Source organism: Desmodus rotundus, chromosome 13 (genome assembly GCF_022682495.2).
Source record: "Desmodus rotundus isolate HL8 chromosome 13, HLdesRot8A.1, whole genome shotgun sequence".
NCBI classification, from domain to species: domain Eukaryota; kingdom Metazoa; phylum Chordata; class Mammalia; order Chiroptera; family Phyllostomidae; genus Desmodus; species Desmodus rotundus.
The window spans coordinates 27522499-27810856 of record NC_071399.1 but is presented as its reverse complement, the minus strand read 5'-3'; the positions used below and the strand labels follow the sequence as shown (position 1 = coordinate 27810856).

At 47.4% G+C, this 288358-nt stretch overlaps 3 protein-coding genes and 1 pseudogene across 5 annotated transcripts; 3 read left to right on the top strand and 1 right to left on the bottom strand.

Moving 5' to 3' along the window:
• The first annotated feature begins 25888 nt into the window (after positions 1–25888).
• On the top strand, positions 25889–26306 carry LOC112321539 (trafficking protein particle complex subunit 2-like protein; annotated as a pseudogene).
• Positions 26307–65367: 39061 nt separating this feature from the next.
• On the bottom strand, positions 65368–180610 carry RASA3 (RAS p21 protein activator 3). The gene is made up of 24 exons (XM_053916535.1): positions 180469–180610; positions 142853–142970; positions 122279–122382; positions 109298–109392; positions 105073–105149; positions 93602–93682; positions 93141–93213; positions 90413–90489; positions 87899–88003; positions 86134–86290; positions 85603–85751; positions 84707–84821; positions 83846–83920; positions 82904–83027; positions 81478–81584; positions 80548–80625; positions 78962–79039; positions 77825–77898; positions 76845–76951; positions 76127–76209; positions 72091–72299; positions 70751–70854; positions 67935–68118; positions 65368–67172 (listed from the first exon to the last, which is right to left on the bottom strand). Exons 1-24 carry the CDS (start codon positions 180521–180523, stop codon positions 67097–67099), a joined length of 2505 nt encoding a protein of 834 aa, XP_053772510.1. The 5' UTR covers positions 180524–180610; the 3' UTR covers positions 65368–67096.
• A 30249-nt stretch (positions 180611–210859) lies between these two features.
• On the top strand, positions 210860–225209 carry CFAP97D2 (CFAP97 domain containing 2). 2 transcript variants are annotated; one of them, XM_045186691.2, is made up of 5 exons: positions 210860–211006; positions 215350–215430; positions 216392–216510; positions 223031–223243; positions 224994–225209. In XM_045186691.2, the coding sequence occupies exons 1-5, from the start codon at positions 210905–210907 to the stop codon at positions 225196–225198; spliced, it is 720 nt and encodes a 239-aa protein (XP_045042626.2). In that variant the 5' UTR covers positions 210860–210904; the 3' UTR covers positions 225199–225209. The 2 variants fall into 2 exon arrangements, with proteins under 2 accessions (XP_045042626.2, XP_045042627.2); XM_045186692.2 differs by lacking the exon at positions 223031–223243.
• A 21342-nt stretch (positions 225210–246551) lies between these two features.
• CDC16 (cell division cycle 16) lies at positions 246552–275552 on the top strand. 2 transcript variants are annotated; one of them, XM_024578879.4, is made up of 19 exons: positions 246552–246752; positions 250412–250466; positions 250568–250665; positions 251865–251903; positions 252222–252362; positions 254327–254486; positions 255513–255604; positions 256307–256440; positions 257508–257587; positions 258618–258667; positions 259597–259670; positions 261249–261374; positions 264399–264551; positions 265990–266053; positions 268526–268587; positions 269546–269681; positions 271256–271346; positions 275062–275313; positions 275426–275552. In XM_024578879.4, exons 1-19 carry the CDS (start codon positions 246705–246707, stop codon positions 275461–275463), a joined length of 1893 nt encoding a protein of 630 aa, XP_024434647.1. In that variant the 5' UTR covers positions 246552–246704; the 3' UTR covers positions 275464–275552. The 2 variants fall into 2 exon arrangements, with proteins under 2 accessions (XP_024434647.1, XP_024434648.1); XM_024578880.4 differs by having other exon boundaries at positions 275062–275552.
• The last annotated feature ends 12806 nt before the right edge of the window (positions 275553–288358 follow it).

The following is a 288358-nucleotide window of genomic DNA, read 5'->3' as shown; positions in this document are numbered from 1 at the left end:
GGAAAGCACTGTGAAAGGCATGTAAAAGCAATGAAAACATAGGTACAACATACTATACATATAACATGAAGTTCCAGCATTATTTCATGTGGCACTGTTTCCCCAATTTCAGCCCTCTGCAGACTAATTTCAAAGTTGTGCCATATCTGTATAACCTGAACTATTATTATTTACTTAAGCATAATTATAAACTCATTATTGAAATTCAAATGGATTTACTGCCTCCTGAAACAATACCTGTAAAATCAAAGATTTGTTGTATGGCTGTGCCTTTTTCTACAACACACTGAAATAAATGATCCACTTTTAAAATAAAAAAGTATCCATCCAGGGGCCACTCGAAACCTTTTGTATAACCCCCCACATTTGGGGACTTAAGGGAATGTATAGTTACTGCCATCTTCCCCCCTGAAAACACAGCACAATTAATAAATAACAAAGAGATGGGTAAGGGCGGTCAGAATAGAGAAAACAGCACAGCTTTCTACTGTCCCCACCACCAAAAAGGCACTTGATATATGTTCAAAAGTCGTTCTGAAACATCACCAAGTTGTCATGTTGTGCTACTCATTAAGGAAATCTGAAAATATATATGTATATACACACACATGTATATTCCACTTAAAATCTAGGGTAGATTCCTATCCCAAGTAAATTCTTATTACAGTAAGACTTCTGCTTACAGAACAGATCTAATTTATCCTAAGGGAAGGTGGCACCACAGTTTGTGTTAAGATTGAAAAATGTAAGACTAGTGTAAATATTTGAATAGTTACTAAGATGGCTCTCCAAAACTCAAACAATATTTTTTACAGTTCATTTTTTTCTAATTATAAAAAGGATCCATGTATATTGCAGACCATTTGAAAAATACAAGAAAACACAAATAAGGAAGTAAAATTTATCCAGAGATAAGCATTGTTGAGGTTTTCACACATTTTCTTGATATATTTATAAGGTAATTATAAGGTAAATATATTTATAAGGTATAAATATGTCAATGTAGATATAAGATATTTTCACAAAAATTTGTTCCTGCTGCATATATGGTTCTGTAACACGCTCTTTCTCCTTAGGAATATCACTAACATTTTTCAAGTTTACTATAAAGTCTTCTGAAGTAACATTGTAAAATCTGCTTGGTATTTCATACTTGGAAATTATCATAATTTATCGGGCGAGTAGCGTACTGTGGGACTATTGGACCTGCTTATTCTTTCCCATAACAATGAAGCACAGGCACCCTCACACGTAGGCTCTAGTGGACATCCAGTTCAAACGAAACGTTGCAGCCCTGCCCGATGTGGCTCAGCTGACTCAGTCGTCCCACAAAGTGAAGGATTGCAGATTGGACTCCCGGTCAGGGCACATGCCTAGGTTGCAGGTTCGGTCCCCAGTTGGGGCGAGTACAAGAGGTAAGAAACGAGAGGCAACCCATTGATGTTTCTCTCTCCCACCAGTGATGTTCTCCCATTCTTTCTTCCTCCCTTCCCCGTCTCTCTCTCTCTCTAAAAAAAATATAAATCATTTGTGATATGTTAGCATTTTGTGACTCTCCAATTTAACCAATTTTTTCACTTATCTGACCAAATATTTCGACAAATACAAGAACTCCTAAGAGCGCAGTGTGCTTGTCCATTTAGTCACACCCTCTTTATGCCCCTCCCTGCAGGTGTATGTTCTCATCAGCTTTACAAATGTGTGCGTGGTGGGCTTTCATATTTTCATACGTTGTATATTTTTTATGCACTCAGACCTACCAGTACTCCCATCCTTGGTTTCTACTCTTGATTATATGCTTACATCTCTCAATTTAGTCAAGTTTCTCTTATAGTCCCTTACATAATCTCCACCCATTTCTTGATCTAACCAATCCTAAATCTTTAACACATTGGGTTACTATTTTCAATGGGTCCTCCATCCTTACTGTTGTTTGCCCATTGGTTATTTCTAGCATCTGGAAATGCTATTGGATTTGTGTATTAATTTTATGATCCATCACTGTCATTTCCTCTCTTAGTTTTACTAATTTTAAGTCCATTCTTTTAAGTGTTGGAGGAAGTTTTGTGGCTCAAAGCTCTGATTCTGGAATCAACCAGACCTGTGTTTGCATCCTAGATATACCGTTTGCTAGATCTAGGTCCTAGGCAAGTCATTACACTCTCCTTTCCCCTGGCTTTATTGAGATGTAATTGACAAGTGACATTGTATAAGTTTAAGGTGAACAGCTTTATGATTTGATACAAGTATATTTTGTGAAATGATGACTCTACCAAGGTTAGTTAACACATCTATTCCCACACATAGTTACTCTGTGTGTGTGTGTGTGTGTGTGTGTGTGTGGTAAGAACATTCAAGATCTTCTCTCTTAGCAAATTTCAAGTGTGCAATACAATTAGCCAAAGTCACCATGCTGTACATTTGATCCCCAGAATTAATTCATCTTGTATCTGGAAGTTTGCACGAATCTACTCTGTTTCTCTGAGTCGGACTTTTTAAGATTCCATGTCTAAGTGAGGTAGTACAATATTTATCTTTCTCTGTCTGACTTATTTCGCTTAATATAATATCTTTCAGATTCATCCATATTGTTGCAAATAGCAGGGTTTCCTTTCTTATGGCTGAACAATTATATATGCATATATAATTATGGATACATAATTATGGAGAAATAAAGAGAGAACATGTGCCGTATGAGCATAAACGTGATGATCACCCATTGATGGACAGTTCAGTTACTTCCAAGTCTTGATGATTGTGAATGATGTTGCAGTGGACGTGAGAGCGCAGATGTCTCTTTAAGATCCTGACTTCGGTTCCTTCCGCTCAGTTCTCAGAAGTGGGATCGCTGGGTTAGGTGGTAATTCTATTTTTAGGTTTTTCACGGACCTGCAGTAGTTTTCCATGATGGTTGTACTAATTTACACTCCCACCCACAGTGTACTAGGTTCCCTGTCTTCCGCACCCCAACACATGTCTCTTGTCTTTTTGATGACAGCCATTCTAACAGGTGTGAAGTGACACCCCTTGCGGTTTTGACTTGTGTTTCCCTGGTGACTAGTGATGTTGAGCGTCTTTTCGTGTTCCTGTTGGCCATTTGTATGTCTTCTTTGGAAAAATGTCTTTTTAGATCTCTTGCCACTGTTTTTAATTGGATTATCTGTTTTGCTGTTAAGTTGTATGAATTCCTCATATATTTTGCATATTAATCCCTTATCAAATAAATGGTTTGCACATACTTTCTTCCACTCTGTTCCATTTTCTGCCTTTTCATTTCGTCAATGGTTTCTTCTGCTGGCAGGAGCTTTTCAGTCTGATGTTGTCACACTTGTTTATTTTGTTCTTGTCACTTATGCATTTGGTATTATCTCCAAAGAATCATTGTCAAGACCAATGTCAGGAAAATTTTTCCCTATGTTTTCCTCTAGGAGTTTTATGGTTTCAGGTTTTACATTTAAATCTTTCATTTTTTTCTAGTTAATTTTTGAGAGTGGGGTAAGATGGGGAGGGTCCACTTTCATTCTTTAGCATGTGCATACTCAGTTTTCCCAACACCACTCTTTATCTTCTGAAGGCCTCAGGCTCCTCTTCTGTAAACCATGCTTGGAAAGACCTACCTCATTGGATGGTGTGACAGTGACATGAGATAAGGTGTTAAAAATATGTTATGGGTATTCTTAGACACAGATATGCTTGGACATGTCACATGCCAACAGCAATAGTTCCTTTTCTTTTCTTGTTGTATCTCTTCTTCCTTTCTTTTTTGGATCTTACTGCCCTGCTGCTCCTGGAATGTTGAGTAACAGTGGAGACACAGGGTTTTCGTGCTGTGGCCCTGATGATACCAAGAAAGGTAACTGCCCAGCACCAAGGGTGCCTCTGCCCGCCTCTGGCTCATGCTCCTAGAGTTCTTCTAAGTAGAAAGCTCACAGCTGCCCCTGTTCCAAGTTTGGAGAGCCTGAGCTGCTTCTACAAATGACACAGCCCTGGAACACTACTGGGAGAAAGTCAGGGAGCCCTTCAATGCCGCGTGTACCAGCTGTTCAATGTTAAACGCCTTACAGTAACCATGCTTGGCAGAAGTCCTGGGTGGTCTGTAGGACCAGCTGGGCTCAGGGCCCAGAACCCTGTGGGGTTCCATGGCTGCAAGTGGCCCCTGCTGGTGCTCTCTGTGTCCGAGGGTGGATTTTCCAGCAGGAAGATTAGATGTGGACAATTGGCCCAATAATGCAGTAGGAGTTACCTCCTTTTCACCCACCTTTTTTTTTCTTGCTTATCACTAAATCTAAAGAGATGTTGACATGTGTTGGACCAAAACATCTGGGTAGCTTCCAGGTAGAGGCAGGCTTGTCTTCATGGAGAGGATTTATGACTTCAGATGTACAGCCAGGAGAGGAGAACAAAAGTCAGCGTGTGGAACATGCTTGAGAGAGTTTCCCTCGAGTTAAAAAGCAAAAGCACATTCAGGATGTTTCCTTTTATTTTTAGTTATCAACATTTTTTATCAAGTAAGGCTGCAAAATTAAATCAATGTCTTGTCAGCATAGGTGGAAAAAATATAAAGAAATTTTCTTCTTTGATCTAGTTCTTTTTTGTTTCCTTAATGGTGTCTTTCCAAAAGCAAAGATTTGAATTTTTATAAAGCCTACTTTATCAAATTTTTCTTTCATGGTCTATGCCTTGTGTGTTCTATCTAAGAAACCTTTGCCTATCCCAAAATTGCAAAAATGTTTCTCCTAGAAGTTCCATAATTTTTTATTTTACATTTAGGGCTCTGGTCCATTTTGAAGTTATTGTGTGTGTGTATGTGTGCGTATAGTGTGAGTTAAGGGTCAGTGTTGATTAGCTCCATTTGTGGAACAGACAGTCCTTTCTTCATTAGTTATTTTGGCACCTTTGTTGAAAATGACCATATACGGGGATGAGCAAAGTAGGTTTACAATTGTTTATATGGAAAATAATACAATAGTTAATAAATAGTAATACAAAAATAAACCCTGTGTTTTCCATACTCAGAACTATAAACCTATTTTTGCCTACCCCTGTATATATTAGGTATATTTTTGTGGACTGTAAAGATATAACTAATTTTTTTTACATTACTCTTAAATCTTACAACACTATCAAATTCGTGTATTACTTCTGAGAGTTATCTTATGCATGATAGGGGTTGAATTTGTCTCTTTTTCCTGCTCTATTGATATGAGTGTGGGTTTTTTCCCTCTTTGGTATATTAATATGGTGAGTTACAGTGAATGATATTCAAATATTAAACCAGCCCTGCATTCCTGGAATAAGCCCCACTTATTCCTAGTCTGTAATTTTCTCTTTGTTGTTCACATTGGGTGATTTTTATTGTTTTAGCTTGTAGTTCACTGATTCTTTACTCTGTGCCCTCCATTTTTCTCTCGAGCCAGTCTTACCAGGATGGCCACCCACCTGGCTGGTCTGCATGGCCTGCTAGGTGTCATCTGTCTGGACACAACCTGGAGCCCCTTGAGATTGACTTGTACAACCAGAACAGGCCACAGGAACTGGGGAGCACAGTCAGACGTCAGGAAGGCAGGACTGGACGGCAGCCCAGCTCACTGGCGGCTGCAGTCTGGTCAGACCACCTTCACCACCAGAACCAAGTACACATTCAGACAGAACTGGACAAATTCAAACTTGGCGAGGGTTCTGGAGGCCCCTTCTGGGTCTGGCCTTGGTTAACAATGGTGGCTGTAGCTTTTCACACAGACCTCAGACATGCCCAGGAGCCCCCCAGTCCCTCACCACCTCTCCATTTGGGCCACTTCCCAAAATGCGTACAGGTCACCCCGCCCAGCATTGCACGTTGCTGTTAGGCTCTCTGACTGGTGATAACTATTTCATAGGATCGCAGTAACCGTTTCTGTGTACCTTCTGCCATTTTTTGGACCAAGGTCCTCCTGTAACGGTCATAACGCACACAGTGGCACCTTCTGGTGTGGATAAGGAGGCTGATCCTTGGGCACCTCGACGCTGGGTGCTTCACCTGAGGTGACTGACGTCCTGGCAAGAGGCTGGTGCAGGATCCAGGCTCTGATTTGCGGCCCCGTGCTCAGCACTGACTGACCAGTCAGCGAATGCCTGGAGGACGCTCCGGAGCAGGAACCGCACAGGACACGCACCTCAGCAGGGTGGCTAAGGCAGCCTTTGAGGGAGGCCTCCCGCACAGTGTCTCCCAGCCACTGGAGAGCGATGAGGCCGGCCTATCCTTTTTTTCCTGCCAACTATTGGGACTCTTGGCATATCAAAGAGTTAATGGTGTCTGCTTTGGGATCCACAGAGTAAACACAGCATATTTTCTTAATCCCTCGACCATGTCTATACACGGGTTTTAAGTGCTAATTGTGTTTAATGGAAGAAGAACTCATGCTTGGTTCAAACAAGTCCTTAAGTTGGAAAGAATGTTCTCTCTTGTGGCGGCATAAGAATGCAGAGTGAGCGCTCGGAGGGTCGGGCGGACAGAGCGGACGAGGAGCGGCACCACCAGCGGAGACCGAGGACAGACCCGCGGTTCTGGCGCTCGGTGGTGCCAGCAGCATCTGGTCTGTGTTACACAGAAGCATCGAGGGCATTTACTTCTTGGCTGACTATAAATCAGTTCCTTATTGCGGTTGCATTTAAAGAGCTGCCACAGTTTTTCTCCTTGGTCAGAGTCCTCGCTCCCTTGAAAGCGCAGCGCAGACTGGCTCCAGCTCACAGTGGGTCACGCGGGGCCTAATCACACTTTCAGTCAAGGCGCCTCTTCTAAGCATCACAAGTGACAGTTTGTAAGCTCAAAGTGACAATTAGTGAAGTCCTTACCACTTTTGTCTTTCCCAGACTGTCTGGATGGGGGAAGATTTTTTGGCTCCTGCTTCGGTTGTAGAAAACTACCAGAGGATTTGAGGAGAGCAACATGTCCTTGGCAAGCCAGTTCGATAATCCTCCTGTATTTCTGTGACTTTCCTCTTTGCAACTGCGGTTCCAAACAGTGGAGAGCGGTTTCCTAGGAAATAAATACTGAGGAGGTGGGAGAACGGGACGGCCGGTCAGTGGGCTGATGTGAGGTGGACAGCCACCGCCTAGGAGCGCGCCATACATTTCCATATCTGCGCCAATGCCATGAAGCCAAGCTCACTGATACTCACTCACTGAAGCCGCTACAATAACAACAAGGCTTCGAGAATGCCAATTCTTTCAACATCTTATTTACCATACGGAGAGAGTGCTTGTAAAATCTGGAAACTTCACAGTAAAGCTTACAAAAGTCTTGGTAATACCCAGAAAAGTTTCTAGTGAGCAAAGGCCAGGCTTACAGCAGGATTCAATTACCCAACAGAGGACTTCAGGACAGTTACACCGGCTGGGGTCAACGGAGCTTGGTGAATTCGACAAATGGAGTTTCCATGTTCGGTCTTCATTTTCCTCTTCTTTCTGGATCCAGTAGTTGAAAACCACCTCAACTAGCACTTTTTGTATTTACATAATGGCCCGAGGAACCTGTCATTTCTGACAGGGAGTACCAAAAAAGGCTGCTCTGCTCCAACTTTAGGGAAAGGGAGAAAGATCCTTAATGTTGCTGCCAGTGAAGTCCACCAGAAGCGTGTGAGTGAAAAATAAAAGGAAATAAAAGCAGGCACCGTGGAGACTAGCAACGAAAGGGACCCAGTCTAGAGCCAGGGAACCTGGCCTGGTTGGGGTCACCCTGCCACCTGGACAGAGGGTGAGCACCGTCCAAGGTAGGGTGTGTGAGGGAGGGAAATTGTCGCAGAGGAAACACCTTGACCCACGGCGGCAGCTGCCAGTGTTCTCTGCAGAACCCACCTTAAAAGCACTCTGAATTAATGACCTGGATAACCCCGAGGCCAGGACGAGGGTTGGAGTGAAGGCCCTTTTGACAGAGTGTACTGTGTGGGACCCAAGCACAAAATGGGCTCTGCGAAAGCAGAAGGGTCCCAAGGTCAAGTGATAACAGATCTTACGTCTGTAGAGAGTGCCACCGGGATGTGCTGTCTCACTGGGAGGAAACGCTGTGAGATGACCCTGCATTGGCGGCCGGCGGCCAGGAGGGCCCTTTAGCAAACGCTGTCTCATGGACGACTCTACAGTCCACGAGGTGAGCCCATTTCAGCTGAGGTACCACCTTGGGAGTGTTCCTGAACCAGGTCACACTACACAGTTGGTTGATTGTTCAAAGGGCCCGCTGCCTCTTCTCGGCCCCACGGGTGTCAGGTTTGGCTACATGACTTGCTTTAGTCAATGAAATGTGAGTTATGTCTGAGCAGATGCTTTGCGGGGCCATGGCGTGGCCCCGTCACATCCCCTTCTTCTCAGCCAGGGGATTTCCATTTCCCCAAGGTCTTGTTTCCCTCCAGGTCCCAGAATGGAGCAGAGACCTAGCTGCCCTCCACGTGCATGTAGCATGAGCAAGAAACACTTGTTTGTCGTTGGAGGCCCGTAGGGTGTTGGGGTTGTTGGGTGTTGAGCATAACTTAGCTTAAACTGAATGATTCTGAAGCCAGGGTTCAAGTCCAGGTGTGCCCAACTCCAGAGCTGCCTCTGTGTGGCAAGAAATATGACAGAAAGGAAGGTGTGCCTGGGAGACTGGGCTGCAAAGTTCTCAGTAACAGAGATGGGACACACACCCATTCTCTGATTCTGAGTGCCATGACTATACCTTGGAGAGACCCCGGGGGTGCTGTGCTGCACAGCCCCCAGTACACCACCCTCTTGCAGTTGCAGAGGCCCCCAGGCTCTGGAGACATGTTCTTTGGAAGACTTGATGTTTGGGTCATTTTTATCAGGCATTCTCTTTTTATTTCTCTTTTTTCTGGCTTCAGAAGTCCCTTTTCAGGTGAAGCCCTTGTTTATGGTTCAAGTGAAATTCATCCCCCCTTTTCTCTTTTGCCATAAAAGTGGACACATGACCCAGAGCTGGCCAATCAGAGAGCCCCACTCATCTGTCCACAGTGGTTGGTTGAGGAGTGTGCATGCGAGTGAGCTGGGCCTATCAGAGCCTACTCTGGGACTTCTGCTGGAGTACTGAGCAGGAAGCTCTCTGCTTCAATCAACATTGCTTGGTTTAAGGGTGATCTAAGCCACATTCCCACCACATGAGAAGTTTTCCTGAGAATGAAACCAATACAGAACAGGGCAGAGACCAGAGACAAGTAGAGAGAACAAGAGATAGTCAGAATGACTTTTTTGATGCAGTCATGCCCGAAGCAAATATGATCTGCTGTTATACTTTATACAACAAGTACATTCTTTTTCTGGTTGTTGTTCAAGGCTTCTTGGGCTAGGTCTCCATCGGTTCCCCCCAAAAGTCCTGACTAACACCAGAGGAAATAGCACTGCTGGAACATTTGATGTACTTGTAGGCATAATGCATACCTTCCACCATCCATTCATTTTCATTACACATAGAACCTAACCGGGCAACATGCTGGGCTCCATCTTACTGCAATACTGGGAAACAGTTGTGAGAACTCCAAGAAGACTTTGAAGGTAGAATCTATTTACTGGTATTGAGCGTGGCCTGCGTGGTAAAGATGTTGCAGCACAGTGCGTGCCTGTGCCCACAGACACGCACACACACGTGCACACAGCTACATGATGAAGCCATGGTATAGCAGGAGGCAGAGGGGACAGTGTCCTGGGAATGGTCACAGAGGACCACAACGGTGGCTTCTAGCCGCAGCTATTTCAGCCCAAGCTTCTCTGTGGTGAGAAGCTGATCCTCTGTTAAGGCCCAGCTTCAGGGAGGGCAAGCGGGTTCAGTAGCTACAGTAATAAGAACTAGTGGTATTAAAACTAGCTCACGACAACAGGGATTAACAAAACTGTCCTGCTTGATAGGAGCTCTGTGGAAATCCATCCTGGCAAAAATGCACAGATGCCTGGTTCTTGGCAGAGGGGGTGGAACAAGTGTGAGTTCTAACTAGCAGTTGCCCTCTGGGACCTCAACATGTGGTAGGCCCCGGGTGTGGCACTGGGCCTCACCATCGATCAACTGCACAGACACTTTCTCCAAGGTGTGTACCTGGGCACCAGGGTACCCAAAGGCTCCTGTTGATGGTCACTGGTTTTATGCAGTGGAGTGCTCCCACTTAAACCTTGAGAGCTCCTCGAAGGAGCGAGTACCTGAGTATCCCCTTGTCCATTCCTGTGTCTCAGCTGATCTCCCTCTCTCCCCCTGCTGGGTAGCCTAAGAACATTAAGAGATGATGGCTGGAAAGCCACCTTGGTCAGCATCCTCATCTCTCCCAGCTGCCATTGCCCATGTGACCAACACTGCTCTCTGCTCTGGCCCTGCCACACAGCAGCTCGGTGGTGGTTTAGGGGCTGGGGCCCCAGAGAAGCTATTAGGTTCTTAGCTCATCTTCTCGTGATCTGACTAAGAACCTAGCTCATCTTCTCGTGATCTGAGTGGGCTGGGGATGTCCATTGACTTCCGGAACACTGCAATGGCAGCTCAGCGGGGTAACTGGGGGGCCTAATGCAGTGAAGACGTGGAAAGTGCTTATTTCGTTCCTGGCATATAGTAAGTGCTCAATAAATTTCTAAGATCATCCCAAATATTTCCTTCTCTGTTGAGACTAAGCATTTCAAAATGCATCTGGTTCATCTTAGAGTGTCTCCAACAAATCCCCCTTGGTTTCAAACTTAGTCCTAGGAGCCTACCCACTGCGGGTTTTCCTACAGGGCAAAGTGTGAATCAATTCTCCATCCAGTAATAGGTGGAGGCCTCAGGATCTTCTGGCAAGGGCTACTAGGGCCTGGCCAGGAGCCCCCACCAGCCACAGGCTTAACTCAGAGGGCCCCCGGAGGCCGGCAGCCCAAAGTTGGTGGGTTACATTCTAGACTGAGGCCACTAGTGAGCACCGGCATCCAAGAGTTTTGATTAAGGCAATCCTTGTGCCAAAAAGCAAGCATGACTATGTTCTCGTGCCAGGAAAATCCACTTTAAATACAGCATGTCGCAATACGCCTTCCTTCTTTTTGCACCCCTGCCCCCCGCCAGTAGCTTCAAGTAGATAGTTATGGCTCCGGGGTGGAGGCTGGTTGGAGGCTTGCGTTCTTGTTCATTGTGAAAGTTGACCCTTCTGGCAGGCCCCTAACCCCTATACTCCCTCTGCTTCCTCAGAATTCTCAATTCTCCAGGGAATTCCTTGCATCGCTGCCTGCCCCTGACTGAGCTCCTGAGCTCCGAAAGGGCAAAGTTACCCAGCAAGGCAGCTTAGGAAAAGGCGATGTCTGCCTAAACTTTAAAATGAGGACACAGGAGATTCCTCCTGTAGTTTTTCTTCTTTTTAAAACACACACACACACACACACACACAAACATCATTTTCCAAATGAAATGTGCACCCCTCTCCTCTCACCTCCTCCAGGAAGCCAGCCAGTCCCTCCTGCAACATCATCAGCCTGCTTCCTCTGCAGCCCCACTCTGGACAGCCTGCCACTTAGGGACCAGTGTTAAGGTTCCTATTTGTCCAACTCTGTGTGACAGTCACTGCTCGGGCCAGTGGTTAGTTGGTCTGCCAATGGAGCTCACCAAGAGAGGACCTGTTTGGGTCGAAAATCTACCTGAAATTTTGTTGTTGGCTTTATTCTTGGGTGTGTGTGGGATTTAACACAACAGGTATTTACTAACTGACTACTAGATCGTAGGAAGGGGCTGGGTTTATTCCTACTGCGAGGGAGACATGGGCAATGCAGGTGGTAGGGCCTGGTGAGACAAACGAAGGAGCAGGGAGAGATGCTGGAGATGGCTTCCCCGTTCACTCCCTGTCCATCTCCTGTCCACCTCCCTGTTCTCAGGGTGTGACCCCACTGCAAGAAGAGGGCAGGGGAGCGGGCACCAGGGGTTAAGCAAGAGCCTCCAGGTGCAGAACGAGCAGCCTCCCCGCACTGCTCTGTTTCTTGTTCTCTCCTCCTCTCTCCCCCTGAAGGATGGTGCAGTTAGAAGGTCAGTCTTTGCTGCAGAGGTGACAATTCATGACACTCATTAGGGGTGGGTGAGGCTTTAATGAACAGAGACATAAAGCTCCAGAGGCAGAGACTGGATCTCGTCTGAGGAGTCTGAAGATGTCTGTGTTTCTGCGCTGGTGAGTTGGACAAGCGCTCAGCTAAGACTGAAATTTTCCTCTGGCTCATTCCTTTGTGGTCTGAGCCGCAAGTTTCCTCTTCTAAAAAATGGGGCTATTAACTAGCTCATATGTCAGCTGTCATACTGTATAATGCAATAAACAGGATCATTTCATTTGTTATTAAAATACTGAAGACACAAATGTTGCTCCCTTTTTTTACCTGCCTTACATAATTTGAGTCCTCCTTTTTCCTTTTATGTTTAAACCATATTAATTCTGTTAACCATATTAACAGAATTTCAATATTGGCCATATATTATTTAGTGTCCTGATTTTTTCTGATAGTATTTTATTTACACATTTACATATTCCATTTGTCCATAATAGCCAAACAAAAATAAATATTTTGATTTACTGATTTCCTTTATTCCTATTTTTTAGGTTATTATTTCTTTTTTAATTATATTTTATTGATAATACTATTACAGTTGTCCTGATTTTCCTCCCTTTGACCCCCTCCACCAAGAACCCCCTACTCCCTCACCTCTCTGCAGTTTCCTGGGTGGTGTAGGCCAAAGTCAGCCCCACCTGTGTTTTGCTCAGGGCTACCTGGCTGAGCTATAAAGCAATCTGAGAAGGTTGCTACTTGTGCTGGGCTTGGAGATTCCCAGGCAAAGCTAAGATGTGAATCTAGGCTGCCTGCTGCTAATGCCAGGCCTGGATCACTAAGCAAGAGGTACTCAAGGGCTGAGGACTTACTGAAGCCAGCTGTTGCTTGTTTGATAGGATTTAAGAGCCAAGACCAGCCATTCACATGGAAAAAACAGCTTGGGTGGGTCCATAAGTTGAGTGGGATGGGGTCTCTGGGGCTCTCCAAGGCAAGTCAAACAGTGTCAGCCAGGTTAATGGAGTCTCAGATACGGCACCAGCTTGCTGGCTCTGAGGGGGAGGGTTTAGAAAAGGGACAATGGCCTCTGCTCACCTTGATGCCAGATACTTCAGTTCCTCTCTTAATGCCACCAGTGCCCCTCAAGCCACCACCCTATAGTTGGAGCCCAGAGGAAGTGAGTCTGTATAGGTGAGTCAGCATGTGTGTTATTTAAGAGGAATTGCTTGGGGCTTCAGCAGTGTCTTCCTCCGACTCAATCCCCGCTGATTTTTGCAGCTGGAAATTGTGGGGGCTTATCTTCCTGGCACTGGAACACTAGACTAGGGGTCCTGCTGTGGGGCTGGGACTCCTCGCTCTCAAGATATCCCTCCTAAATTTTCATCCACCAGATGTGGGTGAGGGACCAGCCCCGTTCTGCGTTTGCACCCTCCTACCAATGTGGATGGATGTGGTTTCTTTAATTGCATAGTTGCCAGACTTCCATTCAACTCTATTTCTGATGGTTCTGAGTGATGGTTTTTCTATATTTTAGTTGTAATTTTGATGTGGTTGTGTCAAGAGGCGAGCCATGTCTGCCTATGCCACCATCTTGACCAGAAGTCTCCCTATTCCTCTTTCACATTTGTCTGCATATGGCAAATGTAAATGGACTTTACACCATTCATCCACTGAATTAGTTCCCTATGGATTTAGTGGCTCAAAAGATGTGACTTTTTTGTACTCTCCTATACTTTTTATCAGTTGCTTCCCCACAGGTTATTCACTTTTCTGTCACCTCCTGCTTGCACATTTTGCCTCAGCTTCCTGACCCTGAGTTCACATTTTAAGGCACTGAATGGAAATTGAGCAGTAACTGTTTTAATTTGCATTTCCTCAATCACTAGTGAAAAGCTTCTGTTTGTCCTTATTTGTTCCTACGTGGTACATTTGTAGGATCTTATCCTTCCCCACTCAGTTAACCCCAGTTTTGGTGTGTATTTCTTTGTGTTCCAAACTCTTTACACAGTGATTTTGCACATAAGTATGTCAGTAGATGCAAAATCTGTAATATAAATATCAATCTTTTGTTTTATATCTATTGCAAATATTTTCCCTGTTCTGCTTGTTTTTTATTTTGCTTTGTGATTTTTAGATGACTCAATGTGTCCGGGTTTCCTATAAGTTGCTGCAGGAGATGCTGGCTGGCTTCCTGGAGGAGGTGAGAGGAGAGGGGCGCACAGACCCTTTGGAAAATGATGTGTGTTTTTTTAAAAGAAGAAAAACTACAGGAGGAATCTCTCATGTCCTCATTTTAAAGTTTAGGCAGACATCGCCTTTTCCTAAGCTGCCTTGCTGGGTAACTTTGCCATTTCAGAGCTCAGTGATGCAAGGTAGGCAGTGATGCAAAGAATTCCCTGGAAAATTAGGAATTCTGATGAAGCATAAGGAACACAGCGATAGGGCCCTCCCAGGAGGGTTGAGTTTCACAGTTAACAAAGGTGTAAGCCTACAGCCTAGAGCATATTACTACCTACTTGAAGCTAATAGGGGCAGAAAGGGGATGAGTAAGTCATATTACAACATATTGTATTTAAAATGGATTTTCTTGGCACGAGAACATAGTCATGCTTGCTTTTTGGCACAAGGATTGCCTTAATCAACAGTCTTCAATGCTGGTGCTCACTAGTGACTTCAGCATCTCCCTCATCTTCCAGGAGCTCTTCTTGCCAAGTGAGATTGGTATTTACCTGTATAGTTGAGGACTCTAGTGCCCAAAGGAGCTAAAGTACTGGTGGTAGAACCAGAAGGTTTTTATTTCATTTTTAGTATTTATCTTATCTTAGTACATTTCAGTTAAAATAATTGTATAGGTGTAACACAATCACACTATAAAATAAAACAGGACCAAAGAGCTTACCTGGAATTGAAAATTACACGTCTCCCTCCTGTCTTAATTCCCTTTTTGCAACACCAAATACTTTTAACTTATAAGTGTTTCTTCTCGTCCTTAATTTTATATCACTAAATCACATGCTTCTACCTTTATTGGTTGATTGATCAGTTTAGACATTATCTACTTATTTTCTGCTGTGATAGATGTTTGAGCTCCATCTCCCCCATTTCCATATTCCAACTATAATTATATCACTATTTTTAGTTGTCTATAAATAGTATTTACATTTTCATGACTATGTAAATCTTATTTACTGCTGAGCCAAGAAAGCACTATGATTATTTTTCCTTCTGTAAACACTGTCCCCCTCCTTTATCCACCCTGATAGTTTTAACTTTTTAAAATATTTTCATATTTGTTTATACTCCCTTAATATAGTTTTTACTCTCTTTTAGTGGACATTAGGTCAGGTAGTCCACTAGTTATTTCTAGCTCTGCCCCCTCTGCCGCAGGATAAACCCCCCTTGGAACTAACTATCATTCTGCTCCAACCCGCTATTTGCTTTCTAGACCTGATGCACAATTTTAGGACTTGCCATCACAGTTTTTCTGAGCTGGATCCAAGAAGGATGGGCTGGGCTTCCCGGAGGAGGTGAGGGAATCCATACTATTTTATGGATCCCAGATATTCCTCTTTTTTAATTTTCTCCTTCATTTGGCTAAACAACATACTCAAGTAACTTTCTTTAACAAATGTGGGGTAGGCAAACATTCTGATAAATTGTCTTTAATCTATCCTAATAATTTTTCTGGAACAAATTTCAAAGTTGAAAGTAATTTTTCAGGAGCTAGAAATTGAATCCAATTTCTCTGAGCCAAAAAACAAGGTTCTCAAAGACCCATCATGGTACAGGAGTAGGTGAAAGCTATACTAACCTCCTCCCAGGACCAAACTGGAATTACAAATAAATTACAGAAAAATCATCCTGAATAACTAACTGAACACTAGCTGGGAAGAAGCCTTATAACCACATACAGATGGAAGAAGCCACATTACCACAGTGAGACTGGTAGGGCGTGCAGAGGAGGCACAAGAGGGTTGACTGGGCTCTCATGGGTGGCAGCTGAAGTTCCAGAGGGATATTTCAGCAGCCAGGGATGGGGTTCCCCTAAGAAGTGTGGGGTCTAAACTCCAAGCTGGGCTCACTAGCCTATAGCACCAGAACAGGGAAAGGAACCCCAATAACATATGACTGTGAAAGGTAGTGGGGTTTCTGTCCACCAGGGAGAGAAGGCTGGAGATACAGAGAGCCTCTTAAAAGGCCAACACACAAAGTTCCATTTGTAACCACTTCCCCTGGGCTCCAGCAGAGGGAGGGCAGAGTGGACTAAAGATGTGTGAGGAGAGTCTGGGGCTGGTGGCTCTGGGAAGACAATAGAAGAAATAGCCACCAAGCCATTTCTGTGCTGAGTCATTCCCCATTCTGCAGAAGCTAGCTTTCTCGAGTGGGGCACTCCTCTGCAAATGGTATCAGCCTGAAGGGAAACAATAGCTCCGCCCACAGTAATCACTCTTGTCCCACCTTGTGGTGCTTAAGCCCTGCTGTTGAGGAGTATAGCTTGAGGTTATATTAGTGATTAACTTTAACAACTAAGGCAGATATACAGGAGCTCTGAGACTTCAGCTGACCCTCCCTGCTATGGGCGCAGTTCTGTTAAAAGCTGGTCTTGGTGCACAACCTAGTTCTTCCTGCACATACCCAGGCCCAGCAGAGGGACCCACAAGCTGTGGATCACTGATAGCTCCAAATAGGTTACCCAGGGCCAGTCACAGGCAATGTCCAACATAGGTCTGCACCAGAGCCTTTGGAGATCTAACTAATACATAGAAACAAATAACCAAGAAGCAGCCAAATTGGGAAGGCAAAAAAAACAGACCCCAAATGAAAGAACAAGAGAATTCTACAGAAGAAGAACTAGATGTAATGGAGGTAAGCAATTTATCAGATAGAGAACGAACACTGATGATCATAAGGATACTCAACAGCATGAAAAAAGACATAGAAACCATAAAAAGAACCAGCCAGAAATAAAGAATGTAATATCTGAAATAAATAGTACACTGGAAGGAATAACACAGTAGATTAGATGAAGCAGAGGATCAAAACAGTAAATTGGAAGACAAGGTAGAAAAAACACCCTAGCAGAGCAGCAAAAAAGAAAAAAGAATTTTAAAAAATGAGGAGAGATTAAGAAATCTTTGGGACAACATGAAGTGTAACAACATCCATATCATGGGAATACCAGAAAGAGAAGAAAGTGTGCAAGGGATCTAGAACCTATTTGAAGAAATAATGACCAAAAACTTCCCTAACCTGGTGAAGGAAAAAGAAACACAACTCCAGGAAGCCCAGAGAGTCCCAAACAAGTTGGACCCAAAGATGCCTATACCAAGACATAATTAAAATGGCAAGGATTAAAGACAAAGAGAGAATCCTAAAAGCCACAAGAGAAAAGCAGATAGTTACATACCGGGGAGCACCAATTAGACTGTCATCTGCTTTCTCAACAGAAACATTTCAGGCCAGAAAGGAATGGTGTGAAATAGTCAAGGTGATTAACATCAAGGGCCTACAACCAAAACTAGTTTACCCAACAAGGCTATCATTTAAAATTGAAAGAGAAATAAGGAGCTTCCCAGACAAGAAAAAACTAAAGGAATTTGTTAACACCAAACCAGTCCTGTAACAAATATTAAAGGGCATGCTTTAAGAAGAGGAAGAAGAAAAAGAGAAGGAAAAAAAAAAAAGAGGACAGTAGTCTAACAATAAAATGGTACTACGTACATATCTATCAATAATCACCTTAAATGTAAATGGCTTAAATGCTCCAACCAAAAGACATAGGATAATTCAATGGATAAGAAAACAAGACTCATGTATATATATGGCCTCCAACAGACTCACCTCAGATCAGAAGATACACACAGACTAAAAGTAAAGGGTTGGAAACAGATATTTCATGCAAATGGAAAGGAAAAAAATGCTGGGGTAGCAGTACTTACATTTGACAAAATGGACTTTAAAACCAAGGCTATGGTAAGGGACAAAGAAATTTACTACATAATGATAAAGGGGATGATCCAACAAGAAGATATAACCCTAATAAATGTTTATTCACCTGACATAGGAGCACCTAAATATGTGAAGCAAATCTTGATGGACATAAAGGGAGAGATCAAGAGAATTACAGTCATAGTTAATGATTTTAACACCCCTTTGACTTCAATGGACAGGTCTTCCAGACAGAAAATCAACAAGGAGACAGCAGCCTTATACAACACACCAGGTCAAATGGGTTTACTTGAGATCTTCAGAGAATTTCACCCCAAAACAGCAAATGTACATACTTTTCATGTGCACATGGAATGTTTTCTAAGATAGACCACGTGTTAGGACACAAAACAAGTCTCAGTAAATTTAAGATTGAAATTATATCAAGCATCTTTTGTGACCACAATGCTATGAAACTGGAAATCCATCACAAGATGATCACCGAAAAACACACAAAGACTTAGAATGAAATCACATGTTATTACTCAATGAATGGGTCCACAATGAGGTCAATGAAGAAATCAAAAGGCATTTGAAACAAATGAAGATGAGAACACAATAATCCAAAATTTGTAGGACACAGGGAAAGAAGGAAATTCATAGTGTTATAGGCCTATCTCAAAAAAACCAAAAAACAAAAAACAAGAAAAAGCTCAAATAAACAATCTAACTTTACACTTAAAGGAACTTGAAAAAGAACAACAAACAAAGCCCAAAGTGAGTACAATGAAGGAAATGATAGAGATCACAGCAGATATAAACAAAATAGAGTCTCCCCTGCCTCAAAATATTATAGAAAAGATCAATGAATTCAAGAGCTTGTTCTCTGAAAAAATAAACAAGGTTGACAAACCTTTAATGAGCCCCACCAAGAAAAAAGAAAAAGAGAGGACCCAAATAAATAAAATCAGAAATGAAAGAGGAGAAATAAAAACTGAAGCCAAAGAAATACAAAAGATTGTAAGAAAATATTATGAGCAACTATATGCCAAAAAATGGGATAACTTAGACAAAATGGATAAATTCCCAGAAACATATAATCTACCAAAACTATATCAGGAAGAATCAGAGAATCTGAATAGTCAGATTATACCAGTGAAATTGAAGCAGTAATCAAAAAGTCCCAACAAACAGAAGTCCTGGACTGGATGGCTTCACAGGTGAAGTTTACCAAACATTCTAAGAAAAACTAACACCTCTCCTTCTCAAACTATTTCAAAAAATTCAAGAGGAGGGAAAGCTCCCAAGCTTACTTTACAAGTCCAGCATTATTATAATTCTGAAACCAGATAAAGATACTACAAAGAAAGAAAATTACAGGCCAATATCCCTGATGAACATAGATGCTAAAATCTTCAACAAAATATTAGAAAACTGAATACAGCAATACGTCAAAAAGATCATACACCATGAACAATTGGGAATTATTCCAGGAATGCAAGGTTGGTACAACATTCACAAATCAATAAATGGGACTCAACACATAAAAAAAAATGAAGGGTAAAAAACACATGGTCATATCTTAGATGCAGGAAAAACATTTGATAAAGCCCAACACCCATTTATGGTAAAACCTCTCAGCAAAGTGGGAATAAAGGGAACCTACTTAAACATAATAAAGGCCGTATATGACAAACCCACTGCCAGCATCATACTAAACGGGCAAAAACTACAAGCATTCCCCTTAAGATTGGGAATAACATGGGGATATCTGCTTTCACCTCTCTTATTCAACATAGTACTGGAAATCCTAGCCACAATAATCAAGACCAGAAGAAGAAATAAAAGGCATCTAAATTGGAAAGGAAGAAGTAAAACTGTGTTTGCAGATTACACGATGCTGTATTAAGAGAACCCCAAAGATGCCAGCAAGAAACTACTAGAACTGATAAATGAATTCAGCAAAATAGCAGGATAGAAAATCAATATCTAGAAATCAGTTGTATTTTTATATTCTAATAATGAACTAACAAAAGGGGAAATAAAGAAAAACAATCCCATTCACAATTGTTTCATAAAGAATAAAATACCTAGGAATAAATGTAACCAAGGACATAAAAGACCTGTACTCAGAAAATTATAAGACACTGAAGAAGGATATTGAAGAAGATACAAATAAGTGGAAGCATATAATGTGTTCATGGATAGAAAGAATTAACACCATTAAAATGTCCATACTACCCCAAAAACAGACACATAGATCAGTGGAACAGAATAGAGAGCCCAGAAATAAACCCACACCTTTATAATCAATTAATATTTGACAGAGGAAGCAAGCACATACAATGGACTAAAGATAGTTTATTCAATAAATGGTACTGGGGAAATTGGATAGATAGATGCAGAAAAATGAAACTAGACCACCTTTTACATCATACACAAGGATAAATTCAAAATGGCTTAAAGACTTAAATGTTAGTCCCAAAACTATAAAAATCATAGAAGAAAACACAGGCAGCAAAATCTCAGACATTGCTTATAGCAATATTTTTTCAGATATACATCCAATGCAAGAGAAACAAACAAACAAACAAAAAATAAACAAATGGGACTACATCAAACTAGAATGTTTTTACACAGCAAAGGAAAACATCAACAAAATAAAAAGACAACCCACAGAATGGGAGAACATATTTGCTGATACATTTGATAAGAGGTTAATATCCAAAATTTATAAAGAACTTACAAAGCTTAAACCAAAAAACAAATCCCAATTAAAAAATGGACAAAGGACCGAAATAGACACTTCTCCAAAGAGGACATACAGATGGCCAATAGACATTTGAAAAGATGTTCAACATCACTAATCATCAGAGAAATGCAAATTAAAACCACCATGAAATATTATCTCATGCCTGTCAGAAAGGCTATCATCAATAAATCAACAAACAAGTGCTGGTGAGGATGTGGAGAAAGGGGATCCCCTTTGCACTGTTGGTGGGAATGCAGACAGGTGCAGCCAGTATGGAAAGCAGAATGGAGATACCTCAAAATATTAAAAATGGATCTGCCTTTTGACCCAGTGCTCCCACTTCTGAGAATATATCCAAAGGCACACAAAACACTAATTCAAAAGAACATAAGTACCCCTATTTTCATTGCAGCATTATTTACAATCACTAAGATTTGGAAGCAGCCCAAGTGTCCATCAGTAGATGAGTGGCTAAAACAACTATGGAACATTTATGCAATGGAGTACTACTCAGAGGTAAAAAAGAAAATTTTACTCTTTGTGACAGCATGGATGGACCTGTAGAACATTATGCTAAGTGAAATAAGCCAGTCAGAGAAAGACAAGTACCATATGATCTCACTCATATATGGAATCTAATGAACAAACTGAACTAACAAGCAAATCAGAGACAGACTCATAGATGGAAAGCAGGATGACAGATAAGGGGGCAGTTAGGGAGTGGACAGATCAAGGGAAAAGGACTCACGGACAGGGACAACAGGGTGGTAATTGTGAAGGGGACGGGGAGTATAAGGGGACTAAATGATAATGAAAAATACACAGTTTAAAAAGAAACCCAAGGCTCTTCTTTATTTGATGTACTTTCTGGCTGAGGAAGCAATTCCAGCATTATCATTGTCATCAGCAAGTATCTTCTAGGAAATTCTGTGAAAAGCAGTCTTAGGGTCACAACAAGAATAGTTTTTATTTTCCTCCTTCTTAACAAATTGCTTACTCTTACGATGCTGTAAATTGGTGAAATGGAGGTCCTCTCTCAATTGTTTGCTTGCTCTTTGGCCTTTTTGGAAAGCTACAAGTGAATTTTGGCTGCAAAATGTGTATGATGGATCGTTTTACCAAGCACCCTTCATCCAGAGTTCTTGAAGCGCTGGTCCTAACCCTGGGTTCTCTCAATGCATTTGGCTTAATCTGATTCCATTTGTGCTGCAGAAGGAAATTACCACAATCCCCTCAGACCAATGACACCACAAATATTGCCTCTCGGGTCAGAAATGTTCTCAGCCAGCTCTGGATGTCATAATACAATACTGTGCACTGGGCAGCTTAGGCAACAGGAATTTATTTCTCACAGTTCTGGAGTCCGGGAAGTCCCAGCTTAATGTGTTGGCATATTTAGTTCCCTGGCCAGGGCCTTCTTGCTGGCTTACAGATGGCCACATTCTTCCTGTGGCCTCGTGTGGTAAAGAGAGAGAGAGCTCAGGTGTCTTTTTCTTATAAGGACACTAATCCCATCACGGGGGCTTCACCCTCATGACCTCACCTAATTATGTCCCAGCGGCCCCACATCCTAATACCATCATATCGTGGGTTAGGGCTCCAATACATAAGCTACGGGGAGGGACACAATTCAGTCCATAGTAGCAAGCTTTCCAAAATGGTTGTGTTTCTTTCATTTATTCCTGGTTAAGGTACTAGGACCTTAACTCACAGCTGATCTGAGTGGGGGTTTCACCCCAAGACCACTGTCTTCCATTCGTACAAGCATTCATTGCCCATGTACTGTGAGCCAGCACAGGCCTGGGCACAAATCAATAAGAACAGACACAAATCCCAGCACTCATGAAGTTTGTACCCAAGCTCTGTAGCCCCCAGGCCCTGCGGGGAAGCATCCCATGCTTGTCTGGCCTTTGTATATAGATTTTAGGTCCAGCATATTTCCTCTTGGCAGCCAACATCTTCAAATGGGCTTAGAGATTTTTCTGAAGGCTCTTTACAAAGTAAGTACACAATTTCAGCCTACATCCTCCAGTTAAGTTCAGAACATGTTATTGAACTCGCTCTGATGATCAGTAACTGGGTCCTCCAAAGGCAAATTATTAATCTTTTGAAAACAAATAAATTCTTTCATGGTGTCCACTCCTGCAGCAGTGAAAGGATGCTGGCAGGAATAACTCACCCAATTCCTTCACAAACACTGAGCCCTTTGTTGAGGGGGTTCCATCCTGCTGGCATTATTCACCCATCCCTGCTTCTAAGTACCTCTGGGGTTAGAACCTTCCATTTGTCAAAGAGCACATTGCCATTCATACTACACAGGTACTCTCTACTTGTGAGACGTGCTTGGGGTCAGCACGTGAGGACGTGTGACTTGCTGTCCTTTCCATGCCTAGGGGGCAGTTAAAGAGCTCAACAAGGCTGTTGGTGCCACCGTGTTGACCCAGTTCTGAAACGGGGAGCCCTGGGGAGCAAAGGAAGAAGAGAGTAGGTAATGCATCCAAGGGATGGCAGAAATGGCCCAAGAATTAGTTGAGCATTTATCAGGTAAGACCAGTGCCAGTTTTACCTGTGCACACAGAGGATACTGTCTGACTATAGCAGTCCCAGCTCCTGTTAGTGTTCCCCTCGTTGCCCTGAGTCCGCAGCAGATGGCTCTGCCACAAGGGAAGCTGCTGTCACCAAGAAGCCGGCAGCATTGTCATCTTAAAATGCTTCCGGGGTTTTCTTGTTCTTTTGCTCTGGGAGAGATCTAACACATTGTACGCTGACTAATTAGCCAGGGGCAAATGGGACCAGTGCAAGGCTTTGGCCAAGTTTTCTGTCCCCATACCTGCACTCCTTCACCTGTGCAGCGAGCCAGAGAAGTTTTCCCTTCACATCTCACACGCTGGTCTCCTCAACACCAGTGTTTAAACTGTCCTCAGAAGCGAGTACAAAACTTTTCATCCTCCACTTTGGGGCATTTCTCAGCCTCATACTGTTCCCTCCTGAATAAATGATCCCCCTGTTCCATTTGAAATGTTTCATCCCCTTGTTCACCTGTTCTGCCCTGCCTCCCTCCTGCCATCCTGAAGTCTCCTCACTCTCACTCTTCTCCCTACATCCTAGTGAAGAGAGTCCCATGACTGTCCCATCCACTTTGACAAATTCATAAGACTTGGAAGATGGCAATGCCTTATCACTGGCTTCATTCCTCCCTGCTTTCTTGAGTGATTACAAATAAGCAAATGTTCTCTCTATAAGTCATACTTTCAGCATGGCCCTTCTCTGCAAAACACTTCCCAGGGCCTCCACTCTCAGAATAAATGACATAGTCCAGCCATCAAAGCTCTCCATTCCTGCTCCCCACAAGCTTGACATTGGGACTCTCGCTCCACCCTTTCCATGCTGTTTGGTGCAACATGGGGCAGCACATGGTGAGCTCCAGTCACGTGTCATTTATTGGGCTTCTGGCCTTGGTTTCTGTTCCTTCTGCTTGGAGTTTAAGGTCAACTTTTCAATGAAGCCCAGAAAATTTCTTTAACTGAAAGTTCTTTAAATTTGCAACACCAGTTATTTGCACCTCTCTTATACCTCTTAGGATCCTATTTCTGTTGTATGGTTACTAGTGGACAGGTCTTCTCTACCCTACTAGCCTGTGCAATAGGTCATTCATTCATTTGTATGACCTCTTTATGTGTAATATATTATAAGCAGTGACAGATGTTGTTACATAAATGAATCAATAATTGGTCTCTGAATGTTCTTCATTGAACATACATGTAACTGGTGAATTAATCCATTGGGTTGATGAGCAATATTTGACAGATGAAAAAGAGTATTATTCCCTCACTTTCAATAATAGGCAGAACATCCAAAAAGAGATCAAGAAGGGAAATAGAAAACTTAAGTAGCATTATAAACCAATTAGATCAGACATAGAAAGCATACTCCAACCAACAACAGCAGAATACACATTCCTCTCAAGTGCACATAAAACATTCTCCAGGGTAGACCACACATTAGGCCAAAAATAACTTTCAGTAAATTTTTAAAAATTGATATCACACACACTATTTTCTCTGATCACAATGGAATGAAACTAGAAATCAATAATAAGGAAAACAGGACTACTTGCAGATATGTAGAAGTTAAATAAAATGCCCTTCAACAACCAATGGAACAAAAAAAGAATCACTATAGAAGTTAGAAAATACTTAGATAAGACTAAAATGGAAACATGAGGTAGAAAAATTTAAGGATGCAGCAAAATCAGTGTTCAGAGGGAAATTTATAGTTATAAACACCTACATAAAAAAATTAAATATCTCAAATTAACAACCTAATTATACACCTTAAGGAACTAGAAAAAGGACAGAAAGCTAAACCCAAAGCACCAGAAAGAAAATAATAATAAAGATTAGAGTAGAAATAAATGAAACAGAGGGTACAAAACAATAAAGAGAATCAACAAACCTAAAAGTAGGTTTTTGTAAAGATCAACAAAATTAACAAGCCTTTAAAAAGAGATTAGAAATTAGTTATACTATGAAAAAATAGAGAAGGCATAAATAACTAAAAACATAAACACTATATTTGTATGCCAACAAATTTGATAATCTGGATGAAATGGACAAAGTCCTAGAAACATACAAATTACCAAAAGTAACTAGAAAGGAAATAGAGAACTTCAGCAGACCTATATGATGTAAACAGATTGAATGAGCAATGAGAACCTCCCAGCAAAGAAAAGTTCAGAACCAGGTGGCTCCCTGACAAATTCTATCAAACATTTAAAAAAAGAATCAACACCAACTCTTTTAAACTCCTACAAAAAAATAGAAGAGGGAACACTTTCTAACACATTCTATGAGGCCAGCAAAGACAGACAAAGATACCACAAGGAAACCACAGACCAATATCCCTGATGGATACAGAGACGAAAATCCTCAGCAAAATGTTAGCAAACCAGGTCCAACAGTACATAAAAATTTTTATACCTCATGACCAGGTGGAACTTATTCCAGGAACACAAGAGTGTTTCAACGTAAGAAAACCAGTCAATGTCACACACAATATTAGTAGCATGAAGGGGGAAAGACACAGTCATCTCTACATAGAAAAGGCATCTGAAAAACTTCCATGATAAAAGCACTCAAGTTAAGAACTGAAGGCATATTTACAAAAATAAAAGGTATTTACAAAAAACCCACAACCAGGTGGCCAGCCCGGCCTCTCGAGATGGCGGTGTGCATGGCAGTGATCGCTGAGGAGAATTACCCTCTTTACATCCGCAATGTCCCCACAGAGAACAAGCCGAAGTTCCACTACACGGTGCACACGTCCCTGGAGGTGGTGGATGAGAAGATCTCTGCAATGGGGAAGGCCCTGGTGGACCCGAGGGAGCTCTACCTGGGCCTGCTGTACCCCACAGAGGACTACAAGGTATACGGTTACATGACCAACTAAGGTGAAGCTTGTGATGGTGGTGGATTCCTCCAACACAGCGCTTTGAGACAACGAGATTCGCAGTATGTTCCGGAAGCTGCACAACTCCTGCACAGATGTGATGTGTAACCCTTTCTATGACCCAGGGGACCGCATCCAGTCCAGGGCCCTCGACAGCACGGTGACATCTATGATGATACAGGTCTGTTGAGCAAGAACATTGCTGCCTGTTGATTGAAGAGAAGTGTTTTGTACATTAAAAAAAAACCCTCACAACCAAATTCATACTCAGGAAGACTGAAAGTTTTCTTCAACAAATGGTGCTGGAAAAATTGGATAACCACATGCAAAGGAGTGAATTTGCAGCCCCACCTCACTCCATATACAAAAATTAACTCAAAATGGATCAGTGACTTAAATATAAGAGCTAAAACTTATAAAGCCATTAGAAGGAAGCAAGAGTAAATTTTCACGACCCCAGATGTCAATGAATTCTTAGATTTGACAACAACGAAAAATAGATACACTGGACTTCATAAATATTTGAAATCTTTGTTTTAAACGAATGAAGAACTCATAACTCAACCAAATGAAGACAAACAACTCAATTTTTAAAATGGGCAAGTGACTTGAATAGACATATCTCCAAAGAAAAAATGGAAATGGCCATATGTAAATGGCCAACGAGTACGTGAAAAGATGTTCAACATCGTTAGTCACTAAGGAAACGTAAACCGAAACTATAGTGAAGTGCCACTTCACACCCATGAGACTGGCTATAATTTTTTTTGAGAAAGGTAGAAATGTGGAGAAGTAGGAGTAGTCACACATTGCAGGTAAGAATGTAAAGTGGTGCAGCTCCTATGGAAAACAGTTTGGTGGTCCCTCAAAAAAGTTATACATAGAATTATCACATGAGCCAGTGATGCAACCCCTAGGCTCCTAAGTATATATCCAAGAGAAACAGAGACATACATCCACACAAAAATTTGTACTTAATGTTCATAGCAACATTATGCATAATAGCTAAAAGGTGGAAACAACCCAAATGTCCATCAACAGGTAAATGGATATACCAACTGTGCTAGAACCATCCAATGGAATATTATTTATCTGTTAAAAGGAATGAAGTACGATACACGCTATAACTAGCGTGAACTTCAGGAACATTCTGCTCAGTGGAAGAAGTTAGACACAGGAGCTCACCTATTGTATGCTTCCTTCTCTGTGAAATATCCAGAATATGCAAATTTATAGAGACAGAATACAAACTGGGGGTTGCCAGGGGCTATGGAAGGGGAATAAGGAATGATTGCCTAATGATTATTGGGTGTTTTTCTGAGAAGCATGTTTTGAAAATGTTTTAAAACTAGAGAGAAGTGGTGGTCGCACAATCCTGCGAGTGCTCTAAATGCCACTAAGTCGTACACTTAAAAATTGTTACTATGCGAATTTTACCTGAGTAAAATATATGAAAAAAAAGAAAAGTTATATTTATGAATGAACCTCTACATTTGCAATGGCAAGTTATTGAGATCATAGAGCAAACCATTTTACACTCATTCTGGTTCTTGTTTAGCTTCCACATCTGGGCCTTCAGGGACCAGATCAGCCCCAGAGGCCGAGGGTTGTTGAAGACATGACTTTCTGATCTGTCGCAGGAAATCTGAAGTGCACGTGACCGTTCCTACCCTGTCTTTTCTGTGTCTCCAACCTCCAGGGTGAGGTCAGAGCTTGGATCCTGTAGCCCCGCAGTCACCACTGGCTTTCTGAGGCTTGCACAGTCCTGCTGACAAAATGCCATCCCATTTACCTATGTAGGAAAGCATTGCCCCTGTGGTTCTTAACTAATGAGAGCATCAATTCCTTGGCTGGAGCCCATGGATGCAGCCTCAGGCTGTCTGCTGTGGAGGCTGGAGCTATGGCGGCACTCTGGCCAACAGAACCCCTTAGGCAAGGGCTTATGGGATGGGCAACATTATGTGTGGTGTATGCTGCTGCTGGTGCTACTCTTCCCTGGCTCCAGTCGCTGGAGCAGACCTATGAGGCCTCTATGGGCAGCCTCTAAAGTTAGGCTTGCTCCAGTGTGTGCCATTTCCAGGTCCTCCATCCTCCACCCCACCCTGTCTCCACTGTCCTTCCCTTTCCCAGGTCTGGATTTCTTAATTCAGGACTTGAACTTCAAAGGGCAAGAACTGGGCTTACTCTCCCTTTTCCCTCCTGCCCTCCTCCTACCCCTTGAGAGCCTAGAGACGCTTGTTCATGAGAAGGACCTTCACTTCATCCCCACCTCCCACAGACAACCCTGCTGTGGATGGTCCTCCACCCTGTGGCGGGGAGCAGAGCTCCAGGGCTGGGCATGCATGCCCAGCAGGCACTCTTGCTGCAGTAAGACCAAACAAAAGTAATAAGCAGTGATGACTAAGTTAGAAGATTTGGTCATGTCTGTCTTTGCCAGAGTTTCCAGTTCCTGAGGCCAAGTGCAGCTCACACGCACTGACACCAGCCAAACAGCCCCCGTGGGCGCTCTGGTTCTAGGTGGTTATTTCATGGCAGGCAGTTGCTCGACCAGCCTTGGATGGTCGAACCACTTTCCATGTCCAACTCTGTCAACACCCCAGGACAATTCTCCTGCAAGTCTCCCAAAAATATGCACACACAACCCCCGACTCCTTAGGAAGAGCGGTCCACGAGAATCATGTTAATGTCAGGCCCATTTTCCTGATAAAAGTATGTGCACCGACACTGTGTGGTAACCCACAAAAACTCTGCGGAGGTTCTTGGAAGAAAAACCTCTGTGTTCCTCCAGATGTTTTGAAACAATAATTCTAAGCGTGGCCCCGAGTAGTTAAAAGGGAAATGGAATTTTTGTTTATCCTTGTAAGCGGTGACTATTTATCATGTCTTCCCAGCCAGAAGCGCAGTCAGCACTATTCCAGGACATGTGAAGCCGGGGGGGTCCTGGCCGAGACCACAGCTGAGACTGAGAATGTACCATCGGAGAAGGTGATCGCATTCCTGACCTGTGAGGCTGAAGATTTTTGTTTTTAGGTGCTTGTTAAAGGCACTGAAGCAGAGGAGAAAGTTTGTGCAGATGGAGTGAACTGTGGGGGACATTTATTTCTCTGCAGATGGGGGTGGGAGTGAGCAGGGCCTGGATGTGGGATGTGGAGCCGGCGTGGTGGAGCAGCTCCTGGCCTGTACACTCCTCTCCACACATTCCTCCCTTCTCTGCACAGGCAGGAGCCAGAGCTTCCCAGGAAACTGACACCATGAAGCCTGAAGGACAGAGGTGAGAAAGCGTCAGCCTGGAGCAGAGTCCTGAGAGGTGAAGAAGGAGACAGAAACACAAGGCGGTGCGAGCCTCCAGCCAGCCAGCTCCAAGGAGGCTGCGCTCACTGGGTGATTGCTGTGCCCGCAGCAGCAGGGAGGCTGCCGCAGGCTACTGAGCCTCTCTGGGCCTCAGCATCCTCACCTATAAAATGGAAACAAGAAGCCTATCCACCTCACCAATGGTCACCAGCACATGTACTTAGCACGTTCCTGGCACACAGAAAGTGTCCATGGATCTCATTATCTGTGTTATCTTGCATGAAACAAGAAAGTGGCACCCTACAAGAGCCCTAATGGCCCCAGGTTCCCATGAAGGTCTGTTTCTCACCTTGCTCTTGGTGCATTTCCCTCAGTAACCTTTAATGCTGACATTGACCATCATGTTTCCTGCGTCACCATGCTCCCCACTCTTTGGTCCAGGTTGGGAAAGGGTGGGATGCCAAAGAGAAGTCCATGTGGTCGGGTAGGGAGGCTGGGGTTTAGGCCAAGGTCAGAGGAACTGAGCACTGGCCGTCCCAGCCAGAATCGATGGGCTCCAACAGCCTGATGCAAGATAAAGTCACGCCACAGACCCGGGAAAGAGGCTCAGAGGGGCAGCCTCCAGGACTGAAGACTCCTCGCCTCCCTCCCTGCCTCTGGCTCTCCGCCACCCACTCTCTGCCCTGCCCTTGGTCCCTTCATCCCACACAGACCCGAAGATTCCAGCACCCGAGTTAAGGAGACAAAGGGCAGGAGGCGATGTTCCAGGAGTATGTGCGCCCTCAGTCTGCAGCCGGTTCAAGGGAAATTGTGCCTGCCCCTCCTTTCAGCTTCCTGCCATGCCCCTGAGGCTAGCACAGCTCCCAAGAGTGGGCAGGTCATTGGCTAATAGCATCCACCTACCGCTCTGCCGTCTGCATGCAGCTTGTGCCCCTCCAATGGAAAGCCAGGTTGTGTTCTGCCCGACTGTCCCACCTCAGGCACAGTGAAGGTGGGCTCTTCCTGCTGGGCTGGGTGGCAGTGTCAGCCCAGTGGACTTACATGACAGACTATCAGCCACATTCATTTAAGCAGCTTTCCCATCCAGCAGCCCTGTGTTGGGCTGTGTGCCTCCCACGCCACCATGGCATCAGGCTGCCTCCTCTCTCTCAGGAAAGCTCCCTGGGAAAGCAGGAGTGACCTGGAAAGAACCTCACTCTACATGGCCTGGAGCCTACAGCACTTCTCATCTATGGATTCATCACTGATCAGTTTGCCCTTCAGGCTTCAAGGACCCTTTATACAAGGAACAGAATCACAGGCTTGTAAATGCTCAGTCCATCAAATCAAGTGGAGGAATAAACCGAGACCCAGAGCTCAGGAAGGAGACTCAGAGCCATCTGGGCCTCCCTCCTCTAAGTCAGGGCTCCCACACTTCTCAGGGCACTGAAATCTCTGGAGGGGCCCATCCAGCAGGTCTGCGAGGGCCTGGGAACTTGCATCCCCAACAAGGGGGTTAGAAGCGACACTGCTGGTTCGGAACCCCATTCTGAGAAGCACTAATCCAGATGCCACTCCATTTATCTACTGGGACCTTAACCTCGGCTACTTACTTACCTTCTCTGAGCCTCAGTTTCCTCATCTGTAAAGTGGGAGTAATAGCACCCAAATCAAAGCAACCTGGGGGATTAAACACAGGCAATCCTGTCATTTAATAGCAGGCCTGTCATTTCTACTACAGCAATTCCAGCCTCTGCTCCTGCCCCACCTGCCTGCCGCCCTTCATACTGTCACCTTGGTCCACTGAGCAAAGCTGCCCTTCCCCTCCATCGCCTCCCCTGCTGGCAGGGAAATTCTTCGAGGCCCTGTGTCCAGCAGGCAGTGTGGGGCTGTGAAGGGGAGGCAATTTCTGATCTTCCTGCGAAGAGCTCTGCACTTTGGAGCTGCAAGTGGAGCCACAGAAAGCGCTGGCTTGTTTATCTCCTAGCGATCCTGGGCACCTGTCTTAGCTTTTCCCTGTCACATGAAAGAAATGACAGCTCCTGTTTGATCAATACTTATTGACAAACAGTGTTTTCTCTCATTCACTGCAGATGATATATACAATGGAGGTGACACAATCTCTTTCCTGAAGTTGGTCACTCTGATGTCCACGATGGACCTCACTGGGACTGCTGGGTGTGACCACCAGGCAACCCACACCTCTTTTCATGGTCTTTCCTCTGATGGGTCCCTTTGGTTCCTGAGGACCTGGGACCTCTGGGTTCTCCTGGGGCTGGGATCCAGGGCCACTGACCCCAACCACTCTGCAGGCAGCATTCTTGGCATCTACAGAGCCCTGAGCTGTGACTGCAAGCCTCTATTTACAATAAATTCCCCTCTGCTCCTTGTCACCAGGGGAGCCTGCAAACTGCCATAGACTGGGGTGCACGCTCCTGAGATGCCCCAAGGCTGAGGCCATGAACATGGCAGCCTGGCCCACCTGGGATGATCCCAGGGAGGTGATGCTCAGGATGGGCCCTGAGGGCTGGCCCATGGCCTGGAGGAGCCCGTGGCCTGGAGGATTCCATGCCCAGATGGGCTGACCAGGCCTGGAGGGCGGTGAGTAGGGTGGTCACAGCCAGCCTCCAGGCCAGACTGGGGACTGCAACCACCACCAAAAGACACCAGGAGGATGAGTTAGAGTTAGTAAGGAGGCTGAGAAGTCATCTGAGTGAATGGGGGTAGATTAGAGAGGGAGGCCAGGGAGGCAGCTCGTATGGTTGTTGTGTGTTTATTGAGCAAACGTTTCTGTTGAAATGTACTGCACGCCCAGCTGAAGGGCTGATAAAGGCTCAGGCCATTCCAGCACCTCCAGGGCCCCTCTTGCCCCACTCGGGGGAGACCAGAATGCCAGGTTTATCGGGCAAGGCTCCTTTCACCTGTCCTGAGCCTTCATACGGATGGAATAGAACTGTGTATTTTTTGGAGTTGGCTGCTTGCCTTTAACATTATATCCATGAGGCTCACTTCATAGTTACTATCCTTGCTCAGAAGGATTCCACTGTGCAGGTGGGACACAGTTTGACCCTCTTTCCTCCAGTTGGTAGACTCTGGAATTGTCCAGGCGAGAGAGGGCGAGGATTAACTAAGGGAGGCACAACGGGGATGAAGAGAAACACCACTCAGGAGGGGGCGTCCTCTCTGCTGTTGGGAGTCCCCCAGCTGGTGGATGTGTACCTGCCTTTAAACTGCAGGGCATTCCAACGTTGGGCGTTGTGACTGTTCCATTATTATTTCTACGTCACTCCCCGAAGCAACACTGAAATGACTATGGGTCACCAGCATAATTACCGTCCACCCCTTGTCCTTAAATTCAATCACACCAGTGCAGTACTAAACCTGTGAGATTTTTCCTCAGAGACCCATATCCTCTGTTAAATAATTTTTCATCCTACTGACCTAAGTCCTTCTCATTACAGTTGGATGTCATTTGTTGTGGGCTTTCTGTCCATTTTTCAGCCTGACTGAGGTGTATCTGACATATAGTAAAATGCGTATATTTAAGATGTATAATTCGGTAAGTTTTGACAGATACACGATTAAGTTGTTATCATAATCAAGATGATTATGAACAGGCCCGTCATCCCCAAAGCTTCCACTTCTCTCCTCCCTGCTTTTCTTGCCCAGGCAATAGTAACCTGTCACTATAGATTTATTTGTAATTCCGGAATTCTTTATAAATAGTACAGTATATATGTTTTTATTGCTTGATCTTGTTCACACTGTGTAATTATTTTCAGATTTATTTAAAAATCCATTTTTTAATGCTAAGTAGCATTTCATTGTGTGGATATATCATCACTGGTTTACCCACTCGCCTGCTGGTGGGCATTTGGGTTGCTTCCAGGTTTGGGCTGTTAAAAGTAAAGCTGTTAAGAAGAACAAAGTTGGAAGAGTTATGCTACCTGATATCAAACTAGACTACAAGGCCATAGTAATCAAAACAGCATGATACTGGCATAAAAACAGACACATAGGTCAATGGAACAGAATAGAGAGCCCAGAAATAAGCCTTTATAGACAATTAATATTTGACAGAGGAAGCAAGCACATACAATGGACTAAAGATAGTTTATTCAATAAATGGCGCTGGGGAAATCGGATGGATACATGCAGAAAAATGAAACTAGATCACCTTTTACACCACACACAAGAAGACATTCAAAATGGATTAAGGACGTAAGTGCTAGACCCAAAGCCATAAAAATCAATGAAGAAAATGCAGGCAGCAAAATTTCAGACATTTCTCATAGCAATATTTTTTTATCTCTTCAGGCAAGGGAAACAAAAGAAAAAATAAATAAGACTACATCAAACTAAAAAGTTTTTGCACAGCAAAGGAAACCATCAACAAAATGAAAGGACAACCCACTGAGTGGGAGAACATATTCGCCAATGCTACACCTGGAAAGGGGTTAATACCCAAAATTTATACAGAACTTATACAACTCAGCACCAAAAAACAAACAAACAAACAGTGCTACTAAAAATGGGAAAAGGCCCTGAATTGATACTTCTCCAAAGAGGACAAAGAGATGTCCAGTAGTCATGTGAAAAGATGCCCAACATCGCTAATCATCAAACAAATGCACATTAAAACCACAAGGAGACATCACCTCCCTCCTGTCAGAAGGGCCATCATCACCACATCAACAAACAACCAGCGTTGGCGAGGACGTGGAGAAAAGGGAACTCTCGTGCACTGGGAGGAATGCAGACAGGTGCGGCCACTGTGGAAAGCAGTATGGAGACACCTCAAACAATTGAAAATGGAACTGATTGCTTAATAACCCGGCAATTCCACTTGTGGGAATATATTTGAAGAAACTCGAAAAACTAATTCTAAATAATATACGCACCCTTATGTTCATTGCAGCATTATTTACAATGGTCAAGATTTAGAAGCAGCCCAAGTGTTCATCGGCAGATGAGTGAGTGGATAAAAACGCTGTGATACATTCACACAATGGAATACTACTTGGCCATTAAAAAGAAGGAAATGTAACTTTTTGTGACACCATGAATGGACCTGGAGAGTATTATGCTCACTGAAGTAAGTCAGAGAAAACAACTACCATATGACTTCACTTATATGTGGAATCTAATGAACAAAATAAACTAGCAAATTAGAAACAGACTCATAGATACAAAGCAGACTGGCAGCTGTCGGAGGGGAGGGGCCTGTGGGGCGGGGTGAAAAAGGAGAAGGGATTAAGAAAAAAACTCGTGGACACAGACAGCAGCCTGGCCATCACCAGAGGGAAACGGTGATGGAAGGAGCTTTGACTTGGGTGGGTGAACGCACAATACAATATAGAGATAGAATTGTACACCTGAAACCTATATAATTTATTAACTAATGTCACTCCCATAAATTCAATTAAAAGAGAAAAAAGTAAAGCTGTTTGAACATTCATGTATCAGACTTTGGTGGGTTTACCTAGAAATGGAATGTCTGGGTCATATGTTCATATGTTTAATATTTTAAGAAACTGCCAAACTATTTTCCAAGGTGGTTTTATTATTTTACGATCCCGCCAGCCGTCTACAAGAGTCCCATTTGTTCCACATCCTTGCCAACAGCACGCTGGTCAGCCCTTTTAATTTTTGCCATTCTAGTGGGTTTGTAGTGGTATCTCCTTATGGTTTTAATTTGTATTTCCCTGATGACTAACGATATCCAGCTCCTTTTTGTGTGCTTATTTGCCACCCATTTATCTTCTTTGGTGACATGTCCTTTCAAATCTTTTGCCTGTTTTTAAACTGAATTGGCAGTCTTATTATTGAGTTGTAAGACTTTTTTTATATATTCTAGATAAAAGTCTTTTGTTGGATACATGTTTTGCAAATATTGTCTCCCATTCTGTTGCTTGCGTTTTCACTCTCTTTTTGTGTCTTTTCAAGGGCAAAAGTTTAAAATTGATGGAATTTAATTTATTGATCTTTTTGTACACAGTTTAAACTTTTGTGTCATATTTAAGGAATCTTTCTCAAACTAAAGGTCACTAGGGTTTTATCTTATATTTCTTCTAGAATATTCAATGTTTTAAAAAAGATTTTATTTATTTATTTTTAGAGAGAGGGCAAGGGAGGGAGAAGGAGGGAGAGAAACAAGTATCTGTGAGGGAAACGCCGATTGGTTGCCTTTTGCACTCCCCTAGCTGGGGGGCCTGACCTGCAAGGCCTGTGCCCTGACTGGGAATGGAACCAGTGACCTTTCAGTGTGCGGGACAAGGCCCACACCACTGAGCCACTCCAGTCAGGGCTAGACTTAACTTAGATTTAAGATTTGTTTCAAGTTAATTTTTGTATGTGGTGTGAAGTAAGGGTTTTGAGGGTTTTTCTTTGTTTTGTTTTGTTGCACATGAATATCCAAATGATCCTTGTTGAGAGATTACTCTTTCTCATTGAACGGTCTTGGCACCCTTGTCCAAAATCAACTGGCCAGACCTGAGTAGGTCTGTTTCTGGGATCTCTGTTCTGTCCCAGCGTTGATCTGTCTTGTCCGTTGCATGACGCCACAGTGACTACACGGCCCAGGGGCAGGTCCTCCCAGCCTTTCCCGGTTCTCTGTGGTCAGTCCAGGAAGGCCAACGACCCTCCTGGAGCTGTCCAGTGCAGAGCCCAGCCGTGGGTCTCCCCTGTTCCACACAGCCCCTCAGCCTTGGACGTCGGGTCAGGCTCATGGGTCCTGACAGATTCATACATGAGCCAACTCAGAACTAAGTAACTGATGCAGTGCCACTTGCTCGGTGTCCTCCCTGAAGGTCTCCAGAAACCAGCAAGAAGGAAATGTAGGAAGAAAACCCACACCCAAAAATGGGACCCAGACTACCATGACCCTGGGCAGGGCTATGCCTGCCACAAGTGAGGACACGGTTTGGCCCTTTGGGAAGCTGGCTGGGCCACAGGGTCTCGTCTTTGAGTCAAGGCTGGCTTTCAGCTCTTCCTTCCCACCAGCCCGGAGGAGCCTGGCATTTTCCCCTGTTGCAGTCAGGCTGACTCCTTTGATGCTGATGATGCTGATAGCACAAGCGATCTTAAAACGCCTCAGTCTTGGCTGCACCGGGCGGGTTCTCCTGCCTCCCTAGGGTCTGGTCTCCTGGGCCGGCCTGGCCAGGCAGGGCGTCAGTCTTCCCTCAGTGTCTCAGCCCTGAGGACCTTCAGCTGCTTGGACAAAAAGGGGAAAACAGCTCTGTCTTCGGCCCCGGGCCATTGTTTTTTCTCCTAGCAAACTTGGCCCCCATGTGCTATTTAACCAATAAAAGTTTGGCTGCTGTCCCCCCTGCTGTGAAATAGGGCCCTGCTGAGGCCAGGACAAACAGCGCCTTGGGGTGGCTGGCCTTTGGGACTGAACAACCTTCCTGATTCCACCAGCCCTTGCTTTTGTTGGATTTCAAATTGTCCTCTTAAATATCTCTCAGAAAATCAAGCTTTCTCTTCTTTAATGAGGAACAGAATCCATAGGCTGGGTCCCCTGACATCCATCTCTTCAACAGCCAAACTGGTGACTGCTGGCAGTCCAGCCTCCAGCATTCTCGTTCCCGTGGCAACCACTGTTTTGGGGTAAACCGTATCCATGCCCTCCAGAGTTTCTGGTGAGCGGCGAGCAGCTGGAGTCTGAGAATGCGTGTTCATTTTTATATCTTCTTCCTTCTCTCCACCGAGCTCACCGGCCCCTGGCAAAGCGCCTGGCACAGATAAGGGCTGCCTCCCAGGGCTTCAGAAGATAGTAAACAGCCAGGGCTTGGCCTCCCCCTTGCCAAGCTCCGTGCCAAGGTCGGCTAGTAACACACCGTTGTAAATTGTGATTTGTCAGAAAGCCTTGTGCCTTTTTAAATGAACACAAGTTGACTATTGTCTTAAAATCCAGAAGAGTTGTGTAGTACTGAGCTGACAAAAGAATGCAGGAGTCCAACAAGTGTGAAGTTCCCAAGCCCTGGGCAGAAAAGCCATTCACATACATTAGGTTTTCATCAAGTTCATAGGTCTTTCCAAAAGCTCAGAATTAGAAGAGACAGACACACTCTGGCCAGTGTGGCTCAGTTAAATGGAGCATCATCCTGTGAACCAAAAGTTCACAGATTCTATTCCTGGTCGGGGCACACAACTAGGTTGCGGGTTCGGTTCATGCCTAGGTCAAGGGTTCAGTCCCCAGTCAGGGCTCATAGGAGGCAACCAATTGATGTTTCTCTCCCTCTCTCCCCCACCCTTCTCCTCTCTCTAAAATCAATAAGCACGTCTTCAACTGAAGATTAAAAAAGAGAGACACAATTAAAAAACCAAATAAATACAAGTCGATCAGGGACCAGTGCCTGGTCATGCCTCTGTCACTGGGCCCGAGTGCCAGAACCCCCTGCTAACTCCAGCAGGGCACGGTGAGCCCGGGGAGTGCCTGTGTACATCTCAAGGCCGCAGCAGGAACCCTGTCCACACCATGGCCACAAAGCCTGCCTGCCACCCAGTCTCAAGTATGTTGACAGGGCAACCCCACAGCACAGGTTGTGGTTTCCTAGTCTGCGTGACAAAGTCAGTGCTGGAGGTCCTCTGCTCATTAACCATCGGGGTGACCGAGATGACTCCCCTCCAACAGTGAGTGTGTGGGTGGCCCGTGGCTGCTGTAACAAATGACCACAGACTCAGCAGTTTAAGACATCACTACGTCATCATCTTACAGTTCTGGAGGTCAGAGGTCTGGCACGGGGCTCACTGGGTTCCAGTCAGGGCGCTGCAGGGCTGGGTCCTTCTGGGGACCCTAGGGGAGAGCATGTATGTTGCCTTTCCCAGTGTGGAGAGGCACCCACATTCCTTGGCTCATGGCCCCATCTTCAAATCCAGCAGTGCAGCACCTTCCAATCTCTCTGTACCTCCCCTCCCGCCTCTGCTTCACAAAGAGCCCTGTGTTTACAATGGGTCTTCCAGGATAATCCAGGACAACCTCCTACCTCCACAGCCCTGCCTTAATCCCATCCTCAAAGTCCTTTTTCCAGTGAAGTCACATAGCCACAGGTCCTGGGGACTCAGATGTGAATATCTCGGGGTGAGGACTCTCATCATTGTACTGGCCACCACTCTGAGTCAGTCTTCCGCACTTCCCACCTTGAACTTGATATCCCAGGAGACACAAAGCACTCTCCTGCCTTAGCTCAGAAATCTACACTGCCCAGCACACTTCCAAATACCCTTCACCTGACTCACCCCTATTCCCTTGGGAAATTCAGCTCCCATTAGCGCTGGGAAGCCTTCCTGAACCCAGAAGGACGGAGTCCCAGCCCTGTGATGCCTATGAGGGGTGACCTCCCAGAACAGGGGTAATGGGGTGATCTTTCAGAACAGGGCTCAGGGGACATGCCTGAGGGATGCTGAGCTAATGCCTCCCTGGGTCCCAGACATAAAGCCTTGAGGCTGCATCAGTTTCCTTAGCTGTGAAACAGACACAGACCTAAGTCCCATCCTCAACAGGGAGACAGTGGTCAGGCTCTCACTGATTCCGTGGCCTGGAGTCCTAGGCTACCTTTTATGTGCCACGTGTCCTGGGCCACTGTAGCGACCTCTCTGTGGTCCAAACTATCATCTGCAAAATAGACCTAATGACAATGCTTATTCCAGAAGTTTTATACAAGGACCAAATGAATCATAGTCTGAAAAGCTTGTAAGTGTTAAATGTGACTTACTGTGAAACGAATTAATCCCAGCCATAAAGAAGCCAGGTGTGAAGCAGGAAAGAATGGGGAGGAAATGCGGATACTGCTGTGGGCATAACCAGTCAGTCAGTGTCTTCTGGTCGCGGACCTGAAGCATGAAGTGAGGATGGGGGGACAGCAAGGGAGGTCAAGCATGGCCAGGGTGCACTTGCCATGGCTGGTCTCGCCCATACCCCCCAAACCATCCCGAGGGTGAGCAGGAGCCACAGCCTCAGAGGCAAAGCGACTTTCCACAAAACAGCACCTCCTGGCTCCAGCTGTGACTATAAAAGGTCATGAAGTGTAGGAGATGGGGTGGGGGTGGTGCTAACCCACAGAGGCACTGAAGAAGCAAGGGAGAGGGGGAGGGAGGGGAAGAAAAAGGAGGGAAGCTCGAGCCAGTCCAGGACCAACAGAGCTGTTACCATGGAGACAAAATGCCGAGCCAGCAGCCAGGGTCCATCCCAGCTCCTCCAGCTTGCACCTCACAGAGTGGCCTTGAGAACCGTCCACATGCTGGGCTCACTGGTGTCTGCGATGAAGAAGTTTGCCTACCTCCTCCTCCCTCCCACCCCCCAGCTGCAGTGCCTAACGCCTCCCCTGCAGGCCTCACCCTGGGCCCTGCCCCAGGCACCCGGCGCACTCAAGGTCTCCCAGGGGTGGGTGAGCAGCTGCATGGGGCCCCCTGGCCTGGTGGATTCCCAGCAGCTCCCCAGTGTTTGCCCCTGGCCTTAACCACCTCATCGATTTCCACTTAGAGTGTTCTTTCAGCATGTTCTCTTCCGATTTCGATCTCCTCTTTGAGCTTTCACTTTTGAATGGGCCCCAAGTCCTTGGAGAAGTGGTGGATTCAGCACTCCGCTGGGCAGGGGAAACACAACATGAGCCTGGAACATCCTACAGGGCCAGCAGGCCAGGACCTGCTTCCAGACTTAGTGAATTAGATACGTTAAGAGCTTGTCGAAGGGCACATGGCACAGCCCAAAGGCACTGCTGGCGGCCTCATACAGGACCTTGTGATCAGCAAAATCTGTGGTAACGGCTTCAGATTCTGCCCCGAGAGTAAACACGTGTGTGTGAGTTCCTGCCTGTGTAAACAACAGACTGGATTAGCCACTGGAAATAGGGTCAGCCTTGTCACTTAATATTAGGGACGTTTTTCATGCCACTGTTCTGGACAAGCACAGGCAGGGTCGCTGGTAGGGCCGGGGTCAGTGAGCCACCCACCAGGGCTTAAATGTGGGCTCCTTCCTGGGCCAGTTGGTGGTGCAGCCCCATGGGGCCCTGAGAGTCCCCAGAAACTCAGCCAGATAAGACAGGGGCTGCCGCTGCCCCAGGAAGCACCTGTCATCTGTCATCTGATGACAGAGGACTGGTGGTGGCAATTTTATTCCTGCTTCCTGGAGTCAGCAAGTGTCCAGCAAATGGCTCCTAGAGAAACAAGGAGCTCAGCTTCTGATAAGCTTATATATGCATCTAATAGGATGGAATCCCAGATAAGTAAGGGCTTAGACAGATTCAAGAAGTAGCTGACTAGGGGGTCGGGGTGGGGGGCACTGTACAGGAACCAGGGGCCAGGAGTCCAAAGGACTTGCTGAAAAGGGCAGGCATTTCCCTGGCCCGTGCGCCCGCATGCACGTTGGGCCAGAGGACACACACGTTGGGCCAGAGGATGTCCCATGCTCCACCACCAGCCGCGGCCCCGGGATCCTGGTCTGAGTCTCAATCCTCTGCCTGTGTGACACCGTACCGGATGGTTTGGGCAGACGTGAGCTGGCCCCTGGACACAGTCAAGCAGCTGAGCAATGACAGTACAAGAAACCCAGAGGCATGGTCACTTCAGTCAGCCAATCTGTCACCTGGGCGGGGAGGGGGTCCCAGGTCCCTTTCCTTCCCGGCAGACTGTCTCTCTGGCATCAGCACTACACCATGCCACCTGGTTGGGGAGACTTACTGGGGTGCCCAGGGGCTGCGGGAGGATTTTTGCTTTCCCAGCTCCCTCCCTTCTCCATAATTCTGGACTGTCAGCACAGACCGCTCATCCCCCCCTTTCCAAGAACCCATGTGAGGCCTTGCCTGGAATACTGGAAGCCCCAGAGGGCCAAACCAGCCCTGGGACAGGGCTCAGGCCCTCCTCTCAACTTCCAGCTGAGGCACCTGGGGACCTCTCTTATCATTCCCAAGGGCTGGTGTGAGGTTCGCAAAAACCTGCCCAAATGCATAATTGTAGCTTGAATACCATACAATGATTTTAAAGGAATGAGGATTGGCTGGAAGCATCAAGAAGCAGTGTCAGAACTGCTTTCACTTGGTTCCCACACGAATGACAGGGGGCTGCGTGAGAAAAGGAGGCCTTGGCCAAGGAAACAGATGTTCCACTCTGACCTCTGGAGACCCCGGAGCCTGGACCTTTGCAGAGAGGACAGATTCAAGCAAAGCACTGAGTCAGGCCCCAGCCTTCTCCCCGAGGATACCCCTTTCTCTGGAAGTGAGGTGACTGGTGCCTGCACACTTTGGGCTTGGTACGGGTGTTATCCAGCCAAATCCCCAAGCCACCGCTAGCCCTGCTCCCCCTGCACCCCACCCCAATCTGTTCTCCCCACCCCCCACCCTCCCACCCAAGTGACGGCCACCATGTCTGCGGCTTCACTTCCACAACCCCCAGGCCTGCCCCTAATGGCTCACTAACCAGCCCTTGCCTGGGGTGGGGGTGGGGCTGAGGTACCTCTGCCTGGGGTGTTTACAGGCGGTCAAGAGGGGTATTTGGCAGCAGAAAGCTTAAGTGGTCCCAATACGATCACATGTCTCTGAGTTGAATGTCGGTTTGCATTTTACAAACAAAACCAGCTGCTGAAACAGTCATGTGGGCATCTAAGAAACCAGGAAAATCACATTTATTTCCCAATTATTTATTTAGAAAAACCATGCCAAACAGAGGCTGGAGCCGGATTGTAACAGAATAATTTGGGAGCCAAGGGGCAGGTCTTGCTGCTGGAGGGCTGTGTCCCATGGCGCAGAATTGGATCATAGGGTGAGGAAAACAGAGTATTATGAAATGTCACGATCCTGCATGTAGGCAGAGAAGTCTCCATGTGCCCTCAGCCTCCCTCCCCTGCTTCCCTGAGACTTCAGGGATCGGCAATCCCAGTACCGCCTTGCAAAGTAAACAGCACCAGGACATCACGCAGATTTCCCCAGGTCAGTCCTCAGGGGCCCAGACAGGGGAGGCAGCTCCAAATCGAGCGGAGGAGCCAGGCATTCTTGGCGGACGGACAGGCACACGTGGTGTGTTCTGACTTGCCACTGGGGTTTGTGGCCTGGCCTGGGGATGTTCCAGATGGCTCCTCCCCTGGGCATTGTGTGTGGTTAGCCTGAGCAAGCCCGTTCCTTCCTGGGCAATTCCCCAGGACAGATTTTGCAGGGTGGGGGGTCTTCTCAGCAAGAATTCTGCTCTCAGCCTCCCCAGACTCTTGGGATGTGAACTGAGGAATCCCTTCCACAGGGTTGCTCAGGCAAAGTTAACACATAACTCCACTGGTTTGGTGTTCGGTGACAGCAAGGCAAGAATGTAAGTGAGCAAACCAGGGCCTGTGCATGTGTCTCCTTGATGCATGACCCAACAATCAGTGTTGGGGGAAATAGGTTTTTATTTACAGGATTCCAGCCGGGGGTGGGGGGCGGGGGGGGGGAGGCTGGGAGCGCTCCTGCTCAGAGTCCAGTTCTCCCACGAGACCCAGCACTTCCCTTGCTCCCCACCAGGCAATAAGCCAAAAGCATGCCCAGAAGTTCCCCATTTCCTTATCTATTCTTCAGCGCAGCTGGCTTAAGAACAGATAAGGATACGTCCCCTCTGGAATGTGCACTCCTGGGCTTTAGAATCACCATCCTCTCGCAGCAGCTCTCTCCTCCAGGAGCTAGAATACGTTGTCCTCAGCCCCCATGTGACAGTCCAGGGAAACACGTGCCACCTTGCACTGGATCATGGTGAGGTCCAGGAAAACACGTCCCAAGAAAGTGGCTTCTCTAAAGAGAAAGTGGCTTCTCTGTACGTCCTTCAGAGAAGCAAAAGTCCACAGCACTCCCGGCCACAGTTCAGTGTTCCAGGTGTGCCATACTACTCCGTGCTTGGTCCGACAGGTCCCCCTACGGCTCCCTCAGCTCTCTCCTCACACCCTCTCCTCCTGGCTCTCTCCCTTCTTCACGGCCCCTTTCTCACAGCCCCCTTCCTCACCACCCCTTCCTCATGGATGCCACTTCCTTCTGACGTCATGGGCAGTGAGGTGGCCCTTCTACACCCTCTCAAAGCGCATGGCTGCTCCTTCATGGCTGCCCGCCCTTCTTTTAGATGCTAACCCGGAACTTCCTACATGACCTCATATCTGGCCCCTCCTAAAATGTGCTACTTTTGCCAGTTCCCCCATATCGTCTACCTTTTTTCAGCTGCCATCTACAGTCAGGGCAAGAGTACTCTGTGACACATGGACATCCAGGGTGGGCCACCACCCCTGGCTATGTCACCAGCCACTGCACATTCTGAAAGTCACGTACACCTTTTCCCCAGGGAAGGTAGCACAGCTATTAACTAGCTTTTTGTTTTGCAAAGTATCTTAAGCAATGTATCATTCACTTCCCCTGTCCCCCAACCAAGGTTTGTGGGGAATATTCTCTGTTTTCTGGAACCCCTGCTCTGCACCCCATTTTAAGAACTCACACCCCTAATCCCTTTCTCCCTCCTTTCTGCAGATCATCGTAGAAGGTCCCCCACACGTGGGCACTGCTGGCATCCTGCAGCAGGAGTACCACAAGGCTGTCCCCTGGACGTAAAGACCTGTCTTCTGAGAGAGGGACAGCGGTGAAGTTGCTTCGCAGTAAATAAGATGGTGACCTGCCTCACATGGGGGTTCCCGTGGATTGGAGTGTGAAGGACAGAGGCAGCTAGCATCCCGTAGGACAAAAAGGCTCCTGTGAGGAGGGGCAGAGATGAGCCTTGCACGTGCCCAGATGAAGCAGGAAGGCAGGCGGGGCCTTCAGCGCTCAGGCTCCTGGGTTTCACTCACATACGGTGCACTCAGCCTGTGGAATGACAGCTCATTTCCCAGTGGTCCCAGTGTTGTGGGTGACTTTGGGCAGACGAAACAGTGAAGATGGAGAAAGCGGGTACAGAGTGTTTTTGATGGACTGCACGTGCAGACAGAGTCATGAAGGAGCCAGCCTAGATCAGGTTCCCACTGACAAAGAAGCAGGACTGGAGGCCAGTGGGAAGGTCTGGACCAGCTAAGTGGGAGCTCCCATGACATGGGCCAGGGATCCCAGCCCCCTGGGACAGAATGAGAACTGTGACCAGGCACGCTTGGTACCTGTGTTCTCTGCCTCTACGCACCTTAGTTTTCTCATCGGTAGAATTGGATTGTCCGCTCCTGCCAAAGCTCAAAACTTTGTCTGAATGGAATCCATCTACCCCTTGCTCCTCCATGGGGCGCCGTGCCCCTGCTCCCAGAAGAGGGTCCTGATGTACACAGCTTGGTGTATCAGGACAGAGAGAACTTTGTCCTTACAGCAGCACACCCGGGCCGGGTCCTGCACCTGGCTGCGTCCTGCGCGACCCAAAAGGAGTTGACAGGCAGCAAACACCCTGCGCTGTGTACATCACACTTCGCTAAAAAACCTGTTGCAAGTCATTTAGAGGGGAAATCCTGGATGCAGACACTCCTGCTTAGGACTCCTACGACCCAGCCCACATAACCAGCCATGTTGGCTTTTACATACTGCAGAAGTCAGCACCCGGAAGACCTCTCCAATCTGGCACAGGGGTTGTCCCTTCTCTCAGGGCACACGGGTGGGATTCTCAGGCAGGCTGCATCTGAGAAGGGCAGGAGGAGTAAAGGCCCTCTCTGCCACCAGGCCTGGGCTGATCCCAGGCACCCGAACTTGGAGCTGCTATTGGAAGCCCATCAGCCCCAGCATTCCCAGAATGAAATCCCTTTTCAGGCACTGGCCAGGCCATCCTTACTCAGCTCCCACCCTCCACCAAGGTAGGTCTTCCACGCCCCAACATCTCTGGGGGCTGAGACAATCAGTGACACCAGGGCACGCAGAGGCCTTGGGATGTCAGCACTTTGAGGGAGTTTTGCTTTTTGTCTTGTGCAGTGAAACTTCGCAGGTCACAGGGAGAAGATCTATTTGGAGGGTGAGTTCCCACACAAGCTAAGCTTCATCCAGCCGTGGGAGGCACCTAGGACTCTCTAGATAAAGACGCCAGGGAGATCTGTCTGTTCTACAGAGTTCATGGGGTCACAGGTCACAAGGTCATGGTGCAGGGAGAGCCAGTTTCCTGGGTACTTGACCTCGGGGCTGCAAGTGTAAGTTCTGAACCTTGAACTGGGGTAGCTGGGGTGCCTGGTGCACATGGGGCCTGGGTCAAGTCCCCCAGTCCTGCCCATCACCTGACGGCCAACAACGAATTTACATTCTAGCCTCTCCTCTAGTGAATAACTAGATGAGAGTTAAAATTCTCTGAGAGTGATGAAGCATCACCCTGCTGCCTCCTCTTGGTTAAAGATTTCAGATGGTGGTGACTTCCAGACTGAGATTGTGAATGTGCTGTGCCCAACCCACCACTAGGGGGCGCAGCTGGGCAAGCGCTGCTGCCTGGCCTGGCCGTGCGTGCGGGGGTTTCTAGGAAAGGCGAGGGCTGGCTGCAGGAGACGCATACCTTTTATATCACTTTCCTTGGGAAAATATTAGAGATAAGCAGCAGTAGCATCAACAGCATGTTTAGGCTGGCGCTCGGGTACAGCGACCTCTGAAGGCAACGGCCAGTGGGGGTGCCCTCCTAGTGATCAGCGTCCACTAGAGCCCCTCATGCCTCTCCCTCAAAGCTCCAAACCTGCCTACCTGCCAGGTGCCCGGCACTTTATGGGCTACAAAGCAGGTATGATAATAGAACTCATCTTAGCAGGTTGTTGTAGAATTCATGACTTAAAGCACACGAACTGCTCTAAGTGTTTGCCATTGTTGGCAGTTGTATCTCATTTATTCTGTGGAGCAGAGGAAATCACCTGGTCCCGCCATCAACATTCCACATCGCTGATCTGATCTGCACACCATTCCGGAGGTGCCGTGCTCGGTGCCCTGGGCGTGGTGCGGCGGGTGAAGGCCGCCTTCCAAAGCGATGTCGTTTATTTGCAGAGAGCTACGAGTAGGTAGATGAAGATGCACTGGGTGTCCATCACCGTCTCGCCCGCCAGCATGCAAGCTCCAAGAGACGTTTGTTTCAATCGCCACCGGGTCCCCAGCATTTAGAGCAGTGCCTGGCGCTGGGAGGAGTTTAATAGACTTTCATGGATGACACTGGGGAATACGTGTGTGGTATAATAAAAACTTATTTTAAAAAGACATGGTACCAAAAAAATTTTTTTAATTACATGATACCAACTTTGTAAAAAAGGTGTATTTATCTATCTCATATAAAGCTCTCTCCATATGTATCTAGAGAGAAAGAATTTCAGAGAAATATATAAAAATTCTGATAAACCGAAGGTAATGAAATGACAGATTAAATACTTTTTGTTATTTCCCACGCTATGTACAATGACAATGCAGATTTGGGGTAGAAGAAGAATATCGGAAAGAATAAGATGGAGGCATTGCCACAGGTGTTTGGGGCCCAAGGGAGAGACACACACCCAGGTGTAGCCAGTGTTGGCTCCATAGGAGGTGTCGGGGCTGGAAGCGGCCGAGAGCTGCCTTCGGCCTGCCCTTTCCGCCCTGGGCGGACCCTGTTGTCCTCCCTCACCCACTGGTGTCGGAGTGGGTGAGGGGCCAGCAGGGACTGAGGAGGGACCTGGATCAGGCCTGGGTCTCCAGGGAGCCACCACCAGGGATCACTGGGCAGGCTTGTCTGAGACAGAAAATGCCACTGTCTGAGCCTGCATCTGTGCCCCCCCACCCCGTAAGCTGAGTTGGTGGGGGGTCCCCAAGGAAGGGGAAGTCTGGGGGAAAGCTATACTGGCAGCCTGGACCATTTGGCTTCACCCCTTCCTAAAATGAAATGGCCGTCTCACAGCGGACCAGCCTGACCAGGGCAGGCATCCCGTTCCTCCCTCAGCCCTGAACTGGCCAAGCCTGTCCACTGAGACCGGGCAGAAGCAGCTCAGACAGCCGGTCACCAGGGGCTCGCAGGCTGGAGGCTCTGCTTTCCCTCCCACGCTGAAGCAGACAAGTAATTGTGGCAGCAACAGTGAGGAAACAGTTCTCACTGCTCTGCAGGTTACAGATTCCTCAAGGTCACCTGCTCTTTTTCTGCCTCCAGGGCTCACCTCACCCCTCATCACCCTTGGGGCTGCTGCATTTCTCCGGCAGCAGGGAAAGAGGTGGGCTGTGCAGGGCTGGGGACACACCCAACAAGTAGCTACTCCTGCTCTGTGGGAGCCTCTTCGAGGACAGAAGGGGCCTCTGCCAGCCCAGGAGGACCCAGAATGGAGCCTCAGAACTTGTTCCACACGCCTCCTCGCTCAAGGGTTTCTAGCTTCCAGGGAGACCTGGCTTCCCTGCCCACCTCTCCAGAGCCCGGCATGTGGGCAGGAGCCACAACCACCTTGCCTACAAACCAGGGTTCCTCTGGGCTGCCCCTTCTACCTGGGGTCACCCTGGACTAGCTCCCCCAAAAGATACCCCCAGATGACATGGGCAAACAGAACTATCCTGAAGCTTGAGGTTCAGAGGCCCAATGAACAGTAAAATGTGTATCTGATTTTGGAGGGTTTATTTGCTAAATGAGTGAAAGATAACTCCCAAACTAGCAATACTGTGCAAACGGGTGGGGCCTCTGGGCCACCGAGGCTCCACTGTGGCCAGTACACACAGCATGTGGCTCAGAATGAGGCCACCAACTCACAGTGGCAAGGGATGGATGATGGAGAGACAGAAAAGGGTGGCCTCAGCCCGGCTACCTTCCTGGTCTGCGGCACAGTGCCAGGTGCAGAGGAACCAGAGAAATGGCTCAGGCTGTTGTTGCTCTGCAGTGAGGTCCCAGGGAGCTGGGGTCAGAGGTCTCTTCCTCCTGCACCGGCCAAGGGACAACGCAGCTGTTTCTCTGGAAGCTTCCTGGGTGCCTTTCTGTTTGAGGGTTGTGACGCAGGGTACTTGCTTGACGTGTCCTTGTCCAGGGGGATGAGCCGCAGCACCCAGTCTCTAGGGCGTGATGAGCACCAAGTGCCGTGGCCCTTTCTGTGATCTGCTCACTTGTCAGTCGGCTACAGCCCCCACACCACGCGCAAGAACGCTCGTTTCTGGGGCAGGGTCTCAGCTCCTGGTTTCAGGCTGTCCCTGCTCCTCCCTAGTCTCATCTGGACAGTGGTCGTGGGGGCAGGGGGAGAACCGAGGTGGTGGACAAGTCTCACCTCCAGGGTGGGCGTTCAAGGTTTTTCACCTGTGTCATCTGACCTCTGGGCCCAGATGGTCCTCATTCTCAGAGATGCTGCTCGCCACCTGCCCATGCCCTCCTGCACACTCCTGTGTACTGTGTGTGGGTGGGTGTGCCCATGAGCGATGTATGCGATGCATGCACGTGTGTGTGTGCATGGGTACACACATTTGCATGTGAGAGTGAGAATGAGTGTGCGTGCTGGGTGCAGCCTGGTGGGACACCGCTTACGGGACCAGGCTGGGCCTACAGTTCTCAGTCTCAGGCTGAATCACAGGGCAGTGCCCGTATTCACCCACTTGGCATGGATCTGCTGAGACCTAGCCGGCCGAACAAAGGACTCCACAGCCCCTTGTCAAGTCTCCCTTTGTGTGGCCCTCTGCTCCCATCCGTCCCATCCCCTGCAGATAGCCTCTCCCTGCCCCTTGATTTCCTCTGTGTGGCCCTCGGGGCTCCCCATAAGGGCCTGTGTAAGACGTGGCACCACACCTCTTGCACCCACCTGCAAGGGTGCTCCACTCCTGGCAAAGCTCAGCCTCCCAGGGCCACAGGGAACAATGCCCGATCTGCCCCTGGGCTCCCGGAGTCATCTCTTATTAGGGCTAGACCCCCAAGTGATCTGGGACCAACTCTGTGGGCCACTCCAGGCCTGTGGGGGTCTGGCTTTGCTTATGGAATTTCCTAGGACCTGAAGGGTCACATACCCATGACCTTGGAAGCTCAGCCACCTTGCAATCTGTCCCTGAGCTCGCCTCCCTTCCCCAGTTTACACTTCATGGAACGAGGTGCACGAAAGGAAGGACTAGGAGTCTGACAAGAGCAGCCGAAGGACAACATCTTGGTTCAGCCTTTACTGTGTCCTTCTAAAAGATGGCATCATGGTTCACCCAGCGGGTCAGTGATTCACGTGCAGTCACCGGTGCCCCTGAAATGGGTCCACGTGGTGTTTTTCACAGCTGCTGGTCTGCGTCCCTCTGCGCCTCCTGGTCGACCCCTGGAGACAGAAGTGGAGACCCTCGGTTAGTGGCATTTAAGGGTAGGCTTTCAGGGGGACCAAGGAAGCTAGGGGGAGGTCAGACAGGCAACCTAACCCCACTGTATTCTACCTCCTGACCCCCAGGGTCCCCCTGTTCATACTGGCTTGTCACCGTGTGCAAAGTACCTTCTCCGGGGCTGCTACATGCTCCCCTTCACTTTCTTTCTGGTGGAGTACGGAATGCAGCACACCCAGCTGGTACCGGTCCTGGAGGCCGAGAGAGGGGCAGAGAGAGAGGCAGGCCATGGGGCCACAGGTGCCTGGAGTGTGGAGCCCAGGCCCCATGTAGCTCCCCCTCGACCCCAAGTGCATGCCACAGGATCTCCGCTCTAGCCTCTGCTGTACCCCACTGCTCAAGTCCCGGGGAGCCAAGGGCTTGCCTCTGCGGCTGCAGGGCCCTGTGCACTAAAGCAGATTCCAGTGCAGAGCCAGGCTTGCCTTCCCTCCAGATGCCCGAGTTTTCCCAGCCCACCACCGTGTCTTTAGTCTTCTGTCCTGGTAGGCCTGAGTCAGAAGGGACCCTTGGATGTTAGACCTTAAAGACCAGCTGAGCCAGGTGACCGAGGCGATGGTTCCCCACATCCAGCCCTGCACATTACCAGAGTGTTTCGACCTGGACTTGTCTCCCCGTGGGGTGGTCGCTGGGGTCACCCCTTCCCACCTAGGCTGCCTCAGGGAGGAGGCAGCATCCCCCTCGCATGGCAGGAGCTACCACAGCTCGGCTGTTAATGGGCTGCCAGCACGTGGGTCCCTGGCCCCACCATCTGAATGGGCCTGAGGGAGAGGGCTAGACAGAGAAGCCTTAGCTCTGAGGAAAACTGAGATTGCAGGTGAGCAAGGAAGCAGACCAAACAGGTGGTTCTGCCCAGCGAGTGACCAAGCCTGGCCCTCCAGGTGGGCCCACTGCAGACCCCCCACCCACTGGCCTAGAGGCCTCCAGTGGTCAAGGCTTGGTTTTGGAGTGCTGTTCCATCTCACAGGTTTTCTGGGGCAGCTGAGTCCTGGAGGTGATGGGCTGAGACCAAGGGACCAGAAGGGTGGAACAGGGACTGTCTGGCCTTTGGGACAAAATAAAGCTACCAAGCTGCATCGGTGTGATTGAATCCATCATCACGTCCATTAAGAAACAAAGAGAAAAATAAAGGCCTCCTTAGGAAAAGACGACTTATTTTAAGCCTAGATTTGAGAGTGTGACAAGGCCATCGGCTATCTTTCTCGTCATCAAAGCCGACGAGACCAGCTGTGGAAGCCGAGATCAGAAGAGATGTGGATCTTCTGAGTGAAGATGGATTAAAGCTTCCTCACAGAAACTGTCTCCTCCAATACATACAGATCTGGGGACAAAGTAGTAATAACAACTATGGGCAAATAAGTGAAGGGCTGTAATGCCATAAGCATTTGGAGCTGGTGACCCAGAAAAATGGCACCCATGGAGACCCCGTTTTCACCAGTGCACCTGTGTCGGTGTCCCCGGGGCCAGCCTCTCTTCTGCATCTGTGATTCAAAACCATGTGCTCCCGTGTGGTCCTCAGTTTCTGAGGGGGGACCTGGGTGATTTCAGACTTTGCCTCTTTGGCGTGCTCTTCCACCTTATTTATTTAAAATGACTGTGTATCAACTTTACAAGTGAATAGAGAAATTTTTCTGATTAAAAATGTGCAAACAACCAAACCAAGATATTAATATAGTTGTTAATTCTTAGTGGTGAGAAGTTGAATGAATTGTTGTTTTCTTCCTTGTGTTTCTCTGTATTGTTTAAAGTCAAACAGGCCCATGGGCTTTTGGGTGACATAGAAGTGAGCACCTCACCCTCTCCCAGCACCCTTATGGCCTCAGGAAGTGAGTGGTGGGACTTCGATGGTGTAGGTAGTCAGGACACATGCAAGGGGTCCTCCCACTGCCTGTAGAACCAAGGTGTGTGACCCCTGCAGCCAAACCCCCAAACTAAGAAGCCAGTACATCCATGAGGCAACACTCTGCTCTCACCTCTTCTTCCCTTCTTTCCATCCCCCATGTTCTGGCCATTTTATGGTTGAAAGGATGGGGAGAGAGAGTCCGGCTATGGAGTGAAGTGGGACTCAAAGTAAAGGTTGTGCCAGGTCCCTTAGGTGGCTAGTGGCCCTGTTGCCCAACTCTCAGCCCCTCCAGCCTCGGTAGATGCTCGGGTCTCTGAGTGCCCCCAGAGGAAGAGGAAAAGCACGCGGGCTTGGTTCTGCCCACTCTACATGAGGCACAGTGGGCCCGCCAGAAACCGTGGTGGAGGAGAAGTCTCCCCACCTCCCCAGGTGTGAACTTGTTACTCACTCGTCTTCTGACAAATCCCCCATGTCCATCTGGGACTGCTTCTCCTCTCTCACGGCACATGTGACCACCTGTGGGAAGCAGCGGAAACCCTTTAGGGGATGGAGTCGGGAGAGAGTTAGCCACAGGCACCAGGCTGAGCATGCTGGGCCTGCCCAAGGGTCAGACGGGGTCATGAAGACTGCACTGGCCCTGAGCATCAGTCCACAGCATGGGGGTCATCAAGTGGGGATTTCTAATGAAGGGACCCTGACCAAGGACTGTGCCCTGGGTGTGGCCATCATGACCTCTGGATTGTAGATCGGAGAAGTGAGCCCTGAGTCTCAACTCTGCCACAGGCTGACCCTCCTTGAGTCCTTAGAATCTGTAGTGCCCCCATGGTAGCCTTGTCAGGGGTTAATAATCAGCTGTCTTCACTGTGCAGCATGTTCTGAGGGCAGAGGTAAAAGGTGCAACCTGGAAAAAATAGCTCCCAGCAGGAGCTTAAATTTACCAAGACAAGAAACTTGTAAAAGATGGCTGCTCACTACAGCAGAAAAGTGGAGAAAGACGTCCTGGGAAGGCCATTGGGTCAACCACCTCTTTACAGAAAATGATGGTGATGATGTGATGATGACGAGAGTGACAAAAGTGATACTGCTGCTGCTGATGGTGATGATGAGGATGATGCGATGATGGTGATAATGATAATGAAGATGAGGGTGCTGACGGTAATGGTATAGGTGTTGATGGTGGTGATGAGGGTGATGGCAGTGATATGAGGATGATGGTGATGATGGTAATAGTGTAGGTGGTGATGATGGTGATGAAGGTGATGGTGGTGATGAGGATGATGGTGGTGATGATGATGGTGATGATAGGGATGATGTGATGAAGGTGATGATGATAATGATAGAGGTGATGATGAGGATGATGGTAGTGATGATGGTATTAGTGTAGGTGGTGATGGTGGTGATGAAGGTGAGGTGGTGATGGTGGTTATAAGGATGATGGAGGTGATGATGGTAATAGTGTAGGTGGTGATGATGGTGATGAAGGTGATGGTGATGAGGATGATGGTGGTGATGGTGATGAGGATGATGGTGGTGATGATGAAGGTGATGATGATAATGATGGAGGTAATGATAAAGATAATGGTGGTGATGATGAGGATGATGAGCTGATGATGAGGATGATGGAGATGAGGATAATGGTAGTGATGATGGTATTAGTGTAGGTGGTGATGATGGTGATGAAGAGTGATGATGGTGGTGCTGATGGTGATTATGGTGATAGTGATACAGTGATGATATTGATATGACAATGATGGTGGTGATATGTAATACTGAAGCTTTCTGGATACCAGACACTCTTTGAGGGCTTTACAGGACAACCCTCGGGTGTGGGTCCTACTAAGATTCTCATTTTACATATGAGACAACTGAGGCATAGAGAGGTACGGTGCATTTGAGCATTTACTGGCAGAGTTGGATGTGGAGGCCAAGTCTCCTAATTCCTAAGCCTGTGTCCTTTCTATGACCTCAACATGGTCCCACAAGGAGTTCTTAGGGCCCAGGGCACCCCAAGAGTTGACTCATCCCAAAAGCCTCTGATGGTGTTGGAATGTGTGCAGGTTAAAGTGAGGGAGGATGAGAAAGAGGAGAGGGTGCCCTCCAGCCCCTCAGGCCAATCCTCGACACCCTGAAGCTTTCCTTATGCTGCTGACCCTGTCTTTTCCTCAGCACCCAACGCACATGTGCACAGGGCCAGCTCCCTGGAAAAGCCTCATGGGCCCCGAGCACAAGCATTTCCCGGTGGGTGGTTTGACTCTGTTGTGTGAAGGTTTTTTACCTCCTCGGCGTGGTCTCCCAGATCAATCTCCACAAACACAGATGGCTTCTGTGAACGGAAACCAAAGAGACATGGATGACAGGCTTGGGTAAGCAGGGAGGTGAGCAGACATCCTGGGAGGTAGAGTGGGCTCCTGACCCTGGGTAGTCAGCGTCTGAGCAGTTACCCCTGGGACACCAGACACTGGCAATCCTCAGTGGGGGCCCCTGACAAGCTAGGTAGAGAGCTGCTGGCAGTGTGGATGGCAAGGTGTCTATGAGCCAGCTCTGGCAGATGAGGACAGGGAGGAATGTGGCCTTCCTACCTCTCCCTGCTCACCTCCCATCAGGTCCCTGAGACCCCAGAGACTCTCTCCCACCTCTGTCCTCTGAGTACCAGGGCCTCTGGGGGCAGGCCATGTCCAGATCTGGGGCAGCCCCTCCAAGCCCACCCCAGACCTACTCAGTTGGGAAGCATCTTTAACTGCCTTCACAAATCTACCTGGGACCCCACTTTACCAAACTGTAAAGAGTCTCTCTGAGATGTGAAAAGCCCCTCAGCTCAGGTGTTGCTGCCTTAAGATCTCTCATTGGGCACCTGGGCTCAATCTAGAATGTCTTTCCAATGGTAACACTTTAATCAACACCAAGACAAGTATTTGGTGTGGGTGAAGGACTCCCCAGAACCCCTGGAATCACACCAAGGACCATCTGCTGTAAATCCTGGTAAAACATATCCAGCTACCTCGCCGTTCCCCACCATATGAACTGGAAAGGAGAATGACAGCCACCGTCCCTCAGAAAGTGCTCTGTGCCGATTCCTATGACAGTGCTGACATGTCTCTGGCCAACGCTTCAGGGTCTGGGACTCCGGGGTGTTTCCTTGGGCCAAGGTCAAGCTGAGTGTTGCCTCCTGTCAGGGACCCACAGGCCTTTAGCAACTGCACTGTTTGGAGTTAGGATGCCCCAGCATGAGGCCAAGAGCGGAGTCTGACCTGGAAGGCTCTCTGGGGGTCAGGGTAGGGCTTGGTCCAGACTATATACCACGGTCCTGCCAAGACAACTCGGGACCCCACACCCACAGCGCGCTGAGGGTCCAGCAGGACTATGCCTGATAGGCCTCCCCATCGACTTCTGTCTCCAAGTTAAAAGCTCTTGCCTTTTTTTCCAGAGGGACTTCCAGCTTTATGGACTCTGACTCCTGTTCCTATGAGAAGACACCAAACAGGTCAATAAAGGTAAGACTCCAACCCGAGGGCACAGCAGTACATGGACGTTAGAGGACCACGGCCTGACCTTGGCCTCCTGGGTTCGTATGTCTGTGCTCTTGTCTTCTTCATGCTGCTCCTGGCCACTGGCCTCGGAGTCGCTCTTCTCGACCTCTGGCTCCAACTTTCCACCCTCCTGGTCCAACTTTCCACCCTCCTGGTCCAACTTTCCATCCTCTTGGTCCAACTTTTCACCCTCTTGGTCCAACTTTTCGACCTCCTGGTCCAACTTTTCACTCTCATGGTCCAACTTTTCGACCTCCTGGTCCAACTTCCCAAGGGCGTCCTGGTTCTTTCCCTGCTTGTCTTCCTCTAGGCTTGCCTGACTGTAGAAGTGGAAACAAGGGTTTGGAATAAGTGTCACAGCTTCAGGATGACAACTTTCTCCCTCTGGGCCGTGAAATAGCTCTGGGAGCAGGTCCGGCCCGTACATGTAGGCAGAGAGGGACCTGAGGTTTCAGTTGCCGCCCCCTCCCTGAGGGCAGGAGGGTGGGTGGGCAGACAAGGCAGGCGGCACACGGAGGTACCGAGGACAAGGCTCTGCTACTCTGGCTGCTTCTGTCCACACCACTGCACATCCAGACCTTCCCCAGCGCGAGGCCTCCAGCAGGCCCTGTGGTCTGGGAACAAAACACCTCCCTGACTCTGGGTCCGAAGTGCAGCTGGAGGGGCTGCCTGGGGAAGTGGGCGTGGGGGAAGGGAGGGGGCTTGCAGCCCTGAAAGCTACCTTAGGTTATCCTGCCTCAAACCCTCCCATCTGAGTGCCTAGGGTTCTCTCAGGGCACCCCAGAGCTCCTCAGGGCCTCCAAGTCTTGACCTTGGTGCCAGCCCCACTTCCCACCCCCACTCTCTCCTGTGTCCTTCACACGGCTCTAGAAAGCCGCCCCTGCCGGACAAAGCCCACCTACCAGATGGTGTCTTCGGTGTTGCTTTTTAGGTCCTTTCCCTGATCTTCAGGCTCTGAGGAGGAAGGAGCAGAGTTTGTCATAACACTTCTATCCCGTGGTCTGGGAGCACTGCTGGGCCCGGGGCCCCTCAGGTCAGCCCCCCTAGGATGGATGGGGCCACCCCACAGGGCGCGGGGTGCTGGGCTCCCTGCAGCTCCAGGCGTGCTGCAGTGCGGCCTGATGACTGATGCTTACAACTACAGTTTTCATCCTGACAGGTTGTCTCCCGATCCCCTGCCCCAGGATGTTGCCCACTCCGCACGGGGCCCCATCCCCCACCTGGCCACTCCAGAACCTCTTCAGGCAGAACTCAGGGTAAAGCATGAGGCAATGCCCTTACAATAAATGTGTGAGACCCAGGGGGACCTCTTGAAATCCTCCTGGTCCCAGCACCCTGGACTAGAAGCAGCAGAAGTAATGGGTGTGAGTGGGAACCCACTGGGCGGGCCTGACCCCAGGGGAGGACGATGCAGCCCCAGGAGGTGGGACTTGAGCCACACACAGTTCGTCCAGCAAACTCCCCTCCTCACTGTTGCTCCTCTGAAGGGCATGCCCAGGGCTGTTAGTGTAGCCATTTTTCCAAGGAAAGTGCTGACTGAAGTCCCGCTATAAGGATCTTTGTCCAGGCGTGAGAGACCAGTGCTCTCGGTAGTGCAGGAACCTGCCTGGCATGCAGCGAGCTGTTCTTCCAGCCTCAGCCTCACAGCCTCAGCCTCACAGAAGTAGCGACTGTCATTAAATAATGGAGGTAAAAGTGCATTTGGTGACTTTGGCAGAATCAGAGCACAGCCTCAACTATTTTCACTGAGCGCAGAGACTTCTCACTTCCAGGAGCTTGTCGACCAGGAGAGCCTTCCAGGGGGTATGCAGGAGGGCGTTCCCCTAACCCCTCTTCAGGATCTAAGAGGCAGCCTCTGAGGGGACTCGAGGTCGCCAACATGGAAGGTCCTGTTTCTGTGTGGTCACATCTGAGCCTGGAATGGTTGAGATGACCGGCTCCCTGTAGTAGCTGCCCCTCCCCACAAGCAGCTTGGCCCACCCGCCCCCAACACACACACTGAGGGCCCCAGATGCCAGCATGGCCTGGGGGAAATGCCAAAGCTTTAAGTGATACTTTTTAAAATAATTTAGAGAGAGGGGAAGGGAGGGGGCAGAGAGAGAGGAAGGGAGGGAAACATCAATGTGAGAGACAAACATTGATAGGTTGCTTCTCACACATCCCTGCCTGGGGACCTGGCCCACAACCCAGGCATGTGCCCTGACCCAGAATCGAACCAACAAACTTTCAGTTCCTGGGAGGACACCCAACCCACTGAGCCACACCAGTCAGGGCTCAAGTAACACCATATTTTTCGGACTATAAGACGCAGTGAACCATAAGACATATGTAGGTTTTAGAAGAGGAAAATAGGAAAAAAAAAAAAAAAACCCGCTCCACTGCCGCCCACCCTGCCCCGCCACTGCTCCATGAGCCAGGTAAGCTACATTCGGACTATAAGACACACCCCCATCCCCCGCAATTGGGAGGGTGCGTCTTATAGTCTGAAAAATACGGTACTTTTGATGGAAGGCCTGGCTGGGGCACCTCTGAGCAGCCCCTATCTTGGAGAATTGCCTCATAGAATTTGGTTGTCGGATCAGCTACTCCAGGCCTTCCATTCAATGTGGATTTGGCTCACAGGCCTCACGCTGGGGCACCTGCCTGACAGAGGAGATGACAGCCTGGTTCCCAGGAGGTGCCCTGCATCCTGCTCCTGCTTCTTTCTCTAGGGAGTCCGATCAGGCTGGTCCTCGCATACTCTCATGCTGTTCCGCCCCTGGCACATGTCCCCATTCTCTGCCATCTTCCCATGCCCTCCCTCCTGGGGACCTGGGCAGCCCTGCCTAGTATTCAGCACCCCACCTTGGAGGGAGCTTTCCATCATGGCCAGGCCTTCCTGATGCCCAGCACATGTGGCCTTGTGCTGTGTCATTTTCTTTGTTTCTGACTAGTGCAAGTTCCCTGTGGATGGGAACTAGGTGTTCTTCATGTGCCCACACCGGCTCGGGGGATATTTGTTGATCCGTGGCTGTGCTGTCGTCCCTAGGCAGACACTGGCCACACCACGGACAAAGAGCCCTGAGGGCAAAGGGCGGTGGTGTGAGGGAGAGGGTGGGACAACTGTCTTCAGAGAATATTTTAAAACTTGGTACAATAGTCCCCACTTACATGCAGTCTGAAAATATTAAATGGGAAATGCCAGAAACAAACAATGAATACATTTTGAATTGTGTGCCATCCTGAGTAGGGTGCTGAAATCCCTCGCTGTCCCGCTCCATCCTGCCCAGGACGTGAATACTCCTTCTGTCCAGCATACCCACACTGTGCATGCTGTCTGCCTGCTAGTCACTTGGTGGCCATCCTGGTTACCAGTTCCATTGCTATGGTTCCACACTGCTTGTGTTCAACTGACATTTACCTTAATAACAGCCCCAAAGCACAAGTGAGCAAAGAGAAGCCGTGAAGTGTTTCCTTTGAGGGAAGATCGGAATGTGTATATATGTAGGGCATACGTAGGGAATATGGTATCTACAGGGCTCAGCACTAGTCGTGCCTCCAGGCACCCACTGGGGGTCTTGGAACGCGTCCTCCGAGGATGAGGGCGCGCATGACCAAAGCTCTCAAGGCACCCTTCAGGGAGAAAAGGATCGCTCCAGCCTCAATCTCAGCTATGAAGACTGAAATGATTCAGAATCAATACTTTCCAAGTGGGGATTTAAAAATTGGCTTTTTTTGGAAAACCCTCAGGAGCCTACTAGCCTGTGTATGTGTACACATGTGCATACACTTGTATGTGCCTGTTTTATTTTTTAATTATATTTTATTTTATTAAAATAAAATAATTATATTTAATTTAATTTAATTATAATTATATGCTCTGACAGTTTTCCTAATTTTTCCCCTTTCGCTCCCCTCCACCGAACACCCCCCACTCCCTCAGGCAGTGCCCCCAGCCTTGTTCACGTCCATGGGTCATGCATGTAAGTTCTTTGGCTACTCCCTTTCCTACACTGTACTTTACATCCCCATGGCTACTCTGTAACTACCTATTTGTACTTCTTCATCCCCCCACCTCTCACCCATTCCCCAAACCTCCTCCCATCTTCCAGTCATCAAAACCCTCTCTGTATCCATGATTCTATCTCTATTCTTCATGTTTGCTTAGGTTTTTAGATTCAATTGTTGATAGATATGTATTTTTTTGCCATTTTATTGTTCATAGTTTTGATCTTTTTTCTCTTAAATAAGTCCCTTTAACATTTCCTATAGTAATGGTTTAGTGAAGATGAACTCCTTTGTTTTTTCTGGTCTGGGAAAAGCTCTTTATCTGCCCTCCAATTCTAAATGTCTTTGCTGGTAGAACAATCTTGGCTGGAGGTCCCTGGTTTTCATGACTTTGAATATTTCTTGTCAGTCCCTTCTAGACTGCAAAGTGTCTTTTGGGAAATCAGCTGACACTCTTATGGAAACTCCCCTGTAGGTAACTAATGTCTTTTCCCTTGCTGATTTTTAAGATTCTCTCTTTATGTTTGCCCTTTGGCATTTTAATTCTGATGTGTCTTGGAGTGGGCCTTTTGCATCCATCTTGTTTGGGACTCTGTACTTCCTGGACTTGCATGTCTATTTCCGCCACCAAATTAAGGAAGTTTTCTTTCATTATTTTTTCAAATAGGTTTCCATTTTCTTGCTCTTTCTCTTCTCCTTTTGGCACCCATATGAGGCAAATGTGGGAATGCTTGAAGTTGTCCCAGAAGCTGCTTACACAATCTCATTTTTGGGTTTTTTAAAAAAATTCTTCTTTCTTCTTGTTGTTCTGATTGGTTGTTTTTTGCTTCCTTATGTTCCAAATCATTTATTTGATTCTCGGCTCCATTCACTCTAATGTTGTTTCCCGGTAAATTGTTCTTTATTTCAATTAGTGAGTCCTTTGTTTCTGGCTGGATCTTTTTTATGTTGTTGAGGTCCTCACTAAATTCCTTGAGCATCCTTACAACCAGTGCTTTGAACTCTACATCCGTTAGATTGTTTATCTCCATTTTGTTTAGCTCTTTTTCTGGAGTTTTGACCTATTTTTTTCATGTGGGCCATGTTTCCTTGTCTCCTTGTTTTGGCATCCTCCCTGTGTTTGCTTATGTGTATTAGATAGAGCTGTTATGACTCCATGTCCTGGTAATGTGGCCTAATGCAGTAGGTGTCCTATAGTGTCCAGTGGCACAGCCTCCCCTATCACCCACACTGGGTACTTGAGGTGCACCCATTGTGTGGGCTGAGTACACCATTCTCTTGTAGTTGCTCCTTGATTGCTGTTGGCAGGTCACTGGGAGGGATTTACCCAGGCCAGTCAGCTTCAAGGACTGTGACCACTGACCACCGATCTCTGTCCTCCATAGAGGGTCAGCTGTGCAGGGTCAGGGTGGTGGTGCTCTGACATGGTCTATAAGCTGTCCACTGGGTGTGCATTCTGTGGTTTCCCGGGGTACGGGCCAAGTTCAGCCCCCACATGTGTTTTGCCTGGGGCCACCCTGCCTGAGCTATAAAGTAATCTGGGATGGCTGCTACTTGTGCTGGGCTTGGAACTTCCCAGGCAAAGTCAAACTGTGAATCTAGGCTGGCTGCTGCTAGTGCCGGGCCTGGGGCCACTTAGCAAGGGCTTTGGGGTCTAGGGGCTCACTGAGGTTGGCTGTTGCTTGTTTGATAGGATTTAGTAAGTTGTAAAGCATGAGGCAGGACCAGCCATTCATATAGAAAAGCCAGTGTTAAGAGTTTGGCTGGTCCCGTAAGTTGGGTGGGACAGAGTCTCAGGTGATCACCAAGGCAAGGCAAACAGTGTTAGGTTGATGGAGTCTCATATATGGCACCTGCCTGCTGGCTCTGTTGCCTGTGGAGGGACGGTTCAGAAAAGGGACAATGACCTGTCTGAGAGAAAGCTGTCCCTCAGCTTGCCCCTTGATGCCAGACAATTCACTTCCTCCCTGTGTACCACTGGTGCCTTCACGCTGCTACCCTGGTGCTGGAGCTCAGAGGGAGTGAGTCTGAGTAAGTCCATGTGTGGGTTCTTTAAGAGGGACTGCTTGGGACTCCAGAAGTTTCTTCCACTGAGTCTCCGCTGGTTTTTGCAGCTAGAAGTTATGGGGACTTATCTTCCTGTCATGGGAACCTTGGGCTGGGGGGCCTGGTGTGGGGCTGGGACTTCTCACTCCAAAGATATCCCTTCCAAATTTTTATCCACCACACATGGGTGTGGGACTAGCCCATTACACACCTCCGTCCCTCCTACCAGTCTGGGTGGATGTGATTTCTTTAATTCTGTGCTTGTCAGACTCCATTCAATTCCATAGCTGATGGTTCTAGGTGATGGTTATTCTGTAATTCAGTTGTCGTTTTGGTGTGGTTGTGTGAGGAGGTGAGCTATATTTACCTATGCTGGCCTCTTGACCTGTCTGTGCCTGTTTTGGAAGACAGAGGGCTGTCCCAGGCAGATCTTCAAATCCTGCTTCTTCCTATTATGTATCTGAAGCATCAGGAAAGAGAGACACGATTCCCCTCCTCTGCGTCCCCCCGCCCCCCCGCCTTTATAGTGTGGGCAGCAAGGCCAGGAGCAGCCTTCCCCAGCATGTGGCTGGCCAGGCCTCCTGCTCCAACTCCTCAGGCTCTTGATCGAGCAATACAACCTGGGAGCCCCGGAGGCTGTGTGGCAGACAGTGCACTGCACAGAGGCCTTCCTGCCGCCCATCCCGTGGCCGTCGTTATTAGAGACGTGCCTTCTGTGTCTACTTGCAGTATTTCCTAAGTAACTAAACTTAGGTTGACTTCTTCTTTTGGGAACTTTGTTCTTCTTGAGTGAGCCTGGGAAAGTGTGGCCTTGTGCAAAGCTTGAACGGGAAGGAGGTAGAGGAGCCACACAAGCTGCCCCTGCCCTGCCGCTGGGCCGGCAGGTCCTCTTTTTCCTCAAATGACACATCTTTGGATTATTACACTAGAAAAGAATAAATATTTTTACACCCCTACTGTTTTGGGGTTTTTTTTACCCTCACCCAAGGACATTTTGGGGGCTTTTTCCCCCCCCATTGCTTAGAGAGAGAGGAAAGGAAAGAGGAAGGGAGAGGGGAAAACTGATTGATTGCCTCTTGTATATGCCTGGACCAGGGATCAAACCCACAACCTTTCAGTTACAGGGTGATGCTCCAACCAACTGAGCCACACGGGCCGGGGCTGCACCCCTAGGGCTTGAACAAGTGAGCTGTGTTCCTGTTTACTCTGTTTCATTTCTGTGGCCTTCTGACACCCCATAAAAGGCCACTTTCTGGCATGAACTTCCCAGGAGGACCAGACTGCTAAGTGTCCCAGCAAATGACTGTACAAGTCACCACCGTCCTTCAGCCAACACAGGGTCCTGCTGCTCTGGGCAAAGTGCCACGAGATGCCCACAGGTGGGGGAGCCCATGTCAGCTAATATTCAAGGTGTGGGTCCACGTAAGGACTAGGGCATTTGGGGGCCCATCCCCTCTGCGGCCACACCACTGCCTCACTTGGCATGTTTAGAAATATCCTGGAGTGGCAAACGTGGCCTAACGTAAGGTACAAACCTATTCACTTTACATTTAAAAGCCCCATTAATGCCAAGCATGACAGGCAGTACTATGCCCCACAGGTGCTAGTAGCTGACCCCAGGCCCTGGGAGCTGCCGTGGTTCCCTGAATCAGATGGAGGCTGGACTCAAAGAAACCATGTTACCCAGGGTCTCACTATAAACCCAAGATACTAACCATGCTGGCCCACCCGAGACAACGTTGTTCTCCATGAGTCTAATGGCTTTGCAGGCCCACAGGGCTCCCCAAGGTCCCAGTCGGTCCTCACTCCCTTCCTCCTGCCCCCAGCAGAACTCCCAGTCGGCCACCCACAATGGGTTCCCAGCCCTCAATCTGGCCTCACCAGAGCCCCAGTCTGGTGGTCTCCTGAAAACCCATGTTCAGTGCTCGCCACTTGGCCTTTAGGGTTTTCAGCAGGGGGAGTGCGGGACGGGAGGGAGGCTGCTCAGCACCGGGCCGCGGGCCCTACCTAGCTCCTTGCACAGCTTCTGGATGCAGCTTGGAGGGTCCCCCTTCTGGTGTAAGCCACCCATGCTCCTGCTCCTCTGCAGCTCAGCCACCTCGCTGGTCCCCTTGAGGTGTCCAGTGGCCACCCCCAAAGGAGGGGCCCCGGCACCGGGCCGGTGCCTCCTGTGCACACTGGTGGCATCCTTCTCCATCCTTCTGCTCCCTTCAGGTCTCGGGAAAGAAGAGGGACCCGGCTCTCAACACAGCCTCAGACAGAGAACATGGCTTCCAACCTCTCCCAAGGGGAGCAGTCCCACAGTGTGCCCAGGAGGCCTCCGTTGCTAAGTGTCCCCTGTGACATCACTGCAAGGCCAGAGGTCAGAGGTCATCTAGAGCAGCCCTTCACTTAGCTATGGGTTTGAGGAGTGGGCTTTGCGGGGCCCCCTGCTTCCAGTCCATTACTGGCCTATCCACCAGAGAAAGAGAGGAATGGAGGCTAGGGAGGCTAAGGGGACAAAGTTGGCACAGATCCAACCTGGGCAAATAGATGCAGGTCTCCACAGCAATGGTGGGGGCCGCAGGCACTACACTGATGGTAAGAAGGAGTTCTTTCTCTGTACCCTCTGTCTGGGGGCAGGCAGTTTGAACTGCACTAATGAAAACACCCACTTAAATCGGTATTTGCAGTCGGTATGAGTTTGCTGGCGCTGTCATAACAAAGAACCACTGCCTGGATGGCTTAAACAACATCTTCTTTCTCGATTCAGGTAGGCCTCTCCCCTTGGCTGTCTTCTCCCAGGGTCCTCACATGGCTGTCCCTCTGCGCGTGTCTGTGTCCTAATCTCGTATAAGAACAGCAGCCACAGGGGATTAGGGGTCACACTAATGACTTCATGTGACCTTCACTGCCTCTTGAAAGACCTGATCTCCACACACAGTCCTGGTCTGCGGTACTGCGGGTCAGGGCTTCATCAGCCCATAACACAGCCTAACAGAAAACTTCTGACGTCCTGTTTGAGCACACAATTGTTTTCCCTCAATCATCTGAGACCACGGGGGACTAACCACAGTAGGTGCTTTTCCCAAGCAACCAGCTGATTGCACTTGAAGTGTTGTAAATATTTAGTATGGAGCCAAAGTGACTCCCTAATTCCACCTGCACTTCCACCCCATCCAACAAGCTTATAGCATCCTAGCTCACAGGAGGCCTCAGGCCACCAAGCCAAGTGGCCAGTGCAGGCACAGATGTGGTGCCCTTGTACCTGAGACATTCCTCGGAGGCACCTGCTCCAAAGCTGAAGATGCTAACCTTGGAGGGCGCAACTGATGAAAGTCACGGCAGCAGGATGCTTAGGGGTGGCTCTTCTTCTGGTAACAGGTTTTCCAGAGAAAGAGCAGGTGGCAACAGCCAACTGTGACCTGTCACTGGGGGTCCCAGGAGAGGAGCTTCTGGTCACTGCATTCCCTGGTGTTTTCTCTTTTCAGCCCTGCCACGACCTCCCCTGAGGGCAGACCCTGCTGATTCCCTCGGCTGGGCCTGGGCCTGGGTGTGAACACCAGTCGTCGGGGGCCCCTGGAGCTGCCCTGTGGTCCCCCTGTGGATGTGCATGTCTGCGCTGTTGGTGCCCATGGTCTCTGACCTCACCGGCAGGCCCTCCCCCTTTGGCACCCCTGCTGCCCCACCCAGCCGCCCCTGCAGTGACAGCAGTGCCCTCCTCAGGCCCATGCCCCCAGGGAAGGTGGCTATAGCACACCCAGAAATGTCTGATTCTTCTCAAAACAGCTGACCCAGGTTGGAATTTAAAAACCTACTGAATGAAAACCAAATGGAGAAAAGAAAGGAATAAGGAAATGAGAAGAAGCATTTTTCTCCCCGGAGGTGGGGTCTCCACCTTAAAGCTCCTGTTGTGCACCAAGCTCCTCCCTCTGCACCCCTGGGATGGGGGGACAACTGCCTCTGCTCACTGGCACTGAAGGCCTGTCCCCCTCCCGCTCTTCCTGTCTCAGGAGGCTGGCCTGCCTGGTCCTCAAGCTGGCAGCCCACTGTGTCCTCGGACAGTAATGTGGGAGAGAGCCTGTCTCTCCCACCCTCCTCCCTGAGCGGGACCCCCTCTCCATGCACACTGGAGGTTCCCAGCAGAACACCTTCCAATGGCCCTCACAGTGCCCAACCCTGCACCTTTCTGTCTGAGAGCATCATGGTTTCCAGCTCAGCTGGAAGTGCCACAGCTGGACCTCACGTGTCAAGAGGTGCCTCACCTGTCCTCAGGGGCGAACCCTGCCTGTCATCACAGGCATGTCATCCAGCTCCCCACCTGCCCAACTCCACAGCACACCCCCATCTCCCACGTGCGCAGTTATCAGTGGGCGCTCCTGGGAAACCACGCCAGTCCTCAGAAAGAATAAAATGTCTATTTTAATTGGCAGGTAAAATACATCACAAATCATTAGTATCTTATAAACAGAAACATTAAGTTACAAATCCATGTTAAAAACTGCAGTTCGATGGGTGTCCCAAAGTTTATTTTTTGCAACATACTCTCCACCATTTTTTTTGTGATGAGTAACATTCCCATCTGCCATCTAGATTGAGTCTGAAGGACAGACAGTCCCTGCAAACAAGAACAAAGAAGGACACAAGAGCACATGGTCCTGCGTGTTCGAACAGTGCTTTCCAAAGCGAGTGCCTGCAGCTGCGAGGGCTGGCTGGGGAAAGCCAGCAAACACCTCCCCTTGCATTATAGGATGCCCCCCCCCAAAAGAAAGCAGCCCCACTGCTGCTTCTAAGGGCTTCAGAGAAACACAGTGCAATACCGCTACTGGGGCCCAGGGGGCGTCTGTACAGCCCAGCGCCTCCCATTCAAGCTCAGCATTCCTTCCCCTCCTCTGTTTTCTTTTCTTTTAATCCTATGTTTATTGATTTCAGAGAGAGAGGAAAGGTAGGGGAGGGAAGAGAGAGAAAGACAGGGAGAGAGAGAGAGGGAGGGAGAGAGAGAGAGACAAAGAGAAACATTGATTGGTTGACTCTTTTATGCACTCCTATGGGACTCAACCTGTAACCTAGGTATGTGCCCTGACCAGGGATTGAACCTGCAACCTTTTGCTGTACGAGACGACATTCCAACTAATAACTGAGCCACCTGGCCAGTTATTCCTCGCGTTCTTTGGAGGACCTGTAACTAGCTTCCATGAGATGTACCCCATTCCCTTTTGTGCCCTGCTGTGGCACCCTCCCGTTTAAAAAGTCCAGGTTTGGAGACTCTGAGTTATGTTGTATCAAAGAACTAATTAAAAACATTAAGAAAAACAGCTTGAAAATAATGCACATTTCTATTTTTAAAATCCTCCCCAAACTTCCACAAGGGGTGGGAAATGTGGATTCTACTTTTCAGCCCCACTGACAGCAAACACAACCTGCACTTGAAGTGGGGACTGGGAGGACACCCAGCTCAGCTGTTAGCAGCTCAAGGGGCATCCGCCGGCTGTGAGCGTGTCTCGACAGCCAGCAGGGGTGGGATTCTAACCTCCAGGAGAGACATCTGGACCTCCCCCCACCAGGAACTCTACAGAAGAACCCTGTACCCCTAAAACATCAAGAGCATCCTCAAATTGGGATCTCCGTTCACTTCTGCACATCCCGGCCACAAAACTGACCCTCCAGCCAGGAACAACACCAACATCAAAAGCTGAAACCAGGTGGCCACCTGCCTGTGGACACTGGGACAGCAGGCTCATAGAAAAAGAATAATGCTCTCAAGGCCCCAGACGTGCTGAAGCAGCAGGCTCCCCAGGGCAGGCGCCGCAGAGACCAGCAGAGGCAGTGGGGCATGAGAGAGACAGAAGCACTCGCTCTGCCGAGGGCAAGATGGCCCCTCGGTGGGTCCAGAAGGGCCAGGTCAGGGCTCCCGCCCACCAGCGCAAATAAAGTGCGTGGCAACCACAGAAACAGCCCTGGGGTCTCAGAAGATCAATGAGCTTGATGCTTGTCATCTGTGCCAGTGGAGGAAGTGTGGGTCCCTCTGCTTCCTCGCTCAGCCTTCTCGTCTTTGTGTCCCCCTTCACAAAGACTGTGACTTCCCTGGTGCAGCCCACGACACTGTCCTGGGACAGGGCGCCCCCAGGCTTTAAATGGAATGGGTGGAGACCTCCGACTGCTGCCTGATGTAGCTCTGAAAACTCTTGTCTCCAATGGGGTGTTCCCTGCAAATGGGAACAGGGGAGAGGAGAAAATGAAGCACAGCCCCCTCCACTGCCAGCGCTCATCCGCACTTCTGTTTTAGAGTCCTTTTTCTATCTATATATGTAATGCATATCCTTTCTCATAAATACGAGAAACTTAGATAAAGGAGGAAAGAATCAGTCCAAAGCCACCCGTGGACGCACCGCTGCGACCCTGAGCACAGTGTGTAGGTCACGTGTGCACACATGAGCGCATGCACCAAGCGTGTGCACCGAGTGTGTGCAGTGCACTCTTTATGTAATTCAATCCAGTGTTCCCAGACTAGGTGAGGTTCCTGGGGCGGCAGGAGGCACGCAGTGTGGCTGGACTGTCTGTGGGCACAAGGCTGACAGTGGGCAGAGGGGCCACGGGCAGCCTGGCTGAGTCTGTGATCTCTGCGCCCCCAACCCTCCTCACAAGACGCAGGAAGGGCCCAGTCCAGAGCTGGCCTCCAGAGAGAGGGGAAAGGTGCAAAGAGTGCTGCGGGCAGAGCTGCTGCCCAGGAAAGCCTCATTTTGGAAGGGAACGAGCTGGGGAGGCAAGAGGGAAGGAGGTGCTGCCCCCCAGGACACTGCCCAGAGGGCCCTGGGAGTGAAGTTCGGCCCTGCTCTGAAGAAGCTGGGGAGCCTGTGCAGTCGCTGAGCTGCACGCGGTGGCTCCAGGACAGGCCTGACACCCTCCTCTTCTCTGGACCTCCCCGCACCCTTGCTGAGACTTCCCAGGCAACGGGGTGCCATACTCACTGGCTCCCATATTTGGTCTTCTTGAACTTGTCCCTTTTGTACTGGGCATGCTCCTGCTCCAAGGCCGTGACCCTGGCAATGACCTGCTTCAGTGTCTTGTAAGTCTCCTGGGGGTCATCGATGACGAAGGTCGAGTACTCCTCCTGCTCCGGGCCGTCGTACACAGATCTGCTCCCACAGGCCTCTGCATGGGGCGGGGCGGGGGGGGGGCAGGGGGGGCGGTCAGTGCGAGTGGAAGCACCCAGACAGGCTGCTGCCTGGAATCATTTACACGCAAATGTACCCAGAAACAGGAGCCATTCCCACCGGTCCAACCAATGCCAAGAGGTCCCGCCCATACTGAGTGCTAGAAAAGCCTGCAGAGCTAGAAAGCCAGGGCCCAGGAACTGAGGCTTCTGAGGATCCAATGCCCCAAACGCTGGGGCCCCAGCCCCCTCTCTGACCAGCCCTCCTCCTGGGTGCCCTGCATCTGTCCATGCCCCATCGGCTCACCGAGCCAGAAACCGTGGATGTCTGTTGGCTCCTGGGCACCGGGCCAGGCTGGCCGAAGGGCCCGTGGGACCACACATGGTCAGTCTAAGCAGATGAGCTCGAGCACATCACCTCTCGGCCAGTCTGTGCAGCAGTTTCCCAAGACCCCCAGCACCCGCACCTGCTCAGCAGGGAACTTTCTCACCGGGCACCTGGCTCCTGCTTGAAGACCTCGCTGTGGCCTTTAGTCATCCACAGGAAGCATCCAACCAATACCTGAACTGAAGCAGCCCCCCTCCTGTCCCCAAACACCTGGTCCAGGCCCCTTCCATCTGTCCCCAAAGACCTATGCTGGGCCCTACACTCCAGGGCAGCAGAGAGACCAGGCGGGGAGATGTGCTGTGCAGGGCACCTGGCCCAGGTGGGCCAGCAGCAGGGGGGCGCCTGTCATCCGTACTGTCTGCTCGTTATCATAGAAGCTCTGGTGTCCACTTTACTGTCTTTATTTCCTACTCAGGGAAACCTCTCGATTCTAATTGAAAAATCACAAGTCTGTGCAAAGGAAAATGGGAAAGATGGAAACTTTCAAAAGAAAAGGGACCAGGCCACAGGAAGGATAGGGGCTCTAAACGTGAAGGACAACAGGGCGAAGAAGAGGAGGAGGAGGAGAGGGGAGAGGAGTCCAGCGGCCCCCAGAGCTCCGAGTCTGGGCTCAGCCGTTTCCTCTGAAGTGAAGGACAGGGTGCCAGTCCCTGGAGCCAGAGGGCCTGCCTGCATCCCCTCCTCCAAGCCACTCTTGTCACTGCTTGGCTTCAGGCAAGTCACCTAAGCTCCAGAGCCTCAGTTAACCCTTCCGGGAAATGGGGACACCGGCATCCCATGAGTCTCCAGGCCCGGGGCCCAGCAGAAGTGTGAGCTGTGGTTGCCACTGTCATAAAGACGGAGGGGACAGATGCAAAGGAACGTCACATGGACAGGTCAAGAGAGCTGAGACCTGAATTAGCAATTGTTTGCAAAGCTTGTTAAAAAAACAGAAACTAAAAGACATTTCTCATCCGCAGCTAGGATGCACAGGATGAGGCACCACAGGCCCAGGCAGGACAGACCAACAATGGCTGTGGTGACACGGATAAGGACACAGGCAGTGGGGACCTGGCCCTTCTCAGCTCTGGGCTCTGTGTTCACTGCTTAATCCCCAGATTAACCCAACGGACTTGGTGGCACTTCTGCCCTGTCTCACAGAAGAGGAGGTCAGGGCTGGCCTGGTGCGTGACCTGCCCTATCCGTCTCACAGTGGACACCAAAGCTGGCTCTGAACCGAGGCCTCTCCATCCTGGAAGAAGCCCGTCCCAGGGCACCGAAGAGCGTGTTCTGTGCGGGGGAGTGCTAGGGGTGACCTGGGAGTGGCCCCGACCCTGGAGGACATCTGGGGACTAAGGGGGGGTGAGTAGTGTTAACTATTGAGACCATGAAGAAAGAGGAGCCCCTAAGCCATGCACATGTCGGATGCGAAATCCTTGAATGGAGTAGTAATAAAATAATAATAAAAAGATTGTAAGCTCAGCTCAGGGAGGAGAAACTAAAGCAACAATAACCAGAACAGATCACAGTAAGCACACACTCACCGCACCTCCTCTTTAATAAGGTCTATAAAACCAAGACTTAGGGAAATGCTGAGAGCGTGTGCGTGTTGATTTCAGCGAGGCAACTGATTCGCTTTTACAAAGCAGCCCGGGGACAAGACGCAGCACTAGACGACAGAACGGTTAATCGGGTGACCCATGCGGACCATCCACAGCCCCAAGGACTCCACTGTCTCCCAAACAGATGCCTTCGGGAAGCCATAAACAATGACACCACACATAGAACAGGGAGGCTCAGAGGGGTTTACAGGCACGTCTCGGCAATGCTGTGGGTTCGGTTCCAGACCACCACAATAAAGCAAATATTGCAATGAAATGAGTCACACTGGTTTTTTGGTTTCCCAGTACATGTAAAAGTTATATTTACACGGTACTGTAGTCTATTAACTTGCAATAACACTAGGTCTGGAAAACCCAATGTGCATACTTTAGTTAAAATTATTTTGTGGCTAAGCAATGCTAACCATCACATGTGCCGTCAGAGGGAGGTGATTGGTTTGCTGGCGGGGGGCCTCCCTGGATGTTGACGAAAATGTAGTCTCTGGGACTTGCCACAGAGCGAAGCACAAATAGATGAGGTTTGCCTGTGCTTCCCTGAGTCCTCCCTGCAGAAAGCTGCCTGTGTCACCAGGACCCTGGCCGGGCGTCCCCAAAGCTGCCTGCGAACTGTGAGACAGAGGCTGGACCACACCCTGGCCTTACCTTGCATCTTCTCCAGTTTGCTCATGTACAGGTTGAACAGGGAGTAGATGCGCTCCGTCTCTCGGTCCCCGTCGATGTCCAGCTGGATGTTCGCTGGGAGGCCGCTGCCCGAACACAGTGAGAACAACGGAAAGCACAATGCTGTTAACCCTGACATTGACTTCTTAAAGATCACTAAAGAAGATGGAGTGCTCCAACACTGAACGTGGCCCCGACGGGCCGGGCAGTTGTGTGTGGTGTGTGACGTAATCACGAGCACTGAGAAGCAGCCGTCCAGTCTGGGAGGACCGGCGGCTCTCAGGACCCACAGGCCTGCCAGGGCAGCAAGCAAACGAGGCAGACTTTTACTTTCTTGTGAAAAGAAATGGCCTGGAATAAAAATAGCCCTGACAGGTGCACCTGGGCCCTGTGTCCTGAAGGGTCAGTTGGCTGCCTCAGGGAGGGACAAGCGGGTCCCCTCTCTTTCCGGAGGCTGTGGTGGGCTCCTGCTCCTCCTGAGGGAGCAGCAGCCGCCCTTCCCCCAGACACAGCACCGAGCCTCTCAGCGGAGACAGGGTGGGGGCTCAGTCACAGACTCCTGGCGGGGACCGAGCAGGGACTCATCCTGAGTTGCAGCTTCTTTGTCTGTGAAGCCGCGTTTTCTATGCCCACTTCCCAAGAGCTTTGGGGTGATTTGTCACATCCACAACCACAACATACAGCAGTTGCTGCTGTTTCCACAAGTCACATGGGACACAGGGACGGGCCAAGCTTGAGCCACCAGGTCTGCTTCCAGGATGGTGGAGATGAGCCTCTAATGACCTTCAGGAGGCCCAGCTAACGGTGGGGCTGGACAAGAAGGGCCGCTGGGTTTCCAGGTGGGGTCTGAGGGGAAGGGCCCCAAGGGGAAGGAGGGGTGTCAGTTGGAGAAATCCAAGTGGGTGTAATCAGAAGGGTGGGATACTTCCAGACTCTTCTTACAAGAAACAAGACAGCAAAACCTGCCCCTGGGGGTCTTCTCTCTCCATGGGCACCCCTCCTTCACTGCCCACCCACTTCCCAAGGATGGCTCTGACCCCCGGACAGGACAGGAGAACCCACAAAGGCCTGCAGCTCCTGCCAGTCTGCACGGAGTCTACATGCGGAGGAGCCCAGGGGCTCCCCAAGGTGGAGGCTTCTGGGTCATTCAGAGAAGAGCCTTAGGGACCCAGCCTACATGCGCGCAGTTGGCTGAGTGGGTGGGGACTGCATTTTAGCCCCAGTTTGACCCCTTGACCAAAAGGGTGCACAAACCAGATATCTGTGCTTGGCTGCACTGGGCAGCTGGGAGGGTCCAGGAGGCTGGAAAGGTGCAGACCTACCCGGTGCAGGGGGAGCAGCCAGGGGCTGTGTCCGAGGAGGCCCTGCAGCACAGCCAGTGGCCGTTGAGGTAGGCGGAGGGGTGGTAGACGGTGAGGCGCTTCTTGTTGCACTGGCTCACTTTGGTGAGGATGTCGATCCAGGCCTTGGCCTCCACGCAGTTGTTGGCCTGGATATACAGTGCTCTCTCGGGCTGGATGACCTGGAACATCTGAGGACACAGAGCATGGGCTCCGGGGACCGCCCAGCAAGAACCACAGGGGTCATCATCTTCTGCCCGAACCACAAGGGTCATTATTTTCAATGCCTACCAGCCCAGGGGTTAGAGTAAAGGGCCTGAAACTGACCCAGAGGCCCAGACAAGCCCAGCAGCTGTAGGGAATGCAAAGGGCTTCCTGCAGCCCCTGAACTTGAAAACAGAAGCCAAAGCCTCCCCCTGTGGTACACAGGAGCAGCGGGAGCCATGGGGGACTGAGAAGGCCAATGTGACTCAGCTGGTCACCCACAGCCCGCCTGGCTGAGGCACTTCCTTTCCGGGGGCATCAGGGCTCTCCGTTCGAAAAGCAGAAGAGCGGCACTGCCCGTCTCGCCCATGGGACCATCCGAAGTTGACTGTGGCTGTTACATGAAAGGACGGGTTTCTTTGGGTCCCTGTCTTTTTAGGCTGGGGTGGGCTTCTGTGGAAAGTACGTCACAGCTCATCTTGCCTGCCTTCCTGTCCTCACCCCCAGATCTGCCTCAAGGCCTTGGCACATGTTGCCTCCATCTGAGAGGCCTCTCCCTCCCCCACTGACCACCCTGGGGACTCTTCTTTCTCATTCCAGGCAGGTGTCACTTCCTCCATCAGGCTTCTCTGAGCTGCCACTGCCTTTCCTATTTATTGTCCATTCAACAAACATTCCTGAGCACCAGGTACTGTCCTAGGTCCTGGGGATACGGTGAGGGCAGTTTCTGCCGTCATGACCTTCCAGCCAGCAAGACAAAGTGCATACGGAGTGTAGGGGCCGAGTGAGGGTGCAGCCTGATTGGGGGGCAGATTGGTGTAGAAGCTCTAAGCGGACAATCCTCCAGCTGAGATTGGAGGACGATTAAGAGTTAATCAAGATGAGTGGGGAAAGCAGGGGTGGAACGTGCCCCAGGCAGCAGGGACAGTAAGTGCAAAGGTCCTGGGGCAGCAGAGGCAATAGGTGCCAAGGTCCTAGAGCATCCAGGAGGGCTGGGTGCTCCCAGCAGGAGCAGGCCAGCTGCACACAGAAGTGGGGGCAGGGGGTGAACAGGGGAGGTGGGCAGGCAGAGCTGGGAGGCTCTCAGACTGGCCTTGTCAGAGACATGAGGGGGGCCAGGAGTCAGGATGGCGAAGGAAGATGACAGTGGCCTCACCCGAGGGGTGAGGGTATACGCCGAGAGGAGGAAGGAATGGGAGTGAGGGGTTCTGGGGAACGGAGCTGTGAGTCACACACAGGCATTGCCGCACCGGCCTCATGCTGCACGGACCTGTGTGGGACTCCAGTGCCCTGGGGAGGAGAGCCTCTGGAAGGAGGTATTTAGCCCTGATTGTTCTGGCAGTCTGGGCCCTGCAAGAGGGCTCGGAACACAGCAAACCTTCAAAAACGCCTCTCAAATGGAAAGGACATTAGCCTAGTGGTTAGCGTCATGGGGAAGCTGGCTCTGAGGAAGGCAACAGGAGAAAACAGGCTGATGAATAAACAATGCTAAAATTAGGGAATTATTCTAAATCTAAATTAAGGGCCTGCCGGACTGAAACAGCTCACAGATGCTGCCAGCACAGTTTCCACACTTGCGTCCTTCCGTGGACGTCTGAGAATGCCGCCAGCCGAGCGCACAGCACTCCCAGGCCCCCCCATCCTGCAGAGGGTGGGGCACAGACACGCTACAGAAAGCTGCCTGCAAAGGAGGCAGGCCTTCCAGCTCCTGGAACAGGTATGATGGTGTAAACATCCCTCGGGTCTGGGAAGAAACCCACATCTGCTTGCCCAAGAAAGGGCCTCGAATAGTCCTGGGGAACGACAAGGAATCGAGTTAAGAAAACAGAGCAGGGCAAGTAGGAGCTGCTGTCCACTGGCTGAGCGCCCAGGGTGCAGTCACCTCCTCCGTCTGTCCAGCAGGCTGGGGGGCTGATCTCAGACCCAGACAGAGATGTAAGCACCTTGTGACTCTTCAGCCCTGGCCCAGCCAAAACAGATTCACAGTGCCCCCACCAACCCAGTGTGGCCTTGGACACCTACTGAATATTGGACCATTGAGTTGCGCCAACAAGTGAGAGGCAGGCAGACACAAGAGGAGAGGAAGAGAATGGGGCGGATCCCCTGTCCACTTCGGAGGGCAGAGCCTGACCTGAGGTCCTGTTCTGTAAGCTGAGAACCTGACGTCTGTTGCAGAGCCTGCTGGGGGAGGAGATGCTGCCTCACACACAGAGAAGTGTGCAACGGGCCGGGATGCTGTGTAGAAATAGGCCACCCTCCCAGAGCAATGAGACTCCAGCCCCTGAATAAAGTGGGGCCATGGGAGTCCTTACAGTCCTAACAAATAAATGAATCACCCTCCCTAGGGGGGAGGAAAAGCTGTGCACAGGAGAAAGCCAACAAAAAGTAGCGAGGGAATGACACAGCCTGAAAGTCATCGCAGACGGGGAAGAGTCTAGGGACAGGACGCAACACAGGTCAGTGTAGCTCCCCATGAGTCACTGACCAACTATGCACCATGCCTCCTGATGGGGTGCACCAGGCAGCCCAGAGCACCTCTGGGATCCCCAATGGGATGCCTGACCTGAACACACCCAGCAGACTGCCTGCCACACCCAAATTGAGGGACGTCCACAGAAACTGGCCTGTATGCTTCAAAAATGCCACCACCATGAAACAGGGGTAAAGACTGAGGAATGTTCCAGAATAAGGAGATGACTGAAAAGTAACAGACCATGTGGTCCTAGACTGCGTGCCAGCGGGGAAAAGCCGACAGTATGAAGGGTGTTATTGAAATAAGTGGCGAACTCTAAACACGGACTGTGGATTAGTAGTACCGCTACGTCAGCGCCGTGCCCTGACTTTAGTAACACTATGAGACTCTACAAATGCCCTGTTTTCAGGAGACACTGAAGTATTTATATGGTCCAGGAAAAACATACGTGCATCCTACATGGAGAGAGGTACGGGGGGAGAATGAAGGAGCACGCTCAGCAAACGGGACACGGGGTTAGGGGACACGGCAGGTCCTTGGCCTAGTCTTGTAACTTTTCTGTAAGTTCAAAATCAGATCAAAATAGAATTTCAAAGAAATTCCACATGGCCCCGCAGACTGTCCCTGGTGTCCTTTAACAGAGAGTCCCTGAAGCCCTGGAGCTGTGACACTGGGAAGTTGTCGCTCCCCCACCGTTCTTAGCGTGTAGATGAACAGCATGTTGGTATAAGAGTCCTAGGAACCGAGTCAAAGACACAGAACCTGACCTTCAGGCATCCCAGCTCTGGGAGATACGCTGACCTTCAACCTTGGAGTCGGGATGATGTAAAACCAGGATGACGGGAAGCGAGGATGACTAACCAGGATGATGCACACCCACTGTCACTAGCCTTATCAGGATGGACTGGGCTTGTCTGCACGTAGAGAACTTTGCAACCCCTCCCTTGATCTCTTTGCTCTGTTCCCCTCTCCCTCCTTATAAACACCTCTGCCACCACTGAGAGGTGGCAATGGGCTTTGTGACACGAGCCCCCACCTTCCAGATGGCCAGCATCTGCAAATAAACCCCTCTCCTTTCCGTCAGCACCCGCCTCTTGCGTACTGGCTTTCGTAGCAGCAGGCAGCCAGACCTGCGTTCGGTCACAAAGTCATCTTCCTGAAGGTTTTGCCTGCCCTGGCCGATCGGGCAGGGAGAGCCAGGCTGCTTGGCTCTGAGGTTCAGCAGCAGTCTCGTGAACACCCAGGCGATGTGGGGACGCGGAGAGGAGAAGCAGGGGGCAGGGTGCTGGTGGGAGAGAAGAGCGCCAGCCCCGGAAGAGCGCCTGCAGAGGGTGCACTCACGTTCTTCATCTTGAAGGACTCCTCCTCCAGTCTCTCCACCGCCAGAATGTTCTCGATGGGAATGCTGTAGAGAGGCTGGTCTCCTGTGGCGACAGGGGCTAATGAGTAGGTAGGCCCAGAGGTCGATGCTGGGTTGGGAAGCGGCCTTAGGGTCTCCCTTCTTCAGCGAGAAAGCAAAGAAACTGACAGACCACGGGCTTAAGGGCGCAAGGGAGCCAAGGGGCCATGGTCAGAGAAGGCCTGGAAGTGGGTCCTTTGCATCCACAGAACAATGGAGCCTCCTGCACTCGCTCCCAACACCCAACACCTGCACCCATCACGACACTAAAGGCTCTCGTCCAACGGAGATGACGTCCCCACATTTTCGTGGGGAGAAACTACTTTCTCACCATTCCAGGATCTAAATCTGAGCCATCTCTGACCCAGGAGAACACAACCAAAATAGGAGAAGACCTTCACTGCCCTGTGAGACCCTGGCTCCCCCGCCTGGAGGTGTGGGACCTGCCTGCACCCGCCCCACTCCCCACCGGGCCAGCTCGTGGGTGTCTCCCTGCTCTCCTGTTTAAAGAAACTGTGCGCTCTGAGGAGCACACCTTCTCTGCTCTTAGTTTCAACCCAGAGAAGCAGATGGTAACCGCACCTGGGGCTTAAACAAGATTCAGGTCCCTCGGAGTAAAGGTATGTGAAAGGAAGGAAAAAAGCACGTTTTTCTTATTACCTTTGCTCTTCTGGTAGGTAAATTCATGATTTGTCAGGCGAAACCACCTTTTCTTAAAATTCTTCATCCCGAAGCGTTTTCGACCCTGGGCCCTCTTAATCATGAACCTGTGGTGAGCAGCACACACCGGGGGTTAACGTCCCATGGCTTGGGCGAGCTCCGCCACCCCCCCCCAACCGTCGTCCTGTGCCCATCGTTCAGCAACTCGCCACTTCCGTATCTGCAATACATGACGCAGACTGTGGATTTTCAGCACCTTGTGATTTTATTTCCAAGTGACAGGGTTAGAAAACTCAAAGGCCTATGTGCCCACTTTAGGGAAGTGTAGCCCCCATGCTGGTGATAACCTTAAATAACAAGGTGGCGAGGGCAGTGGGTTTACTAGACCTCCGACAAAGCAGCCACCCTCCTCTCACATCCCACACTGAAGATGCTGACGGGATGCTCTTACAGAGAAGGCGCTGGCAGCAGGCTCAGAGCCACGGCAGGTGTGCTCTGCAGAGCAAAGGCCAGCGATGTGGAGCGCCTGCCCCTGGCAGGTGCTATGCTTTAGTGTCTCCTGACAGATGCTTCGGGAAGGACAGGCTCACGGAGGGGAAGGCAGGGCCTTGAACTCAGGTGTGACTGAGCCAACTGTGCATGAATGCCTGACTATTCAGGGTCACTCAGCCTCTCACCCCCCTTTCCTCCCAGTGATGAGCATTTCTCCACCACAAATTCGGCAGAGATTAGGTACAGGGAAGTGAACGTGAACCCCACGTTTAGACGTGCCCTGGGTGCAGTCTTGGGGAGTTGAAGAATGGTGGACGAAGGCCACGCTTCCCCTGGGCCTCGACAGCTCCAAAGGGCCTGAACTGCCTGTGACCTGGGAGACCACCAGCCCCGAGGGCACAGCTGCCCCGCTTCATGGCCGAGACAGACTGGGAGCGCCCCGCCACCTGCACTTCCCTCCAGCCTTCCCCTAGAGCCACAGGCCTTACCCTTCCTTAAGCAGGATGGGCTGCTCCACACTCTTGGGGTCTCTTCTCCCAGAGGACGAGATCAAATCTAAGAACTGAAGTGAGAAAGAAACCGGATTATTAAAAGGGGAAATGGCATCCCCGAACACATTTGCTCTCCTTTGTAAATGATGCTACAAGATGCTTCCTGTCCCTGTCTGACACCAAGAGAGAGAGAAGAACCTGGAGGCAGCCGCCAGGGCAGTGGGTTCCTCGCTGAGAATCGAGGGAACTGTGCTGGTCTTCGCTGTGGCTCAGAAGCTTCTAGCCCCAACCCCGACCTCTACTGGCTCCTCCAGGGAAAGTCCTGCTGCACCCCCAGGTGTTACTCGGCCTGAAAAGCTGCCAGGCTTTTTCAGGTAACACCTGGCGGTCCCGCATTCTAACAGGTGAACTGAGATTGCATCTCCCATGGAATGTGAAGCAGCGCAGGCTCTCCTTCCTGGGCCTCCTCACCTCCCAAGAGCCCTTGAGGCCCTGTGATTTTGCTTCGGGGGTCAGCAAGGGGGGGCTCCCTGCTCAATTCAACTGTCCCACGGCCTGTCTGGATTCCTCCCATCAAATGGTGGCTGCCTTCAGCTCCTCTCCCTTCCCTCCCTTCTAGGTCACGGTTTTTATTTCTGAGCAGTAAGCATGATTGCTTCTAAGTAGAAGAAAAAAGCTTTAGGATCAGAATAGTTTCTCCCAAGCACACTTCCTTAACTCTGGGTCTGGGGTCCTAGGGCTCCTTGACTCTGAGGCACCAGGGGCAGGCGGCTGGGGCTGGCAGGACACGGGAGTTTGTGGAACAAGAGGAGGAGACAGTCCATGAAGGTGTAATGCTCAGTCACGTAGAGAAAGAACTCAGACGTGAAAATGGTGAGAATCCCCCAGTCAGATTCCAAAGTGCGGTGTAGGAGGAGTTCACAGCAGCCTGGGGGCGGGGGCGGGTGAGTCCTGGCGCCCAGAGGGGCGGGGTGGTTGCCCAACTGTGTACGGACCTAACAGTCTCAACTTTTTCAAATGGTCAATTTTATGTGATTCAAATTTAAACTCAATGTTTAAAAAAAGCAACTCTTTCTCAGAATGCGGCGGTGGGGGCAGGGTGCTAAGTCCATGTTAACTGATGTCGGTACTTACATTTTTTACTGCGTCTGCATATTTCTGCTCATTGAAGAATTCATAAAATGCAGCCATGTAGGATTCCTTAAAGCTGGCCTAAAATGAAACAATTCTCTTACCAAAGGCCCACAGGCCTCTTGGCTTGTGTCCCAAACCTGAAAACTCCACAGGCACGGGCTATGACAGGCCTCAGTTCTGGAAGCTCAGACAAGGGAAGGTGCTGGGTATCACTGGGGACGCAGGGGCTGCCCTGCAAGGTCAGCCCGGTACAGCAGACCTTGGAGCACAGCGGCAGCTGAAACGTTCACAGGAGACCAACTCCACTTTTGCGGTGTTTTCAAAAGCTATTTGGGGGGCGTGTCTTTGGTGAATTCTTTGTGACAAACGCTTAACACCCTGCCCCGCGCGGTCACTAACACCTGCGTTCCAGGTCCACAACGTCTAAACCACACCCGGATGGGGTCACGCGACGGAGCCCCGTCTGTGAGCCGAGGGGTACAGACAGGAGTCGGGGCAAAGTGTAGGAACTCGGAAGGGGCCTTCCAGCAACCACTGCAGAGGCCCCACCCCGTTCAGCAGTTTCTATATTTAGGTCACTTTGCTATTTCTGGATGTGAAACGAGGAGAGTTCTGTGCAGACCCCTGACCCAGCAGGTACCCGTTTATGTGAATTTCCAGCCAACAAAAACTGGGCTCAATTGACAGAAGGAAGCGATCGGTGCAAGTCAGACTGCCCGTCGGCCACCCTACACCCTATACTTTACTCTGATTCAGAAAGCCAGGCATTGGCCCCAAAGGGCGGCTGCTTCCCTACAGTGATGGGACCCCGGTTCACTCATGACCCCACAAAGAACACAACGAGGAGGGCTGGTGTGGCTTCTGTGGGTCGCTCTCCAACCTTTTCAGACAGAAGGGCAGGCTGCCCTGCAGCTGGTCCAGCCGGTCCACGGTTGGAACCAGCCTTCAGCCCTATCCCTACGGAGCATGCCCCCTCGCTCCCCGCATCACTATCTGTGCAAGTGAGCTCCAGCATCCTCAAAACTGCTTGTCATAGGCTTGTTCTTGGGGCCACGGAGCCTGGGGTTGACCCTCGGGATGTCTTCAGCACCCAAATCCAGTCTGAAGTGAGCAACAATGAAGGGGAGACACAGATTTGCCACCAAAAAGGGGTAAAATGAACACGAAGTCCAGGGACGGAAAGGGGCGTGCTGCTGACTGTGTGTGGACGGGCCCTCTGGTCACCAGGCAACGACTGGACTGTCCTGAGACACAAACATCCTCAGATACTCAAGGCCATGGCCAGCTCACTGCAGCGGGGCTACAGTGGCCGCACTGTGGAGACTCGGTCTCTGAATCCAGACATGGGAGTGGATGTGCTAGCCATCCTACAGGTGACGATAAAATATGTGTGCCGTCCTCATTTTCTCCTCAAAAACAAAAGTTCCACGGCTCAGCAGTGTAAAGAGGTCCTTGGCCAGTGCTGGAATGTTCTACCTTCTAAGCTGGTTGGTGGGGATGCCTGGCTGGTTCTGTTGCTCTACTGACATTAAACACATACTCTTTCTTTCCTGTTATAAACAAGATGGTTAAAGTAAGTGACTCACAGACTTGGACTTGGATAAGCTGCCGAGAGTTTGAATAGTCTTTGAGATGAGTGTCAGCGTCCTAGACGTCTGCGGGTCCTGTCAGACAGGGGAAGAAATGCAAGTTTCATCTCATTTTTACGGAAATGTTGTGATTGAGCCCAGAGCTACACGGCCGACAAAATGAATGACACTGCCTGAAAGCTGATTGCACACATGTGTTGTCTGTGGGTGAACCATAAACACACAAACAACACTGGGTTCAGAAAAGTTCATGTAGACCCTTCTACTCTGTGTGGTCCGGGAGCTGCTAAAAATGCAGGATGTCCGGCCACCCTAGGCCCCAGTATTTCCGAAAAGCGCTGGATGGCTCCCCAAATGGCAACGCATGAAAGAGCTGCTAGAAATCAGCACTCTGGACCTGACGTGCAAAAGGAGCGTCTTGAACTTAGCAGCATCCCTGTCCCATTACCGTCCCCAGTTCTGCATCTCCCAGGTCACCTCTCTTCCCATCACCTGGTTTGGGAGTTTAATTTAAAACTAACAAAAACAAGAATGGGCCCATCGCCCTCGCACTGTCCCCACCCGGCACTCTGCTTCCTCACACGTCACTAACGTCAGCTCTGTGAACGCTCAGAGCCTGGCACACAGTGGGTGCTCGACAAATACCTATTGACTGACTGAATGAAAATGAGTGAATACACACAAGGTAATACATACTCAGCTCTTCCCGTGGGGCGAGGAGAACATAATAGTAGCCAGCAGTTAAAAGCTGGTCACACCATCCATGTTTTAACTGACACCACTTAGGAACGCGGCCTGCTCGCAATCCTATTACCATGGCACGGCCGTCCTTGCCACTCCACACACCTGGCGAAGAGAGCCTGGCCCGAGCCCAGCGTCACCTGCCAGAGCAGGAGGACTGGCTTCCCAGTTTGCAAGGGCACTTACTGTGTGGTGGGGCGTGAGCTGGAAGAGGTTGGGGGACAGGATGGCAGGAGCGAAGAACCTCAGGAAAATGAAGCTGCTCACAGCCGTGTACCTCACGTCCAAGTCATCTGTAGCCAGGGCACAGGGAGAGCCAACTCAGCGGGGCTTTCTGCAGATGCCGGCAGGGGACCGAGCAAGGGGCTGCAACCCAGAGCCTCTGCTGCTCCCGCGGGTCTCCTGGAGGCATGGGTCTGGCCTGCAGTTCTCTCCTTGACCCCACTGCCTCTCTCCCTCTCCCCCCCCCGCCCCCCACCTCACTGTTACTAAAAGTGCAACACTGTCTGCCAAGTAGGCTGTAACAGGCACGACCTGCTCACCAGGCCCTAGTGGCCTTACGGGGACAAGGCTCATTATTGGGTGGTTTACTCACACCTGGGATGGGGGGATATGGTTTGTTTATTATTTCTTTACTTCCATTTTATTCCAAAAGGGATCAGAGACTTGGTGTGCTTGGTAACTGCCCGTCCCAGACTCCACGGATGCTTTCAGTCCTAGAAGGAGCCCCAGCTCCCTGAAAGCCGGAGGTCCTGGCCCAGCTCCACTGCTGGAGGAGGCTGAGCTGCTTGGCAGGTAGAAGGGAGGGGCTGGGCCTCACCTCGGGGACAGGGACTGTCCTGGGGTCTCAGAGGCTGAAGTTTCAGCGGTTCTCCAAGGCAGTAGGTCACACCTACGCTGATTCATGGGCTCCCAGGGATGGACAAAGTGGGTCAGGGATGGTGACTCTGGACCAGGCAGGGGCCAGGGACCAAGCGGCTCCTTTCTCAGCCTTCCAGGACCTGGTCTGAGCCAGTGAGTGCTGAGCATCCAGGACCTCAGTTAACCTGACCCTGCCCACCAGGGCTGGATGCCTTTGCTTTGCTGTGGTAGCTCCAGGTGCCGCCCAAGGAATCAGCATAATTAAAAAGAGGGGGGTTGTGCCCAGGAGCCTTGCAGTCCCAGTTCCCCAACGGGCTCATCCTATCTTTCTTTAAACGCAGCAGGGCAGGGTCACAGCACCCAGCGCACCATGATGGACACGGTGAGAAACTGCAGGGACCACCTGGAAGGGCGGCTTCTCTGACTACAGAAACCCAGGCCCAGATGGGTTAACGCTCTTGTCCCAAATAGTCTGCTGTGACAAAACTCGACCAGCTGCCTTCTGCCCAGGGCCGGAGCCCTGCTCACAGGGGACAAGTGTAGGCAGGGACTAGGACACAGCCCGGCAGGGCACAGGCACCACATGCTGACATCTGAGCCCTGTCACCACTGACACCACTGACACCACTTAGCGGCTCCACTAGAACCGCCTTTCCGGGGGGCTGGGAAGTGCGCACCAAAAGAGAGGGAGCCCCCGGGGAGGGCCTGTGAGTGCTTTCTGCTGGCACAAGCCTAGCCACAGAGGACTCACCCTGGAAGCGCTTGGCAGCTGCCTCTCGGAGGGAAAAGAAAATGTCGCACATGACAGTCGGGCAGCTCACCCCCGACTTGGTGATGATGCTGAAGATGCGGTCCACGTACTGCCGCAGGTTCTCCTGCAACGAGGTGTGGGCGGGGCACCCCGCCAGTGCGTGTCTGGACCCCACTCCGCCCCGCCCCAGGCTGTAAGGAGCACCAGGACCGCCCTGGGGAGGGAGTGCCCCGAAGGCCAGGGACTGGCACAGGGCAGCCAAGGGGAGCCATGGCAGCAAAAAGTGCACTTCCCATCATGATTAAAAAGCCACCTCTCTTAAAATACATACTGAGTAGTTAGAGAAATTCCTATGCTGCAAATAACTGGAGTTCCGGGGTGTGGGGAAAAGCCACATCGTGTTCCCCCCCCTACGCCCAACTTTGTTAACTAAATAGAGGACAAATTCACTGAAATGTAAGTTCCGGAAGGCTAGGACCCCACCTCTTTTTGGTTTTTTGTTTTTAGGGCATGACAAAGACACAGCATGATCTGGAAAAAGAAATCATAAAAGAGACTACAACATTTGGGTGAAGTGTCAAAATTAGGGGGGTTTTCCAAGAAACAGCTCTGGCAACAGCCTGGGGTGGCCAGGTATGGGACCTGCGTTTGTGGAGGGGAGGGAAAAGATGGGCTGGGAAGACCGATCAGGCCGGTGAGGCCACCTCATGGGGGCGTTGGGGCCTGGGGCGGGGCGTGGGAGATGACGGACAATTGTCAACCAGAACTGGTGACTTGATGCCAACCTCAAAGTCAACCTCTGCACATCAGGCTCCTGAGGGCGCCCTCACAATGCCTGCCCCACGCCACCCTGACACGGTGTCCTTGGTGCCATGTGCCGAAAGGTCCTCAAGACAGGCGACTGGCTCTGGGAAGTGCTGGCAAACAACCTGAACCCCTTACCATGTTGTTTTCAAGGTTTTCGCCATCTTTTAACTTCACAGGGTCGATTTCACAGGGTTTGTGGCTCTGGCATATCTGGAAGGAACATTACGAGGAGGAGTGAGGCAGACTCCAGGAGCACAGCTGGGGTGGTGGTCAGTGGTGGCAGGCTCAGGGATAGACACTGCCAGCCTTGCCCACAGCTAGCTCCCCGCTCGGCCACGAGGAGGGGCAGCGGCTGAAGGCACTGGGCAGCATGCGAGGCCACGAGCCTGGGAGGACCAGGGCTTTCTTGAAGACCATTAGCTCGCATGGAATCAGGCGTCATGGAGCCTAACAACAATTTTACTTCAAAGTGTGGCCAGGATCTTGCACAGCCAAACCAGAATGCTATTTTAGATTTTCTCACATAGCAAAGGGCCTGTTTTTTATGAAACTGTTCTGGGGGCGACGCCCGCCCAGGTGCCCCACGAAGGGGCCAGGTAAGAAAAGCTGAGTCATTTGGAAAGGAAGCGTGTGGCTCCTTGGACCGTGTCTGACCGCAGTGAGAAGGGGAGGGTCCCGCAGCTGCAGGGGCCTCACGAGTTCAGGGACGGCAGCGCCTGTAGGCAAGCGGTGTCATGTATGGCCTTGTCTTTGCAATAACAGATTTCCTCGAGCATCTGTTTAACTTGAGGGAATGAGGGAGATTCTGAACTGCACCTGGAAGGCCCCTGCAGTGAGCTGGGAACAAGGCTGGCATCAGAAACAGCTCCTTGTTCTGGTGAACCCCGACGCCCCTCATTCTGTGTGCCTGCCTGACTTTCCTATGGAAAAGTGGGCTCCTGGGGGAATTGTTCACACACTGCCAGGGACGCTGGGCCCTCGGGGACCCCGACCCACCTCCTCGATGGCGGGCTTCAAAGTGACGTGCAGATAGTGCATCCCTGCCAGCTTCATCGTCTCGTCGATACACTTGGATGTCAACGAGTTTCCTCGGAAAATGGTGTTGGGGTCCCTGGAAAACAGCATCAGGGGCGCCTTTTGTCTCCTCAGCACAGCGAGGTAGAGAAAGCAGCAGAACTACGCTTGAGTGCCAGCCTACCAGATGCAGAAGCACGCTCACCCCAAGCGTGCTATCAGCTGCTCGAGGAGGAGCAAGAGACTGGCCAGAGGCCTCACAGCAGGGGCTCCAGAGCCCCAGCCCTGCCTGTGCCAGGAGCCCAGCACACAAACAGTGGCCAGCGCCACTCGGCAAACCAGCGACACGCCCCCTGCCATCAACCCATCTGAAGGGGCAGGAGCTCACAGAGCCTCCTGTTCTCAAGGCTTGTTCTTTGCAAATGAACAGATGCTTCTGAGGACCGAACCTGGGGTCAGCACAGGAGATTTGGCAGGGAAGCCAACAGAAGAAGTTATGCTTCTTACAACCTTTCAGCAAGGGTGAGTCTGGGTGTTTCTGAACCAAGGGAACCAGGGAGTGACTCTTGGCTGGCCCTGGGAGACACAGCAACCCAATCCCCTTATGTGGATTTAATACTAAATCGTGCCCGTTCCTAAGCCAACTGGTGCCTCATTCACCTCCTTCCTGCACACACACCTCGGGGTTTCCAGGAGAAAAGGTGCGTCTCAAAAACAGTGTCTCTCTGAAAGAAAACCTGAGCCTACGTGGTTTCCTTTAGCTGCCCCACCTTTGTGCTCTGGCATGTTTTGAGGGAGACCTCTGCTGTCCGGGTGCCCCCGGCTGGACCCCTTGGGGCAACGTGAGGGGCCCCAGGCAAGGTCGAAGTGGCACTCACTGTGTCCTGCGGACCTCAGCGTTGGCGATGGCACTGATGAAGGGCACCACCCGGCCACAGTGCAGGAAGAGTCGCACCAGTGGGATGGCTGCCTCCTGCTTTTCTCTGCACACCTCACCCAGGATGTGGGCTGCGGACGCCGAGACGGGCTGCGTAGAGACACAGCATGACCTGAGGGCCGCTTCCAGAGACACCCCATGACCTCTCCTCACCCAGCAAAGGGAGATGCAGATGTTCCTGGGCCCAACACAGGCCCAGGGGGGCTGGGTGGCAGGGGAAGTCACCAACAAAGAGCAGGCAGCCTAGGTGCTGGGCCCCAGGTGGTCACAGCCTGGGCAGGGGTTAGGGAACAGCCAGAGGGCCAGGGCGGTATAAGGTGGATTTGGGTGCTGGTCTGGGCAGGTGTCATGGGCAAGAGGCAGGGAGGGGGGTCCAGAGACGGAGTGGATCTGGGTAAAGGAAGGCCAGGCAGGGGCCTGGCAGGGGACAAGGGCAGGTCTTGGCTCACAGGAACACCTGGGACAAGAGTACCTCCACATCCGCAGACTTCAGCAGAAGGTCCCGAAGTGGGCTGTAGTAGTCGGAGGAGAAAACGTGGTCTTCTGTGTAAACTACATTCAACCGCAGGGACCCCAGGTCCCCTGGCTTCAGGCTCTTGCTGCCGTTGTCTCGGGGCTGTAGAAAGTACCTGGGTGCAGGACACAGGACAAGGGGGCATGAGGCAGCAGCACCTCCCAGGGGCTGGTCCTCCGGTCGAGGGCTCTGTGTCGGGGTCTGAGGCGGGAGGGAGCTCCAGGGCGATTCTGTAAGGACAACCCCTGCAGGGCCTGTGCACCCAGGCGTCCCCATGGGATGTTTACTGTCGGGGCTGACTCCACACAGCCTCGGAGAGAACTGATGACGGGAAAGCGGGAAGGGTGGAAGAAAAGGAGAGGATGAGAAGGCGGGAAAATGAGTGCAGCAGTTAAGGGAAATTCTGCAGTAAAACAACTACCTGTGGCGGTTAACGTGACAATGGCCAGCAATCAACACAGCAAAGCGAACGTATTCTAAGAAACGTGCGGCTGAACTTTCAACATCAGAGGAACAGTGAGCTTGTGCTGGGGCCAAGGCAGACCACTGTGCGCACAGGCTCACAGTCACTTTAGTGGTGTTTTCCAACAGGTCACTCTTCAGTCCTGCCCTGTGCAGCCCTCAGAGCAGGGAACCCTGCCTGCTCTGAGTTTGCTGGCCAGGCAGTTAGAGATGCGACGTGGGTAGAGCTTCCCCTGCACTGCCAGGCGAATGCCCCGTCCTTCCTTACAAGGCCAAGGGCCGCTCAGCTAAGCAATGCCTCCCGGCAGGAACCAGAACCCAGCTGGGGGCTGTGCGGTCCTCATGGAATTAAAGACATGAATTCCGCTGTCTCCTGGTGACAAGAAACCACCACCGGGCACAACACAAGTACCCACCCACCTGGCGAGTCTGTAGACACGCAAGGCCATGGGGTACGGTGTGCAGCATGTGGTGTGACGTACGGCGTGACATGTGGTGTGTGACCCGCACCTTCTCCCCATCTCGTGGGTCTGCTAAGGGAGACGCACGGAATACAGCACCAGTGGCCAGAGTGTCTGCGGCTTCACTGTGCTGACACGCGCTGTCGACCAATGGGATTTATGAACAGAACGTGCAATTCAGCAAAGGCCGTTCCTTACGTCTAAATACAAATAGCCTCGAGAAGATGAGAATAGACGTGGGAAGCGAAAGCTTAGTCTTCTGGGATACGTGAGTGAGGGGTGAGGCAGAGCTGGGCCCCCTCGACTTAGACGTGCAGATTAAAGTGGAGATTTGCCCGGAGCCCGCAGCACCTTGAACACCTTCCTCATCAGGGACACTTCTGATGGCAGGCAAAGGCCCTGCCTGCCCGCCACAGGTGTGCCACTCCGAGGTATGCCGACACTCCAAGGTGTGCCAGCTGCTGGCCCTCAGTAAGCGGGCCCAGAAAGCTACTCTCCAGGTTGTCAGGCTTCCATGCCTCTGCCCTTCTCTGTTTTAGGCTCCCAGCTACCACTTATGACGTCAGTGCAATCACCTGCACCGGTGCCCTCCCACCTGCACTTTCTCGCCTGAACCCGTCACCACACCAGAGCCAGTAAGGACCACGGCAAAACAAGGGTGGGTGGCTAGGTAGGAAGCTGACTCGTGCCATTGCATTTGGGCTGTAAAGAAGCAGCTTTGTGTCCTTTTGACCTATCCTTTTAACTCTGTCCCTCCTCCCAGCAGCTCAGACGCCAGGCCAGGCACTTGGTCACCTTACCAGGCTTCGTAGGAGCTGGACTGCCGCAGCACTTTCAGCGGAATCCTGAGTTCTCCCAAAAACTCATCTCCAAACTTCAAGTTGCTGGCGTTCCAGAGGTCAACTCTGAAAAACAACAATGGTACATGGGTCTTCTCGCAGAACGGCCTAGGGAGGCGCGGAGCTGCCACCGGTGTTCTTTCTTTCTCCCCAGAGGCTGTGGAGCAAGATGGAGTCTTCGGCTCCAACAAGTCAGTCCCCGTGGTGACCTGCACCAATGGGGGACGTTTCAGACCTGAGGTCAGAGCCGGACTGACTCTGGAATGGAGATGTGTGCTTCCTCGGGCTGCAGGGGACGAGAGGAGGTGGAGGCAGAGCCCTTGGCCAGGTGTCAGGTGAGGGGCCTCCTGTCTTTGTAACGGGAGCAAACCTCTGTGCACGGAAGCCAACAGCGTCCACTGCCTTTACCTGGCAGAGGCCCCAGGGTAGCAGGACCTACTGTCCCCTCAGGGCTGGACAGCACCTCAGACACAGCAGGAGTACCCAGCAGGGCGACCGCAGTCTGCAGGCTCAACACAGTGGAGTGAATAAATGAAGTCCAGTTCTGCACAGGCTGTTGCCGAGAATGGTGCCCACAGGGGAATGACCAGGCTGCCCAATTTAACAGCCAGGATGCCCCCTACCTTCCACCACATGAAAGTACACCTGCAAACAAAAACTGTCTTTGACCCTTCCTTTTCCACCTGCACTCAGAACCCTACACCCAACATCCCTACAACCTGCCAGTGTTACTCTTGACCAAGAGGCCCAACACTCCCAGAGAGAAGGGGAGATGGTAGCTAGCTGACCGCCGCAGCCACAGCACACCTGACCACCATCTTTGTGCAAAGTCCACACTCACTTTGCTGGAGGGTCTGGTCACTCACCCTTTTTCCTTGGGTGGAATTCTTACTGTTCCCTCTGACTCAGGGACATAGCGACTGTCATGTGTGACAGACGAAGGTGGACAACGTTCCCAGATGCTAACTAGCAAACACTGCCTACACCCACAGCGAGCAGCTCAAGCAGCGGTCATTCCGTAACCTGAAAACTGAAGACCGGGAAAGACTCTAGGACCGTACCAGTCCATCTGTTACCCCTGCAAGTCCAAGCAGGAGAAGGGATGTCACAAAAGGGAAAGGCTGTTCCACAGGAACACACGCATGTCGGGACACGAAGATGAAGTGTCCCATGCCACGATACTTTCAGAATGGCAAGCCGGAGGACCTCTACTCTGCCAAGCAACACCCTGGCAGTACACAAGCAAATCACCAAACAGTCTTTTCTTTTAATAAGAGACGCATTTAAAAATATCTTTGGTTTGAAGCTTAGAAGAAGAACTAGGACTTCGCTCAAATTCAAAGCCCAGTCTTCCATAAACACTTCTTTCCCTGAACAAGAAAGGGGAGCTGCAGGTCTGCAGGCAGGCGGTGCGCAGCCAAGCCTCAAACAAGGCCTCTGGACCCGCCGTGGGCACCTTCTCGACTCCGAGTCACTTTGCCTCAGCTTCAGTGTTTTGAAAGGGAAGATTTAAACTACTGAGAAACACTTAAAACTGGGCTCAAACCAAGATCTGTGGGTGGAGGCCATGGTCCCTCAGGACCTGAGCCCAGGAGAGGGACAAGGAAAGAGCCCCAGGATCCCATGCTCGGGAGAGGGAAGGGCCCTGGCCTGTACCCTGTATCCCAAAGGTCAGCCCCCATCTGGCCTGGAGGCCCCCCATGGCTTGGTTATTGCTCAGAGATGTGGAAAGCCGCTACAGGTTTGAGGGGGCACTCTAGAGCACCCCCTAAATGAACACCTGTGGTATTTCTAGCTGAGCCTCACAGGCCTCAGAAAACCCTGGCCCCGAAGGAAAGTACATTTTAAACCATGTCAAATCAGGAGCATTCCCACGCTTCTCCTGAACAGGGTTAGTCATACCTCAGTGTGGTCACCCAGGCCCAGGACGATGGGAAAGCGCACCTGGCCCATGGTTTGTCTCTCCCAGGGCACCTTGCACCTGGGAGAGCTGCAGGGGGCGGGGCTTCCTACAGCCAGAGGAGATGGGAAGGCCCCTGAGTGGATCTAAAACTGATGCTGGTGAACTCATGCTGCGAGTTCCTAGGGTGATAAGCTCTGACTCTGCACACTAAGGCCTGTGTCGCGAGGATCCCTAAGCAGCGAGGACCGGAGTGCTAGGCTGGGCAATGCCACTGGGCGGACAGAGGCTCGCACATCCTAAGTAGTACAAAGTCTTTGACCTTCGACTCTGAGAAGACATTGCAAAGTGAACTAGAAAACTGAGTTTTCAGCCACAACCACCCAAACATCTGTGATGATTATGACTGACTTCAGCTTCCAACATCCTTGTGTTAAAAATCACTAAGAACATTAAAATTCCTTTCTATCCATTCCTGTTTTTAGAAAAAAAAAACAAACAAGAAAACGGACAAAGGAGGGGCATTCAGGCTGCAGCTGCCAAGCAGGAACCCCGAAACCCTGCTTCTCACTCACCGGATTTCAAGTTTGTCCACGTCCTCCTCCTCAAAGTCAAAGTGGGACTTGCGGCTGTAGCTGCAAGGTCTGGTCACCTGGTGGTGCAGAGCAGGGACAGCGAGTTAGACGGAGCGCCTGCCCTGGGCTGACCAGCTCAGGGGAGGAGGCTGTGCGCCCCATTCACCGTGGATGCTGCTCCACTTAATTTCCGGGGAGCTGAGGTGTGGGGCTATTCAGGGCACTTTCCACTAACTTCCTCGTAATCCCCGCAGCACCCAGAAGCACCCGGCCAGTTCCTCCCTCCTCCCAGCATCTTTCTCTGATGGCCACCTCCACTCCCTGCACCTCCAAGTTGCTCTTCCCCAGCTTTCCCATCCCATTGCCTCCACCTGTTGCCTCCTATTGTTGGCAACCTGTCCTTGTACTGCCCAAGCAGGGCTCCCACCAGCCACAGCCAAGTTGGCCTCAGCCTCATCTGCCTTTGGTTAAAACTTCTAAAGACCTTCCAGGGGACCCCACTTGTCTTCCTCTCCCAGCACATGAGGATCTTTCTATAACCTGTACCCCTGTGCATCTCACAACTGAGTCCATTCCTCTCTGTGGCCCATTCTGGGAAGCCCACAGGTATCTCTGAAATGCCACCTCCCCCAGGAAGCCCCCCTGGCATGGTTCACAGTACTAAGATAAGGTGTCTGGCGTCCAGTGGGATGCCTGCAGAGGCTGGTCTGTTTTCTCCTCTGTCTTATTCCCACCTGTCACCTAACATTATCTACTAAGTGAATGAAGGTGGCTCTTAAGAATTTTAAATAATTTCATTTAGGTAATGAAGGGTTTTTAGGGTAAGTCTGTTTGTTATCCTGGAAGAAGATGGTCTGGAGGCTATCTCCTGCTGAAATCCCTGCAGGAGGCTGACTGCCAGCCCCAAGCCCACCGCCAACTGCCAGCCGCCAGCCACCAACCACCAGGCCCCAGGGTCCCTCTGCCAGGGGCTCAGCCTTGGGCTGTTTGCCAGCTGAGGCTAAAAAGAGAGAGGAGGAACCTGATGAGCGGGAGTGTGCTGCTAAGCAGGGCAAGCCCTTTGACCCAAAGGACACAAGCTCCAAGCAAAAGCATATTCCACAGACCCTCTAGCCTGAGTCCACAAGCGAGGATGGCACCCGAGGGGCCCTAACCAGCAGCACTGAGGGCCCAGGTCTTGGCCTTCCCTGGGGCCTGCAGGCTGCAGTCCTCACAACTACGTTCAGTCATATCTGGGGTGTTCCGTTAATCCAGTGCACTGAGAGCCACAGTTTTGGAGTACACAACGTAGCAAGTACACACCACTCCTCCTGGGAGTGGGACCGCGCAGAAGTGGACGCCGCTGTTTGAGTGAAGCGCGTCACCACGTCAGGTCTGCGCCCGACTGTGTATTGTATCAAAGACTACAGTTCAGAAGGCGCAGGTCTGAGCCGTACGAGGCAGCCTAGACATGGAGGCTGCTGCCGCCTTTAATGCACACTCACATTAAAAACTTCTCCACACTGTTGGCTGCAGACTTCACCCCTGCCTGGGGAGGCTCAACAGGAGTCCCGCTTGCAGTTAGAGTGGCCGCATCGGCTTCCTGACTTATCCTGAGTCTCTTAAAAACCACTTTCGTCATCTGACTTTAAAGCCAGAACGTGCATCTGGGACACAGACGGGCTCTTCACCCACGCCCTCAGGAGCCCACCTCCACACCCCTCCTCACAGTCACCCCAACGAGGCCAGCCACTGGCCCTCTCCACTTAAGAAACGTGTGAGCTTCTAGATGTCAGCCGGAAAAGGTCAAGGTTCTCTGCCCATGAGCCTCTTGGTTCTAAGTCATCTGTCCAACTTCGTTTTCCAAAATCCCTCATTTACCACGCCAACCTCACTCCACATTCTAGACGGTTTCCTGCACCCCCACCCCCAATGCTCCACACACGCACATGCCCCCTTCACAGACTGCTCAGAGGTCGCCACTCTGGGAAGCCTCGCCCTGCTTCCCGGGCAGGACTGCTGGATGCATTTGCTTTCTGTTCCCCAAAGCCACTGACTTAACACTCACTGGACCACATAAGTTCTCTCTGCTAGGCAGCAGGCTCAAGCAGCCAGGAGTGAAGGCATAGTCATGCTTACCTACTCAAGACCTGGTGCATATTAACCATTCAAGAAACCTCTGCAGATGGAAAGGACACCTGCCTAAGTACATGCCATGCAGGCTGCCCTGTCACTAAGCCAGCTGCATGGACCTGTTGTTCTGTTCTGGTCTTCAGCTCTCAACACCCCCCATCGTACTAATTTTGGGGGGTCACATTCTGAGAGGCAGCCAGGGCATGTGCGTCCAAATGTACTTCCTCTTTGCTTCAAAACCCCTCACTATTTCCGGTAAAACAAGCCTCCCTTCACTGCTCAGGGAAGATTGGGTGAAACAGGCCAAAGAACAAAAACCCAAAACCAAAGAATGTGGAAAAAAACCGAAGTCCTGATAATTTGGAAAGTATGAATTGGTCAGTATTCAGCTCAAAACTGAGTCGCTCTGGAAGCAACAGACGGCCTTTCTTTCTCAGGAGAAGAGGCAAGTTCACCGGGAAGCTGCAGAGCAGGAGGGGAAATGTTTTGTGTGTGGGCAGTCACCCAGATCTTTCAGGAGGAAGTGAGGGGCTGAGATCCTTCAGATCTAGACGTTTGGCCAAAGAATCTCGGGTGTAAGGTTTCAACTTCACATGCAAACCACTCCAATACCAACCTCAAAATAAAACACTTCGTCAAACTGAGGGTTGTTGGTCTTCTTTTTTACTTTCGTCTTCTTTGCTTCCGATCTGTAATCAAGGGAGGAAGGACCAGGATTAAAAATAACACTTTTGATGCCAAATCCCTCAGCCTTAAGACTGAGCTATCAAATGCACAAGTAATTTGCTGCCTTTATTTATCTTATAAATATTTCTGTTTGTCTCCAACCCCAGATGGTATGCAAATCAGGAACCTTTACTGAGCCAAAAATACTCAACAGGAAGAACATAAAGGCATTTTTCTTTTACAAGACAATTTTGGGGCAATAAAGGAAACAAAAGAAAGTCAAAATTATACATTCTCCCTCACAGCGTCCCCTGCCTTCCTCTGCCCGAGGAATCCTCACCACCACTCCAGGTGACTGCGACCACCCGCCAGGCCCGGGGGCTGTAGCAGGTGTTAGGGACAGCTACTCGCCTGTATGGTCCTGCTAGTGTCACAGTGGCGTAAGGGTCACACTGCCCGTTCACGATGGGGAGGCCCTGGCATTCCAGGATGCTGAGGAGAGAAGTGGGAGGGGTGGTCAGGAGCAGGAGATGAAGGGCCCACAGGCTGCCTCGCAAGGCCCCTCTGGGGTCCAAGAGAGCAGCTGTCTCGACAGGTCAAGGCCAAGAGCCGTGAGTTCTGGCTTGGTGCTGGTTGCCAACTGCCCAGATACTCCCGTCCAATACATGGTAATGGATGCACCGATTAGCAACCAGAAAACATGGGGCGGGGGGGTGCACTGTGTGCTGCATCCAGGGTAAAGGAGCCTTGGTGGAGGAGGAAATGTTTCTGGGGAATTTCCACGAGCAATGTCTCTGCCTCACTTCCTAGGAGCGGGGTGCTCTTCCAGAGCTTTACGCCACTCACGCACTGACCTCTCCAATCACCTTATGAAGTTGTGCTATTGTTAAGTCTGTGTTATTTGAGGCCCTGGCAACGTGAAGGGGCTTACAGTGACAGCCTGTGCCTAACCTGCATGTCACATGCGCCTCTTGGCAGCGGCAGCCTCCCCAGTCTCAATGTCATGTCCGATCCTACCTGCAGGTCTGGGGCCAACTGTCCTGACTCATGGTCGTGTTTAAATTCTGGACCATAGTTAGTCACACCAGCCCCCCAAGCATCCTTGTTATTATTTCCATTCCGTCCATCATGCCCAGGTCTATTTCTATGGACGGCTCCTTCTCCAGGCTGCAGATCACCTGCTCCTGCTTCTGCTGTGTCAGTTTTGAGCAGATGCTGGAAGTTGCTGGTGTCCCAATTCTGTTGTCATCTGTACAGAACAGAGCTACTGGGCCTTGTTAGGAGTCTCTTGCTTTGTTCGGGCCGATTGTGGCAATTTTTGTCTGAAGGTTTGTGCAGGGAGGGGCCGGCAGCTGTTGTCTAAGGTGAGGTCAGCCCCCCTACACGGGCGGCCCTCCTGGAGCTCGAACTGAGTGTCCCGAGTGATGTCAGGGCTCTCTGCTGGGCTGCAGGGGATTCGAATGACTCCTGGCCCCGTGAAGGGGCCCCTCGTCCCACAGCCCCCTGCCTGCCTGACCCTGTGGCACGTCCCCTTGTACATTCACACTGGCTCGTGGAGCACTGAGAAGTTCCCTCCTCTCCAGGATGTGTGCACGGGGGACTCAGACCCCTAACGACAAGTCTCACCCACCTCCAAGCTCTGCTTGGGACACCTCCCTGCCCCATGTCACAAACATACCTCCAGGAGGAAAGCTGGCCACTATGGCTCATCTCGTCTTCTTCCCTTATTTGGGGGTCACTACACTAAAGCTGCCAGTTGCCCAAGTTCTGAAATGGTTGACTCCTCCAGCATCCAGCTCTCTGTTAGGGTGGGAGGAGGGAGCCAGTTCCCGCTATTCCAGTGTGGCCAGAAGCAAAGTTCCCATGTTTGAACGTGAGTCTGGCTACACAGAGATTTGCAATCCTTGCAGTAGGGAAGCGGGAAGGCAACCGCGCTCTCTCACGCCTTCCGAAGTCAAGTGACCCAGCTGCTTTGTCCCCCTGGGGAAGGCTTTAAGTTCCAATGTTTCACCAGAATCTTTCTTTCTGGGCACGGGGTTTGCTTCCTTCATTCCTCCTTCAAGGAGCTTCTGGCCCTTTGACCCGGTGCCACCCCCGTTCTGTGCCAAGGAGTTTTCTGTAAATTTTTTCTCTTTTCATTTCTGTACCATTTTTCTTCTGGAACTCCTGCTAGATGAGGTTGGGCTTCACAGCTTGGTCTATTATTTCAATTAGCTTTATCCAATAGTTGTCGATTCTTTCTCTTTTACTCTACTTTCTGGAATAGGTCTGTGTTTCTCTCCCAAATTACCAATTTGGTCTTCAGTTTTCTTCCTCTGTTCATTAATTCATCATTAAAAATATACTCACTCATCCCTTAATCCATCACTATGCAAAGGTTTATTCATCCGTTAACTCATCATTAAACAAGCATTTGCTGAGCTTTCGCTTTCCAGGCACCTTTCCAGGAATGAGCCCGGAGCCATGAGGAGACAACAGCTCACCTGGGAAGCTCATGCCCCGTGAAGCTCGGGTTTGCTTGGCTGGCACAGCAGCCAACCATGCGACAGTCAGTAGGTGACATGTAATTACCGTGTGCAGTAATGCAAGCAAGGAGACAAGCTACACATAACAATGGAGAGATGCAGGGCGGTGGTCGTCCCTTCAGGTGGCTGGGAGCCTCTGGAAGGAAGTGGCCTTCAGGCTGAGGTCTTAAGGACAAAGGCTCGGCCATCATAAGTTGGGGCGAGAGGGTCCCCAAAGAGCAACAGCTCTGAGGCAGGTAGCCAGGGACAGGGACAACAGCCTGTTCAGGAGGAATAAGGGGAGCCCCCCCCCCGCCCCGTGCAAACGGTACACATTTAACATGAATGCATTTTCTTATTACATTCAGTTGTTGATCAAGAAGTTTCAGACGGCAGGTACCTCCCCATTTTGGATCCTCAGAGATAACGGGTTTCCACGGCCAGCAAAGCACCCAACAGGAGGTGACTCTTCTCGCATCTTGGGTCTTAGGAAAGCGCTGCCAAATGCAGGGCAGCAGCCACCTAGAGCACATTTAGCCACCTTGGAGATGTCACTTGCACTCCTTTTAAAGACCCGTTTGAGAGACGCTCCCTTATCTATCTCAGAACAAAGCGTGGCTCCTGGTGGCAGTTACACGAAGGCATCTCGGAGAAAAAGGAAAACCAATACCCTGCCATCTGGCATGCAAAATGCACAAACCGGAATAAAAACGGTGTTAGCCTCCCTCACACCCTCCTCCCAGCAGCAGCTGCGGTGGCAGCGGGCTCACTTCATTAGCGCCCTCACAGCTTTAGCTGGATCACAGCTCAGCTGCACGGTCCTGGGGCTCAGGGGAGGTGCTCTCCTGGGCTGCTTGGGGCTCCTGAAGCCGAGACTCATTCTACTTGAAAGGCATCTACACACATGGTGCATCTGTGTAGGCCTATTTCACAAAAAACAAATTTCGCAAACACTTAGGATGTTCCAGGGAAATAAAGGGAGAAAAACACAATATTTACTGCACGGGGCATTCTTATGTCCTGGCAAGGACACTTTGAAACAGTCAACTAATCTGGAATCTAAAGTATGAGAAGTACAATATTTTGTGTCTATTTTAACATTTATAGGTTTCTATATTCAACTTGACCCTTAAAATAGTTATGCCTCACTAGAGGAAGAGCTTGCAGCTGTGAACTCATTTCCATTTTCTTCCCTCGATAGGGGCACATGCTGTGCCTCCACTTCCTGCCTCCCTGGGAGGAAACTCCAGTGCCTGCTGCCCTGGCTGTGGGTAGGTATGAGAGGCCTGCAGAGACGCCCTGGTACCACCCGTGGTCACCAGCAGAGGGCCCACCTGCTGCCTGCCCAGCCCTCCACCCTTGCCCGTTGCTTTGAAAGGCTTTCTGACCCTAGAAAGAGCCCCTCGGCTGGTTTGTCTTTCTGTAATTCCTTGGTAATAGAAAATAAGATCTACTGTTGGAAGCCCGAAATAGTGCACCTCAAGGTGCAGCCACTGGCAGACTGTGCCGCCTCCTCTGGCGATCAGCATCTCAGAGCCCGCGGCCCTGCAGGGCCCACTGCTCCAGTCAGGAGGGCCGGCTCAGCGAGCATTTGCAAATTGTCAACAGGACTCTTGTCTGCTTGCAAAGTGACAGAATTTGCAAGTGGGAAAACATACGAAACCTCACTCTCAGACAAAGCGGGCAGGCACAGGATGTCCAAAAGAAAGGAAGGACAAGAAATGAACTGTGACAAGAAAGGAACGTTTACAGTGACAAGAAAGGAAGGGCTACGAAAGGAGGCAAGCAACGCTCGGTCTAGCGGAGCAGAGCCGAGAACAGGAGCCGTGTGTCTTCCTCCCCACCTCAGTCCTCGCACACCAACGGCTGCTGCGTTCTTCCTGTACACGCGAGCGTGCTAAAGGCACAGAATCAGGGTCCAAAGAAACGTCCACGAACAACCAGTTCATCTTCAATCCACAACAGGATTTCTGCTCACCCCGGCAGACCCCCGCGGCCCCAGCACACTGCCAGGTCACACGGGTCAAACTTAACCCACTCCGCGAATGGCTGCGGGGCCTGCTCGCTGTGCGCCGCAGCCTGGCCGACAGGCTCACGTTCTCCAGGCTTTCCCAGTGAAATGGAACGTTACGTGTAATGAATGTAATGTGTCAACGTGTCCCCCCTCTAGAACGTGTGCTCTAGAAGGCCTGGCACAGTGGCGTCACTTAGTGGCGGATCGGCGAGTATTTCTGAATGAATGATTAAAAGATGTGGTGTTTATCTTTGCTGGAAATTAAAAAAGAATCATGAGATAGGACCTGACTCGCAGCTTGAAATCTAGTTGGAAGGAGAAGCCACTCACACGTGAACAGGCACAAACAGGTAACTGTCCAAGGCAGGGATCTGTAGGTGCCAAGTCCATGTACAGACACTAAGAACATTCAGGAAGGCAGGTCACCAAACAGCCTGGGCCTCAGTCAGGCAGCAGGTCCACAGACTTGGATGTAGAGAGTAAAACAAGACAAAAAGGTGAGCTACGACCAGGAACAGGAAAAGCTGCAGTGCGGGGGCAAGAAAGGTGGTATTTCTATGGGCACATCCAGAGGGTTCTCCCTCCGCAGAACCACAGGAAGGCTTTGCACAGGCGGGCCCAGCCCGGGTGGAAAACCCTCTGTTGCTACTTATTTTGTAAACATTTCCCGTTTCTTAAGGCTTTCACTCGCTAATCCAGGGAGGGAAGGAACTGGTGATGTGCTTCCTGCCGTGCAGCTGGACGGCCCTCAGATAATATCCATTCTCAGGAGCAGGAAGAAGGAGTTAAGGGCAGGAGCCCCCAGCCTCCTGAACTGGGGGCTTTTGTAGGAAATGGACAACCTCAGAAAAGAAATTTCAAGGACTCACGGGGCAACCTGCAGTTTGCTCTTCAGGCCAGCGGGAAGGGTGGCCTGGGCAGCAGAGAGGGGTGTGCTGGAAGTGGGGAGAGGGAAGGCCTGGAAAGAGACCTCACTCAGCCAGAACACCCCTAGGGACCCCACAAGAGGCTGCGTGGGTCGGGTGAGAGGAGAGGGGAGCCCAGGGAGGGCCTGCCGGGTGGTATTCCCCAAAAGGATGTGTCCACATCTTAGTCTGGAGTCAGTGAAAGGGGCCTTATTTGGAAAAGCATCTTTGCAGACATTCAAGTTAAGGATCTTGACATGAGAAGATCATCTGGGGCTTTGGGTGGGTCCTAAACCCAACAACCAGTGTCCTTATATGAGGGAGGGTTCACCGACGCAGGGCCCAGTGAAGATGGAGCAGAGGGTGGCGCGATGCGGCCACCAGCCCAGGAACGTGTACAGCCCCAGATGCCAGAGAGGAAGGCACGGACCCTCCCGTGGAGCCTGCGGAGGGACTGCAGCCCAGCTGGATTGCAGACTTCTGGCCTCCAGCACCGGGAGAGAATCAATTTCTGTCACTTTAAGCCACCGAGATTGTGGTGCTTTGCTAAGGCAGCCTCAGGAAACTAACACACCTTTGACAAGGGAATGATGCATCAGGGAGGTAAAGAACACTTCCTGGGCTGTGAGCACAGGCCCTGCGACATCTCCGTCACTTTCTAGTGAGCAAAGCAGGAATGAATCGCAGTGCTGCTGGGCAGGAGGGAGGGTGTGCGGTGATTCTCAGACAAGGCGAGAAGGTTATTTCCTGGAATGAGCTTGCCTTTGCCAGACTGGCTTCTCTTCGGTGGTCCATCCCCCCAGCTCTTAATTTCTCCTGAGCCCATAACCTACCATGGGGTTGGCCCAAGACCCTAGTAACCTTTGAGACACCAGGCCACGCGGGGGGGACCCACGTACATAACTGTTCGGGTTCCTTTCTACAGCCTGGGAAAACGCCAGCACAGATGCTATTACTGTCCTACAGAAGGAAGGTGATACACAGGGAGCATAAGCCATTCGCCCAGTGCCACAGTTAGGGGAGATCTTGCTGACCTCAGATGCCAGGAGGTTGGGTCCAGAGCCTCTGCACCTGATCACACGTGGGTGCCCACTGTTTCCTGCTCCATCCTGACTCAGAGTTGTTTGTGGAAAGTCTCGGGCATGTGAGACTTAGAGAACATGAAGAAATAAGATTATAAAATATAAAAACTACAGTGATGTTACTGGGAAATTTGTAGCTGTAAACATCCACGTTAAAAAAGAAAAAAAGACCTCATATTGATAACAAAAACTTTTACCTTAAACCAGACAAAGAAAAAAACTAAACCGAACAGAGGCAGGAAGAATGAAATAATCAAGATTAGAGCAGAGGTAATGAAATAGAGAACAGAAAGGCAGTAGAGAAAAATCAGCGAAACCAAAAATGGGGTCTTTGAAGAGATCAACACATTTGACAAGTCTTTAGCTAGATCAGTGGTTTGCAACCTTTTTATTCTCACGGCACGCATAAACTAATTACTAGAATTCTGCAACACACCAAAAAATATATTTTTTGCCAATCTGTCCAAAAAAAAGTAGGCGTCATTTTGATTCATTCACACTGGACGGCTATTGTTGTGTTGGCTGTCGTCATTTTTTTATTTGACACTCTCAGGGAAAAGAGGTCCACACCCCCGACTAAACAGTCAGGTACCGCATGTTTTATAAAGTCTCGTGGCACACCCGGTATGCCACAACACACAGACAGAAAATCACTAAGCTACACTGACCAAGGAGAAGAGGAGACTCAAATTATTAAAACCAGTAATGATGGAGTCGGGCATTACTAATGACCTTACAAAAGCAAGAGTTTTAAAAGAAATTACAGAAGACCTAACTAAATGGAAAAAACGGGGGTCAGGGGTTGGAAGACAGGACTGTTCGTGCCCCAAACTGATGTACTGAGTCAATACAATCCCCATCAAATGCCAGGTGCTGTGCTTGCAGAAATTAAAATGCTGATCCTAAAATCCACATGGGAATAAAAGAAGCTTAGAAGAGCTACACAATCAGGAAGAGAAGGACAAGCTGGAAGACTCGCATTTTCTGATTTCAAAAGTTACTGCCAATCCTTAGTCATGGAGACTGCGTGGCACTAGCACGGGGACACAGGGCAACAGGCCGGAACAGACTCCACCGTGAGCTCACGCAGTTGCCGCCAGTGGTTTCAGGCAAACTGCCAGACAACCTGATGGCAAAGAATGGCCTTTCCAACAAATGATGCTGGGACAACTGGATATTCAAATACAAAAGAATACTTTGAAAATAATAATAGTGCTAACTCCTACCTCGTTCCATACTAACTCCAAATGTATCAAAGACCTAACGTATATAAAAACCTTAGAAGGAAAACATAAGTGTCAATTTCTATGATCTCAGATTAGGAAATAGTTTCTTAAGATAAGTACCTAAAACACAAGCAACCAAAGAAAAAGTAGACAAATTGGATTTCATCAAAATTTTAAACTTTTGTATTATAAAGGACACTATCAAGAAAGTAAAGATAACCAACAGAATATATTTGCAAATTATATATTTGACAAGAGTCTAGTATCTAGAATATATGAAAAACTGTTACAACTTAATAATAAAAATACTAATAATAAAAATACTAATAACCCAATTAAAAACCAGTAAAGGTCTTAGCCCTGGCTGGTGTGGCTCAGTGGATTGAGTGCTGGCCTGTGAACCAAAAGGTCACCGGTTCAATTCCCAGTGAGGGCACATGCCTGGGCTGCGGGCCAGGTCCCCAGTTGGGGGTGTGCAAGAGGCAACTGATCAATGTATCTCTTGTAAACATCTATGTTTCTCTCCCTCTCTTTCTCCCTCCCTTCTTCTCTCTCTAAAAATAAATAAATAAAATCTTTAAAAAAATAAGTAAAGGACTTAAATAGACATTTCTTCAGAGAAAATGTAGAAATAGTCAACAAAGACAAGAGAGGATGGTCAACATCTTCAGTCATTACGTGTGGGAAACTGTAAATCAAAACCACTTTATACCCACGAGGCTGGCTACAACGAAAAAGTCACCAACAAGTGTTAGCAAGGACTCGGGGAAAGGAGAGCCCTCCCATACAGCTGGTGGGTGTAACATAGGGCAGCCACCATGACGAAGGGTCTGGCAGTTTCTCAAAAAGTTAAACACAGAGTTATAACATGACCCGGCATTCTACTCCTAGGTATATACCCAAAAGAAATGAAAACGCTAAGTTTGTACAAAAACTTGCACAGGAATGTTCTTAGCAGTATTATTCACAATAACCACAAAGTGTCAACAACCCAAGTGTCCACCCGCCAATGACAGACTAACAAAATGTGGTGCCCCACAGAACGGGATACTATCATCCTTTAAAGGAACGACGTGCTGACACGTGCTACAACTCGGAAACCCTTGAAGACATCCTGCTGAGGGAAAGCAGCCAGTCACAAAGAACCACCTGCCGTAGGGCTCCATTTATGCGAAATGTCCGGAACAGGCAAATCCTCAGGCAGAAAGCACATCAGTGGGGCCGGGGCGGGGAGGGGCGGGGGCAGGGGGGGAGCTGGGGCGTGCCTGCTTGTAGGGTTGAGGTCAGACAGCATAGTGACGATGGCTGTGTCATCTTGTGAATATACTATGATTATGCACTTTAAAATGGTGAATTTTAGGTATGCAAAGGATATTTTTTAGTAAAAAAACCTACAGAAGGAGGTAAGGTGGGGAAAGGAAAGTCACTGGTCCCTCAGAAACTTCTGAGTTCCTTCATTAGAAAATGCAGGCCCCTATGGGAACCCCACCTCTTTCTCCCTCGTACACTCCTGTGGTTGTCCCTCTGCCCCAGGACTCTTAACAAAATGTGCTGGTGTGAGTGCACATGTACACTAGTGTGTACAGCATGTGCATATGTGCACACCAGTGTGCTGGCATGTGCACTAGCATGTGTGCTAGTGTGTACTAGTGTTGTATATCAGCACATGTATTGCTATGTGCTAGAGTAGGGGTCCCCAACCTCCGGGCCATGGACTGGAACGGGTCCGTGGCCTGTTGGAAGAGCCAGGCTGCACAGCAGGAGGGGAGCTTGAATGCAATGCACTTGAATCACCCCGAAACCATCCCCCACCTACCCCGGTCCCTGGAAAAATTGTCTTCCATGAAACCAGTCCCTGGTGCCAAAAAGGTTGGGGACCGCTGTGCTAGTGTGTGTAATAGTGCATAATAGTGTGTGGCATGTGAGTTCATGTGTACTAGTGTGTGAACTAGGTGTATTAGTGCATGTGCTAGTGTGTGTATTAGTGTATACTAGTGTGTATACTAGGATGTGCTAGTCCATGTACTAAAGGGTATGACAGGCCCAAGTCCTGCTCAGCAGTCACAGAGAAGTTGCACCTTGTTCCCTCTCCAGGGATCCTCCTGCTCCGCTGGACAGGACAGGCCCTGCAACACGAGCTGGAACGTGCCCGGTACACAGGTGATTGCTGAGCACCTGCAGGGCGTCAGGCCCTGCTCCAGGTGTCGAGGAGACAGCAGTGAACAAGAAAGTCCGCATTTCAGGGGAAACGCACAGAACACAGCAGTCATCAACCACTGCAGGGTGGATGGGCATGGGGCAGGGACACAGAGGGCTGGCTATGCCCGCTCCAGAAGGGGATCGCTCCTTGTGGACAGCTGAGTCGAGACCTGAATTCAGGGGGCTCTGGAGGAAGGGCATTCCAGGCGGAGGGTGACAGGAGCAAAGCCCGAGGCAGGGTGGGCTTGAGGTGTCTGAGAGCCTACAGGGAGGCTGTGTCTGGGCAGTGTGGGTAGCGAGGCCCTGGCCCAATGACATCCGTTCCGGCCCCTCCTGTGCACATGGGGAAGGGATTGAAAGCTGACCTGCAGTGCTCATGAAAACAGTGAAAACTGTGCAGCTGACTGCCGGGGGACAGAACCCAGACCTTGGTGAGGCAGGTGGTTAACATCCTGATATTCAAACAGGTACTTGAGCAGGAAAACTGTCGACAGAGCCACACTGGCACACAGATTCAAAAAAGCACTTCCAGAACAGGCACAGCTCGTCTCTTTGCATGGATATGAACCCAGGTGGAAAAGCGGGGTTGATGGGACCCAGTCCTAACAAGGCATGCTCCACTTAGCAGTTGTCTGCAAGGATCCCAGACACACCAGGCAGCCCGAGGCCATCACGGTTCCAGTCTGCTTGAGCGGCCAGAGGCGCTGCCTCCCAGGAAACACCGGGACGCACAGAATCTTCCCGATTCCCACTCTTACATCTTCTCTAAACCAAAGCTCCTTAAAAAAACAAAAAAAGAGGCCACGTGCACAGCACACTCCTGTGTTTCATAACAGAACCCCAAGTCCTCCGCCTGAGTTCCAAGTCACCCGCCTCTGGGATTTTATGTGCCAGCAGTGGGCGTGTGGAAATAGCTGCACACCCACATTTCAAGCGGCGGCTGCTGCTGACAGGCAGTCCTGACTTCAGACCATTGTGTTCCTGGAAACCACAGCCTGATGCGCACCCTAGTAAGAGGCAGAGCTGCAACGGCTGCAGTGTCCTGGCGCATCACACACACACTCAGCAGTGCACAGACCCCCCCCCCTCTCCGCCTCGCAGTCGTGGGGCTGGACGGGGCCACTCTGGGGCCCGGGCTCCTGGCCCACATCTGTGTCTGCCCTCCTGGCTCCGCTCTCTGCTCAGCCCGGTCCTCCCTCTCTCCCACCACTAACACACTTGTTCTATGTGAGCCTTGTGTGAAGCAGCCTTAAGCCCTTTTTAGAACAAGGAATAAACCAGTAAATAAACAAGAAAATAGGCAACTCCCTCCTCACGGCTACAGAATCTGAAAGCACTGCAACTACTTTAACAGGAAAGGAAATAATGAAGGAGTTGAGGATAAAACACACTGAACTCATCTCCCACATACTCCCAAGTCCCCAGGTTTCAGATAACAGGGAATTCTCACCTTCTCCACCTCCTACACACGTCCTATACCCCATCCTTTACCGAGCCCTGCACCATGTCCTTCAGCACGTGCTGCACTGGGTCACTACACCGTGTCCTCCTGCAGGGTCTACAGCGATGGCCCCGCAGCCCACACCGACCATCGGATGACGCACGCGAACTGGACAGCCAGGACAGGTCCCTCTTGGAGAGTAAACAACGGGGGACCCTCCTCACCTCCTTCGTCCAGACCCTGCTTGTGGGCCAGTGAGAGCAGAATCCTGGTTCCTCATTTGTAACCAGCGTGCGACACCACCCTCTTTGCCTAAACAATAACTCTGGCTAGTTACTGCTAGGATGAGCATTTGCTTTACTGAGTGCATTAAGAGCATGCCAGAACCTCTAAAAATGATGTCATCTGGGGGAATCATCGAGTCTGGGAATTCTGATTCATTTGTGTGCAAAACAACCACCTGCCCCACTCCCAGGGGTCAGTTACTATTCGGGGCATACTCATGTCTTACCGCGCAGCCAGCTTGTGGCAGACAACACCCGTGTCGGTGATGACCTCACTCAGCCTCAGTTCCAAGTGGACCTTGCCCTGAAAGGCACAAGGATAGAGGGTCACAGGGGAACAACCACACAAAGTGTCTGTTCACAAACGGTGGCTACCTCTGCCCCCACGTGCGTCCACCGCACTCCCTCCAGCCCCCACCCAGATCCCAGGGACGAGGACGGCATGACTCCCAGAGGGTTAAAGGTTCCAATCCATCCGGCACACTGGGCTTCCAGCTCCGCTGGCGGCGGGGAGACAGGCACAGGTGGCAGCGAATGCACCCAACCACTGCCCAGCTGTGGGAAGGACTGGACATGGTCCTTTCAGGCCTTCTTCTCATCCGTAGGACAGAGTGGCCTCAGGGAGGGCAAGAGTGATGGTCAGACATTATGCCCAGCAGTAAGTCCGGGACACAAGGACCAGACTACTAGCATTGCATCTGGGTGACGATGGGTCCGGGCCCAGCTCCTGATGACCTCACCCCGCCGTGAGCAAACCCTCAGGGCCAGTAACTGAGGAAGGGACCTCAGTACCATCCCAGCTCTGCGGTGGCCAGACGAATGCCCCAAGTGACAGCAATGACACTGACAAAGCTGATTTCCTGTGGCTCTTTTTCACTGAGCACTGGCCAGGGTTTAGAGCTTTCCGCACTATCCCATAATTCTCAGCACATCCCATGAAGTGGGCACGGTCATCCTCTGCTAAGATGAGAACACTGAGGCTGATAGCAACTAGCAACCTGCCTTCTAAAAACAAGGTCAGGACAAATGCTCGTGATAAAATAGAGTAAGGCCCTGGCTGCTGTGGCTCAGTGGACTGAGCCCCAGACTGCAAAGCAAAGGGTCGCTGATTCGATTTCCAATCAGGGCACATGCCTGGACTGCGGGCTGGGTCCCCAGTAGGGGGCGCACAAGAGGCAACCACACATTGATGTTTCCTTCTCTTTCTCCCTGCCTTCCCCCTCTAAAAATAAATAAATAAAATCTTTTTTAAAAATTAAAAAAAAGGAAGAACACATCACAAAACAGTCTCCTGTGAAGTCTGGTTCCTTACCTGCCTTTTCAAATGCACTAGGCAGCAATGCTTTCTTGGTTTAATTTGGCCATGGCCATTCAGACTGATATTTCACTAATTCACTCTAAACGGGCTTCCAAGAAGTGAAAGAATGTGGCTGGGGTGAGATGGAGCCCCCACTGCTGACGCCCGGGCTCGCCGTCCTGTTTCCTGTTTTTCCCAGAAGAGGACGACACGTCCACACCAGCAGACCCTGTGACTGCTCATGTTTCCTCTCTGAGGGCAAACACTTCCTTACCCAGGTGGCAGATACTGTCGGCCAATTTGTGTTGTTACTATTTTCTGGGGATTTGGGAGAGAGGGCACGGGTAAAACAAAGCAATACAAACACTATACATAACTACAAGGACTTTCCCTCTGTGACTAACTCATAGACCTGCAGTTCAGAAGTTCACCTCTGTTGTCACTCAGCATCGTTGACGGTTGGGGCCACGCACGCGGTCTGGGCATCACAGCACCTCCAGCACAAACAACCCAGCCCACAAATGCCGACGCCCAGAGGGACTGAGGGCCACACCTTACACCTCAGCACGGGCAGGAAGTTTGGGGTTTCTAGGCTCAGCCTCTGCACAGCTGGTGTCTGAGCTCACGGAGCATGGGACACAGACGTCCCAGTCTGAGCATCAACCTGCCCAGCACACATGTCAAGGCAAGTGCAGGGTCAGGAAGGAGGCCTGACCTTGCCCTTTCCTTCCTGGAATTCCTTAAACCCTTAGAAAGATTCGAGCTGGGTCCTGGTGTGTGGACAACCGCTGACACTGACTGTCTGGGAAACCCTTCCTATAGGATGGTCTGACATGTGATTCAGATTTTCAGAGATGATCTGGATGCAGCTGCTGGGGTTTGCTGTGATGGCCCATCGGCGCTCTTTTCTGAATATATACTTCCAGAGCAAGTTCGTTAAACAAAACGGAGCACAAAGCAGAGCTCAGTGGCTGCTGGGTGTCCTTGGAGGAGCCGAGGGAGGACTTGCTGGCGGCTGAAAAAGGGACTGCCTCCCTGCCCATCCAACACCAAGGAGGACACAAGGCATGGGAAGAAGGGAACGCTTCCAGATTCCAGTGCACATTTTGGCAGCCGTGACTGGCTGTGTGCACAGCCCACAGCTCAGGTCTATTCCTGCCAATCGCCCTGTTCTGTTCCTTGCATAGGGTCAGGGAAGGAACAGGGGCAACTAATTCTTTTTAATAAAGTGATTTACCAGAGACCTTTAAAAACATCAATTCCGGAAGGAAGCAAGCTGTTTTTAAAAATTGTCCTTTCCCCTCATTCTGCGACTCACTGATCTCTTGTTGACCTCAGTTTGGTGACTCTTTCGGACACATGCCTCTTACTACGAATTATAGAGCAGATGCATTCAAGAAAATACATAGCATCCTCTGCCTTCTAAAACCCACAAATGTGACATGTTTTAATGAAACTGGCTATAGGGAAAAGTTCGTAATTAGATTTTTAGAGGCCAGTTGGAATCTGGGGGAACGCTGCTCCTTTGGTGGTAGAACCACTTCACGGGTGGGCACTCCAAGAACTAAGTAAAGCACTAAGCTCAGTGCCTGGGACTTAGTGAGCAGCCGATAAACACCAACCTTCCGTCTTCTCCTCACAGTAATAACAATAATGCATTTGCACCTATAATTCACGACTTCCTAGGACTCTGGCCCAGCGGAAGTCAGTATGCCATCTCCCAGATGGTAAGAACCGGGCTCAGAAGGACAGGGACTTGTCTGTGGCCATGCAAAGGCATTAGTTATGAAACAGTGCACATATTCCACACGGCTGTACAATTAACACACACATCCATGTTTCTAAGATTTGGGCTGAGGGAGCAATTTGGATATTGATTGTGGGGTGGTTACACAAATTTACACAGTGGGAAACTGCACCGGATGCACATACGCACACACGATAACCTGCACAGAATATACACGTGCACTTGTGTGCACACACATGCACGCACACATTGGTACACATGCATACATGTAAGACTGGTGAGATCTTCACGGGCTCTGTGTATCGCAGGAACGTCAGCGTCCTGGCTGTGAGCTCGTACCAGTCACACAGGATGCTACCGTGGGGACACGGGGGTGAAGGAGCGTGGGCCCTTCTTCACTATTGTTAGTCTCGAAGTATAAATAGGAGAGCACACCACTTGCTAATCATTATTCCCCTGTGTACTTTCTGTGACTTCCTGTGAATCTGTCACCCTTTCAAAATTAAAAGTAAAAAAAAAGCAAGAAAAAAAGAAAAGTTACACTTGCCAATAAACTCCAGTTTAAATCTGGGGGTGACACCGCGGAAGACCGCTGCGGCTGCTTGCAGGGGCCGCTTGATGACGGTGCCACAGGGTATGTCATTTAAGAGAAAAAGTGACGGGGGAAAGTCAGAATAAAAAGCAGGAATGACTCCAGCTACAGAGCACCATTTCACAGCACATCACTTCTGGAATCTTCTGTCTAAAGATGAGCCTTCCGAGTCACCAGAGCAGGTGAGGTTGGCCGTTGTATTCCGGGTGTCACTGTCCATCTCTGCTGTCAACACTCTGCTTCCCAGCGGCAGAGTCATTAGTTCTGCAGTAATTACAGTGTCTTCTAATTTACAGCACGCTTGGGCCCCTGGGCTAGTGCTAATTAAGTGTGCAACACCATCACAATGCCTCCCTTTGGCTCCGCTCCTCAACCCCTCCCTCTGGCTGCCTCTTTGTTCAAGTTGTGGATCCATCCCAGCAGCCTCCAGGGCCTGTGCACCCCACGGCCTCAGCAGGCAGAAACCCTGAACCCCCTGTCCTCACTGTCAGAGCTCAGCTGAGGTTCCAGGAGGAAGCAGGACTAAGGGTCAGCCAGGCCTCTGATGCTGAGCTAGGGGCCCGGGAGGCCAGGGCAATGTGTCAGACACCATCCGGCTGGTCACAAAACCCCATTTCACAGATGAGGAGATGAAGGCATGGAGAGGCCCCCCACTAGTGAGTGGGGGCACTGAGCTCTGAGCCGGGCCTGCTTGTGCCAGAGACCCTGCGCCATCATGCACCCCTGCCAGACCTTGGCCTCACATCGGCCACTGAGGAGAACACTCGTGGGTTCCAAAGGCCTCCTGTGTCCCACAGGCTCTGCCAAGGGTCTCACCTGAACTTCTGAGTCAGCGTCGACGTGCTGCAGCTGGAACCAGGTGTCCCTGTTGTGGTACTTCTGCAGGTCTTCCTTCTGAATGGCCACCTTCCCTAAAACCAACAGCAAGAGGACAAGCAGTCAGGAGAGGGAACAACCCTGCAGACCCAACGAGGCTCCTCAAGGTTCATGAGCATAAGTCACTCCATTTTTACTGCCATGTATTTCAAACAGTCTAATCCAAAACAGATGATCAGATCAATCGATAATGCCACACCGTCCTCCTTCCCTCTGACTAGTGCGGGCATTTCATCCTGAGGCGCCCATGTCCCACCCCAATGGCGGAGCACACAGTACGTGTCATGCCCACAGCCGCCACAGGTCTGCAGGCTCTCACACGGGAGCACAGCCCGGTGGGGACAGGGCCACCCTCGTACGAGCATTTTCACCACCTGCATGTCACCCAAGGTGGTTTTAGTGAGGTGGGGGCACCAGGTGGGGGTTATTTCCTCCCGATGAGAAAACAGCCCTGCCAGGCGTCTGCACAGCGAACTGCCCAGGACCTGGAGGAGCGCAGGGTGGGGGTGAGAGAGGAGCACTGAAGGCAGCCACGAGGCCACGCCCATCGCCATCACCATCCACGCGGCAAAGTGGGGACAGGGCAGTGTGTGCTTGGTACGGCTCAGATGGGGATTTCATGGAAATGTGTGTCTGTGCCTGTACTCGTATGAGCTGCAGCTCAGAATACACGTGTGTGCATACTTAGCTTATACAGTGCACACACGTGTACATACGTATAATAAGCTTACACCGTATGTGCATGCTGTGTGTGCATGTACAGTCAGCTTATATAACATGCATGTGTGTGTGTTAGCTTATACAGCATGTGTGCATGTGTGCCCGTCAGACCCACAGTCACAGTGGCACACGTGTACTCAGGTTAGTTCACAGCAGGAACAAAAACTGAGGATGCAGCTGGAATGAACCACCCCCTCCTTTTGCCCACCTGGGTCTACGATCCATGTCTCTCAAAGTGCGATCACAGGCCACCTACGTGGAAACACCTGGAGTGCCCTAAAATGAAGTTCCTGGGCCCTACCCCAGATGGAGGAAACGATCTCTGGAGTGGGGTCCCGGAACCTTCCTTCTTGCACAGGCCCCGGGCACTTCCGTGGGCCCCCAAAGTTCGAGGCTGTACACTCTGGACAGTTTTATGTTCTTCACACAGGCCTGGTACTAGGAGCTGGAATTTTGATAAAAATGCACATGTAGACATATGCACTGGTACACGCATTATGTATTCTATGTGCAGGTTTTGTTTCCCTGCCTTTCCTCCACCGTTTCTTCTTCCCCAAACGTCCTCACCTCAGGGGGTCCCCCTGCAATGAGGTCCCAAAGGCCCACACAAGACCCTGCTGGGGCCCCCACCCAGTCTGTTCCTCGATGACAGATTAAAGTAAACGAGAAGACCCCCTGCTGTTTGGTGTAGTGGGAGTTCAGAATATGCCACCCCAAAATGCCTCTTTGGCATCCGGATTATGTGAGTAGAAGCAAACGAGAACCAGCAGATTCAGGAAGAAGCCCCCCGCCCCGAGCTTCCTTGTGTGGCTACAAGGAAAAACTGACGAGAAGTGGGGGCTGCCCGCATCCCCCACCCAGGAAGTGTCATGGCCATGAAGGAGACGGGAAGTCAGCACGAACACGGCCCTGCACAAAAAACCGATCCCATTCCCTTCCCCACATACGTGCCGTCCCACCACCTGCCACCCCTGGGGGCCTGAAACCTTTCCCCTCGTCTTGCGCCGTCTCTGAAGTGCTCTTCTCCTTTGCTGAGATGCCGAACCAATGCACGTCTAACCAACCCCGAGTTACTCATTGTGGGGGTTCCTCCCACATGATGCGCCCTGCAGGCATCAATGCATTGTCTGTTTCTCTCGTTAATCTGCACAGGGCCCCACCCGGGGAACTTCAGTGAGCAGAAAACAAGATGTCCTCTCCCACGGTCTTCACACCAGGGTCTGAGGACTCCATCAACCCAGCCCTACTCTGGACACCAGCCCCCGAGAGACTCACCCGCCAGCACAGATGGGACGTTTGAAAGGCAAAACGAACAGGAAAAATCTGGCCCACGTGCTAGAGGCTGAAGGTGTCCGGAGAATCAGGACAATTGCTCCCACTGACACCTGCCTTCAGTCTCCCTCTGTCTGTCACGATGCCACTCGTTCCTCCTGCACATTTACATTGTCTCATAGTCCCAGAGGGAAGGTAACTGTGCCTCACACTCCCCACACTGAGAAAGAGACTTGGGAGACACCCTGCAAATCATCCACCCAGAGCTCCTCGGTTCGAGGCCGGTTAAGTTCACAAAGCCAGTACTTCTGTCCACCTGTGAGGGGGACACAGCACAGGAGCACTTCCAGGGTCAACGCCACTGCCCACATCAACCTCACTGGCTCAGTTCTCACTGGGCACGGCCATCTGGGGCCAAATCCTGCCCAGCCGCACACTACATAATGGATTTAGTCAGTGCACACAGTCAAAGTCGGCAGGTGGGAGAGCGAGAGACAGACACAGGAAACACGCAGCGGGCACGGGCTGCAGAAACAGTATACTCCACAGAAAATCAGAGACCCAAATCACAGGCCACATGCAACTTCCTCCAACACGCGCATCCAGCTACAAGGGCAGAATGGCTCCCTCGGGGCTCATCTCAGGCTCCTCCCGGGCCTCAGTCCTCCCCTCTGCCCACAAATTGCCTTGGAGGGCATCCTGACACCTCAGCACACCTGGTTACCATAGAGAAAGCCCCCAAGAGAAGACTCCTTCCTCCCTGCTTGGCTCCATCCTTTTTGCCCCAGTGGGAATATGATTTTGAGTCTTATAAGAACAAAGCCACATGAAACAAAAAATTTCTTGGAATCGAATTGGGCAACATATTTCATTGAAAAAAAAATTGAAGTCTTCGGACTCCGTGATTAGTTCGCTGGATAAGAGGATTACATTTGAAGTTAGAAATGTTAAGTAATTGCAATGTTTTATGAGCTTTCACTGTGACAGGGAGGAGTCGTGTACTTAGTACTTACATGAATCCTACAGCGCACACACAACATTCCTTTGTTTTTGGAAGGACTTAATGTAATACTAAGCAGGCAATACAGGAACATAGTACAAAATGTGAAACACTCCAAAGAAATCAAATACAGCCAAGAGTAAGTTTCTCTTTCCCCTGCTGCACGGTTCCTGACTCTAGCGTCACCTCTGCACCAGCTTCCAGCCTGTCCTTCTAGAGATCTAGCCCACCGAAGAACATACGAGTGCGCGCTATTTAAAACAGCTGTATTAGTGTTTCTAAATGCTGCCCTGTGGGAACACCTGGTCCACAACCAGAGCGTCACATGTCTTAATCCGCCGGGCTGTCCCAATCTATCAGTGACTGACGTCAGAAGGTCGCCGGGCCCCTCTGGGCCTCACTCACCTTCTCACCTGGACGGAGTGGCGCTGCCTGCCTTCCCACCACTAAAAACCCCACGTAGTATTTCCTCTGGTGGGTGCCGGACTTGCCAGGGTCTGTTCAGGAGACAGAGCACACCAAGCAGTCCAAGAGAAGGCAAGTGATGTGGGAAACCAGGCACAGAGGCATCAGAGGACGTGGGGGAAGGTGAAGGGTCAGCGTGAAGCCTGTAGGGAGGCCCACTGAGATCAGACTTGGTGAGCAAGAGTCCAATGCTTCCCCGAGACTGAACCGGTGGAAGAAAAGTTTGTTCTCATGACTCCTGGCCAACCCGGTACCCTAGCCAGCGCATGAAGGCAAGAGAAAGACACAAGCGCACACAGACCGAAAAGAAAGAAATAAAAGTCTTTGTAAACAGAATCAATAGGGAAGTCTACAAGACAAGCTGGGGGAACAGGTATGTTAGCAAGACCATGGGAGACAAAGTTAATGCATAAAAACCAATTGTATTTGTGCACACGGGCAATCACAATGAAAACTGAAATTAAAAAACCCAGCACTGTCTTTCACAAAATTATGCTGTTATGAATTGTAATTTGGTGTACTATCTAAAAAGAGTCTTTGTCTACTCCATCAAAAAGGAAATATGTAAAGATAAATCTACAAATGTGTGTGCGAGATGTGTATGCTGGACGCACAGTGCGAACACTGACGAAAGAAATTAAGGCCCAAGTACATGGAAGATACGCCGTGCTGAAGGGTCTGATGGCCAGAATCTTGTTCAGATGTTCACTCTCCTCAATTCACCTACAGATCCAAGTAAGCAGAGTCGGTTTGGAAATTAAGAAGCCAATTAAACATCAGAGAAATGCAAATCAAAACCACAATGAGATACACCTCATACCTGTCAGAACAGCCATCATTGATGAGTCAACCAATAAGTGTTAGTAAGGACCTGCAGAAAAGAGAACCCTTTTGCACTGTTGGTGGGAATGCGGACTGGTGCAGCCACTATGGAAAACAGTGTGGAGGTTCCTAAAAAAATTAAAAGTGGAACTGCCTTATGACCCAGCAATTCCACTTCTGGGAATATAGCCAAAGAAATCTGAAACACTAAATTAAAAGAATATATGCACCTCTATGTTCATTGCAGCATTATTTACAATAGCAAAGATATGGAAGCAGCCCAAATGCCCATTAGCAGATGAGTGGACAAAAAAGGAGTATCCTGTGGTATATTACACAATGCGATATTACTCAGCTGTAAAAAAGAAGGAAATTTTACCTTTGTTACAGCATCAGTGGACTTAGAGGGTGTTATGCTAAGTGAAATAAGCCAGTCAGAGAAAAACAAGTACCATGTGATTTCAGTTACATGTGGAATCTAATGAACAGATTAAACAAAGAAATGAAACAGAAACAGACTGGGAGAACAGAGAGACTGCCGTCAGAGGGGAGAGGCTGAGAGCCAGGGGGGCCGGGTGGAAAGGATGAAGGGATTAGGGATTAAGCAACACCAATTGGTTGTAGCCACAGAGATGGGGACTGCAGCATGGGGAATGTAGTCAGTAATGTTGAGATAACAGGTATGGGCCAGGTGGGTGTTGAGGTAGTGGTGGTGGAGGCGGGGGGGGGGGGGGGGGCGTGGGGGGACCACTCTGTAGGGTACATGGTTTTCCCGCCATTTTGCTATACATCTCAAACTGGTGCAGAATGGTATTGAATGTAAACTATGGTTGAAAAATTAAAATAAGCCAATTAAAAATGTAAATGACAGTGCAGAGGCCCTGGAAGAGCAAAACGAGTCTGGAAAGGAACAAGGCTAGTGAAACCCTCACTGGATACAACCCTCCCGCCAGACCAGAACCCGCAGAGGGGCGCCGTGCGGCTGCACCGGGACAGCCGGACGGTGGGTGCGGGCTCCTCCTGGTGCAAGGCCAAGAGCAGACACAGGAGACCGCGAGAGGCCGGGGACACTGCGCTTGTTTCCGTGACACAAATTTATACCCTAGAACTTGACTTCTCATTCTGGCAACAACATAATTACTAGTCATAACTTTAAATTATTCCTGGAGATTCAGACAGCCACTTATTTTTACAGCTGTAAAAACAACGGTGAAAACATCTTAGTCCAATTGCACACTGACACACCATAATTTTAAAGGCCCCCCAAAATGCCTAAGCCATGATTTTGCTGGTTATCTTCAAAAATAGAAGGTACCTTAACCGGAACAATTAATAAATAACTTATTTGATTATTTTGAGGAGAAATAATCCCAGAACCAACTCAATCAGTTTCTTTGATTCAAATGTACAAAAATATCTTAAAATTTCTTTTTCCTTAGGATTACTACTCAAAAAAGTTCTCCTGTGCCTCCATTACTGGACAGGCACCAGCCCTGAGCTGGTCGGCCTCAGGCCTGCCTGTGGTGTGGGGGTTCAGGACTTCGTGCAGGAAAGATTTCACAGCACAAATCCAGGTGATTTTGAGAATACGTTTATTAAGGCCTGGAACAGTGAGACAAAGGAAGGACTTAGGGTGCAAGAAGTAATAGGAGAGAGATTAGGCGGTGCTCTGTTTTGGCTCCCTAGAAAAGTTACAGGAAAGGAGTGAGCCAAGGCAAGGCTGCTGTTAGGTCACTGACGTCAGAGAAAAGGGGGCCCTGGAGACAGGATCAGGGGTGAGCCCAGTTGAGCTGCCACTGCCACTGCTTCCCTGGCCCCAAGTCCCCTTGGGACCCTTAAGAGTTTAGGAGGAAATAAAAGGTTCCAAATAAATGGGCATGCTCTACAGCAGCGGTCCCCAACTTTTTTGGCACCAGGGACCGTTTTCATGGAAGACAATTTTTCCACAGAAGGGCTGGGGAGCAATGCAGGGCTGCAGACAGGAACGGGTGTCTCCCACCCGCAGTTCACATCCTGCGGGGCAGGGAGTGTTGGGGGGCAGGGACAGGTGGCGGAGCTCAGGCGAGCTTCACGGGCAGTCCTGTTCCAGCAGGCCAGGTTCCAGCGGTATCGGTCTGCAGCTCGGGGGCTGGAGACCCCTCCTCTGGGGTGAGCCTGCACTGCATCTTTGTTCTGAGGGCTTTTTATCTTTTCTTCTATGGGTGAGAATCTTACAGGAAGGTTTTAGCAGAGTATTCGTTAGCTTTCTAGGTGCATTTTTTAATATAATGTGTCAAAATGAGCACATTCCCTGGTCTGTTATACTGCCTTACTTTCATTTTGAGTCTATCTGGCTTTTAATGGGGTTTTTGTCATTTGTTCCCCTGACTTCATCTGTCCTTGGGTTCAGCTGGCACAAATGACTTCATTGGGTCTCTGTTCTCTATCTCCCAAACCAGTGAGATTTAAGCCACACTTTCTCTGGTTAGGGAGGAGACGTATGAACCATCACTCTCAAGTGTCCCTAGTTAGAGAAGATAATTTGTTGCAATTCACCAGCTGGTTTTAAGTCACTCAAACTGTTTGGCCTTGTTTTTATTTTCTTGTCTCAGTTTCCCCATTCCACTTGCCCAGGAATTTTTCTAGCTTCTGACTGTCCTGCCTCACAAGGATTAGTCAAGTTCCTCTTCATGCTAGCATAACCTGAGCCAATTACTCAGACCGATACTCCATCTTCCCATGTTCACTTTCACCTGCCATACTGGTGCGGCCAATGCAGCCACAATGTCCCTGGGGAACATGTCAACTTCTAACCAGCTTAAGATTCTACCCATTCGCTCTTCCCTCTCCTGCTTCCTTCCGTCCCTCCTTGAACAATCCTCAGCACACCTAGCAGGTGGTGGACAGAGGGATACCTGGGTCTTCCTTCAAGGAGCTCTAGACCATAAGAAGCACAGTCCGTTGAACACACGACGAGGAGCTAAAGAAACGCTCCAGCAAGTGAAGCCCCGGGGGAACACGCACAGCGAGGGGGCAGCTCGCTCTGGTGCCACCTCTGGCTAACCAGGGGCTCAGGTAGGCAGCAGTAGCCAGGTGGGCATGGGGATGGGGAAAAGGGCCAGAGGTGGGCGCCAGGCAGAGGAGGCAGTGTGAGCCAAGGCCAGGAGGCAGGGGGCATCAGGAGAGGGACTGGAAGGGATTGCGCAGGGCCCAGTCCACGTCTGGGGTTGAGGGGGACAGGAAGGAGTCCCTCGGCAGAACAATCATGAAGGGTGTGAGTGTCAAGCTCAGGGTTTGGGAGTCACCCTGAGGGCAAAGGGAGCCCAGAAGGACCAGAGCAATGGAGTCCCAGGGTCTGATCCGAATTTCAGACCCATCACGTCAACAGAGGCACGTGGGTACGGCTGCCATCGTGTGCGCCGTCAACCTGCAAACCCTTCTTCGTGGGTTCCTTCAGAGTTAAGGGTTCCACTGGGAAGCTCCTATACAGCTCCACACTAAATCGGAGTCCAGTGTGAATCATCTCAGTGCCTGCGTGGTCCACGCTATGTATGTCCCGAACTTCAATCACAGCAGTTTCCAAGAATGTTACCAGTTGGAAATGCCCGGCCCCAAACCCACGAGTCAGCATCTGCATTTTAACAGCCACGTGAAGCTCTGATCCATACCGCCGAAAGCACCACCAGGGGCAGGCATGGACCATTCCTTCATAAACACCACTTGGTGCTCCCTCAGCACCAAAGCTGCCTTTAGACTTTTCAAACTTGAATTTGAATTTTTGTCCTCTGTCAAGTGGAGGCCCACCACCCGGCATCTTCGCTGGCCTGGGAAAGCGGTAGACCTGGTGCGCTCAGGGTGGCTCCCACCAGAGGAGGCACCAGCTGAAAGGAGCTTTTGGTGGAAGAGGGTGAGTACTTCTTTTCCACTGACAGGCTCTGCAGGGCTGGCCCACACCTGCCGCCTATCCTGTGCCTGCACAGAACTACCTGTTCCAGGGGGAAGTAAGTCTACTCCGATGTTGACATGTAGACAGCCAGTAAGGAAGTGTTCCACATTTACATGGTTGCATCCCAATAACGGGGAGAGGTATGTCATGGGTGTAAATGGGGATGGGATGACTCCCATCCCCATCCTGGATGACTCCTGGGTTATGGTTTGCACCAAGTGAATATTTGGTGGTGAGACACAGATGTAGCCGAGAAATGGTAGACAGGGGTGGTGGAGGCGGTGATGGAAGAGGAATGGTGGGTCAAGGGGCAGGACAGGGACTTGAGGATGGTGGATGGCACACGATGGGTGGAGGGGGTGGAGGACAGATGATGACTAGTGGGTGGTATGTGATGGGGTGAAGGTGGTGGGTGGTAGGTGATGGACGGAAGGTGGTAGAAGACAGACAATGAACGATGAACGGTGGGCGGTGGGTGGCGGGTGGTGGGTGGTGGATGGTGACAGTAAACTGCAGCTCATGGGAGCAGATGGCTGTGGTGGGTCATGGAGGATGACATCTTGTTCTGATATGAATAACTCTTTCTGCCACCACCACCATCTCCCACCCACCCTCCACCATCCACCATCCACCTGGTGTTGTAAACCCATAACCAGGGTCATCCTGGACTTCTCCACCCCACCCCCATCCGGCTCCACATTCGATCAACTACTGCCTCCAAATACAGGCAACGAAGCACAACCCAAAATAAGGCCAAGGGTTCAGTAGCACAGACCTGTGAACCCGGCTGCTGAGGTCTGAACACCAGCTCTACCACCTAAAAGCTGCATGACTTGTCTGTACCAGTTTTCTCATCTGAAAAACGCATATACTCCACCGAGTTAAGATCAAATGAGCCAATATTTGTAAAGCACCCAGAACAATACCTGCACGTAGTAAATGCTATATAAGTATTTGCTGTGTAGAGAAATACGATGTATATGTACCCGACACTTCAATTTACACCTCTGCTCCTTTCCTACAACACGAATTCCTGCTAGATCGTTCCAGAACAAACAGGAAGCGCTTTCCACCCTTCCAGAGTTAGCATGGAGGACGGGAGAGATGACAGAACAAGAGTGCAGCTCACTGGCACACCAGATGGCTCACTGAAGCTGGAGGGGGGGTTTAACCTCCTAGGATCAAACGCTAATCTGCACCCATACAAAACGTTTTCAGTGTAAGCAACAGAGTTCACTGAAGTCTCAACACATGAATGCTTAATAAATCTTTCGTTAAGTTTCACTATTTTCCAGCTCAGCCACCCCAGCCACAACAAAACAAGAACCAACACGTCCTCCTCCTGTACGAAGGCTCCTTACTGCCCCACCGGTTTGGTTTTGTTTTGTTTTCATAAACCCAGTGTTTGTACTGCCTTGGAAGCATTATTCATCCAACTTCAACAAGAGGCATCGCGATGGCTCATGGAGATGACTCAGGGGTAGGAAATAAGCCACACACGTGGACTAAAGGAGAAATTCACATGTGGACCAGATCCTAAAAAGGAAAACATGGTAAAGGAGAGAAGGAAATGATGAAGCATGAGATCAGAAAGGGAGGAAGGGGAGGGGAGACAGGGAAGGTGTGAGGGCAGGGAGGGGAGGAGAGGGAAGGGGGCAGGGGAGGAGGTTCTAAGGCACCTCCCCTCTCCGTCCACCACGGAAAAGCTGGAGAGCGGAGCCGCAGGATGTGCTTGTCACCTTCTCCAGCCCCCCATTCCTGCTGTAGATGGAGCGGATCCGGCGATTCTGGTAGAAAAGGTGACTACTGCCCTCCCTGCCTCCAGTCAGGCCGAATCACTTGGTTTAGGCACATGTTCACAGTCACACGTTAGGTGATTGGGGCCCAGTGTCCCAGAGAAAGCATAAATCTAAACGCTTGATTCAGACAGGAAAGGTCCAGACTGGAATTCTCAGAGGGCACCTATCACACACTGGGCAGGATGAAAATGAGGTTCAGAGTGAGAGCAGGTTCTGGGGATGATGGGCAGGACCTGCTGAAGAGTCTTTAGGGAGGGAGATGACTTCATGGGATGACTAATGCAGGTGTAGACACACCTTCCTCCTCCCCTGTCTTTTCTGACACCGGTCCTCACTTCTCTATAAATATGATGGGGATTTCTGGACTTGCCGGCCCACCAGCTGTGCATCTTCGGGCAAGTGTCTCATTCTCTCTGAGCCTCAGTTCCTTCTTGATACAGCAAGAGAGGTGATATCTACTTCCCTGGGATAATACAAAAGATAAATGGCATATATTGTGCTCATTAAAACACCCAGTGCAGTGCTTGGCACGTGGAAGCATTCAGTACATGTTAGTTCTCTTCTAACTGTAAATGCCACCCTGAGGAACTTAATAAACCATGGAACTCTGGGTTCAACCCCCCAGAAAATCTGGACCCACCGGCATGGGTGGGGGTCCAGGTACCTGGATTCTAACCCACTCCCCCGGTAGCAAAGGAGGAGCAGGCTGCCTGAGGAGAGACAGCGTGTGGGCTGTCACTGCAGGGCGAGTCAGATTAGAAAGCTGAGACATTAAAGAGGCTTCAGTGTTAAGAGGGTGTGACCGGTAGACGATGCAGGTGGAGGCTTGCATGGGTGCACAAGTAAGGTTCTACGCACGAGTGTGAATGCACACGTGAGTGTGTTTATGTTGACGCAGCTGGAAAGGCCATTGTGGACGTTGAGACGTTCAGCCCAGAGAACAATTTAGTCAGATTAGGAAAGGTCTTAAATGCATCCTGTGAAGTACGGACTTCCTTCTCCACACCACACCAGGCAGCGTGGACTCAAACTTGGATATTTTTGTGAAAATAAGCAGGCTGTAAAATGGAAGCATGGAACTCCAGAAAATAGTTTCTTTAGATGGGAATCTATCTATAAAACACACTGAGTTTCTAAAATGAAATAAATATAATGCGTGGAGGTATTTTCAAAAAGCTTCCATTCTGCTCTGACCGATGGGGCTCAGTTGGTTGGGTGTCATCCTGCAAAGCGGAAGGTCACAGGTTGGATTCCCGGTCAGGGCACATGCCTGGGTTGTGGGTTTGGTTCCGCAGATGGGGTTCCACATACAAGAAGCAACTGATCAATATTTCTCTCTCACATCAATGCTTCTCTCCCTCTCTTTCTCTCTCCCTTCCCCTCTCTCTAAAAATAAATTAAATGTTTCTTTTAAAAACTAAAAAAAACCCTGTCCATTCTTTCAACAAATGTTTAGTGACTGCCTACTAAGCCAAAGCCAGATGTTGGGGACAGCCGCCATGAGTCAGTTCTGGGCCTTAACCACATTTTGAGCTTTTTGTAAGTGTGGTGGGGAGCCAGTGGTCGGCTTTACATGGGGAGGAGATGCTTACGGCCTACACATAGAAAAGGTGGCTCCGGTAGCTGTGGAGTGAAGGGAAGGGTATGAGGGCCAGGCGCTGAGACTGTGCAGGCTACAGTCCAAGCAAGTGAAGGCTCGGTGTAGGGTGACTTGGCTGCACCCTGCAGGAGCTGACCTCCAAGTCTTGGCAGGTCAGCTAGGAGAGTGAGGAAGCAGCAGACAGGGGGTTTATCCAGCAATGGGGAACCTTTGGAGGCCACCATGAGTTCAGCATGATGCATCTGAGATGCCTCAAGACAACAACCAGGGTCCCTGCAGGGTAGCTGGACCTACAGGCTGAGAGCTAAGGAGGCAGCGGAGAAACCGCCAGAGACCCGGGAATAAGAGTTTGGGTGAGGCCAGGAGGCTGGGAAGGAGCTGCAAGGGAGGTGGCCAACTATCCCGAGTGCTGCTGGGAGTCCACTGGGGCCTGGATGAAAATATCCCGAGTGGCGCTGTGGGTGACCTGCCCCTGTGGTCGGGGCAGAGTAGGAGCTGGTCGGAACGCCCTAAGCACAATCAAGAGGAAAGGCCTGCGTGACTCAAGTGCGCTTCAAATTCAAAGTGCTCTACCTAAGAGCCTCCCCCTGCAAGAAAGGCCAAGGCCATAGCACGGACGTTACACGATGCTTGGATTCTAGCAACTACAACTGTGCCCATGTTTAGCTTCTCAATTCTATTTTTGGGGCCACAGTAAACATGAATAGGGACACAGGTGCACTCCTGAACTCAAGAAGCTTCTTCGCTATTCCACACCTGTCCTCCTCATTCCAGTTGGGCCTCCTTCTCTCCAGGAGTCCCCCACTGAAATGCTAGTGCCTCTGAGAGCACCCCAATACTTCTGAGAGCACCCAATACCTCTGAGAGCACCCAGTACCTGTGAGAGAGCCCCAATACCACCCCATTCCTTATGGAGGGGTGCTGGGAGTCAGGAACAGGAGCAGCCTGGGGATGATGGGAGGGTTTTCCTCTGCACAGTGGCCCCTTGGTGGAGCCCTTGGGGGTCATTTGAGGACAGGTATCAGGGTTGCTGTACCCGCGCCTTAACAGACAGCTCCAAAGCCTTCGCTGGCGTGTTCCGGTCTCTCCCACGTGACCTTATGCAGTGAAGCCCCTCCATGCACTGCCAAGGCAGGACTCAGGTGGTCTGCCCCAGGCGGGCATCCCCCAGCACAGCCAGAAGGGCCAGGCTAAAAACGCCGACCGGCTCTGTTGTCTCAGAACAGGATGCCCGGAAGAGATGCTCCACGTAAAGCAGAATGACACCCCATGCAGAAGAGGCGGAGATAAAGAAGAAAACATCCATTTCGGTACCTACCTATGATTGAATCCCTCCGGAAAACGTCTCTATCGAAAATGTAAAATGACAGGTGACGAAAGCTCCGAGGAATTTCACAGTAGAAGTCCTCTCCATAGAAGGGGCTGGACAAACAAACAGAACGAGCACGTTAGAGTCTGTGAGGCACGGCCGCGCCCTTGGGTGTCGCGTGGGCTCGCGCGTCGGCCTCTGGCACACGCTGCAGCCTCATTTTTAAACCCACCACAAACACACCTCTCTGCGTTCTGCTTGTAAGACATGAAATCACGCTTTCTTAATTGGGACAGAAATGAACTCAAGAGTAAGCAGGCTGTACAAATCCTCACAGATGTGGCCCCGGCTCCAAAGGCACGTCACGTTAAATCAGCGATTTTCGACCTTTCTCATCTCATGGCACATGGAAATGAATTACTAAAATTCTGCGGCACACCAAGGAACGTATTTTACTTTTTGGTGATCTGACCAAAAACTAGGTATAACTTTGATTCATTCACACCAGACAGCTATTGCTGTGTGGCAGTTGTCACTTTCTGTTTGACAATCTAAGGGAAAAGAGGTCTGTGCCCCTGACTAAATCGTCAGGTACCGCGTGTTTTAGAAGTTCTTGCGGCACGCCGGTTGGAAATCGCTGCGTTGAGTGAGTGAATGGCGGTGCGGGTTTCACATCAGGTCAGAGAAGCCGGAGGGCTCGACACAGGCCAGGGTGTTAACACAACTACGTCTGTCCGCGTTAAACACAAAAGCTTCGGCACTGCCGACCATTTTGAGGGCCTGGGTGCAGGCCTCACTCAGCACTCCAGTTTCAGAGAGTGCAGCGTTCCCCTCTGTCCAGAAATCGGGGTGAAACTCCAACTGGACAACCATCTGCACCTGTCCGTGGGAGAGCAGCTTTACCCACCACAGCCGACCCTCCACTCGGACCCTGAGGCTCATTCACCCACAGGTAGAGACTCGGAATAAACTGCAAACTCCAATCAAGGGGCCAGGGGCCCCGGGCCATCCCTGCCAGGCACAGGCCGAGGTTAGCCGACGCCGGGTCCTGGAAGCCCTGGTGACTGTACACAGAACACGGTAGCCCAGACCTGCACCCACCGGTGGGAAATGGAGCGGTCCCTTCAGCGTGCACACCTACAGCTACCTGGCACGATTCCATTGCCACGCACATGCACGGCTGAGGTCCGACAGAGGACACGTAAGAGGCCAAGTAAAAACTACAATAGTCTGTTACACTTTGTTAGGAGAAAGAGGGGTACAGGCTCCTGACCAAGTGTGAGAAGAGATAGGAGAAAGAATTGAGACCATGAGTGTCTCCTAGTGAACGTTTATTGTGAGTGACCCAGGCATGACACTAGCAAAGAAGGGGAGGGAGGGAGAGATCAGCTCCCAACTAAGAGAGCTCCAGAGCCATATTCTACCGGCTCTGAGATGCCTCCCCCGCCACCTGTAGGATCTCTGAAATCAGAAAGAATCCCGCAGTCAGCGTCAGAAAGGATTGCTTCAGAGATTAATTAGCATTGCTTTTTCTTAGTGTACATAAACTAATGGTGCACCCCACAACTGACAAATGTCACAGATTCCATAAAACATAGTATTTTTGATGGAATGACTGGCTGTCACTTGAAGGTCACTAGCACAAAGAACTGGAGCTTTGAGGAGCTACAGGGTCATTGTGGGGACGAGGGGGTGAGGCAAAGAAGCCATGACAGGAGTCAGGCATGACAGGAGAGTGCAACCTGTTCAGAAGGGAAGGGGCACAGCGTGGAGGAGAGGACAGTGGCAGGCCAGGAGGGAATCGAACAAGTCTGGGGTCCAGAATGGGCCCACAGCGGGCGCTGCCCGTGCCTGGACCCAAAGAGAGCTGAGCCAGGGAGAGAGGGTCGACGAGGAGGAAAGCGCTGAGAGAGGCAGGAAGCCAACAGGTCTGACACCCAAAAACCAAACCACGTGCTGATCCTTCCAGCAGGAAAGGCGAAGGACCCACAATGGCCGGCACAGGTTTGAGAAAGAAAAGCAAAGGTGGAGGACTCAAGAGTTCCAGGTTTCAAACTTCACTACAATGTAATAGTAATCAAAACAGTGTGGTCTATTCGCAGGGACAGACAGAGAAACCCCTACTTCACACCATACACAAAAGTTTACTCAAAGTGATCACATACCTAGATGTAAGGGCTAAAACTACAACAACTAAAATTACAACTACATAAAAATTAATCTCTGCGAATCATATATCTGAAACAAAAACTTTGCACCCAGAATACATTAAAAAACTTTTACAGCACAATAATAAGACAAGTAATTCTGTTGAAAAACAAGCAAAGGTTTGAACAGATATATCGCCAAAGACAAATGACCCACGAGCACATAAAAAAAAAAGTGTAACGTCATTAGACATCAGGGAAATGCAAATTAATTCGCAACAAACCACGCCACACGCACTAGAGTGATGGTAATAAAAAACGATGACAAATAACAAGTGTTGAGTCGAGTGTGGAGAAAGCGGAGCCCTCGTACACTGCTGGTGGAAATGCAAAATAGTGCAGTCACTTTAGGATCCAGATGCAAAAAAGAAAACAGTTTGGCAGGGTCTTGAAAAGTTGAACACAGAGTGACCACAGGATGCAGCAATCTCCCCTCCTAGGCACATACCCGAGGGGAGTGAAAACGCGTCTACACAAAAGCTGACACTCGGGCGTTCACAGCAGCATTACTCACAACTGCCAAACGGTGGAAACGACCCAGGTGTCCATCAGGTGACACATGGAGAAACAAAATCTGGCAAATTCATACAAAGAGTTCCCATTTGGTGACACGAAAGAGCAAAGGGCTGGTAAATGCTGCGACAGTGAATCTCAGAAGCATGCTCAGTGCAAGAATCCAGATGCAAAAAAAACCCCAAACCCAACACGTTTTGATATTGCATGTGTATGAAATGCCCAGAAGAGGCAGATATGCATACAAAGTAGGTCAGCGAATGCAAGAGGCCGGGGGTGGGAGGGAGGGAACTGCAAAGGGCCCTTCTTGAGTGTTCTGGAATGGATTATGCTGACAATGACACAACTCTGTAAATTTACAAAAATCACTTAATTTCACACTTTTTAAAAACCCCTACCGCCTGAAGAGGGCTCTTCATAGCCCTTTTCCCAGCTTCTCCTCTCCTCACAGCTCACCCTCAGAAAGGGAGGCAAAATGCATTCTACATTCTGTTCTGGGCACTGGACCCTGCCTTCTGGGAGCCGGTGCTCCAGGAGGTGGCCAGCTTCAGCTGGGAACCCTGACATCCCAGGTCTTACTCTGAGCCCCAACAGGTAGCAAATACAGTTGGTTCTTGAACAACACAGGTTTTAAAATTCATGTACAAGTGCAGCCACACAGTTCAAACCCACTCTGTTCCAGGGTCAATTGCATTCAGCCCTCACAATACCCTCACAGGGTGGGGAAACCGAGGCACCAGGAAGTCTAGTTTGTGTATAAGAAGGGACCCCACAAAAATCAGAATTTATTTGTAAGAAATTGTGTATTTATTCTTACATGTTTAAACATCTGTCACCTTCAAAGTACTCTCATTTGATGAAATACACCTATTGAGACGATTTTCCCACTGCTCAAAACAGTTTTTAAACTCGTCAATTTTGATGCCTTTTAGTGCTTCTGCCGTTTTTTGTTACACCTCTTCCACATTGGCAAAATGTTTCCCTTTGAGGACTTTTTTCATCCAGGGAAACTGAAAAAAGTTGCTGGGGGCAACATCAGGTGAATAGGGAGGTTGGGACATGGGGGTCCTCCCATTTTTGGTCAAAGTCACTCATCATGAAACAGGCAAATGCACTGAAAGAGTTTCCAAAAGAAATTCACTGAAGCTGAACACAGCCTCTCACTACCACGCCAGCTGGTGCACTGACACAGATGGGTTCCTAGAACACTCACCTAGCGCAGGAAGTCTGTACTACAAGGGACCCTCCCTCCAGAAGGTAATTCCAGTGTTTTGGGGTCCCTCCTCACAAGCAAGGAAAGAGTGGGCTTTGAATCTCACTGTGGTCAGAAAAATAATGCCCCCCCCAAAGATTACCAGGTCCTCATCTCCAGGGCCTGTAAATATGTTACCTTACGTGGCAAAAGGGACTTTGCAAATGGCATTAAGTTAAGGATCCAGAGTTCGGAAATTATCCCGGGTTATCCGGGTCCCCAGTGGATCACAGGGTCTTCATAAGAGGCAGCAGAGGGGTCAAAGCCAGAGAAGGACAGCTGGTGATAGAAGCAAGGCTGCAGTGATGCAGGCCCTCGAGACAAGGCTGGACAAGGTCAGGGAAGTATTCTGCCCCGGGGCCGCCAGATGGAACCAGTGCTGCTGACACCGGATTGTGGTGATTTTGGACTTCTTACTTCCAGAACTGTGGGCTGGTAAGTCTGTATTGTTTTAGCCACTAAGTTCGTGACACTTTGTTTCAGCGGCCATGGCACCCTCGCACACTAGGCCCAACCCGTACAGAACCAGTTTCTCATGCTAACTGGTGAGCTCCTTCCAATGTAGTCGGAGGAATAAGTGGAAAAAACAAAGCACAGGAGAAAGTAGAGCATGAAGTGAAATGCAATAATGCGCCAAAGAAACTGTACATGTGAAGGTATTTTATTCTCCTGGGACATCACGTGGAAGCTCGCCAGGAAAGGGGATCAGGCGCATCTGGGGGACAGATGCCCTCCCGGCAAAGAGTGGAGCACGGGCAACGCCCAGAGCAGCTCTCCAGACCTCAGCTGTTGTCCCGGGCTGACGGCTGTTGCACCAGGGACACTGGAAGGGAGAGCGGGAGGAAGGAGATAGCCACCCCTCCAAGAGCTATGAGGCCAAGGGGGGGAGACCAGGCAACACTCACCTCTTCCTGCCCAGACCCACACCTTGATGACTATACAACCTTCATTTGTATTTAACTGATTTCATAATTTTTAGAATTTGGCCAGAGACTGGGTGAAGTTTACATAGAAAGCCATTTCTCTGTAATGAAGATATAATCTTTACAGGGAGGTTTAAAATGCCTAAATTGTTTTGGGCATTTCAGAGAAGTATGCATCTAAAACCAAGAGCTACCCTTTTCTCTTTTGATGCAAGCAGAATGCCTACAAGCAACAGGTCCACAATTTAACAAATGTTCATTCGAAAATCCCATTAAGCATATTCTCCCCATTGGACTTTTTGCTCTGATGAGCCTTCCTGTGACTCGTCATCTGCATTTGTGAGGCCCTGTCTGATGCCAACAGACCCCCCCAGGGGAGGGATGCGCTGGGTTAGCCTCCAGCTCCACGGCCCACTACTTGTGTGAGATGCTGACTCTCTCAGCTCCCAGCTATTCGACTTGTGACTGAGAGCCCACAACAGCACCAGGGTCAACGGCATAAACTACAGGAGACCCTCTGACACACTGGAGGAAAGAAACTCCGAAAAGTCGGTAGGTAGGTCAGTGTGAGTGTGTGCATATGCATATGGGTGGGCATGTGCACGTGGACTGTGCGTGCAAGTGCCCTTGAAGGTGTGGGTGTGCATGTATATGGGTGTGTGCGAGTGTGAAGGTATATGTGGGAATGCATGTGCACATGCATGGGTGTGCCTATGACAGTGTGCACCTGCGTGTACACAAATACTCAAACACACACACGTGCAGACGCTCCTCAGGGTATAGTTTTTGCTAACAAGGTGCAATGCCCACCTGCCTGTCCCCAAGTCTAAAATCACAGTGTGCTGGAAGATGAATTAAATTTTAAAGTAGCACAGAGCTTCAGAATACACATTCTCCCTTTCCCTTATTCAGGCCCATGAACCCTTCCCGGCACATCACTCTGGGGGCAGTTAGATGCTCTATGGCCTCATTTCCTTCTCCGCAGGAAAAAACCACCATTCACCTGTAGGTCTGGAAAAGGAAATAAGAGGCCGGCGGCTTTCCAACTGGAACAGGGAGGCAAATCAACAGTGTCTCCTTGGAGACCCAAGACAGAAGCCGGTGGTCCTGTGAGGGCTGAGGCAGTAAAGGACCCAGGGGGACTAACCCAGAGGGATGAGAGGCGTGTGGGTGCCTGAGATATAGAAGGACCAGAGCAGAGTGAGATGAGGTAACAGCCAGGAAAGCGACAAAGAGTAGGAGTCATTCTAGCAAGGCAGAGTGGCCTCCACGTGGTAGCATAAGGACGACCTTCACCATTAGAGGTGCTGTTAAAAATATCTAAGAGGTCCCGGCTGGTGTGGCTCAGTCTGCAAACCAAAGGGTTGCCGGTTCGATTCCCAGTCAGGGCACATGCCTGGGTTGCAGGCCAGGTCCCCAGTTGGGAGCCTGCGAGAGACAACCACCCATTGATGTTTCTCTTCTTTTCTTTATACCTCCTTCCCTCAATCTCTAAAAATAAATAAATCAAATCTTTTTTAAAAACCTAGGAGGGGCAGAACTCTGAACTGTCACAGAGAAATCGGAACTGCTTCCCAAGGCCTTACAGAGAAGTGACCCACTCACACTTTTCTGTTTTTCCAGTGGCAAGTATTTCTACGGAACGCCACAGAAACGGGCAGCCACATGTGAGTGCTGTCTCCACTCTTCCCTCACCAACACCCCACCCCCACGGTCTGGGACCCCGTGTCTTTATGTGGGACTCTGACTGTCTCATGTCCACGTGGAACTGTTTTCACTCTGAGATTCAAAATACCACAGACTGTCCAGGCTCAGGAAGACAACGTCTCACATGTGAAAGGTGTAGCAGCGGCTCAGACGGGAGGTGGCCACCAACCTCGAAGGTCTTGGGGGCATTTGTTGTGGAGCTCCATCTTCAGAACCCTCTCCTTATCGACTACACCTTCCCCCCAGATTTGCCGTATACATCCCAGGAAGACGTTATGTTTCACAGTAAGTTGATAATTAGACTTATGTGTGAATTTTTACAATTTCTGATTTTTTACTTCTTATGATCTGAATATTGTTTGCTTTCAAAAGGACACATTTGCCCTGGCCAGCTAGTTCAGCTGGTTAGAACGTCACTCCGACACGCCAACGTTGCGGGTTTGATCTGTAGTCAGGGCACATACAAAAAGCAACCAATGAACGCATAAATAAGTGGAACCATATGATCTCTCTTGCTCCTCTTCTCTCTAAAATCAATTTTTAAAAATTAGAAGAAAACACACACTCATGGAAAAGCATACTTCCTTTCATTTTAACTAAAAACAAGAAATTGTTTTTTCTGTTTAAGAAAGACAATCTAGCCCTGACCAGTGTGGCTCAGTTGGTTGGGTGACATCCCACAAGGGGAAAGGTTGCCGGATCGACATTTCTCTCGCACACTGATGTCTTTCTCCCTCCCCGTCCCTCTCTAAAAATAAATAAATAAATAAATCTTGTTTTTAAAGGAATGATAGTAATTGAGGATATTACATTATGAAGTCGATCGGACCCACCGGGATGGCTACAATCAAAAACACATAATAACAAGTGTTGGAAGAGGATGTGGGGAAATTTGAACCCTCATATACTGTTTGGAGGAATGTAAAATTGTGCAGCCTCTTTGGAAATCAATGGCAGTTCCTCAAAATGGTAAACATGGAGTAACCACATGACCTAACAACCCCGCTCCTGGGTATATACCCCAGAAATGAAAACACAGATGCACACAAAACTCATATGCAAGTGAATGGCGTAGTTCCCAATCGCCCAAAGTGGAAGCAACCCAAGTGTCCATCGGCATACGAATGGATAAACAAACTGTGGTCCAGCTGTACAATGAACTATCGGCCACAGAACAAAATGAACCACTGACACGCGCTGCGACATGATGAGCCTGGAATACGTCGTGTTAAGCGAAAACCGTCAGATCCAAAGGGCCACATGGTGTACGATTCCACTTACATGAAATGCCCAGAATAGGCAAATCTGTAGACAGAAAGTAGATTGGTGGTTGCCAGGGGCTGGGTAGCAGGGTGTTGGCAGGAAATGGGGACAGTTAAAGGGAAGGATTTCTTTTTAGGGAGACGAAAATGTTCTAAAATTGATGGTGGTGATGGCTGCACAACTCTAAATATACTGAAAACCATAGAACTGTCTATTTTAAATTGGTAAATTATATGGTATGTGAATTGTATCTCAATAAAGCTATTTTTAAAAAACCAAAATTTAAAAAATACATTAAGACGTCAGAAAGCAAAAAACATAATTACCATTCTATGGTCTTTCCTCTTAGAGCTCTTTTTCCTCTAAAGATATATGGCTATGTAGAATAGAAATAGACAGGGACAGAGGCACATATTTTAAAAATAAAAGTGGGATTACATTGTATATCCTGATATGTAGTCAGCTTTTTCCTTTCACATCATGCCACAGACAGCTTTTCAAATAGGAATATAAAACGTTAGTGGCCAAACAGCACCTGAGGTCTGAATGACCACCGCTGCTCGATTCCCCGACTCCAACACCGACAGACAGCTGGGTCCTCGCCAACTCTTTACGATTAGGAGCAGCACAGAACGAGACTCTAGGGTAGGGGGTCTTTGCACAGCTGTCCGACTGCTCTCTTAGGATAAATTCTGCTCGGGGGGGAAAGGTCTTCACTGTCCTAAGGCTCTGGTGCATAATGTCACATGACACCCCTGAGAGGGGGAACGAATATACCCCAACCTGCTGACACTGAGCCTTACCAATATTTTCAAACTTTGCTAAACTGATGACAAAAATATCTACCATATGTGTATGAGCACTTTCTGTCTCATTTTCTGTTAAAATGCCTTTGGCCCATTTTCTTTTGTTGTTGTTGTTTTTTCAATTATATTTTATTGATTATACTAGTACAGTTGTCCTGATTTCTTCCCTTTGCCTGCCTCCACGCAGCACCCCCCAGTCCCTCAGGCAGTCCCCCCACCCTTGTTCATGTCCATGGGTCATGCATATAAGTTCTTTGGCTTCTCCATTTCCTACACTGTACCTTACATCCCCCTGGCTGCTCTGTAATTACCCATTTGTATTTCTTAATCCCCTCACCTCTTCACCTATTCCCCCAAACCCCCCTCCCATCTGGCAACCATCAAAATGTTCTCTGTATCCATGATTCTGTCTCTGTTCTTCTTATTTGCTTAGTTGGCTTTTTTAGATATGTATGTATTTTTTTAGATAGGTATGTATTTTTGCCATTTTATTGTTCATAGTTTTGATCTTTTTCTTAAATAAATCCCTTTAACATTTCATATAGTATTGGTTTGGTAATATGAACTCCTTTAGTTTTTGCTTGCCTGAGAAGCTCTTTCTCTGCCCTTCAATTCTAACTGACAGCTTTAGACACCTTTCCCAGGTAGAGCAATCTTGGCTGTAGGTCCTTGCTTTTCATGACTTTGAATATTTCTTGCCAATCCCTTCTAGTCTGCAAAGTTTCTTTTGAGAAATCAGCTGACAGTCTTATGGGTAATCCCCTGTAGGTAAGTAACTTCTTTTTGCTTTTTGCTTTGAAGATTCTCTCTTCATATTTGCCCTTTGGTATTTTAATTATGATGTGTCTTAGAGTGGGCCTCTTTACATCCATTGTGTTTGGGACTCTCTGTACTTCCTGGACTTGCAAGTCTATTTCATTCACCAAATTAAGGAAGTTTTCTTTCATTATTTTTTCAAATAGATTTCCATTTTCTTGCTCTTTGTCTTCTCCTTCTGGCAGCCCTATGAGGCAAATGTTGGAATGCTTGAAGTTGTCCCAGTGGCTGCCTATACTATTATCATTTTGGGGGGATTCCTTTTCCTCATTGTTGTTCTGATTGGTTGTTTTTGTTTTTGCTTCCTTAGTCATTGATTTCAACATTGTTCCAAGTCATTGATTTGATTCTCAGCTTCAACCACTCTACTATTGTTCCCCTGTAAATTGTTCTTTATTTCAATTTGTGTATCCTTCATTTCTGACTAGATCATTTTTATGCTGTTGAGGTCCTCACTAAGTTCCTTGAGCATTCTTATAACCATTGTTTTGAAATCTGCATCTGATATTTTGCTTATCTCCATTTTGTTTAGTTCATTTTTTGGAATTATAATCTGTTCTTTCATTTGGGCCATGTTTCTTTGTCTCCTCATTTTGGCAGCCTCCCTGTGTTTGTTTCTATGTATTAGGTAGAGCGGTTATGACTCCCTGTCTTGGTAGTGTGGCCTAATGTCATCGGTGTCCTGTAGAGTCCAGTGGCATAGCTTTCCCTATCACCCAAGCTCAGTACTCGAGGTGCACCCTTTGTGTGGGCTGAGTACACCCTCCTCTTGTAGTTGAGCCTTGGTTGCTCCCATTTTCTATTAAATACTCATCTTTTCATATTATTTCCATGCTCAGGATACTAGTCCACTGAGAACTTGTAAATTTGTTGCAAATTAAAAGAAAAATAGCTAAAGCAGAACACATAAGGAATATTTTTTAAACTAGACACACCACAAATTTGTTATCAATATCTGTCATCAATGGGCAAGGACAGGCATGTGATCGGCCATTCCTGAAGTACGTTCCCCTAGAAGAATGGGGAGGTCCCTGCACTCGGGAGCTGACGCTGCCCACAGCAGAAAGGCCACTTCAGCCCCGATCGTGGCATCTCTCAGGACATCTTAGCCCTCCCAGCTTCAAGTAGGACCTGCGAGGGGTTGTAAGTGGGGCAGGCCCCACAGTCAGTCTCCCCTCCCTCTAGCCTCGTGGACAGAGGAGAGAGGTGGGATAAAGGCCCAACCCCAAGTGCCAACCCCCACAACCAACGTGGTTGTCTGGATGGCCCACCCCTCCTTCTTGGTGAACAAGAAGGTTTGCTGGTGTCTGTTCATGGGCAGCAGGGTTGGAAGTTTATTCCAAAAGAAAAAGGAAACCATCAGGTGACTGGGAGCAGGGTGAGTTCTCCCACGCCCACCTTCTCCATGTGCCTGGCAAGACAATATATTCCTTCCGGAGGAGTCACAGGGGCCACACAGCCTTGAGCTTCCCCTTCCCCTTCCCATTAGAGGCTTAACCTGGGGTAGCTCTCCCCACAGGCCTGGCTTTGTCACCAGCCCAAGGTCAGCACAGTCAGATTCATGATTAATGTCCCTGCACAGTGGGCTCCCACTTACAGCCTTCGGGCTCCAGAACCCTCTTTCCAAATAAAGAAAAAATGCCGCCCAAAGGACTTGGCTTGCCTTAAATACGCTATCTGACAGAAGGAAATTAATGCGTACAGCAGCATCTGCCTCCGAGGCCGGCCAGAGTGACAGATCTTTCCCTCAGTAATTACAGAGAGAAGTTCAAATGAAGTTTCACAGAATCGAGCAAACTCTCCTAAGGAAAAAAGGAAAAAACCTCCCCCGGAACACCAAGTTGATCTTTAAGGAGCACTCTGACAAGGGAAAACCACTGGCATCCCTCCCCCTCCCCCCACAGCCCAGATGTGCAGCTGAGAGAGGTGGAGACAGGGCCCCATCTGGGACCCACAGAGAAAACTCCGACTTCTCCATGAGTCATTTCCCAGCATCTGGGAGGCTGGCACGCCCCATCCCACACCAAGGCTGCTGCAACAACAATGTTTGCTCATGAGAAAACAGCCCTGAGCCTGGTTTTCCCCAGTTTTATGCTATTTCGCAAATGCCTGCATCCATTTCCCAACATCTGGGGTCAGGCAGGAGGGGTACGGGAGCTGCTGAGCTGCTCCACATTTGGGGTTGATGGAAAGGCTGCGTGTTGAAGAATAGGGACCCCACACGGAGTCTCTCTTTGTGCGAGGGCTATTCCTAAGACGGTCTTTGTGCCTCAAAGTCTGAACTATGGATACACCACAGAGAAGGCCACTGTCGAGGGCTGAGTGTCCGGAAGCACTGGATCGTGGCTCCCAGTGGAGAGCCAGGGCTCATTTCCCAGCCCAGCGTGAACTGGAAGCCAAGCAAGCAGTCAGTTTTCCAAAAAGGGCACCAGCCTATCTCTGAACAGCTCTGTGCTCGGCTAATAAAATATGCATGTGGTTAAATCATTAACTAACAGCTGGATTAGAATGTCACTAACCCAAATGCTGTATTCAAAGGTCCACAGCAGAAGAACTGGGCATGGAAAGGAAGTCAGGCAGCCTGCACCCCACACGGACTGCTGGTGCTTGAAGGGTCCACGTCCCCCACCTCTGCAGCTGGCGGGGCTGCGCCCGAAGTGGGAAGGCACGCCGATTGACTGTTCTAGAAAGGAGCCTCCAGCTGCCACAGTTACCCCACAAGCACTCAGGGGCAGGAGGAGAACCTTTTTGCTTTCTGCTAAGTCCATCTCTCACTTCCTTTAAATAGTGATTTTAAAACTCCTTTAAAACCGCTGTGCAGCACAGTCCTCGGTATCTGTGACCTTTCATTCTAAAAGGGTTTTTTCCCCTCTCGAGGTTTCCAATAAGATATTGCATCTTACTGAGAGGCAAGATGCTCAGACTCTCATACGGGACTCTAACCCTCACTGCAAGGTCACAGAAGCCTCCACAGAGAGGGGCAACTCCAGGGAGAGAAAGCCACTCTGCCACCGCAAAGGACAGGATGAAGAAATGCATGACCTGTTGCCCAGTATCTCGCAGATCTGACGTGGGGACTGGGGGGATGTAGTTAACCCTCCCCCAGGAAGGAGCGAATTTAAAGTCAGAGCACAGCTTTTGTAAAAACGCTGAAACAGAAGTGCCCTGGCAGACCAGCCCGCGCATTTTTTGTCACCTGGACCAATCATAGCGTGCACTTCAGGGACTCAGCGCGCTTGCAGTCAAGTACTGAAGGATCCATGGTGGCTGCTGCCAGGTAACAGGGACACCGAGGACCGCTGGGGGACCCGCCCTTGCAGGCAGGGCCAGAGCAGTGGGAAGTCAACACTGGCAGGCACCAGAATGGGACTGTGAAACACACTCAGGAAGCTGCTTACACTCTTCCCGATGGGCCAGGACCTAACTGGACATCTGTGCATCGGAACCAGAGCCCGAGAGCCACCCCCTCGGCGGGCAACCTGCAGCCTATATTTCCTGGCCTGACCCAGCTCCAAGGTGTAGCCACGTGGCCGGGGCAAGTTACCTCACCTCTCCAAGACTCAGTTTCCCCGTCTGCAAAACTCCTACTCACAGGGATAAGGTGGGGCCCACCGGACACTGTACAAGGTTCCCACCACTACACAAAGCTCCCAAAATGCCAAAATCTACTGCTCACACCAACTTCTTTCCCCTCGCTCCCCAGGTCTCCCTCATAGAAATCGCATGTTCTTATCAATATAGTCAGACCCATCCTTATCAAGGCCTGGCCATGCTTTTTAAAGTGACTGAAACAACGATTCTTTGAGAAGCCTGAATCACACACTGGCCAGTTGTGATAGCAGAAACGTTTCAAACTCCCACAGAAAGGCCCTGAGAGAGGACAGTGTCAGGGAGAAGCCAGGGGATGAGAGGGGAGGGCAGCCCGAGGGGGAAGTTGTTAGGGCCTCCTACAAAAGGTTCTCACTTGCCCCGCGGAAGCCCACTAACTGCAGCATTCTGCCAGGCCAGGAACTGCCCAGCCTACAGCTCCCGAAAGGAGAAAGGAAGGGAGCTACCCTAACCCTCCTCTCAGAGGGAGAACAGGACAGGAGGGTGTGCGGGCAGACATGGCTCCTTCCCCACGCAAGTGCCTCCAGCTGTGAGCAGACCCACAGTCTCTCCCCACAGGTGCCGGCCACACCTGCACCACACAGCTACTAAGCCCCGACTGCGCCCAGGCCAGGGCCTCGGTGTGCAGTAAGCACTCAGTGCTTCCACGAGAAAAGGAAACCAGCGCCCGCTCTCCGCTAAGCTTTCCCGTGAAGTTCTGAGAGAATCTGCGCATTCTGACATGGGACGGGCTCCTGTGTCTCAGGAAAAACTGAGGGAGAAACTGAAGCTGGATGTCAGGAAGAGGGTGCTCGGAGCAAGGCTGGCTGGACCTGGACCCAGTGAGCCCCTCGAGGCTGTCATAAACCCAAGGGACCCACCGTCCACCCCACGGCGGTCCTGGGACTCCCAGGGCCAACTCCGCCAAGTGCCAATGTGAGGAGTCCTCAAGGCCACAGCCAGGACCTTGATGTTGGTGGTCATCACACACCTCTTGAGCTGGGGAGAAAGTCCTCACTTAGAACACTGCAAATCTAAGCCATCCCTAGTTGTGAAAATAACACAGACGGCTTCTTCAACACAGAATCGCCCCGGATGCAAATACCCCTCCTCCAAAGCCTGAGAGTAAAGAAACAGGAGGGAGAGGACGACAGGTGGTAGAGATGTTCTTACCCCCTGCACCCGGCTCTGCCCCTCGCTCCTATACTACAGCGCGGATGGCAGGCAGTCCAGGGTGAAACACCGTAACTCTGTGAGAGCGAGGCCAACCAGCCCTGTGTCAGAAACACAGAGGATGAAAATAAAGGCTGGGACAGAAAGCACACAAGGTCTTCAGAAAACCTGATTTACATAAAGCTACCCAGAAAATTCTTTTCACAAGACTCACCCATAAAAACAACATCACAAATAAGACTGGGTGACTGAAACACAGGCCTTTCCGGGAAAACTCAGGGAGGACCTACTCCATTGTCAGTGGACTGGAATCCTCATTCTTTCAGTCACGTAAAAACACTTGAAAGGACGTATGTCCACACCTGGAGCACCCCAGGACTGTGGAAGGAGGATCCCTGCCCGGAGCACCCCAGAACCAGAGCGGTGGATTGCACAACCTGGAGCCCCCCTGTTGTGGGGGCAAGTTTCTCCACGTGGGGCACCCCAGGACTGAGGGATGATGGGGCCATCCATTCCAGTTGCCACGCAACATCCAGGCTACAGGCCAGCATTTATGTCAAATAAGAGGTTTTTTGAAAGCTTTAATTTGAGAAAATAGAAAGTAAATGTTAAAGAGAAAATGTCACCTGTATCATCTCTTGATTTCAAAGTCAGTGTTTTCCAATTAACAACATCGTTATTTAAAATGTCTCGGAAAATGAAGTCTGTCTCCCAAACCACAGACTTCCTCCTGGCCTTTCAAATTCTAACCCCAAATAGCTTCTCCCCTCCTAAAAAGTGTGGGGCTGCTGAAGTCTTTCTTGGTTTAGTCATATCTAACAGAGAAAGCACTGGTTTCTGAGCAACTTGCATCTTTTAGTGGAAGCAGAGAGACACTCGCATGTCACTGGCCCACACGGTCCTTCTAAACCAGAGGTGTACACCCACCTGCTAGTGAACAGTCTCTCTCCCGGCTGAGCGAGAATGACAGGATTTGAGAGTCTGTAGTTACGCCCTTGTCAATAAATGAGGCAATGAGTTAGCTCCTCCTCAGTTTGCCAGAGATAACAGTCATTTTACTGTCTAATTTCTAATTTATGTAAAAAAAAACCATACAAACAAAAGAACAGAAATATTCCCCGTAATCCCAACACACTGAGAAAATAACCACATGGGCAATTGTGTTCATATGTTCCAGAACGAAAAGGAATCTTACAATGAACACAGCCTTGTAACCTGCCTTTACCACTCAGCGGACACAGCCCAACTCTGAGAAAGGGAAGCCCCCTTCCAACCAGAACCTGAGGAGCTGCAGGCTCTGCCTTTGGGGAAAGACAAGAAGGGGTGGAGAGTGCCGTCCGTGACGCGGTGGACCAGGCCAGGACAATGTGGTAGGCCCTTCCCTTCCAGATGACAACACAATACAAACAGGTGAGCGGAAGCAGGAGGGAAGGGGCTCCTGGGATAGGGCTTCCAGGTTCAGCACAGTCTCAGTCAGAGCTGCCACTGGGGAAGGTGAGGATCAGATCGGGAATCTTGGGACAGCACCTCACTGAGCGCCAGGAGCTGGGTTGTTTCTTTTTTTCAATATTTTATGGGGATTTCCTGGGGGAAGGTGGGCAGTATCATCCTCACAAGAATCACTTACATAGGTAAAAGGAAACGAAAACACTGATACTTTCTGGAATATTCTTGCAAATGACTACACTAACCCAGCACTTAAGAGCTCTTGCTTTTAACTCTTTTCTCCATATAACATCAACTCTCCCTACTAGATAAAGCAGTGGTTTGTCCTGACGTGGCCCCCCCTTGCCTGTTTCCGAAGCAGCAGGCAGCCCCTCCCGGGGCAGTCCTGTGACGGACGCACTGCACAGTCAAGGCGGGCAGCTGGCCCCGGCCCAGCCCTGCCCACCCAATTCCGTAGGAACCTTTTAGCTTAAACAAACAGTTAACAAATAATGAGTTGCCACTTAACAGACTTAAAAATAGCTCATGCTCCACATCAGGAAGATATTTTTCCTAGTAGGACAGAAACGTTGCCCCACATCAGTTCCCTGGAGAAGAGACAAGCCAGGGAGGAAGAAAGGGCTTGTTCTCCCGGTGTGTCGGAGCCTATGAGCTCTGACCAATAAATCTGCAACAGATGCTCTCTCTCAATGTCCGCTCTTCCACGTCAAAAATAAAGAGAAAGGTAAGAAAGGAACAAATGAGGGCACTTTCACTAAGATGTCTGTTCAGTAATCGGGAGTGACGCTGTAGACACCGGTCAGTTACTGCTGGTGGACATGCAGTGTGGTCAGGGCCCGGTCCGGTCTCCAGGGGCAACCTTCTGCCAGAGAAAAGGAGGGGAAGAAACATGTTTTCTCTCTTCTCACACGTTCTGTCTGCACTTAATGCTGAGTCAGAAGACAGGCAATGCTGGGCTGCAGCAGCTGAGCTCAAGGCTGACCCCTGCCCCCAGAGGCCGTGGGAGGGCTCCTGCTGGACCGCTACATCCCTTGTTCGGACAGCAAGCAAGGCCCTGACGGCTCTGACCAGCCACCTACCAGGAAGCCAAACGCTTAGGCTCTTTTGAGTTCAGAAATCACATGTACATTTTTTTCTACCGTGGCTTTGCCAAGTGCATGATCAAATCTCAAAGGTGATGCTGAGCCTGGAGGAGGCATGCTGGGGAGATGCAAGACAGAAGCACAGTCACTTCCTGGAAGGCAACAACCAAACTCCAGGGCGGGGCGTGCTCACAACTGCCTGCACTGGGGCCTGGTCCTCACCGCAGTGCCCCACCTTGCCCCTCAGGTCTGTCCACTTTCTCCCACGCTCGCAGCTGCCATCTGAGTCTGGGCCTTTGTCCTCCCAGACTCCCATGGAGGCCCCCAGACTGGTCTGCCCCTGGACTCTGCCCCTCTAATCAAGGCCACTCGAGAACGTAAATTGAATCTTTCTGCAATCTTCACATATGGCCTCTCCACCACTCTCTCTGCTCTCACTTCTAGAATTCCTATGAGACATGTTTGGACATCATTCTATCCCTAGGTCTCCTCTAAACCTCTCATACTTGCCATTTCTTTGTGTCTCATGTGTATTTCAAACTTACCTTCTAATGTATCAATATTCCCTTCAGCTATTTCTAGTCAGCTATTTTAATTTGTCCATTGAGCTTTCCATTGAAATTCTTTTCTTCACTTCTGGAAATTCTATTTTGTTCTTTTTCAAATTGGTTCAATGATTCTTTATTGTCTCTTTTCCTGTTCATGTATTTAATTTTACCTATTACTTTATATTCATCAAACTTTGTTGACATTTCTAACAAACTCTGCAGGTCTGATTCTACTGTCTGTTGTTTCTCTTGGCAAAGGCCTCCAATGTCTTTATATCCTGTGTTCCGTGTGTATCTCCTCCTGTGAGTTCATCCAAGCTCATGTTCCTTGGAACTTTATGTAGGAGGATTCTTTGGGACTTGGATTGAAAAATATGATTGCATCTGCTTTTGACTGGCATAGCGGACACTACAAACTACTGATCCAGGACTACATTAACGTATATAGGAACAGACTGAGGTTTTCTGACCACAGATGTTTTGTGGATTCAAGCTGTAAACTCACAAGAGAGACAGTTTTTGGTTTCAACCATTCAGCACCAAGTGGTGCCAGCAATTTTCCTTACTAACTTCTTTTATAAAATGGTTTTGTCTCTTCCCTTACACTATATAGTAGAGCTTGGGGGTTACCAGCTTGCAAAGCCCAGCAGTGGGAATAGGGTTTTTGCCTCAATACTAAATGGCCACATAGACCCTAATTTTTTAAATAATAGACTTATTTTGTACAGGTTTGTCTCTTTCTTTGCTATCAGTTTTAACTTTCTGCTTACAGTACCCCTCTCCTTACCTGGCATGTTAGATAAGCATGCGATAAATATTCATTCAGCTAATGAATAAATTAATAAACAAAAATAATTACGTTTATTAAAACTCTCTGTAAGTAAAGTGCGGATAGTCTGTGAAGGGGTTACAAGCTCTGATGAGCTGGGAGCATCACCTCAGCACACCCGCTGGAGTTAGCCGGCTGCTTACGGTAGCGTGCGAGGGGCTACCACCTGATTCCGGCTCTAACCCAGCTGGTTTCCCAGAAAGGACAGTATGACTACATCATTGTTTTTATTTAGCTCTTCCACTCCCTTTCCTGCCTCACAAATGTGTCTTCTAGTACCACCAAAATCAGAAACCATGATTTCTACTTCTAAATTTGTCTGAAATATTTTGAAGACAGTGGTCCCTCTTCTTCAGCCTCACCTAAAGAGAGGCTGGGAACAACAATCAATCAATCAATCAATGCATGCATAAATAAATAAACAAACATATAAGAATAAATACCAGAAACAAACAAACAAACAGGGGTTCCCAAATACATTCCCTTTCCAGAGATCCTCATTCGGTGGGTCTGGGGAGAGCCCCGCTTTATAGAGACTGACAGTAACCCTCCAAACCTCTGGGTTTATGAACCATGGGCCTCCAACATCGACTACACACAGAAGGGTTTTTCTCACATTCGGCTAACGGAAACGAGCCTTGAAAGTTACAGTAACATCATCGCCCCCAGTATCATCTCGTCATCAATGCAAAGCCAGACTTGACTCCTGACAACCTCCTCAGACTTTTCATTTTTCTTCAGAAGTTATTTCAGAGACTCTGGAGTGTGCATTAAAATACCGCAGCAGCTGTGAGAGCTCAGCCTCAGGAGGAGCCTCGCCAGGGTTGGCGGCAGCGGTGCAGATGGACAGCGAAATGTGTCTACGTTTCAGGGGCAGGAGATCCTTAGCAGTTTTCTAAAAATTAAATTCATTAAGTCATTGGAACGTGCTGTTTTTTCCCACTTAGAAGTAGCAACATGCAAAGATACAACTCATCTGCCAAAAACCTTCTCAAACTCAAAATAGCTGTTTGGATGGACCCACACAACCCATAATTCTAAACCCGAAGGTGGAGTCCCTGGCTGCACAGGAATTCTTTTTCACTCCATGAACCACTTCATATAAACAGCAGGCTCAGGGCCCATTACCGGCTTTGGTGTGCTTCCCCAGACTGCAAACCACTAACCCCCACCCCACCTGCTGCCACGTATGTAAAAAGAGGTTCTGCAGCCTCACCGTTCACATTTCTGGTTTCTCTCTTCCCATCCCCTGTGACTTTTTTCCGGATGCCACCACTTCCTATCCCCTGGGGTGTGGCCCAGGGCCAACTGTAGCAGCATCTCCCAGAAACTTGTTAGATATGCAAATTACAGCCCCACCCCAAACATCCTGGGGCAGACATCTGTTTTAACCAGCCCTCCAAGGGATTCTTAGGCAAGCTAAAGTTGAGAAGCACTGATGTATTTATTGTACAGCAAACATCTCAATCTTAAGACCTATTAAGTGCTGCTCTTTCTTACCTGACCAATGACTTCCCCAAATCCTATCAATAAATGTTTTCTAGGTCTCCCACCTCAGTGAATAGTTATTTCCAGGGCCATCTTGGGCATGCCTGTCTAGATAAATTTAAAGGAAGGCAGGGGGAAAAAAATCTTTCCAAATATGTATCTACTGAAAACCTGTGGTTTTTCCCTATTTTTTTTTATTTATTGATTCGAGAGACAGAGGAAGAGCAGAGAAGGGGAAATGTCAATTTGTTGCTCCACTTATTTATGTACTCACTGGTTGATTCTTGCATGTGCTCTGACCGGGGATCGAACCTGCAATCTTGACATATGGCGATGATGCTCTAACCAATTGAGCTAGCTAGCCAGGGCCTAGAAATTTGATTTGTACTCTTTTCTTGCTGTATACACTTTCTAGTTCATCTCTAATAAGCAATTATCTCACCCTGGCTGGTGTGGCTCAGTGGATTGAGCGCTGGCCTGTGAACCAAAGGGTGGCCAGTTCAATTCCCGGACAGGGCATATGCCTGGGTTGCGGGCCGGGTTGGCCCCCAGTTGGGGGTGCGCGAGAGGCAACCACCAGATGTTTCTCTCCTCTCTTTCTCCTTCCCTTCCCCTCTCTCTAAAAATAAATAAATAAAATATTTTTTTAAAAAAGAAAGAAATTATCTCAGAGGGAAATACACAGTTACATATGTGCTCTTTGCTCCCTTATGATGTTCAGTCCCGGGCATGACAAGCGTTTGGAGAGTATCAGTTCACTACCAAGGATGGACGCTCAGGCTAACACTGCCCCGTACGCCAGGGCCCACTTGAACATTTGCTAATCCCCACGCAAACTAAACTAAACAACACAGAAGATGGCAAGGTGTCATATGTGTTTAGGATATTCTTCCATACAGAAGAAAACTTATCAGCATCAAAGAAAGCAAGAGCAGACTCTACCAGAGTGACTTCTCCACAATTTTGGTCCTGAAAACTTCCTCTTGGTCCAGGTTCACGGTGCAATAGCAATCTCGCATCTTGTTTGGCCCCGGGTAAGTGGGAAGATTTTTGGCTTCACCTAAAAAGCAAGTGTAAATATATCATCAACATAGCATAGAGTTATTTAGTCCTCTTGCTAAGCACAGACACATTTGCAAATAATGGATTTATTTCATAGCAATGCACCCTCGCTTTGTATATTCATTAGTCTTTATAAGGTCTTAGTGTTCTTGCTACAAGTCAAAATATTGATGAAAATACCATGTGCACTGTTAAAAATGCTGAGTAACACACATTAACCTCTAAAACTGTCAGAAGTAGGAATCCCATCAGCCTAGGAATTAAGATTTATTTGTTTTGTTTTACTCACATCAGTCCCTTTAATTTCATGTTTAAATTATGGTAAGATATATATAAATTAAAATTAATCACCTTAAATGTACAGTGCAGTAGTGTTAAGTATATTCATACTGTTAGGCAACCAATCTCTAGAACTTTTTCATCTTGCAAAACAAAACTCTGCACCCACTAAACAACAGCTCCCCATTTCCTCCTTCCCCCACCCAGGCCACCACCCTCCTACTTTCTGTTTCTCTGCCTTTAACTGCTCTAGAACCCTCACACAGTGTCCCCTGCAGCCTCTGACTTCCATTAATGTCCTCAAGGTTCACCCAGCTACACAGCATCGTCGGAATCTCCTTCCTCTCCACAGCTAAATGATACTCCCTCGTGTGTACGTACTGCATTAACCATTCGACCCCCAGGCCCCTTTTGTATTTTGAGATTAATGTGACAAAATTAGGTCACAGTTGGGGCAATAATTAAGGAGAATTCTTTTTTACTGATGACAGTAAACTATGAACTACAGCTGTTTAACACAGAGTGATTAGCCAGTAAGGCAAATGTGACAAAAGAGCTGCTCTAGGTTGAGTGTCTCCCTCCCACAAGCCCCTTCCTCCACGCAGAAGCCCTAGGAGCACAGAAGCACATTTGGAGAAAAGGGAGGAACTTTCTAGAAAGCCACCTTGCCCAGCTAGCCCTGCAGAAAATGCCCATGATGTCACGACTCCCTATTTGACCCTGGGTCTGTCTGGAGATCATTATCAACACCGCAATGGCTGGCTTCCTCTGCTAGAAGCTTGGAGCAAGCATGAGGGCTTGTCCAAACACCTCTGTTGACTTGTGAACTGAGAGTGAGCAGGAATGAATGAGAGGTGGCGTTCAACCTGGACAACTGATGCCCAGGTGAAGTCCACTACATGGAAGAAATGCCTCGGACACGCTATCTCCTCCGAGACTATCCCTTATCACCAAATTGCTGCGGTTCTAAAGATGTCTGGGCCTGGGCGTCCACAGGCACCAGACCCAGAGCTAGAATGAAAGAATAGGTCTGAGCACCTAGTACCAGGCCAATAACAGCCCAGGTATTTGCTGATAATACCTGTTAATACCACTCAGGGCCAATCCACCTCACTCTTGTTAAAACTGAAAAGAAAGGAAGGGAGGGAGGGAGGCAGCGAGGAAGGAATCAAACAAAACTAGAGAAGTTCCTCCAAACCCCATCTTCCCAGCTCAGTGCTGAGCACTCAGCATCGACCCACGCCGTGCGGCCACACCTTCTTTTGCACGACCCCAACGAAAACATGCACTACACCTCCCGTGGGGAAATCAGCTCACGTGAAAAGATGTCCCTCTGAAGGCTGGCATGCCAGAACTTCCAAAGGGCAGAGGGAAACTTGGTTTGTTTGAAGCTTTTCTTTTTCAACTTTTCATTCATGTTATTACTTGAGACCAAGCAGAGCAGCAGGTTAGCAGAAGTCATTCAGCAACTGAGTGGATGTTTTCTGTGCCAATAAATCTAGTTTCTGGTGCACCAAGGTGTTTTTTAGGATTTCTAACGGTACTGGTAGTAATCTGTACATGCGGTCATTTCCTGCAGATGGCCAAAACATGAGACCTGCTTCTCTGGGCCTCAGTTTCCCCAACTGTAGAAGAAAGAGCTCTCCAAGGCTCCTCTAGCTCTGAGATACTTCTAATCCAAAAGCTTCCAGAAATCTTCCTTTCTCATCAAGAAATCATCGATGGCTACCAGTTGGTGAAGGAAAAGAACAAACAAATGTCTTCTTTTAGCCACTATTATCCTTAAACCACCTTATTACAACACTTCCTTCTAGAACATGCCATTTTTACAAGAGTTGAGCAAAAGAAAACATGGCCAATCTGGTAAGAGGCATTTGAATCTGAGCCAAGCTTCAAGTCAGTTGTTAAATGTCAAAAGCCAGATTTTCTGAAGGCTTCTGGCAGATGTGAAAGGTCATGTGTGCACATTCATATGCATGCAGAGGGAGCGATGAACCCACAGACAGGAAAGGCTGGGGCGTGGCTCCATGGCCTTCTCCAGGCAGGGAGGGGAGGGGAGAGGCACAAAGAGAAGCAGACACAGGTTCCCTGGTGATGGCTTCCACTGAGCTGACCTGCACGGGCAGCCACAGCACACACACCAAGCCCGACATGGGCCCTCTCAGCCTTCCAGTTCTGGGTCTGGAACCGATCATTTTTGCAGTGTTCGCAAATCTTTAACCACAAAACTGGCCTGTCTTTATTGACTTTCCAGCTGTTACCTTTATGATGTGAATTAGGGCTTATCATATTTTCCTTTGAAAAGTGTTTTTTGCCACAAGTGAGATATTTAGCTGCAAGTTCCTGTGTTTCTTCAAAAGAGAAAACATACTTTATTAAAAGTCTAAGAGAGGAGGTCGTCGTAGACAGTGCAGAACCTGGATTTTGCTCCTGTTTATTCTCCAAAGAACCTCCGAACACAAGCAAGGGGAGCTGACACTTCTCTTCCAGGTGGGGACTGCCAGGATAAAAGAGAAGGAAGAGCTTTCCCTAAACAACAGATGCTGGCAAATGGGAAGATGCCGCATTACCTCATCCTGGTATGAATGCAGTCCGATCCACATTCCTCCCACCCTACAGGCCCCCAATCTGGACTGTTATAGAAACATCCTGGTTGCTATGACAATGGCAACACCAGAGAGCCAGCTGGTCGACCTGTGCCAACATTAATAAACCACTCAGTCCAGGAGGGTTGGGAGCAGCGGCCAGCACCCCACCCTGGGCCCCGTAATCGATCCAGGGTCCTTACAGGTGAGGACCCCATCAAAAAAGGCCGAGAAAGATGAGTTACTCCCAAGTCTCTGCATGGAGCCCCGCAGCAGGGCGGGGGCGGTTGTCCCAGTTCTCAGGGGTTGTTTCAGCTCAACGGTACTCAGAACAGATTTGTTTCTTCCACGGTGATTATTTATGCCAAAGGCTAGCGGCTGCTTCCCTTCCTCACTTCATGTTATGGTGCCTTTTTGTCTCTCAGAGAAAAACCTTCCCCCGTGTCCCCCCCCCTTACTAAGTAGAGATATTTACATAAGAATGTAAAGCTGGCCCTGGTATAAAGTCAGCCTCTGAATTATTTGTTTTAAAGAATAGGTGAATCAATGACTACAAGGTAAATAAATCATCTTCATATGACTCCTCCTATTAACCACATCTCTAAATTTACTGTTCACCAACCAGAACTGTCCGTCAGTAGACTTTATAAAGACAGCAAATTCGGTATGTGATATCGTCTCTGAACACCTAATCTACTGAACAGAAATAAAAGGCAGCCCTTAAAGAACAGTAGTATAAGCAGCGCTGAAATAGCAAACCCTGCTTTCGAACACAGGAATCAGGCACTGGGTAAAGAAAACAAAGGCAGGGTCTGAGAGCAGTCACCATCCCCGACTGGTAGTAACTCTTGTGTGTGCTCTCAGGGAATGCAGCCAGAAACACCCAAACCCCACACCCAAACCCCCAGGCAGCTGGGTCTCCAGCTGCACCTGGGGAGAGGGAAGAGCCACGTGTGAACGCCACGCCTCACTGGAGGTGCCGAGGGAGGTCTCAGTGCCACCGCTAGGGTCCACCCTGATAGAGAAGCGCCCTCCTCGTCTTGAAGGCTGGCTTCCCTGGAGCGCGCTCAGGAACAGTGCCCTCTATGCCTGGAGAGGGCATGTCAGACACCAGGCACCCCAGTACTAAAGAGTGGCAGCTGAAACCTGGGTCACCTCCAGCACCTAGCAAGGGGGCCAGTGTGCTCTCACCAAATCCATGGAAGAGAGGATGGAGGAAGGAATGGAGGCAGCGCAGGGAGGGAAGGGTGAGGGGTCGGGTCAAGGGCTCTAGGGAACAAAGCACCATTCTTCCAGCTGTGAGCCTGGGGCTGACACCAACAGAACTCCCTGGGAGGACACTTCCCAGATGTGCTCGAATCCACCAGACATCCGCGCAGCTGTGGCACTTTGTTCTTTCCTACTTGAGCATGGTTTTTCAACTCAACCACAGACCATCCTCACTAAATAACCCATAAACTGGCCGTGAGCCCCTGCAGTAGTCCCGTAAGGACCGTCCCCTCCCAGCCCAGAGGCCTGGGTGTGGGGAAGCAGATGCGTGGAAGAACGATGGCTCTAATGCTCCCCACCTGCATCCAGGCCTTGGGGTACCCGACTTAGAACATGCAAATGGCTCTACACATTCTGGTAGCCAATGGAGCTTATTATAACAAAATAAAAGTCTATTTCCCAAAGAGATCAGTTTCATGATTAAAAATTCTATTTCCTTGAATACACTTTTGGCTTTTGGCTGCCTTGCTATTTTAGCACTTGATATTAAATAGAACAAAACTCTATCAAACCAGATGAGATTGGATCTCTAAATCAAGTTATAAACAGCCTCCTCTACTGCATACTGATGCAGATGTCTGGAAAACCCCACGCAGAGCTGCCTGGACGCCCGCAGCGCATGGCCCGACCACCATCACCAACACAGCAGACATCTGCTCTGGGGGGAGAACGGTACAGCAATAGCAACTTGCATCCTGTCAGATTTCCTCCAATTTCCAAAAAGGATAGGTAACATGTTACAATGTAAAAGACAAGTATATAATAAGGCTGTTAAACTGGAAATTAAATGTTTAAGTTATGGTAAAAGGGAGGGAAAAAATTACATCTATCCAATTCCAACCTGTGTGACTTAGTGATCAATTGAGCGCTGAGCTTCCTAGCAGCTAAGGTACAAATGGAAATACAGCAGAACACACCAATTCTCCGGGAGGAATCACATCTCCACAGCAGCTCCTGCGCTGGAAGGCTTACGCAGGAGACATTCAGTGCCGGACTGGGCATGTAAGAGATGCAGAAACACACTCCATGTGGCTACTGCTTGTTCTGTCCACCAGGAGAAGTGGGTGCACAGTATGAATTACAAACCCTGTGAAGATTCTCAGCAGCGGAGGTGGGTGCTAACCGAAGAGGAGCCAGTTTCTGCTGCCTCGTTTGACTCAAGGCTGTAACTCCCCATGCTCCGGACAAATTCCAACTGGCATTTCCACTCCTAACACCTCACCTCACAGCCATGCCTGACACCATCTGCCTTGTGCCTCAGCTCTTCAGAGAGCTGGTCTGCCTGCCAAGACGCAGATTGCCCCTAAAAGTCCCCATCTCATCCCACAAGTAGCATCTGGGGTCACCTTGAATAATGGGACTGTCTGACTGGATGGGCAGCCTGTGGCAGGTTGTGAGTGGGGAGGAGATCATTCAGGGCAAAGATCTGTGGCAACTCTGCAATTACAAAATGCAGGGCTGGCACCCACCCCCTAGCTCCCTGGGGCCCTATGCCCCCCCACACCCATGCAGCTTTGGAACTATGGTCCCCACCCTGAACACTCCAGTCTTTTGCAGCCCCTGAAGTGTCTCCTCCTCCCTCCTCCACTCTCCCCCTTCCACTCTGGGCTGTCCCATTCATGTCACTTATGCAAACATTCCTTGAAAAGCCTTGGGCCAGAACAGTCATTAAAATCTGGTGAAGCACCTTCAACATCTCTCTGCTTTTGCGGAATGATCAGAATTGCTATGGCAAAGGTGGGGATGGGGGAGGGAGCCCTCAGAAGTCTAAAGAAAAGTGCATTTTATGCTCCCAGACAAGAAACAAAAGCCCGAGACACTAAGAATGGCAGATGGAAAATAAGACACTTCTCCATCTTCAGATTAATTTTATAGAGAACGGTACACCCCCGGAATTATTTAGATCTTCAGTTTTGAATTATAGTCAACCTATTCAACACCTAAAACCACGAAACCTTAGCTAACTTGGCTCTTTCACTTAAAATCTGGTATTTTTCCTCCAGGAAAATGAATGCATGCTCTATCCTCTTGTGCTTTTCCAATTAGGCTAGAAATGAAGATGGTGTTCTTGACAATCACTCAATCTTGAAATAAAAACTGTAAAATTAAGTCAAGAAAAAAAGAAACCTCTAGTTTTGTTTTAATTTTTAAAATGTCGTGTTGTATGGGTATTTTTAATTCCTTGGAAACTAAAATTTCCTGTGTCTGTTTATAAAATTTTTTTTCACCTAATGCTGTATTTTGTATCTATTTGCTATTAAGACCAGAAAAGAGCAAGCAGGTATAAAATACAATGTAGGTATGTATTGCTAAGGTGAGGACATTATGGAAACTTCTGGAAGAGTGAGGACCCCTGGAAACTAGCAGCTCTCTCCAGGTAGGCCCTGGGTCCTCCCCAGAGCAAGACTTACTGGCAAGGAGGCCACCTCCACGTGGATCCCTGCGCACCTGGACAGTAAACTAGAGGTGCCAATAAGCGCAGGCCACACGAGACAGAAAGCACAGTCTGGGATGCTGCCGAGGCACAAGGAACCTCACACTCCCCCACCTCCAGAGGACTGACAACGTGACCCGAAGAAGAACCAGTGAAGGGCACAATGCCTGGGTGAACACCTGAGTGAATACCTTGGAAACTGCCCGAAAGAACCCCTGGCCCACACCTGGGCTAACGCCTGGCGTACGCCTGGGATGGACACTGGCCCCACACGGCCACGCCCGCAGCTGGCCGTTTTCTCCTGCTGAGGTACTAAACATTTGCTCGTGTGTGCCTACATCGTGCACGTGTGTGTTTTGATTGCCGCTTTTGTTACGAGCTTTATTAAGATAGGGTCAGCATACCATAAAACTCACCCGTTGGGAGTGCACAATTCTGTGTTTTTTAGTATATTGACAGGGTTGTGCAACGACCACCACAACCAGTGCTAGAACATTCTGGCCCCGCGTACCTATTTACTGCTACATCCCCTTTCCCCTCTCCCCAGGCCCTGGCAACCTCTAATCCACTTTCCACTTCTATAGATTGGTCTACCCTGGATATTTCATATAAACAGAATCAGAGAACATGCAGTCTTCTCAGTCTGACTTCTTTCGGCCAGCATGACATTTTCAAGGTTCACACCCCCCACGGCATGGGTCGGGGCTTGGTTCCTCCCACAGCTGCGTAATACATTGTATGAATGCAGCATGACGTGTTTGTCCGTCCTTCAGCTGACGGGCATTTGGGTTGCTTCCGACTTTTGGCTATGGTGAAGAATGCTGCCATGATATTTGTGCCCGAGTGTTGGTGTGAGTGTACGTTTTGAGTTCTCTTGGTTGTATGTATGAGAGTAGAATTGCTGAGCCACAGGGTGACGCTACGTGTAACTGTGAAGAACTTCCAAAATGTTTCCCACAGCGGCTGCACCGTTTTACATCCCCACCGGCATTGTACGAAGGTTCCAATTCTCCACACCGTCACTGGCACTTACGACTGTCCAGCTTTTCAACTACACCTTTACTTTGAATCAGAGAAACGCCGGTTTTCTTTCTTTCTTTTTTTTTTTTTTTATGATGGCAAAAAGAGGGGAGGATGGTAGGGACACTGTTATTAAGACAGTAAACATTCCTGGCACATGGCCAGGCACAAGGACCCTGGGAAGCCCGTAGATTCCATTTCTATAGGAAACTGTCCCCGAAGAGCACAGCTGAAGTTCCTTCTGTAGCAGCAGCAGGTGGAGGATGCATCACTTTGGGTTTCACGTCCCATTTCCTACCGAAGGAGGGACCTCCCAGTCCCTAACCCCAGCAGGAGAGATTCTGGGTTTATACCGCCCACCTTGGAGCACTGGCTTTGAAAACACAAAGAGAAAAGCACGTCCCTTTGAGAGCCAGACTTGACGAGCAGGCAAGCGTGACTGCGAGGGCATCGCTGCTGGAAGCTCGGGCACTAACCACACAAAAACGAAATCCATCTGCTTCCTCTCCGCTCACCAGGGCTGGCCGTGAGTCATGGGGAAAGAAGAGAAGGCCAGTTCCCTTTTCTAGAGAAAACTGCAGAGGGTCCAGAGACATAATCTGTAACTTTGTCTCAGGGTTTAAAACTGTTATTATATACATGCTTTGTTGGTTGTCGTTATTGTTCAGTAGTACCAGTAATGGTAGGAAATTTCCAGATGCAGGAGTCCAAGGTAAAACCTTAGAAGTGTCTCCGTAGCCCCATGCCCAGCCATAGACCCAGTCTCTAGAAATAGCCTTGTTTACTAATTTGTTTCACAGTTCTTTGAGCAAGCATGATAAATTTAAACAACAGCCTCACTGACAGTGCTTGACTTATCCGTTTAAACTGAAGTGTCGACTCCCTACTGTCAAAGACAAAGAACTGAAAGCTACCGCATCTCCCACCTCTACCTCCGAATTCCTGCTGCTAGACTATTTTAACACTGTCTTACCTATTTTCTTTTCAAGTTCATTCTAAATCTTTTAACCCCACAAGATGTCATGTGCAACATCGAGATCCTGCAGCTCGTCGCTGTACCTGCACCCCTATCGGCAGGAACGGTGTGGTCCCTGCTCCCAGCTACCGCATTCTGGCCTGTCCCGTGTCATGCCCGGACACACTACCGCTTCTCACACCCCGTCACCCTTCGTTTCATTCCCTTTCCATTTGGCCTGAGCTCCTCCTCCAGTCACCGTGTTCTGCGGTGCCAGGAGGATGCATCTTTGGCAGCCCAAATGTCCTTACCGTTTGACACAGTATATAGTCAGGATTCACGTTAACCTTAAGGCACTGTTCCATTTGCCAGAGCTCTTTAAAACAGTAAATGGTCCAAACTAATGTGCAGCCTCCTTCACAGGCAACAACGCCACGCGTTTCTTGTTCCTACTGGAGGTTTTGGAAGCAAATACAAGCTAATATATATAAAATTGATTATGTTATTACAGTTGTCCCATTTTTTTCTCCCCTTTATCCCCCCTCTGCCCTGCACCCCCACTCCCACCCGCATTCCCCGACTCCTTAGCTCATGTCCGTGGTTCGTACGTATAAGTTCTCCAGTGTCTCCATTTCCTATACTACTCTTAACCTCCCCCTGTCTATTTGTACCTACTATTTATGCTTCTTATTCCCTGTACCTTTCCCTCATTCTCCCCTCTGCCCCTCCCCGCTGCTAACCTTCCATGTGATGATCTCCATTTCTGTAATTCTGTTCCTGTTCTAGTTGTCTGCTTAGTTTGTTTTTATTTTTTTTTTAGGTTCAGTTGTTGATAGTTGTGAGTTTGTTGTCATTTTACTGTTGTCACAGTTTTGATCATCTTCTTTTCCTTAGATAAATCCTTTTAATGATTATCTCCAGTCTTTAGCTGGTACCAAGAATGCAGCAACAAATAACCTTGCAGAGGGGCCATTTATGCATGAGAAACAATAAACTCCTGGTGTCAGGATTTCAGGCACAAAGGATTTGTGACTTCCATACAAATTCATCGCATTGCCAAAGAGCTCTCCATTGTAGCAATTTACATTCCCACCACCATGTTTGAAAATGCCATTTTCCTATACCTTTGCTAGTGCTAAGATATCAAAATTGTGGATTTTTGCTAATCTGATAGGTGGAAAATGGTGTGTGGATGTGTCTATTTTGTACTTCATTTATTACAAAGGATTCTTTTTAAGGGATCTAACTTTATCCCATTTACTTGGGAGTTAAAGCCACACCCAAGGCACCTATACCTTTTCCCTCCTCTGTGCTCCCTAAAACAGGGTCCCACAATCCAGCCCGGACAGAGGCCGGGCACACACCATTCTGACAGAACCCATGAAAACAAAGTTCAGGGAAACGAAAATCATCTTCTTTGTCAAAGTCTGATTTTTCCAACTATGTTGAACCCACTACTTCTAACTCTAAAATATCCAGTGGTACAGAGACTTAAGGGGCAAAGAGGTCGGCTTGGCCAGATGCCCCAGGACCCACCCAGGGCAGCCCAGATGCTGCGGAGTTCTCCCCACCCTCCAACCAGAGTTGTCCCTGGTGAAGGTGAAGGCCAAGGACCTCATCACAACCAGTTTAACGACTGGCTGTCACCACGGCAGTGCAGGTTCCTGGATTCCAACACCAAAAAATCCTTCACAGTTTGCATTAAGTGCTTTTTTGGAAGTCAAGGAAGGAAGACAATCTAGGAAATAGCAAATTTGTGGACAGTCACGCGTACTGCAGCCGTAAGCCCCCCTGACTGGCCTTAATACGTAAAATACAACGCCTGACTTAGCCAAAGACAACCGTTCCCAGTTTGTGGTTGGAGAGAGAAGCTTCTCTTTCAAGGCCCAAGTTTATTTTTCGGAAACAATCAGCATACGATTTCATCCTGCTCTTTTCCACTCTGTATATTTTGACCCCTTTTGCTTTTCTTTCTTTTTCCCACACCGTTCTCTAAAAGAGTCCTGGCTTGAACCTCAGAAAGAAAAGTTCTTAGATATTAACAAAAGAACAGAAAAACCATTTTCTTCCTTACAAAATCACAGTCTGCCATTAATAACATCTAGTGCAACACACAGGTCCTGGAACGAGTTTTAAAGGGACAGCTTCCCTTTGTTCATTTGCCTCTGGCCTGAAAGGGAAACTACCTGAGCACTTTCAGACGCACCGTGGACTGCTCCGGGCCCGTGGCTAAACCACGACCTCACGCGGAATTAGTTGTCTTTCGTATACTCTTCTGAGGCCAAAGGGGACTCGGACATGACCAAAGCTTGACATTTCCGTATGTAATTTATTTGCAATCGGGTAAACACGCATCAGGTTCAGTTTCCCCAGCAGGTCCCAGTGTGCAGTCAGGGCTGTCTCCGACTCTCCCTGGGGGTTTCCCGAGGGTGAAGGCAGCAACGACAGGGCAGCTGAATGCAAGGCCATTTGCTCATACGGTTTCACACATAAGTAAGGGTCACATCTGCGAAGATGCTCGTGTGTAATAAGCCTACTATTTACTGTGCATGCATGGCATCTATTAAGATGTGTGTGTGTGTCACATGCCTGTTACTGTTCACACGTGGGCAGGTATAACATCTATGGGGGAGATGCAGGTGTGTAACACGCCTGTTATTGCTCCTCTGTAAGGAAGGCCAGCATTTACCGAAATCCTAGCAATATTCAGATTAACTGTGCACGTGCCGGGTGAAAACCGTCCTTGGAGACCGCAGCCTGGGCACACAAAGGTGTGGCAAGAGCGAGTTCTGGCTGGAGAGGCAAAGGCTTCACAGAAAATGTGACCACGCTGCAGGGTACGAGGGAGACAAGGGAAGGGGACGGGAGGTGGAAGCTGACTTAGATCCAGAGGAGACATGAAACCCCATGAAATGTTCCAGAATGCAGGCTTCCTCGAAACAGAGTCCAGCAAAGAGAGTCAGACAGCTGGAAGGCATGGGTGTAGGTGGAGACAGAACATTCAGGGGGATTTAGAGAGTGAAATAATAAAAGCTTTAAAATGACTTTTAATGGGATATTGGCTGTTCTCTTAGCTGTGTCTCATGCACAAGAGGAGAAAAGCTTGGCACAGTCTCCCAGCCGCAAGGAGGAAACATCACCTGGATGCCAAACCCACCGGCACATTTGGATGAAGTGTACCAGGCAGGACTCACCCCTCAGACCGGCACCCATGCTGAGCAACCCCTCCCTTTCCTTGTGGTCTCAGTAAGGCTGCTTCAAATCTGGCACCAACTGCTGTCTCTCTCTCTCTCTCTCTCTCTCTCTCTCTCTCTCTCTCTCTCTCTCATACACACACACACACACACACACCCACCAGCAGACCTTGACGCTCCAGCACCTCCCACAAGAAGTCAAGAGTTCTCTTTGCTATCTGAAACTCCAAAATTATTCTTAACTTCACTACTAGCAAGAAACACTGCCAACTTTACAAGCCGGTTGCACGTGAAGAACCACGTGAAGAACCGGTGTAGAACACCGTGAAGAACCACGGACAATTACAGACGAGGCCGAAGCACAGGATAGTTTTTAAACTTTGCTGAAATAAGGAAGAAACTAAAAAGTGAATCAAAAAACTCTTCCCTTTTTCTCTCCCCTCCCCCCGGCTCCACCCTCCTCCCCTCCTGCCCCCTTCCTCCCCTCCTTCTCCCCCCTTTCTGAGATGTGTCCAGCCACCGCATCTCTAAAGACAAAGAGCTGTGCAGAACGTCTACTTCCAGCATATGTAAAAGGAGCGAGGGGTCCTCCACTCACTGACCAGATGCACCAAATCACTAACAATGCTGCTGGCTCCGCAGACTTCACCAGGCAAAGGCACTGCTTTAGGCACCCCCACACCACCCACTTCACAGGTGGAGAACGGAGGCCCAGGGCTGTTGAACAGCTGGCCCAGAGTCACCGGGGTGGTAGGGGCAGAAGTGGAATTTGAACCCAGCGGGTATTCTGGGCTCCTCACCACACTGCAGGCTGGCGTCTTGGTCAGAAGTCGTGTGTGTTTCTGAGATACGGGACTGTTCTGTCCTTCCTGCTTTGGGTGCCCTTTTGAGATGAACTTAGCCCCTGAGGGCCCTTCGTGCACAAAGGCACTTACTTCCTTATGGAAGTGGACAAGGCTTCCTGACACAGTGTCTGCTTCCTCTGAAAAGGGTCTGGTCTCTGGGAGGTGGAGGTTGCCCTGAGGTAGAGCCCTGGGGATCCAGACACAGGCTGCCAGGACGTGCCCACCCCCCAAAATGGAATCGAGCGGTAGTTCCGAATCCTGACTGTGGCTCAGGGCAAGGTAACACAGACTGGCCTGGCAGGGTGGGCCTTCACACCTGGATGTGGGGCTCCTGAGTCAGGCTCCTGACCCAAACCATCCCCGCTGCACAGACTCTCTGGGCTGAGGGCCCAAGGGGGGCCATGCCCCGACGCAGCATCCTGCACTGCGGGCACAGCAACCTGAGTGATGCCCACCTCCTGGCCCTCACGCCCGCTGCCCTCCAAGCACCACGCAGTGTGCTGATGCCTCAACTTGCCACGTGTCATCCGGCAGTGTCTGGGAAGCATGGAATCCCTCTGAGTGACCAAGCTGAGATCAGACAAAACAAGCAAACAGCGCAAGGCCAGTCCTCAGACCAGATTCACACCACAAGGTGTGTGCGGCTCTGGGCTCTCAAGGGGTAAACAGCACGGCCCAGAGCAGGGACCAGTGTCGTCAGGGCCCGCTTACAGTGTCCTCCCATTGGAGCAAAAGCTACGCCAAGTTACTCTGAGACCACCACACCTGCCCAGGGAGCAAACGGCAAATCCACCTGCTTTTGTCGTTGGGGTGGTATGTGGCAAGAAGAGAAGTGGGTTTACCAGCTCTCTGACGTGACAATACTTAAGGGTCCCACGAGATGCTTTGAGGGATGTGTGCCTATTTGCCTGGCACCTACTGGACTTTGGGTGCAAGTGTACACTCTCGGAGCAGCCTTGGGTGGTGCCGGGGGTACATCTCCAAAGAACCTATCATCCTCCTTTGACGTAGTTCTAGTCCGATCAAAGTGCAAGGGTCTGAAAAGCTCAAGGGCACCAACGAATGCACCAAGAATCCGAGAAGCATGTTTTGTCTATTCCAGAGAACTCCATTCTCCAAAGGAACCTGCAGGCTGGCGCAGGGCCCAGGGGACCGAGCCCTAAAGAGAGCTCCTGCCACAGAGGCAGGGTCCACAACCTGGGCTAACTGCTCAATGCAGCCAAACCCAAGGTCACTCAACACACACACACACACGGACAGAGCACCCCTCCCGCAAGGCACTGCTGGAATTGGCAAGCACAGGCCACGAAACCCCATGGGAAGGCATGCGCCTCCGGGCTATTTGCATGTGAACCTTCAGCCAGCAGAAACAGGCCTCTCTGCCTGACCCTGGTCCTCAGGGATGACTGCCAAGGGCATCCGCCCCCAGCCCGATCCTCTGGCCCGACTTCAGTGAGCCAGCCACAAAGACAGTCTCTAATCCGCCCTCCCCTACAAAGAACCACAAACCAAGGCTGCTCAGGCCATTGGGTTTGAGTCTTAATGGTAATTTTAGAATAGGAGGAAACTGTAAAACTAAAACATTGGTTTTTCCTTTCTCATTTATTACTGTAGAAGATGCCTGAGAGAAAGATCACGTTCTAGGTGCAAAGAGACCATCATGTGCAGCGCACCTTCCTCCGCAGCCCTGACGTCACAAACGCCAGCAAACAGACTGCACACAAGTCACCAGCACCCTCCCCAGCCAGAGGCCATGGCACTGATAAGCCCTCGCCTGTCCCCACTACCCAGACCCCAGGCACCCATGGAGAGCGCTTTCGCCCCACCCAGGGCGAGCAGCTCCTGCTCCACAGGCCTTATAGAAGGGGCTCTCCCCACCCAAAGATGAAGGAAGACAGGGCTCTCTTGGGTAGAAGGGGTAGGAGGACAGCCCCCACTAGAGGTCCTAAGCCTCTGCCCCCATGGGCTCCCAGCTACATCCCCAGCAGGCCACACCTGTGCCATACACACTTGTCCTACCACCCCAAGCAGCCTCACCTTTTGAGGCTGTATACTTAGCAAATGGCAGGTTTATTTATAACATCAGCTGAGGCTCTCAGAGCACAGAGGACAGGTGCTGGTGAGGTGGCACCTCCGACCTTTGGGAGAAGTGCCCAGGGCAAGGGGCTGTTGGGGAAAGAGGCTCTGAAGCCCCTCAGACAACAGTGGAGCTGCCCACAGCAGTCCCCAGCCTCCCATATGGGGACAAAGACCCCCCCATCTGCCTCCCATCTCCCTGAAAAGACATTCCACATTTTCAGTGACCCGCAGCCTGACAGGGTGGCACCTGCGTTTCGTTGCCAGAGTCACACGTGTACAGGAAAAATGAAAGCAGCGGCCACCGCCTCCAGGCCGCTCTCCCACCCTCCCCTTACGCCTGGCCATGAATCCCAAGTGGCCATTTCTCAATCTTTTCAAAAAGTTTTTTAAAACCATGAATAAATCAATATCTATGTCTTCTAGGAAAATAATCCATAAGACAAAGATTTAGGAATGACCAGTGTTTATTGCAACCAAATTTATGTTGACCAAGAAAAGAAGAAATCATTAAGTGTTCGGCAGTGGGAGACTCCATCAGGGAGAGCATCTTCCGCAACACTGGGCCAGGACGTGGGGTCCAAGTCTGGACACATTGTACAATGTCACTCATCCCATTTCTGGGCATACCGTAGGGACATAATCCACAGTGACTGGATGATACACCTAGTCCCTTTTAGAAACCTCTATGTTTAGAATTAAAAGTTTTATAAAGAAACCATTTTTTTCTTTATGCATTTTTGAATGTTTTTAATTACAAAGGAAATACATATCCACTGCAACCAGTAACACTCCCTAAGTGTAGGATACGGAAAAAGATAAGCCACCTTTGCCTCCCCTCGCCTAGCCCCACACCTGTGAGCTGCAAGCTACGCTGACCATTGGCTGCGGGCACTTGCAGACCCTTCGGTGACCTTACAGCCATAGGCGGAATAAATGCGTGGATATATGGGAGGGGGGCGTTCTGGGCTTGTTTACCAAACCGGGATCACGGTGTACATGACTCTCGAGCTAGCTTTTTTCTCTTCACCATACGCTAACTTTGTTACTACCTGCGGGTGTATCTCAGTCCTTCTTAGGAACGACAGTGTTCCGTGGGATGGCGGCACCAACGCGGATGTATTTCCCCAACTGCTGTCTGAACACTCAACCTGCAGGCACCAAGTTCAAGTCGCCCTTGCCAGCTGGCAGCCCAGGGCACTCAGACTCCCCACAGCTCGGCTCCTGCCTCCCTGGTGGGGACCAGCACAGAGACCGGTGCAGCGCGGAGAGGGCGCACATCTGCCACAGAGAGACGCCGCCGCTGCGGGTCGCGCTTCCCGCCCCGGTTCCTGTGCCGGGCCCGGTGGCACAGCCTGCCTCTTCTCTTCCGTCATTCACAGCCCGTGTGCCCCTGGATGGCCCGTCTGTCCAGGGTGTGAGCGCCCAGGGTCTGCTGCGCTCAGGCCAGTCATGAAAGTGTGTCACAGGCATTTCCTTCAGGGGGGCCACTTGTCATTTAGTGTCCCCTTCACACAGAAATTTTTAATTCTATTTACATTATATTTTATTGTTTATGCTGGTAACAGTTGTCCCCACTTTTTTTCCCCCTTTGCCCGCCTCCAGAAATTTTAAATTCTTACATCATCAACTGTCACCTTTTCCTCTTCAGCCTTTTAGTTTACTAATTACTTAGAAAGTTCTCCCATGTTCCAGAGTTATTCACAATATCCTCCAAAATATCCCTGCTATTTGTTTTATTTTTTCACACTGCAAGCTTTACTCTGTATGAATTTGTTTATATGGTGTGAGGTAGGATGTCATTTTTTCAAGTCAGTCAATCAAGCCAACTCCATTTATTAAATATACCACCCTTTCCCCAGGGAACTAAAATGCCATCTTTACAATAAATTAGGTTCCCGGATATATTTTGATTTGCTTCTGTATTCTCTATTATACGTTTTATCTGTTGTAACCTAAGAATATCTTGATTAACATTTTAAAAGTTTTATGTACATGTATACGTATATACACATATATAAAGGTGACATAGATGTAGCAAACACCTATTTTAAATTCTTTCACTTTCCTCACTCTCCAAGTTACGAGCGCGCTTCCGCGCACTAAGGCACGCACAAAGCAGGCACCGCACCCTTTCACCGGGGGAATCATTTTCTCAGGTTTAACGTCTAGCTACAGCTAATAAACCCACACTGAAAAGTCCACGTTTATTCTTTCACTTACTGTCATTTAAAGTTAAACTGTCCCCCACTGCCGCCTGACTAAAACGCACAGCTGGAGAGCGCTCTCCAGCCCAACGGGGGCCTGCCTGGTGGCCTGCCTGCCACTGGAGCGCGGGAGCCAGCATTTACCTGGGAAAAGGCGCTCACCAGGGTGTCATCTGGAGTTTCTGCCCGCCATGCAGTTGCTCCCTTCCCCTACCACTTCTATTTTTAGCGTCTCAGAATCTGAGCCGTTGGCTGGTCTAGACTGCTTGTTATTCAATCAAGGGCTAATTCACAATTTTTCATGAATTAAAATGAACTGCATTCACAGGAAGTCCCCGATCCTAGTTCCTACCGTTACGTCTAAGAATGACAAGAGTACTCCGTGCCACCAAGACCGCTCGTGCGCCCTCCCTGCCAGAGCCCTGAGAAAGCGGGCAGGCCCCCGACAGCCGGGACAGGGGACCAGGAGGCAGAGAAATGGACGTCAAGCCACACAGGGAGACGGGGACAGAGGTTGTGAGGTCAGAGGGCAAAGGGCACAGGGTCAGGGAAGTTGGAGGCCCAAGGGCAGAGGGAACGTTCCAGATGGTTTGCGCAGTGGCCTGAATTAGAAACACAGGAAGCAGCTAACCACTGGTGTGTGTGTGTGTGTGTGTGTGTGTGTGTGTGTGTGTGTGTGTGTGTTAAAATGACTGACTAGAACATCTGTGATGCGATGAAAGGAGGGAAGATCACACAGAAGCCTCCGGCCTGCACGCAGCCCTCGTGCCCTGAATGTTTTCACATCTTTGACACATGGGTGAGCAGTGGACTTGACACTGGGTATCCGGCCTTCTTATAACATGACTCCACCCTCACAGCCTGCTCCTTCACGGTCAGCACCTCATGCCAGGACAAAGTGTGCGACACTCTTTCTTTGCACACGCACATCTGTGCTCTTCCGGGCCCGAGCTCCTTCTCTCCTCGGGGCCGGGGGCCGGGGCTGCACCACCCACGGCCTGGACATCCGCCATGACCCGGGCAGGCGGCCAAGACTCCTTGGAGCTCCTCCAGGAGGTTCTTGTGGCAGCTCCGCTCCCAGTTGAAAGGGCATCCTGGCCCACCACCACCCACATCCCAATCCTCCCGAGAAGCTCAAAGCCTCTGGGATCAGAGGGTGAGCAGGGCCCTGCAAAGGCAGAATGAACTTCGGGGCCACCTGAGAGGGGTTCGAATTACTGCTGAGCTTTCCAGAATGGAGCCAAGCATGGTTCTCTCCAAAGCAGGCACGTATGCCAACGGCCCCGCACCTGGCCAAGCTGCCCTCCCCTCCTGTCATCTCAGGTATGAGAGTCTCGGTAAGCCCCCGTTTCTCCATCAGTAAAACAGGGATGATAGTGCCTACCCAACGCTGAGCATGGCCTCGGCACACTCACAGAGTAAGCATTCAACAAGGACCATTCGGAGCCTTTTCAGTGCTGCTCAGCCCCCACCAGCCCATAAGAGAGTCTGAACCGCTGACGTTAGGATCAGGAACCAGTCGCTGCCATCACCGTACAGCTTTCCTGGGGACAGGACACCATAGGGAGTGACACCCACTGAGTGTACACGGTCACAGTGACTATAGAGGCGCTGGTCTGTTGGAGCTGCAGCCTTGCTCTGGGGGCTGGGGTCCCACACAGGGACGTCGATGACTTCTCCAAACCACAGTAACAGCTATTCAGCTGAGTTATTCTGAGCTGTCCTAAAATGTCCCTGGAGTAAATCACAGTCTTTCCATAAAAATCTGGCTCCACTAAATTATCACAGTAAATATTCACTTCATTGCCGAGGCATATCAGAATAACAGAACTAGCAGCAAATGTAGACGTCACCTAATTCAACGTAGAGCTGAGGAGGAGGCGGCCCCCAGGACTGCAGCGGGTGGTGAGGGGCTTCGTGGTGCGTTCGGGCAGAGCCAGAAGTGGTGCCCACCTCCTTCTGCTCACGACCTGCAACCGGATCAAAAGCCCAAGAGTTTCCTCAGGGAAACTTCTCTGAGCACTGTCCACCCTGCAGGTCAGACAAGAGGCAGCACTGAGCCAGGCTTGACAAATGAGTTCTCAGAACGTCACCCCAGTCGTGGCACATGCACATGGCTTTATTTCAGTCCAAACCTCTGGCACTGTGGTCTTGTCCTGAGAAAATCGTCAACAGCACTGAGCATCCTTTTCTTCATTCCGTTCACGGGTCTAACTCGCTCACAGCTTTATGTTGGGTTCTTCTCCATCAACACCAGGACCCGTCCAGCATGTGGAGCCCTGTTCTCAGCCTCCTCTCGTCTCCAACATCAGTTCTAAAGCTCACCTCCAGCATACACCCTGGTCATGTTTAGATAGCCCCAAACCAACGACAGCTCAAGAACGTAAGGATAAAATCCACCGACATTTACGTGGCACGTACCATGGACACGTTACAATTCTGTTCAATCTTCTTCCAGGTAGAGTAGCTGTGCAACCAGGCTGAGAGGCTAAGTTCCTGTTTTCCCAAGGCACACAACTGGTTGACAAAGCTAAAACTGAACCTGGGACCAACTGACTTTAAACTTGCCCTCCTAACGTTGCACTAAGGCCTTGCACAATCACTGAAGCTGAGTTTGAAGCTGAGGCCAGGCCCTCCACTCTCTAAATACTGTCGTCAGTCCCTTCCAGCTCCGGCTTCCAAGCAGAGGCTGCAGCAGGCTCCACACGCCAGGGGGAGGGGGGGTGCTCTTTGATAAGGGGCGGAGGGTCCCTAAGCTTTAAGCATTGCACTGACAGCTTTGGACCCATACGGGACACTCATACTCAGAGCATCCTTGCAACAGGTACCCCCTCAGTGTGCCCTGTGTCTTAGCCAGCCGGACATAGTGACAGTCCAGTCTTGCCTGCTGAAAGGGAGTGTCTGGTGTTTACCCAGACAAAAGGCACCCAATGTGGAATTATAACTTTTCATATTCTAACTTTGCTTTTCTGTACTCCCCAAATATCTTCTTCAGTGAAAATGTTTACTTCTATACACACACACACACACACACACAGCACCCAAAAGATGCAAAGCCAACAGTTGCTGGCAATTGTCAGTGGTTGAGAGTGAAGGGCATTTGGGCCAGAGACCCTTCCAGCAGAAATGTGAGGGGAGAGAAGAGGAGGGTGACAGACCCTCAGTCCCACGGCATTCCTCGCTGACATTCCTCTTCTTCTTCTCCACCCTGGCAGAAATTAGAAGCCGCCACTCCCGGGGTGGGGGGTGAGTTTGCAAGCACCCAAGCCCAGACCCATGGAGCCAGGTCCTCAGGGGGTGGACTGGGCACTGGTGTTGTTCTGAAGCCCTCCAGGGGAGTGTGACGTGCATCCCGCTTGCGCACCTCTGACAGCCTGGCTCACAGAGGCTCCTCTGCTGGGTTAGGGAGACACAGAGGTGGGCACTGGCCCCCAGGGGCTTCTCTGCTGGGTCAGGGGTACTGCAACATGTTTTGCACACCAACACCCCACAGCATGTCTGGGTGTGACTCTCAGGCACAGCAGCCATCGAGGCTGTCAGAGTGGGCAGCATTAGCCCTCGCCCAGCACAGCACGAGGCACATCCACGCAGTCACTTAGCCCCACGTGCCCCTGGATACTGCACAGGGACACATGGCAAGCTGACCCCTGGCTGATGGTTGTCTGGAGACCTTGAATCCACCCTAACAGACTGGTCAGCCCCTAGGGCTGATGGGAGAGATTCGGGTGCTGAGACCCTGAAGGCGGGGCTGTGCCAACAATTCCACTGTGAGATTCTGCAAGAGCAGTCGAGCTGCACCGTCACTCAGGGCTGCTGAGGGTGAAACACCGAATGGCAAGTTGTCGATGCCACAAACAAGCTGCGGACAAAAATTCTAGTGGGCTGGTGCCTTTGTGAAAGAAGCATCACTACCCACACCCCACGCCCACTTGGCCTCTCCACAACACCCATGAAAAAAGGCTTGGCATTTTCAACTACACGTGTGACAATCTTTCTTTCCAAAAGAGCTTCTAACCACCCAACTGTTCAAAAAACCTCAGATGCAATAACAGAGTATGTAACCTCCATCCCAGGTCAGTAATTACAGTTCTCCCGACTGCAATTTGAGCGAAGCCGGTACTTCCAGGGGCGTGTCAAACCCTAAATCTGTGTTTGGAGTAACAGCACACGGCAGCAGTAATCCCAGACAGAGCAAGATCAGCTAAGCTGTCTTCCATGTACGCTGTGGTACAGACTGCACCCTACCCTTTGATTCCAAAGACTAGGTGGGGGAGTGGTGGCTTTAGTGGAAAAGGGCAAAAAGCAGAGAGGCCCCTTTGGGCGGTGAGGCATGGGGCACGGTCCTGTTGACTCGGGCCCACGGGCCCCGCTGGCACCTAAGACTGGGGCCGCTGAGCAGTCTGCAGGGGAAACGCTGGTGTGCAATCAGACCAATTTGGTGACACCAGATAGAGATAAGGGAACAAAACTCTCCATCTACTGCTAATGGGTGCTGGCACAGCGCCCAGACAGAGTTCCCGGTAAGGGGCTCCTTCCCTGAGCTGCTACAGCTGCGCTGGGCCAGTTCCTCACATATCCCAAGGGAGCTGGAACCTGGCAGCTGATGGACGATTTTCACCCAGAAAAGTCAGGGTCCCTGTCCCCAGAGCTGGTGCACAGCTTGTGATGAGGGGCACTCTCCACTGATGACAGTGCAGGAGGCTCAGCTGGGACGGAATGGCGTGCTTCAGACCGGGGGCCCTCAGACTCCCACTGCGTCGGGAGGCCCTGGAAACAAAGATGGCCAGGCCTTGCCCCAAGTTCCTGCTTTTGTAGGTCTGAGGTGGGGCCTGAACACCTGCTCATCAAACGAGTTCCCAGGTAATGCTGCCGGTGTGGGGACCACACTTGAGAGCCTGGGTTGAGGGGAAGAATTCCGGGAAGGGAGGCTGGGCATGGCAGCCCTGCTTCAGCAGGTCCCGTCCTAGCCCACCTGCAGGTGAACGTAGCTGCCTCCCCTCCCAAAGGCAGCAGAGGTGAAGGTGGCCCAGCCTCAGTCTCAGCTCTCAGAGCAAAGGTTTCCAAGAGGAACCTCAGAAGGAGGGAGACCTTGCCCTTCAGAAGGAGAATGGGGTAGGGGAGACATGTAAAGGGACAGGAAAGGGGTGGCTGAGTGATACAAGGGCAGGGGTCTGGAGGCACAGAGCAAGGGGTGCTGGGGGTAACCGGGCAGGGGGGCACTAAGATCAGAGGGGAGAGCTAAGCTCTTCTGCAGAAAGGTGACCCGGAGCTGAGAGGAGGCAGCACAGGGAAGCCTTTCCTGACTAGGGGAGGCAGCTGGGGGTGGTCCTGGGACAGCTCACATGAGCAGCACTGGGTCACGAGCCACAACAACTCCCGGGCCCAAAGGCACTGGTACAGCTCATTCGTGGATATCACCTCCTTCCTGGGAAAGGCCCACACATAGCACCTCGGGCTTCAGAGACCCACCCCTACCCCCAGGGCCCACCCCCAGCTCCTCCGGCACCCTAACCCCGCAGACACATAACCCAGCAGACACTCTGACCCAGCCATCCTGGCCTGGGGTCTTCCCTGCACAGCCCTGTGCATCCTCCGAGCATTCAGTGACAGCAACCTGACATGTCACACTTTGACAGCACATTACCTGTGCCTGTAGAATGGTGACAAGAAACAAAAGAAACGTCAAAGAAATAGATTTGAAATGTCATGCAGATACCTGCTAAGCCCATCTGGAATAACCAAGTTGCTCTTGACAAACTTCTAAAAAAAGAGAGTAGGGACTGTGTGGGACTCGGGGGCGGGATGGGTGGAGGAGGGCAAAGGGGGAAAAATTGGGACAACTGTAATGGAATAAACAAGAATTTAAAAAAATAAAAGAGAGAAACATGCTAATGAGAAAACCAGATTGACAATCTTTGTAACTCAAATCGCATGATTGTGGAACAGTTTATACTACACATTTGTTTGTTCGCTTGCACAATATCCACTGTTTTACTCCACAAACCATTATCAGGTGTGTACAATTCAAGCAGACAAGTGTGTCGGGTACTGGGGCCACCTGAACAACACTCCCTGCCCTCCACGAGGGCACTACACTATCAGTGCTCTCGTGGGTACCGTTCACTACGACATTAGAAAGCCAAACCACAAATTTATCTGTGAGCTCAAAATGAATTTCCTCTTGTCATGTGCTAACTTTCTATTCTGGATTTCCTGGGGTTTCCTTTATTAGACTTGAGTCCAAAACTATCTTGGAAAGGACTCTGGGTCATCTCAGCCTCGCACATGGAAGGGGAGCGGCGCGGGTGGGGGATGGGAATGAGGAGAGGTAATCAGCAATGGCTCCTGACCAGAAGGGGCCGGAGAAGTGGGCACTGCCTAGCTCTGGCGGCGCGTCGGGTGCAGCCCCAAAACCTAGCAGTGCGCTTGCTAAATGGTGCAAAATGGGCCAGGGCCCTCGTTCTACCTTAAAAAATACCTTATTCTTGGCTGGCCTTTCAAATGCACAGGTAAAAATGACTGGGGCATTATCATGCATTTAATTTTACTCATAAATGCAACTTGGTTTTCTTCATCCTTCATTAATCTTTGTTTACTCTTATCCGCGAATGAAATTTACGCAAGTTTTTAGTATAAACTTGAGAGTAGATTGAACATACTCCCTCCAAAACGTGTTTGGCGTTGATTTCTCAGTAGCCCCATTTCCATGTGCAGACTCTAAATCACCAATAAAATGATCCAGAACTCCCAATTAATCCTGAGGAGGAGAGAAGGGAGCTCAACTAGTGTGACTCTAGAAACTTCTCCGGCCAAACTGCTCTGGCATCCTTGTGCAGAAAGCACCCCAGGCAGGCAGCCCAGCCCCATGCAGAGGCCATGGTCACTGCTGCAAGGGACACAAGGCAAGGCCTAGCCATTTACAAGAACCTCTAGCCTACTGAGGGCTTCCTTTGCCAAAGGGGAATCTGCAACTCAAACTTGCACCCAGTGACCCAATATTAACAGCCTTGTCCCTAAGTGTGAGAGAAGTAATGGTTTTCTCTGGCATGTCTGGGTGTAGTTAGCACATGAATATAGTGCCTCAAGGACCCAAGAATAACAGCTGGAGGTCAGAGCAGTTATCGGCGTCCCAGCACACAGAAGCAATGCTTGTGTTTTCGTCCCTGTGTTTGGGGGAAGGGGGGCGTGCCTGCGTGCCCTAATGTAGTCTCGTCCTAACTTCCTATAGTTCCTAAAATAGTTAATTGATTCATTAATACTCACTTCCTGTCATAAGGGCTTTGTGCCACAGATAAAGCCATTGAATGATCCAGAAAAAAAAGCGACAGAATTCAAAACAACACTCTAACTAACCTCAATTGTCACTTAAAGTCCACAGTATCAAACTGAGTGGTGTGGCCGCTGTTTTTCCAGTTTCTCCCACAACACACGCGGCCTTGTGTGAATTGTTTTTAACGACATGAAATGCTTTATTACTAGCCCAGAAGTCAGAAACCCCTTCCATTCCCTTCTCCCATTGCATTGTGAAGGAAAACACAGCTTCCTAGTTCGTACGTTGCTACAGACATATCTGTTCCCACAAAACTGCACTTACGTGTGTGCGTGTGCTTCTGGGTTAATGCTCCACTTCTAAGTCATACCCAGCATGCTTAAAGCAGCAGCATGACCCTCTCCATGAAGAGAACACACAGGCTCAGGAGCAGCCCACAGTGGAGCTGGCGACATCCCGGGGTCCCCCTGGAGAGCAAGCCGATGGTACAAGTGTGCAGCCCGTCCCTCTGAGCCAGCCCCCCCCCATGTCCAACGGGCCCTATTTTACCTGAAGGTGGTGTGTAACTCTGAAACACACACACAAACATAAACATACAAAGTCACGTCCTGCTCTGCCCTCCTGGCAATCCGCAGACCCCATCCGCAGCCTTCCCTCCTTCTGCTCTCCAAGGAGAATGGCATGTCAAGGAACCTAAGAAGCCTCTGCTCTGGGACAGACTGGTGTGGTCTCCCCCCAAGGAAAACGGGAACACTGACAATCAGACAGTCGCCTGTCAAAGCATCCTTTCTTCAGGACTGTTAAAATGTGGGGAAACTGCACTCAAGGACAGATGAAACTTCAGAATAGGCAAAACACTGAGTGAATGTTTGATTTATTTCTAATGATGAAAGCTCTGCTCTTATTCAGTGGGAGCCACTATGTAAATTAAAAATGAATTCTGCACGTATAGTTTCTGTCAGTTGTGAGAATTTTCTGGTTTGGAAAATACATTGTCCGCAGTGTGTATACATGTGCGTACACGCACAAGTGTGCGTGCGTGTGTGTCCACACCCAGGTGTATGTTTCTGGGAGAACAGGAAGGCGGCTTAGACCCGTCTCAGCCTACCTTAGCACAAAGGAGCGCTCATCTCCCCGAGACCTGAGAAGTCCCCACTATTACTGTCCCCACACATGCATGACTGGGACAGTGAGTTGGCCTCTAACACCCTGGAAGGCAAAGCCTCTATTTTCTTTGCCTTCCATAAAATCCCCAGCTTCTGTCCCCACAGGCCCACATGAAGCATTTAAGGGCGGACTCCCACTCCATGAAAGACTCAGGATGGCAAACATCGGACCCCCCGGCCGACTTCGGCTAACAGCCCATGGGATTCAGAACTGCCACCTAAGCAACCCATGAGTACTTTCTAACAGGAGGAGAACTTCTGAAAACTAACTTTTTTCCAACTGGTACTTGTGATTAATGCCTAAAACCAAATTAAAAGTTCCTGTCATTCATTGCCTTGTATTGACCCTCAAAATCCATCTGCCTTACCCTGACTTCTGAGTGCTACCCCATCGGGGCCCACCCCCACGCCTAACACACAAAATCAATACATATTTACACACCCCAAAATACCTACCAGATTAGACGCCTCCAGACATTTCCCACATAGTTCTGAAACACTGTAGCTCATCAGCAGTGCCGGCCCCACTGTCAGGCCGTGGTGACGCTGAAGTCTTGGACTAGGTTCTAAAGCAAGAGACGGGGCTTCCGAGACCCATGAGCTCAGACGACTGTCCATGAAGAAGCAGTGACCCAGCTCGCTGCTACCCGGCCCTCTCTGCTGAAAATTAGCCCATACGGCCCACTTCAAAAACAACGGCATTCTCACGCTCACAAAACCAGCAGTTTCTAGTGCGGTTACCGACAAGAAAGCCGAACGGGCTGGGGAGAGGGTGGCTCACGGAAAGGCAGGGGGCAGGGGGATGCCACTACGCCAGGGTCCCAAGAAATTAAAGGAAAACCAGGAGAAACACGGAATACTCAATTATTACTGATTACAGTGAATAATGATCAGATGGGAAATAAATAAAAGACTAGTCTACTTCAAGGCACCAGACCCCCAGCAGGCTCCCCTCAGCTCTGGACTGAGCGTCTGCTTGCCCAGGAAGGGCACAGGAGAGAGAACAGGCTTCCCTGAAGAGAACACTGGAATATACTTCAAGAAGCAAAACAAACGGAAAACCAAGAGACTGAGCAAAAACATAACAGCAAGTGTTTTTTCTCTTCCCACACGACCCTTTATTTCCAGTCAGGACATGCACAAACACGTTCTCGGGTCCAAATGCTGAAACTCTTTCTCCAAATACTTGACGCAGAGCTGAGCGGAGCAGGAAATGATGAACAGAGAAAGGAATGCCGCAGATTCCAGATGGATGGAGCCAGCTGGGGGTGCTCAGGAAGCTGCGAGGTCTTCTGACCATCACCTCCCACGGGTTCCGAGGGAGCCATCACCGTGTAACTACAACGGCAAGGGGACAGTGGAGCCACCTGTAGTCCACCCAGCTCAGAGTGAATCCTCCAGGCAAGCCCCCCGCCACCTTCCAGGGAAGCTCTGGCTGGACTGCCAGGCTGGGGGCTCTCACAGAGGTAAGCTGTTAGTTCCTGGGATTTGTAACAATGAAGTCTGGTATGAAGCAAGAGCCCACATGCAAACCCCTCTGTGGAATGAACTTCTCATCAAAACCTACAGAATGGTCCAAGGGTTGCCTTCCCCCTACTGACACCGGACCATGTTCCCCGGCAGGGAGCAAACTTCTAGGGGGCGAGGCAGGCCACCACTGGTCACTTCTAACCGAAGCTCCAGTACCAGCTTTGGCAATGGTTTCCTTTTCACATTTTCCCTAGAGTAACAACCCTCTCACCTGAATTCCAGTATATTCTACCCCTGGCTCAGCCCAGCCCGGGGTCCTCAGAGCTGGTGAAAGACTGGGAACTCCCACCTGCCTCCAGTCAACTGAGAGAACAGGCCAGACATTTGGGCCTAAAAAGTGAATGGTTTCTGATTCAAATACAAAATATTAAAAAATCAGAAACAACTGCAGAAAAGCTCTCAAATCACAGAAAATGGAAAGGCCGATGCCCCAGCCGTGGGGTCCCAGGGCAGGCAGCGGGGGCCTCACCAAGCAGCCCGCAGGGCTCTCAAGACTTCAGGCGTCCCCAAACACACACCCAGAGGCCCCCGGGGATCAGGACCGCAGGGGCCATGTGACTGTCTGCCGTGTCTCTGCAGCCTCCACCACGTCAGGAAGACAAAATAAGATTAAGGCTTGCTTGAGAAACAGGAACCGTTTCTAAACGCCACACGTATTCCTCTGGCACACAAGGCCGGTCCCCTGGGGCCACGGATCTCAGCTGAGGGGAAAGGGTCGGCAGAAGCCGCTGTGAGCCTCCCTTCCACCTCCCTCCTAGCGTGTGCACACAGCACTGCGCACCTCTGCCCCTGAAACAGGCCCCACGTGTGTGCACGTGTGTTACACGGTAGCGGGCACATATCTTTCATGGGTGTGCACATGTGCCCTGTATTTGTGCACAGGTTGCACGTGTGCCTCTGTGTGTGCTCATCTGTGTAATGTGCTCACGTGTGCCTGTGTGTGTACACACACCGCAAGAGCAGACCATGTCAGGGAAGTAAAGATGGACACCTCCCTCCATCAGCTAAACCCTCTGCTTCGCAGCGAGCGGCCCTGAGGAAAGACTTCGAACACTTTGCTCCTCCATAAGCCCCAACCAACCTCAGGATGCATGCTGTCCAGAAGCCGGTCAGGGCTTACGGAGTGTGGTGTGTGTTTTCCATGTGAACATCCTATAAGCAGAATTTACTGCCTTTGAAGCTCGCCCCTATAAAGTAGATAAAATACCCAATTGTTTGATCCTGAGTTAAAAACCATTTATGGCAGTTGGCCCCAGGCCAGGTCAGCAGGGCCCCCTGAGAATGCTGTGCCTGCCAGCCCAGTCCCCAGCAATCTGGAATTCCCCGCCCAGCCCCCATCCCGGAGGCCATGGGAAAACCGGCCCAACACAGCATCCTCCTCAGGCCTCTCACAAGAAGCCAGCCTGGCCAGGTCCCCTGGGGTCTTGCACACTGATGGCGTTTCTGGAACCAGTTCTTATTCCTGGATCTCTGCTAACAGCTCTGCTCCACAGTCTGACCCGAGCCTTGGAAAGCCCCAGTTTAGCTGGGCCAACATAAACAGATGCCCCGAGGCTTGGGGGCCTGGGCCGAACCACCCTCCCGCATACCCAATTTTAACCGCCCCGCTCTGCCCGAGTCCCGCCTGCCCTGCCCTGCGCAGAGCCCTCGTTGGAAGCTCGGTCTCGGAAGTCGATCAGGCATTTCAGGCAGCTCGACACTGGGCTGGGAAGTGGGTCAGCAGGCTGTAAGCCCCCAGCTGTCCTGGCCTCTCGAGGGCCACAGGTTCATGAGAAAGTGTTGCTCTGCTGAGTAAGACCCATAAATGCTCATTTACAGACACTGAGAAGGAGAAGGCCTCGGGTGGGAAGTCAGCTATCTCCTGTTTGAGGAAGTGATTTGATACACACCCAGGAAGGCCAACCACAGAAGCGCCTGAGCCTGGGTGATTATAAGTTCATCACAGGACAACTCCGGCAGTCACCAACTGTGTTGCTGTGTGACCCTGGGAGGCTCCGGCACAAGACTGGGACACAACCACCGGGGCCGTCTCTCTGTCACTCAGAGTGTCCACGGCTCCCTGTGCCACGCCTGACCCGGCAGAGTGCAACGGCCAGTGTGCACAAAATCAAACAAATTGGCTGTTCTGGTGCCTCCCAGCAACAGATTTGGAACTGAAAGGAGAAACCACAAAAGCTAAAAAGAAAAATGAAATCTTTTACCTCAGAAGAAAAGAAAACCACAAAACTAAGCTGAAGAGAAGATCTGGGGGAAACGTATAGCATCCTCAACTGTATGATGGGCTTGGCTGTGTGGGGGTCACTGGAGGTCAGTCTCGCTGGCTTTTATAACGACAAGGAAGGAGAAACTGGCCCTGACTCAAGCGTCCAGCACACAGATCACACCTAATTGGACCCATGTGGCAACTTACAAAAAAGCCACATGAGTCCAAAAACAACGTTCCAGAAAGAGATACACTGATAATTAGCATCCTCAACCCTGATACATGTCCGGAAGAATCCAGAAGCCTGAGCCCAGTCCCAGAATCCTGTCAGTCCCTGAGGACAGCTGGAGGGAAGATGGTTCTCAGGAAAGGCCTGGTGACTTGGTCCTGGTCCCGGTGCGCTGGCGGCTGCTGAGCAGAAAGCACGCAGGGGGATGCAGTCACCTGGTTAGGAAAGCAGCGTCGCCTGGCACGTGTATTTCATCCCACTGGCAAGTGGGAGCCAAGACAGAACAGTTCTTTACCCTTGGGAAGTTATTCCGCAACAGGAACAGAAACAACGTGAGGAGGAAAACACAGGCACAAGTCATTCCTCAACTGACTCAGAGGGAAGGGCGCTGTGCTCTGTCTCTGGGAAAGGTTCGGATGGACTGGGTAACCCTGAGTGCGGCCTCCATCCCCTGCTGGACTCCTGGGGGCACACGGACCCATAACAACACGTTTCACGTGTTGAGATGCAGCACTGACCAAGCACACTCTCACACCAGCAGGCTGGCTGCCCCCAGTGTGGGGCTGCGACTTACCCGAAAACTGGAACTAATGTCTCATTTCAGGACAGCCAGAACTGCGGCCCCAGGAATCCAGCTCTGCATGCAGAACCACACCTAGTACTTTCAGACACTCAAAGAACGAGGAATCGCTGTCTTTGACCCCACAGCCCTCTTGATGATCCAGCATGTCCAGCAAGGATGAAAAAACAGTCCAACCAAAAGCTCCCCAGCCACGCTGATCCCTGCGTAGGCTTAAGTGAGACCTAACAACCGTCCTGTGCAAACCACTTCCCAGGTTCCAGCCTATGAGGCGAGCTGGGAAGCCAGGAACCGGGAGACACTCGTCACCTATTTCTAAGGAGTCAGACTGTGTTAACTGTTAATTTTGGAAGCTGCCTCACACTTAAAGACAAGCACCGGACGCTCTGCTGTGGATGACAGGACTTGAAGCTCCCTGTCACTGTGTCACAGTTTCCTAAAAACAGCAGCTGGAGCCCCAAACCCGCTCAGCATGTCAGAGCCGGTGCTAAGCCCCTCTCGGGCGGGAGCCAGCCCAAGGCCCTCCACTCCGACAGCCTTTGCTGTGCTTGGCTTCTTGACTCCCTCATTTCTGGACTCTGGCGGCGGCCCTGCTCCTGTCTCTCCCGCACTTTTCCTACACGGAGCGAGCCTTCTACCATCCAGGTAAATTATTTCATCTTCTGGGTCATGGTTCCTCTACAGAGCATTCTTCTTTCCATTTTCAAAGCCGTTGTATTTTTAAAGTCTCCGTTTACCTATCTATATACAAAATTTCACATGCATGCATTCATGTCCTTGCTCTTTTGAAACAAACCTTGTATTTACTTGTTTCCCTCTTCCTAGGATAGGCAGTCCGACTGATGACGGGCTTGGGTAGGTCTTTATCTCCACATCACTTATCTGGCTTTTGTTACTCTTTCAGGGGATGAGCTGAGATAAGACTTTCTGTATTTTGCTTTTGTTTCTAGTCGTACCCTATGGAACCTCCCACACGTGGAGTGGCCTGGCTTGGCTCTAACTCATTCCGTGGAAAGCTGCATAATATTCCATGCTGTGGAAGCACCGTAACATCATCACCCTTCCAAATGCATATACTTTGTTTTCACTTCTGCTCTTCGTTCATTTGACCCTGACTGTCGTGATGCCATGAAATTCCTGTGCATCTCTACCTACCAGTCAAAGTCAGAACGCTCGGGCATGCTGTGAGCTCCTCCTTTCCTGTGCCGAGTAGAGACCCCCCACCCTGCCAAGGGGGTGCACAGAACTAGACAACCAAGTGAGGATGCCCCCTTCACACCAAGCGCCACAATCTTACGCCTGCTCTCTCACCTTGGACTCTCCAGGGGTGACCAGCACCTGCAGGACTCGACATCGAAGTCCCCATAAGGCCATCCACATGTCCCATTCTACCCACTCAGAGCCGGAGGCCTAACCACGGCCTCACAGACTGCTCCAGCCAACCACTGTCCCCCAAAGCTGCGTGCACTGCACACTGCATCACAGAGTGACTCCCTCCTTCAAACTCTGCACCCCAAGTTCAAGGCTGCTTTTCCCCTGATGCCTTGTCTTACCCACCTGCAACTGCACAAAGAGCAGATGTCTATATTTGTCTAGTGAGAAGTCTAATTTGTTACAAGAGTAACATTAACAAACAGCTTCAAACTGGTGCCTCAAGTTGTACTAGTAACACCTATGGGTAAGCATCAGAGCAGTGGAAGTGCCTTTGTTCACACAACGTCATAAGCTCCCTGCAAAAGGTTTTACTCTCCACTTTGACAAAGAGACTGAGGCAGAGCCGTGACCTGTGTGGCTCAGGTGGTTAGAGCATCACACCATAACCTGAAAGGTTACGGGTTCCGATTCCTGGACAGGGCACACGCCTGGGTTCCCGGTCAGGGTACCTATAAGAGGCAACCGATCGATGCTTCTCTCCCTCCCTTCCCCTCTCTCTAAAATCAATTTTTTAAAAAATTTAAACCCGCGCACATCTTACGACGAAGACACGATGCGCCAGTGCCCTCATTCCCCAAGTACCTTAAGGAAGGTGTGAGTTTTGACACACTCAAATGCCTCATTAGCTTCAGAGAAGCAAACCTAAACATCTTCTACCAAATGCTATATCCCAGACAACTGATTCCATCTACAGGGCTGCCTCAGGAGCCCAGGTAGGGCTGACCTGCCCAATGCCTTTTCCTAACGTCCCTGGGCTGCTGGTGGCCCTGCTTGGAGAACCATCTTCAAGATCCCATCTTCACAAAGTTCCTCCTCTCCAACTCCTGCCCCAGCACCCCCTGACCAGTGTCTCAGAGCAACCAGGCCAGCATCCCCTGCAAAGTCAGCACTTCTCTCCTTCCCAGCCCTTCCCCACCCCACCCCAACCACCGTCACTACTATTCAAATCCAAAATCACAGGCAATAAAAAGATATAGTATTAAGTGATGAAGAGAACAAGAATGTTGGCCTAGCACAAGAGTGGGTTCAAATCTCAGTTCCACTCTTACAGTCTTGGTGACTTTGGGCAGATTATTTAAATTCTCTAAGTCCCCCTGCCTCAAAGTCAAAGTCATGGAGTTGTGAGAACTCACGTTACAGTGAGATTAATACGCACAAACTAGTCTCTGAGAGTCTGCATCCCTCTCCACCCCCACACACTTGCACAGCAAACCCACCCTCCCGCCCAGGCAAAACCTGGAGCCACAGGCTGAAATCACCCTTGGCCCTGCGCCTGGCCGTTCCCCAGGCTCAGCCCAGGTTCTGCACATTCGTCTTTAGGGGTTAAAAATAGCACAGGCAGCTAGCTGAGCTCGGTTAATAGAATATCCAGGTTAATTTTAGCATCAAAAAGCTCAAGAGAATATAAAAGCCCTGATGCCAAGAACCACATGTGGCCAGTATGGCCGCTTCTTACACTGTCCACGGCGCACGCACACTAACGTCACTGATGTCACTCTCTTAAATTCATAAAACGCTTCTCTAGGAATTGAGAAAACAATTCCTTCTTAACCCCATGAAGACACTACTGGTGCCAAGAACTATTTTAACCTATTGAGCAGCACCCCCCCCCCCATCTGATCCTTACGGGACCCTGTGATGGTCACAACACTGTTCCCCATGGAGGAAATCAGGTTAAATGCCACACTTTTAGCAGAGCGGACTTAGACCCCTGAGGTCCCAACCCCTGTGGTCTAATCTGTCCACCATGTCCCCTCCTACCGGCTGAATGGCCAAGGGAGGCACAGACTAGGGACCCTGGCCACGGTTCCCTGTTCTCTCACTCCATGCCCTGCCTGAGGGACTTCCTACCCTGGTGGGATTGTGTCTGCGACTAGGCGGAGGGAGGGCAGAGGCTAGGGCAGGCCCCCACACAGAGCCGCGTTTTACTGAACGGGAGCGACTGTCAGCTCCAATGTGCCCATGCTGGACCCAGACTCCCATCACCCTTCTTGGTGGACAAGCTCTAATCTTTCACAGAAGGAACGGGAAAGCTTGTACGGGGCCCACTGTGCACCAGAGCAGCAGCTGCACCAGATCCAAGGAGAAGGAAGGGGGAGACTGACCGGGTCGGAGGAAGGCCTGCAGCTCAAGGAAGCAGGCGGAGCTCGGACTCACAGGGGACACACACAACAGACCCAAACTGCACCCTCAGACGGAGAGCTGGGGTGCTCTGGTATTTAACCTGATTTCCTTGCACTCTGAAGTACAAGGCTAGGCTTTTTTTTTTTTTTTGGCTTGAGAGAAACACCTTTGTATGTTGCTCTTAATTGAAGACATTTATCAAGATAAGATGACACCTAAAAGAGAATAGCAATTACTACGGCAAAGGAAAACATCACCGGGGACAAGAGACTATCTTGCAATGCCCAAAGGAGCACGGGGTCCCAAATAGCACTGCCCAGCAGCAGTACTGTCATGGTGGGCTCTTCCCTGTCAGCACCCACAAATCTCCCAGTGGCTTCCCCCCCCAGTGCTGAAGTCCTGACTCATGGAAGTCAGAAGAACACACTTCCTCAAAGTGTCATCTCGCAGGAAGCACATTCAGTTTACACAACATGAGACGCTGGTGTAAAAACAGGTAATAACTGGTACCAAAGACAGACAATGTTTGAGATTGGTAAGTGTCCTGAAGAGCTATCCGAAATAACACTGCAGCCCTGGCTGGTGTGGCTCAGTGGACTGAGTGCTGGCCTGTGAACCAAAGGGTTGCTGGTTCGATTCCCAGTCAGGGCACATGCCTGGGTTGTAGGCCGGGTGCCCAGTTGTGGGGCGTGGGAGGCAACCACACACTGGTGTTTCTTTTCCTCTCTTCCTCCCTCCCTTCCCTGCTCTCTAAAAATAAATAAACAAAATATTTTTTAAAAAACACTGCAAGACTTAAGTGGGGAAAACAAAACATGTTCTTCAAGAGCAGGATTCAAAAGCTACAATAAAAAAAAACCTCACTTCGTACCGCATTTCGTACTTTCTTATATATTATCTCATTTGTAAAAGGTGGAAGGAAAAAGAAAGGGGAAGAGTTAAAAAAGAGATTTTTTTTCCCATTTCCCCCAACTTTAGCCTCTCAATGAAACCAAGTACCATCAAACTTTCCAAAACTTACCAAAACATTTAAACTGTAAAGGCCAAGGCTCCCACACCTAAAAAAACTCTTCATCTCCTCCAAAGTGCTCTGCCCTTTTTCTTAGCAACAGCAGTGATATTGCGTAGTGGTATAACTCTAGGGAGAACTTTTCATTTTGTCTTTTTCGGTGAGTGAGGGGGGCGGGCGTTCATGTAAGCCTGAACAACAGTGTCTTATAAGCTCCCACCGGATGCAGGAGACAATAAGAGCCTGCATTTTGCAGATGGAAAAACGAGGCTCTGAAAGGGGAGGATACTTGCCCTGGGTCATCTAGCAGGCCAACAGCAGACATGGGGCATGCAGCCAGCTAGCCTGGAGACAAGGCTCAGAGATGAATGGACCACTCAGCCAGTGTCTCTCCGAAGGAGAGGCGAGCATGCATGTGACCTTGTATGCAGTGTCTCATGCACATCTGCCCCTCCCCCAAACCAACTACAGTGCCCCTCATCGCCACGCCTTCAAGATCAGGGCATCCAGGCAAGTCAGAGCGGAGACCAGGCACAAACAGAGGACTAGGATAAGAAATGAGCACACCACCTCCCTCGGGATCATCATCAGCCTATTCTGCTAAAAGGCTTTCCCTCAAGTGAAATAAGACTATGCCCCAAATCGGCCCACTCACAGGTCACCTTCAGGGTCTCCAGCCCAGCCCAGGCTCTAACTCAGCAGCACAGCCTCGTCCACTTCTGTGCTCAGAAGCAGGAGGAGGCCCTGCCTGTTCCATGCATGGGCCCTGGCTCCCTGCATGCCCCCAGCCACAAAGGCGAGACACAGAGGTCGCACCCCTGTAGCCCAGCATTGTAGGCAAAGTCGCTCCTCAGAAGAGAGAGACAATGGGCTTCTCAGAGCTGGAACCGCGTCCACCGAGTTGGAGAGCCGGTGCACAGGCATTTCTGCCTCCCTGCTATAGCTCCCAGACACAGGGGGCGGGCGGGGAGTGGGGGAGGCTCCAAAGACTCTAACAATACCCAGTCCCCACATGGGGTTAGAGATGGCAGATGTTCCAGTCACCACACTAATCCTCAGCTGAGCCGGGTGTTTCTCTCGCTTGTTTAAAGTGGAGCACACAAGAGTTCGCCTAACCAAGCAGTGTCTTCTGGTCCCCTTCTTCCACACCAGGCCCCTCTGTGTTGGGGTCTGGGACCCTCCCAGGAGCATGCACGCGACAGACCAGTGGGGCTGCTCCCCAGGACCTTTGGGTGTCTCCTGGCCCTCCTGTTTCACGCACTATGCCATCCTGAAAATAAATCAATGCTCTCTGCTCAACAAACCAACACTCCGGAAACCTTGATTAGAGTCTGAGCTGGCTGGCTGTGCTGGACCAGCCCACACAGTCCCCAGACCCATTCCTGCCTGCTGCACCCAGAACCCTGGCACATTCCCCCACACCCCCACCCACTCCAATGCCCACACCTTCTCCTCTTGATTAAGGAAGAACCTCAAATCCAGGGCCCCCCACCCAACTCACTCTACCCAGGCACTGAGTGGGGGCTCTCGCCTGAAGGAACCCTAACAGAGGCACTTCCCCTGCCCCCACTTCAGGCGGAGTTCAGCGCTGACTCCCACGGTGTGAGAATGCAGCAGACTTCACCCAAGCAAGCAAGAGAAACCCTCTCCAGGCTGACTCCTCAAGGCTGAAGTGCTGCCACATCCTATCTGCAGTGCTTCTGAGCCAAATATCAACAGTGTCTCAGCAATGATCCATAAACCAAAATAAAGCAGACAGGAAACAACACGCTGATTTAGGGTAGCTAGAATTCCTCGGGCAGCATCAAATGTCATCAACAACTGACACTTCAGCAGGCACTGGGTGCCTGGCTCTGTTCCCTGCGGCCCCTCTTCACAAGGGAATAGCTGGGAATGTGGAGCACTCCCAGGGACAGGGATTTCAGTAGGCAAGAAGGACCCGAGGAGGACGACACTCTGGGGCCTCAGAAGCCCTCTCCAACACGAACTGTCCTTTCACCCGGCACGTTCATGGCATTAAGGTATCAGTAATTCCAGACACCGATCTTGTTTTGAGGGGGAAAACTTGCACATCACCCTCCCAAGATAAAACAGAACTGGCAAAAAGCAAATCTCTCCAGTTAAACCCAGGAAGTCCAGATATAGCCCTACAGCCCACTCCAGAATCTGCATTTCATTTCCCTCCCCCAGCTCTGGAGTCCGGTGAGAAAAGCAGAATCCTCCCGGGTGACAGGGCCTGCCTGAATGGAAAGCCCTGGTGGCCAAAACCTCCCTCGCCAGTTCTCAATGGAAGGTGGGGGAGGGGTGGCTCCAGTGTAGCCCTGCCCTGAGGGAGCGCTGGGCCAGAGTGTGTTCCGCACGTTCAGATGCACACAGAAAAACACTCACCTACACAGATGTGTGCATACAGAGACACATGCACACACAAAACACATACACGCACATCTAACCACACGACGTGTGCACACACAGGCAACCAGTACGCAGCCAGACCCAGCCCCATCCCCCTGGGGGAAAATGTGGAAGAGCTTACACATTCGAAGAAAAGGAAGTTTCTGGGTGCAGCAGCTGAGGAGAGATGTCAAACCCTGAGATAGGTGGATTTGGCACCTGAAATACACGCATCCAGAGTCCCCACTAATGCGCACACTCATGCACACACTCCCAGTGGGGACGGAACCCCGCGTCCTGCAACGCACCACTCCCTCCATACAGGCGACCCCACCTCTGACACTGCACCTCCAGGGACTTGGGGTCGCTTTCGGCGCAGAGAAGGTGCGGGGAGCTGAGTCTCCCGAAGCCTCCAGGACCGGCTCGGCCCAGTCACAGAGCTCTGGGAAAGGTGGGGAGGGGCCGTGGTTGGCGGACCCGCGGGTCCTTGAGGAGGTGGAGGGGACGCAGCCAACTGACCGGCAGTCACCAGGAGGTGCGGAGGGGACGCAACCAGCGGACCAGCAGTCCCCGGGAGGTGCGGGAGGGACCTCAACCGAGGAGCGCTCATCTCCAGGAGTGGCTCGGGGGACCTGGAAGCGCCCGCCGTGAGACCTGCGAAGACCCCGCTGCCCCCGCCGGCCCCCGGGCACCCACCGATCTTGATCTTCACGCTCTGAAAGACCCGAAGACCCTCTTCCTCCACCGCCATGCTGGTCGGAATTCGCGCGTGGAGCCCAGCGGAGTAGCCCGAGCCCAAGCGGCCGCGCAGTCCCGGCGCTCTGCGCCCTACCCGGCGGCCGCCAGGTCTGGGGTGCCCCCGCCTCCCGGCTCCACCCTCGTGGCCGCCCATTGGTCCTGCTCAGCTCCCCATTGGTGGAGAGCCGGCAGAAGGGCCGAGCAGGACGGCTCCGCCCACAGTGCGACCCCAACTGCCTATTGGCCGAGACCTGGAGAGGGGCAGGGTCTGTCTTAGAGGTGGGATAGGAAAGGACAGAGAGGGGGCTGACCACAGCTAGGGTACAAGGAGTTGCGGGACCTGAGGGGTATACGGGGATGGGAGCAGCGAGTGGGGGGCGGCAGGAGTGGGCAGCGAGTGGTGAGGCAACGCAGAGGAGACTGGGTGAGGGGGGAACTTGGTGGTTCTCAGGGAGGGGTGGGGGGGAACCAGGCGTGGGGGGGGCACCAGGTGGATGGGGGTGGGGTGGTGCGGTTTGCTGGGAGGACCGGGCTGGGTGGGGCGGGAACTGGGCCAAGTGCACTTCTGTCAGCTCTCACCCCATGCATCTTCTGGGTCCCTTCCTCACTTCGTTTACTGGTCTGACTCAAGGTCCCGTCCTGACTTCCTCTCCACTTTCCTCCTCTTCTTTATCGTCTTAGGGCCCTACAACACACACACACACACACACACACACACACACACACACCCTGCATATACCAAAATACAAGCATAATGAACACTAGGGGTCTGGTTTTTTCACTACTTTATCCTCACTTCCTAAAAAAATAAAAACAAAATGCTTAAGTATGTGTTGAAAGAATGAAGAACCATTCTTTACCCTACTTGAGCTTCTTTGCAGGTCCTCAAATCAGCTGCTTGAGTTTAGCCTCTCAAGGCCTTCGTCGTGGTGTTTACTAGTGGTTTAACGGAGGTTAGGAAAGCCAGCTTCTTGGTGCAAACCTCAGCGTTGCTACCGCTAACTCTGGGACCTTGGGAGATTTCTGTAGTGCATACTGTGGTGTGCCGCCCAGACTTTCCCCCTTAAGATCAAGGCTTTGCCTCCAACAGGATAACTGCATAGCACCCCCAGCTCCTGAGCCTCTCAGAGGATTGGCTGAGGCCTGTGCAGCAACTGCATTGTGGTTAAGCTGCTTCCCTGCACCACCCTTCTTCCCTCACACGCTCCTGGGACTTTATTTTCTGAGAGCACTCCTGATAAAATCCTGCACATAAATCTCTGCCTCAGAGTCTGCTTCCAGAGGAACCCAGCGTAAGACAGACGAGGCCAGGAGTGTCTAGAAGCAGCCCCTGTGGTGGGGGTTGGGAGCCGGATGCCCACTGGCACACCGCTGGCGGCGCAGCAGCCTGCCATGCTACAGCAGTGGCGACTGGAACAGAAGCCTGTGGAAGGAAACACGGGCGGGTGCGGTGTCGCGGGCATGGGACAGTTTGGGAAGGCAGTGCTTATTTGGACTATGGAATCAGGTTGCTCTTGCTGAGAGCAAAGCAATGCAAAAATCATCGATTTAAAGTGTAGCAAAAAAGAGGGCTTTCTCGGTACCATGTAAAGACACTCTCATCTCCTGCAGCCAGAAAACCAAGAACGGTGTGGATCAGAGCCAGTACTCGGTCGTGAAGATAGCAGTGCTGAGGAGAAAACTGAAAGCTCAGTCCAAGGAAGGTGGCTGTACCGAAGTCAGGACACTGGTTGGGAAGACGGGAGACCCTGAAGTTTGGGGGAGGAACCTCTGGATTAATGCACTCAAAAATCTTGAATCTCAAATTTCCCTGAATCTTCTGGACCTGAAGAGGTGTCCTGATCCTCCCTGTTAAAGGCAAGTGCTCTCTGTGCTTAAAAATGATGCAGAGACTTCTGCAAGGCAATACGTACACCCCGATGGTCTGCCTCCAGCTCCACAACATTTGCACAAGGGAGGAAGGTCCTGTCTGCAAAGGAGCTTCAGGATCCAGGAAACCTGTGCCAGAGGGAGCTGGGAGAGTTAACTGCAGAACCAGATCCAGAGAATGTTGGATTCAGGGGAGGTATAACATAAAGACATGGTCAGGTCAGAGTTTACTGACATGGGATTATTCAGCCATGATACAGAACTTGGCACTCTGGCAAGTACCAGGTGCCACCGGGATGGACTTTGGAAGTGTGTAGAAATGGATGTCCCACGCCAAATGAAGTGGAAATGCCAAATGGGCATGGCAGACAGCAGAGGAAGGCATCCAAATGCTCTGAGAAGTAGCACAGAATAGTAAATATACTTGTAAATCAGGAAACGTGTCATTGACTGGGACACTTTACAGAAGCAATGAGGAATGTGCTGGTGAGGTCCTCGTCAGTGGCCGGCCACTGTAGCGCTGGGCTGAGGAGAGAGGTGCTGTTACAGGAAACATGGGGCTCCCGGGAGCAACAGGGGTGATAGGACAGTGATGTAACAGAGGCCAGGCGGTGACACCTAATCAGAAGCAAGGCAAATGCAATTATTGTAGTGAGCAGCAAGACTGGGGTGGCAGCCTGGGCACCCTAAACGGCAAAGAGGTATAGAGAGAGTCGACTGAACACAGCCTCGGGTGGGAGAGATTGCCAACCGGGAAGAATGTTGCTCAATTCGTACAATCAAAGGAAATCAATGATAGCTATCAGGAGGCTGAAGAAAGTTGCCCCAATAAAATGTCCCAATCCCTTGCCCAGTTTCCCAACACAAGCCAGTTCTCATCGTCAGAGGCCACTGACTGGAGGACAGCGCCTGGCTACAAATATATGGTAAGGATTCCCCTCGGACTTCCCCCGAAGGGCCTATAGCCATTTACGCAGGTGGAAAATGAAAACACCTCGATACTTGGGGGGCTGTTGGGTTGGGTTTGAGTCAACATTGGTACCCAGATACCTGAAGAGTCCTCATGCCCCTATTACATTGGGATTTGTGAGGTCCAGAAAAATAAATGAAGTCCTGGCCCAGGAATGGCTCACAGTGGGATCCCTGGATCTGCTGACCCTCCAAGGGATCATTTCCCCTGGAGCTTAAGGTAAAACTAGTAAGGACATATGTGACAGTTGTCAGAACGCCCACGTTGACTTCCTGGTATGTGGGTTAAGAGTCATTCCAGCAGGAAAGGCCAAGTGGGGTGCCAAGGAGGAAAATCAAAAAACAACAACACATTCTGGGAGAAACACAGAGATCAAGACTTCCGTTCAGGCCTAATTGGCCCTGGCTGGTGTGGCTCACTGGATTGAGCACCAGCCTGCAAACCAAAGGGTCTCCAGTTCGATTCCCATTCAGGGCACATGCCTGGGTTGCAGGCCAGGTCCCCAGTGGGGGGTGCATGAGAGACAACACATAATGATGTTGCCTCTGATACCAGCCAGGTCCTGGAGGATGACAGTGGACTACAAGCTCAACCACACAGTGGCCCCCGTCGCAGTTGCATGCCAGCTGTGGTGCCACCGCCAGGCCACACGAGCACAGCATCTGGTCCTTAGTGTATGGCCATGCCACTGACAAATGCGCTCTTCTCTGTCCCGAAAAAGAAGGGGAATCAAAAGCAGTTTATATCACATGGCAGAGACTCTAGCACACACTTACCGTCTTGCTCCGTCAGGAGACCTGGACCATCTGGATGGTCTGCAGAACATCAGTTTGGTTCTCTACATTGATGACATTTTAATCAGTCAGATGAGCCAGAAGTTGGCAGCTCATCAGAAGCTTTGATAAGACATGTGTGCTCTCAGACACATGTGCTCAGAAGTTAGGAAATAAATGTATTAAATAAAGAAGATTCGGGAACTCCCCACGGCAGAGGGGCGAGATGTTCTTGACGATGGGCTTCTCTTTCCCTCCAAGAAGCAGGGAGACCTGCCGATCTTACACAATAGTGGGTATAATTTTGATTCATTCACACTAGACAGCTACTGTTGTTGTTTTTTAATCTGACAATCTAAAGGAAAAGAGGTCAGTGCCCCTGACTAAATAGCAACAGGTATCGCATGTTTTAAAAATCCTTGCGGCCCACCGGTGTCCCACAGCACACCAGTTGAAAATTGCTGCCTTAGAGGTGTGATAATAAGTGACAGGAAAATATTGAGGGATTAAAGGGATTAAATTTCATAGAAAGTACCTATAATCTCTTTTGTTTATAACTCAGTTACATTTTTTCTTTGATAGAATCCTATTCTGTACCCCCAAAAATATTTCTTGAGGAGTGCCAATCTATCAATGAGAGGATATTTCTGTATTGCTAAAACAGTATCAATGATCATTTATTATGAATATCAGAGCAATCTACTTTCAAAAGATTTGAGTGACAAAATAAATGACCAGTATGAAACAGAATAATTTTTAAAGAGTCCAAAAATGGCATTTTAGGAAGAAATCATTATGTGAGATACCTACTGTAGAAACAGCAATTGCAATGAATATAGAGCTCGGCTTCGAGTTTCCCAATAGTCAAGGTGAAAAGGGCAAGATGGAAATGTGGGATTTCACATGTTATATTATCTAATAAAAGGAAGTGTATCTATTTTTCAGAAAAGACAGTATTTCTGCCAACTATGCAATACGAGAACTTTTTAGATAATTTTTTTCATTAAGGATATTCAACAATTTAGGGAAGGATGTTTTCAATCTCAAATGACTAACCTTTGCTGATATGCTCGCTGTAGTTCCTGGCACACAGGAAAGGCTCAAATAATATTTGTTGAAAGAATGTAGTGGTTTCTGCTATTGATCATGAAAAAGTCAGAAACATAAGCTAAATGATAATTCTCTGATAAAATTTACCCAGGCACTTAGGAGCAAAGAATGTAGTTTTAGTGACCTGATAGGCTATGAGAGAAAACATTTAGAGAATCTAGAGAAATGAATACTATTTCTAAAATATTGGTTGTTTGGGGCACACAGAGGAAAGGAACCTAAAAATGAACGCATCCACACCAAGGTTCTCCTTGGATGCTCGAAGCCCAGATGCTCGGTACTGCCAGTGGGGAGGAGACCCGGTGCTTAGGGCACAAGCCAGCCCAGCCTAGCCACTGCAGTACAACATCGGTAGACCTTACTAGTGTGCACCAGTCACTTCTTATAGTGTGTATGAGGGCCACACTGCCTACCCTCCGGGCAGATCAGGAAGGACCTGTGTGCCTAGAACTGTAAAGGAAGTGACATCGCATCTGATTGGAAGCTGAGAAAAGCCACTGTGGCATTCTCCAGTGTCTCTCTTCTGCTGTGACAAATAAGAGGACTCATTCTGCCCTGGCTGGTGTGTGGCTCAGTGGGTTGAGCGACCCCTGCGAACTGAGGGGTCACCGGTTTGATTCCCAGTCAGGGCACATGCCTGGGTTGTGGGCCGGGTCCCCCAATGAATGTTTCTCTCACACATTAATGTTTCTCTTTCTTTCTCACTCAATTTCCTTCTCTCTAAAAAAATAAATAAATAAAATATTTTTTAAAAAGAGACCTCATTTTGAAACTCAGGGATTAGATAGAAGCAGACTAAACCCCTGAGTCACTACATGAAGGGCAGCTCTACCGGGATCTGCATTCGTCTTTGTAAAAGTGAGAAAGAAACGTCTGTGTGTAAAGCCAAGAAGATTTGGGAACCATTGGCATAGCCCAAGCCTACCCTACCCTCATTAATAAAAAGCATTAGTAGAGTCTACATGGGACGCTGTTTGATTGCTGTCGATGCGCCTATCGACTTGAGTTAATGGTGAAATGTAAGTTGAGATATCTGATGGATTTACTTGTTGAATACATTTGTGCGATGCCTTGATAGCTTATTATGAAGAACATTTGCTCAAAATGACTACTTGTTTTTATCACAATAAAGTGTAATTGTTATTTTAACTCTAATTAGCCATATATCGATGTGATTTTTGGAGACACCCCTGAAATCAGCAATTGGCAAGACTTCAGATCTTGCCTTCTTAGCTATGACAGGAAGGTATGTATTCTTTTCTAAAGTCTCCACCAGATTATTCCTGAAGGAGTTTAAAAGGAGAGGAGCACCCAATTCACACCCTTTGGGAGGAGGATCCGCCATGAAGACTCTAGGCTGACACTAGATTCTCAAAGCAAAACCCCAACACAAGCCCTAGAAAGCCCTGCATCTGGCCCACAGACGCTCCCTGTCCAGGGACCAGACGCTGGAGGCCCAGCGACAAACGCAGCCCAAAGTCCCAAACTGCTCTTCTGCACAGCCACAGCCAGGCAAGCCACATTTCACCAGTGACCAGTAAGCGTCGTTCCCTTTGTAAAACACTGGATTGAGAGACCCAAATAATAGTAAAGAAACTTTAAAACGGCAAAAATGTACTTGTGTGCCCACCATTGTAACATGAGTATTTTTGTTTGTTTGTTTCCTTCAAAGTTCATACAATTTTATAACATCAGAACACTCACATGAGCCATGTAGCTGGCACTTAAATAACTGGAAAGTTTGCCTTTCCACAGCTTCCCTCTACCTGCAGTGAGTTCAGTTTGGAGCAGTACGGCGAAAAGATCAGCAGAAGGGAGAATCCTAAAGCAAACATGGTCTCTAAGCACGCATGGAAAACGGAAAGCCTATTTCTGAGGGCGTATTGGCTGCGGGAGTCCGAAGACCCACCTTGTCACAAGGTTTGGTTTCAGGGGTGGTGGCAGCAGGCTGAGGAGGGCATCTGCCAGACTGCGAGTCACGGGGCGGCCAGGGGACCACTGAGAGGCAGAAAGGTAAAGCTGGGGCTCGGAGGCAAACACAGCATCTGCCTGTGCCCCTTAATTAATAAACTTCATTTAACTTTGCATATGATAAATGGTTGACTGGCACTGCTTTTATTATATTTCTTGTCTGTGAATCCGCGCTTAAACTCCTTTCTATTCCTTCCAAACAATTTAATGTGAACATAACTCTTCCCCCGCCAGATTACTTCTAAGTGTCTTTGACTGTGAAATGGGGTGAACAGTAGTGCCCAGGCACAGGACTGGGGACCCTCGGAGTTGGCATGTGGCTTATGGCACAGCAATTAGGCTAATGTGGAGCAGATAAGAAAAGTCAGAAAGTCAGTTCTCTGTGGTTTCCTCAACATCCCTCCCCCAGGGCAAGGGCGGGGCTCTTTCCTCTCTCTCACTCCTGACCTTGCAAGCCCTGCTGAGCACAGGCAGCTGTCCTGTGACAAAAGCACCAGGGCCTGGTGAAATCGGGGAGGCACAGACACCAGCTCAGGATCTCAGGATGTGGGTCCAGGGAATCAGCTGCCTCCAGGTTCTTTCCGCTCACAAGCTCCATGATGTCCAGGCAGAGGGAGGCCTCTGGTGACCTGAGGGGATGTTAGGCCCATGTTTACACCGACATCCTTGCTCTCCTCTGTGGGAAAAAAATGTCCTTCAAAAGACATTATGCACACAAAACCACCAAAGCTTCCCGCAGCTTTATGCATGATGGCCAAAACCTAGACACCGCCTTCAACCTGCCCTCCGACAGGTAAATGGTTACTCAGCAACAAAAGGGGGAAAACTGGTCCACAACAAACCGGTGGGTCACAAGGCCGGATGAGGAGTGTCTGTTGTGTGCACTGAAGATTCCACCTGCACAACGTTCTCGAAAGGGCCGACTACGGAGGAAGGCGTAGCGGTGGCCTGGAAAGGCGGGGAGGTGGCTGTGGCTCTAAGGAGGCAGCAAGAGGGGCCTGTGGGACAGAAATGCTCTGTGTCCTGACAGCGGTGGTGGCCACCCACATCTGCACGTGTGATAGAATGGCATAGACTTAGACGCACACGCACAAATGCATGTAAAACCGGTGCAGTGGGAAGAAGGTCAGTGGACTGCCCCAGCACACTCTCCTGGCTGTGATCTTGCACCGCAGTCTCCACAGTCACGCAAGATGTCACCACTGGAGGACACTGGGTAAAGGGTACCCAGTGGCTCTGTTATTTTTTATAACTGCTTGGGAATGCACAGTTGTCTCCAAAAAAGTAAAGGACAATATGGTGGCAGAGACCGGCTCATTGACTATCGACCTCCTGCCGTTCTTGCGATACAGCCCCACGTGGGTCCACATCCTCTCCTGTGGGGAGACTGAAATCTGGCTACCCACAGGAAGGGCGTGACCTAATGTTTACTCACCTTGCCCTGCGAGGAAAACACCCCCTTGTTGTCAGGAGAGGAAGGCTGAGGCCAGAAGAAACCTCAGTCCTCACTTGCAAACACCCCACCAACCCCGTCTGACCTCCGCCGGCCCAGCCACATCTGAAGCCCTCAACGCGCACCTGCAGCTGCAGGGAGCCAAGAGCGAAGCTGGCTCCTGCTGCATTCCTTTCTCTCAAGGGTCTCCTTTCCCAGAACCTTCTCCGCCTCTCTGGGTCTCATCTAATCTCCATTTCTTTCAGGGAGCAAACAAGCTTCCTGTAGCCTGGTCACTCTCCTGTAGCTCTGAGATTTGGGCTGTATCTTTGGGCGCTGAAGCCCTCCCGCCAGTTGCTCTCAAACTAACATTGGATAGAAGAGCAGCTGGAGGTCCTGATTCCTGAAATTGCCCACCCAGCAGGGTTCTGCCTCTCCTCTCACCCCCATCTGGGGTTACAGACTGTGTGCACACACCGGGGCTGCCAGGCTCTGGGGTCAGAAGCAGAACCCCCTTCCCATCTTGGGCTGATCACTCCCTTCTGAGACGTGGACATTGGGTGGTGGGAGCAGGGCCTTGCTCCAGGCATGTCCACTCTGTTCACATGTGTCCAGGCACCATGACCAGCTGGACGTTGGTCTTCTTGTTCAGGCAGCTGACACTCAGCACAGGGCAGGGTGAGGGAGGCAGTTGTGGAGACTCAGCCCCAGCTTTGGAGACAGACATGTGGGGTCTGTGCTTTCTGCCGTCCAGCTGACACATTGCCCCCCTCGGGTGTGCTTCTTCATTTGCCCCTTCCAAACTTATCTATGACACGTTATTCAGGAGGCAAAGGAAGAGAACATAGAGTAACTAAGAACATTAGCCCTTAGAACTGTTTCTCCCGGCTGCCCCTCAATTAGAAAGAATGTCTGATGGGGAAACTATGTAATTTGTGTTGCTAGACATGACGGGCCCTTACTGACCTTACAATACGTTTAATCACAATATTCCAAAGTGTTTTTTCCCATCACCAATGTTAATTGCTATAAAAGCACCAATTAGGGATATTTAAAAGAATGCACTCACAGTCCCACCTCTCTTGCATGAAGGCTATGTTTATGTTTCTATACTCATTCCCAGCAGTCTTGTTCCTGACATTGGATTTCCACTCAGTTGTGACCAAGGTCCTGGACGGCTAGAGCCCTTCACATCCCTCCTGAAGCTATTGTGCACGGCCTTCCACCTTTGAACTGAATGGGCACTGAGGCTCTGAGGGTTTGCCCTGGGCTTTGGGACGGGTAAATAGGGCTGCTAATCTCTTTTGCATGTTTGAAGGGGATGAGGTGTGAGGCCAGGATTTCTGTCTTCTACCACATCTCTCTCCCTGCGGTTTTTCAGGTTTAAATAAGAACAGACACAATTAGCAGGGCCTCTTTTCCTCTAGAGGAAAAATGAGCTGCAAATTGCAGAGTGCCTCTAATGAGATAATGGCCCCGGAAGAGATCATTAATGAGCCCCAGGCACAAGGTCCCTGGCCAGCATTGTCTCTGCCTCTCCCTCCACAGCCACCACAGAGACAGCAGCTTTGGGAAGCCTGTGCAGAAGGGAAAGGCGATGGGAGGACCCCAGTAGACAGACTTGGGGCCTCCTGCGCTGAAACGCCGCGTTTGGGAGCTGGGAGTAGCAGGAAGCCATGCCACTCCCAGCTGGGTTATCTTCATAATTCGAGCTCAGTTCTGGCTCACTCAGCCAAAGGGACTCAGAATGTAAGTTTATGAATTAACTAAGTTCTGGGATGTTACCTGACTGATCCTGTGATCACTCTGAAGTTGCCTTTAAAATAAATATGTGGAGTATTTCTACTTTATCAGGCTAGAAATTTGGGTTGAATTAGATAGAGCACAGTCACTGGGACCCATGCAGCACAGGAGTAAACAATAAGCATCTATCCTTTTTGGTTTTAGATTATTGTCTTATTATAATAAAGCATACATACTTAATTTTTTAATGGAAAAAAATTTTAATTACAGTTGACATGTATTTTATTAGTTTCAGGTGTACTACATAGTAATCAGACATTTATATAACTTACAAAGTCATCATTTGCAGCGTTTTTGATAATAGCCTAGATATGGACACATAGATCACAGAGAGGTACATACATATATGTAACGAAGTATTACTCAGCCATAAAAAAGAAAGAAATGTTGCCATTTGCAACAACATGGATGAACCTATTATGCTAAGTGAAGTAAGTCAGACAGAGAAAGACAAATACCACATGACTTCACTTATATGTGGAATCTAAAAATAAATAAATAAATAAGCAAACAAACAAACTCATAGATACAGAGAACAAACTGACAGTTGTCAGATGGGAGGGAGGTTGGGAGGATGGGTGAAAAAGGTGAAGGGATTAAGAAGTACAAATTAGTAGCTCTAAAAATAGTCACAGGAATGTAAAATACCGCATAGGGAATAAGGTCCATAATAAACATTTACTCTTAATTTCTCAGTGAGAGGGATCCTCTGGAAACTCGATCCAGGCCACGGCACTGCTCAAACCCTGCGCTGGGCCCTCACCTAAAATCTCAAACGCCTACCAGGCCGTGGGCATCCTCCGCCCTCACCTCCCACCCCTCCTTTTCTCACTGCGCCAGGCCGCTGGCCTCCTGACTGTTCCTTCAACTCTGCCACCGCAGGACCTCACACTTGGCAGCTCTCTCTGCTGGAACGCTCTGTCCCCACACAGCTGCACATTGCTCTCTCTTCCTCCTTTTCGCCTTTGCTCAAATGCTACCTGTCAGAGATTTCTCTGACTACCTTATGCCAAATAACAGCCCTCCCCTCCCCCATTCATTTCCTACCTCTTCACTCCCGCTTTATTTTTCTTCCCAACATTTATCATTACCTGATCTACTATAGATATAATTGATTGCTTATTATCTCTCTCTCCCAGACTGGGTGGGATGAGAATATCTAATTTAGAACTCACTTTGCAAAAATGATAATAAACAAAACACTAATCTGCATTAAGACTGATGATGCCTTCATGATGCTTTTCAAATCCTTGAGAATCTGCTTCATGGGTACATTGGCGTGTCCAACTGGTAATAAGAATGGTAGTGCTGATGGTATTGAAAGCCGCCATCTGCCATCTGCTGTGAGCCGCGCCATGCTAGGGTGTCACACTCCCGCCCCCACTGGATTCTCACAGCAGGGAGGTAAGTTCCTTTTGACCCCCACTTTACGTTAACTACAGAACAGAGGTTTAGTGACTTTCCCGAAGCCACACAGCTAGTCTAGGAACTTGTATGAACAACTGCTAAGTTCTTCACTGTGAGAAGAAAAAAATACCCAGTCTTCACCAGGCACCCTTTCTACTCAAAAGTCGGGTTTTTGGAACCTCATACGCAGTAGTTTTTCAACTATGGTGAACACCAATCTGCAAACAGAGATGCCTCCAGCTTCCAGAAACCAATGCCCTCGGAGTGTTATATGCCTTCCCTGCGGGGATTCACCTAGCACAGTGACTTACCAGGGCCCAGCCAACTCACTTCCTTCCTGCTCTCTGGAGGGGGCTTCCCGAAAGGGAGACCAGAAGAACTGCCACTCTAGCCGCCTCTGTGCAGTTCCAGAAGGCTGCAAGCAAGTCTTCTGTTTGTGCGTGTGGCCTGTGTCCCCTGGTCTGACCTCCCTCTACACACCCACACACACAGGTTACTTTCACATCCATTCAAATAAGCAACTTAAAAAGAAACTGAAAAAAAAAAAAAGAAGAAGTTATTAGACTCAAATGGAAATTAAAATGTGGGTCAAAATGAGAATTAAGATCTGGGGTATCATCATTGTTGTTGTAATTGAGGGTTTTTTTCTAATTTAGCAGCTGTTCTGAACCTGATGACGAACACCTAGTTTAAATAATGAGTCGAGGATCCCAGACGTGAAGGGTGGTGGGTTTGGTCAGATGCTGGGGAGATGGGACGTCTCAGCACAATTCTGAGCGACTCATCCAATGGCAACACCTGGTTGCTGAGTTCCCTGGAATTCCTTCCCAGCCCTCAGTGCTGACTTTAAAAAGCAATTAAGAAGACCCAGGACAGGAAACACACAGAGTTTTATTTTCTTTTTACTTTTAAGTGGCTTTAAGACAGAGAGTTGGGAAAAATAAGGAGAAGCAACTCCTGCAGCTCAAAATGAGAATCTAAGATTGATATTTCATTCCCAGCTCTTTTCTCACTCGTTAAGCATATATTAGCATCACCAGTGTCTTAATTTTGCCATGAAATCATCAGAAACACAAAAAAATGGTGTATAGTATTTTGAAGTTTCTATTCAAAAGGACAGTATTTGGTTCTTCTTTTTTGAGAGGATCTTATACTTTTGTTTCATTTTTTTTGTTGTTCTCTAAACTAAATGCCTGCATTTAAACTATATATAGACACGATTACGTAATTATCTAACTGATTTCTTCAGTTAGACTCAGATAGTCAAAGGCCTTTTCACTAAGAGGATTTTTGAAAATTCCCAACCACGTTCCCAATGCCCTTGGCCGCGTGACCTTTCTGCGAGACTCTGCGCTAACCAGCGAGGGCCTGCTCCTCCCCAGTGCTTTGGCAGGACTGCCGGCTATATTGAACCTCCCTGCACCATACTGAAATGCTTCATTTCTGCCTAAGTTACGGGGACGAATTACAAGACCATCTATTCCAAACTATGACAGGCCCATGTACTACTATTTCCAATGCTAACTTTTCTCCCAAATTCCTGGAAGTAATGAGAGTAGCCAAGATTTCTGGGTGCAGTGTGAGGCAGACACCCCGGGCGGAGCACTAAGAGCACCCGTTTACTGCGCTTCTCAGCAACGTTCATTGTGAGGTGCGGCCCGGACGGGTTCGCAACCCACCACATCTGCGTCATCGGCCCATTGCAAGCTGGGGGCTCAAGGCCGACGTCGCATCTGCTTTGCTGTCCGCCGTTCAAGGTCATGCTCACAGCAGCCCCCTACCCACGGTCCTCTACTGTTTGCAAAAGACAGCAATCCCCAGACGACAGACAATCACACCGGAAGTCGGTATCACATCGAGCAATTTCGCAGGACCAGAAAATAACCTTTTCATTTTAAGGCATCTGTGAAATAATAGGTGTGTAACAAACATGTACAGGGCCACTGCCTTTGCCTCAAATTTTCTTTAGAAATAAAAAACAGATTGCATTTTCCATCATACATACGTCCCTAAATCATCTTATTTTCTTTTCTGTCCCGGTGAAGATATTTCATAGACTTTTACCGGGATTGGGCAACATTAGCATTTATCCTACAAAGCGCAGTAAATTTTAAAATTTGATTGAGTAAACAAGTGCTGAATTTTAAAATGTCATTCTTTATTTTTGTCCCTCAAAAAATCTGTGCTTGCCAGTCTCAGTGTTACTAGGGCCCAAGAGAGTATTCTTTTTAATGACACATCACTGCACTCCAGTACTAATTATGCCAGTTGGAAGTTTCTCTTCATCGCTGCTGATGGCATAACGTGACCACAAGTGCTTTGCAAATGTATACACCTGGTGTTTCAGTAACTCAGTCAAAGGTTGGATTTACTCAGGTTTCCAGCAGGGAGGGGGGTGAGATTAGCATGTGCCATCTGCTGGAAATAACCACAATGTCCCCAGCGAAAAGAGAAGGCTGGAAGGTGGCCCCAGAGCAACCCTGGCAAATTTAGGCTCCCAAGTCTTGCCAGATCAGGGCTACGTCAGGCCCCCTCCCTTTGGTCAGACCACAGCTCCCAGGGGCCAACACTCCCAGTCTGCCAGCGACTAAGGAGGGGTTCTCCGGACATGGGACTTCAGTTTTAAAACTGGAGCAGTCCTGGGTTCCCAGTGGCACGATTTGCTCACTTGGGGACTATATTTTGAGAACTGAAGTGTCAACCCCAGTGATGGAGTTATACTTCTAGTATTAATTGTTCAAAACTTTGTATTTCTATGGCGGACTTCCTTCTTTGCGATGCAAATCACATGGAAGGTAACAGAAGCACCTAATCTGAATTCATTTACAATAAATTTTCTCTTATAAAGAGGAACTTCAGCCCTGGCTGGTATAGCTCAGTGGATTGAGCAGGCTATGAACCAAATCGTCGCTGGTTCGATTCCCAGTCAGGGCACATGCCTGGGTTACAGGCCAGGTCCCCAATAGGGGAAATGTGAGAGGCAACCACACACTGATGTTTCTTTCTCTCTCTTTCTCCTTCCCTTCCCCTCTCTCTAAAATAAATAAATAAAATCTTTAAAAAAAACTTTAAAAAAAAGAGGAACTTCAAAAGAGGAAAACAGGAAAAAAAAACACTTGAAAGGAACATGTGCATTGAAGCTAAACATGAACTTTATATTCTTCACTTCTTTGGTCTTAGCTCTTATAAAGTGCTAAAGTGCTCTTATAAACACAACAATCTTATAAAGTGTTGTGTTCTTTTCTAACATCAGTACGTAGAATAATTTCCACATTTTGATTTCATGCATTAAACAGCTTTAGCTTCATTCATTAACTTTTTAACAAAATCTCTCAATCAGTTATATGACAAACACCCACATGAAGAAGCCAGCATCCTTCTCCTTGTTCTGGGGGGGTGGGGATGGGATGGTCCTTCTGAGAGCTGGGGGGTGTCTAGGAGGGCCTCACTCACTGGGGTGAGGAGGCAGTGGGGGTAGGGCAGGGACATGGCAGGCGTCTCTAGTTATTTGCTCATGCGTTCTCAGGCAAGCAAACCATGCTTGTTTACGCTGTGGCACGAAGGCTCCTCTCAGCAAGAGCAGTAAACCCCAAGATCCACGCACTTTTCAAGTGTCCACTTGTATCCCAAAGGTCAAACCAAGTCACAGGGCCAAACTGGAGGCAGTGTGGACGGGGAGCAGACAGGCTCAGAGGCATGGCCGTTGTGCAGTCTGTCATATCTCTTTGTTTCTTTGAACAAGAAACTGTACTGTTTCTGAATTATCTTTAACAGTAACTTGTGAGAAATGGGAAAGGCTACGGAGAGGAGCAGTGACCAAGCTTGGTTCTGACAAGGCTTCCCTAATCTAGATTCCAGGGGCCGACTAGCCAGGTTACCCAGGACCGTCCCTGTTCTGGCACCCAAGGAAACCCTCAACCCTGGGCACCCCAGACATTTGGACACTCTGTGTGCGCCCCGTGAGATTTAAACTATCGTCTCCCCCTTTCACAGATGAGAAAACCGTGGCTGGGAGACATGAAGTGATACTCCCAGGTGTTCCTGTAAGAAAGCACCAGGGCGAAGGTTTGAACCCGGGCAGGCCAATGTCAGGGCTGTAGCTGCCACACTACATCGCCGTATCAACCAAAAGGCACATTTAATGTTGGGATAAGTACTATTGCCCTGTCTTAATCCATCACTTCATTTAAAGAACGATTCCAAGTTACTTTGGTCTGTGTTGAAAAATAAAATTCAAATTTGCCTTCAAAGACAAAGATTTGCCATATTTAAGAATAATGGTAGGTCTAGCCAAGGAATGTGCACACAGGGCCCATGGTAGCGCACAACAGGGTGGGGCCCTCCTAGCGAGCAGGGAGCGGGCTGGGCAGGCCGGGCGAGAGCCAAACTGGGACAACTGTAATTAAACAATAAAAAAAAGAACAGTCCAAAGCATGTGCCACTGGCTCTGAAGAAGTATAAAAATGCTTCGAAGAACAGCACCCTCATCGCATAAGCACGCAATCTTCTCATTAACTGTCAGTGCCGCGTCAGCAAAAGCGGCCGTGCTGTCTGTTCTGCATCAAGGTCAGGTCCGCTGCTGTGCCTCTGCCTTGCTTGACAGTCGCTGACTACACAGGCCGGCAATGTCTTAGGTACTTAGTGTGTAGTAAGTCACCCAATTCTTCTATAACCCCACAAAATAGATGTTTTGGCTAGCATTTTTTGTTTTGCTTTGTTTTGTTTTTTTCCGAGTTAAGGCATCTTGCCTAAGACGACATAGCCAGTTGGTAGCAGAACCATGATTTGAACCTGTCCCGTGTCCCAAGTTCATGCCTATTCACCACACACAGGGGCCCTTTTGCTTCGACATAAAGTTCCAAGATAGGTCCCAGGCCCCAGGGCATAAGCTCTTTCCACTAGGCTGCATTAAATCCCATGCTTGGAAGAACCTCCCTCATTTGGCTGAGTAAGTCCTCATTGGTTGGTTGAAAATCCAGTGACCCACCACTTCCCACTGGGGATTCTTTTGGTGGAGATGTGACAGTTTAATGGTCAGCTGTGGGCCCCACCCAAGGAAAGGGCCGGAGGAAACAAATCCATGATTCAAAGGCCTAAACCTAGAAATAGTACATGTCTCTTCCGTTGCCCTGGCTGGGAGTCAACCTATGGCCACTGCCAGCTGCAGGGGGAAGACACAGGCGCGCTTAGTTGTACATCCAAGAAGGAAGAGACTGAATTTCGGTGAACAGCTTACAAACTCTGAGAGCCACAGAGCTCGGTGTAAAGTGAATTTGCATTTCTTGGTGTCCTGCGTCCTTTCATAATTTAAGGCCAATGTATGTCTTTTGCTGTGAAATATCTGTTCACCTTTATTGTTCACTTTTCTACTGCATCTGTGGTCTTTGTATTAATTTGTTGGTACTCCTTATTTAGTAAAGAAATTAAGCCTTTGTCTTTCATTATTTCATTTTGTCTTTTCATCATTTTGTCTTTCAAACTGGGCTCAGTTTGGTTATTTTGGTTTTGAACTGTGTTTACATTTTTTGGTTGAGGATATATTCTATTTTATGTAATAAAATTTATTGATTTTTTTAACTTTTAAATCATTTTATATAAAAATTATTTTTATTAATCTTTGATTTCATCTTCTACAGCTTTGTGTCATTCTTAAAAAGATCTTCTCCTCTCATCTTATTTTTTAAATCACTCTTATTTTCTTTTACTACTTTCATTTTCTCCATTTAAATTCTGCTTGATCTGGAATTTACTCCGACATGAGGTGGAAGGCAGGGAGTGAAGTTCATCGTTCAGGTGACCTTTTAGTTGTCTCAGGGTCACACGTGGATTAATCCTGTCTCTGATGAAGTGAAACGTCATTGTTATCAACAGATTCCTGAATAAACTTGAGTCTGTTTCTGGGCTTTCTAGTTTGTTCGTTGGTTTGTCTGTTTCTCTACCAGCACCACCCTCACTACCACGAGTTCTTTTCCCATATATTTTTGTAGCTTGTTTTGATGCTTTATCTTGTCTGCTTAAGAAAAATACGCACCACATGTTGCTGTTTTTCCAAAATCATTTGCCTGCCGTGGCTTTGCCCTCCTTCCATCGTGAACCCTCCGAGTCCCTCCGTGTAAGGGTGCTTTCTCATAGCATGAAGCCGGGTTTGCCTTTGCGATTCAGCCTGGCTTTTATTTTCGCAGGTGAGTGGAGCTTATTTGCGGACATTCATTGACAGGAATGGCACAGTTGGTCTTAGTGTCGTCACCCTATTTCATGTTAGACTTTCTAGTTATAATTGCTTGTCTTTTTAAAAAATTCACTGTGTTCTTTCGTTTACCATATACACGTTTCTTAGTTTGGAAGGGCGGCATTTTTGTTCCAGGAGCTGTTCGGTCTCAGTCTTCATTCCCTTTGTGATGCAGTCTTCTCTGCCTCTTCTGCGATGTGTTTTCCTTGTTTCTTTCCCTTTGTTTTATACTTCTCGTTCTTGTTCTATCTTTGTATAAATCTTGTGCTGGCTTCTTTCTAATTATGACTCATCTTCAAGTGCAGCAAGTCCTCCCTGATCAGCTATTTATAGAAGGCTGCTCCGGGGACCTGGGCCCTGTCCTGCTGCCGCAGCTCCCCTCGAGAGCAGGGCGGGCACGAGTGCCTTTCCCCCCACCCCAGGTGAGCAGTGCTGCACACAGCTTCCTGCAGGTGTGTCTCGTCCAGTGGCTCTCTCTCTACTTTTTCTTGCCCAGTGAGGCCTGATGCTCACGCTGTGTCTCTCTGAGGATGTGACGGTTACTCTGAAGTCTTTGACCGATAGCCTCTGAGGGTCTTCCTGCCCCCTTGGACCTGCCTGCACCTCCTTCCTGTCTACTGCAGGAGACTAACACTTGTCTCCTGTTTCATTGGCTCTAGAAAGTGTTTCTCTTTCTTCTTCTTTTTTCCTTTATTTTTGCTCAAGGGAGCCAATGCATTTTCACTCTGCCGTTTTACATGCAAAGTCTCAAGTGCTCTAGTGTCTTCTAAACGGTTGCTGACAAGTCTGAAGTGGTCTGGTTCTAGATCCTCACAGGTGACCCAGTCTTTTCTTCCTGGAGCTTTCGAGTGCTTCCTCGTCCAGATGCTCCGAGCTCCTCTGGCTGGGTCTCTGCGTGCTCACCACCCCTGGCAGCTTCACCCCTTGATGGGACTGTCTCATGAGTCACGCCTTCTCTCTGCTCTGGGAAATTTTCCTCTGTTATGTCCCAGTGATTACTCACCCTTCTTTTTTTCTCTCCCTCTCTGAAACTCCTAGTAGTCAGACATTTTACTCTCCAGCTGAACACCTATGCCTCTTCTCTCTCCTTGTGTGTTTCTCCATCTCCCCACTTTTTGCAGATGTGTTCTAGAGATTCACTGGGCTCCAGCCTCCATGTACTCTGTGGGGCTTTAAGTTCAGCGATCATATTTTTCATTGCTTTCTTGCTCTCAGCCTGTTTAAAAATGGCATCCTGTTTTTACCTTATGGATAAGCAATGTTTCCTTGACTCTTTCTGAGGACAATAATTTGAGTTTTAATGTAAGTTTCTTCTGTTTTCTAACTTAGCTTGTTTCCTTCCTCTGTTGCTGATTTTCCTCTGAAAGTCTGGGGATACTTGGATGTCCGAGTGTGTTAACAATCTGTGGCTCATTCTGATGAGCTACTGCGGGTTTGCGTGGACTTCTCTGAATGGAAAGGGAAGCTGCCAGTTCTGCGTCCGCAGATGGGGTTTGCTGGCTGTGCTTTATTTAGGATAGATAAATATACCTTGACACAGCCCGTCTCAAGTCTGAATAAGGAAGATTTTACTCTGGGCCTCAGACCTATGCTAGAGGTTGTAGCCCAGCCCAGGCTGTCGATTCAAAGTGTTTGAAGAAGGGCCTTCCTGTGTCTGTCTGCTGGGAAGCTGTGTGCTCTGCGTGTGCGGTGGGGGCGGCGGGAGGCCAGTTGCTAGAACCTTGCTCACAGGCAGTTACTCCCACTTACAGTTACACCCCACATCTCAGTGCCTCTCTAGGGTTCCCACCCACCAACACCTTCCAACCCGTTTCCAACTTCAGAGGTTGTTTGTCATCAGATGTGCCATTCTCTCTGCCATTACGGGTGTGTTCTCCTTGCACTTGTTTTGCTTCCAGTCCAGTGGGGCCGAAGGAGCGAGGAGGCTGTGTGTGTACCCGGTGCACTCAGCAGCCTCCTCCATCCTGTTCGGCTGGAGTTCGGACAGATGCCCTAGTCCACAGTGACCAAACCTTCGGGGGCGGTCTGCCACTTTAGGACACCGCCTGCATGGTATTCCCTGAGGAAATCAGGCCCTATTACACTTCAAAGAGCTTGGGTCATGCTTAGAATAGAGGGTAAGTTACTGGCTTTAGTCATGCTCTTGTAAATGGTACCCTGTAGCAGGGTATTTTTGTAAATATCAAAAAGAAAAGAAATCGAAATTACAAAGAGAAAATGACTAGGGTCTTCCTGGAGCTTTGGGAGCCAGTGCAGGTGGGGGCTCTGAGCTCAAGCTTCTTTAGTCTAAGGGCAAACCTGCCTTTTCCCCACAGAGATACCAGTGGTGCTGCAGTGGGTTGGAGAGCCTGCAGAACTGGAAAGAAGCAAGGAGAGGGTGGGGGTGGGGTGGGAATAGGGATCTTTGAGTTTGGCAGTGAGCAAGTTAAGATTTTGGAAATCTTCATCGGCACCGTCTGCATAAAGACTGGAGGTCAGCAGCCTGACTGGAAAGAGCCCAGTGAGCACTAGTTGTCAGGAAGCTCACACAGTGGTGGAAACAGCCTACGGCAACCTGTGAATCAGAGGAGGGGTGGACGACAGCGTAGCTCCCAACCAGCCTACTCCCTTTACCCACCTTCCCCGGCCCAATGCATTAGTGACACTCCGAAATGAAAACCCTTTGCCTGTAATCTCATTATCTTAAGGAAAGCAACAGCTTGCCCTCAACTAAAGACCTGGTTGAACCTCTAATTTTTGTGTCCTTGAAATCGAGATATCTATCATGTTGTCTACAGAAGAAGGCGAATTACACCATTGAAACAACTCAGGCCTATTTCATCAAGACAAGGTCTTTAGGTCTAATCAGAGGGAGATGAACACCTGGTTTCCAGCTGTTTCCACCTGAGCTGAGACGACTTTCTAAGATTGAAATGATTATTATTACTTACCAGATTTGGGTACCATTTTGACAGTAATTGCTTCTACTGTTTTTAACTAAGTAGCCCCAGAGTGTCTCTGGCCCAAGGATAAGATGACTACAGAACACTTTTCTGACATTTAAAATTCAATTTCGACCTGGGAGGAATAAGCTTTAAGAACTCATCAATTCACTGTTATTGAAACAATGTCTAGTAGGGAAGGGTGTAAAAGGTCTTCAAAGGGAGACTGAGGTCCTATTTTTAAAATAACATAACTATTTAAACCAATAGGATTTCATAATTATAAGCCAATATAACTGGGCTTCTGAGGGGCTCACTGTGTTGGTCAGATTTTAACTAAGCTATGGCTGCTAAGTTGTTGAGGCTCAACAACGCACTGAAAAATTCTGCAAGCAGAAACATTAACATAAAGACCGTGGAAAGAGTTCTTAGTTTTTCTAGGGGTCAAATAAAACAAAGAAGACCAGTCAACTAGAAATCTGAAGATTTTTCTATTGAAGAAGCTGGCTCACCTCTCCATATTTTCCTGGGAGGAATCACCCAGGAAAAATAGGTATCATCAATGCATAAAGCTAGGTGGAAACAGGAATTACTTTACCTTATGGTCTTAGATTCTCTAGCTTGGTCTCTGGCTACTCTAGATAGCTTAAGACAGAAGAAGAGCTGATTGACTGACTCTGGAGCTTGTCATAAACCCACGTGAAACTAGACTTTTTGCAGTTCTCTTGTACCTGGAAAGCCTGCAGGAGCCATTGGTGCCCCTCCCCAGCCCTGCTCTTCACATCTTTCAGTGTTCTCCACTCTGAGGGCTGTTTCTGCCAGCTTCCACATCTACTGGGAGGAAGATGGCTCCCACGTCTTCCAAGGTGCTGTGGGTGTCTCAGTGCCAGCACCTGCGAGGACAGACTAGCTGAATTCAAATACTCATTCCAATTTCTAAAGAGATCATTTTATCGATCCAATCAATTGGCCCAGGCTAAGGGCAGGGGTGGGAGCATAATATGGTAAAAACATGGCAGCTAGGGGCAGGTCTAGAGAGCTGGGGCATCATGGGAGATCAGCAGACACCTCAAAAGGTATCTGCAACGCCCATTTACAGTAAGAATGTAATTGGTAGAGAGCAGAGACGAAGAGATCTCGCCACAGATTAGGGGAATGTATAAGAAAGAATCCTATATCTTAACAATCTTGGGACTGAGGAGCTGTGTTCCCCAAGCAGGTCCTGTCAACCTCCCGGACACACAGTTTCCTTACTGAAAACATGAGACCGGACTAGGAAATCTCTCCATGCTACTTGACTGTTTTTTCTTGCACGCCCATGACCAACCACTTCCACTGTCAGAAGTGCTCTTTCCATACCGGCAGGGGTGACTTCCAAATGGCCGTGCGGGGAAAAGGAGATGAGAGATGGCACTTAGAGGGAACCCCCAGGATAAGGAGGATTTATCAGCGTCTTCTGGGGCAGGGGTTGGGTGCACCGTTTGAACTCTACCCACCAGATTCTGTTCTACACAGGGGAATTCTCCTCCACATCCCCCTCTCTTGCTTGGGAATCGCAGTTCTGAGGAACGCTCATTCATTGTTTAAAGAATAATTAAAGGAATTGAAAAAGCTTAGCCTAAGAAAGGGGGATATAAGGAAGAGGGATACATATTACAGACACTTCAAACACTGAAAGGGCTGTCACACACAGAAGGACATCTGTTTCTTCAGTGTGACTTCTACTGGCAGAATTAGAATCAAAAGGTAAAGGTTATGAAAGGCAAATGTCAGACCATTTCAATTATTTTCTCTGAATTCACATTGTCCTAAATTGAATGTGGTTCTTCTAAATGTCTGAATTCCCCATCCCTGTGCTTATATCTGTATCCGAAATCTGTAAATTAAGGAAGATCAAAGTAGAGAGCACAAAGTTCCTCCATTGTTCAATCCTGAGATTTGGGGAGCATTTTTTCCCAAAGTGTTTCTACCCGTGGTCTTATATGCCTCTTGGATCAAGTCTAAAGCAGCATAGCCCTCTGTCTCACTTACAAGGGCACGGAGGCCCAGAAGGTAAGTGGCATGCCCAAAGACAGCATCAAGATAGCAGAGTCGGGATTTGACTCTACGTCTTGGGCTCCTAGCTCACGGCTTCTGCCACTTGCCTTGTTTCTAAAACATGAGTTCTTAATTGCTATCAGGGGTGCACTCCTTAGCACACACTTTGCTTCCGTGTATACTCACTGGCCTGAGCTTCCAAAAGTACAGTTTGTGCGAGTTTTTACCCTTTCCATGATTTCTGTGGATGTCCAATCTTCCCACCTCCAGGACCCTTCACCTCTGCTGCCGTGTCCGTAAATGCTTCCTCCATTTGGTCTTGAACTAGCAGGCGCACACTATGATTTCCCACAAGGAAATCCACTTGCACTTTGGCTTTGGGAGGTTAGAACTTTACTGAGGACTTGGTGGTTGTGAGGGGAAATTACACTGTATGCCACACAGCTGTCCACCAGCTTCCTGGCTTACTCCTCATGTTGAGTAACCCATCCCCTGGCCCCTCGTCCCCCGGCCCCTTCACACGCAGAGACGCTTCTGAAGGGCAGGCAGCATTTCACGCTCACAGCCTTTCTCATGGGCGCAGACTCTTCAGGCCAGACTGTCCTTCCTGCTTGTCTGCAATTAATAATAATACATAACACTCTCCCTTTTATCACACACGAAAGACAACTCTCTGTTCTGATTTCACAAATCTCCCTCAAAATTCACCTAGTTGCCATGCCTGAAGTCTCACAGATTAGACCTATTCCTGGTTCTCAACTGGGGGAGGTTAGCCCCCAGTTCTGCTTAGGGTACAGCTGGCAACATCTGGAGACAATTTGGGTGTCCCTGTGGGAGGGAGGGGTTACCGCTGGCATCGAAAATCGTTCGGCCACAAAGACCCGTTCAGCCCAAAATGTCAATAGTGCTGACGTTAAGAAACCCTGAATTAGACCATTTTTCTAGTTGCCTTGCTTGAAGTTCTTCCAATTAGGCAACAAGCAATCTTATTAAAGCGTGGGAAGGGGTGGGGAGCATAACTCTAATCAGATTGCTTTCCACCCAAAGCCCCAAGTGGAAGTCACTGTCTCTAAAATAATAGGAATTCTGACAGGCAGTTGTGGGGAAGGAAGAGAAAGAGAAGGGGTGGAGGAGGTTGTGGCGGAACAGCCCCCAAGCCGCAGTGACTAGCTTTGCCAAAGAGAAGGCTCCACAGTCATCAAGCTGGACGAGATGAAGCCTCCCATTCACAGCCTCCTCCTGGCCCCTTGCAAATGTTCCAGGACAGCAGCACCCACGGTCACCAGTCACAGGTGAGACACAAAACCATGGGGGCGATTCCCCGGCCAGAACTGCTATCCCCCTAGAAGGGCAACACACTTCATTACTATTCAGGTGAATTTTACATTCTTCTCACATTTCATTTTCCTTCCAAATTGGAGGGAAGTACTTGGTTTGTTTTTCAGTTTCATTTTCTTCTTTTTCTTGAAGGGAAGGCTATGTTGCCAAAAATACTTATGAACTACTTCCTTGTTTTTCCGACGGAGAAAATGGTTTATTTATTTTACAGTTACATCCGAATTAAAATGGCAGCAAGGGACAGCAGGGTTGAGGGCCTGGGGCCCTGCTCCCGACCTGGGTTCCTGAAGTGCTCACGGGCATCTGGAGTGTCTCCGGAACACACAGAACACTGACAAGGCCCCCCAGGGCTCAGAACACACACACCACATCCTGTTTAGTGTGTGCCCCCTGCAGAGCCCAAACTTCAAGAGCTATTGAGCCAGTCAAAGGCGGCTCCCAGCAGCCTTCCTGGCAGGCAGGCCTATGGGTTCTCCTCCAGGAACTAGCTGCTCTGCTGACTCCTCTGTTCCACCAGCACCCGCTTCCCTGCCCCTCACCCTCAGGGAGCCACCCTCCCCTGCTGATGGCTTGAGCTTCACCAAAGGCCAGACTTGAGGACCAATAACTAGTGACCAAAAGCAGCTGCTTTAAAATAGCACAAAAGCTCTGAAGGTCTCGCTGCATTCTATAGCCAAAAAATAAATAACTAAATAACTTGGGGTGGAGACCCTGGGAAAGAGCTCCCCAGCTCTGCATCCATTCTGATCTTGGTGGGTCCTGTGCCCTTGCTTTCTCCACACTGGGAGTTGGGAGTTCTTGGCAAGACTGCCCGAGGGGTCGGCTTTGCCCTGGTTTCCCGGTAAAAGCAGACTGAAAATTCAAATCAGCTCTCCACTCAGGCTGGCTTGGAAGAGGAGGAAAGAAAAAGAAGGAATAGAGCCCTTAAAATCCTTTCCAGATGTTCTTTTCAGGAATATTTTGTGGCCCTGAAACGTTCACAGGGTTTAGTGCTTTCTCGATACACAGTCTCCCCTCTGCAGATGCCCTAGGACAGTCAGACAGACGCCATGAAAACAGCGTGGGGCTGATTAAGCAAAGACGCATTCACTGACCGCATGACCAGAAAATGTGAGGACCAGGAATGCACTGTTTAGACATCAGAGGCCAAGGAGATTCTTGTTTGCTTTACAAGAGACTCTGTCTTTTGAAGGGGTGAGTGGGGGCTTTAGGGGGCGTGTTATGTGTTAGTTGAATTCTCAGAGCTCATTGGATAAGAGAAGTGGCAACAGGGAGAAGGGGGTGGGTTGTAAATGCTGGGATCAAGGCCTAATTTGCACATCAAATAGATTTTAAAAAATTAACCACACAAATAAGATAAAATCCATCTTCAAAATTAAAAATCTTTTCCTCCCCATCTTTAACAAAGTAACTTTTCTAGCATGTTTTCTAGGCTCTGGGAACGCTCCTGAGTCGTACATATTATAAGAGGAGCAACTTGGTATTTGCTTTACTGGGTTTATAATCTTTTCCAATCATAATAGTATCAGCTGCACTATATGCCATCGTGTCAATATGCTCAGATGTCCCCTGTATAGCAGTGAATAAATGACAGAAAATCCGTTGTTTATGTACACAGTTTTTCCTCTCTTGTGGATTAATTCCCTAAAGACATCCCGGTGTAGGATTAATAGAACTCAGTGAATTTTTTCAGGACTAACATTCTTTTTTTAAGTATATTTTATTGAGTATGCTATTACAGTTGTCCTAGTTTTTTTTCCCTTTGCCCCCCTCTGCTTGGTACCCCTCTTCCCTCCAGCAATCCCCCCGCCCCCTGTTAGTTCATGTGCATGGGTCATGTGTGTAAGTTCTTTGGCTTCTCCCTTTCCTATGCTACATTCTTTTTCTTTTTTTAAGATTTTATTTATTTATTTTTAGAGAGTGGAAAGGAGGGAGAAAGAAAGGGAGAGAAACATTAATGTGTGGTTGCCTCTCACGCGCCCCCTACTGGGGACCTGGCCTGCAACCGAGGCATGTGCCCTGGACTGGTAATAGAACCTGTGAACCTCTGGTTCACAGGCCAGCGCTCAATTCACTGAGCCCTATACTACATTCTTAAGAAGCAATTACATAACGAAGGCTACAGTTAATATCAGCATTACTAATTACTGGCAAGTAGAACTTCCTATGTTCAAACACCCTACAAATTAACCAGTTTATACTAATTGCACCTCTTGAAGGTCAGAGGGACATCCCCGTCATGTTCTTGACCTGAAAATGGCATTGCTTCATTTCCAAATATATGGGATTCTGAGTTATCATTTGCTGTTAATTCCTAGCCCAATCCCACTGCCAACATTATCTGTGTGATTGCAGTCCTTTGAAGCCTGAAAGACTTTTTTTTACTGCTCAGCATATGGTCAAATTCTGTAAATGTTCCCTCCTGTATTAAAAATTTTTGTGATTTTCTGTACTCTGTAGGTATTTCCAATTCTGTCACTTTTTGGTTTTATTCCCCTTAAAACACAGTAAGTGTAGTTGTCCTATACTCTGTGTCTTGTGATTTCAGTATCTGTTATCTCGAGGAGTCTGGTCTGAGGTTTGTGCTGGTTCTAGCTGTGGTTGATGCTCACGCCACGCAGGCACTGGGGAAGTCTGAGGCCTCTCAAGGCAGGGCCATCACTTTTCCCCGGCGTCTTGGAACGAACGCCATCAGCCTGGAGCTACTGTAGCCAATTTCACTATTTGAGTGTGTTTTGGCTGCCTAGGCCTTGCAAATACGGGCTGCAGGAACTTTCCCCCATTTTGCCCCTGCTCTCCAGGAACCCGGCAGTTGCTTTTGGGGGCGGCAATTATTTCTGATTCACTTCTTCCTGAGTATGCAGCCTTTGTCTCCTATTAGTCTCCCCACCTGTCCTTCTCATCTGCCAAGACTCCAATTCTCAGGACTATGAGCACCCCCAGGAGGAGCCCCCTGTGTGCTGGCTCAGGGCTCCGATTTCCTTGACCATAGCCGGGAAGTTCCTGACACCTCTGCCAGCAACTGAATGCGTTTAAGACAGCGTCCAGCATTTTCCGTTGTTTTCGGTGGGAGGAAAGCAGCCTGGCCCATCCTACTGGGGGCAGGCATCCTGGTTCTCTAACTAAGGTTCCTGAGTCAGTCACCCACACAACACAGGGCACTGGAGACGCATTCATTTTTTTTCTGTGACACAATACTGTGACCACCTTTGCCCTCCAAGAGTTGAATGAATCTGAAGTAATCTGAGTTTGTTTTTAAACTGCTCTGTCCTGTGGAACAAGAATGAAGCTGGGGCCCTTGCCGGCTCGCTCAGTCGGTGGGAACATCACCCCAACGCACCAAGGTTGTTGGGTTCAAGGTTGCTGGTCAGGACACACGCAAGAACCAACCAAGGAGGCATAAAGAAGTGGAACAGCGGATCGATGTTTTGTCTCTCTCTTCTCTATCTCTCTAAAAAATATCCATTAAAAAAACAAAAGAATGAAGTCTGTTGCTTTGTTTTGAGCTCTCTGTTCTTATGGGAGAGCAGGGGGACATACGAACCAAAGCTTGAACGTAAAGTTATAGTCATGGGAAGCATAAAAAGAATTGTGAACATTAAGGATTTAATTAATATATATTACATCGCAAGGACTTTATACCATGTATTTTATTGTAAACGATCAATTCTCTGCAGGGGCCTTCACATACTCAGGGTATGTATCACTTGGTAACATTTCAAGGCATTTCTTTCTTTTTCTTTTTTTTCAAGGCATTTCTAATAAACACAATATTCAAGTCACTGCTGGGCCAAAACACTGATTAAGGCTGCAGCCGAACATACAGTTATTATCTGAATAATCAAATCAAAAATAGGCTTCTGTGTTTATTTCCTGCAATGTGTGAGTAGAAATCGTGTGATAGGAAATACTCAAACCAAGCTCAATATTTTAAAACAGTCGTCTCTACTTAAAAACTCACAAAATGCAAAGTGGCGGGTGGCTTGGATTGGATCTTGGAACAAGAAAAAGAACATTAGTGGAAACTAGCATTGACACTTTCTATTAATTAAACTCCAGACTTTTCAATTTTCCACTTTCATGAGTAATTCTTTGATGGGTATGAATCCTTATCACTGTTTGAGGTTATTTCCTCAGGATAGATTCCAAGGAGCTACTGGTTAACTGACTTTTCTGGTCAGATCTTGTTAGGACATGGTAGGAACGGAAATGTAGTTTGAGCCTGTGTGGGCCGGTGCGTTGAAATCCAGGTCATGCGATTGATGGGAGGCATCTTTAATTTTCCCAGATCCTTTGTGTTGGGCTGTACCATCGAGTCTAATCAAACAGCGAATGTTAACTGAGTAGTTAGTCAGTTAAGAATAAACATAGAGCCCTAGCTGGCGTAGCTCAGTGGATTGAACATGGGCCTGCAAACCAAAAGGTTGCCAGTTCGATTCCCAATCAGGACACATGCCTGGATTGTAGGCCAGGTCCCCAGTGAGAGGTGCATGAAAGGCAACCACACATGGATGTTTCTCTCCCTCTCTTTCTCCTTCCCTTCCCTTCTCTCTAAAAATAAATAAATAAATAATTTTTTTTTTAAAAGAATAAACATAGATGGCTAGGACTCTTCCTTAAGGCCACTCATTTGAAAGGGGGCATCAGAAACAATATGTGTATCAAAACATTGTGAGTGCTCCCATTGTTAAAACCCCTCCAGTTTCTACTTTGCCCTCAATCCACGGTCTGTCCACCGAATGGAGTAAACCGGACAGAACACGGCCGCCCCGGCCCCCCGCAGCTGACTGGCAGCAACACTAAGCATGGTCAGAAATGTCTCAGCATGTGTGGCAAACAGGCTGCAGGAAAAGGGAAAGATAAGAATCATGTAGAACCAGCCTTACAGTCTGAACAAAAATAATCTGAGATGGGGAATCATTCATTAACATTATCATTATTTTCATCACCATTAATAGCCGATACTTAGTGAACAACTACTAATATTGGACTTGCTCAAAGACAATAATTGAGGAAAGGAAATTATTGTAATAAAATTCCTCTGACTATGACATATAGATTTCACAGGCGAAGAAATCCTAATGTAGTCTATGTCTTAAAGTGTTGGTTTTACTTTTTAAGTAGCAATTCTTACATCTATCTTCTACTGTACAGGTATAGTTTTTTTCCTGTTTTAAAAAAGATTTTATTTATTTTTTAGAGAGAGTGTAAGGGAGAAAGAGAGGGAGAGAGACATTGATGTGCTAGAAAAACATCAATTGGTTGCTTTTCACACACCCCCCAACGGGGGATCTGGCCCACAATCCAGGCATGTGCCCTGCCCAGGAATTGAACACACAACTTTACAAATCGTAGGCCAGCACTCGACCCACTGACCCACACCAGCCCGGGCATAGTTTTCTAAAGTTATTACTTGTGGACAATTCTGGACTAAAAAAATAAAGGAGTTCTTTGAAAAACTCAGACAACTTTTTAACAGTCAGTACATCAACATTTTACCAGCCTGCAAGGTTTTTACCAAAATTCTGAAGATCATAAGAACCAGCAAAGTACAGTGTAACTCAGCTGCCTAAGGCAGGAAAAGGGACAGTCATATTCTGATTTTATCCACGTCTTAGTTTTCCCAAATCTGATTCAATTTAAGCTTGGTTAATTCTCTTTCAGACCGACAGGCACTGAATTGTGCCAATAGGTAGGACATGATTGCTCATAAAATGCCCCTTTTCTTTATTTACACACAGATGAACAATCAGTTCCCATTCACTAAGTTGGCACTACAACATTCTCTGTAATGGATCTGTAATGTCATGAAGACTAGAATTCGGAAATGAAAATAATATTGCTATTTTGTTGTTAACCAATTCTTCTAATCACATCATCTCTAAATGACAAATATGACTTCAACAAAGACGTATGTATGACTCATGCCAATGTGACTTTTACTGCGTTTGTCTCATGGAAAACCCAACCCAACCAGATGAAAGCCACTGAGCGAGGAATGGCTCGAAATGGCTAAAACTTTCCATAACTAATCCTCAAATCAATTGAAAAAAATTTAATGAAGATCTGCCACCTAAATGGCAAATAAAATAATTGGAAATTATTATATATTATTAAAAGATAAGAAAGAAAGGAGGTAAGAAAGGGAGGGAGGGAGGGAGGAAGGAGAAAACCTGAGAAAGAAGGGAAGGAAAAGAGAAGGGGATAGAGGAAGAAGAAAGCAAGGAAAGGGAAGGACAGACAGGAGAACAAGTTAGTTGAGCAGCAATCTTTGACCTAGTCACGAATATGCGGGAGGCGAGGGCCGGTCATCAAAGTGGCATCACTGCACGATTAGAGATCTCTTAAGAAAATACTCATTGGAGTGGAAATATTCAATTATTTGTTAAGCACACACAGGCGGTTCTCTGGCCCTCTCTCTTTTCTCCTTAGCTTGCGTGCCATGACAACTGTCATGTGACCCAGCAAACACTGTCCTCTCCAGGGCTGCACCTCAGCCTGAACCCTGCTCTGGCGGCAGGGAGCAGGTTGGTGATGTTCTTTGAGATGCACAGGGCACCCCGGCTGATGCTTCCGTGCAGAAGTGAGTGCCAGCAGAGCACGTGGGAGAAAGCCTACCAGGATCACAGGAAAAAGGTAGGAAAAAAGGCGGGAGCCAGGCCCTGAGAGCTCGGGGTGAGGCCCCATAGCAGCAACCATGAAATGCCAGGGCTTTCCCTGGAAGCCAAAAGCTAATTTTCTTTTCAGAGATGGAATGGTTGAAATGACACTTCCTTAAAAAGTTGGTCATATATGTTGTCCTACAATAAAAATTCCATTAAACAGATTATGGTTTCATGTGTCATGTTTTAGGACCATTCTTTTCTCAATTAAGGCGTATGTTTATAAAGTACTTAATCTTTCATAAATGACTCAAAAGTATCTTCAGACAAAAAGATATGAAGGGTCCTGGCTGGTGCAGCTCAGTGGATTGAGCGCGGGCCTGTGAACCAAAGGGTCACTGGTTTGATTCCCAGTCAGGGCACCTGCCAGGGTTATGGGGCAGGTCCCCAGTAGTGGGTGTATAAGAAGCAGCTACACATTAATGTTTCTCTCCCTCTCTTTCTCCTTCTCTTCCCTTCTCTCTAAAAATAAATGAATCTTAAAAAAAAAAAAAGATCTGAAGGACCCGTTCCCCTATGAAAACAACATCCTCCAGTGGGGACAAAAGCCAACTTTCATCTCCATTGGGAGAGTCATTATTATTTCCGCTTTATTTGATGCCAGTGTGGATGTCTTTAGAGAGGGTCACCCTGTAGTTTGAAAATGGCCTGCCATGGTCTTCTGCATGTGAGACCTCAGGGGACCCATCCGACTGCTCAGCACCCGGCTGGTCATGTCTCCCCATCTGTGTTCATCGAGGTGGAAGAACGCTCTAAGTGGATGTTCTGGAAGAAGCTGCTGCTCTGTGGCTCTGAAGTGATCCCCCTGGGCGGCAGACCCAGGCGAGCCTACCCACTCCTTGAGGGTTCTGCCTGCCTGGGTCGAGGTGTGACACAATGGCCTCAGGGAAGCTCAGGTGGCACTTGCTGCAAGGATGGCCCAGTGCCCATGTGCACAACTGGGCCCTGAACCCACCGCCCCCTGACAGTCCCAGAGACACTCTTCGCCCGGCTGTCCCGGGCTCACCCCACTTCCTTAGGCCTCTGGTCTTCCTAGAAGTCTTGTCTGCGCCCTCTCTAAGAAGCACACTTCCTCTTCGCTCTGTAGTCCTTGCTCTGCTGTCTCATGTCACTTCATGGTTGATGTAACAGATTTATTATTTTATATCGTTTGTTGCCCCCAGTCTGTGAGAGTGGTGGCTACTTCCTGTCACCATGATACTCTCAGCGCCTGGAATAGGTGCTCTTAGTAAACAGTTGTTGCTAGGGGAAGACAGAAAAGGGTACGCATGACAGTAACAAGTACAAATCGATCAGCGCCAGCTCTCTGAATCATCCCTGGTAAGAGACAGGTGGTCTATAAACACCCCAGCGTAAGGAAGACTGAAACCAGTCACTGTGGAAAGTGGAGAGCTGATTGAATGGAAAGAGCCAGCATACCGACAGTGGGCACGGGCCCCAGGCGTGGCTGGGGAGCCGAAGCTCACACAGCACTGATGCAGCAGTTCTGCGATGTCCCAGAAACACCTGGTTGCTGGGTCTAACAAAGGAGCTCTGGCACGGCCCAGCCTGGCTTGTGGCCAGCAACAGGGCGTGGGGCCAGGAAACCAGTGATCCGGGCACAAAGTGTTAAAGCGAGGGCCCCAAATCTTACCTGGAGTGGGGTGAGGTAAAGATGGGAAGCCAGTCAGGGAGAGAGGCTGGGAGACACATAAGGTCAAGGAGTCACTCCTGGGCAGTCATCTAAGAAACTGAAAAGAATGGGACTATGGATGAGGGATGGGACAACTGAAGCACAGCTTCCAAAGGGCCGGTTCCGTGTGAGCACGATGCCTGGAGCCCTGGCACAGCTGTCCCCCGGGTGTAGAACTCGTTCAGGGGAAGACAAAGCTGTGGTCCAGATGCTAAAGGCCCCGGAGAACAAGGAGAAGCATGGGCCTGCAGCAGCAAGAAGGGTGAGGAGGAGCGAGGGCTGCGGGTGAGGGGGCCACCCTGCTCTGCCTGGAAGCAGCAGTGAAGAGCCAGCAAGACTCCCTTACCACTCCAGACCTCACCAGTTGGCATTCAAACTTGGCTTAGAACGAATTTCTTCCATATTAAGAGTAGGGGGAATTCTGCTTTTAAGAATAAGTTTGTTCCTTACTGCTTGGCTGAGAACCCTGGGAATATAAGAAACTTAGATGCAGTAGAGGGGAGAAAACAGACTGCAAGGAGACCGCTGTTCCTGAAGTCATCTCTAGAGCCCACCATGCATCCTCAGCCTGGAATCTCAACAGAGCCTTCTACCTTACACTGAACACACACTTATGCTGAAATAAAATCCAAATAACCTTAACAAAATACAAATTGTTATTGATATTTCTCTAACATAATGAAACATAAGTATCTCATCCCTAAACCAGTATTTTAATTGATAGAGAAACACTAAAAGTATTCCTTATAAAGTAAGAAATAAGACAAAGATGCCTACTATATCTTACATGCTTTTAAACAGTGTCTGAGATAGCCAAAGCAAGAAGACAACACAAATCCATTAGGCAAGAAAATAGATGTCATTTTCCTATTGGAGGATGAAATGATTAAATAACTGATGAACCCAAAAGAATTAATGAAAAAAAAAACAAATATAAATTGGGCAAAATAATTACAACTTATATCACAGATAAAGGGTTAAAATCCTTACGTATAAAGAACTTATAAAAATAAAAAGAAAAATGCAAACAATCCCATTTGAAAATGGGCAAGTGATATGAAGAAAAGTTCACAGAAAAAGAATTGCAAATAGCTCTTAACCTATAAAAACATTATCAACTTCACATATAACAGAAATGCAAATGAACCTTGCACCCTAATACCATTTCCCAACTCTCAGACTGGCACAGCGCCCCCAGCGTGTTGGCGGGGCTCTGGTGGGCCAAAGGGCGCGGCCCTGTGTGTGTGCGCGGGGGGAGGGGTGATTTGGCAATGTTTAATGAAACGATACATGGAGTTTTTCTTTACCCAGAAGTCCCATTTCTAAGTATCCATTCCAGAGGTACACTGGCAAAGAAACAAACAAAAAAAATTGCAAAAGATTCTAATTGCAGCATTATTTGTCATAGCAAAATTGGAACTAAGCAAAATGACCATCAAAAGTGAGCTGGGTGAATAATTAGGATGCTTTCACACAGTGAAGTACTATGCAGCTATAAAAATGAATGAGAAACATCCATATACATTACCATAAAGTTATCTCAAGAATGTATTTTGAAATGAAAAAAACAGTGGGGTGAAAATGTGTAAAATGTGATGCTTATGTAAAAAAGTGATGAAATGTATATATTTATATGTACACACAGATATTTACACATATACACATATTAAATAGCTTTATATTTTCAGAAAAGAGAGTTAGAAGGTTTGTCAGTAGGGAATAGGGCGAAGAGGATAGGTATGGGGCTTAGGCCACTTTGAAAAATAAGCTGTTTTACAGATTTGACTTTGGAGCCATGTAAACATTTCTGTATATTATAAAACAAAATAAAAATTTTAAAGCATTCCAAAATGAGTGTGTTACTCAAGCCTTCTCACCATCTAGCCTTTTCACCACCTCCTGGCTCTCCCCACACGTGCTCTGTTCCAAGACCACACACTCCGTGGGTTTGATTCCCAGAGTGCATGATGCTCACGCTATCATTTTAGACAGATGCAGCTGAAGGAGCTTCCCAATGCTGTCGCTTTCAGATTATCAGCTAATAGGCCCCACTAGTTAGCGATATATATAGGCAAGTATCTAGATAGAATGTGGGGGGATTCCTTTTAATTGCAAATGGTACAGTCCTCATGCACTTAGTCCATCACATTTTAAAATATAAACTTCTTCTCGTGTATACATTTTTCTGACAGGAGACTCTGCAGGGATCATTTTGCACTAATCGGCGTTTAAGGTGCTCCTCCCGAAAATACTCCTGGAGGCTCAGAGATTAGAGTGAGGTGGATACAGGGACATAATTCACTGTCTTAAAGGCCTTTGGCAACAGAGTACAGAATAGAAATGTCAGCTGGTGGTTATGGTTAATGAATCCTCACTCTGTACCCATTTAATTCTCCACTTAAAAATGACATTACAGGCTTTTTTGAGGGCTGCTGGGTTCCTCCAGGGGATAGTCAGATTCTGAATCAAGTCCTGAGCCTCATTCAGAACTTTTCTGCCACGGGCTGACTTGAAGCTTTGGTGCCATGAATAATGACCTATACACGTCCCCCGAGCCAGCAAACCCAGAAGCTGCGCAATCTAAGCTCACATTAATTATCTGCTACAAGTGTGCCCGAGGTCACGCCATTCTCTCTGTGCCGTAGGTCCGGGATGCCCAGCCACTCGTGGATACCCGTGCCCCGCTGTCTCTCAGCCACTTCCACTTGAACCTCAAGAAGCTCAAGGTGTCTTTCAGTTCTACCTCTCAGCTACCATCATAGCTAACTAGAAAATGTTGGCTTAGGAACCCAGGAAAGTGGAACAGACAGGTTCAGTGAACAATAAACAAGTTATTATCAAAGTAAAATGCCGTCTAGGCAACCAATTAACCTTGTCACTGCTCCAAATGGAGCTGCTTGGTAATGGCTCCAGAAATCTTTCTCTAGTCTTCCTGTTGATCTATTATGTCTTCAGGAGAAGAGGGAGGGGGAGGAGAGGAAATTCACAGTGGTAATTTATTTAGTGCAGTTCTATAGTAATTGATCGATTAGCATCATTTATTTATGCCAGGCCATTTCATGGCCACCTCAGAATATTTATTTCTTGAAGCTTAAACCATCTAGTGAAAGTAACAATCACATGGTTATGCTGGCAGTAATGCTTCCAAAGGCAAAGTGCTGTGTGCTTTTTATGTGCTTGTTAAGTAATAATAGCCTAAATGGGCAGAACGAAAACTAAAGTGACCAGTTTCGAGCCAATCAGAAGACCAATCAATTTAAAAACCTAAAGCAAGAAAATTGTTGTTTCCTCTGGGCATAAATCTTTTTTTCTTCTGAACAGTGTAAAATATCTTTCTTAAAATATAAAGTGATTTCCTCATTAGCATCACTGTCACGGGTCAGAGTTTTAGAGGATGACCTAATTTCACAAAGCATCGTATCATCCTTGCTGTTATTTTCACTCTGAGCTTATGAGATTTGGCTCCATCCTAATGTCTTCCAGTTCGTGGACGAAGGGGCCTGTGCACAGCACACTCACTGCCGGAGCTCGCTACAGCAGCATGTGCTGATATTTGGGGAGGCGAGGCGAAACTCACAGGGTGCAAGTCAAAGTGTGCAGCTGAAAGATTCCTTTGACTAAATCAGTGCACAGTGGAGCACAGATGCAGTGGGTGTTTCTAAAGGCTCCTTGTGTGTCTGCCCACAGCTGGAGGAGGAGAGGCTCTCTGTCATAGACAGGGACAACCGCCTGCTGCTGCAGAAGCTGTCCTGCATCATGAGGACCAGGGGACAGACTGACAGCAGAAACAACTGCACACACAGGAGGTAACTGGGGCCCCAGCACCAAACCTGGAGGGGCCCAGAGCACATGGCTCCAGGGCCTTAGCAGGAGCATTGCCCAGGAACTAGAGTGAGGCATTTCTTCCTCTCTCAAGAGAGTCATATGCCAGAGAATTGCATTTTTCTCTGTGGGCCATGAATCAAAGTTTTACCTGAGATTCGGCTTCACTCTGGAGGGTTTGGGGCAGGTAGAGTCAGCTTGGGTGTCAGGAACATCCTATGCTTCCTGTTTGTAGTCACTGTCTAGTCACTGTCATTAAAACCTGGAGCTATGGGTCAACCTCTGTTCTCCTGGGACAGTTTACATTAAATCTAGCATCACTTTCTGCTTTAAAAGTGGATATTTAACCTGAGTACAAAATCTTTTTCCAGTGTGGCTTATCTTAAAGCTACAATGAAGGGGTCTAGGATAACGGTTAACCCAAAGTGTCGCTCAGAGAGAAGCTTACCATCATCCCCACTTCCAGCTCCAGAGCTCTGAGATTTTTACCCAGTGGGACAAGCAGACCATAAAACAGACAGCTGTTGATCTCTCCCCAAAAGGAACTCACTTCATCTGAAGCAGAGTATGGGGAAGCCCAAGCCCTACTGGACATGAAATAGAAGTCATCCAAATTGGGAAGAAAGAAATAAAACTGTCTCTATTTACAGATGATATGATCTTGCATATAAAAAGTCTTAAAGAAACCTCTAAAAACACTATTAGGACTAATACACAAGTTCAACAATGCAGCAAGATACAAGATCAATATATAAAAGTTAATTAACTGTATTTTTATATATTTGCAATGAACAATCTGAAAATGAAATTATTAAAAGTAATTCCATTCACAAAAGTATCAAAGTGCCCATTAGTAGATAGATAGATAGATAAAAAAACTATGGTTTAAAAAAACAACAACTATGGTTCATTTACACAATGGAATACTATGCAGCAGAAAGAAAGAAGGAATTCCTAACTTTTGCGACAGCATGGTTGGAACTGGAGAGCATATGCCAAGTGAAATAAGCCAGTCGGTAAAAGACAAATACCATATGATCTCACTTATAAGAGGAATCTAATGAACAAAATTGACTAACCAGTGAAACAGAACTAGAGACCTGGAAACATGGAGCAGACTGACAGCTGCCAAAGGGGAGGTGAGAAGGGAATGGTGGAAAGAAGGGGAAGGGACTAGTCAAAGAACATGCATGAATGATCCATGGACATGGACAGCAGTGTGGGCATGGGGCATGGGGCTGGGCAAAGCGAGAAAAACTGAGCAACTATAATAGGATAAACAAGAATAATTAAAGAATAAAAAAGGAAAAAAGTATCAAAAAGAATAAAATACTTGTGAATAAATTTAACAAAGGAAATGTAAAACATTCTGAAAACTACAAAACATGGTTGAAATAAATTAAAGGAGACCTAAATAAATGGAAAAAAAAATCCCATGTTCATGGTTTGGAAGACTCGATGTTAAGATAGCAATATTCCCCAAACTGATCCACACGTTCAATGAAATACCTATCAGAATCCCAGCTTACATCTTTGTAGAAATTGACAAGCTGGTTCTAATCATACAGAATTGAAAGGGACACCAAATAATCAAAACAATCCTGAAGACTAAGAAGAATAAAGTAGGATGACTCACATGTCCTGATTTCAAAACTTACTACAAAGCAGCAGTAATCAAAACAATGTGGTACTTGCATAAGGGCAGACAGGTCAACGGGATAGAATTAAGAGCCTAGAAATAAGCCCATATGTCTATAGTCAATTTGTTTTCAACAAACGTGCCATGACCACTCACTGGGGTGAAGAATAGCACTCTCAACAAATGGGGCTGAGACAACTCTATATTCATTTGTAAGAGAGTAAAGTTGGACTCTTACCTCATACCATATACATGAATTAACTCAAAATGGATCAAAGACCTACACATAAAAGGTGAAACTATAAAACTCATAGAAGAAAACAGAGGTGGATCTTCCTGACCTCATATTTTCAATATTAGACATGACACCAAAAGCATGAACAACAAAAGAGAATATATACAAAATTAATCAAAATTTAAAACTTTTGTGCTTCAAAGAACACTATCAAGAAAGTGAAAAGACAAATCACAAAATGGGAGAAAATATTTGCAAATCATATTTCTGATATGGGAATTGTATCTAGAATATATGAAGAACACTTACAGGCTAATGATAGAAAGATAAATAGTGCAGTTTAAAAATTGGTAAAAAGCCCTGGCTGCTGTGGTTCAGTGGATTGTGTGCTGACCTGCAACTGAAAGGTCACCAGTTCAATTCCCAGTCAGGGCACATGCTTGGGTTGTGGGCAAGGTCCCTGTCTGGGGGTGTGCAACAGGAAACAGATTGATGTTTCTCTCACACCATGATGTTTCTCTCCCTCTCTGTCTCCCTCCCTTCCCCTCTCTCTAAAAATAAATAAATAAAATCTCTCCAAAAAAAATGGGTAAAGGATCTGAATAGATTTTTTTCCTCAAGGAAGGTATACAAATGACCAATACACACATGCAAAAATGCCCACTATTATTAGTCATCAGGGAAATGCAAGTCAAAACCACAATGTGATACCACTTTACACCCATTAGAGTGGCTAGAATCAAAAAGGCAGATAATAGCAAGTGTCGGTTAAGATGCGGAGAAAGTAGAACCCTCATCTACTGCTGGAGGGAATGTAAAATGGTACAGTCACTTCGGAAGCAGTCTAGAAGTTCTTCAAATGATTAAACATAGAATTGCCATATGACTCAGCAATCCCACTCCTAGTTACATACACAAGAGAAATGAAAACATGTCCACAAGTACATAAATGTTGACAGCATGGAGGCCTACTGAGTTGGTAGTTAAAGGGTACAGGGTTTCTTTTTGAGGGTGATGAAAATGTTCTCATTGTGCTGATGGTTGCACCTATCCAAGACACTTGTATGAGATCAGGAAGGAGTTTTCATCTGAAAAGGATAATTAAGGCTCACTGCTGGGAAGATTGTGGAGCAGGAAGCACCACCAATATCTGTTTTTCCACCTAGACTACAATTACCCAGCAGAATCTGTATGAAGTAACTATTTTGGAACTTTGGGGCCTTTTGAAAGCTTGTGTGGTAAATTGCTGTTAATTTCAGTCAATTTCAGCTCTTAGCAAAGTAGCAAATATCCATCCCCTACCTCCAGCCTTGGAACAAACAGCTGTGTACAGATCCTAGAGAAGCTTGTGGGAGCCAAAGTAGAAAAAACGTGACCAACTTTCAATATCAGGTCAGTTCTCTGATCACTGATTGCTGCTTCTAATCTTCCGCATGCAGATGAAGAGGTGGCAACCATTCTTGTTGCACCCACCCCCATTGTTGCAAGACCCTCATAACTCCAGCGGAAGTGACGTCCAGGGAATTTAAAGGATTGGCATCCTTTCTCTACCCTACCTTCATTTTTCTTTCTCCCCTTTTGAGAGTCAGACATTAAAGACTAGGGCATTCAAATACAAGTGCATATATATGGAAAATTAGAAAGTAACTGTGCATGGCCAAGGAAAGGCTCAGAAAAGAAATAAGAAGACATCAAGTTTATATCTCAGTGTTGATCTTTGGCACAGAGGCAGCTTATAGCAATAAAATAAATAAATAAATAACCCAGCAAACCCTGAGAAGAGGGAGAATCTGATTTCCAGAGTTATCATATTATTAGATCCAAATGTCCAGTTTGCAACCCCAAATCACAAGGCATGCAAAGAAACCGGAAAAGGAATTTCACTCAGAGGAACAGCAACAACAACAACAACAACAACAAATGTATCAACAAAACTGTCCCTAAAAATGGCCTGTCAGAAATACTAGACTAAGACTTTCAAACAACTCTCTTAAAGGTGCTCAAAAACCTAAAGGAAGATGTGGAGAAAGTCAAGAAAATGATGTGTGAACAAAATGAAAGTATCAATAAAGGTATAGAAATCCTAAAAAGAAATGAAAAAGAAATTACAGAGTTGAAAGGTATAATAACAGAAATGAGAAAAAAAATTCACTAGAGGTATTCAAAGACAGATTTGAGCAGGCAGAAGAAAGAAACAGTATACTTGAAGATAAATCAATGTATATTATCAAATCTGAGAAAAAGAATTAAAAAGTTTGAAAAAAAGGAAAGCTGAGGCTAAGGAACCTATGGGACACCATAAAGTGGACCAACATAGGCATTGTGGGAGTCCTGGAAGGAGAAAAGAAGGGGCACAGAGAATATTTGAAGAAATAATGCCTAAAAATGACCCAAGTTTGATCCAAGAAGCATAATGAACTTCAAAAAATATAAACTCAAAGATACTCATGCCAAGACACATTATAATCATAGTTTGGAAAGAAAAAGAGAGAATTTTGAAAGCAGCAAGAAAGAAACAAAATTCTCACATATGCGAACCATCAATAAGATAATTAGCAGATTTCTCATCAGAAACTTTGGAGGCTAGAGGCAGTGGTCAGATATATTTAGAGTGCTAAAAGAAAAAAGCTGTCAACCAAGAATCCTATGTCTGGCAAATCTGTCCTTCAAAATTAGAGAAATTAAGATACTTCAATAAAAACAAAAGTTGAGAGGGCTCACAACCACTAGACCCTGCAGGGTGAAGTGAAAGGACACAACACAGTACTTGAAGCCATATGTAGACATAAAGATCTCAGTAAAAGTGAACACATGGGCAAATATCAATGCTTGTATCATTGGAACTTTGGTTTGTGACTTCAAATGGTGTTTCCTATACAGTTTAAGAGACTAACTCATTTAAAAGAATTATCATTTTATGTTTGGGGGCACATGAAGTGTAAAGACATAATTTAGTGACATCAATAACAAAAAAGTGAAGACAGAGCTGTAAAGGAACGGGTTTTGCACATCGTTGAAGTTAAATGGGTATATTTCAATTCAGAGTGTTATAACTTTAGTGTGTCATTGAAATCCCCATGGTAAGCACAAATCAAATGGCTATAGAATATACACAAAAGGAAATAAGAAAGGAACTTAAATGACTTGCTACAAACAAAATCAAATGAACACAAAAGAAGACAGTAATACAGCAAACGAGGAACAAAAACTATAGGGCGTATGGAAAACGAATAGAAAAATGTCAGAAGTTCCTCCTTATCAGCAAATGCTGGCACCCCTTCTCTACTCCTACCTTCACTTCAATACACTCTGATGCTGTAGATTCTTCACACATCTGTATCTTTAGTTCTGTTGTCACCCTGAATGTCAGCCAAACAGGTGATTTCTCAATGAGCCAAACACACGTTAGAACCTGTGCTCGAGTTCCAGCTCCTCCACTGATTCATTCTGTGACTTTGGTCAAGTTTTAACTTCTTAAGGCTAAAAATAACCTCTAAGGATTATGTGAGATAATCCTATTTCTTAAATTCTAAGATATACCCCCTTCTAAAACACACACACACACACACACACACATTTTAATGGCTCTGAAGTGGGAATGCATCCAACAGTGCATAGTGTGCTGTGGTTTCGCTGACAGCAATTTTTCTCTCTTGGTAGTATATGAAACAATGGATGGCAATCTGTTATCAATGAAGCAGAGCACGTATAAAGCATTTAGAACAGTGCTCAGTAGATGTTCGGATGGTGGATGATGCTCCACTGTTATTCCCTATTTCAACAACTCTCCCGATATTCACCCAGTCACTTGATCCTAAAATCTGTGCTTCATTTTTCTCTCCTTGTTCCTTTGAGCTCCTGCAGCTGATGGAGAGGCAGCTGCTCTTGATCTTCCTCCCTCACCGTTCCCTTCCCCATTTGGATGCAGCCCCCTGCCTCAGGCTTTCGTCAACTCTCACCTGGACCACTGCAGAGGACTCCTAATCGATGCCCCATCCAGTTTCATTCCCTCCAATCCATTCTCCACCCTTTCTCCACAGTGAACTAAAATACACGTTTAATGTGGTTTAAAGCCATTCGATGACTCATCATTGCCTTCAAGATGAGTCAGAACTCCTTGAGCTGCACACAGGCCTCTGTCAACCTCCCACTGCACTCTCCCCAGATGTGCCATGCCCCCAGGGATGTCTTTCCTCTCCTTGCTTGTCTGGTGACATCCACCATTCTTTCAAGCCTCTGTCCCAGCATTACTTCTCCTGATTGCCACATCTTCTCACTGCCCTCAGGAAGCCCTGAGCATCCCAATTCCGTGCCCACACTTGCATCTGCAACACTGCATTACATTTTCTCCTCTACATGCCATCTCCTCTAAGTGGGTCATAAGGTTCCTGAGTTCAGGGCTGTGTTCATCTCTGAAGCCCAGCATCTCCCAATACAGGTATCTGGAGAAGGGTGGGCTACTAAGGGTTCATGAAACAAGTGAACGAGAGCAAACACTCCCTCCTGGGAGCCCTTCCTGCCTCCTAGGCACTCAGGCGCTTTCTCTTGAATGCAGAATGAGAACTGTCACTGGCTTTAACTCTCTCAGTACTTCAAGAAATATCTAAGGCGTTTTTGTTTTGTTTTTTAGTCTAAACAGGGGGGAAAGAGAACAGGAACTTCGCAGAGTTCAAAGGAAAAGCAGTGTGCCGCAAAGAGAAAACAAAATCATTCTGGGAAGGATCACAAACTCAGAGCCATTTTATCAAGCTCAAGGAAGGCAGGAAGACTGGGCAAGGCCTGAGAAGTACCAGCATGCCCTTGCAGAGTGTCCTGGGAGTTGGCAGACAAGCCAAGGGAAAAGGTTACCTGTAGTTTCTTTTTCATTTTAAATCCATAACTATCTCAAATTTCCAATTTCTTTCTCAGATTTATCAAACATATGGGCTCACTGATTCTTAGCTATTTTCGGGAATTCTATCGTCAACAAGCATATGCCAAATGGTCATACCCTAATAATAGAAGACACAGAACAATGACTCAACTAATGAATTTGTCCACACACACACACACACAAATTATGAGGCGATAAGAATTAGATCAGTTGATTGATTACAGGTCGTGAGAGAAAGATTTGGTGAAAAATAATAACTTAGCAAGATATTATGCATAAAACCTCATTAGGAAATCATGTGACAGTTCTGAATTAGTTGCCACACACCATGTCCAAAAAAGACAAAGAAAATCAGTAATTTGAAAGAGTTTGCCAGATAATTTAAACTCGAAATTCTCCCTCTTCATCTTACCCTTTTGGCTAGCACAGACTTAATTCTGAATGAGGAAAAATTAAATTTTGTCATTAATTATCCTGTTCATGAATGTCCCAATGGATCCAATAAAAGAGTTGTAAAATCTTCGCTCAATCCCATTACCTGAATATTTAGTCATTATGTGGTGGAACATTTTGACACATTGTTTTCCCTTAAAATCTAGTCCATCATAGAGAAAAATGCAGGATATCAAAGTTTAAATAAACACTCCTGGCCCCAAGGCGCCACCCCCCTGAGCACACTCGAGGCCCCAGAGGCTTGCATCCCATGCTCCTCCCACCGGGTCCTGCTCCTTCAGGTCCTTGCTGACCCCACAGGCACTGGAGTTGACATTGGCTCTACCAGCACTGTCCCCCTTGCCTCGAGGAACATTGAACAGCCCCAGCCTTCCTGTCCGATTGCCTTGGGCATTTCTGACAAAATCTTGATGCAGGGAGAAAACAAATATCTTTTGCAAAGATGTTTAACTAATAAGCGATTACTAATTACTAAGGCATTCAGAAAATTCAGTTTGTTTTACAATTTACATGGAAAACTTAGACATTTTGTTTCAAATCTTTATTTTTAATTATAAAACTAATACATGTTCATTGTAAAAAATAAAATATCAAGCAGTACAGAGTGTCTAAGTAACAGGTAGGGCTTCTCTTGACCTGAACTTCCTGTAAGTAGCCACTGTTAACAACTTGTTTATGAACATTGACTTTATTATTGTTTATTTGTTTAAACAAAAATAGGATCATAATCTATGTAATTTTCTGTAAATCGCTCATTACATTCAATAACACTGCAATTTTCAACTTTTTTCATCTCATAGCACTCATAAACTAACTACTAAAATTCTGCGGCACACCAAAAAATATCTTTTTGCTGATCTGACAAAAACAAACAGGTATAATTTTGGTTCATTCACACCAAACAGCTGTCGTATTGGCTGTTGTAATCTTTTCCTTGCCCATCTAAAGGAAAAGAGGTGAGTGGCCCTGACTAAATAACCAGTTATTGCATGTTTTAAAAATTCTTGCAGCACACCAGCGTGCCTCGTGCCTGCTGCAGCGCACCTGTTGAAAATCACGGCGATAACATAGCCTAGAAATAGTTTCATGTCAGCACAAAAACATCTTCTCCAGTTTTGTTGAGACGTTAGATTTTTGTACAGATGTGTCCTAACTTATTTAATCATTCCCCTAACTATGGAAATTGAGGTTTTTTCCAGTTTTTCACTATTCTAATGAAACTATGACAATCATCCTGGCTCACGCATATCTTTACTTTATGTTACAGGAGAAACTCCCAGAAACACAGTTCTTCTCGCCGACACAGTAAAGAATTACAAATCAGCAAGTCTAACAGCATGCAAGCAGGGTTTACTGGTGATATGTTCTCGTGGAAGAGGATGGGCCTTGCCGAGGTGGGGGAGAAAGGCAAGAGCAAGGCTGGCAAGGGAAACTGTGGCAAGAGCAAGAGAAAGCAAGGTCCTTTGCTCTGAGGACTTCTGTAGTGGGCAGGATGGGGGAGGTGGGGGGGTGAGGGTGAGAAGTTACACGTTAATTGACAGGTAAAGGCGGTGCCAGCTTTGCAGAGAGGCATGAATATCCAAAAGATGTTAATGGGCTTCTTCCTTTGGGCACTGTGGGCCCTTTCTGGCCTTTCAGGCCTTGGGATGAAAGCACAGTTTCAAAGGTTTTCTCTCCCAGGTAGTGGAGACAACACAGAGAATGTCAAGGACTGCCCTCCTCCCGTGTTAGCATGGGGTTTCCTGTGATGCTGGAACACCTGGCAATATCATGGGACCAGGCTCAGGACTGCTGAGTCCGTGGGTGAGACATGTCTCCCTCTTCCTCCCTGCCTTGGTTTGCTATCTTTCTTACCTAACAGTATAATATTTCTGTAATTTACATTCCTAGAAGTAAAACTGTTAAATTAAAAGGTTAAGCACGTTTAATTTTCTGATACTGCAAAATTGCTCTCCCAAAAGGTCTAGCAACCCGCACCCCCACGTGCAGTGGCAACAAATTGTCTGCACTCTCACACTGTTGCCAACCCCAGGTATTATACATATTTTAGGGTCTCGTCCCATCTGATTTCTTCTTCTGTGGACCGATCGTCTGTTCATACCCTTGGACCACTTTCCTACTGGATGTGTCTTAGTTATTAGTATGTGGTAACTGTTTACCACTAATGACTTTTTCTATTATCAATATCAAAACTGTTTTTCCCACATTTTTACTTATCATTTCACCTTTGTTAGGTAATCAAATCTGTCACTATTTTTCTTTATGGCACCCGGTTCTTGTGCCATACACAGAAAGGGCTCTCTCAAGCTAAGAGTGGAAAAACATCCTTCTCATGCTTTTACAGTTTTCTTGATTAACTTTAAATCTTTAGTTAATACAGAATTGAATAAATGTGGAAGTTTTATACATTGTGTCAGTCAGAGCTCGAAGTTCATTTATTCCCAAATTTATTGCAAGTTTCAAAAAATGTGCACTATCAGAAATTTTTCATATTCTTCATACTTCATACAAGCTGGTTTCCAGAGGTTTCCAGGGGCTCACCGGCCCCAGCAGGACGCAGGGCATTTCCTGGGTCCTCACTAGCTCAGAAGCAGGAATGTCCCCCTTGATTACCAGTGAAGTTGCGCCTCCTCTGTGAGCGCAGTGGAGGGAGCTCTCTGGGTCTTGGGGCCTTGTCCCACTGGGATCTTGCTTTTGTTTGTATTGCTACCTCTGCTGCCCTCCTTCGGTTTGTGTCTAATTTGGATTTTGCCATCATTTTATTTTTTAATATTTCCCTGTCTTTTTATTTCAGGTTTGTTTCTTCTAAGCCAAACACTGTCGTTTTGCTTTTAGTTCTAGTCTAAGAGGCTTTTACCCCTCCATTTTATCTCTTATTTACGATTTTTTGGTTTGCTTTCACTTCTTTACTTTTTTCCCCATTTACATTGTTTTCTTCAACAAATGTCAAAAAAATTCCACTCGGAACCTATGCTTCAAATCCATCCTTCATTGATTTACTTGGACTCTCCTGAAAGTCTCCTTTTACAAAACAGGAAACAGATAAGGCCCAAGCTACGTTAAGATAAAGCAAAACAAAGAAAGGGAAAACAGAAGCCTCTAGAAACAGGGTTTTCTGCAGCCGCAGCGCAGAGACTGCACTTTATTGGATGTGTCACCAGACGCGCACCAGACGCGCTGGGGGTCTCGGGCTCGGCCCCTGTGATGCAGCTCTGGGGAATGGGGCCTTGACCAAGAGTCCTGGGGAAGCACTCCGCTCCGACTGAGACCAGCGGCAGGGAGCCCGGTGGCAGGCGTCCCAGCGCTGGCCGGCCTCCTGGTGAGATTATCGCTGCTCTGTGCTTTCCTTCCTCCTGAAAAGACAAGCGTGGAAAGCGTAGGTGAACAACTGCCAACTCACTGCCTCTGGTCCAAGTCTGAGTTGTGGTCTTAGTGTCCCAGACCCACAGGCAGCTCTGTAGCGAGGGGCTGTCCCACCCTGTTTACAAGTTTCTGGGGCCTTCTGCTTCAGTGTGTCTGTGAGGGAGGAAGGCGGTGACAGGCACCGAAGCAGAGGGACTGGCCGAGGAATCCTCAGTAGAAAATCCCCTTCCCTGCTGTCAGGTCTGAGGGCTTCGAACTAGCAGGGCCGGTGCTTTTCCTCCAGGATCCCCCTGCCTCCCAGCCTTGCAAACATCAGGGACTCAGGCAGGACCCTTTACAGTAGGGCTCTTTTCTTTAGAAAGAAAAAATGCTGGAATTCTACCCTAAGAATCCTGAAGCACCAATTCAAAAGAACCTATGCACCCCAATGTTCATAGCAGCACTATTTCCAATAGCCAAGTGCTGGAAGCAACCTAAGTGCCCATCAGTAAATGAATGGATAAAAAAAACTGTGGTACATTTACACAATGGAATTCTACACAGTAAAAAGAAAGGAGGAGCTCCTACCCTTTGCAACAGCATGGATGGAACTGGAGACCATTATGCTAAGTGAAATAACACAGGTGGTGAAAGACAAATATCATATGATCTCACCTATAAGTGGAATTTAATCAACAAAACGAACACACAAGCAAAATACAACCAGAGACATGGAAATAAAGAACAATCTGACAGTAACCAGAGTGGGGGAGAGGGATAAGGGGGGATAATAGGGGAAGGGCCATCGAGGAACATGTATAAAGGACTCATGGACAAAGTCAAAGCTAGTAGGTTCCAGAGTGGGAGGCGGGCATGGGTGGGGCAGGGGGCTGTGGTGGGATGAAAATGGAGTCAACTATACTTGAACAACAATAAAAAAATAAAAATAAAAATAAAAACTTTGGAGAAAAATAATCAGCTGTTTGAAAACTGAAGGTTTTGGGAGGAAAGAAATCAGTTTTATAGGACAAGAAAGGTAGAAAGTAGACCACAGAAACCCCAGTAGCTACCTTGACCAGCTGTCTGAAGACCAGATGCCACCTCCCAGATGTCCGGTCGGCTGGGACTGGGGCTGGGACAGGGAATACCACAGTTTACCTTTAAATTCCCAGAAAACATGCCTCTCTCGTTGCATTGCCCTTCTTCCCTAGAGCCCAGATTCCTTCTCATCTCTGGAAGTGGCAGCTCCCAAGGGAACTCTGCACATTTCTTAGTTTGCTGAAGGGCTGCTCTGCCACCTCTTCTGGATGCCTCAATCCTTTTTTTTTTTTTTGCTAGTTTAAATATTTTTAAGAGTATTGTATATTTTATTATTATTTGTAACTTATGTGCTATAACCTTTATATCCATAAAATTTATAATGAACAAAGACATATATGCAAACTTTTTTCCCCAAAGAGCTGGTTGTTCAATCTTCAACAGCACATCACCGGTGACCATGCATGGCATGGTACAAAAATAAAATACTGTGTTTTGCTTTTTAAAAAACGTTTATTGTTGACATCATTACAGGTGTCCCACATAACCCGCCCCCTTTGCCCACCTCCACCGTACACTGTGCTAGTTTGACTATTAACTTGAAAAATATGTCAAATATTTTAAAGGAAGGATTTCAACTTTCTATTGTCCCTCACCCTTTTCAAATCATCCTCATTTATTCCTAACTCCAAAGTAAGAAATCACTTAATAAATTTGGTAACTGTGTTTACCAATGGAAGATGAAATTTCTACAAAATCATCCAATAAAATCCATTAGTCATCCTGGAGTTTGCTAGAGCTCTCAGTTAGCTAGGAGTACGTATTACTCTAATCTAGTGACTTAGCTCCAAATAACCACATAGGTGAGAAGGAAGCAAAAATAAAACACAAGGGACCTCGAGGAGCAACACTTGAACGTTTGCATGACCAGGGCAGAGTGGCACGGTGCAGACGCAGCGGATGTGAGGTGGGCTCTGAGCTCACTCAGCCCCTGTGAACTGTTTCTAGTTTGTAAAGAGAGGATTCGAACCTCATCCCAGAACTCATGTCAGGGTTAAATAAGTAGTATTTGTGAAAATGCTGTAAAATTGCCTGGCATTTACTTGGCAAGCAATGAAGTTCTTTCTTTTTTCCCTTCTTTACTGTTTGCATCTGCCACACAATAAAACCATGAATAAAAAAAACCCCCACTAACTCAAAAAGATATCTGCACCCCATGTCCATCGCAGCGCTATGAACACCAGCCGGGACATGGAAACCACCAAACTGTCCGTCTAGGATCAATGGATAAAGAAATTATGATATATATCATATACATGATGGAATATTTTCAGCCATAAAAAACGTGAAGTCTTGCCACTTGAGACAACAGGGGTGGGCCGGGGGGCGTTATGCTAGGGAACTAATTCAGACAGAGAAGACAAATACAGTCAGATATCTTGTATATGTCGAATTTTAAAAACAAACAAACAAGTTCACAGATACAAAAAACATATTAGTGGTTGCCAGTTGCAGAGGGTGGGTGGGAGAAATAGGTGAAGTTCAAAAAGTTAAAATAAAAATGTAAGGGCCGGGCTTACAACATTTATGCAAACCCTAAATTCTATTTATCAAAAATCATTTATTGAGAACATGTGGGCAAGTGGTACCTTAAGACATTTATCCCCTTCAAGGATTTAGTGTATATGGGCATGTGTGTACTGAAGAAGTGGGTGTGGAAATGAATGGGATAATGGCAAAGTAGAGATTGCTGTTGAAGTTATTTCAAGTATCTTATGAGAGTATAGAACTAGGAATTAGGTGGCATTTTTACACAGGTAGTGGAGATCAAGAATTTAATTTTTTAAATATCCCTGCATCATCAGTCAACAAATGCTCACTGAGCACCTACTGTATATCAGCCACTAGCACAGCTCCCAGTAGGGATTTGTTGTTTTAGACTTACAGTCAGAGCTAAAGAGAATCCAATAGGTTCTATGAAATGATTTTAAGCATTTAAGATAACAGAAAAAAACCTTTAATGGGGCTAATTTTAAGCCGCAGGAATCCATCACTGTGTCTATTAAAGTGGCTTTTCAGTTTACCCCTTGAGTTATATATAAGCTTTGGGAATGTTTTGTGATTATATTGACCATACCTTGATGGGTTGTTTGCCCAATTATATCTTTGCAAATAAACACAACTCTAAGAATCCAACTGGCATTTTAGATGAAACACTGATATGTGCGTTGTAGCCCCGCACACGGTGGAAGGTCAGCGTAAGTGAACACTCCCCAGTGGAGGAGGTGGCACTGAGCCTTAATTCCCCCTTTTCCTAGTCCAAATGATTCCAAAGTGGAGAGAGAAACCCTGATGCACCTCATTCCGGAGGGAGCTGCACAAGTAGGTCCCACTGCTCCAGGCTTTCTGCAGACGGTTCCCAGAACAGCCTTTGGGGAAGGATGAGGGAAATAAAAGACAGAAAAAACCCTGGGGTTTGGATGGCATCCTGAGGGCCCAGCACATCCAACACCAACAGACAGACAATGTTCAAAATGTAACTGCAATGCACTGGTTTAGTGTAAAAGTACTTTGATGCACTTCAGAAAGATTTTCAACAACGAAATTGTAACAATAAGGGATTATCTGATTATTTAAATAAACATTCCTCCAGATAAGATGTGTAAGAGGCCAATAAGCCAAGGAGAAGATGCCCACCATTATCAGGGAAATGTAACTCAATACCACAAGACCTCACTTTACACCCTCCAGTTGACTCGAATCAAAAGACAGAAAATAGCAAGTGTTGACGAGGGATGTGGAGCAACTGGGACTCTCATCCTCTGCTGGCGGGAATGTGAAATGACGCAGCCTCTCTGTAAAACCATCTAGCTGCTCCTCAAAAGGTTAAACATAAAGTTACCATATAACCTAACAATCCCACTCCTAGGTATATATCCAAGAGAACTGAAAACATGTGCCCACCCAAAGACTTGTACAAGAATGATTGTAGCAGCATTATCTATAATAATCACATAGCAGGAGCAACCCAAATGGCTATCAACTGATGAACAGAAAAACCAAATGTGATGTAATCATGCAATGAAATATTATGAAAACAAAAAGCGGAATAAAATGTGGACACACTGCATTGGGTCAGATAAACCTTGAAGGCATTACACTAAGTGAAAAAGCTGGATACAACAGGCCACATGGTGTGGGATTCCATACGTAGGAAATGCCCAGAACAGGCAAATGCACAGAGACACAAAGTAGATTAGTGATTGCCAGGGGCTATGGGAAGGGAGATTGGGGAATGATAGCCAAGGAGTGTGAGGTTTGGGGGGGAGGGGTAATAAAATTAGTCTAAAATTGGATTTGGTGATGATTCACAAAGCTGAATATACCGAAACCACTGAAATATGCACTTTAAAAGGGTGAATTTTATGGTATAGAATTATCTCTCAATGAAGCTGTTATGAAAGAATAAAGATTGTGTAGTTAATTCTAAATAGAGTAGAGGGGTCAATGAAGCGAAATACCCCATTTCCCACACATTCTAGTATAACGGTATTTCGTTGTTCTTGCCTAAGGAAGGTGCTTATTTCCAAATGGGCATTTTTGATCCAGCAGGAGCTGAAATGGAACTTTAAGCAAGGCTACATCCAGGCCTGGGCCCAAAATGTGAGGTGGGATGGGAGGACTCGGACAGAAATTGGGAAAAGAAGACAAGTATGAGAAGCAGTGATGGGGAAAGAGCAAGGCGGCCCTGGCCTTCCCGACGCCCAAGCCACTGCCGGTCCTCAGTGGGGCTGGCCAGGCCCTCTCCACTGTTATCACACCCAGAACAGCTGTAAATGTGCATGAGGCAGCACTCTAAACCGGGTGTATTTACACAACGTACTTGACCAGATGATGCAGCAAAACTATTTTTTGTGCTTCTTAGGCTGATAGCTGGAAACAAATTATGCAGACTAATATTGGGAGTTCGAGAGTTTTGAATTAGATTTTTTCTCTAGCTATTAACACTTTCTCTGTTACCATATTTTGTACTATTGTGTATTTGTTTAAGATTCCCAAGTGGATTTGTATAACTTACCTTAAAAACCTGTGACTGTCACCTTAACAAATACTTAAATAAATCAGGTGAAAACTCCTCAGTGTGATGGAACTGCAACCTGACTCCCGAATACACAACCTCACGTAAAAGGGACCGGTGGGTCTGGGTTAGAGTAACAGACACAGCTGAGAGCGCCTGAGAAACTGCTTTTTTTCTGCCCTGCCCAGGCAACATCACGCTTAAGCTGTTCCACAACAAACTGTCTTATAGTAGGTGCTCCACATGACATGATTAAAAGACACATACACACATTCATTCCTTTATTCAACAAACTCTGTGTACGGGCCAGGCACTAGGGCAGTCCGGGACTCAAGATGAAGACAAGAAGTGTGGTCCCCGCCTCATGGAGCTAGACCCCTCTGTAAGGTCATGGTACCTAGTTACTCTTTGCTATATTTAATTTGGGTTGAATCCTCTACTAAAAAAGAAAAAAGGGAGAACAAGAAGGTACTTTTATTCCCTTATGCACAAACCCTTTAAAGCATACTTCATGATCAATAGTGAGTCCTGTTCCAGGTTTCTGTGTCTAAACAGAATCATCCCAGGTCCTGTACTGTTCCTTGCAGGCAGGTCTGTCAGTCAGTAGTGTTTAAAATCATGGGCCTGGAGTCAGAAAGACCTGGATGTGAATCTTGACTCTTCATCTCACTCACTGAGTGACTGTGAGCAGATTACTCAATCTCGCTGAATTCCTCACCCGTAGAGCAAAGCACTGCTAGAGCCTGGCTCTCCACTCTGCACTTGCCCTTCAGTGCGTCGTAGGGGCATCTCCAGGGCCTCTCCTGGCTGTCCAGTCCCTTTCTGTTGCGAAACCTCAAACGGTACTGTGTTAGAAGTCTAGATCACTGCTAAATTTGATTAAGAAATGGCCTTTGAGTAGTGATTGCATACTTGATTTACAAGCCCTCATATCTGCACCTCCTTTTTAATGGTGGCGATGTAGGGCTGACATCAGCAGCACTTTCTGACGACAGTGTTTTTTCATGCCCCGACCCTCACCCCAACGAGCACATTCCTCCCAGAGCTGCGTTTCAGCAGCTTGGTCCTTGCAGCCCGGTTCTGAAAAACCCCAATGCAATGAAATTTTAAAACTCTATCACAGCACTGGAAGTGTTGTTACTTAGTCATGAGAACACAGTCCCTGTTTTTCTACCTGCCATTTCCCAGAAAGCTGACAGTTTATAAAGATGGTCTAATTACTCCACATGGTGAAAGAGGTCGCTCTCTCTATTGGAAAACAGACTTCTTACAAGTCTTCCTGGTACAGGGTGACTTCAGCTCTCTCTTCTCTGAACCTTGCTCAGAGTCTTTCGTTGGCAAGTGGGTCTTACTCCATATACCCCCCCTTAGGGAGAAAACTGGTCACCCAGGAGCTCTGACTTTGAAGGTAACTTGAAAAAGTAAAGTCTATACCAGGCATGTCTTCAGGTGAGGAAAGGTGTTTGTCCCGTATTACACTGTACATCAAATTATTTTCAATGTGCAGAACCTTGAAATACTTTTAAATTGCCATAAATGCAATAAACAGAAACAGTGAGGGGGATGAGAGGAGAAAGGGGGAAGGGGAGGACGAGAAGGAGGCGGGGGAGGAGAAGGGGCAGCCATGCCGGGAAGAGCCATGCCCAAGACAGGCATGAGTGAGGGAAGGAGAGGCTTAGTGTAGAATGGGGGAGGTTCCCCTTGGGCTGTACTGGGCCTGACCCTGCTCTTGGGGGCCTGAGAGTGAGTGCCCCTTCCATCTCGACTCCTGGGCCCCTCCTCGGTACCACCCAGCCCCCAGTGAGAGCTCCACAACGCAGTGGCCACTCTCCCTTTTCTCAAGGATGGTGAGATATGGGCCTATTTTGTCAAGTTTTATATTATTCACCTTCTTGCTTGCTGCTGAGTCAGCCAAAGGTACCTGAAAGGCCCAAAAAGGCTGCCCTTGGGGCTCCTATATCCTGTGCACCCCGAACAGAGAAGGGGCTCACTACAAAGAGTAGTCCCCTTTCTTTTGGCCTTGGAGTCTTCAACATCTTCGAAGACTCCTCTGGTTACCAAGTAGATAGAGTCCTGAATGAGAGAGGATATTCTGGAAATGCAGATGTGGGTGTCTGGATAGATTATCCAGGCCCTTCCTGTGCCGAGGTCTTCCTTCCAGAAATGGTTGTCTTCCCCGAAGGTTAGACTTGCGCAGCAGAGAAAGCAAACCCCTAGGGGCTAACGTGGGTTCCACAAACTGAGTTGTGTAGCACACCAAGGGTGAGCACAGAAACAGCATTGAAACTGGAAACTGAGACGTGGGCTTAACCCACCAGGAAACAAGAGTGGTTGATTTTGAAGATAACTTGAAAAAAAAGCAAATTGCCCTGTGTTATCAGGTTCGTAGATGAGCCTGTCCCGGGTTACACTGAGTTTGACCAGTGCGGCCTCGTTTTCCTCCCAGACTGCGGTAACGCCTGGTGTTAATCAGCTATCTTTGTCGTGCAGTGTTCATCTTCTCCCCTCGACGTTCAGTACAATGTCCTAAAACACTGTGGACAATAATACATTTTTGAGGACCACATTCACTTTTATGTAACCCTTAGTAATTAGGGACAACCACAGATAGGACCGACACTCCAAACAGTGGCCAATACGGCAAGAACCCTCTGTGTTTCCTGCTGCTGGGTCAGCTCCGACTCCTGGCGACCACGTGAATGAGTGATGTCCGTCACGCCCTGCCTGTCCTCAACAGTCCTGCTCAGCTCCCGGAGACTCGTGCCTGAGGCTCTTTCACAGAGTCAGTCCATCTAAAATTTGGTCTTCCTCTTTTCCTACTGTCCTCTGTTTCTCCCAGCCCTATTGTCTTTTCCAAAGAACCCCGCCTTCTCGTGATGTACCTGAGGTAGGACGGCTTCAGTTCGTCATTTTTTGCCTCCAGGGATGTTTCAGGCCTAATGTGCTCTAGGACTCACTTGTTCATCTTTCTGATGGCCCAGCGTGTCCGCAGAGTTCTCCTCTAACACCAAATCTCAAATGAATCCATTTTTTCCCTATTCTTCACTGCCCAACTTTTGCGCCCCTACATAGTAATTGGGAATAGGAGGGTGTGCGTGATCTTAACCTTGGTCTCTAACGACACTTCTCTACTCCTGGCAATCTTTTGAATTCTTCTGTTGCTGCCCTTCTGAGACTCAGCCTTCTCTTGACTTCTTGCCTGCAGTCTCCATTTGAATTGATGACTGCACCAAGGTCAGCAAAATCTTTAACAATTTCAATTCAAATTCAAAAGAACCCTAGCAGTCCTCACTGATTCTCAGGCTTTATGACCGGGACTTCATGACAAACTTCCAGTGTCCCTATCCTGACCAAGCACCTGTCTGGCCCTTGACCTGCACAAAAATTAAATACCCCAGTCCAGCCCTGGTCCTCCCACCCACCTTACGGAAAAGCCAATGGATGTATGGAGAAATGGCGTCCACTAGTGGTGTTTTCTGGAACTGCAGCTCCAACTTGAAGGAAAATGCCAGGATTGGTCAGAGAGGCAAACCACAAAGCACTTCCAAATTACTCAAGGAGAATATAAAGTTTTCTCTTTTCCTAGAAGTTTGATGAAAAATTTTAAGGAGCGCACACTTCAACTCCCCTAAATAGCATTTTTCTCATATTTTCCCATCTTCACCAAATTGTAAATTGTGGCAACAAAATCGATTGTTCTCAACGAGTCTGTACTGAGATCTGATCAGGAAGATTGTATCCAATCACCAAGCGCTATTTTCATCAAACTCAGCAATTCTCCAGCAGTTTTATGGGCTGTTGTTGCATAATAGGACTCTTCATATTATGGAATTTAATTTGGAAAACAATATTAGGTGCCCCAAGAATCTTAAAGTCATGTTTAACAAGCAGCAGGAGTGAGAACTGCAGAGGCGGGGAACGCTTCCTTTTACCCTGCGAGGTTCTGCGGCTGGCCTAATGCTGAGCTGACATAAAACAGATTAACAGGAGAAAAGCATACACATTTACTTAGTACTTTCACATGTACATGGGCGTCTTCAAAAGGCAAATGAAACCCTGAGGAAACCATCAGCCCAAAGGTTTGTATACACTGTTGAACAAAGAATGGTCACTTGTGGGGATGTGACAAGAAAGGCAAAGGGGCTTGAGTCAGAGGCAGTAAATTGTGGGACCCTGACTAGGATATGTATATGGAAAATTAACAGAAGCAAGAATCATCTGAGTAGGTGTGTTTGTAGAGATTCGCCTCCCATTGCCTCCCGTATCTGGTGATAATAATGTTCTCTTCTTCCTGGTGCAAGGAGGGCACCTTTCTCGTGGGAATTTATGCCCCCACCTCCCTTCTCCTCACACTCCACGGCCCCTCTAGACATGCCAGGTTCCCAGGCCTGGTGCCCAGGACCCACTGCCATTCTTTTATGAGGCTCAATGCTAAGGCATCTCTTTCACTGCCTCTTCCTGCTGGGTTTGCAGCTCCATCGTCTCTCTCTTCGTCACCCTACTTCCTGGCACAACAGCCAGCATTATTAGACTAAAATATACATGTGAATGAATCAATGATAACCATACTTTCTACTAAAAGGTGCTTTCCTAAATTTGAAATTCACACTGAGACTGATGACCACTCCTTGGCAAATAATGAGGTTCATTTTTGCTTAACACAACATCGGAGATTAAGTACTCACTTAATTTGATACATTTAGACAGATAATCAGGTAAACAGCTAGAGAAGATATTTGTGAATTGGATGTTTACCCTGATGAAAAGGCCTATCAGGCCCACCACCTTTGCGTGACCAGCTGCCGGTGTCCACAGGCTGCAAAGCTCAGCGGAGCAGTGGTCATTGTTAAGTCCTACAGATAGTGTGGCGTGTACTCGTTGCTAGGAAGAACTAGATGCTATGCCCAGGTAACATGTCCCACCCCCCCACCCCACCTCCCGCTTTGCTTTCTTCCATCCCCTTCCTCTGCCACCAATGAGTTTCATGGAATCGTCCCCACCTCTTCCCCTTTGACTGTAATGTATAAAATATGCTGCAAAACTGCCATTCTCTGGAGCATTTTTTCAGTCAGTTGAGATTTTCCTCCCCAGCCATTGTCATCAATTCAGCTCAAATAAACTCATAAAAATTCTCTACAGGTTGGACGTTTCCTCACATCGATACTGGTGTTCCTGTAAAGTCCCACAGGAATGAATTAGCTGTGACTCCCACTGACATGGAAATGCCTCCAATCACATGCCCTAAATTTGACTAACTGAATAAATCAATAAGCAAACCAATACTATTCCATAATGGGAATATGCTCAAAATGATATACCAGTTACATCCAACTGAGAGAGGCCAGGCAAAACGGAGAAGTAATTCATTTTCCAGTACTCCAGTGAACACGGGGTCACAGAAGCAAGCAATCAGCAATGCTCTGGAGATTCAGAGATGATCATTTGCCCCAAAATATCTCCCCCAGAACTCACATTTGCCTTAAAACCCCACAGTTAGGGTCACTGATGAGTAAGACAACAGAAGTCACTGTTGGTTCAAAATGCGCATTTTAGCTGTGTTTGGCACTGACTGGCTCTGGCGTTGCCCAGGTAAGTATCCTTGCAGGGTCTCATGGTCCATAAGAGCAAGTATCACCAGCTACACATTTATAAACCATCAGACAGCTCCTATTTAATGCACATTTATTTATCAAACATTATTTATCTGATCAGAGGTTAATTCAGAGAACCATTATTAATCAAGAAGATACTGTTTTCTCCTTAAGAGCCTCCGTTTCTTGCGTGATCAAACAGAGCCTTCTTGCAGTGCTGGTGTCCAAACAGGTGGAAGGACGTGCACACCGAGCTCCCCCTGCCTGCCTCTGCTGCAGGCACTGCCAGCCCATCGGAGCCCAGGTGGGTCCAACTGACCAGCTTTTAGGTGGGTGTTTGTTCAGACCCCTAGTCACATGCCGCAGCGAGCATATCAAGGCCTGAGGAAAGGCACAGTAAACAGGGGTTTAACGTTTGGATAGAAGTTATCACCAAATCTGTAGAACTGTCGTCGTAAAATGACAACAGACATGTTTGCAAGTCACTGACCTCTTAATAATTATTTCAAATCCTCAGTATTTTTTTCAATTTCAGCCAACAGGAATCTATTAATTCTTAAATTACTCTCATGTGGTAACAATATCACATTGATTCTGAATTCAGTGAGTTGTATTGCTCCCTCTCATTTCAGAGTAATTTAAATTCTTTTTTAAAAATTTTTATTGTTATTCAATTACAGCTTTCTTTCAAACTAACCTATCTTTTTTCCTGGCTCTTTGCAAGCTTGTGCTCCAGAGTAATTTAAATTCTTGAGAAACTACTTGATGTTTAATATATTCTGGTCATATTCAAAATCTATGCCTTGTTTTCCTGACTGCATTTCATGGACTAGTTTAAGGAAGGAACCATTTAAAAGAAACAGAAAAACAGAGATGTATACATATGCAATTTTGCAAATTTTAGTATTGGGTAAGAATATCAATAGGCAGCTGGTTTTTAGTATTTGGCAGACTTCACACTAGTTAACACACCAGAAAAATCACGGGTTAAGAGTTTAGACCTCCTTGGATGAAAGTATATTATTGTCTAATATAAATTGTGACATGACTGATATCAGTGGCCTGTTCTCTCTCAATACGTTATTCTTCATTGTTCCATTGTGAAGGCAGTGGAAATTCCTCCTGCAGGAAAACAGGGAATTTAGGAGTATAACAGGCCACCCTGCCCACTGTCCCAAGTCACCCTGCTGGGCTTTGTAGGTGGTCTCTAGCAGACACCTGAGTGGTGACATCTGATTGGTACATTCAGGTCAGGGGTGTAGGTGCAAGGGAGCAAGTGGAGGGGATATTGTGCCCCTCTGCACACATATACCCACGATGGTTGTACATCTTAAATTCCTGCTGCCTAAAAAATGCACCTGTCCCTGCACCTGGTGAGCCCGATGAGCCCCGCAGGCGCTGGCTACTGTTTCACTTCACATTCTTGGTTAGAGCCCTGCATGTGCACTTAGGAGGTTCACAGGTGGTGATCACAGGAACCATGAAAGGCAGGGGGAAAATTCAAATCCTGATTAAGTTGTTATTCCAGAAAGATAAACGCACTGCTCCTTCCACAGTCAGCGTCCAGTGTGGTCAACCAGCCAAGCAGTAGCTGGATGGCCTTCGCACCCAGGACCTGTGAAGGCTCAGCACCGCATGCCTGGCTGCGAAGCAGTGGAGCATCCGAGGCGTGGGGAGGTCGTGCCATGCTCTCACTGCCACCACAGCCACTGAGGAAGAAGGGGTGACTCCCGACAGCTGACACGTTGGCCGTTTGGCCTGGCTGAGGCTGGCCTGGAGTTGCTGGGCAAACAACAGGCCACCTCCCGAAGGGCAGGTCGGGAGCAGGCTTTAGTAATACCTAATTCTTCGTCTGGTTCCAACATATGAATGTGGGAGGGACACAGACATATGGCGTATAGCAGCCACCTAATTACTCTTGTGCCTTCCCCCTTCTGTATCTACTGTAGCCTACTGCCACATTGCCATCACTAATCTTAGAACGATGCTCCTTGGGCTGAACCTTCCACCATTATTTCTTTTACCAGTTATTCACTCGTTAAAAAAACTGATGTAGCTTCTAAACACTCCCAGTAACAACATTTGAAATGAGAAATCATATTAACTAGAACATTCTAGGACCCATTAAGAGAAATTTGACTATAGCCAAGGACCCTGCATGCCCCTTCAGTGGGGTGACCTGAAAAAGCACAGGATTCAGAAAGAGTCAGCCCCCTGGTGCTGTGTCTCGGCAAATCTCTGAGACTCGGACCCAGCCCACACTGTGCGGCTGACGCCACGCAACACAAGAGAATGTGAGGTGCATGACATGCTGCGTGGGAAAGTACTTTGAAAGTGGGAAGTCTCACATGGATACCGGTTATTACTTAAAGATTCTTGGGACTTCGAAATGCAACATTCCGAGGTTTAGACTCTTCAGGTAGTCAAATGTCACAGCAGTCGTCTTGATTTCAGTGCAGTGGAGATGATATGGAGCTGCCATCAAGAGCAGAAAAGAAAGAACTAAAAAAGTGGGAAATTGTGCCCTCAAGAGTATATGTTTATTAAAACCTTTTGCAACAAACCTTTTAAGACACGAAGACGTTTGGAGAGCATGGCTGCACTGAATGAAATAAAACATGTATGAACTTCAAGCACATCTGGGTAATGTCAACATGATTCAGCTGCTAAGGGCTTGTAATTCAAACAAAATTCACTATTTTATTTTGCCTTTTAAGAAGTGAGTTTGGTGTAAAGAAAATTTTAGGTTATATCTGTGATTTTACTAATGGCTCATCTGAAATATATAATATGACTTTAACTAGGACATATAGGTTAGTAAAAAACTGTTCGGTAAAAATTCTAAGCATGAAATTGGGTATGACAAATTGCCTGGTAAGCCTTACTACTACAGAGAAACTCCAGGCCTATCCCAAGTCCCAGAAACTTTGTTTGGCAACCTGCTTTTTAGCCCCACAGTCGAGCAGGCCAGAAGGTACACAAGAACTGTCTTGGCACAGATACCTCAGATGGAACTGGAACAAACTGTCTAACTTTGAGACAGACTCTGAGAAATGGCTAAGACAGATTTCCATGCTGCTAGTTTGTGTCTCTCAGACTTGTTATCAAAACTTCTACTACTACTATCACTGCTAATAAATGCCATTAATACTATAATGTAGGGACTTCTGGTCAAGATGGCCTCATAGGTAAATGTGGTACTCACATACTTCCGCAACCACATCACAATTACAACTGAGCTACAGAACAACCATCATTTGGAACCACCTGAAATGTAGCTGAATGGAAGTCTTATACTAAGGATTTAAAGAAGCAGCCACGTCAAGACTGGTAGGAGGGGCAGAGATGCAGAGCAGACTGGTCCCATACCCATGTGTGGTGGATTAAAAATTGGGAGGAATATCTCAGCTGTGGCGGTCCCCCCTGAGAAGCAAGGGGTAGCTGCCCCATACCAGGCCACCCAGCCCAGGGTTCTAGTGCCAGGAAAACAAGTCCCCACAACTCCTGGCTGTAAAAACCAGCAGGGATTGTGGCTGAGTGAGGTGGAGGGCTTCTGGAGTCCCAAGCAGTTCCTCCTAAAGGACCTGAGCACAAACTTACTTGGACTCACTCCCTCTGAGCGCCAGAGCTCGGACAGCAGCTTGAAAGGCACCAGGGACACATGGGGAAGAAGTGAATTGTCTGGCTTCGGGGTGAGAGCTGGGCTGGGGAGCAGCTTTCTTCAGACAAAAATGCTGGCAGAGGCCATTGTTCCTTTTCTGAGACCCCATCCCACAGTGCCAGCAAGGGTGTGCCATATCTGAGTCTCCTTCAACCTGGCTCACGCTGTTTTCCCCTGCTGATTCCCTGAGGCCCCTCCGCACACAACCTGCAGGCCTACCCAATCTGTTTCCAGTGGTTTTTCCATACAAATGTCTTGTCTTGGTTCATGCTTCAGACTTTCCTAAAATCTCTCAAACAAGCAGCATCTGGTCTCAGTGTGCCCTGTACCTCATGATAAGTGGCCCCAGGCCTGGCACTATCAGGAGCCAGCCTTGGTTCACCTCCAAGGTGAACCAAGCTTGGCCTTGCTTGAGCACCTCCAAGTAGCAGACATATGCAGATTGCTTTGCAGCTCATGCCAGCTGGCTCCAGGCAGAACACAGGTGGTTGCTAACCTTGGCCTGACCTCCCAGGAGGCCCCAGAGCCATCATATCCAGTGGACAGCTTCAGATCACATCAAAGCACCACTCAACCACCTTCACAAGCAACACACTCAAGGGGTGGACTGAGCGGGCACCCTAGTTCTGCTGAAGTCCCGCTCTGTGGGGTGAGCCCCTGCATAGCTCATCCTCCAGAGTGGTCATTGGGTTGCAGCCAGTCCTTACAAATGACCTGCCTGGGGGTAAATCCCTTTCACTGACATACCAACAACAATCAAGGTTCAACTACAAGAGAGATGTACACAGCCTACATGTGGGGAGGTGCACCTGGAATGCCTAGCTTGGATGATTGGGGAGGCTGTGCCACTGGACCCTATAGAACACCTGCTACATTAGGCCACTCTACCAAGCCCGGGAGATGTAGAAGCTCTACCTAATACATAGAAACAAACACAGGGAGACTGCCTAAATGAGAAAACAAAGAAACATGTCCCAAATAAAAGAGCAGAACAAAACTCCAGAAAAAGAACAAAACAAAATGCCTGGCTGGTGTGGCTCAGTGGATTGAGTACCAGCCTGCAAACCAAAGGGTTGCTGGTTTGAGTTGCTGGTTTGACTCCCAGTCAGGCACATGCCTGGGTTGTGGGCCAGGTCCCCAGTAGGGGGCGCATGAGAGGCAACCACACATTGATGTTTCTCTCCGTCTCTTTCTCCCTCCCCATCTCTGTAAAAATAAATAAATAAAATCAAGAAAAAGGAAAAAGGACAGAAAAAGGAATCCAAAACATGAGCATAGCATAATGACCCTCTGGGACAACTTCAAGTGGACCAACAGCCACATCATGGGGGTGGCAGAAGGAGAAGAACGGGAGCAAGAAACTGAAAACCTATTGAAAAAAATAATGACAGAAAACATCCCTAACCTGGTGAAGGAAACAGACATGCAGGAAGTGTGGAGGAAGTGTGGAAAGTCCCAAATAAGATGAACCCAAAGAGGCCCACACCAAAACACATCACAATTAAACTGCAAAAGGTTAAAGACGAAAAGAAACTCTTAAAAGCAGTAAGAAAAAAAGCATAGTTAACTACAAGGGGCCTCCCATAAGACCGTCAGCTGATTTCTCAAGAGAAATTCTGCAGACCTGAAGGGATTGGCAAGAAATATTCCAAGTGATGAAAAGCAAGGACCTACAACCAAGATTACTCTACCCAGCAAAGCTTTCATTTAGAATGAAAGGTCATATAAAGAGCTTCCCAGACAAGAAAAAGCTAAAGGAGTTCATCACTACCAAACCAGTATTACATAAGATGCTAAAGGGTCTGCTTTAAGAAGAAGAATTTTTAAAAAGATAAAAAATATAAACAATAAAATGACCATAAATGCGTGTCTATCAACAATTGAACCTAAAAAACAAAGTAAAAAACAAAGTAAGTGAACAAGCAGAACAGAAACAGACTCATAGAAACAGAGAACGTTTTGACAGTTGCCAGATGGGAGAGGGGCTTAGAGGGATGGGTGTAAAAGGTGAAAGGATTAAGAAGTACAAATTGGTTGTTACAGACTAGTCATGGGATGTAAAGTACAGCATAGGGAATACAGCCAATCATATTTTAATAACTATGTATGTTGTCAGATGGGTACAAGATTTATGGAGATGATCACTTAGTAAGTTATATATTGTCTAATCGATGGACTGTACACCTGAAACTAATATAATATTGTATGTCAACTATAATTGAAAAATAAAAATGATTTAAATTAAAAATATAATGTAATGTGATTCAATATATACTGATATACATATAGTGTGGGGCAAAAGTAGGTTTACAGTTGTTCACATAGAAAACAATACAAGAATTAAATAATAAGAGTAAACTCTGTTTCATGTACTCACAACTGTAAACCTACTTTTGCCCCACCCTGTATTATTTATAATTACCAGAGCACATTCAGCATTATTCTAAGCACTTCACATGAATCATCTCATTGAATCCTTACATACACGAGTCCTATGGTGTGTGAGCTACTATCGTCCCCACTTTACAGATGAGGAAAATGACACACAGAGAGATTGGAAAACTTCCCCCAAATTGGAAACCCATGCAGTTTAACTCCAGTGCCCCGTTTCCCACTGATCAGCAACTCGCCTCCCCCAAAGTGTGGGCCTGCCAGGTGGTTCTGGGTTTTTTCCTAGGGCTTCCTTGCCCTTCACTTTCATTACTCTTCTGTCACTGGCTGCATTTTAGAGGTCTGCCCTCCCTACCCCATAGCTACCCTCCAGTGAGGAAATGGGTAAATCACTTGCCTACAGTGTTGGAAAGAAGAGATGGCCCTGGAAAAGGTAGTCCATGTCAATGTACTTTGAGTAGGTTTCCAGTAGGAAGGGTGAATGTTCTCTGATCCACCTATATATTTTCCCTTGTTGTAATAAAAGCATGATTTTGGATGGCTGACTTGGTTAGGTAATGTGGTAGGCAGAATAATTGCCCCCACGGTACCCAAGCCTAATTCCTGAACTTGTGATTATGTTACTTCAAATGGCAAAAAGGACTTTGCTGATGTAATTAAGTTAAAGGTTTTATGTTTTTAATTTGTATTTTGCAATTTATTCATGGCTCTGCGAGTTGGTACATTCTAGTTTTTGATTCAGTTAACCTCTCTCTGGGTTAAGCCAATTCCATTGGTTATTTTCAAAGGATAAAACAAATTTTTCAGGTCATTCTTTCAGATTTAATAAATTTTTGCCCTCCAGAAAAAAAGAGGGATATATAGCTTTATTGTTTTTAATAGTTATTTTTGTATTTTTTCCATTACCATTTATCCCCATTATACCCTCTTCCACCTCCTCATTATTTTTTTTTTATCCTCACCCAAGGATATTTTTTCATTGCTTTTAGAGAAAGAAAGGGACAGAAACATTAATGTGAAAGAGAAATATTGATTGGTTGCCTCCCATACACATCCTGGACTGGGGATCTAACCCATGATCTACCTATGTGATCCAACTGGGAATTGACCCTGCAACCCCTGGTTACCTGAAGATGCTCCAACCAACTGAACCACACTTGCCAGGGCAAGGGAGGTATGTAGTTTTAGAGAGGGTATATAGATAATACCTTTTTAGAAAACTAAAGTCAGGATTAAAAAAATTTTTTTTTGACTACATGTACCTAGAATCTTGGTTCCCCCATCTAACTCCTAATCAGAACAATGCAGGTGGTAATAAGGAGTACGTGAATCTAGGAGCCATAGGAAGTCCTATTATCAGATCCCAAAAGCTATGTACAAAAATGTTTCAGGATCAGATGCTAAAAAATATTTTAAATGAGTCAATCATCCTGGGTTATTTGGGTGGGTGCCATGTAACCACAAGGCCCTTGTAAGTGAAAGAGAGAGGCAGGAGGGAGAGTCAGAGTCAGAGAGAGATTTAATGATGCTACTCTGCTGCCATTGAGGATGGAGGAAGAAGCCATGAGCCAAGGATGCTGGCAGCCTCTAGAAGCTGGAAAAGGCAAGGAGTTGTATTCTCCCCTGGAACCTCTAGAAGGAAAGCAGCCCTGCCAACACCTTGACATGAGCCTTGTGAGACCCATTTTAGGTAGTGATTGGAGATTAGAAAACAAAATTAGAACTGTGCCAAATGTTTACAAACTCAAGTGTGTTTGACTGATAGAGGAGATTCTATTTATTTTCCTCTTCTCACACTCTCCCCCAGTATTTGCCCTCAGATTCTGTCTGTCAGGCCAGGATGATGAGACATCACCTGGGGGATTACTGGGGGTGAGGAATTTGATCATATATGGGAGACAGATTCTGGCTAACCTGGCAGACTTCTAAAATTGGACAACATGTAAAGGAACATGAAGTCCATAAGTGAGGCCTAGTTGACAAAAAAGAGTTCAGCGCTTTCCCTGATCAGGGGGCCTGAGTAGGGTTTGGTGGATGAGAGAGCCTTTGTCAATGGAGTTATACAGTATGTGGTCATTTGTGACTGGCTTCTTTCACTAAGCATCTTGCATGTCGCAGCCTGTGTCAACACGTAATTCAATTTATTTCTGAGTACTATTCCATTGTACAGATTCAAAGTTTTACTAGATCAGGTTTTTTTTAAAAAACGTATTTTTGACCAGTATTCTTTACTGAGGTTGAGGAACGAGCCTTTTGGGTTTGCTCGCAAAAAGACAACCTGAGACCCTTGGGTATGATTATAACGGTAAAAGTTTATACATCCCATTCCAAGACTTGAAGTGTGTGCTCATTTAACCCTCACAACCAGCCCCTGAAGGGAGGATTGTTACTTTCATACATGAGAAATAACGAGGGACATTTGGAACCAAAGAACTCACCCGAAACTAGGTAAATGGGGCTCAACTCCAACTAGGCCCAGACCCGGGGTTTCCGAGCCCCACGGAGAAGGAGTGAATGAGTGAACGATGCACAGGCACGTAAAAGGGCTGCGCGGACTGGGGAACTCGAGTCGGAGAGAAAACGGATCCACCCATCCACCTTATCCTGTCCACCGAAGAGCATAGAGAGCGCCTCGGAACCAGTGGCGCGACGCCCTTGTCCGGAGCCGGAGGGGACACATTTGTGGAAGACTTCCGGGTCGAGCCCCAGCCGGGAGCGGAAGAACCCCGGCGGCTGCGGGGCGGCACGGGCAGTTCGGCTGGGTTCCGGGACTTCGCGGCGCGATTTTGGAGTCCGGGTCTGCTCCGCGGGCAGGTGGAAGGAGTGTACACGTCCTGACGGCGGAGGGCGCTCGGCCGGACTCCCGGCCGCTTGGCCATGAACCTGGAGCGGTTGAGGAAGCGCGTCCGGCAGTACCTAGACCAAGTGAGCAGCTCGCCTCCGTGAGCGCGGGCCCCGGGACTCGCGAGGGGAGCCCGCCCCGAGTTTGTCCGCAGGGATAACTGCGGTCGGGGGTTTGGTGGTGCATGGCCTGGCCCGGCCTGGGCTTCTCTTGTAAAACACCAGAAGGGCGGGATCCAGTCCCGCAGTCCCCTCTGCAGCTGGGACGACGAGAAACACTGAAAATAGAAGCCACCTAAGCGCAGTGTGAGCCTTACAGGTGCTTAAGGTCCCGCTCTGCAACTGACCTAACTCCTGGGCCCACAGTAGGTGCTCAGTACAGACTTAGTGTTAAGTGGAAATTGAAGAATTATTTTAGGAGAAAAGTTGCAGGGTGGCCTTTAAATTTAGCTAGCTAATAGAAAATTTTCGAGAGTTGAAATTCTCATTTAGCCAAATTTGAGTGAAGAAACAAACTTGTTGTCTCAAATCAGTACTTTAAACTACATCTGTGTTCCCTGCACTGCCTTTCAATGGATAGCAAACAGTGTTGAAGGAAAGAAGTGTCTCCAAAATCAGCAGCATCAGTTTAATCTATGATGTCACTTAATTTTTTTTTAAGATTTTATTTTATTTTTAGAGAGGGGGAAGGACGGAGAAAGGGAGAGAAATGTCAATCTGTCGTCTCTAGCATACGCTCCATCCGGGGATTGGCGGCAACCCACGCATGTGCCCTGATGGGAATCAAACCTGTGACCCTTAGTTTTGCGGGACCACACTCAACCAGCGCTGGTCAGGGCTGATGTCACTTAAGTTTTGGTAAAATGTATGCTGTCCCAGTAAATTGGAAACCAAGGAGGGGAGAGAAAAGCGTGTTGAATGTGAGATGTTCGGAATTGGTTGTGAAATGATGCTACCAAAGTGTTTCCAGTACTTTGGTGGCCTGTATTTTGGTTTACCATAAGCCAGTTGAACAAATGCTTCCTGAGCACTTTTTCTTTGGCACTAGGGAGGCAGTGAGGAATGAGACAGGCCTGGTTTCTGCCCTTGGGGCACTTACTGCATTGAGCTGATTTGTAACCATCTCATCTCAAGCATTCCTCCTCCCAGATTGAAGAATGAGTTCCTAGTTTGCATCCAAGAGGACTGAGGCAAGATTGTAGAAAAATTGAGAACCATTGCTAATGACTAGGTATTGCAAAATAGGCGTTTAAGTTATCTACTGTTTTAGATACCTGCAGATACAAGTTTTTCTGCTTTTAAATCTTTTTTGCTATCCCCTCACTTCTTTGACAACCGTCAGCTTCTTCTCTATATCTTTTTCTCTTTCTGTTTTTATTCATTTTTTTAGATTTCATTTGTAAGTAAAATCATATGATATTTGCCTATCGCTGACTTATTTCACTTAGCATCATACTCTCTAGCTCAAAGGTGTCAAATCCATTTTCACCTGGGGCAACATCAGCCTCTCAGTTGCCTTCAAAGGGCTGAATGTAGTTTTAGGACTGTATAAACGTAACTAACTACTCCTTAACTAGGGGCAAGGAGCTTGGCGTTTCCACTGGGTAGAAACAGGGTGGAGGGCCGGATTTGGCCCACGGGCCTTGTATTTGCCACCTGTGCTGCTCTAGGTCCATACATGTTGTTGCAAATGGCAAGATTTCATTCTTTTTTATTGCTGAGTAATATATACCCTCCCGCCCCCCCCCCCCATCTTCTTTGTGTATTCATCTACTGATGGACACTAGGTTGCTTCCCTATTTTGGCTATTGTAAGTAATCCTGAAATGATCACAGGGGTGCATGTATCTTTTTGAATTAGTGTTTTAGTTTTCTTTGGATAAAGGCCCAGAAGTGGAATTGCTGGGTCATATATTTTTAATTTTTTGAGGAAACTCCATACTGTTTTTTATACTGATTGCACCAATTTGCAACCCTACCAGCAGTGTGTGAGGGTTCCCATCTTTTCCACATCCTCACCAGCACTTCTTTGTTGGTTTATTGATGATAGCCATTCTGACAGGTGTGACGTCGTAATCTCATTTTTATTTTAATTTGTATTTCCCTGATGATTGGTGATGTTGAGCATCTTTTCTGTACATTGGTTAGCTGTATATCCTCTTTGGAGAAGTGCTATTAAAATCCTCTGCCCATTTTTTAATTAGGTTCTGTATGTTTTTGGTGTTAAATTGTATGAGTTCCTTAGATTACTTTGGATATTAACCCCTTATCAGATGTATTACATTGGCCGAAAAGTCCGTATGCTTTTTTCCCTCAAAATAAGACACATTTTTCATTTTCATCAATAACTTTATTGATTTGGATATTCTGAGTATGTCTGCTATCTCCCCTGTGGTGTAACGTTGATTGTTCTCAGTTAACCTCTTGATTTGATCGCTGTTGACTTCAACTGGTCTGCCCCACTGTGAATGCAAGAAATCTTCAGCATGAAACTTTGTAAACCACTTTTGACACATTCAATCAGTCACAGCACCTCCATACACTGCACAAATCTTTTTTTGTGTTTTTACCTTTTTTGAAATGATAAAGCATAATATACTGAAATGTTGCTTATTTTCTTCCATCTTCAACATTAAAATAGCTACACAAAAGTTTGCCAATTTTGATATGTTTTTAAAAAATGCACGTTGAGCCCTGGCTGCTGTGGCTCAGTGGATTGAGTGCCCGCCTGCAAACCAAAGGGTTGCTGGTTTGATTCCCAGTGAGAGCATTTGCCTGGGTTTCAGGTCAGGTCCCCAGTAGGGGGTGTGCGAGAGGCAACCACACATTGATGTTTCTCTCCCCTTTTTCTCCCTCCCTTCCCCTCTGTCCAAAAATAAGTAAATAGAATCTTTCTCAAAAATGCACATTGATATGACAGCTGTCACAATACAATCTTAACAAAATTGTTTTGAATGAAGTTAAAGACAATTAAGCACTACTAGAGCGTTCTTATGGAAAAACCCCCACGTTTTTGGCCAACCCAATAACATTTGTGAATATCTTCTCCCATTCAGTAGGTCATCTTTTTGTTTTGCTGGTTTCCTTCACTGTGCAAAAACTTTATTTTGATGCAGTCCTATTTTGTTTATTTTTCCTTTTGTTACCCTTGTCCAAGACATATCCAAAAAGTTATTGCTAAGAACGATGTCAGAGAGTTTACTGACTATGTTTTCTTCTAGGAATTTTATGGTTTGGGGTCTTACATTTAAGTCTTCAATCCATTTTGAGTTTATTTTTGTATGTGGTATAATTTCAATTTTTTTGCATATATCTGCTCATTTTTCCTAGTACCACTTATTGATGAGACCATTTTTACCCCGCTGTATATCCTTGCCTCCTTTGTCGTAGGTTAACTGACCATTTAAGTGCGTATTTATTTCTGGGTTCTGTATTCTGTTTCCATTGATCTATATCTCTTTTTATGCCAGTACCTGTTGATACATTTTGTACTGTATGTTTATTTTTTTAAAACTACCTTTTTCAACTATATATCATTGATCTTACAATCGTTTTTTAACATTGTACCATTGAACTAAAACTCACCAGCTGAGATATAGAGATTTGATTGATAGACCCCCCTACTACATGTAAAAAACTATTGTCCTGAGCTGTCAACCTATTATACAGCATTCTAATTATATTAGGTATCTGTTTAAAAGTTGAAATAACAGAGTAATCATTGCTTTTTTTTTTTTAATACAGCAACAGTATCAAAGTGCTCTGTTTTGGGCAGATAAAGTAGCTTCGCTCTCTCATGGTAAGTGACAAATTCTAATTCTTTTTCCTGATTTCTCTAGCTTTAAAAATTTTTCTATCTTAACCTTGACCTCTGACCGTTTATGTGATTTTTCCCTCCAGAGGAACCCCAGGACATTTATTGGTTGGCTCAATGTCTTTACCTGACGGCACAGTATCACAGAGCAGCTCATGCGCTTCGGTCACGAAAACTGGACAAAGTACGTGATTGTATGAACTTTAAAGCTTTTCAGAGTTTTTAAAAAATTAGATTAGTATTGATCATTAGATTAGTATTGTAGATATATGTTTTATTTGTGTCAAAATTATTTAAAAGGAATCAAGTTTCCTTTCTTTTTTAAAAAAAGATTTTAATTAATTTATTTTTAGAGTGGGGAAGGGAGGGAGAAAGAGAGGGAGGCAACCACCAATGTGTGGTTGCCTCTTGTGCATCCCCCACCAGACACCTGGCCTGCAACCCAGGCATGTGCCCTGCCTGGGAATCCAACCAGCGACCCTTTGGTTTGCAGGCTGGCACTCAATTCACTGAGCCACACCAGCCCGGGCTCAAGTTTTCTATTCCTATTCTCAGTCACCTTGTTTTTCCCTCCACCTCTAGTCACCAAGTTTTGAAAATTCTGTTTTCTAAATAGCTCTGAAATTATGGATAGTCCTTTCTCTGTCATTATCATTCATTCAGACATGTCAGGCATTTAATTTGTCTGTTTTGTTGTTTTTGTCTCTCTTCCTATCTATTCTCCAGTAACATCTTTCCCACTTCTCACTCCCCACCTTCCCTGTCTCCAGTTCATCTTTTAAAGTGTCATAGGGGTAGTCTTCCTAAAACAGATCTGATTGCCTCACTCACAATATCGCTCAGTGATCTCCCATTTTCTACAGGATCAACTCAGATACATTAGCATCAGTAGACTCCCAGGGTCCTTTATGATTTCCGCCAGCATACTTCTTACCTCCCACCGTCATCAGAACGTGTGACAAGTACTCCAGTGACGCTGGCTACTTGTATTTTGTTAGACTTGAGACAGTTGTTCAGACTCAGGTCCTGGAATGCTGACAAACTCTCATTTACCTGCTCCCTTGCCGGTGTTTTCTTCTTCCAGTGGCTGGTTCTCTTTATGTCCTCTCTTGTAGTCGTGAAAGAAACCGTGTGCTGTATTTGCGCCTCCCCTGCTTTAACTTCCTCGAGGGCAGGTCCTTACTCCTTGTTGAATCCTCGGTGCCTAGCAAAGCAGTAGGTTTATGATGACTGTGGGCTAAAAAGACTGGCTTGTTTTCTCTGCAAGGGTAAAAGGAGAAATTATGAAGATAGCTTTTTTTGTTTCATCCTCATAGTTTTCTTTCTAGAGTGAAGATGCATGTTATCTTGACCACTATTTTAATAGATTAATTTCTTTCCTAGTTGTATGAGTCGTGCCGCTACCTTGCAGCTAGATGCCATGTAAGTGTGTGCTCAGTTTTCTTCTTATTCGATAAAAGTCTAATTATGTGTGTGTTACATATCCCTCACATGTGAGAAGTCTAATGATGGAGTTTGGCAGATTAATATTTTGTGAGGAAATTTTCTTTTTTAAATACTGTTTGCTATAAAATACTGATTCTCCAGTTATATGCATGAAGAAAATTCTGCCTTAGACATTTTAAATTTAAGTAATGAATGGGCATAATATTCATTAGCCTCTTAAAATCTGCAGTATTCATCTTTGTATCTAGTGTCACAAGTCACGGCTGATGAACAGTATTTCCGTTTTCTACATAGTATGCCGCGAAAGAGCATCAGCAGGCTCTTGATATTCTTGATATGGAGGAGCCAATCAACAAACGACTATTCGAGAAGTACTCAAAGGATGAAAGTGGCTTGAAAGACCCCTCCAGTGACTGGGAAATGTCACAGTCCTCAGTAAGTAATACTGTAATAAGCATGCGTCAGTACCATCAGTAAGAATTACCCACATGGCATAGAGAGCATAAATCATTTTCTTCTACTTGAGTATAACCGCGTTAAAATAGTTTGGTTGCCACCTTACTTAAGTTGCCCACCAAAACCCAAAAAGATTCTGAGACATTTCTGAGCTATCAATTGAAAGCCATAATTATGTTCTCAGATGCTTGAATCTGAATTAGGCTGACATGAGATCTTCTTTCTCGTATTTGATGCCTTAAAGTATTCCTCACAGGTGGAACAATTTTTATCCTTACTGTGACTCAACAGCATTTATATCTACCCCCAAGAAACTTTGATTACCTTAGACTGTTTCTTTATAGAGAGTGGTTTGGCGTTTCCATTTGTGATCGTTGGTATGTTTCAGTTTGCGTACTTTATATATACATGAAATTGCAAATTCCTTGCTGGCAGAGATTATATAATAAGTGGCATCTACAGTCAGATGACTAATCTGGACAGTTACTCTTCTTTTTAACAGCTTTCTCGAGAAGCCATGCACATCCATGCAGTTCACTCCCTTACAGTGTGCAGTTGCTTGGCTTTTGGTGCTTCCATAGAGGGGTGCCGCCCTCACCACAGTCAGTCTCAGGGCCTCGGTGTTACTGCACTTCAGAAAGAAGCCTTGGACTGTTTAGCTGTTGCCCATTAGTTCTCCCATTTTTCCAGTTATTTTTTATGACATTAAGAAACTTGGTTACTTTTCACCTCGAAAATGTAGGAACACTGTACATTTTTAGGTGTTTTCTTTTTCTCTTACCTTTTGCTTTGGACTCTATGTTCTAGGAAGTGTACATCTTTCTGCCAAGAAATGCATTTATGGCAGCTTGATACTATTTTTGGACCTCTTACTCATCTGCTAAGAAATACATGATTTACTTGTAATCTATTGTTATTTATTTTATAAAATTGCTTTTTTTAAAAAGAAATAACTCATTAGATACTGCATAGGTCTATAGTTCTCTCATGAGATCCTCCAGTATTTTTTAAGTTTTGAGTTTATGATGAATCTTCGTTCCTTTACCAGCTTTAGCTTCCCCTGTCTGGATCATCATTATGCTCAGTTTTGTGTTTCTTGAGGTTCAGGGTCTGGAACATCGATCAGATTTCTGCTTTCTCTTGTTAACGATAATAGGGAGGTAATAGCACCTTACCACGTGCTGGCTCTACAGAGAGTATTACCTCCACTCCTCACAGAGCCCTGCAAGTTAGGTAAGAAAAGAAAACTGAGGCCAAGAGAGGTTATAGCACTTGTCCAAGGTCACTAGTACATGCCAGCTGGGATTTGTACTCAAGTCTGTCCAGTTCCAGAAAGTCATGCTCCTAACCACTGGGCTACATTGCTGCCAGATCCTTTCGTTGAGATCCGCACATCAGATGTACTATAGTTTGATGTTCTGTATTTGTGCTGTTCGGTGTGTCTAAATCATTACCCCGTGTGAGACAGAACAAGTAGTGAAGAAAGTAGCAGTGACTTGCACACGACAGGGACCTGTGGAAGTGAGGAGGGCCTAGCGACCACAGATTAGAGAAGCTTTGTTTGCCCTCGTGTTTCCGTTTACACTGTGTCTGACAGTGGGATGGAAAAATCCTTTTAGATGTAAAAAAAGTCTCAGCCTTCAGATTGTATACAATTTTTGATAAATTGCCCTGGCTGGTGTGGCTCAATGGATTGAATGCCAGACTGAGAAGGAAAGAGTCGCTGGTTCAATTCCCACTCAGGGCACATGCCTGGGTTGGGGGCCAGGTCTCCAGTAGGGGGTGAGCAAGAGCCAACCACACATTGCTGTTTCTCTCCCTCTCTTTCTCCCACCCTTCCCCTCTCTCTAAAGATAAGTAAATAAAATCTTTAAAAAATTTTTTTGGTAAATTAAGTTTAAGAGTATTGACTTAGTATGTGACTCATCCTGTTTTTCCAACAGATAAAGAGTTCTATTTGTCTTTTACGAGGGAAAATCTATGATGCTCTAGATAACCGAACCCTAGCCACCTATAGCTATAAAGAAGCTTTGAAGCTTGATGTCTACTGTTTCGAAGCGTTTGACCTTTTGACGTCACACCACATGTTGACAGCCCAAGAAGGTTTGGAAACTCAGGTGTTTTTATATTTAGCACAATTGATACTCTATTTTTATTTTTATTTTTTTCTCTGAAATCTGTAGAATCAAGAGCAGGCTCTGTATAGATTTAGATTTAATAGACCTACTAACTCCCTTAATGCCTTCAAATATGAAGCGCGTTGCAGAATACAATATTGTGCGGTGCCTGCTGCAGTCAGAATCTTCGGGGATTGTGATGTGATGAGGCCGTGTTTTCAAGAAGTGATTTGAGGTTGTGTAAACCAAGTCTTAATATCTGATTATGTGGTTCTCGACCTGACTGCACGTTAAATCCCCAAGGAACTTTAAAAACATCAAAGCGCAGGTCCCAACGCCAGACCGGTTGAGTCTGAATCTCCAGTGGGGAGACTGGCATGATTGAAAGCCCCCAGATGATCCTAAGGTACAAAAAACAGCTGAGAACCATTGACCTAGGGTGTCAGCAGCAATGTGAGGTGGATAAACAAGAGAAACAGAAAATGGACATGTTATTTTCATAGGATTCCAACATACTGTAGCCTAGTGCAGTCATTCTTGGTGATTTTGTCTCCCAGGGGTCACTGAGCAGTATCTGTAGACATTTCTGATTGACCTAACTGGGGACAGGGTAGGAAGATTGGAGGTTGCTACTGATTGCTAGTAGGTAGAGGCCAGAGATCCTGCCGAATCCCTGTGGTGCATAGGATAGCGGACACAGCAGAGGATCATTCATACAAAGTGCAGCAGTGCTGAAGTGCTGGGGCTGGGAGTCTGGCCTGGAGGGCTGCCAGTCTGGTGGGTCAGCAGTCAGAGTGACCTGGGAGGCTTCACAGCAGGGCCCTCCGGGAGTTCTCATCACCGGGGCCTGGAGCCGCCATCTTCGCTTTTTCTGGTGCCTTTCACTCTTGTCATTTTCTCCTGTGGGTTTGATTTGCTTAGACCAAGAGCTATAGAAGAATGTTTTTCATTGTTAACGTTTTTCCTCCATCAGTATTGTGAGGACATTCTTGTTTTTCTCAATGTTTTTAAGAAAAAGAACTTCTTGAATCGCTACCTCTTAGCAAGCTCTGTACTGAAGAACAAGAATTGCTACGTTTTCTATTTGAGAACAAATTAAAAAAGGTAAGTAAAGCACAGTATTTGCATTATGTAAGTAATTCATTCAATTTGGCCTCTATTCTTTTACTAGTTAAATTTTTAGAAATTAATTTTTATTAATTTAGCACTTTCGCAAGAATAGATTTATATTATTTAAAACATATTATGTGGCGCTGGCTGGGTAGCTCAGTTGGTTGGAGCGTCGTCTCAACAGCCAAAGTTGCCGGTTTGATCCTCAGCCAAGGGTACGTAGAAGAAGCAAGCAGTGAGCGCATAAAATGAGTGGAGCAACAAGTCCAACAAATAGATGTTTCTCTATCTTCTCCCTCCCTCTCTCTAAAATCAATAAATACAAATTTAGAAAAGAAAAAATATATATGATTCCTTAAAAAGCTTCCAAAAATACCTGTCTTCCTCCCAGGGACCACTTATACTAAAATACTGCACTATGCGATGAATCGAATGATGTTGCATGAAAATGAGGATCCTTGTTTTGTGTGTCCTGGACTTCTACTTTGTAGAACACGTCCTGCTGTGGAGTTCTGTGAGAAAACTGAGAAGACAATTAAGTTCATTGAGAGGAATACTGATGAGTCTTGAAGTTAAAAATGTTTCCAGAGGCTCATACATATCTTTACGTAACTCCTTTAAACACTGGGTCAAACGGAGCCTGCCTTTTGATTTGGTGTAGCTCACCGAGTTTATGTTTACTTTCCTCTATTCCAGTATAATAAACCAAGTGAAACGGTCATCCCCGAGTCTGTAGATGGTTTACAAGAGAATCTGGATGTGGTCGTATCTTTAGCTGAAAGACATTATTACAACTGTGATTTTAAAATGTGCTACAAGCTTACTTCTGTGTAAGTATATCCGCTCATTTCTATGTAGGAACATAGAGTTCAGTCCATTTTACCTCAGAAACGCATGGGACATGCTTTCTGAGTCATCTAGAAATAATTGATGATAATTCAAGTTGCCTTTACTACTTTGCAGAGTAACAAACTCTTTGCAGAGTTGCAAACTACTTTGCAGGGGCGCTGTTTTAAAAGAGCATTTACACACAGGTTTATACACATTTGTAGGGCTTTCCATTAACCTGGGAGTATACATGTCTCATTTTAGTCTTTGATAATTTGCAAGTTTGAAAATACCATTCTGGGGGAGGAGTGGGGGGAAAAGGCAGAAAACTATACTTGAACAACAATAACATTCAGACGTATTTAATTTTTAAAAAGATTAAAAAATAAAAATAAATTAAAAATAAAAAATTTGAGCCAAACCAAAAAAAAAAAAAAAAGAAAATACCATTATGGCACATAGTTTTGTTAACCCCTTCTTTGTTAGAAACTAGTAAAATCCTGTAGATAATGATGCTTAGTCACTGACTAGCCAAGCCACCTTCCCCACACCAAATTTCCAGTGTACATAGCTCAAACTTGTCCTTTAGCTGAATTACATATATTATTTTTAATGGATCTTTAGGGTTGATTAAATCCTTGAATTCAGAAAAATTTTAATTGATAAATCCTTGTGATCTGTTTTATATTTCACATTGTTTTCTGATTCTTCTAAATAATTGGACTAATTTTATGTTATAGTGCTGTTGATTTAAAGTAAATGAATGAGATTTTTTAAATTTAATTTTTTATTGTATTTTTTCCATTACTATTTATCCCCCATATACCTTCCTACTCCCACAATGTTTATTTTTATTCCTTCCAAGTAAGCCAGAATTTTCCTTTTATTTATAACCTGATCATGGCCTTGACTGAACCAACCTGAAGTTAATGGTGTTAAGAGAGTAAAACAAGCATTATAACCAACAATGTTGTACGCAGTGCTGTGATGACTGCTTAAATATAGCTCATTATAGTGAGTGCTGGTACGTACTGACTCTGGGGTAGTAATGTGTTGCTTTAACTTTCAGAGTAATGGAAAAAGACCCTTTCCATGCAAATTGCTTACCTGTACATATAGGGACACTTGTGGAGCTGAATAAAGCAAATGGTAAGAATTTTTCTGATAACTCTTGAAATTTTGTCTCACAAATCCTGGATAATTGAGATTATAGGTAACAACGTAATGAAGTTCTACAGTAAAAGTAACAACTGGGAGAAGAAATGCTTATCAGAGTGACCAGTGGTCTATTCTGTTATCTCAGCAACACACTGTATTTCTTCATCACTGCTTTCTTGTCTCAAATGTGTGGGATGGCAGTTTTGCCTTTTTTCTCTCTTTCTGTAAAATCCTTAAGCAAACTGATATCATAAGCGTCAGTAACTTTTTAGAAGTTGGGAAGGGGCAGATTTTTTTTGCTCATGTTTTCTATACTTTAACATTTTAGAAACATTTAGTTGTGTTTGGACTGTGTTTGTCCTTAAATCTTTTAAACTGTATAATAAGTTCTGTCAAATGGAAGAAAAGCTTGCCACCACCCCAGCTGCAGATCTTTGCTGGCCCAGGTGTGGCCCGTGACCAATAGCATCACGTCTCCGGGCAGCTTCTTGGAAATTCAGACTCTCCAGCTGCCCTGCTCTAGTGAGCTCAAGCCTGCACATGGGAACCATCATCGTCACATGCCCAGGACTCACATGTTACTTAAGAGGAAATCATCTGGCTGCTTTGATAAACTTGAGAGTGTGGTCAACCAAATTGGGTGTGGGTGATGACGATGGTCCATATAGACCCCAGGAGTACAGGAGTTTTTAAGATAGGTGAGGTGCTCTGAAATAATCTCTTAAGGACTGTGAAGTGCTTTATCACCAGTCACTCAGCAAATGCTCAGTGCCCACTCACGGGATGTGCGCTGGGTAAGCAACTGGTTGGGGGGACTGGAATGATACAGCCATAGTATCTGCCCTGTGGATTTTCTGTATTTCATCAGGTAAATGAATTTTGTATCTAGAAAGAAAGAAAAGAATGCAGTCATTTCTGTGAGAACACAATTTATATAATTGTGAAGAGTTATAACTGGGGGAAAGTGATATCTTAAAATTAATTTGATGTGAATAATTTTATTCTTTTTTTCCTAATGTAGAACTTTTCTATCTTTCTCATAAATTGGTGGATTTATATCCTAGCAACCCTGTAAGTAAATATATAAACCAGTTTTTTCTTACAGTGTTTTTTTTTCTTACTTGAACTTAAAGAAAATGCTTAACTAGTATTTAGACAGTAGCATATATTTAAGATTAAGCAAATATGTTTTATTTTAGGGTGTTGGAGCAGAATCTGCTAGTGCTTATGATAATTAGAAGCAGCATTAACTTTCTCAGTTCATGAAGGTATTTTTTAGTGTACTGAAACATAAGTTAAAAATCTTCATCTTTTTCTGATTGTGGAGATCATATATGCTTATTATTAAAAATACTTAAATAAATACAGAAAAGTAAAATATTGAGAGTCAAAGTTGTGTTCCCGCCTCTCATAAGTAATGCTAGTAATTGTTTGGTGGTTTCCTCACGTTGCGTACATAAGGTAATTTCTTGGATTGTGCACTGATTCTTCCAAACTGCCCTGGATCAGAACTAAGACCTAGAAACTGAAAATGGAATCAGGAACTGTGTCCTTAAAAAGGACAAAAGTCAGGAATCAGGGTCTTGAGTCTTAGGCGAGAACCTGCACCCCAGACCAGTGTGAAAATAATTACAAAGAGGTGAGACTAGTGCAAGAGATGTCGGCTAGCGACGTAGAACCTGGTAGGATCAGGAGCCAAGGAAGACTCACAGCGCAGGTGGGAGGCCAGGACTCGGGCTGGATTTGAAATAGGATGTACTCGGGAGCCTCGTCTTGCATTCAGTGCTGTTGGGAAGTGATTGAAGGTATCTTGAGGAAATGCTGTGGAGATTTGGTTCTCTTTTCATCTAGGACCCTTACTAGATAGCCTGTCTCAGAGAAATTTTTAACTTGAACTAGAATGTAGGATGGAACACCTAGTCTACCCTCTCACCTAATTTGTCAGGTATTTTTAACTCGAAGTTCAGCTCGTTGGTCATGGTAAACTTTGAACTTTGTAGGTGTCTTGGTTTGCAGTGGGATGCTATTATCTCATGGTCGGTCATAAGAATGAACATGCCAGAAGATATCTCAGGTATGAATGTATTGTCTTCCTCACTCTCTAGTGAACTGGTAGCAAGAGATTTCCTGCTCATCTGCTTTAATGCAATAAATACTAAGTTTTTTAAAGGAAGTGTAAAAGAACAATGTTTTATTCAGCAGATTCAGTTCAGTTGCATCAGTTACGCACCTTGCTCTTTATAAGACGTCATGAGGGAGAAAAGTAATCAGTGGTCAGACCTTGTTCTCAAGGAAGTTACATTTCAGTTTTTACTTATAAATGAGAAATATGAAATAATGGAGAACAATATAAAGTAGTCTGAAAGGTTCTGTCTTTATTTACAGAGATGCTATTAACCGTTTACTTTTAGGACTTCTTTTGTTAAGAAGAAGACTTACATGAGATTAGGTCACTAAATGTGACTGTAAAACAGAATTCTTGGCATAGTGAACTGCCTTACACTAGGACCTGCTGTGGTTTCAGTTTAAGGAACTGATTGCAGCCCTATCAAGCTGCTTAACCAGTTATTACTCAATTATGCAAGTATAGGAAAATGTCTACATGTGAAAAATTAATTACTAAAGATTTAAAATATAATGATACTTGTAATTTACTCCACGTGAACAAAACAGAAAATGGACCTAAGGGGAAGTGTGTAAACTTTGAACACAGACTTGAATTCTAACCCAGGTTCTGCTCCTTGCTTTTACTAGCCATAATCCCTTGGGAAAGTTAATTTCTCTATAATTTTTTCTAAAAATGGGAATTACGTAATATTTGTGCCCCGAGATTGTTAGGAAAATTGAGAAGATGACCCAAAAAGATCCTGTGCTGGGAAGAAAATAGGGAGAGTCTCCGGTTAGCTGTGTTAAGCACTTCACAAAACCTCGCTGGTACTTTCTCCCGGAGTAGGAAAGTGGAGTGCGCTGTAATTGTTTCCGAGCTGTGCTGCTTCGAGTTAGCATGCTTATCCGCTGATGGACTCCATGTGACACAGGGAAAGTTTGGGTGAAAGAAAGCTTAGAAAATAAAATTCTAGGAAGTCTGAATCTCACCCTTTGTATTTTCCATGTTTTACGATGTTTGCTTTATTTCCTGTTTGGGTCACCAGTGGGCCACTGACTGAAGACTGACTGCAGCCCAGGCCATGGAACCAGCGGGAATCTCCTGCCACCTTTTGTAGGACTCAGTCTTTCCAGCCTCAGTGTACTTATCTTTAAAATACAAAGAGTGTGGATTGGATGATGCACATGAGGCATCTAACATGGTGCCTGGCACAAAACGGTCTCTAAGTGGTTGCAGCTCCCACCATTTACCTACTGAGTTGTGAAACGAAGCTCCTGGATTAAGTAACATTTGTTAATTCTATACAGAATGCTAATGGGTTCAACTATGGAACCTAAAATGTGAAGCACTCCTAAAATTTCATAACCTTTTGCTTGTACCATTAAATACTCTTCTTATTTCACACGAATTAACACAAATGTTACATTAGTGTTTAATATATTGACATCTCGTTTATTTAATTTTAATGTATTTGAAACCATCAGCTCATATAAAATTGATAATTGAAGATTATATATATTAATGGAATGAAATGTCTCGTTTCAGTAAAGCTACAACGCTTGAGAAGACCTACGGGCCTGCGTGGATAGCATATGGGCACTCGTTTGCAGTGGAGAGTGAGCACGACCAAGCGATGGCCGCGTACTTCACAGCCGCACAGCTGATGAAAGGGTATGGCGGAGCAAGTGGGTTCGGCTCCATGGAAGGGTTTTATTTTTTTTGACTAACAGAAAGTGAAATTTCTGTTATTACTATCACTGCCATTTGGTTGGTAAACTAAAGAGAAATACCTTGTATCTTGTTACTAGCTTGTGGTTATAAAATAACTAGGGAAGTTTAGGGAGAAAGAAGCTGGTGTAGTGATCTTTGCCTAGCAGCTTGTCTTAACCAACACGAAAGGGAGCTAGGAAATTAGGCGAAGAGAACAAGGGAGGAAGGAACTGTCCTTCACATGCTCGTCTAAGAGTGAAAGTAACTCATAAGTAACATTACTTATATGCTGTGCATGTCCAAGGGTATTTGATATAGTAGAACAAGACTATATTTGCCAATGTTGTAGGTTGATAAAAATGCTAAGTATATTTTATTTTGAGTGCTTCTTTTGTTAATAGTTATGAAATTACTTAAAACTTTACATGAGATTAGAAGCACTAAATAAGTATGTTACTTTGGGGAGTAGAGTGTTGCTGTTATTTCTGCTGACTCTTTGGACGCAGCCTTAGTTACACCTTGCAGTGTCCTCTCCTGCAGGCTGCCTCCGCTGACTGCTGCCTCCATCCCTGTGGAGAGGTAACAGGAGTGCAGTAGTTCTGCTCTGGAGTCAGACTGCTTGGGGTCTGGGCAAATTATGTACCCTCTTGAAAAATAGGACTAATAGCAATACTTGGTCTTAGGCTTACAGTGAGGAGTAATTGAGATAGTACCAGTTAAAGACTTTGAACAGTGTCTGCCATGTAGAAAGCACTCTATAAAAGCTACCTACCTTAATTTGCTTGCTTGTAGTATTCAGGAATAGGATCACATATTTATCTGCATTGAATTTCATCTTTTTCACTCTGATTTTCCTTTTCAGACTGTCAGACTCATTTGGCACCCAGTTCTGCATCAAAATTACTATCAGACTCATTTGGCATTATTGTTAGACTTTTCGAGGAGGGGGTAGAGAGCGGTTCTTTTGTCCTTTTCTTCTTAAAACAGGCCCTGTAACATCTGTTGCAGTTTTGGTTTGGCTTGAGCTCCACAGGGTGGGGCAAAGGAGCTGTTGTTCCCCCTCGGGCTGGTGCCATTTGGAGAGGAGTGCTCTGTCTGAAGAGATGGCTTCTGTAGTATGTGGAATGACCCAGCACAGGGATCCTGGTGGCTGTTCCTTCAGTTCTCTCCCCAGAGCCACCATCCCCAGACTCTCCTCAAGCATCTCTAGTCCACTCTGCCCTCTCTCTGCTGGAGTCCAGGGTACTGGCTGCAAACGGAATTTTGAGTGTTGGCCCTTTAAGAGGCTGTCTGAGTCTCCAGCTGTCTCTCCCTGGTGGACAGAAACCCTGCTGCTTTCATAGCTGGATGTTATCTGGGTTCCTTTCTGGCTCTGGTGCCGTAGGCTGGGGAGACCAGCTTAGGGTTTATACACCACACTTCTCAGGGGGAACCTCTTGGCTGCTGCTGAAGTATATCCCTCTGGAAATTCAGCTGCTGCCAATTGGAGCCTAGCCAGTCTTCTTGTGCCTGCTCCCCGCTCCCTGCCTGTCTCCTTGTGGTGATGTGATTTCTTCCATCTGTTCTTGGTTGTAAGGCTTCTCCAGCTAATGTTCTTGGATGATTCAGGACGATTTTTCTTTAATTTACTTGTTAATTCCAGTTTGGTTCTGGGAGGAGGTTAGTGTAGCTTTAACTTATTCCTCTGCCATCTTAAACTCTGGGGCTGCTGATTTTCCAGGCTAGTGTGGATCTGGGAAAAGGGAGATGGGAATGGAATAAGTTAAAGCATCATTAAATCTGTTCTTGCTTGGACTTTGCTGTTTTTCTAGAATAAACACTCCTCACATTGTTGTTAGTCTTTGGTTAGCTTCCAAACTGAAAAAGTTTATTTTGATAACTTTTGGCAATGTTCTTACTGCTTTCATGGAGGAATGGATTTTACTCTGCCATTTCAGAAATACTTCCTCCAGGGAAATACTTTTAGAGCAGTTCTCATGGCCCTGGCTGGGTACTTCAGCTGGTTGGAACGTTGTCCGATGTGCCAGGGCTGTGGGTTCAGTCCTTGCTCAGGGCACTTACAAGAGACAACCAGTGGCCCTGGCTGGTGTGGCTCAGGGGATTGGCTGTCTTCCTGCAAACCAAAAGGTTGCTGGTTTGATTCCTGTCAGGGCATATGCCTGTGTTGCTGGCCAGGTCCCTGGCTGGGAGTGTGTGAGGGGCATTGGATTGGTATTTCTCACACATATTGATGTTTTTCTTCCTCTCTTTCTCCCTCCCTCCCTCCCTCTCAAATAAGTAAATAAACATTAAAAAACAAAAGCTTTTCATGCTCTCTCTGTAGAACATAGAATCTTGAGTCATGGGTCTAGATTAGAACCAAAGCACATAACAGAGTATTTATTGACATTCTTAGATCCATCTTTAAACACAAATTATCTTGTGATTGCTTTCATGTTGTCAGGTCTGACACAGTATTTACTCCGTGCCTAAAACTGTCTCAGAGGATATGAAAATGGAATAGAAATGACATAATTCAGAACTCTTTGGTGTGGAACTGATGCAATGGGAATCCACACAAGGGAGAGCCGCTTCAGTTCGAAAGGCAGAAGCAGCTTGATAAAGGGGAGTGGCACTTCACCACAGTCATGGAGGGTACATGGTACTGAACCCGTAAAGGAGAATGAGGAGCACAGTCCAGGCGGGGCTGTGCCGTTAGCGTAGTGGAGGAAAGCAGGCAGCACACACCTGCTTTTCTGCTTTACAGGAGTGTTGGATTTTTCTCTAGAATAATGAAAAGTAAAAGGTAGTTTTCTGCTAGGTTCTATAAGTGGAAGCTGATTAGTGTAAAGCTCATTTGACATTCATTAGTTTTACAAAGAAAGCTAAGTGCTCTGTTTTTTTGGCTATGTTTAAATTGCAGACAGCATTTAAGGTAAGAAATTAATTTCTACTGAATTATAAAGATTTTTGTATTGAATATGTGAAATTTTTCAATATTTTTAGGTGTCATTTGCCAATGCTGTATATTGGATTAGAATATGGGTTGACCAATAACTCAAAACTGGCTGAAAGATTCTTTGGCCAAGCCCTAAGCATTGCCCCAGAAGATCCTTTCGTCATGCATGAAGTCGGCGTGGTTGCGTTTCAGAATGGAGAGTAAGTGCTGAAAGGCCAAGCCCTTCGGTTGTCCTTTTTATAAATAGAATAAGACCTCAATTTCTAGGGTTTTAACTGATCAGAATGGCTCTTCAGTAGATTTTTACTTTTAAATGGGAACCCTTTTAGGGGAGCAGGTGGACAGTTAAATCAATAAAAAGGGCTATCCTGGCTGTCTTTAAAAACGCGCAGCCTTGGGATCCGGCCCCCTTCGGTGTGGGCTGCCACAGGCTCTCGAGCTCCCAGATTGGACAGTTGTTGCTGACCCTGTCAAGTCACTGAACCTCCCAGGGCGGCCCCAGGACACTGCAGGGTCCTCAGTCACCCGTCTCCTTGTTGATTAGGAGCTGGATTCGTGAATTTGAGAAAGATTTTCCACAGTTGTGAAATGACAATATTTTCTGTTTAGTTACTATTTAATCCCAAAATTAAACTAATTAGAATGACCTAATCTGAATTTCTTGGTCAATTGAGGTATTATGTAGTCTTGGATATTTGTAGAATAAGTAATTCATTGTCATACTCAAAGAGAAAAATATCTATAGCCCTTTGTGCTAATTTGTACATGAATTTAATACAGTAAGTTAGCACTACTGTGGAGGTTTGTTGGGGCATGTGTATGTAGTTGAAAAACTGGATTATCTCGTATTTATAAAAGAAAGTTTGGGGCTTTTAAAATAATGTGTAGAAATAATTTGATACACAGTCAAGTTATTTGTAACCCCAGAGTCAGTCAGGGTGCTTTCCCACGTGCAGATGTGCACATGATCCCAGCTCAGGTCAAACGGATGACATTCTACGCTTTTATTTCCACTCTCCTACTGTAACTGTGTTCTTTTTTTACATTCTATTCTCTGCCACATTTTTGCGCTTTTTATTGATGATTTCTCTGTGGGAAAGGGTCCCCAAGTGCAGAGCTGAAATGCTGTCTAGTGTTCCTAAGCACAAGAAGGCTGTATTTGCCTTGGGGAAAACATGTTTGTTAGATAAACTTTGTCAAGGCATGAGTTCAGTGTTAATGAATCAACAATATATGTCCAATTAGGCATCACTAAACACAAGTGTGGATAAAACAGATTGTAGGTTGAACAGTTGGTGGAGAAAATGTGAGCAGGGGTTTGTAGGAACCTAAGCCCTGTATTTCCCCTGGGAGCCGAGCTTCAGTGTGCCCTGGAGCGGTGTGCTCGGAGACTGTCCCCGCACATAATCCCTGAGAATGATCAGAATTGACTGTGTCTCCCAACATCCTCAACTCCTGTGACTTAATGCCAAAAACTAATCATTTATCATCCGACTTAAAGTTGACTTGTAATACACTATTTATGGGGGTTTACCTCACTTCGTTTTCTTATCACTGGAAAGAGAGATTCAAATTTTTCTTAAAATGTTTATAGTTGTTAACTTGATTAACCTGCAATCTTTTTTCCTTTTATTTTAGATGGAAGACAGCAGAAAAATGGTTTCTCGATGCTTTGGAAAAAATTAAAGCAATTGGGAATGAGGTATTTTATGTAATATCTGCGAATACACACACACACACACACACACACACACACTCCTAAGTATGTTTACTGTTGAATGAGGAAAATAAGATAGTCTGTCCTGCCTAGGAAATAGTAACCTAATATTTATTATAACAATTGTCAGGCACTTAACTGTGTCACTACATGGTACAAAGTGAGTTTGTTTCTAATTGAGAGGAGAACAGATGTTGGCTGTTTGCTTCTTAAGAGGCAATAGTTTTGATATTGGGAGTCAGCCGAATGTATTTGATGACTATTTGATATGGGGGATGAGTGATGGTTAGTGGAACCTGCTGGGTACTGTAGCATGTACCATAGTCCATCCTTCTTTAGCACCCCGCAGAGCCTCGTCTTTGATTAATGGGAAGATGTAGCAGCTGATACCCCTTTTGCTGAAATAGGACTAGGTGTCTTTCAAATTCGGACTTATTATTGTTTTTCTTTACCTTGTACAGTGTTTGAAAAATTTGCTAGGTTTCATCATTTGAAAGATGTACCCCATGAATTTGTACTCATGAATTAAACTTTCAGCTAGCATGGGTATATATACACTATGTTATTTTAAAATAGTAAGTAATAGATATTGTAACCTTCTTGTAGGTGAGGGATTTGCATGTTGCTAGTCTTCTGGTTCCTAGTTCTTTTAATTTATACCTGTTTGGGTTTATTCTGTTGTGATTGCCACTTACCAGTTACATTCTGTTTCTGTTCGGGCATACTTGCCCACCTTTTCTTTGGCTGTAGCTCCTCTTTACTGAGACAGACACCGCTCCCTTGGGCTCCCTGGTAGGTGGCATTTCGCCTGTCCCCATAGACACAGCTCTGCTTATTTTGGTCTCTTCATATTTGTCAAGTGAGGTTAAAAACTCTGTATTTCTGTGTGTTTGCACATGGTATGGATATAAACAGGTTCTTTCACAGCTCAGTCTTGGGTGGTCTGGATAATACATATGTTTTTGTTAATATAGGGTTGCCACTTAGCACCTTGCCAGTTTACCTTAGGACCTTGCTCCTCAAACTGGACTAGCTGCATCAGCATTACCTGGGAGCTCTTTAGAAGTGCAGTATCTCAGACCTACTGATTCAGTATCCACAGTTTTAGCAAGATCCCCAGGTGATTCTCATGCACAGAAAAGTTGGAGATGCACAGTCATAAATGACACTTCCAATTGAAACTATTCTTTGATGATCAGAAGGTACTTTGGGAGGTGTAGAGAAATTTAAAGTAATGATTTTAAGTATAAAAGCACAATAGTATTAAACTGTCAGAATGTCCATTAAAAAGTTATGTGAAGAGGGGAAAGTACCATTTGACTTCAGTTATCAACTGCAGAAAATATCAAAATAACCACAGGAAAGCAGTCATGCCTAAAATCATAAAGGGTTTGTTTTCGTTCACATGGGCTGTGCCTCCCAGAGCCCGGCTCAGGAGAGTTAGGCAGAGGGGCTTGGGTCTGTTTATTCATTTAGTTAAGAATTATTGAATGCATGTCGACTGTGTCCTGAGCTCTGAGCTAGGCATTGGGAGGCAGCAGGGAATTAGTTTGTTATTTCCTGCCCTCACATCTATTGAGGAATGCCAATAAGTAAATTGGCAATAATACAGTTTACAAAAGGGGCTGTGATTGAGGAAGAAAGGAACCCGCAAAGAGGGGCTGTTGACCCAGACTTGAGAGTGGATCGGGAAGGCCTGGCCATAACATCACATGCCTCAGTCCTAGGGATGATTGACGTTAACCGGCAGAAGTGAGGGAAAGGATGTTTTAGCTCTAGGGAACAGTGTGTTCGAACTTGGAGCTAATTCACTATTGCTTGGATTTCGAGTTCACAGAGAATGTCAAGAAGTGGGACAGGAACTTTTAAAGGCCGTGAAGGTGATGTTAGAGCCTGCACCTTACCCTGAGGGAGTGGGCGACAAGAGGTTTAAGAAGGTCGGCATGGTCAGGCTTGTCTGATCAGGGCCTAGAAGAGACTGTTGTAATTTTACCAGGGAAGCTGATAAATAGGCCTCGGATCTCCTGGAGGCGTCAGGGACGACATGGGTGCCGTGCACTGATGACAAGGCACTCAATTGGAGGTGAGGTTAGGGGGCTGGGATGGCAGGAGAGAGAAGGTGAGAGTTTAGCTTGTGACACATTGACTTTGAAGTACTTGTGAGATTTCTAAGCAGAGATGTTTAGTAGGTAGAATAACAGCTCTGGGCCGGAGATACAGAATTTGAACTTCAACATAGAGGAGCTCTTTGAGAAAATTGTGCTGATAAAATAATGTCCTCAGGAAGTCTCATTAGTAGTAAACAAAGATGGAAAAAAACCCAACAACCACTCCTGCTTAGTGCTGCGCAGGCGCCGGGAGAGGCCCGCTTGTACAGGTATGTGGAGTAATGCAGTGCACACGGGCTGAGCTGGAACGACGCCTGAGACCCGTGGGTGTGGTGTCGCTGTGTTTCAGGTAACTGTGGACAAGTGGGAACCTTTGTTGAACAACTTGGGGCATGTTTGCAGAAAACTGAAGTAAGTGAAATAGCATTTTCAGCAATACTATTTGTAACTAAAAGTTTACTTTATGTAGTCCTTTCCATAGTTTCACTTTATGAGATCCTCCATCTCTCTTGTACTTGGCTGCTCAGTTAGAACAATCATCAAAGTAGTTATTATCTCTGTTGGTATGATTTTTAAGTAATATATTGAGAATTATAACTTTTTTTTTAGATTAAAAAATTGTAGTGTTCAAAATTAACTTAGAAGAATTAGGACGGTAGGATCTAATTAAAACCACATCTATAATTCTAACTCACTGTTTTCCTCTTGATAAGAGTTTTGTGGTGTGAGAAACAGACGGCAGTTGAAGAATAGATTCTGCAGTTAAGTGAGTTTGGTAAACTCTAGGTTACTCAAAATTTAACAGGTTTTCTATTTCAAGATTCCTTGGAGTCTTTACTATGCATATGGACTGCAGCATATTCCAAACTTTATTGAGCACAAAACCTTTTTCTCAAAAGATTTTACAAGGAAAGTATTCCAGAGAACTTTGGAAAATGCTGTTCCAAGTAACTCCTTTGGCCCTTAAAGCAGAACTCTCTAGTTGTTTTTCACCACCCGTGCTATGGGAGGTTTGGCTTCACAGGGAGAGGCCCTGCCATGCCCAGGAGTCAAGTACTAGGTTCTGGCTCCAGTCTCCTGCTAAGCATCCAAAGGAATGCAGCTGATACCCCTGCAGGAGTACCCTCAGCTGGCTGGGCAAGCAAGGAGGGAAGTACCCATCAAGGAGGTGTAAGATACGTTAAGAAATGCAGAAGTGGGTACGAAGTACCGTTACTAGTCTAGATGTTATTCTGACAGGAAAGTGTTCATGTTTTCAATGCTCGTCTTAGACTTAGGAATTTGGTGCTTTTACTGTACCCACTAATTGTTCCCTCTCTCTCCCCGTTTTCTCCCCCTCCCCTGACTCCCGCTCTCTCTTCTCTCACAGAAAGTATGCTGAGGCATTGGATTATCACCGTCAGGCATTGGTACTAATTCCACAGAACGCTTCCACCTATTCTGCCATAGGGTACATCCATAGTCTGATGGGCAACTTCGAAAACGCGGTGGACTATTTCCATACAGTATGTCTTTTGTTTGTGCCTAACCTTAAATCTGGTTGACATTTACCACTTTAATATCTTTTCTAGGCAGTGTTTTGTTGCTTTACAATTTTAAAATTCATTAGGCAACCTTGCATTCTGTTGTTGTCTTGGCAGAGAAAAGCACGTGCATGCTATGCAATAGTCATCAAGTCAGAAACACGTGAGCCCCGTCCCGTGTGCACAGTAAGACATGCTAGTGCCCGGCGCCATTTGTCAGCCTCACCTGAGTCGGGCGTTAGTCCAGGCAGCGAGTGCAGACATTCGTGTTGCACAGTGAGGGCCTCTTGGAAATTGCAGTCTTTTATGTGTGACTTGCAAGGAACTCCCTTGGATCCCTTTCATAGATGAACGAAACAGTCTGCATTATTACAAGGAAAGAACTCTCCTTAATCCCTAGGCTGTATTTCGTCAAATGTAAGACACCATCAATAAACATGATGACCACCAACACAAACAAACAAGAAGAACCACTGCCACTTAATTTTTAACATAATTCGTTTTTATCACTGAGGGTTTTTTTGTCCTTAGAAAACATGCTCCATTGGAAATGCTAGGATATAGATTTTTATCAGCGATCACTCCAGTGCCTACATAAAAATATATAAGTGAAATAAATAGTTAAGATACTCAATTCTTCACATGCAGAGTTTGGTTCTCCTAAGTCAGTTTTGTACCAAGGGGTCAATACCTTGGTTTTCCCAAAGTAGTGTCCTGCGGCCGGCACAACCTGCCGTTCACTCAGGTTCCTTCCGGCCAAAGACATCGGCTCTGCAAATGTTAGGCTCCCAGAAAGTGTCGACAGAAAGTTTTTAGACAACCACCACAAATCGTGTGCTTCTGTGGCTCCCTCATGATTTGTAGCCTCGTCTGTGTTGTTAATGTAGCCACTGAGTCTCTGCTGCTCCCACGGGACCCCTCATCCTGGCGGGGGCCAGTGGGCAGCAGGAGCAGGAACTCCAGTGTAGCGCGTCCCACGTTCAGAGAGGTTAGAATGTGGAAAAGTGTGGGTCTTAGAGTTGATGAAATAACCATACTTGAAGAAAGATAAAAGAATGAGAGAATTAGTATTTCAAAGATAAATTCACGAGTGGTAGATTTATAACTGATTTTAAAGGGTTTGGTTAGTGATTTTTAGTTGAGAGGATGTCCTGAATAATGAGCCCATCAGAAGTGTGGACTAAGCAAGTTTTCTAGTTTGTGTGATTTTCAAATATATATATTTGAATGTGCATAATTTATTTTTCTTCTGTGATTTAATTAACACAGACTTAGAGGGCTCTATGTGAAGATAGAGTCTTTAAAATATTTTTGGAGGAGGGGATTTTAAACATACAAAATGGCATAGAACAGCGTAATGACCCTCCATCACCCGACTTCCACAGTCATTAACTCGTGGCTCTTCGTGCTTCAGCTGTTTCCCCACTAACAACCTCCCTCTGCTTGTGCCTTGGATTCCTTGGAATATATTGAACTGAGCTGAGCAGGAATAGTTTGAAACAAAAAAGAAGGAAATTCGTTTTCTTATAGTAACCATGCTGAATCTTTTCTGGCAGGCCCTTGGTCTTAGGCGAGATGATACATTTTCTGTTACAATGCTTGGTCATTGCATTGAAATGTACATTGGTGATTCTGAAGCTTATATTGGTAAGATTATAATTATTTTCATTGATATTATATTCCACTTTTTAGATTGTTTTATATCTCTGTTTAGGTTTCTCAATTTTTTGTGTAAGGTTCTAAGTTTATCTTTCTAAGCATTCTAACTGCATTACTGTCAAGAAACTGCATTTATTGTGTTGAACAATGCTGTGAGGATTAATGACTTATTAAGTATTCATTCATTTTAAAATCGAATACTTCCAATATGCTAAATCCTATTGCAGAGTATGTGCAGAACATTGTGATATAAAGGAAATCTAACTGCATTATGAAAAAATTTTGGAGATATTTTTCTGATGAATAGAGGGCTCTGGCCTTAATATTTTATAGTGCAGGGTATACCATATTAATTTACATTTCAGTGGAATATTAAGTTGGCTTACATTCACATTACAGTGGCCTAATTCTTTAAATTATTTTCTAATGACAAGCAACCCGTAGGTGTGGATAGAATTGGTACACTCGGACACTCATTTAGTTATGAACACTGTAAGGTAAAGAGGGTACAATGAGGTTAAATCTTGAGTTGTAGACTTTGGAGCAGACGAAGATTTCTTTAACAGGACATAAATTCACGGGGCGGGGAGAATGTTATATTGAGCTTCAATAAAATTAAGAACTGTTAATCAAAAACACTAATATTAAGAGAGTGAAAAGGCAGGTAATACACTGGGAGAAGTTATTCATAATACATAGACTCGTCTAGAATACAAAAAAATCCTACAAATGAATAAGAAAAAGTTCAATCAAAAATGAGTCAAGCTCTGGCCAGGTAGCTCAGTTGGTTAGAGCATCTTCCCTATACGCCAAGGTTGCAGGTTTGAACCCTGGTCAGGGCACATACAAGAATCCACTGATGAGTGCACAAATAAGTGGGGCAGCAAATCGGTGGCTCTCTCTCTCAAATTAAAAAAAAAATTGTTAAAAACAGATAACACACTTGAACAGGAGCTTCACTAAAGAGGATATTTGTGTGGTTACAAAACAAATGAAGGTGCATATATCATTACTTATTAGGGCAATGAAATTAAAAGCATAATGAGATAACACTCTATACTTGCTAGAATGACTAAAATTTAAAAATATTGGTAGTACTTGGTATTGGTGATGATATGGAAAAACTGAGCTTTTTTTTAAAAGATTTTATTTATTTATTTTTTGAGATAGGGAAAGGGAAAGAGAAAGAGAGGGAGAGAAACATCATTGTGTGATTGCCTCTCATGCAGCCCCTACTGGGGACCTGGCCCACAACCCAGGCATGTGCCCTGACTGGGAATCAAACCGGCAACCCTTTGGCCCATGCTCAATCCACTGAACCACACCAGCCAGGGTATGGAACTCTTGCATACAGTTGATTATCAGTAGGGTTATAAACAGATAAAATCTGTTTGGAAAACTTTAACATACCTACTAGTTATACAGGCTTATTATATATATCCCTTATCAGTTGCTGCTTAACAAACCACTCCAAAAAGTATATATCATTTCTCAAAGTTCTTTGGGCCGATTATTGGCTCTTGATGGTCTCATTCAGTTATGCATCTGTGGTCAGCAGGCATTTGGCAGGGCGTGCAATCCGAGATGGCCTCATACATAAGTGGGGACCTCAGTTGACACAGCTGGCCTCTCCATGGGTCTTTTATCCCAGGGTTGTAAAGGTCAGGACTTCTTGAAAGCTAGAAGTTACACTAAATCCCTTCCATCACATTCTGTTCATCAAAACAAGCCATGTGATTAAGTACAGAATCAACTTGGGAGAGGGTTACTCAAGAGTGGCAGAGGTGCCAGGACGTGTGACTCACTGCGGGTGGAGGGGGTGCGGCTCTTCGGGTAGTGATCTACCATCCTGACCTGACGATGCAGCAGTTTTACTCCTAAATAAATGCCCCACAGAAGCAAGGGCCTCAGTGAGCCCAAGTTCACACACAGGATCGTTCATAGCAGCTTTATTCTTATATAGCACCTAACTGGAAGTAACTGTCCACCAATAGGAGAATACAGAGATACATTTTGGTATACTCATACAATAGAATACTACACAATTAAAATTAAAAGGACTGACTACTGAATCGTGTTGTAACATAGATGAATCTCACAAATTTTGACCCCCCAAAAGAATATATACTTAATTTCATTTACATGAAGATTAGTAATAAGCAAAACTAATTAATGGTGATAGAAAAATCAGAGCAGTGATTACTTCTGGCTTGGAAGGGGGAAGTATTTACCAGAAGCAGCACGGCATGGTTTTCTAGGAGCTGGAAGTACTCTGTTTTGGTCCGGTGGTGGTTATGTGGGTTTAAACATTTGTGGGAATTCAACCAGCTCTGCACACTTTAAGGTTTGTAGGTTATGACTCAGCTTTCTAAAGTTAAAAAATGAAAAAAAGAAGCTTAAACTCTGGCATCCTGAAGACTTTAGATTGAAATCTCACCTCTGCCACTCAGTAGCCCTGTGGCTTTGGGGCACATCTGAGCCTCAGTTTTCCTTATTTGGTGGGGTTGTGAGGCTTAAATGCAAAATTTTTATGCAGCTAAGTGATGTCTGGAGATAATAATACTGAGTAAGACAGACATTTTGCCTGTTCTCACAAAGGTAATGCTTTTACAGAGATTTCCAAGTGTAAAATCTCGATGATTTTATGTCGTATAGTACTTTTTATTGAAGTGTAACCGACATATATAAGTTACAGCTCTACAACATGATCTGGTATTTGTATATTTTGCAAAATGAGCATCATAATAAGTCTAGTTAACATTTGTCACCATACATTGTTGCAGATTTTGTTTTAAGTGTTGAAACTTTTGAGATCTACTCTCTTAGCAGCTTTCAAATGTGTACTGCAGTGTTAACTGTAGTCACTATGTGTACCGTTTTTATTTTTAGAGCGCTCCTATGCCATTATCTGTCCAAACACCTGCTAGTTGGAACTGTGTAAAATTGTCATTTTGTTTATGTCAGAACTGTTTGAACCTAATATATCTGTGGAAAGTCTTTTTTCCATTTTAAAGATTTTGATAGGTGGGAAATATATTTACCTTCACAGTGGTTTTTATATGCATAGGACTTGTGACTATACCAATGCCAAAATGCCAACAGTTCTGTCTGTAACAGCTGAGAAAAAGTTTCCCACGTGTTCCTATCAGTACTACAGGGGCTTTGGGAATGGGGCGGTGTTGAGCCACGCTGGAATTTGAAACTGCACGTACTGTGTTTTGCTGTATATAATATGCACCCACGTTTTTGGCCCAAACTTTCAGGAAAAAAATCTTCCGTTTTAATTTTTTAATTCAATTATTCATTTATTTATTTATTTTAGATACTTGCTTTTTATATTATAAAGGAATTTAGCATCTATTTTTTAACATACTGTGGTGCAAGAAATTTTATGAAAGAAATAATTACAAAACACAAGAACAAATACAAGGTATTTCAGTTGCTACCCATATATAATGTTCACCTTTACTTTTTCCTCAAAAATCTGGGCAAAAAAATGCACATTATACATGGCAAAATACAGTACTTCTAGAAGTCTTCCCAGTTGTCTCCCTTGATAATACAAATAAAAAGAAGAGGAGGAAAATGATGGGAACATGTGCTTTCAAAAGTCCCATTTGACTTAAACGGTAGAGGCAGTGTTACATAATAATGGCAATGACGGTGAGGTAATGGAATTTCTTTCCACGCTGTTTCTTTTTAGGAGCTGACATTAAAGACAAATTGAAGTGTTATGACTTTGATGTACATACAATGAAGACACTAAAAAACATCATTTCACCTCCGTGGGACTTCAGGGAATTCGAAGTAGAAAAGCAGACTACAGAAGAAACGGGGCTTACACCACTGGAAACCTCAAGGAAAACTCCAGATTCCAGACCCTCTTTGGAAGAGACCTTTGAAATTGAGATGAACGAAAGTGACATGATGTTAGAGACGTCTATGTCAGACCACAGTACGTGATTCCCGATGAGTCTGATTTTGTTTTGTCCTCGAGTAGAGTAGGTCAGTGTTCCTCACCTTCCTGTCATGTCTTAAGATTTTCCCATTTTTTCACATGAATCCAGACTATACCTCTACATTTAGGAACGGAGAGCTGCCTTAAGAGACTGAACAAACAGCACACCTTTGCAACAGGTATTTTCCGATCCTACAAAATAGTTATGCGTAGTGGAATAAAGAAGGTAAAGCATCTGTTACGTCTTTTTTCTTTTTCAGTAAACTTTTATTTTGGACTGCTTTTTCATTTGCAGAAAAACTGCAGGGCCTCTCTATACCCCTTACTCATTCCCTCCGTTGTTAACATCTTACGTCACCATGAAACCTTTGTCATAACTAAAACACCTACGTTTTTATGCTACTAGTAACTAAACCCCAGCCTTCGTGTGGATTTCACTGGTTTTTGTGTTGTTGTCCTCCTTCTGCCCCAGTGTCCCACCCAGGGGCCACAGTGCACTGAGCCGTCCTGTCTCGTCACATTCCTCTAGGCTGAGATGGTGTCACAGGCTTCTGCTCTCTCTCCTGACCTGGACGGTTTTGAAGAGGACTGGCCTATTTTGTAGAATATCTCTCCGTTTGCGTTCGTATCTCATATTTCTCATGATTTGACTGGAGTCATGATTACTTCTGGGTTTAGGGGGAAAATATCACAGGAACGAAGGACCTTTCTCATCACATCATGTCAGAGCACACAGTAACGACTTATCATAGATGGTGTTAACCTTGGTCACTTGGTTACGCTGGTGTCTGCCAAGTTTCTCCACTATGAAGGGACTGTGTTTTCCCTGACCATACTCTGTTTTTCAGAAGCAGTCACTAAGTCCAGGTGACCCTAAGTGGGACCAGGGGGGTTAAACTCCACAGTCTGGAGGAGGGTGTATCTGCACATAGTATTTGGAATTCTTCTGTGATTGAAAATGATCTCTTTCTCATTCTTCAGTCATTTAGTATTATGGACTTACGTATATGTTTTATATTTAGGTTATAAATCCTGTGCAGTACTGTTTATAGTGCGGCTTTAATTATCTTAGCTGTGGCCATTGGGAGCTCTTTCAGCTAGGCTCCTGTGAGATGCCCAATCCATTTTTTCATTTTGTTTTGTTTTTTCCTTTTCTATGGTAAGTATATACACCCCCCTCCCCCCAAAACCACCAGTTCAAGATGGGAATATGGGAGAAGTGGGAAGGCAGACAGTGTATGGGAACTTTGTGCTTTCTGTCCATTTTCCTGTAAGCCTGCACTGCTTTTAGCAATAAAGTGTGAGTATGTGTGGATACAGATAAATAGACCTTTCAAACATTCTCAATTTTGAAGTTCAGGGGCATTTATTTTCAGTTCTTCATCACCGCAAACAGAAACATTGTACTCATTACACAGTGACTCTCCACACATCCCTCCTCTCAGCCCCTGGTGAACTCTAATCTACTTTCTGTTTCTCTGAATTTGCCCATTCTAGGTAATTTCCTGTAGGTGGGATCATACAATATTGGTCCTTTTGTGTCTAGTTTATTCTACTTAGCATAATATTTTTAAGGTTTATCCAAGTTTTAGCTTCTAGTAGAACTTCCTTTTTATGGCCCTGGCTGGTGTGGCTCAGTTGGAGTGTCATCCCATAGACTGAAAAGTCACAGGTTCAATTCCCAGTCGGGGGGTGTAGGAGAAGGCAGCCGATTGATGTTTCTCTCACTCTCTCTCCCCCACCCTTCCTCTCTCTCAAAAGCAATGAAAAAATGTCCTTGGGTGAGGATAATACAAAAACTTTTAAAAAACAACTAACTTCCTTTTTATGGCTGAATAATATTCCATTCCTACTAGGTAGAAGAGGTACCACTCATTGGGTTAATTTATCTTTTCCAAATGACTAGTGATGTTGAGCATCTTATCCCCGTGCTTATCGGCCATTTGTATACCTTCTTTGGAGAAATGTCTATTCAAGTCCTTTGCCCATTTTTAAATTGTTTATTTTTTGTTGTTGAATTGTAGGTGTTCATTGTAGACTTTGGATATTAAACCCTTATCAAATATATGATTTACACACATTTCTCCCACTCTTCGTGTCGTCTTTTCACACTTTGATTGTGCTCTTCGGCACACGAAGGTTTTTAATTCAATGAAGTCCAGTTATTTTTTTTTCTTGTTGACTGTGCGTTGGTGTCATGTTTAAGAAACTGTTGCCAAATCCAAGGTTGTGCACATTTTCACTTATGTTTTCTCTTAAGATTTTAATAGTTTTAGCTCTTAAATTTAGGTCTTTGACCCATTTTAAGTTAATTTTTGCAAATGTTGTAAGTTAAGGATCCAACTTCATTCTTTTGCACGTGGAGATTCAGTGTTCCAGCACCATTTCCTTGTTGATCTCCGTACTTAACTCCACCTGTGACTGAGAGTGGGTGTTGAAGTTTTCAACTACTATTATAAAACTATCGATTTCTCTATTCAGTTCTGTACTTTTTTTTGCTTTCATATTTTGGGGTTCTCTCCATGGATACATATATGTTCATGCTTGCTATAGCTGCTTGATCAATTGACCCTTTTATCTGTATATGATGTCCTTTTTTTGCCCGTTCAATAGTTTTGACTTTTTAAATTTGATTATTAGGAGAGCCAGCGAAGCTCTTTGTTACTGTTTACATGGAATGTTTATTCTATCATTTTGCATTCAACCTCTTTGTGTCTTTATATCTAAAGCAAATCTTTCTACACAGCATACAAGTGGATCATATTTTTGTTAACTGGAACATTTAATACATTTACATTTAAAGTAATTACTGCTAAGGAAAGACCTACTTCTGCAATTTAGCTATTAGCTCTTTATAGGTATTGCATGTCTTTTGTTCCTCACCGCCCCTTTTACTGCATTATTTTGCATTTAGTTAATTTTGTGTGTGTGCTGTGCCATTTTAATACTCTACATTTTAGTTTATTTCTTCATGGCTACCTTGGTGATTACAATTTACACCTTGAACTATAACAACCTAGTTGTAGTAATTCCATTTAGGTTTTTTTCTTTTTTTTAATCCTCACCTGAGGACACGGTAGAGTGAGGGGAAAGGTGGGGAAAGAGAGGAAGAAAAACATTGATGTCAGGGAGAAACATCGATTGGTTGCCTTTCATACATGTGCCAGTGGGGACTGCACCCACAACCTAGGCATGTGCCCTGACTGGGAAGCGGCTCCGCTGCCTTTCAGTTTACTGGGTGACGCCCAACCAACCCCGCCACACAGAGCAGGGCTCAGTTCAGTTTTAATAGTGTAAAAACTGATGCTGTTTGCCTCCACCCCCTCCCTTGATTTTATTCATTGTGTTCCCACTGACATGGATTTATAATTATTGTTTTACTCGTTTGAATTTGAAATCATATAGGAGAGGAGGAGTTACAACCAAAAATACTGGCTTTCATACTTACCTACATAGTTATCTTTACAATTGTTCTTTATTTCTTTATATGATTTCAACTTACTATTTGACATCTTTTCATTTCAGCCTCAAGGGCTCCCTTTGACATATATTGTAGGGCATATCTGCCAGTAACAGACTTCCTTAATTTCTGTTTATTGAGAGAGTTTTAATTTCTGCCTCATTCTTGAAGGATAGTTTTACCAGATATGAATTGTTGGTCGACAGTGTTTTCCTTCAGAGCTTTAACTATGTGCTCCTGCTGCCTTCTGATATCCATTGTTTCTGGTGACAAATCAGCTCTGAATTATGTTGAGACCCACTCGTACCTGACCAATAGCTGCTCTTGCTCCGTAGATCTATCTGTCTTTGTCTTCTGACAGTTTGACTGTGCTGCACCTCGGGGTGAATCTGTTTGAGTTTATGTTGCTTGGAGTTTCTTAGATGTGTAGATTCATGTCTTTCATCAGATTTGGGGTTTTCAGCTGCTGTTCTTCAAATATTGTTTTCTGCCACTGTCTCTTCTCTTTAAATTACTATAATGCATGTTTTGGTATGTTTGGTGATTTGTCATGGGTCTTTTAGGTTTTGTTCATTTTTCTTCATTCTTTTTTTCACTGAGTTTTTTTCTTCTGCTTGCCCAAATCTGTTGCTTATCTCCTCTAGTGAATTCTTTTATTTTAGCTACTGTACTTATTAGTTCCAGAATTTCTAATTTCTTTTCATATTTTCTGTCCTTGTTCACCCATCATTCTTCTAAGTCCTTTCGTTTGTTATCTGTGGATCTTTTAGACTTTTGAGCATATTTAATACAGATGATTAACATGTTGGATTAATAATTTCAATACCTGGGCTTTCTCTGAGATAATTTCTGTCACCTATTTTTTTTTTCCTGTGAAAGAACCATATATTCCAGTTTATTTGTATACTTTATAGTTTTTGTTGAGAATACACTTTGAGTATCATAATGTGACAACTCTGGAATTCAGATTTTACCCTCTGTAGGGATTGGTTTTGTTACTTGTTGAGGGCTTCTGTTGTCCATTTGTCTAGTGAGTGTTCTGAAGTCTGTATTCCTTGCTGTGTGTGATGACTGAAGTTCCCGTTCTGTTGTCTCTAGTCAGCCTGTGACTGACAGATTTCTTTAAATATCTGAATCTTTTTTTAAAGAAGTATTTATGTGTCTGAGTTTTCTGATTAATGCTGCCAGGGAAATTGCTGCAGCCTGAGGGGGTCAGAGCAAGGTCAAATCAAGTCAAGCATTTGTGCTGATCCCTTGGAACCAAGAGACAGGCATATGTACAACTCCCGATTCTCAGAGGACAAGCTCCTTTCTGTCAGCCTTTGAACCAAGCTGCTCTCCCATGGCAGGACTAGTTGGTGGTTCCTGTCCACAAAGGACTGTTATCAAACAGCAAGGGTTTTGTTTTGTTTTGGGGGGTGGTTTTTGGTCATGAAGTACTCTCCTGGTGCCCATCGTACCTACCTGGTCAGCTTCCAAAAATTAATTCTGTTGATTTTTTCCATCTGAATGGTTTTGGTGGAGGGACTGACCCCTGCGGCTTCCTTCTCTGCCATTTTCGGTGATGTCACTCCTATGTCTTAAAACTGTAGCTAGAGTTTTTCCTATTACTGTGATAAATGTTGGGAGTCATATAAAATTATCTATAGTACGTATCAAAATTAAAACACTCAAAGATCATAATTATATTTAAGCTAATAAATTCAACTAACTAGTAAGCACATTTTGTGACACTTTAAAAAAGCCAAAAGAATTGAACAGATTTTGTCACTAACTTATAATTTTGTTCAACAAAATAAATGTGATCTGTTCTCTATAATGTCTACATCCTTGTGTGTAGGACATAAGATGAGTTTTACCTACATTCTCACATACTGACACTTGATGATACTCCTTTCAACTGTTGGTAGATGTTGCAAGCTCTCTTGGCCTGTTTTTATTCAATCATGTTAGCATCATTTGCACTTGTCTCACATAGGAATGAGATTGAAAACTGAATTGATGTGAAATAAATAGGTGATGGTCAGTAATGACATGTAATTTTTAATACATCATAGCTAGATAATGAGTAAAAGCATCTGGAATCAGCTATGGTAGAGCTGATTGAAATGATATGCCACATCTATTGGAGGGAAGAAAGAAAAGTTCTCATTCAGTTTTGCACATTGGCAAGTGATTTTGTGAAAGATGTTAAAATTTTTCTCTTAGAAAACTTATATTCTTCAAAGTTTATATAAAAAGTTTACTAAGTCTCTAGTCTTTAGATATTTTCTACCTCTTTCTGAAATCGGCACGAGACAAGATCTTCCTGTGAGTTCATGGGTGATATCTGCAATAAGCAAACATCGCTTTCATTAGTCACTTTAATAAAGATGTATGCTTTTTTACAGAAATTCTTTCAAGCTCTCATCCTGACTTGATCAGGAATATTCTAGTGTTTCATAGAAGATGCTGTATTCTAAGACATTTATTCACAGCATTTTCTAAGAGCTATCCTTATTTCCCTCTTTCAAGTGACCATGCTGTCACCTTCCAAGAAAAATGGGAGAGTTATGTTCACCAGCTGAATGTAAGTCACTGTCACCCACCAATTAGACTTGTGCTCCAGAGTAGAACATAGCCTTCCCTATGACACACATCTAGCCCAGGACCACATTTACGAGTGGAGTGTTAAGCAAAAACAAAGTTACTGTGTTCACTCTGACGTTTCAAGATGATTTATTACTGGTTTGTTTTGCTGCAGTTCTCTACTTATATAAAATAGAACATTTTAACAAGCTGGACGATGTGTAGGAAGCTAGAGTTTTTTTAAAGACTTTATTTATTTATTTTTAGAGAGGAGAAGGAGAAAGGGAGAGAAACCCATGTGTGGTTGCCTCTCGCATACCCCCTACTGGGGACCTGGTCTGCAACCCTGGCATGTGCCCTGACTGGGAATCGAACTGGTGACCCATTGGTTCACACAGCCCATGCTTAATCCACTGAGCTACACCAGCCAGAGCAGAAGCTACATTTTTAAATGATGTATATATTTTTTCATCTAAAATCATAAGCTATTTTGCCTAGTGTATTTCATTTACTATATCTTGACATTTGCATTATATAATTTTATTTAAAGAATAATTTCAAATCTGAAATTGTAAAATTCTGTCATTTTTGTGAATTCATTCTCTGAATTTTATTTGTGGTAACAGGCAGTACAGAAACAGAGGGTCTTTTAAAAATTGACAGTGGTGACTGTTACTTAGGGAAAAAATCATTTGGGTATTTTGCTGGCTCGATTGACAAGAAATAGGAGTTCTGTCCGGAAAAACATGTAGCCATTGTTAATATAATGAGAACAGTTTGCCCAACATCAATATAACCTGGCAGCCAAGGAGAGTGGACTCTAGAACATGCATGTGTGGACAATGACGACTTCACTGTACTAGTCAGTGGGGGCAGTAGGTGCCATTGAGTGTGTGTGTACTGTGTGGCCATCACATTCAGAATGACTGAGCAAGTAGAGCAACGAATCTGCATCAAATTTTGCATTAAGCTTGAACATTCCTCCGTGGAAACTAGTCAGATGATTCAGAAGGCTTAGGGGGACGATGCAGTGAGTGTAGCACACATAAGAGTGGCACAAACGCTTCAGATGTGGTTGAGAATGTTGAAAGTGATCCACGTTCTAGAAGGCCTGCCGATGCGGACTCCGGCCAGGGGTGTCTGCAGTGTTGTGGATGCAACAAACAAATTCACACGGACTACCAAAGTCCTGTGGAGAAAAAGGGACAGCCTGGCCACTCTCAGAGAGAGAGAGCTCCCCGACCCTTGCCTGGACAGGCTTTTATTGTTTTTTAATAGCATACATCAGAGAAGGTTTTCATTCATTATGCTCAGGTTTCCTTTAGGTGATTACTTTTTACAGATAACAAAGGAAAGGATGTTGCTGATTACTTTTTTTTTTAAATTTTTATTGTTATTCAATTACAATTGTCTGCATTTTCTCCCCATCCCTTGCTGATTACTTCTTACAGATTAACAAGGAAGAATGTTGCAAATGCAAGGGAACCATAGGAGCGATGATCTGGTTACACTCCATCCTTGGGAGAATTAGCATAGACTTTAGGAAGTTACTTTAAAGATATGCAGTAAACATTTGCTGCTTCAACTCAGGTGGGGGAGTTTTACAAGAGCAGCCTGGATATAATGCAGGCCTGGTTTCCCACGGGAAAGCCAATCTGTGGGTTTGGCGCCTGTGTGCCGCCTCATGCCTGCCAGTTTTCTGATAGGGCTGGGCTACATTTGCCATTGCCAGGCGGGCCGGTTCCCTATAATTCCCCCATTGTTTTTAGTTAGGACTTCCACAAAGTTTGCTACTTGCTGGTCTCTTATATGACCCTGGGAAAATAATTTGCAAATGCATCGAAGTGTACAAAGCATTGTTAGAATCAGTAAACAACCGGTGGCTCCAAAGACCCACATTCTCAGGTTAAGTCCATCAAACCAGCTTTTGGGGTTTTGTCATCCAAGATTATCATGGAGGGTTTGAAAAACAACCTACTTGGTCAAGCGTTGAATGTCCTGCAACTGCTGATGTAGCTCTAGCTGCAATTTATTAATTTGTCCTTTTAGGTTGGTAGAAAAAAACCCTCTTAAGCAATCTTGAATATCGCTCCAGGAGTGCTGGCTGGAGTTCCACTGGAGCGGGGTGACGTCCAGTTTGGAGAATCCAGGGTCACAGGTCAGCTATTGGCGGGTCACTAGTCCTGGCGCTCGCTGATCCAGTCGAGTGCTGATTTGGCTGCAGAAAGGTGAGTCAGGGTCTCTTGATCAATATGGGCCTGTTGGAGCATTTCTAAAGTGGTATTGGTTAAGAGAACATCAATAGTATGGGCAGTTTGAACTGAGTCAAGGAGGGCAGCAGTTGCCATGGCAGCAGTAGCTGTGGCAACTATAGCAGAGACAATGAATGCAATTAGGGTGCCGAGGGACCCTTGGACTCTTAAGGAGGATAGTGTGTTGTTAAGTGCTATTATGCCATTGGGATCCTCCCATTCTCTGGTTACATCAACTGGCACCCATACTTGAGTTTGTGTTCTAACTGTATAAAGTGTAGTGAGGTTTAGCTGAGTAATATTGAAATGGGTAAGGCAGCTGGAATATACAGAGCCTGTGGGGACAGGCAGAGAATAAATTTTTGCCGATTCATCATAAGAGACCTGGGCTGTCCCTGGGGTTGCTAAAAACGGGTAGGGGTGAGAAGTACAAACTATGACCCAATCTTGTTCTGGAGTGTCAATCTGGTAGCAACATCACTGAATACCTTTAGGGTGACAACCAATTTTTACATATAGATGCTTTCTAGTAATAAAAGGTCAGCCCGTTTTCCAAGAGGTATAATGCCACGGGCTAGTGTGGTTGGGAGAAACAATTCTGATAATAGGTGCCCCGGCGCCGGGCCCCTCCCACCACATATTAGTATGTAGTTTTTGAGTCTGAGCCAGAACTATTGTGTCAGGCTTAGCTAATATTTTCCACTTAGCCCCCCAGTGTTCTACTACAAAAGGACTTTTGGGGAGAAAAGCAATGGTGGCATTTGGTCCTCGGCCGAAAGACCAGAAGGCTGAGTCTTTACAGCTAGTGTCTAAGGTAGGAACCAGAGGGGGGTTGGAAGTATGGTAGACCCCTCGTGGGTAGGCAGGCCAACCGTGCCTTCCATGGAAAGCTGATATTAATCACTGCGTTGCTCTTTGTTTGCAGCGTAAAGTTGCTCTTTTAAAGGAAAGCACAAAGTGTTAAGAAGGACAGAAAAACAAACTGGTAGGTGCTCAGCAGCATACACAGTATTTTTCGGCACGGGTAACCAGTGTTTGTTTTCTTCTAGTGGGCCATCGGGGGCATCCACACTCCTCCCGTCCACTGAGTATCTTTAGTGGAAAAGGGAGGCCCAACATTCCACTGGTTATGTAGCTTAAATACTGGTGGATCAATAATGTGGCCCCAATAGATATAAGAGGAATTAACCTCAGTAGCTAGGCCCAGCCCCCCTAAGCAAAGTATAATGGCAATTAAAAGCAAACTTTTAGCTGAATTGGCTGACAGCACTGCTAGGTAAGTGATAAACCTGTTTTCTGGGGTGTCTTCTACCCTTGTTTCAGCAAGAATCTCCTTGGCTTGAGCATTAAGAGCCTTGATGTCCCCCCATGTAGTGGGGACACGCCTAACGGGAACATTGTGGGGCAACGGGAGGTTGTTGCCCTCTACAGGAGGTGCCTGAGCCTCGGCCCCTGTCATTGGGGCAGGCCCCGTCCTCCTCCGTTGGTGGACCCAGACCCGTGTGTGATGCCATGAGTATCCGGTTTCCTTCTGGTGGTTCAGTGTCAGCTGGGCCATCTGGTCTGTCAGTTGATTGGTTCTTGCCTTTCGATAGCAGAGCTTGATGTCTATCCTGCTTATGATAAGGCTTTACTCTTTTTGCTGGTAGCCAGACAGGACTGGAAATACACGCATACCCTCTTTCCCACGTTAAGAGATCTGCAGGGCTCTGCCCAGTGCCATCTCCCAGCGGATCTCTGTATAAAACCTGAGGGTAAGGCAGTTTTGACTCTTTTGTCTGAAAATGTTTTCAATTGGAGTACAGAGTGATTCATTGCAATTTAGAAAATTGTAGGTAAACATGGCTAACATAGTCAAATTTTGGGGGGAGGACTCATGACTCCCCATTTTTGTTTTTTAAGAAGATTTTTTAAAAGTATGATGAGTCCGTTCTCCAATTGCCTGGTTGGATTGTAAGGTATTCCTGTTTTATGTTGGATATTCCAACGCTGAAGAAAAACCTGAGTAGAAAGGGAGAGGTATCTGGGGCCATTAGCAGTTTTAATTTCTGAGGCCGTCCTAAGTGACTAAAGGCCTCAAGCCAATGGGCTTGTATATTTTTAGCAGATTCTCGTGTTAAAGCAGATGCATGTAGGACACCAGAGTAAGTATCAATAGAAATATGAACATACTTGAATTTTCCCAAGGGAAAGTAATGAGTGACGTCCATTTGCCAAATCACTTGAGAACTTAGTCCTCAAGCATTAACTCCCGCTGATGGAGGTGCCTTGGTAAGGGCTTGACAGTCAGGACATTCTTTAATAATTTGCTTAGCTTGGGAGCAAGCAATGTCAAGCTGCTTTCAGAGTGCCTGGCTGTTTTGGTGAAAAAACTGATGAGAAGCTGCTGGAAGGCAGTAAGGACACTAAGGCATCTGCCTTATTGTTACCATCCACCAGGGAGACAGGCAGGCCTGAATGGGATCGAATGTGAGTAATGAAGAAGGGGTGTTCTCCCTTCTCCAGGAGGGACTGTAGGGTCAAAAGTAGGTTAAGTAGATTAGGGTCAATAGAAGTCTTAATTAATGCCTGGTCTAGGTGCAGAATAGTATAAACAGTATATCCTGAGTCAGAGACTATATTCAAAGTTTCCGGGGCCCATTGCTGCAGCTCCATGATTGCAGTGAAAAGCTTGGCCCTTTGATTAGAGGAACATCTTGAGGATACAAAATTTCTCCAGTTTTTGCCTTCTTGCCAGGCAATAGCAGCCCGTCCGGTTTTTCCGGATCTGTCAAGAAATGCAGTTCTTGCCCCAGTTATTGGTGTTGGGCTGGCTTATGTAGAGGACGGTGAAGGCTGGCATCATACAGCCGTAACCCTTGGGGGTTGAACAGGAAATAGATAATCATAAGCTTCAGCTGAACGCGACTGTAACTATTGCAGAAGATGTATGTTTCAGTTAGATAGCTCAGGAACGGAACAGTCTGTACCTGCAGCATCTCCCTAAGTTTGCAAAACGTCCTTGAGCTCTATCTAACCAACCCCTATAAAATAAACACAGACCGTGTTCATGGCTCATTGTCTCTCCAACAGAAGACGATGTCCCACCTGGTCCCAGCTTTTCCTTAAACTCTGCTGTAACTTTTCTTCATCTCCGGTTGACCCCAGTCAGGAACCCCAACTCCATGCTGGTCACGACAACTTTTCCTAGCCTTATTTGAAGGAATAGAATGTTTTGAAGCAACTTGTCTGAGGGCAGATTAATTTCTAGTCCTACAAAGTCAGCTATAGCACACTGAAATTCTAAAGATTGAGTATTAATTGTTGTTAATAAATTTGAGTTAAGGGGACGTGACTAAAGGGAGAATCATATACAAATAACTGATGTGTTGGAGGCAATCAAGAGTTAAAATCCTTGGGTGGATTAATTTGAAGGACTTGAGGCCGAATTGTCCTATTAAAAAGGATATACCCTAAATATTTCCAAGGTTCTCAATGCTGGATTTTTTCTGGAGCAATTACTAGTCCAGCAGAGGCCACAGAGTTTTTAAGAAAGAAGGTAGTTTTTGCTAAAATATCTTGTGAGGGAGCTGCGGTCAGAATATCATCCATGTATTGACAAATAACACTTTGGGGAAATAAATTTCTTACTGGCCGAATGGCCTGATGAACAAAATGCTGACAAATAGTCGGACTAATTAACATCCCTTGAGGTAAAACCTTTCAGTGAAATATCTCTAAAGGTTGTGAATTATTAAACATAGGGACTGAAAAAGCAAATCTCTCACGATCCTTTTTAGCTAAGGGAATGATAAAGAAACAGTCCTTTAACTTTTTCCTATTACTTTTCCTGTTTAGCCCTGGCGGTCTGATCCTCACCCTCCTGGGATGGCTCCTCTTGTCGTGAAGCCCTTAACCCTTGGCTTCCCGGTTCGCAACAGGCAGGGAGCAGTGTGAACGAGGGTCCAAGTGGCACTGAAAAATAGCCTCAGTTTTAAAAGTGCCATTTTTTTTCCCTTTGCTTGGAAAATAGGCCCCCTGCTGTTTCTGCAAGCTGCAATGAGTTTGAACAGTAAGTTAATTGCCCTGTTGTTCTCAGGAACTGGTAGTTCCTAGGTTCAGAGTTGGCAAGGAGAGTGGGAAGGATGGGGGTTGGGGTGCTCTGCTTAAATATGTTTTAGACAAAAGTGGTTAGGCACCAAGGGCCTTTTGTGACTCAATTGACTAACCATTCCCTCCAGGAGAATAGCCAGTTCTTCCCCAAGGAAACAATCAGTGTTTACAGGTACTGAGTTAAAAAAATGGTGCTTAGTCTTCCGTGGAGAAGGGCTAGTTCTCCCCAGGAAAAAGTACACCTATATTTCATTTTTACAATAAAAAGTCACAGTTCTGGCTTAAACAAGGAGGATTCTTGATATTTCTTTAACACGTCACACATCCCCATCCCAGTTACAGCATTCTTTAGATTGACAAATTTATGAAAACATTCACAACTTTCAGAAACAGTTTTTTCTCCACTGGCAAATACATTTACACATTTTTAAAAAAAATTCTTGATGATCACTGTAGTCCTTGAGTATGCTCAAAAGTGAACTGTCTCATTATCTAGTGCCCTTGACAACTTCAGGGAGGCTGGAGAAGAGGGAGGGAGGGTACTAAACTTGGCACGGCTTGTTCCAAGGACCAAAACAGTCCCTGGGTCTTCAGAAGGGGGATTCAAGAGTGGTTAAAAGGCACATTTTCTCATTGTTTTTCTTCCTGCGCTTTTTACTATCTGAGGGGA

Excerpts from the sequence above, each read along its gene's own strand:
- CDC16 (XM_024578879.4), top strand. The coding sequence starts at position 246,705 with ATGAACCTGGAGCGGTTGAGGAAGCGCGTCCGGCAGTACCTAGACCAA. Across the intron at positions 255,605-256,306 it reads TTGAGAACAAATTAAAAAAG|TATAATAAACCAAGTGAAAC; the intron begins GTAAGTAAAGCA and ends CCTCTATTCCAG. Across the intron at positions 261,375-264,398 it reads GCCGCACAGCTGATGAAAGG|GTGTCATTTGCCAATGCTGT; the intron begins GTATGGCGGAGC and ends CAATATTTTTAG.
- CFAP97D2 (XM_045186691.2), top strand. The coding sequence starts at position 210,905 with ATGTTCTTTGAGATGCACAGGGCACCCCGGCTGATGCTTCCGTGCAGA. Across the intron at positions 216,511-223,030 it reads AACAACTGCACACACAGGAG|TCTAAACAGGGGGGAAAGAG; the intron begins GTAACTGGGGCC and ends TTTGTTTTTTAG. Across the intron at positions 223,244-224,993 it reads CAGACAAGCCAAGGGAAAAG|GAGAAACTCCCAGAAACACA; the intron begins GTTACCTGTAGT and ends TTTATGTTACAG.
- RASA3 (XM_053916535.1), bottom strand. The coding sequence starts at position 180,523 with ATGGCGGTGGAGGAAGAGGGTCTTCGGGTCTTTCAGAGCGTGAAGATC. Across the intron at positions 85,752-86,133 it reads TGAAGTCTGCGGATGTGGAG|CCCGTCTCGGCGTCCGCAGC; the intron begins GTACTCTTGTCC and ends GTCTCTACGCAG. Across the intron at positions 67,173-67,934 it reads AAGACCAAATATGGGAGCCA|GGAACACCCCATTGGAGACA; the intron begins GTGAGTATGGCA and ends TCCCATTTGCAG.